The sequence below is a fragment of the Lipophrys pholis genome, assembly GCF_963383615.2.
Source record: "Lipophrys pholis genome assembly, chromosome: 22".
Lineage (NCBI taxonomy): Eukaryota > Metazoa > Chordata > Actinopteri > Blenniiformes > Blenniidae > Lipophrys > Lipophrys pholis.
The window spans coordinates 16,927,852-17,156,790 of NC_137644.1; the positions used below are offsets into that span (position 1 = coordinate 16,927,852).

General features: G+C 42.5%; 3 protein-coding genes across 7 annotated transcripts; 2 read left to right on the plus strand and 1 right to left on the minus strand.

The window, feature by feature from the left end:
- Positions 1-13,393: 13,393 nt before the first annotated feature.
- On the minus strand, positions 13,394-87,581 carry chchd3a (coiled-coil-helix-coiled-coil-helix domain containing 3a). Of its 4 annotated transcripts, XM_080492358.1 has the most exons (10): positions 87,349-87,581; positions 85,635-85,886; positions 85,016-85,109; positions 74,739-74,832; positions 65,092-65,272; positions 42,823-42,906; positions 33,243-33,313; positions 19,070-19,205; positions 18,143-18,183; positions 13,395-13,997 (listed from the first exon to the last, which is right to left on the minus strand). In XM_080492358.1, exons 1-10 carry the CDS (start codon positions 87,427-87,429, stop codon positions 13,988-13,990), a joined length of 1,044 nt encoding a protein of 347 aa, XP_080348484.1. In that variant the 5' UTR covers positions 87,430-87,581; the 3' UTR covers positions 13,395-13,987. The 4 variants fall into 4 exon arrangements, with proteins under 4 accessions (XP_080348485.1, XP_080348484.1, XP_080348482.1 ...); XM_080492359.1 differs by lacking the exon at positions 18,143-18,183 and having other exon boundaries at positions 13,394-13,997; XM_080492356.1 differs by having other exon boundaries at positions 85,016-85,886.
- Positions 87,582-93,934: 6,353 nt separating this feature from the next.
- On the plus strand, positions 93,935-212,290 carry exoc4 (exocyst complex component 4). Its single transcript, XM_080492038.1, has 20 exons — positions 93,935-94,049; positions 95,286-95,475; positions 96,076-96,270; positions 100,033-100,226; positions 101,394-101,500; positions 103,602-103,702; positions 104,483-104,637; positions 109,298-109,478; positions 120,214-120,359; positions 121,649-121,737; positions 136,095-136,191; positions 164,509-164,611; positions 165,570-165,686; positions 180,460-180,596; positions 182,074-182,229; positions 183,974-184,152; positions 193,169-193,313; positions 196,287-196,465; positions 196,663-196,822; positions 210,285-212,290. Exons 1-20 carry the CDS (start codon positions 93,970-93,972, stop codon positions 210,520-210,522), a joined length of 2,949 nt encoding a protein of 982 aa, XP_080348164.1. The 5' UTR covers positions 93,935-93,969; the 3' UTR covers positions 210,523-212,290.
- A 2,884-nt stretch (positions 212,291-215,174) lies between these two features.
- Positions 215,175-227,261, plus strand: lrguk (leucine-rich repeats and guanylate kinase domain containing). 2 transcript variants are annotated; one of them, XM_080491727.1, is made up of 21 exons: positions 215,175-215,506; positions 215,675-215,728; positions 216,059-216,157; positions 216,353-216,434; positions 216,562-216,662; positions 216,961-217,042; positions 217,171-217,295; positions 218,551-218,694; positions 218,769-218,849; positions 219,067-219,153; positions 219,306-219,412; positions 219,947-220,066; positions 220,391-220,487; positions 222,137-222,250; positions 222,640-222,841; positions 223,464-223,586; positions 224,429-224,580; positions 224,741-224,829; positions 225,251-225,319; positions 226,503-226,624; positions 226,934-227,248. In XM_080491727.1, exons 1-21 carry the CDS (start codon positions 215,381-215,383, stop codon positions 227,113-227,115), a joined length of 2,358 nt encoding a protein of 785 aa, XP_080347853.1. In that variant the 5' UTR covers positions 215,175-215,380; the 3' UTR covers positions 227,116-227,248. The 2 variants fall into 2 exon arrangements, with proteins under 2 accessions (XP_080347853.1, XP_080347854.1); XM_080491728.1 differs by having other exon boundaries at positions 215,498-215,506; positions 226,928-227,261.
- Positions 227,262-228,939: the final 1,678 nt, after the last annotated feature.

Sequence of the window (228,939 nt, forward strand, 5' to 3'; positions counted from 1 at the left end):
CCTCATGGTGTCAACTTCATAATTATCTCTTCTTTATTCTTTGTCATAAACACTCTAGAACGACTGCATGCTGACAAGATAATGTGCACCTTCATGATCCTTCCCTCTAAAAACACACATTATTGTCTGCAAATTAAAGCTCAGTATGTATGATCTTAATTGAAATAAAAAAACAAAACATGCATGTGTGATTAAAACAATGGTATTCATTATTAGCACCGTTAGATTACAGCCAATAAATATGTGAGGTTTTTCTCATGATCCCATTTGGTGTTGTCATGGTAACTTAATGCTTTTTTTTTGGTGTGTGCATTAGCTATGACAGTAACCATGTGGTGTGAAAACTATTTAAATTCAAATTATATAGCCTACAGATTAAAGCAGATGGTTTATGTAAAGATGAATATAATGAAATATAACATCAGTAATCAATGTGATGAAGAATAGTTGCATGAAAATAATAATAACAACAACAACAACAACAATAATAATAATAATTATAATATACTTAATGCAGCTACTCACTCTCTGAACATATGAAATTGAGAGAACAACAATGAATGATTAATGGCTTTCATTAAAACACGACACCACAATGATTTGTCCTCGAGCAGGAGATGTTTATTACCCCAAACCAGAAGCCATTAGTATAAGCTTTATGGTGTCCTAAACAGCCAACTTCACAACAGGTAATAAGAAGCTGCGCCTCATAGTAACGCCAGGCCCCTGGATGAAGGGAGAAGTGGTTATCCTCGACAATTAACCCCACAAGTGCTGTGGCTCCCAGCGTATATCTCACCGTAATGAAACCTTTCGCCTCTGGCTGCACGCGAGTATGGATAAGAACCGATTCGGGTCCCAAAATGATGGTCAGCTCTTTGTGTGCGTTTTACAAACAGCAATTCCATTTCAAATCACGATATTCACTCAAAGCGGTGTGCTGACGCGAGCTGAGAAACCTTCTTCAGAGCGAATGAATCTGACTCTATTGCCACTTAAAGACAATGAACTCACCTCCATTGATAAGATATTGTCTATTGTCCCCGCGGGCTGCCCCGACACACACACACACACACACACACACACACACACACACACACACACACACACACACACACACACACACACACACACACACACACACACACACACACACACACACACACACACACACACACACACACACACACACACACACACACACACACACACACACACACACACACACACACACAAACACTCACACGCACACACCTCCAGGGTTAAATTCAGCCTGATAAACCAATGTCATTCAAACAAACTGTCAACACAGCACCATGTCTGCTCCATCAAAATCAATAATGGCCCGGGGAGGGGGAGGAGGGGGGGGCAAGTGTTACGGCCATGTTTAAGAGAAACATCGCAACACCAGCCGCAATAATAACCATGTTAATGAGCTCCAGGGAAAGGTCAAGGCTAAACAAAAGAATTCCTCCTTATAAATATTTAAGTGTGATTAACATTAGCAGACCTAATTAAGCCATCAATCTCTGCCCATGAAAGGGCCTTTGATTAGTCGGCCTCTCGCAACTGAAGAGCGGCTCTGCAGGGCCTGATGGGAGAGCTGTTGGGGACGTTGAGCAAACTGAAATCTTAAAAATGACATAAATGCTTCCTCTTCCAGCAGCTTCACACACTTTAAATCAAGCAAATTCCAGCTCCAGCATATATTCAGGAATGGTAACTGAGGTGGTTGGGCTTTGGGTGGAAAGTATTTCTGAAATATTTTTACTGGATGGGTCTAATTAGTGTTTTGGTTATATTCATGAGAGTGAATCACACTGAAATGCTTTAATGCCAGCTGGAAATTACCCATGCCACCAAACATGGTAGAAAATTAAATGTCACTGTGAACGTTGATGGAAAACTGGAATATATGAGGAAATAATGACAAATTTATGGCACATAAGTAGAATTGTATTCAAATACTACATTTTAAAGTGATTCGCCAAATAATTACCGTACAGGTTACTTTTTTTTTTAAAGGAGTCATTAGTATCTAATACTGTTGTCACGTTGCTTATGAGTTGCTTATGAGTAAGTAGTGTAATAAATCCACAACTATTTCAAGTGGTAACTTTACAATAACTAGTGTAGTAACTAAACATGCTATTTAAAGTCGCAACTGGATCTTGTAACTAATTAAATACAAATTTTATGTCACTAAAGCTGTAATGATGTCAAAAATAATCAGTTAGTAGCTTACTATCACCACTACTATATAGAGAAGTAACTAATAACTGTAAACAGAAAGTAAAAAAAAGTCAAACTTATAGCCTAATCAGCCACATTCTATTCTATTCTATAAACAAATGAATAAAAAGTGCCTGTACGAGAGTGCTCATTACATTTCGGGGAACTAAGATAACGTCATACATTCATGAGACACTTTAAAATGCATTAACTGAATGGACTTGACTTAAGCAGCACAGTTTCCCCTCTTTCGTGGTCTCAAAGCAATTTTCACAATTAGTCACATTCACACACCGATGACCATGCAGCTGCCGTGCAAGATGGTCACTTTCTATTAACTGGCGTTCACTGTCCACCTCTCCCCCCACAAAATAAAATGAAGTCAAAACTTGGGCACATGGACAGATGGGAATCAAACCACCAACTCTGGGACTTCAGGCTGGCAGTCATCCCGCCTGAGCCACTTCCAATAAGAACCCCATGAACAGAAACAGATGAAGCTGGGGCCTCATTTCATCTCTTCTTTTACACCCAGAAAATTGGTTTCTGGATGAGTGTCCACTTTGTCCTCCATATTTCTGAAGAGTGAGTCGGAGTAAAGACTTTTTGGTACAAACTTTCTGAGGCAGCTAAACATGAGAATGTTTCAGGTTTTAGGTCCTGCTTTACTGCATTGGCTTCCAAACTGTTCCCTGGGGGGCACCCAGGGGATTCTACGCTGCAACAGGAGACATCTCAGGGTCCTAGCGAGGCTTTCCCATTACTTTTTCAAGATAAATCATAATAAAAGAAAATATAAACAGATGAATTAAAGTTATAGAACGTACTGAAGCTGTGTGAGTGGACGCTCATCCTCCTACACTCTGAGAACCATTAAAGCCATCCTGGTCGTGGACACCCACTGGCCCTGTTGTCTCCTGGAGATGGATCCTCTTTACAGCTTTATATCACATATAACATCTACAGTTTTCAGACGTTAAAGCTTCAAAAGTTGTAATACTGGCTTTGCAAGTTGTTCTGACTATAGGCTCCAACAAACGATCTTGGGCCGTCGGGGTCGTCAAAGCCTTCCCACCGTTCACGACTGTACGAGACGAACGTAAATAATCGTTTCTGCAGATTGTACGAGCTGAATCTGAGCCGACTTCATCAAAACATCATAGGTGTGTAAATACAGAGTTAACTGTTGAAACAATAGCCCAGGGAGGTAAAACTCCAAAGACCAAAGAGCAAACAGGTAAAACGAGGGAGCAGGGAACAGGACGGAGACGAATTGACGAAATTAACTGACACAGACAACAGAGAGTAGGACGCTGAGGCAACGTTTACACGTACCCGGGTTCTTATAAAAACGGATATTTCCCCCCTCTACGTTTACACAAAAAAATCGTCATTGACACGGACCCGCTCAGAGCTACTATGAGCATGCCAAACCTGTAGGGGGCAGTGTAACGAGAAGTATGAAGCCATGAGAGCTAATCAGAATCCTGGAAAAAAAAAACTCATAACGACACAGGTGCACACAGAGGGAGAATTCAACTGGATAATAGGAAAGGTGTGGTTAGACACACTGGGAAAGACGTGGACAGAGACCTGACAGTTTCCAAGGAAACAGCAGAAACACTGAAGTCGATGCAGTTGGCATGTGGGACCACTAGAGGGTGTTGCTGCTTGTTTTTGTGATGAAACCACAAACGCATGCGCGCAGTCAACGATATGTTATAAACATGGGGGTCATGACCCTCGGGAGGTAAACATTGTTGTTATTGTCTATGTCTAGATTTCTAAACAGTTTTCAAGCGCTGTTGTCGTCTAAACAGACCCACAGAGAGCGACGAAAGTTTTGCGCTCAAGCTTGAAAACGCTGTCGTGTAAACGAGGCCCGAGTCTCTAAAAGGCTGCAGGTCGATAAAGTAGGCCAAAGGCTTTACTGAAAACACACAGATCAATCGATACAGCAGATAAGCTCCATCCCAGATCGTAATACTTGTTGGGTGTTGACAATGTGTCTGCGTCCTCTATGTGCAAATGTGTGTGTGTGTGTGTGTGTGTGTGTGTGTGTGTGTGTGTGTGTGTGTGTGTGTGTGTGTGTGTGTGTGTGTGTGTGTGTGTGTGTGTGTGTGTGTGTGTGTGTGTGTGTGTGTGTGTGTGCTGGCGTCATAATGTCGCCCATCCCAATGTGACCCAATCACAGACATCAAATGAAGATAATCATGTTAGAGTGTGTGTCTGTGCTGTGAATGCCTTGAGGCACTTTATGCAGCTGGGGCAATGGGGCATAAAACACAAAGCATGCTTTTGTGCGTCTGTTCTAATGTGCAATATCTCTATTTGCCCTCCAGCCTCTTGCTTACAATACGAGAACGTGCCGGAGCTGCAGCCGGATTGTAAATAATAAATAAACCGCGCGTGCGACCTGTGTTCACCCTCAGAGTCTGCGCCTCGGATTTGTAAGAACAGATGCCTGCGTTTAACCTGGACTGGGCTCATGCGCCGCGGCGTCTCACACGACAGAGACTGTGCACCCAAAAACACCTAAAGAAAATAAAAAATAAAATACATTTCTGCCTGTGCATGTGCAAAAGGTGAGCACTCTGTATATGAATGGGTCTCTCACACACACACAATTGGGCTTGTGGACAGAATTAATGCTCCAGGCACCAGCAGCACACCACATCGAGGGCAAGCCGCAGCACAAGTTGTAAGTGCAAAGTAATTTAAATCCTCTTCTGAAGGGTGAGAAAACATTTTTTACAGTTGTGGGGATTAGTCTAAACGGGCTCCTCGCAGGTCATGGATGGATTGGCTTATGCAGGGCCATGTAACAGGTTTAGTAGCCACTGGCTTGTGGCATTCTGCAACACGCAGCGAGCGCCTAACCTACATACGGGGGACTCTTGGCTTCGGGACAGACTGATTACGTCTCACCTGTAGGTTTCTCAAGGTAGTTTTCTAAAAAGAAGAGGAGGGCACAGCATGACTCAATAAGAAAAATACATAAATAAAAGCTGTATACATTTTACTGTTTTACATTTATTTCCTATTTATACGTCCACTTACATCGAACTGCTTAACTATTATGGTAATTCCCCCCACCCAACTTTCTAGGAAGATTTTAAAAGTCCACAGAATCCTTATTGATCTTATATCGGCTCTTTATGCAGAGCCATATTTCATGGTACCCCACACTGAAACCGCCATTTCTTTTTTTGCCTGCAGCAAACCGAGCTGACCTTTCGCATATGCAGTTGTAATTTAACACCAGGGTCATCATCCTGCCTGGTGCTGCTGTGACCACATGAACACGTCTTTCTGTCCTAACTCCGCTTCTCCATCAGCCTGAAGCCGAAGAGTTAATGGAGAAATTAGGAAAGACAAGACAGTCCACTTTATGTTTATTATTTAAAAGATGGGGTGACAGGAAACTACAGAGTAAAACAATATGAAGTATATTTCATTATATTAACCTAATTTCCCTATTTTGTAAATGTACCACTAATGTATTGGCGTAATGTATCATGAGTGAAGTGATTCTGTTATTTCGAGTTGATAAAAATACCCAAACCTACAAATATGAGTGAAAATGCAGATTACAGCTAAAGTGCATAGACTGTAACAAATGCATGCTCAGTCTGAGGCGAAGCCATTAAGTAAGATTGATCAGCAGTTACAGGGAAAGAAACAAAAACATCACAATATCAATCTGAACTGATGCAAAGTCTCATTCTGCTGAAGTACGAGGCGTCAAACCGAGTTTCGTAGTTATCTCTGTCAGCAACCGACTTCTTCCTCATTAAAAAAAAAACACCAACAACTTCAGACTCTCTTTGATTGACGCTTTTCTTCCCGCAGACTGCTCGTGTTGTCGTGCAGCAACATTTAGAAAGAAGATTCAATACGGTTGTCATTGTTAAAAACACAGAAACCGCACAATCTGTTACTTTTCTCTGTGATTATGTGCAATTATTTTGAACTCTGGGAACCTTTACCTATACATTTTCTCATAGTTTTTTTCCCCCCCACTCATCCATCATGGATACTGCTTTATCCAACTCACTGATCCCAGCAGGTCGGACCCGGGAAGGTGTCGCCCGTCCATCACAGAGCAGACACACAGAAACACACGACTCACAATCGAACGCCACACGAAACCTCAAAATGCGTGGTTTTTTTAGGTGAAATCCCCTCCAAGAAGCCGAACAAGTGAGCCCGACACGCACAAAAATAAAACATCCGGTTTTTCCAAATGGAACGTCTGCATGAGGAAGAAGCGAGATATCTTAAAGTTTGAGAGTGTGTGGGAGTGTGTGTGAATGCACGCGGTCTACAAGGTCATCCTCATCCCCCGGCAGTCCTGCCGTCTCTTCAGCAGCTCAGGGTCTCATTACCACTCGCTTCATCTCTGGAGGGACAGCGAGAGTCAAAGTCAAGCTCTTACACCACCCTCCCCACCCCCAACCCCCACCCCGAAACACAGACTCACATATAAGCACAGCCATCCGTCGCTCGTTCTTCATCTTCATCTTCATCTTCTCCACACCAGGACCGCAGTGCCCGTGATTTATGCATAAATAAACTTGCTTTAACTGTCATGGTGTACTTGTTGTCCTCATAACAGGGACGTTACCGATTTCAAAATAAATAAATAAATAAAGCCATTATAGAGTCAAACTAACCTCTGGCAAGAAAAGAGGGGCATCCAAACTCATATCAGCAATCTGTTCATGAAGCACATATGAAGGCTGTTAGTACAATGGACACTCAAAAGAGTCGAAATAGGAATTTAAATTTCAAACACCAACACTTTGAATCTTTAGAGGCGATGGCGACATTAAGTTACCCAGTTCAAGGCAACGAGCATTGATAATATTTACCTAATTTTCAACCTAGAGTGTTTTTAAAGTGATTCCACTATTTTAAGTATCTGTAGTTTCTCTTATAAAAACTCTTAAATTCAGAGTTTTATTGGAACTGTTCCAGATGGCCAATGCTTTTATTTCCTCATTAAAAGTACTGATGCAGCTAACCACATTACATATGTGTAAACTTGTTTGTTTTTTCACAGCAGATCAGGTTATGTATTAAGCATGTATTTAAACTGACTGAGGTTTGGTACAAAGTTCTAGGAAGCTGCCTGGAGAACGGTTCAAGGAGAAGGAGCAGACGACCGAGCAGCTTTGCTTCAGATCTAGAAATGTTTATTACACGAGTGTCTTTGTAAACATACCATCACGTATAGCCAAGTGATTTACATTATCACATCACAGAAAAGCCAGAAATATCTTGTTCAAGGTGGAGGAGTTATTTAGAATGTAACTTAATATTCTTAAATGTGTTTTTCCATCATTTTGTCCTCGCTGTTGTTATTTTCTATATTGAAAAAGAAAATGTTTTTCTCCCATCATTCTAGTCCAGACATATTGAATAGGATTTGTTGCCATGGATTGTGAAACAGTGAATATTTGAGGCATAATAAAACATGAGGAATAATCTCCAGGAAGCCTGGAGGCACTTATGGTTATAGAGAGAGCTTCTTATATCATATAGCTGAGGTTTTTATCGACACCGAGGAGGCATTCTTTCTTTGGGAGAACTTCCAGTATCTTCTGAATATAACTCCCGTTTTGAAATATGTTCGTTTTAAGACGGGGTGGGGAAGTATTTTGTCCAAAATTAGCAGGGGGCAGCTTTTTTTCCATGTTGACATTTAGTTAGAGATGAGTTTAAAAAGTCTGTTTGAAAACGTCCCAGCGTGGAACAATATTTGGGTTTTGATCTAAACCGTTAAAGGAGCATCTATATGAAGTTTCAAGTAGATTTGTTGGCTTGCGTCCATCTTGTTAAACAATCAGAGTCTAATACGGCACTGATAGTAATCCACTGAGAGCGGCGCAAGGTCCAAAAAGTATATGTATGACCAAAAGTTCTGTCTGCCAAAAAACAACAACAAAAAAAAAAAAACCAGGCAGGTAGCCACACTTTCCAATAGAGAGCAGGAGAGCCAATAACTCACTTCCCCCAGCAGCACAAAGTCGTAGCTGGAATGAAACCGGCTTTTATGGCGCAGAGACGACAGACAGCAGCACAGAGAGAGAGAATAGGAGAAGAGGTGCAGACGAAAAAAAAAAAAAAAAACTGGGTGAAAAAAATAAAAAAGAACAAATAAATAAGCGCGAGGGAGAAAAGCAGAGGGGAGTGTGAGTGAGAAAGAGCTCCATAAATTGTAGCCCGGTGCAGGGCTGCAGGGAGGGCGTAGCAGCCTGATGAATAGAGCCATCAGCCTAAGCAGAGGCTACAGAGCAGCCTGCCATCTGCCTGCCCATTACTAGAATGGAGTGTATGACGGTCTGCACTCATCTGTAGGCCCCACTGGCAACGCTGGCAACCAATCTCCCTCTCTCCATGTGTGTGTGTGTGTGTGTTAACTCCTGAAGTCCAGACAGCACGACCTGCCCTTACCTAGGCGCCATCAACAACTACATTTCTGTGGCGTCTTTGGTTTTGCGTTCCTTTTGTTTAGATTTGTGTGTGTGTGAATGCGTTTGTCGGAGCATATTGCGGGGGGAGCGTGCACACGGAGGCGAGGGTGGCCCTCGGAGAAGAGTTACCGCGGCATGGCAGACGCTTCACACCTCATTGGCAAGCGAGGAGAGCCAATCAACGCCAGCAGATCCGCCCCTCGGGCTGCCGGGGCAATTCCTCAGCATCCTTGATGAGATAGGAAAGAGTGAGAAAGAGAAAAGAAGTAGGAGAAAGTTTGGAAGGGAGGGGAAGCAGAGTGCCACGGAACAAAAGAACAAAAAAGAATAAACCAGAGAGAGACCCTGAAAAACTTTAACAGCTGAAGTGTTTTTCTTCTTCTTCAGGGGAGGTCATTAAATCAAATGTGATTAGTCATGAATGGTGGAGGATGTTGTTCTTTGTGTTGCCGAGTTGAGTGCCTTCTGCTACGTTTCTCCCAGTTCATCTTCAGGCACGACAGGACTGGAGAAAAATATCATGAAAAGCCCCGAAATGAAATCGTGGCTTCATTTTAATCACTCCGTCTCACGGAGACAAACTTTCACAGATGCCACTGAAAACGACTCTAAAAGCCATTCAGGCAGAAGCTGTTAGATATATGAGTCAACAAAACATACGGCGCAGAGTAACATGCATTAGAGTAAACAAATACAAATTATTATTAAAAAAAAAAAAAAATACTGCAGGCTGCATAGTGGAGTAGTGTGGAGCGCTCGCTTCGAGTTTCCTCACACAGTCCAAAATCATGCGTTAATAAGCCGCTTCAGGTGATTCTTGAAGGAAACCAGGCCGCGCGCTGCTCACCACCTGGCCAACACTGTCCTCACACCGAAGCATGGTGGTGGCAGCATCATGCCGTGGGGATGCCTTTGAGTCAGGACAGGTGGGGGAAGATGAATGCAGCGACGTACAGAGACGTCCTGGATGAAAACCTAATCCTAACATATTCAAACCATCAAATATTTGATCTTTAATTCCATAATGATTCGATAAAGGTCACAACTGGTGCGATTTGGACCGTCTAGATACGTCACGGTAGAACCTCCTTCCTCCACCTCAGTTAAATTCAGCAGCGAGTGAGAGTGTGACCTACTTTACCTCGTCCAGTGATTCATGTCGCCCAGTCGAGCCCACTGGAGATGACATTATCAAACACAGGAGAAATGAAAGTGACATTTTAGACCTTTTAGTTGAGTTAAGAAAGAAGGAAGAAAAACAATAACTTTAAAACCCTAAAATAATTCAAATAAAGACAGGAAAAGGTTGTTTTTTTTTTTTTTCTAACTTTTTGCAGGTTTCTTTCCAGTCATAGATCATTCTTGTCTCGTATGTTTTTCTGTGACTTGTTTTTGTGTGTACACACTCCTCAACAGTATATTTCATAGTAGACACTGGTTTTCACATGAAAAATAACACTTTCCGAGTCCATGATAACGATGCACTGACAGCAGAATCACACTACATCTGGCTGGATTTGACTTTCTATTGTGTAAAAATCAGTCGACAGCAGCCGATTCTCTTCTTGAACTTGTTTACAAAACCCTAATTATTCCGCACGTTTCCATCCGACACAGTAGACACGTCAAACTTCATCGATTACACCGTGAAAAAACACGTTGGTGTGAGTCCAGCGGTTATTTACACACATCAGTCGAAACTAATGTCGTCTTCTCTAAGAAACCTAATAAATAACCACGATAACAATCTGCATTATCTTTGCAGTTGTGGCGTGAAACACATTATCAGGGATTAAGTCTACCTGTTGCTTATCACATATTGCGATGGATTGACTTCAAAATAAAACTAAAGTGAAATTGAAACATAAAGGAAAATAAAAAGCAAAAGTAGATTTCAATCAACATTTTAAATTGGAAGCCAATAGGTTCATTATTAGAATCGAGAAGCAGGCATTCAAAAAATGTAAAAAAAAAATTAAAAATATCTTTCATTGTTCACTTGTGCTGCAAAAATAAGCTTGTGCAAGATATTTAACCAAAATGACCCCATATTTTACATTTTTATCAGAAAGAAGTTCCAGGATGTGAACTGTCCTCGAGTATGAAAGTTAAAAAAAATCAACATCGACTTGACCAGACACACAACGCTTTATTTAGGGCAAACAGGGATCCTCTGCTACTGGGATGTAAAACACCAGGAGTCTCCCGATGTGAGATTTGTGTTCTGCGTGAACATATTTTGTGACACGACGTCTTTGTTTACAGCTGCACTGAAAAAGAAACCGAGTGAATTCTGCATTCAATCCACTTTCTGCACCGCCTCCTCCGTCACCAGCACATCTGACAGTAATTGAACTCGGCATTCACGCAGCTCCGCTTCAGCGCCGAGGAGCGGCTCAAGGACGGTTCAAAACTGTCCGAGTCGCAGCCAAGTAATTATTCCTTTACACTCGTTACGTTTTTATTTAGTTCTTAAAAAAAACTTTATTTTTTCCCCAGTAAGTCCCAGTGAGAGTGCATTAGAGCCTCGCGAGGAGGAGGAAATACAAGGAAGGTCTTTCAACTTCACTGTCTACTTTTCAAACGTTCTGAATTGAGTCTATTTTCTCGACATTTCATTTTTAAACACCGACACGACGGGTCCAATCTACTTGTGAGTTCTTTCTAATGGTCCTCGGTTAACTTAATGAATGAACTCAAAGTGCATATAAAAGTTCACCTTAACTTTGTCTATTAATGAACACATGAACCATACATGAGAAAACATTGCATTTAATCTTTAACTATGAACTTATGTGGTGGAACTAAATAGAAAATTTTAATATAAAGTCCACATTTTTGACTAAATTAGTTTTAGGAGTGTAATTGTCTATTTGCAAAAAAATAAAACCCTCATCGACTCCGTATGAGAATATGTGCACCATGCATAAAAAAACCAGAGCAAATTACACATTATATTGCCGGGCAGCAGAACTCAGTCCTGTAAAACCTTTAGCAGATCTTCAGAGATATTACAGATTTTAAAATCCATGCCAAGAAATGTGTGATTTTGTCAACTTTTTATAAAAAAAATTTTTTTCCTTGACTTCAAAAAGCGACTAAAGATCAGAAATATCTCACAATAACATGGTTATTTGACTCTTTAAGCTAAATATAACCGAGGCAAGAAGTCACAACAACACTTTTTAATTACTCATGACCTGGATTCGGGTTTTTGTCATATTCCGTTTCAGTGAGATTAAATTAAAGAAGCGACTTTCTCTTTGTATGAACCGTCGCCACTTTCACAGATGGCTCACACCTTTAAAAGGTTGAGGCTGCGCCAGAAACTTTCAACCAGTAAAGTCTCACGATTACAATCAGGTTTTAATTATATTAGAATGGATATAATCCCATTACAGCGAGAACACTCCGTTAAATCACTTATCCTTGACTGGGTCAGAGTGGAGTGGTTCAGCTAGTGTCGGAGTCACTGAGCGGGAAAAAAAAAGAAGAAAAGAAAACAAAAGCTAGAAAACAAATGGGCTCAGTGGGTTCTGTGGAGAAACACCTGCCGTGAGCTCCAGCAGCTATTATCCTCAACCTTTAGAAACCTCGGACAACACACACACACACACACACACACACACACACACACACACACACACACACACACACACACACACACACACACACACACACACACACACACACACACACACACACACACACACACACACACACACACACACACACACACACACACACACACACACACACACACACACACACACACACACACACACACACACACACACACACACACACACACACACACACACACACACACACGACATAATAGAATCAACCCCTAACCCCAAAAGTCAAAAAGCAAAAGGACAGCTGACTGACGGACCGAGCAGGGATTAGTCACAATGAATCACATGCTTGCACAGACACACGCACGCACACACACTCGCCTTCTGATGCAGAATTAAGATAACATTACCGCACACACGTACGTACAGGGAGGAGCGACGGCCTATCCGGGTGAATCCGGGAGCCTGGCGAGGAGCAGACAGCGTGGCGAAGCCGCCATCTCCTCCCAGGCAACGTTCACCCCGGGAGACCGAGCAGCGGAGAAACACTCGGGAAGAATTAAAGAGGGCGAGAAAAGACCGAAAAGGAAAGAGGGACCCTGAGCGCATCGGGAAGAGGAGGTTATATCTGATTATTGTGTGGCTGAATAAAGCACACCGAGGATTAGTGAGACAGAGAGACAAACGCAGAGCGAGGAAGATGATGAAGCGCAACATCTGGGACGAGTATTTCCCCCGCCGCCGTCCCGCTCTCTGGAGCTCGTTCACACCATTTGGCAAAATGTCATTGTGACAACACGAGGGCCGCGCAGCCATAAAGATGGGTAATGCCTGCTGTGATTAGCATAGCGTGTATACACACACACACACACACACACACACACACACACACACACACACACACACACACACACACACACACACACACACACACACACACACACACACACACACACACACACACACACACACACACACACACACACACACACACACACACACACACACACACACACACACACACACACACACACACACACACATCCACACACACGGGACACGGCGGTCACTGCATATCAATAGAAACAAGAGTTCCACAACAGTTCCTGCATCGTTTGGTATTTTATTCTCTGATCAGACGTTGTCACAAGTGTCGGTCTGGATGAAAACGGTAACACGCAAAAACAGTTAATAACGGATGCGGGGGAGAAACCGAAACGTGCAAATGCTTTTCTGTACATAGCGGCGTGTCAGGAGCGGGAAGAAGGGGAGTTATGAACAACAAAAAGGAGACGGACATCTACCAGGAGAACAGACCGAGTGTGTTGGAGTGAGTGGAGGTGGCTGGTGTCGTCCCGGTTAATCCTTATTGTCCGTCTTGGCGGGCCGAGCTCGGGCTCGCTGGCTCCTGCAGCCGGCCCCCCCTGTGGTGTCTCCAACGTGTCGAACAGTGTCACTTCTCTCGCGCCGAGGTAGACGCGATGGGAAAGGAGGAAGGGGAGGGGCGGTCCGGACTGAGGGGAAGCGGTGCTCGGTGCCTCTAGTCGGGTTTGGTTCTGGTTTGGTTCTCCGTGGGGGCGTGTCTGGGTGCTGACTCATTCCTCTCCTCCTCCAATCCGTCAAATCATTGGTAATCCTCCCACTGTAAGTTCTCTCGTCGCTCCTTCTCTCTCTCTCTCCACCTTTAGCCGCCAGTCTTCAACTTGTTCTGCAGGAAAAACAAAACAGGAGGCGCATAGAGGGAAATATTAAAACCGACAATCGGAGGGATGAGACGGACGGAGGGAGGGAGGGAGGGATGGAGGGTTGAGAGTATGATCAAAAAAATAAAAAATGAAGACGATGAAGTGAGTTGGAAGAGTGGAAAGAAAGGACCCGAGGGCACCGGATTCCATGTTCGTGATAAGTGCAACCACAAATCCCCGCCGCTCCCCGTCGATACCCATTTGAATCGGACGATTGCAGCAGACGCCACGGGGTGAAAACGGCCCGAGAGAGAACGAGTGTGAGGAGGGGATTAAAAAAGAAAAAAAAGAAAAAAAAAAGAAACAAGGGTCATAATGTAGACGGGATGTGAGAAAGAGGAATCTCTTCTTCCTCACTGACCACCTTAATAGCGGTGAGGCTTCTCAGACGACTCCATGTCACTTACAATCCTCCAAAGGAATCAGTGTTTATTTTCCGCACCATTGAACAAACCATGAAATGACTATCGATGGAAGCCGTTGCTCCGAGCGGCCGGCACATGGCAACGCCCGGGTTAAGACAAGGAACCCACTGAAGATAAAATCTCACAACAGTTTCAAGTTAATTTCACTTCATCTTGGTTGATCTGGCCAAAATTTCAATACCTTAAAAGATCCGGCAGTTTAATGTGAGAAATCCCAACATCTGAATTTCACAAATTTCATGTGGTTCAATGTGAATATATAAGTAAACAGAGATTGAAGTTTCTTTTGTTTTTATGCACTTTAAAAGCTCGGCATGACATATATAAGAAAAATGGAGATAATTCAATGTGGTTAATTTGGACCATGTGGCTGTTTTAGTTGTTTTTCTTGTTATTTTATCACAGTGATGCACATTATAGTCAATATAACGTTGAAGTCATGTTGCCTCTGCGTTGACATTGACTTCAAAGTCCAGTTTTTGTGGGATTCGCACGATATTTCCTATTTTTAGAGCGTGAGGAATATCTACTCTCATGTTCAGGCCCAGACAAACACAGTAGGTCTGCTCAAGACCGCATTTCTCCACAATATGCCAACGCTCGCAGCCTAAACGTCCACGGAGAGAGCTTTAAATAGGTCACATATTGGCTGTGACATGAATGGAGCCGCGTAAAATGCAGTCCCCGTGACAATTTCACTGTACTCTAACATTTAGACACTTTTATTCAGCGCCATTCATTCGCTATCACTTACATTCATTGGGCTGCTGAGTTAAGTGTCACAGCAAATCCTGGCCTCATGCCATGTTGTACAAAAACCAACGCCGACTGAATTTCACCGGCGTGTTGAACAGGTTTTAAATTTAAGAGAGAGAGAAAACACCGGTGTTGGATCACTGCTTGTTATCGGTGTAGCTCTTGTAGTGTTTTTATCAGGTGCGAAGCAAAGATGCCTGGGTGCATTTCTACAAGACTTAATGATCACTTTGGGCAGATTCAGGTTCTGCCTCTTATGTTAATGGGTGGAATTTAAGTAGAATTCATCAATATGAACATTGTGCATGGCTCAGCAAAAAGGAACACAGTGAAAACAAAGCCGTATATTATTTTATCCTGCTACTTTGCTTCCTTCTACAAAGAACTCAGGCTAATCTGAACATTTTTCTGACCTGCTGGCTTCTCGCTCTTCAAAACTCAAACCCATTATGTGAGTAAAGAGTCTTAATCACCACAGTTTCCAGCAGCAAGCAGCTAAATCAAAGCTAAATATATAAGCTGTGTCAACATTCAATGCTATGAATCGACGAAACGCACCACGAGGAGGATTTACGGAGGAGTGTGTTGGAGCAGTTTCATTTCAGGAGCCATGTGGAGGCACAAACGGGTATCTGGCTCGGCCCTTTGAGGGGAAGAGGAAGATGGAAGGGTCAGTGCAAAAAAAAAAAAATGAAGTGGAGAAGGAAAAGATAGGGAGCAAAAGGCAGTCATGCAGCGAGAATAAGAAATGAGGAGGCAAGGAGTGGATGGAGAGATTGGGTAGAGTGATAAACTCCTACTCAGAGACAGAGAAGGGGGGAGGAGGAAGAGGAAGACGAGACTTTATCTGTCCTTCGACTGCCTCTTTCCCGCCGTTTGCTATCAGACCTGTTAAGTGTTGAATGCATTAGAAATGTGACCAGGGATGAACGGATAGTGGACGGAGGGAGTGAAGGAGGGATGGCGGCGGGGCGAAGAGGGCACAAAAGAAAGCCAAAGTGGGTCTAAATGTTATCGCGGACTGTGGCGATAGGAAGGCTAATTATCGCCGATAAAGGCCGGCGGCCGGCGGCACCTCCGACTCGGCTCAGCCCAGTTGAGGGGGTCAATGTTGGAAAAGCGATATTTGCTTCCCGTCCTCATCACGTGGCATCTCGGACACGGCCGGTAATGGGAAGTTTTAACGGGAAAAATCGGAGAGAAAATTTGCCTTGAGGTATTTTATCAACGGTGCCACAGGGCGGGAGTGGATTACATCTCGCCTGTCGTCTCCGTGTGCAGTTTGCATGTTCTCTCTCTTTTCTTCCGGATCCCTTGTTTCCTCCCACAATCCAAAAACAGACATTTAAGGTTAATAGATGAGCGTCGGTGTAAATACCAGTGTGCGTTTGCGTCCATCGAAATAAAGGTAACAGAACTTTATAAAAAAAAAATCCGCTGCTATACTGTGCATGTGCACTGTGGTCATAGTGAACAGTTGAAGCGCAAAAAACGATTCGTTCTCATTTGAGACGTCGTCGTGCAAACGAGGCCTCGGGCAGCTGGGATCGGCTGCAGTCCGCCGCTACACATCGGAGGATGAGGCGGTAGAGACTGATGGATGCCTGGTGTCCCGTTAAACGTCTTCGGCGGAGGAGGGAAGAGGACCAGAGACGTCTGATAGAGGTCACGTTTCAACGCTCTGACCTCCGCGGGTCAAAGTCACGTCCTTTGACTCCCGCTCATAGAGCAGCTTCCTGCGGGCCTGTGATAAAGCTGTGTAAACATCCTAATCATGAAGCTGCATCAGCTCATATCAATCCTCCTCCGTTCCCCCTCCCCCGCTCGATTTTTTTGTCGGCTGTGTAATTCTGCATAATATTCCTTTAACGCCTTATCACAGAACTGTTTCTTTTTGCACCTAATGACTTTAAAAGCAAGTCTTAGACAGATAAGCGCAGACGAACAGGAGTGTGCCGTGATTGCTGCGGGGTGATAAACACAAGCGGATTACCATACCGTCTCAGACTTGCTTCCAAACAATTTATAAAGATCATAACGGCATCCGGCCCACGAACATACGCTCGCTGCGGAATCTCAACGGGGCTACAGGTAGCTCTCTTAAGCTACACGTACACATGATGAATAAAACATTGTGCCATATACATGATGTATAGCTTGAAAAAAAAATCGCACTGCATCTGACTTTCAGATCTCACACTAATACCCATGAGAGCAAGCGTCAAACACAAAACTCAGTTTCCGGGAAAACAATGCAACTGTAAGAGAAAACAAAAATCTAATAGAAAGGCTCTATGAATGCAAATCGAGTTTTTTGGGGGCGGGCGGCAGCAATGGTCTGGATGAGCCGTAATGCAAAACGAGAGAGGAGGAATCTGGTTAAAATCAACCTGAGTGACATTAGTTTTACCAAACAGTGTTTGACCGTGGGAGACACGGTAAAGGAAAACATTTGCAATTGACAATGAAAGGAGAAAGCACAGAAAGGACACGGATATCCAACCAGTAGCTGCTACTGCCTTGGTCTTATTACATTAAAACACACAAAGAGACAGTGAGGGGAACGCCTGTGTCAGCAGGTATTATGGAAATAGACCGCAAGGTTTAAGCGGCCTATTTAGAGTGAGCTTTATTCCGGCGCCAGTAACCCACTGGAAATTATATTCTCCTGTCTAAAAGCAAGAGGCTGGTGCATGTAAATGGATGCGAGAGTGAGTGAGTGAGTGTGTGTGTGCGTGTGTGTAGAGTGTGTGTATTAATTCATTTAGACATTTAAAAAGGGTACGGTTTCTCTGCTGGAGCGACTACACGTATCAATGAGCCCAATGGCGTATGCTGCAGCTAAAAGGCACATGGGACTACTCTGTAATACAAACACAGATTCCACTAAAATCTATACGAGCGGATTAGGAAGCACCAGAACTTACGTATCGTCTGTCCACGAAGGTGCATGCGCAAACTTCTTGTTCTTTCCAGGAGCAGGGGAAAAAAAAAGATTACGCGCATGTTTCAGTGTATTTTCTTTGTCATCCTTCTAACTGCATCCAGATGAAATTACATTTGGTAATTCAGTATGAGGAGATAACATATCAAGACTTTAATCCTTGAAGCATCATATGAGCATGTTGATGCATTTCAATAGACATGTCTTCAAAACACCATTTGCCTTTCAAATAACCTAGAATTTCTATCATTTCTAGTTTCATCATTATGTCAAATACTTTTTTTTTTTACACCTAATTTTGTTGGCTTCATACAATTCAGGTGCATAGAATCCTTTAACATAAGTGATTAAAGAATCTAAGTACAGTAGCAGGCCACATAGTAAAGTCAGTAAAATCCTTCTATTTCCCTACGTAAAACAAAATTCATTGTGTGATTTTGGCTAGATATTGGTTTAAAATCTGTGGCCTTATGCTGCGCGGTGGAAGGGATTCGTGGCCGTCAACAACCAACAGGAAAACATCAGAAAACGACGTGAAAGCAACACCGATGCTACACAGAAACAATACTTCGCCGGTTCCCAATGAGCTGCAAGTCTACTTCCCTGTTCGGATGTACCAAACATCCTTTTCTGTGTGTTGTCAAACTTCCCATCGTTTCTGGTATGAAGAGATTTAATGTGAATTTTCATCCGGGGAGGGAGTATTTAGCATTTGTGAGCCGTTACTTCTTCACACCCCTAGTGTGTAAAGGGCCTTAAGGAGGTTTTAATCATATTGACAACATCTGTATATGTAATTTTATGCAAAAAAAAAAAAAAAAAGGATGGAAGTGACGAGTGCAGCGAATCATGCGGGAGTGAGATAAGAAATACGCTAAAAGACAAATGGCTGAGATCAATAAATACGTACCTGTTTGTTATTGTTGACACACTGCAGGTAGAGAGCTGCTATGTTGGAGCAGTTAAGGGTTTTTCCACCGTTCTCTTTGTAGCATGCGAGGATCTGGCCCTGCAGGTCTCCGCACACAGGATACACTTCATATCTCCTGGGGGAGTGAGATAGAGGAGCAAAACGGTGTGAAAACAGGCAGGAAAAAAAAAACATGTTGAAGATCAGGATGGGGTGGGAGGATGAGGCAAGGAGAAACAAGGTGGAGGTGTGTATGGAGGAATGCATTTATTTGGATTTTCTTTATGTGTATACAAAATAAAACAAATATATATTCATCATTTTGATGACACTTATTTCCGTTGTGGTCCTAATTAAAAAAACAACAAAAACATAAAAAATATGAAATATGAAATAGTGACATTATAGTGAACAATTAAAAACACAAAATTGTACAAAAGTACGGTATACATTTTGAATAAATATATAAATACAAGTTCTACCTAAACAAATCTGTTGCACAAAATTATTCATCACAAATGTATATATAGATCCCAACATAAGTTATCACAGACCAATTAATCTTAAGACAAATGCCGAATGAAAGGTGAATACAAAATAAGAGAACACCATATTGGTTGACAAAATAAAACAAAAGAAAGCTCGGTTAGGTTACAAGATTTACATTTCAATAAGTTTTGCAATGTGTACAGTCTCCATACCCCCCCCCCCCCCCCCCCCCCCAAAAAAAACCCTGAAAAGATAATCAGCATTAATGTAATTGCTCCGAGGAAAGTCAAAGGTCAGTCCAGCCTCCACATGCCAATGTGTTTACTGCAACATAACAAATAGGCCAGAGGCTTTTCCAACAATGGCTTCACACACTGAAAAGAGAAATCCATCAGTGTCATGGGACCGTACTGACGAGAAGCTGCAGGTCGATGTGCGATGCAAATCGAGAGAAGAGCGTCAGCAGAACGTAGACATGCTCTACCTGCAACAATGCCAGGGTAATGGTGATGAGGTTTAAACTACCGGGCAGCTAACTATAACCGTGTGGTAAATCTTTTTTTCTTCTTCCTTGCCAATCAAAGCCCCTTTAAAAAGGACTCGCTGAAGAAACTATTGATCACTCCGCTGGGTATTAGGGAATCCATGCATTGATCCAGAATGGCTCCAAGGAAGTGTTGAAGCATTTACCAACCGGGTAGCTATTAGCTTTAAATAGAAAATTCCATCTTGCGACACACAAAAGAAAGGTGTTGTGGTTGTTGTGTGATTGCTAATATATCCGCCACACATCACTGTGCAAGCCCATGCTTGATACCTCCTCCTGCTTTACTGCTGCTACGATCCACACGAAGGCACTTCTGAAGACAGATGTTATGTTAAACTTCACTGCTTTCAAATGGTACTTCTTTTTTTTTTCTTCTGGTGTCGCCGTCTGCAAAAAAGTTTGATTCTTTTAGCCGATCCGAGCGGTGGGACGTCCCATCAGCACGGGTACCGTGCCTGCCTGTTAACTGCTTTTGTCTGTCTCTCCTCACACCCCATAAAAATCCATAATGGCGACACGTGCACATGCTTGGGCCATTATGCTAATGGTGGTGTCATCGTTTTACTCACACCAGTGCCCAGGACACTCCATCTGCCCCGCTAAACACGCCTCGCACGGGTGTGAAAGACAAAGAGATTTTCGCCCGTCAGCAACTCCGGAGATCTCAAAGGAGTATTGCAGGGGGGGTAAAGACGAGCCCCTGTAGGCTCAATCAGATGTTTGATTTGCCCCCCAGAGAGAGGAATTACCCCCCTGTTGGACACAAAGCGCAAGATTGGGCACATGGGTCATTAGACGGGGTGCAATGCAGCAGGAAGCTGGTGCAGTCGGGATGTGTACATGCGGGCGTCACCACACGGTCATATTTGTTAGGAGTGCTGCAGAAATCCATAGTCCTTGTCAGTGCCGGTCACTGACAATTTGAGTAAATATTGGTGGTGGTCCGTATACCTTTAAGGCAACACCAGCATGAGAGAGAATAATCAATACGGTCCATCCAGGACTGGGCACACTTGCTGATTAACGATTAATTTTTTTTTAAAGATCAGAACATTTCAGATGATAATGGCAGAGTGTAGTGGAGAATCTTTATTGGTGGTTAATTTAAAACCCCTCAGATGCCGGCTGTTCGTGGCATGGGTCAGCCTCATTTCATGCTTTATGCTGAGATCACATGCCCCTGGCGGTGTTTCTAATATCCACCATACAAACATGAGAGTGGTATCCATCGCTTTGTCTACTATGTTTCCTAAAATGTACGGCATGTCTACAATTTCTGGAGGATTCCAGTTCAGGAATAAACTCTGAATAAGACCTGACAGCTACCACTTTTAGGGGCAGACTGGAACATTATGCTGTTGGAAAAAGGTTCTGCATTTGTGGATCCATCAGGGAGGAATTCAGTCATTTGCTAGAAGGCATGACAAGGCCATTGCTCTGCGTCGGGGTATTGAGCGATGACAGCAGCGCGAGCAGAAATCTCTGCCTTCCTATTCCTATGGATCCTGGCGCTCATTTATTACACCGCCTATGGGCATCTACAGGGACGAGACGAGCCACATACACCCACTAATTACTTTCTTAAGCGTTTGCTTTAATGCCAGGTGCATCCTGCTGATACTAACCACGGTGTTTATCACCAGTAATGGCCTCTGAGAGCGAGCGAGAGAAACAACCACGGCGCGGAGGGAGGGTGGATAGAAATGAAGAGCATTTCTTGATGAGGAACTAAACAGCGCCACTTCTATTTTTGCTTGCTCTCCGGTTCCCTCTGAGGGGAGAGGGGCCGAGACGATGGTTGAGTTAATCACGGAGACAATAACACTGTCACACACACTCTGCGGCGGCACGCCGTATCCTCCATCATCTATCATTAAGATTAACGTTAAATTTCTGCTTCCAGCAGGACAAAGCCGGTTAGGAACGACTACAAGCTGCCCTCCTTCCTCTTAAGTTTTACATTCAAATGCCCTCAGGTCATTTACGATGGTGCGTCGGCTATAATGTCAACGGACATGCTATGCCCTGCAAGATTCAGTCGAGGTCACGTACCATTGTATAAAACTTATCTGAAAAGAAAACCTTTTTGTTTTTCAGGCCAGTCTGTGGCTTCAGGTAACTGTCAATTGTTTTCATTTTTGTTAAAACAACTGCAGAGCAAACAAGAAGGGGGTGCTGTCGGTGCTTGTGTTTTAACTGCAATTAATGATCACAACAAGAGTACATCAAATGCCTCAAAAACAAAAGAAAGAAAGAAAGATTAAGTTCTTCCAACAGGTTAAACTATCAGCAGTTTAGAGCAGCGATGTAGGAACACAGCAGTCTTCCACTGTGGGAATCGCAGAGTATCATTATAAATATAGTCTCAAAAACTATGAATCATGCAGTTCCCATGTAACACGAGAAGCAGGACGCTCATAAACAGGGCCACTGCATGAAATTCCCAAAGCAAAACTTCTTATTAATTGTGGTTAAGTGAAGTAAGGGAAATGAAAAAGGGACAGAAGGCCCGAGGCATGGTGGTATTTTGAGTTTTAACGGGATGGAGTATTTTTGGATTATGGGTCATACCATGTTGAACCAACAGCTTTCAGGGAACCGAACAAGACTGACCATCTTGGATTTGCTCCATATTTTGCTATGACGTCAAAAAAGCCCCAAAATGTGAGCATTTTAAACTGCTTCGTTGTTATGAAGTGTTATGAAGTGAAATAGCCACAGACAATGGAACGTCAATGTTTCAAAGCTTGTTAGAACTCACCAAGAGATGCACGTTCACAACCAATGAATAATCACAAAAGTGCTCCAATTTCAGAAAATGATGACTTCCAGAGGCTTTTAAAAAGAAAATTCACCAGATCTCTATGCAATCTAAGTTTTGTATGTCACACTACTGCCTCAATGCCACTTAACGCAGATAAACAAGCAAACTTACTTGTCAGTTATTTCTACATATTAGCGAAAAACTTAAAAGAAAATGCCAGAACGTGAAATCTATCTGATTATATATATATATATATATATTTTATTTTTTTTTTTAATTTGGCAGGCTATACATCTAGCCATTATCAATAAATGTCAAACATCCTGCCATTTTCTCTGTTCCTTTTTCAGCAAATACGTCTTATCTTTTATTTCTTGTTCCCTAGAGGTTCATGGGATATTTAATAAAAACTCCTTGTGGTAGGAGACAGTGAAATAAATCGAGTTATGAGCCCAGATACAGTTGGTGTGTGAGCATAGGCATGTGTGCTGCTCCCATGCACCCCGGGGACAGTAAATCTAAACAGTCATATATTGGGTCTCGAACTGTGTCATCAGTAGCAGTAAAGGTCTCTATAACAACAGTTTTTTTTTTTTTTTTTAAACCAACCCCCAACACAAACACAACCCCTATAGCCTTGATCCACTGATAGAGGCAAGAATGAAAGGGAGGGATGCGGCTGGTTGAGATATCTACATTACAGTTTCTCTGCTTTGTGTCATAAATCACACAAAGAAAAAAGAGGGGCGGCGAAAGGACAGCGGACAGCAAGGGTGAGGATCCTGAAGATGTGTTATTAAAGAAACTGAGAAAAAGATGTCCAGTGTGTATTTGCGAGGCTCCTGGAAAAAGAGAGTGGAAAGAATGGCACAGATGAGACGTGTCGGAGAAGCTAAGGGAAAGTCTATTGTGAAGTTTTCTCCTCAAGGAGCGAAGAAAAGGGTTTGAGGGGCAGGAGTGATGTGGGGAAGTGAACGTGTCCCACTTAACATGTAATAAAGCAGAACAGATCACCTGCTCGCTGCCTCTCACTGTCCGTCTCTCCTCAAGGTGTCCCTATATCATTTAATACAATCCCCCCCTTTTTTTTCCTCTCACCGCACAAGTCAGCACATTTCCCACGGAGGCGACGTATTCCGATAGCTTTACGGCTAAAGGCGACATTCCTCAAATAACATATTGACTGCAAGTTGGGGGACATATTGAGATGGATGTCTGGATTTCCATATAATATGCATGTATTATGCCGATAGACGTCACGAGGAAGGAACGGGATCCAGTCCATTTTTCAAAAGCAACATATATCGACCACGACTGCCATCTGCTGCAGCTGTGCAATAAAATGACATTCATAGATCTCCGTTACCGATACGGCACGCTTCAATAGCCCAACAAAGTGCGGGACACACGTGGAAACAGGTACATTCATCTGTCATAATTTCGCGATAAACTCTACCTCTGAACCGAGGGATGGGAGGGAGAACGTGGGGACGTGAAGAGGTGCAGACAAACAGGAAGACACTGAAGGATGCCCGCTCCGGCAGTGAATAACATTAAACTGTCTCCTGGAGAAATGGCCATTGATTGCACAAAATGACTACGGAGGATTGTTGTAAAAGTTTTCCTCTCAGCGGCGGCATGAGCTACTACTTTCACCTCGCGACATCTTAAATCCAGAACGAGGGGGGACAGAGCGTGAAACAAAACTGACTGAGTGGTAATTGGCAATAAAATGTCAGGCGGAGCGAAAAATGAGCAGATACAGTTAAACTTAAAACTGCTCAGAGTTCTGCAACGGCAGCGGTGCTCATCAGTCAATAGCAGAATAATCAATGGCAAATTATTAAGATTTCTTTTTTTTTTTTAAAGAAGTGTTGATTATTCAAACCCCGCCACACTACTCATACCAAGAACAGTGAGTTTAATCACAATGTCAGTGCAGAAAATTGTACTGATTAGCAAGAGCGGCCTTCAAGATATCAAGTTCCTAACATTTCAAAGACAATCAAGACGTGGAAACCGCTGATATAGACACTAACTTGAGCCAAGTTGAAATGATAAAGAGAATAGGACTGAAAGAAATGTTGCTAAAAACACAAACACATTTCGGAGTCAAAACGGTTAAAACCACTAATAAAACAACTGTTAACGCAACAACTTACAGTGGAGAAGTGAAAACTAATTTGTTGTTTGAAGAGAAAAACCCTTATATTTTCAGGGTTAGCTGGGTGGAGTTAAAACTGATCATTGAAGTATCGTCAACTTTTGAGTCAAAGTGTCTTAACATTGATCTGAGGGAGTTAAAAATGTCAAATATAGTTTTATATTGGGGCGAAAAAAAAGGTTACAAATCCTGGGGTTGACGGTGTAAAACCTATTAAATACAGTGGAGGACAACTACTATATTTACTTTGTGATTTTCTAAAAGATTTGAAACTCTAAACTCCAAGCTTCTGATAAAGATCTTTATAAATGCTTGATTTTAGAGACACATTTTCATAGAATTTTCTCGTTATGTACAAATCATCTTACGATTTAAATTTAGGTTTTAAAGTCGAAAGAGAGCATAGATAACATGTTTCACGCAAATTCACAAGGAACACATGCTGTAGCTCCACCGAAAGTATGGATTACTCTCTCCTGCGAGCAGATTGAGTTCCTAATCACCGCGTTGTCTATTTATCCTCATTTTGGTCCACTCAGGGGTTAACAGGGTTAAGGGGCCGGTGACGGCCGCCCCTTGAAAAGCCCTCATGTTCTCTCTAGTTAAGGCGGGCGTCAGTAATAAGGGAAGCAAATAAATACAAATGATCCAGTTAGGGAGAAAAATGACACACATTTGGCTCACGCTGCTTTTTAAAAGCAGACCTGAGTGACCCCCTGTAGTGAAATCCATCAGCTTGGATAAGAGATGGAACGAGAGAGAGGGAGGGAGAGAGAGAGAGAGAGAGAGACAGGGAGAGGGGACGAGACGCCGAGAGGTTCGGGGTATGAAAGACCGCCAACAGATTGGAGAGGGAGCCTGAATGAGTGAAGCAGAGGCAGACAATAACGAAGAGCGAGTGAGTGAAAGAGATTTAAATTAAGACGGAAAACACTGTTCCCGGGTTAAGTGAGCACTGAGGGAGACGGGGAGGGATGAGGGGATGAGAGGAAAACCAAGGGGAGCGCGCCCTCTTTGACCCTCCTTATAAGACACTGACATTCTGAAATGTCTAAAAAAAAAAAACATGCATCAGAAATTACATGAAAAATGTCCGTAAGTGTCTGAAGTTCCTTGTCGTCGTATCGTATTCACAAAAACACATAAATCCTACATGGGGGGGGGGGGGGGGGGGGGGGGGGGGGGAAGAAAAGTTGTGAGTGGCTTTCCCAACCATTTTCAGGGGTGCAGAGTTACTAAATCTAAAAAAGTGTGTAGATTATTGTGTGTGTGTGTGTGTGTGTGTGTGTGTGTGTGTGTGTGTGTGTGTGTGTGCGCACCCACGCAGGGCCCTCGGATTGTGTGTGCTTTTTACAGCTGGCACAGAGAAGCTCTTAAGACCAGGAGAGGAGCTTTTAAAGCAGTTATTGACTTCTGTCTCCTCAGCTGACCACCATCTTGTTCCCTGTGCCCGGGTTGCCTAGCTACTGCATGGTGCTTCGCCCTCACCTGACAGAGGGTAAGCATGCAGCTCAGCGACGACTACTTCACAGGAGCAAGACAGAAACCCCCCCCCCCCCCCACAAAAACACTTCAATACCTCCAAGTTAAGCACTTTGCAATTATCTCTCTCCTAAATTAATTCCTGTCATTTTTGTTTAATTAAATGTGCAGCTTGGTGCAATTAAACATCGATAAATCATTACTTCGTTAATTTTGGGACATCAGTATTATCCCTTCCACAAACAGGAGAACTGCCAAGAAAATGGAAAGCTTCTATCTGCCTCGGCACCTTATTTACATCTTGAAGCAGCAGGGCGGATTTTGCAGGAGACGTGCTGGATTTTCTCCAGCGTGTTTTTATCCTTTTCAGTGCAATAAACCAAAGGACTCAATGCAGCAGTACAGCAAAGCTTTGTGGAAGGCGCTTCCGTTGAATCGCATTAGGCTGCGCAAAAAGACTCGGTGACGTTTGGTTAAATGTAAGAAACACTACGGACTAATTTTGACAACTAGAGCTACACTCGGTAGAGCGCAGACCTTCGCCAACGCCATGTTTGTTTGCGGAACCAAGTTAGCATCGCTGGTATGATAGCCATTAGCTCATATCGACGCTCACTAGGTAGATCAGGTAGCAACAGCACTGTGCGAAACACTGAACAGGGAGCATCTCCATGGCAACTGAGCTCCTCTGATCGCCTCCATGAGGTGCCTCTCACATCCGCTTTGTATGAGAATGTTTTTCGCAGTTTTAGGGGATTTATTCGTCGTTAACGTCCCGAAATCAAACAGATTGGTCCTTGGATGATGACAAACCAACCCTGAAAATTCCATGCAATTCATGTGAGTATTTTTTGCGAAAAGTTGGTAAAATACATACAAACATACAAACCAATGATTAAATACACGCAGATGAAAACATCTTGGCCAAACATCATTGGCAAAGGTAATAACATACTTGTTTTTAAATGAAAAAATCTAATGTTTAAGTTGTTTATTGTCAAGTTTTTCTGGTTGGAAGAGGTCGGACGAGGGTCAAGTGTGAGTGGGTTTTACCTTCTCCCACACCTCACCGAGTGGCAGGTATGGTCTCCTGTCCGAGGCCGTGCAGCACAGCAGTGTTGTGAAGAAAAGCAATGATCCATTAACATTCAACAAGTTTTGCTCCACTCCTCCTCATTCCGCCCTTGCGTGTGTGTGTGCGAGGACTGCGGCTGCTGTTTTTGCCGACTGGATTAAAAAAAATAACAAAATTTAAAAAGATTTATGCAGGCAAAGGGAGTGAGCCTGTAGCACCAGGGACGAGAGGAGACGAGTGACAGTGAAGCGACACATTAAAATAAGATTTTTACTGTTGATGACGGACTGTATGGGCCAAAATAAGAAAATGTTTGGCTAGCATGCACGCGCAATGAAAGCAGAGGAATACATCATGACGCCACAAATGAGATTACTTAAAGTGAACTGTAAGGGAATAGTAGATCTTCTGCGTGTCTTCAACCACGGACAGGAAGTCAGCACACGTCTGTTTCATCTGTTTAAATGGAGCCACATTTTTAAAGAACATGCATTAGTGGAATGTAGGTGGAAGCTTCTCTCAAACCCAGAAGCAAAACAAAGATTTGGAAATGTTTGCATGATGGGCTCAAATGACACAGTAAGCTCTGCTGCTCATCCCGCAAATGCATATTTCTTATAAATATGGCAGGATGTAAGGGGGTTCGGTCAGGCCTACCAATGGAATTCAGATTTATATACCTTGTTACAACAAAGGCAGAAAAAAAACACATTTTTGTTGCAATATTTTTACTGTTACAATGTTGGGTATTCAAATTACCGTAATTTCCAAGCTATGAATATAAGCCGCACCTGAATATAAGCCGCACCCACCATATTTAAAAAGAAAAAAAAAAAGCCGCACTTGGCTATAAGCTGCAAGTGTCCACGTTGTAAAGACACGAATTTCACTGAGGTATTTTTTGTTTATTTATAAGTTTTTTTGTTTTTTTTTAAACAATGATTAACCGGAAATTCAACCAGACCAATAAAAACAGTTTCATTGGTCTACTGTGACCTGTTGGGAAGTTTCATTGGTCTGATGTGACGAGGCTAAATGTATTGGCGGCATGAAGCTCGTTAACCTGTAAAAACTCATAAATGTCATTGTTTAGGCCTCAAGGTTCCAAGTGTGTGAAGAAAGTAGTGGTTTATAGTCTGGAAATGACGGTATATTTGGTGTCGAACAATGAATTACTTTGAGAAAAGTCCTTTTTTTTTTTCATGTCAAGACTTAAAGAATTAATTCTTATGCTTTCTTGTTGAGGCTGATGTTAAATATCAAGAACCCAGAATTGCATACTGACATGCAGCGCGTCATTTAAAGAGAGAGGAGCTGAAATATCTTGTTTCAGGCAGAAGGCGAAGTAAAGAGCAGCATAAACGAGCGATACAAGAGTAAAAACATATTTGTTTGAGTGACGTTATTCATGTTTATTTCTGAGATCAGTCAGGTTGTTAAAAAATGATTACCAATACAGTAGGAGCAATGTTTTCCCTCGTAATGTTTTTCTACGGACCTGGAGAACTACCAACTTATTTTATGGTAATTTGGACACTAAAGAGAAGTTACCTATCACTAAATCTGTGTTGCTCATAAGACTTGTGGGTCAATTCTTTTCCTCACAATGTTTTCACTCATGACAAACAGACACTGTTCAGCCCAAATACCATTTCTTGAAAAATGAGCATGATTGTTACACTTTAACATAACACAGCCTTGTCAGTCCAAACCTCTTCTCCATTATGTGATGTCTCCAGCCCATCGGGACGCCGAACAAACAGACAGAGACCAGCCTCAACAAAGAAGTCCAAAGCCCCGTCAAAGGTTAGCTCTGACAGGGGGATTAGGCCTGCGCCGCCGCGCTTTCATTCCATCTTTTCGAATAATCACACATCTATCATTCCCCTCTACGCCTGTCACCTTACATATCAAACTTAAGCCCCGTCGGGGGTCACTGTAGCCGACGGACGTCCACATTCACCTGGCACACGTGTGTCCGTGAGCGCCTCCATAAATGCGCTCATCCGCAAGCGCCCTTACATGCATGTAGCACAGTAAAGGTCACACGTTCAGAGGTGGACAGTGTGATAACGCATCAGGCTCGGATAAACAACCAGCGGTGAGCGTGGCAGCATATAAATCAAGACGCACACAGATAGTCTCCTTTCCACTCCTATCTACAGCGGGTGTCATGGGGAAAGCTTTGATCGCATGTGTTGGTGTTCAAAAGATATTTGTGGTTATTGTATATCGGAAGAAAAAACGTAATTTCTAGGTTTGACCTCTCGCTTATGATGAAGAGACAAGAGGAGCTTATTCTCAGTTTTATTTCATGGCACATCAATTATATTCACCTCACAACAGTGTCGTTCTGCTCTCACGTTTGAAAATCTAAGAGAAATTCTGAAACTCCAGATGTACACATACTGTCGTTCCATTTATAGATATACGAGTGTGTGATGGTAGGTGTGTGTGTGTGTGTGTGGATGTAATGAGGTCAAAGTGATGCAGTAGCGTTCCGGTTGGGAGCGCTCCATCATTCTGGGAAAACTCTGGCGGGAATACTGCGGGAGAACGACGAGGAACAGCTGTACTGCACACATTCGCAAACACACGGCCTCATATTGCACACAAACACTCGCCGCTCCCTCCCCTGAGCCTCCACCTCTCTCGCTTTAATTCATTTCTTTCAACATCGCAAAGGAAAAGGACCACGGCGCGCCACCGCAATGGATGGCGCACGTGTGCCTTGGCTACCTGCTGAAACCTATTTGTACCACTTTTGAGAATTACACGGTTAACTTGGGTGTAACACAATCTGTAATGAAATTCACTTAATAGAGGAAACATTATTACTCCTTGTTGAGCGGAGATAGCGGTAATAGTCATTTTGATGTTGCCGTAATTCAATTGAATTTATTTTGCTCACAATATCTGGTCATGAACCAATCGTTTTAATTTCAAATCCTATTTTAAACCAAGGTAATTATTCCTGGTGCTCGCTATCAGAAAGAATCGATTAAAAAAAACAACAAACCTGCATGAAAAAGAGAGATACAGTAGTTTAAAATCTATTTTTTCAAATCATATTTTGAATCTGCATCTTTATCTTGGTGACCCGGGTTTGACTTGTAAAGGTAAAATCTAAGTGCATATATTCATTTTCTTAATTTCAAAAAGGATGAAGTTTTCTGTTAACCTCACCACTACCCTTTGTAAAATATCCTACATAGGTATATATTAGGCTGTTATAACTCATGACAGACAGCTCCGTCTGGTCCCTCATATCTCTTCTATTATAATAAACTGCAGCCTAATATCTGCCCTGACACTCTTTATAGTGACACTGACATGAGCTGAAGTGGGGAAATGAAGACATCCTAAGAAAGATGTCGTCTCAGACACTTTATAACCCTCCCACATTAACATAACAAATGGTAATTCTATCAAGTATGGATAAGGAATCAGCCTTCTTTTTTCTTTTTAATCTCAAGGGGACATTTTTAACTACGAGGAAATCAAAAGCCTCCGTGAGACAAAAAATATTTCCTCTTATTACTCAACAGAGGGCAGAGATAGGATCTTATCTCCGAAGGGTCTCCGTCATGAGAGACACAGCTTTGAAGAAAGATGCTGTTCAGCAATGAAAGCATAGAAACATCCACCATCAGGCATGAACTCGCAGACAAAAACAAGGAGGGGCAAAACACTCCCTGTTAAATGCAATTAACCCTTTGTTCTGATCCCCTCAATGCATCCCTGCTCCCGTCTTGTAACGCCAGACCTTCCCGCCATTTCATTAACACACACACACACAACTATGCACGCGTGGACACAGATCTCCACCATTGTAATCCAGTCCCAACTCTGCTAATGCATCTCCTATAATCAAATCCACCAATCACTGCTTTCTGTGGGTCACATGACTGCCTGCACATTAGCCCAGTGTTCGCTTGCAGTTAGCGCTGTCATTCTGCGCTAATGTTATTCCACGGTGCTTTTTTTTTTTTTTTTTTTTTTTCTTTAATGTGATTTGGGAAGTCTCTTCTCTGGCTTCCACAAGTCTCGCGCTAAACCCCTGGTGGGCTAGGCTAATCACTTTCCAGCATTTCTGAGGGAGACAATGATCCCAGTGTTAGCGCCGGCTAATGACGAGCTAACACAATCAGCCGAGCCTCCCCGGAGGAGCGCTCAGAGCCGGGGCCGGTCCTGCCCCACCTCCTGCAGGCTCCTCATCCACTTTCTCCACATTACTATGGAGCCTAATGGCCTCTTATTAAAAAGACAGATGGAACGCGGGCGGGTCGGGATTCTGCATCCTCTTGAGTTACATATACGCTACATCCATCACAGCTCGGATGCTTAACGTTACCTGATTGATGACTTTTTTTTTTTCTTTGCCTGCAAGGTTTGTCTTGTAACTTATAAGACATATGGTATTATATACTGTACGCAGAGAGACGATTGTACTGCACATACAATGGTTTTTTAGACATAAAAACCAAAAGGATTAAAAAGAATTAAAAATTTGAGTCTTATTTTTGCAGCGGAGGCCTAATCTGTAAGACTTGTCGTGAAAACGCAGCTAATTTCATAAAGAATGGAATTATTAAACCACTGATTGAAATAAATATAACTCCTCCTCCGACAAATAACAAAAGAGCACAAGTGTTATCAGCTCTGATCTGTATGCAGTCGCTGTTATTAGTCAACCACAACATCAGCTAAAAGGGTCATGCTAATGTGATTCTGATTGAAAGATGTAGGTTAGATTGTGGCCAGCATAATTCAATAGCACATTCACTGCTCCACTGAGACTGATAACCTTTAGTGAAGACGCCATTTTACAGAAAATACAACAAGATCACAACAATAAAAACTTACCAGAAACAATAATACAATGTAGTGTCAGCACGAGGCATCCACTTCATTAAAAAGAAATAAATACATTTGGGGTATTCAAAACAAAAATGATAATATAATCCCTGCAGAAAACAGGTAATAAAAGAAACTAGTCACTGTTTTTATATTCTTTACTTTTGTTTTTCAGGGGTACAAAGGACTTAAGATTGAATACTTTAATCTTTTTTTTTCTTAAATACAAGCCTTTGGGGATTTTTCTTTTTAAAATATAAGTGCTTATCCAGATGTTGCTTCATGTAGTTTTTAAAGTGGATTTTTCAGAATAAAATGACATCACTCCTCTTCCTTTTTAGACAAGTTTATCATTTGTGTGCATATGTTTTATATATATAGTGGATTTGTAGTGATACGTGTACATAACAAATGTGTTTGATTGTGTAAAAACTTATGATTTATATGTCCAAAATAAAGATTATTACAAATAAACCTTCCTGCAATTGTGTGTGCCGTCCTTTCTGCCAAGTAGACACACGTTTTTATCAGGTTTTCTCTGCCTGTCAGATCTGATCCACAGACCTCTAACTATAATATCTTCATAACCTTTCATAGTGTTAAATAAAAGTCGTAAGTGCCCCAATATCTTTTTTTTCTCTCCTTTGAAATGTATTAATTATGTACATTTTCAGATCATCAGTCAGTTGCTCATTTATGCTCATAATTGCGGAGTGTTACCAGATGAAGCTTAATCACCATTAGTGTTGTTTTTAAATTAATGATCTACCTCGAGTGCGTCGTGTGGAAACATACCTGAATTTGGCGTTCACGTCATCGGCGGCTCTATGGTAGTTCTCAGTGGTGACCTTGTAGAACCGAGCGCTCTGCGGGAAGAGACGGAGAAAGGGTGGTGAGCTCTGGAGATGGGTGGAAAACTTTCACAGAGCTTTTTGGGCAAAAGAACACATTTCAGCGGAGTGATGCTTCCTTACAGTTCAGATGTGATATTGTTGTACACTGGGTGCAGTCACACACACTTACACGGCGCTGCCTCGTCTCTCAAACTTCATTAAAATCTAATAGAGATGGATAGTGTGGGCACAGGTCACTGCTGGGTTTATTGTCCAACACAGAAGCTAACTGTAATATATAGATCGAATGGAAGGGGAGAATATGTTTGCAGAATTGAGGACCGCGAGAGTTTGGCGGGAGGGAAAAAAAAATAAAAATCCCATATTGTAGTTTGTGTGCTGTACACTTCTGCCTGCGTCTGCTTGTGCTTCTCCTCTCACAAAAGACTGCTGTAATAACAGACAGCAATCCTGTAGGGCCACGGGGTCGCTAGTCAACAATGTACAGGCCAACAGTCATAATCCCCCAGTGACCCGTAGCAAATGAACCCATCGCAGGAACACTCAACCTAAATTACCTCCTCAAACAGAGCCATATAACCTGGCTCCTCGACCATTTATACAAGCCCGGGAAGATCCGTCTTGTCAGCCCTTAGTGGCTGTTATGCACATTTATAATCCAATTGTGAGAGGTTGTAAAATGTGATGGATAGTTTGATTGAGAGTTGTATGAGGTTTGATCGAGAGTTATGTCTGCGAGGACAGAGATTTTTTATTTATTTATTTTTTCCTGTGGAGAGCTTCAGGTTAAAAATAGTAAAATTTGCACCGATGCGGTCTCCATGAAAGTGTCATTCACAAACAATTAAAAATAGTTCCCTCCACACTGGACAGATTTCAGGTGTTGTTGCCCGTTTGGTCGATTTTACTGAATGACTCAGTTCTGCAATCAGCAACTAATCAAACTTCCAAATGGGCAAAACCACAAGCAGATATTCTCTGAAGACAGAAAAAATTTAATTTTTTAGTCTTATGCAACAACATTCAGCGAAACAGCTAAAATGCGTTTGAACATAATTTTGAAATCACCCAGTCACATTTCTGCCACCAACTTTTTTCAAGCATGCAGACGGTCACATCTGCTCAGAGACACTGAAAACACCAGTTTTTCAAAAGCGGCTCCCGAAGCAGAACTTTGTGAAAATGCTCCGACTCCACTCTGTGTTAGTGTAATTGCCATTGTTTATGTTTATGGCGTACTGTTCTCTGCACGCAATATGTGGTTTCATTACAAAAATGAGCTGAAGCATTAACTCGTGGTCGGGCATCCAAACTTTACATCATTTTCAAAACGTTTTCGTGTAAATGCTGAAACAAAAACAATGCGTTTTCACTTGGAACCTTGCAAGCAGGGCCTTAAAGGACTTTGAACATGACAGTGGTTCAGAGTACTGTTCAAACTGCTGATATTTAGGATTTTCATGCAAAATCATCTTATGTGCTCAGAGAAAGGTTTGAGAAAGGGAATATATCCGGTGAGCAGCAGCTTTCCGAGTAAAGATTGATCACTGATACCACCGATAAGAGTCGAGCAAGTACCGCAAATACAGAAAACCACCTCCAGCGTGTCAAATCTTGAAGCACATGGGCGTATAGCCGCAGAAGACCACACACGTCTGGCAGATGGGAACAAGAAATAGCAGCGATAGTTTACTCAACCTCACAAAATGTGTGCGACATTGTCTGGCCTGTGGGCTCGATTCACGAAACCACATTCGGAAAATAGGGTACAAATCGGGCATAAATAAGACAGAAATACAACGTTAATGGCTCTTGGAGTGGATTAGCGAGGGCAATATGTTCTTGGCACACTTAAGGGCTTTTAGGACTAAATGGGAATTTAGTTTTAACTCCACTGCTGACCATGTGCATCCCTTTATCAAGACTGTTTATTCAGCTTGAAGTACCCAGAAGAATAACACAATAGATAATTCAACAGATGTCCAAAAAGCTGCAGTTATCTGTATCAGGCTTTGTGAACAGGACAGTGAGTTCACTGGTTTAAAAGGCCTTCAAAGTCAGATGATCTTAATGTCACAGTGACACTATTCAATTGCAGTGGAACAGGAGCTGCAACAAGTATAGATATATATATATAGATCAATTCCTTTCAAGATGTCAGCACGTCGTTAAATTTATTCTAAAATAATAACTCAAGGCAGTACGAAAGGTGAAGAGGAGGGATGAAAAAATAATAATACTGACCAGCATTAAAGCTCCTGGGCACATAAATCTTGCTTGCATAAATTACAGACAATAAATGTGACATATGAGTCACAGATAAAAGTGACAAATTTGAGTCTCTTGCTGCTATCTGATCTGACTTAACCTCAGCGGGGAAGACATTCATCATAGTTCAGAAACGATCAATAGGAATGAACTGCGCTGCTGAGGAGATCGATGGTCGTGTGTTGTGGAGCTAAAAGAGGATGGGACATGACAACGCTGCCAAAAGGTCTGATAACAATCCCGAGTCCTCTTCATTTGGATGAACACTTGCACAGCTGAGTTGAAATAGATTCTTGAGAACTTAACTTCCAAAGTGACAGGCAAAGTTCACCGCAAACTGGATTTAGTTTGTCGCATATATAAGCAACATCGGCTCACTCGCGTTGTGCCTCGGGCAGACAATAGTCTTTATGAGAAAACGCACAACACACACGATATGCCCAAATATAGGAGTTGACTTGTAAGCTCATGTTATATTGATGCCCTCTTGGCCTTGAACCAAGTAGTTTTCAGTTTAGTCAAAGAAACTGTCAAGAGCAAAGCAAAAGGATTTAAGACTAAAGCTTATTCACAGATAAAAAAAAAAAAAAAAAAGACTTAAAAGGAGATTTTTGGGGGCTTCTGCAGAGGCAAGAATAAGACTTCTCCTGGGTGTGGAGATTGAGCCACTGGAAGGGAAAGAGACAGAACAAACCAGATTTGGTCTCTGCGTAGAATACTAAGTATAAAGTAATAATACCTTCCTAAATGGCAGAGCTGGAACTAATCAGCACACTAATCCACCTGGGAGGACGAAAGGCCACGTGTTTGCAATGATTGCTTACAATACATACACACATACAAATAATTCGTATGCTTTTCACGCACACGCGTGGACACATTACCGACGGTGTCCGCATGCACGCCGGCGGCTGGCAACACACGGTGACGTATGAAAGAGAAAAAGAAAAGAAAGAGAACCCTGCTCACCGGCAGACAGGGAGGAGAGTCATTTGTGTGATTACTGAGTTGTCTCAAATTGCGAGGCCTTGCTGTTGCCCCCACCTGATTCGCAGAGGAGCTTTGACCTTTTATTAGCCCAGAGAGAAGAAAGACCTTGCATAGATTGGTTGAAAACATTCTTACCGTGGTCAAGAATTTTAGACTGTGCAAAAAAAACCCCAACAACCCTGTGATTTGTCACAGGAAGAAATGTCTTTGATCGTTGTGTTGCCATTTAGCAATTCTTGGTCACTGGATAAACACCCACAGGAACCTTGAAGTGCAACCACTTCCCGCGCAATCCACATATTTACCCACTGCTTGAATAAAACAGCGTTTCTGTTTATTCTCGAAGCCATTTGAGTCTATTTGCTCTCCACAAGGTTTTTAGCTCATCTGGAGCAAAGCACAATGCTAGTAGGGGGTGTGAAAGACAAATTAAGTCATTACCGCTAATGCACCGCAGCGATATGGAGAAGATAGAAACGCCACCCTAACATAGGCTCTGGCACAATTTAGAGAAAAGGCTTCCAATTTTTAATGAATAAAACAAATAACTCCTTGTACTGATGGCTTCTTTCTCTTATCTGCTGCTGAGCAGGGGAGGCAACATGGGGGGAAGACCCACCATTGGCCAACATTACTGTTCTGCAAGAGCTACGGAAAATGAGACCTCCACTGTGAGCTTGTTCATGAGGAGCCCAAGCAGGATGGGAAACCGTTTTTGCCCCCATTCTTCATTCACACATTACCGATAAAGCATTTCCTACTTTGCTTTAAAAGGGTAGGAGACAATTCTGGGGTGAAGATGCACAGATATGACCCTCGGAGCGGTCCCGCTTTGCATTAGAAGTGTTAAATTGGCCACAGAGAGTCTATTTTTAGCCAGAAGTAACAAAGTCTGCCAGCGGCTTTTTCCAAGCATGTGTGCAGACAAAACGCAGGCCTAATGCTGGAGGTAGGGCCACCGCATACAAAGCCGATGGGAAGACGTGAGAGCTTAGCCTTGGCCTTCATGAATGCGATTCATCAACATGCATAGAAAATAGGGGAAAAAAAGAGTGAATCGAACATAAAGGACAAAGAAATAGCTTTTCCTGTTAGTTCTGAGATCAGTCTGAAGATGAGCACGACAATCAGACCTCCACACAAGAGGCAAGTGAACGGTTAATATTGACAAAATATGTTCCACCGAGATGTTTTTACTCTAATACAGTTACTGCTTTTCACAATTCTTGGCATTTTTCATGGGTGAGCAATGGATTGAGTTCCTGTTGATTTACCACGTTTCACATGGTACCAAGCGGAGACGGAGAAAAAAACTGTGACTGATCAACTATTTCTGGTTGATGTATGTATTGTAAGTTCCTGCAAGCAAATGTCATAGATGACCTTGTTATCCACATGGAAGCCACAGTCATAATGCTTTAAGGTTGAGCGGGTCATGAACAGAGTTGTAGAGTTCCACCACACACTGTAGTTTTGCATACATTAAACCAGATGATTTGAAAAGAAGGAAGAGATAGATTTTAGTCAGGTATTCAGGTTTTAATGCTGATGATCATCAAGTCAGTTTCACGCCATGGCATCAAGTAAAAGTTTATGTATATATCATCTATTCTAAATAAACTGGGCTTCCCTTCCTGGTCAATTCTCAACTTAATTCATACTTGACACATGGAGTGGTAAAAGCTTTTTAACATCCTTTCCTATGATCGTAACTTACTACCAGTTAAAGTATTCACACACCTTTCCTTTAGTTTGTAATTGTATGGGCAGTGTTTATTTATTTGTTTCGCTTTTATATCTAAATAAAGGTTTTAAATGCGAGCTGGGACTGCTCAGGTTCTATGTTCGCACTACAACGGCGTGGCTTCCTCTCTGATGTGTCCTTTCACCCATACTGGGTCTGAGGTCTGGATATCTTGAAACTATTTAATTTGACCATAAGATTGCCCTAAGAACTCAGAGAGTTCATGGTTTTCATTTGTCTCCCTCCGTCAACAAACCTGATTATGATGATAAATGAGCCATGATAAAGTTCTGTAAAACAACAACCACGACCCATTTGAGCGTTGAAGCACGGAGACTCCCAAAAACATGCAGGGCGACGATTTGCCAAAAGCCAGGCTGATTAACACAAGACTGAAACTCTTTGACTTAGTTTAAACAAAATCGCTCAGTATAAGCCGACACTTCTAAAGTTGTATCAAAGCATAAATTATTTCAGCGAGAGGAAAGTTTCAGCTGCAGGCTTTTTTTCTTCTTCTTGTTACATGCATAAATGAATATGCCACCCTGTTGTTGTGAAATCACCATTCCTTGAAAAGACTTCCCGTTAAATCCCCGTGAATCCCATCATGCGGCTAAAACAGCAAACAGTGTCAGACACAATAATTTAACACTGCGGCACGCTGTCATGTCTTCACTCCGGATTACCCTGCCTCCAGTTTTCCAACAGAGCCGCAGTAACCAGGCCGATCCTGCGAGAAAAGGAAGCTGCAAAAATTTCTCTTTATTGCAAGAAATTCCCTCGCTTTTTCTTCCTCTTTTAATTGTGATTACTACTGCTTGAAAACAAGAAGCAAAAAGATATTGAGCTCCCGGTGTACAGAAATAGCCAGACGACATGAGAAAGTGAGGAATGAAGAAATGACAGGCAGTGGGGAGAGATGGAGCTTGCAAGTCGGAGGCAGAGAAAGAGATAGAGAGATAGAAGCCATTACAGTTTTTTTTGTTTTTTTTTTTAATGCTCTTTCTCCTGTATTTCTTCCTTTCACAGTGCAGTGGAACTTTGCTATGAGATGGCAATTGCTGCTGTGATTGTCCTCCATGGGAGAGCAGAAAAATCCAATTTCATCGATATACAAGGCGAAAAGAAAGATAGAGGGGGGGAAAAAAGAGAAAAAAATCCTGTCTGGAAAAAAAAGAAAAGAAATTGAGGCATAGAGGAGAAGGGGAAGAAAAACACCACTCCAAAAAAAAAAAAAAAAGCTGAAAAGGAGAGAAATGGGGGGGGGGGGGGGCTGCAACAAGGCATGGTGGGTAAAAAAAGAAGAAAAAAAAAAGAAAGAAAGAAACACGGGCAAGTTGATTGTTAAATATGAGATTGTTTTACAGCAAGGCAGGTATTGAGTGAAAATGTAATAAATATATAGATATTGTTTTCAGGGGCTATTTGGTGGCTGCAGCCCCAATGAGCGGCAGCAGTGGAGGCAGCAGGCTGAGCTGTCTGGGAGCCGGGTGATGGCCTGTCACTGGAAGCCCCTCTGATGAATGGCCATGTTGGATTGGAACAGACGTGTAATATATATCAGACTTATATTCTCTCTCTCTCTCTCTCCTCTTTCGCTCTGCTTGTGTGTGCAAGATACTGGGGGAATCCAGAGGTAAGGCAGGTACAGAGAGCAGATGGGAGGGATGGATTTGATGGGAGATAATATTTAGCCAGCAGTGCACTCCAGGGGAAATCGTATTTTGTGCATGATAAGAAAAAGAAAAAAAAATTGCTTTGCAATCAAACCACATTCAGCTTTGACAGTTATAGTGGCCACAGAGTGTGAAGAGGACTAACAGCCAATGCATACATACGTATGAGTAAACTCAGGAACTTGAGGAAAAAGCAGTGGAGTGAGCGCCAACTGTGGCTCGCTTTTAAAGAAACTCACCTTGCAACCAATAATCCGTCGGTCACCTGGCACCTCCACCCGCAAACACTAACAGGCCGTTACTTATGCATTCCTCCATGTCGAAACCACATGGTGCAGATTTAGGCACATCACCTTTATCGTCATGACGTACACATTATTAGAATTATTAGTTGTTGAATCTTATAACGATGAGCAGGTTTAAGTTTTAATACACATCCGGCTGGAGCGTGCTTGGTATGACCGACAAAAGGTGGTTACATGATCTGAATATCTCAATATTTTAACAATGAGCACAGCAGTTTGCACTATAATTCTGTCAATGTGTTTAACATAAAAGCCTTTGCGTATTGCTAGTGTGGTATATTGCGAATACTGAGGCAGCATATGTGTACGTGTTGCTCCTGACTGCACCGCTGTCCTCCCTGCTCACTTAAACAGCAGTGGTAGTGTGTTTTCCTGGCTGAACATCACACTCAAACAGAGATCAGAGTATCTTGTGAGGGAGTGTCTCTCTCTCCGAGTGTCTCTGTGTTGTGTCTCGGCGTCTAAAGTTGTTCCAAATATATTCTGTCGTGTAAATCATGTGGATTAATAAATAAGCAAATGACTCCCAAGAGCGGAGCGTTTTTCACCCTCACCTTTCTCTTTGTTATTCACAGAGGAGCTATTGAAGTTTTCCAAAACCTTTTCTTTACCATACTCTCTCCTTCTCCATCATTCAGTGACATTTAATCTTTTCTCAGCCCCGTCTCTTACTTTTACTTTCATCCTTCTCTTGTACTTCGCCTCTATCACTCGCTCACAAATGTCACTTTATCATAATTTCTTGAGATACCTTTTCAGACAAAAACCTCTTTTATTCCAATTTGTCTCCAGCTGTCTAGTTTTCTTTCTCTATCTTGTCTTGAGTTGAATTCCTGCCTTCTCTTTTTTCCCCCTCCAGCTTTGATACAGTACCTCTTTCCTTGTTGTCCGTCCATACTTCTCTGTCCTCTCTCCTTCAATCTTGTGTTTCTCTCTGAGGTGTGAAGGTGATTTGTTGACACTTTGATCTAAGGAATATTGACCAGAGGCCAACGTGGCTGACGGATGGCCACTGCCTGAAGTCGATAATGCCTGTGTTAGTTGAGACTCATCACTTCTACCATCTGCACTCGCATCGTACGCAATACAGTAGAGCTACACTGTCCAATGATGTAATAAAGCAATAGAAGCTCAGATAAAGGCACGCTTGGCTGCCAGGCTTTACTTGGATTTTATAATGTACATCAGACTACCTATTTGTCATCCTTTCAGTAAAACTGTACTTTCAACTTGTGTTCACATACATACAAGCACAAACAACACCATCATTTACCAAAGAAACATGTGACTTTACCTTCAATAATGCCTTCACACCAGTGTGAAATTTCCATTTGGCTTTCACTACAGAGAGCGTTTGACTTTTTGCACCCTCCGAGGGGGGGAAAACTCCTTCCCAGCATGAGGGTGCCATTTTAAGAACATTAAATAGGGCATTATATCCTTCCTGAGATACACTTATGATTTGAGAGCCACATGAAGGCGTCTTTTTTTTTTTTTTTTTAACCGCACTTTAACAGGGCAGCCCCTGCCTTGCTGGCTTCTCTCACTGGGATCAGCGTGAGGCTGCCATTTGAAGCGCGCTAACACGACGGTTGACCCTTGTCCCAATCCATAGGACGCTGGCTTGACAAGGAACATCAGGGTAGTGTCATTTTCAGGGACAGAAGGACACACACAGGGATGAATGAGATTTAACCCTTCATCCTTCAGGCAGAGGAACAAAGGGTGAATTTCAAGAGGGGAAAGAAAGCCAAAGAGCCAAAATGTAGGAAGCAAGACAATTACGGAGAGAGAGAGAGGAACAGCAATCCACACCACACTGGGGAACGCATGCAGAGTTGAAGTTGAGGGATGATAACACAAACAGTGGGGCAGTGGTATAAAGAGTAAGAATAAATGTGCTTTGGCTGAGCGCTGTGGTAACCGAGCCCACTGTGTATGATGGCTAAATTGTGTGAATGAGCATGTGGGTCTTTGTTTGTGTGAACACTTGGTGCAGTGCTGCAGACCAAACTGCATAATTCAGCAACACAGGCATATTATATAGAACCCCCCGCCCCCTCCTCAGAAAAAGAAAAAAACAAACTTGCACTATAGGTTGTAATGTATTCTGTTGAAGAATTATCTGAGTTAGCTTGGTAAATGTGCAGACTTCACTTGGAAATGTCTTTTGTTATGCTTCGGAAAGTTTTCTTTTCTTTTTTTTTTAATCAATTCTCTAATTATAAACAATTATATGTGGATCTAAAATAAAAATCCATAATTTCTTTGGCTGCACATAACAACCATTTAAAAACATTAAGACAATTTACTATACTTAGTACTGATGTGACTTAATTAAATTAAATACATATACTTTTTTTTTTTTTTTTTTTTAACAGCTCTACAATCTGTCAACTTAAGATCACCATGCAAACTACCGTGAGAAAGCCAAAGAACAACAGTTTGCCTCTATTCTGACTGGTGGAATCTGGTTTTGTGAAAAGACTATAACCAAGTGTATTTTGAGGCTGATGAACGCTGCAAAGTGTTTCTTACCCTCTCCTCCAGCCGGGCCACCTGCTCTCTGTAGAAAACATCCAGCTTCTTTAGATCTGCTTCTCTGGCCTCCAGCTGCTTGGCCTAAACACACATAAGAAAACACACACACACACACACACACACACACACACACACACACACACACACACACACACACACACACACACACACACACACACACACACACACACACACACACACACACACACACACACACACACACACACACACACACACACACACACACACACACACACACACACACACACACACACACACACACACACACACACACACACACACACACACACACACACACACACACACACACACACACACACACACACACACAGGAGAAGAGAGGAAAAACCATTACTTATGCGCTCAGTGGAGCGTTGCCAATTTTAATGAAGTGATCACAGGAACACGCACATACAGGACAATACATACATTTCATAGAGACACATAATGGAAACACTGGCGTGTGTATAAAGAAGAGTCCCTTTGATGGCTGGACATTTACGGACAAATCACTTGTTTATTGATATATATATATATATATATATATATATATACACATGTACATATACATATATACACCTGACAATGCAAACATCTCATCTTCAGAAAGAATTCAGAAACCGTCTCTATTTGCAGTCATTGTGTTCCAATCTTGAGTTAGAAAAGCTGCCATTGTGTTCATCTCTCTACATGCCTGGTCAAGTGTGAATATGCAAATGAGGGCTTCTGCTACATTATTTAAAAAAAAAAAAATCAAAGCTAAAATCTGAAGCTGATCTGATGAATCCAACATCCACTCTCTGATGAGAACTCGACTGAATATGTTTGGTTATCACCGGGTCATGAGTGGGAAACGTGTGATGGTATTATGAAGAAAACCAACCTATCTGTCCATGTGTTTGAGAGCGATTGTGCCTTGCCAGGTGCTCTATGTGTTTCTCTGCCGCTTGTGTTCAGTCTTCAGCCAAACTGCTATCAAGCCAATGAGATAGCATCGGTTCTCAGTGCGAACAAGACTCATAGCCTGGCATATATATTTAACCTGCCTACCTATCTCTACTGTCCTCCTCTGCTGTGACCTTCACTAAATGTACGGCTGACTCTTCTTGTGACGTACAGGACAGATAGCGCCTGATATATATCGGCCCTCAGAGGGAGGGGCAAAAAAAACACAAAAAAAACAACCGCCATCACACTGGGATTGAAGGCTGATGTCTCCAATCAAAATAGTATCACGGATACGTTTTCTTTTATTACAAATGACAACGAGAAACTGTTAGTACCACTTGGTTGTAAGTGATGAATTATTTGTTATCAATACTGCTATGTGGTCATTTTGTACCAAAGCGATAGATTCAGGCCCAGTATACACAACGTTTCAAGTGAAACAAGTGCATTTTCGTTTCAGAAAAGCTCCACGTTTATACTGCAGGAATATAAAAACAACGTCCATTTACACAGAAAACGGCAGAAACGTTGAAAACGGTGTAGTTTCCATCATAAACCACTAGTAGGTGCTGTTTGTTTTTGTAATGAAGGCCTTAAAAAGATCCTTAGATGTACTCATTTATTAAAATAATAAAGTACCCAACAACAAATTTGACATTTCATTCAGAGATATTGACGCTTGGCAGAAAATGAGCATTTATTAGCAGCTATTTATGATTATATACCACAAGATGTTTACAGCATTACATAGTGCTTTTGAAGTTTACCTGGATACAGGTGTCAAAGCAATCCAATGTGGTTCAGTGTGAACATTTAGGTGATAATAAAGGGCTTTAAAAAGTATGCAATTTATTGTTGTACAGCTTTTAGATCGTTTTAACTTAAATAAAATGGCAAATATCCATGTGTGGGTCACCTATAGTAAAAGCTGAAAATATAAAAGGCTAGTGAACAGAAGTATTAAATGACAGGTCTGATTAAAACGGTCAGTGATTGTCAAGTGTAATGATATAGTTTACAGCAAATCTAGTATGATAAAAGAGGAGGCCTCTTTCAGAACCATAAATATACCACTCGCTATCGATGGTAACACTTTGTGATTTGGGATTAATGGACTGGTTGAATGGGAGTTGCATCAAGCAAGTCAAACTTTGATGACTGGGGAACAACTTTCGTCACATATTTCCAAGAGCGAACAAACAGTAAATAAAACAAACAGCCCAAAACAAGGCAAAGGCTTGTTATCCAAAACAGCGGGGGAATTTTAAAGCCCAACTCGCGGTGTTTTGTTGTACCGTTTCCTTCTGTTAGTAAGTCTACAGAGAAACACACCGAAACCCTCATCTTATTTATAATTCTACAAAGTGTCTGTAGCACGAGAGCAGCAGAAGCAGATCTTCAAACTATGGCACGTCGAAAATTCCTGGTGGGGGGAAGAAAAAAAGTGTAGCACGTCAAAGAAGCTGAAAGGGAGGAAGAGACACACTCGAGTCTATCATGTGGAAAGAGAGAGAGAGAGAGACAGAGAGAGAGAGAGAGAGAGAGAGAGAGACAGAGAGAGAGAGAGAGAGAGAGAGAGAGAGAGAGAGAGAGAGAGAACTGTTGCGTCTAAGCAGAAGGTACGAAGCTCCAGACTTACCGTCTGTCCAATCTCCTGAATAAGAGAAGCATTGAAAAGAAACATAAGAGAAAGAGAGGGGGGGAGAAAAAAAAGAGTTTGTAAAAAGGAGATGATTCATCCATGAACTTCTTCAAAGTGACATTTGGGATGGTTTAGTATTCAGAAGCTCGGGGTGACTGGCTACTACACTGTTCTGCTTGAATACCTGCACTTCATTCCCTCAAACTCACTGGCATATGAACACACCTGTGCACATTCACGAGAAATATCACATACGCAGCAATGAACGAGGAAGGTATGAACATCTAAAGAGATGCATGAGCACTCTAAAATACACAATCCTACACATGCTGTATGGGAAGCGGCTGCACAGATTGAGCCTTGAAGGCTTTTTCTCTAAACGCTATAGGAAGTTGTAGCAGACGAGTATGAAGAAAAAAAAAAGAAATATATTTTTGCAATGTATGGAGAGGGGAGAGAAAAAATTGCCTCACCCTATCCAATCTCTACTACAGTGATAACCATCTGTGCTTGGCTACTCAACGCACTGCAGGCAAAGCTGCATGCAGTACGCATCGTGATGAGGAGCCTCAGAGAGGGGCTGTCCTCACACGAGACGAGTGGGGGAAGTTTCAAAGTCAAGGGGATGCTCCAAGCTTTTCAAACTACACAAAAAAAAAAAAAAAAAAAAAAAGAGAGAAAGAGAGACCTTCCCACACAGGCAAACATACAACCATAATGCCATCTCTGACGCCTCGTAGAGAGGAAGGGGTGGGGAGGGGACCCTGCAGTGCCACTTCATCTCATTCCTGACTATTCTCTGCAAAGCAGCGCCATTGCCGGGGTTGCAGCTGCCCTCAGCACAACCCAACATTAACCAGCCTTTCTGCTGTGGTCAGACAATCATCTCCATTGTATCCTCTTAGAAGTCTGGAGTGCTTTTGTGATGTTACACAAAAACCTTCAAGCTGCCTGCACTTCATGATGGAAGCAAGTTCAACTTAACCCTGAATGACGCTGCTGGCTGAAGGTGACCTGAAGTGCACCCTTAAAACATCCAGGATAGGTAGAACTATCATGACCTTAAAACGTGGTATCAATACCAAGCCTGCAATCACAACCTCTGGAATGGATTGCCCAACTTTTCGAGGGACTTAATTAAATTTTTTTTTTTTTGCCAAGGTGCCAGAAAACTGTCTCCCACCAACAGCTCAATTCTGGGAGAAAAGACAAAGGATGATGGGATCGAGAGGAAACACAGAGGAGAGGATTTTCTTTTGGTGGGTGGGGGGTGGGGGGGGGGGGGGGGGGGGGGGGCAGTTGTGTACCGTCACAAGTGTGTCCAAATTCAATGTCACGCTGGTAGGTGGTGACTAAACACTCCGGCTTTGCAAGAGAAAGACAAAACATGCACACAGACGCCAAGACACAAATAATGTCTCAGACACTATCTGTAACACGCAAATCATCGCCACATTCACACACACACACACACCAGCACCAGCTTGAGCAGCTGTACCCACAGAGAGCGGGTGGAGAGATAAATGTGCACCGAAGGCGAGACTAAAGGGGGTCATTAAAAGAGGAGAGGTTGTGACAGAAATGTGTACCAAGGGACTTTCTTATTGTGCTCACTTTTGGGTGTGTGTGTGTGTGTATACGTGTGTGCGTGTTGCTTAATTTTCACGCAAGCTGGTTGGCCCTCCTCTCCGACGACGCGCGCACACAGGCCCAGACACACACATTATGTCAGGATTACTTCTGACTGATTAATCCTATTCAGTGGACTTTAAAGATAATCTAATCATACTAAAGGCCAAACAATAGGACAGACTTCACCACTGCCCGTCCACCTTTTGTTCCACTAATGAAGAGGCGGTGGCGGCTGGAGGAGCGCTCCACCCGGGATCGGAGGGGGGGCAGAATTAGACATGGAAGTGGACTTGAGAATGGAAAGATAAAAAAAACAAAGGACGGGCACAATAAAAAGCGATTTATCAACAGAGGTGTCAAGAATGGAGGACTGGGACATGAAAGCTAGGTTAAGTGCATCTTTACAAGCTTAGAACAGGGTAGGGAAAAAAGGTAGAGAGAAGCAAGGTGAAAGCCGGATGGAAGAAATACATTCCTGAAAAGTTGAGACTTTAAGCAACATATGAAAGAAAACAATTAAAATCCATTAAAATGTCATCCCTATACCATACTCAACCAAATGTTAAAAACTGATTGAGTCTGATGCTTAAAACATGTTTCAAAGAGCTTAAAACAAGAGCAATACAGGACTGCAAAACCTGCATGACGCATAAAAAACTTCGCATCATGAATGATTTGTAAATAATGCAGATCAGGGTCAAAGGGCAGCTTCAGCCTTTCCACGCTGACAGCAAGAGAAAGACATGAACACCTGAGACAAGTCACCAGTGACCAGGTCAATACAAAGAGACACCAACGCACACATTTACACCCACAGTCAGTTCGGAGCAATCAATTATCGTAACATGCATGTCTTCAGGCAGGTATACTCTGGAGCAGGGGTGTCAAACATAAGGCCTGTATAAACTTTGCATGATGCAACAGGCTTAAGAGAAGATTTGGGGATATTTCACTATATTCTGCCCAGGTGAGTATCACTAAAATTGGCTTTATGTTGAGACTGTAGTGATTTTCCGTAGCAATTGTTTGGTGAAATCCTAAACCTTCTTGGATTTAGTTTTGTACAAAGCAACGAAGGCCTCCACCCACACTGTCACTACTTCTCGCAATTGTATGTTCTCCTCAAACTGTGATGAGCAATAATTGTGAAAAAGAACATATAATGCAGTTGCATAACAAACCATTTGAAGGGTTTCTGGATCCTCATGCAATCTAATCCACATGTCACAAAGACTTTGGACGAGTGCCCTCATGCTTTCTTTCAAACTGTATGACGCCGTGACGTAAAACAGATGTTGAAGGCCATTCCATTAAGAGTTTCTTTTTCCCCTCAGCATTGACTTTTTTTTCCCCAAAGCTTTATAGTCCTTCAAAAGCCATTTGAAAATTGTCTATTATCGGACTTCATCTAGCTGTCTTAAGAGAAGAATAAATCTAGATTGATGAAGTGCTGCTGAGATAGTTTCTTCATCTCTGGAGCCACTCATGTCTGCACTGGTGCTCTGAAGGATGGACCCCGGAATACAGACTTTTTGGTTTTCTGTGACGATTAAATTTATCTTGGCAATTCTCAATTAGTCCTTTCATGTCGAATTGTCCTGGGCAGTAGCTTCACGTTAAAGAAAAATAAAAGATGAGCACTCACGACAGTCCAAGGTCTTCACACTTCGATTAGCTGCCAGGAAAAGCACATTGAAATTAAATAAACTTTTATGGTACCATCTTCCTCTGTCGCTTTTTGAGTACAGTAGCACAGTGGCAGACGATGACAGGCAGTTGAAAGTGAGACTGTGGTGGTCAGATTAAACGAATCGTTTAGGGGAGGTGATCGCCTCTGTGAATATCAATTAGCCAGCCGCTGAATAATTAAGGACGACCATGTTTTTTAATTAGCTGACTGCCGCAGTTTGAGCTGGGCGAGGGGAGGAAGAGGAGGAGCAGAAGAGAAGAGGATGGAAGAGGGATGAGAACAGGTGGATTTTGCTGTGTCAGCCCCCCTCCCCCCGCCTCCTCCTCCTCTACCACCCACCCGTCGCCTGTTCCTTCTCTCTGAATTGCTCCCATGTACTCCATTTTCTTTCACACCTGCCTTTTCGTTTAAAGTGCTCTCTGACACTGCTTTTTTTGTTGTTGTTTTTTTTCCCGTTAAAATCATTCCAAGGTACTGGAATGAAAATGACTGTTATTCACCACACTCAGCAAACTGAGGGCCACTGTATGTGTGCGCACACATTCGAGTCCTATATTCGTTTTGCTTTGCATGACAATGTATTGTATCCATACATGTGTGGCAGTGGAGACACTTGAAGGGAAAATCATATTGACACTCATCCCCTTAGCATCAATGTAAACCGTCAATTGTAAATGTCAATTGGCAAAAAGGTGCGATGATAACCTTTAAATACAAACTTTAAAGAATTTCTCTGTCATGGTAAAGAATATGCACGATGGAAATGTCTATAAGTTCGCCAAATCCAAACGATGACGTCCAGAAATGATTGCAGTCTCAACACAAAGCCAAGAGAAATGTAAAAAAACAACAACTTCTAAAACTGTTGTATTATATATGTTTTTACTCACCCTGACAGCATGGATTTTGATATGGAAGCTAATTTGCTCACAGTAATGTCTCAGTGTTGTATTGTGTCCACGACTTGTAAGAAATAGTTTTTTTTTTTCAAGAAGTCTATGTCTTCTTTGAAGTTTTTACAATTTGTTATACGGTTTAGGAGGCCTGTTTCGGCCCACGGGCCTTATGTTTGACACCCCTGCCTTAAAAGTCACAGAGCTGCACATCCCACACGCCCTGTGTTGCATAAAGTGGTTCATAGCATCTTCTCTTATTTTGAAAGTTATTAAAACGGTAAACTCTACAGATGCTATGAGGCAGTAAACAAAATGAGAACTGGAGGTCTTAATCCGCTGAAATCTAAATGTATACATGAGGTGAGAGCAGTTTGATTAAAGTGATCTTGAAATTGCTTCATTGAAACTATCCAGTGTCCTTGAACATGGATCTTCTTACGTTATACATTGCAAAAGCTAAGTAAGGAATGAATCCGCAAGCTACTAATTTAGACCACAGCATCTATATTTTATTATTTGATTTCTGGGGGGAATTGAATTTAAAAACAGGCCAGCAGCATAACTTTAATTTCAAATAAACAATGTCTCATTGCTTAGGAAGAAAGCGAAATCTGATTATGCTATTAGTAATTGCGCTCATGATACGTTTTTCATTTCACACTTCGATGAAGGACACTTCTGCATTGTGAAGTGAGCAGCCTCAGAGTTTCACTGTACGCTTGCTACATGCTTATAAATCATTGCAGATGAACATCATCTTGCAAGATGAAATGATCGATAGAGCACAAATCAAATCTCATCACATTAACCAACAGCGTCTCATCCATAACCTTGGTCTTTTTTTCTTTCTTTTTTTTTTTTTGTCTCCGCCTGCCACCGTCAGCTCGGCCCTGCATCACCCCTGTCACGGGTAGCATCATAATCAATGCTCCCTCACACCGTCCGAGTGAGTGCTGCAGCACGGTGGGTCAGAGCCGCTCACCGGGGCCCATCTATCACAGACTGGTGCGACAGGGACCCTGTGACAAACTAATACTGAAGCCTCGGAGTCCTGTACGCTCTGACAGGCAGCGGGCGGGTCAAAGGGCGGCACAATGTGACCGTGCTCCAGTGTTAATTAGCACAGAGGAGGCGGGGGTGGCATGTGGGAGGATGGGAGATAGATGGAGGGAGGGATGGAGAGGCTCATGAGGAGATAAAAGCCTGGGTACAAAGATGGGTTTAAAGGAATATTCGGAGAGAGAACATTTTAGTTTTTTTCTCTTTTTGACAGTTGTGGCGAGAATAACTCACGCTTCAGGATTTGTCACTATTTGTAGCCGCAAGTTAAAGCAAGCAAGCTCACGAAGTTAAAATGACTTTAGTCGTTTATCATTCCGTCCTTAAAAGCTATCACCAGAGGATCAACTCTAAATGATGGATCGTGGAACAATATCATCTAATGCAGATCTTACCAGCAGTATTCTTGTTACCTTTAGAGTCTCTAATAAAACATAAGTCCTGGTTGCCTCAGCTGTAAAACTCCATTGGACACTATTCTCTTTAGCTGGAAGAGAAGCATCATGGGAATTTACTGAGCACTAGCAACACTTAGGATCAGAGCTTGCTATTAGTCTCTCTGGGCGATGGCAGTGTTATGGGCAATATAATCATGTTGGATATGGTGGTATAGTCAGTTAACAGGTTTAACACTGACAGATGTCACTCGCTCAAAACAAAACACGTATCCAACACCAACAGATGCTATTTGACAAACCTGATCTGAAGAGTACTGCTGTGAGTTTGACATAAGTAAACATAATACTCGATCAGCAAAATTAATACTACATTCAATAAGTGGAGACCACACGTAGAGAACATCCATATCAGGTCCTTCATCTTGTCTCAGTTCTGTTTCTTAAACTGCTGGACCATGAAGACTGGAGCTTCAGTCAACGTGTATTTTGTGTGATTTTCGCCCGACTGGGTATGACATACAACCAGTGACACTTGATGATGCCAGCCGCACTCAAAAATCAATGGAGTAAATATGCCAACAGCAGCAGCAGTGTGCACATCCTGCTCACCAGGTGTCTGCTGGCGTTCAGTGTGAAACTCTGGCGATGTGGCGGATTATCAAAACTGTCCCAAGAATAAATTACTTGTCAGGTCTTGCTGCCTGTGTTTATGGTGTTTAATCTATTTTCACATTGTTGGAGAATCATTCCAACCAAATAAATCATTTTTTAAATGTGACTGCATTTGGAGGAGAATACATTTTTTTTCTGTTTGTTAATTATTAGATATCGGTCATTAAAATGTTGTATAAACTTCGGTAACTTTGCTCATCTTGGACCTGGGAGAAAACCAGACCGACACCACAGGCTGCAGAAAGCATTCATGTCCCCGGGGACCTCTTAGCAAGGAGAGAAATGATCCAGTGACCTGAAGGGTCAAAGGTCTGACCTGATCAGGACAGCGACCAAGGGGCCCGGACAGGGACCAAAGGCCAAGAGGTGTAGGTGGAGAGTGTGGGTGTTTCAGTGTTTGTGCATGTATCTTAACTACTGGCTGTTTATGGACACATAAAAATGAAGTGTTCGTGGAGTCTGGCGGTCCATTGACAGAGGTCAACGGAGCGCTTGATCTGCTGCAGATGGCTTCAACAATGCTGAGTCAGGGATGGCGTCCCACTCACACATTTACATTTGTTTTTGCAAATCGGCAGGTTTTGGGAAAGTCGAGCAGTTAATTGAAAGGTGACGTGTGAATGGTAAACTCTCATGAGACGAGCAAAGAGATGTCGGGCCTATTCCTCCATGGAGATGTTCTTAAAAACAAACAAGCCTGGTTCAGCATGGGGAAAATAGTCGGAGAGTATCTGCATCGATTGAGATTCTGGTAGAGACATGAAAAATCACTTTCCTTTCTCCTCCCAGACACTTCAAGCCCCTCGGCCTTTGTTGAAGACACCACCTCCACAACGTCCCTGCCAGCTCCTCCGCTGAGGGACAGCAACAACATCTGCTAGCTCAAAGATTGATTAATTGGCTGATCAGGCGCCCGCGGTGTAAACTGATTGATTGATCATCTTGGGGTTGCGGTTGCCTTTTTCTGGAGCCCTGAGGAGCGAACCTCTGGAGGTCTCCAGTCATCTGTCATGTTCAACACACAGGGGAAGACCGAGGAGATACGAAGAGCTGTGGGTTCATTACCAAGACGTGGGGGGCATGTTGGGAGGAATCCCAGCCAATACGAGAGCAGGGGGCAAGTCTCCAGAACAATGGAGCTTGGGGGACAAAGACTGTGAGGATGAAAGTTTGGGTGAAGATGTTCTGGTGCTTTAAAGAGAAACACATGAAGGCAGCGAGAGAAACTCGTGCAGCAAGCCAGAACAAACGGCACTGCTCTTTCTACATGAGTTGGAAGGATAATAATTACAGTTGCTCGCATCTGTTTTTGAATCATAGAGCCAGTCAACCAAGTACGAACACCAAACAACTGCTCAATATATAACAAAGTCAGTGTGACTTTCATAGCAACGTGTGGAATACACAGCATTTCAAATAGGAAAGAAAAGTGGGATCGGTCATGATAAATGAAAAATAAAAATACTTTTTTTAAAATGGTCAATTTCCTTGATTTTTGTGCTTCAGACTGTCAATCGATTACCAACAATAAAGTCAACAAACTGCTGGTGGGAACATTGGCTCCATCACGGCTGGTGTGAATTAGGAGAAAGAGCACTGTTATTTGGAGGTGTGAATCTCAAACTTCATCGCAATTGATATCGTTATCGGAATGCACTGTATTAATGCATTTCCAAATAACGTTGTGAAGCCAGAGGAGCAACTAATCTGGAGAGAAGTTTAAAAACAAGAATAAAGCGGTCTCTGTGTTCACAGTGGTGATTTAACATGGATTGGTCCCATCTTAAGACACATTTATACACATCATGCATGCAGGAGTGTTTTCATGTATCTGGTCAATTTATATGTGCTGCATTTATACTTCAAAGGAAACTGGAATAGAATGCAGCTTTACGAGCTCCACCAGTTGTAAAAAAAAAAAAGATTCAGCTGGTAGAACGTAGTGGAGGAATACTAGCATACATTCAATCGGATGCATATACGCATAAAATTCCTTCACTTGACGGCAGAGGACAGAGCGAATGACCTGAAAGTGGAGGGAGCCATATTGCCTTTGGACAACAGATGCCCGCAGGGAGCAAACTTAATGAGAGAGATTTGGTGGAAAGGAGACAAGGGTTGGAACAACCTATAGCAAAAAGGATGTGATAGGAATGTGGAGGAGAAGAAAATAAGAGAAGACATGCACGGAGGGGAAAACGAGAGCGAGAGAGAGAGAGCCTCGGGATGTGTTCCTGACATTGGACCTTATGGACAACTGAAGCAGCATGTGTCTGCCGTGTCTGACTGCATGCGCCTGCAGCATGTGAATCGGTACCTGAGCCAGTGTTCACGTTGGAGCTTATCAGAGTGTATGTGTAAGTGGCTGAATGCTCGCGTGATTAGTACTGTGAGCATATCGAACAGCAAGTGTGCTCACGCTGCGTATTAATGCATATTCATTCCACTCAGCGGCAGGTGGTCTTCCCATGTCTGATGAACCTGAGAGGGGGGCCGCAGTCCACCCTCAGCTCCTGCCTATCAAGCACTTGTCAGCAGATTCGGGGTCACCTCTAAGCCACTGCCCTCTTTAAAACCAATATTTGCCTTTTCCACTTTTCCCCGGCGAATCCCTGCCGTCTGTAAGCTGCCTCCGAACAGCTTCAAAGAAGTGAACAGGCAACGTTTTGAAACCGTTTTAAGTGCCTTTAATGCCCGTCAGCCCGCTCGTCTATCAATATGTAATTATTCTTGATTTCTATTCAGACCCGCCTGTATACAGTTCAATGATGCTTTGCTTTTCTATTTTATGCAACTTTAAGTGTTGTTTTTTGATTGGTTTGTTTCCTAATTGGCTCCTGTAACCTTGTTTTGAAACTGCTTCATGAATCAATATCTGTTTTTTTCCCCCGACTGTCTGCTCTTTGCACGAACCTCGATTTATTCCCCCTCCATCTTTTATCCGCTTTCCTTTCTCTCACGGCCTCTATAGCTCACCCAGATTCTCTGCCATTAAACACCTCTCTGATCTTTGTTACCGCCTCTATATGTTTAAGTTCTTTCTGTTGTTCAATCAAAATCACTCCCTCCAGCACCATTCGCCGAGCTGACTGCTCACCTCCGTGGAACCTCATTAATACCGCTCTCCTTTTAAAGCCAAGAGGAAAACCATAAATGGGGAAGAGAAAAGGCACATTACCTGTCATATTACAGAACCAATATATCTACTGTACTTAACTAAACTGTCAGAAAATGCTCTCTCAACTCAGGATGCTTGTTTTTTTTAACTTCAGAATCTCCAGATGAGCTTCTCCTCACCGAGGAATAATAAAAAAAAGACGTATTATTTATCTTACTCTGTCATTTAATGCATCTTCTATCACTTTAAGGATGCCCATCCACCTTGAAATCATTCTTTCTTCCAATTAGCTAGCTTCCAGAAAACCTGTCCTCAATCAGCATGGTGGCATCAGGAGCATGTAATTTGACACCAGCCTCATTATGTCATCAGCTGCTGTTGTGTCTGTGTGAAATGACGATAGCAGGACTCATACCTGGTGCAAACTTAAACATACTATGGACTTTATAGGTGAAGTCTATATAACTGAACAAACATTGTATATATGGAAATGTGTGAATTAATACAGAAAATAGTTTTTTTCCCAAAATGTCATAATAATGCAAAGATGTTTGTACCTGATGCAGTCATGTCTGTTAGTGAAGGCGAAACTATACATTGGAAGAGAAAGAAAAGTCAAACTCAAAACATTTCCTCAACGATTTTTCTTACTTGGCTGAAAGGCAGACAGCCCAAACGTTCAGTTATGCATATCTTTTTCAAGTGTGATTGGATATGGTAGCTGCTGTTTACACAAGCAAAATCAATTCCTTGCTCAGAGGAAGATGAAAAGCACATGGCACAATGAGATAATTGCAGTCGGCTTTCCAAAATGTTTAGAACAAACGAGAATGAATACATGCATAACAACACGCAACGCCCGGCGGAGCTGAGTCACTAAATTGAGGAGACAAGTTCTCTTGTCGGGAAGGAGCTCTCCTGACACCAGTATCCATCCATCAATCGAAGCTCCGCCATATCTCAGCGCTGCCGCTGGCGGCTCGCGGTGCCAATTAGCTGAAAAGGGTGAGCGCCGGGTGCAGAGTGCCATCCACAGGCCCTGCCAATTAGAGGCTAACCTCTTGTCTAACCCAAACACTGGCACGGTGTGTGGGCACTTCATCCTGGGCAGGAGGTGAAGTACTGAGGCCAATATGTAAAGGACGGCCGAGTGGACATTCTCCAAGACGACAGAGGAAACAAAGCAGGAGCAAACAAAAATAGGAGAGAGACACAAACTGGGCTGCATAAGTAGTTTTCAGGGTTGTAGGACAGCCTGTAAAACTGGATTATCTTTCTTTAGTGGCCACAATAAGTCACTGTCAAACTAGAATTGGTGTCAAATGTATATGTGTAATATCCGTTATGTTTTCAACTGCTTTTCGCATTGGCTTTGTCCATATTGTTGATCACAATGGCTACTTCTTAATTGACCAACTTTATTTAAATATAGATTTAACAATATTAATATAACAGATGCAGCATGCACAGTACATACCCAGGCCAGATACTACAGATAGATTTAATTTCTTTCCATCTCAAGCTGAAAGAAGACGGCTCTGCATTTCATGAATGCACCTTTCAAACTTGACATTATGTTTGGTGAATAATACATTTCCCTGCATACCTATTAGTATCTGCTTACTGGCTCTGTAAATGTAGCTCCCCCTCTTGGCCATACTGTGAAATTCAGATGATACTGAAGCAGGGTCACTTTTTGACTTTTCCCCAAACATGAGGTTGTTTTTTTTTTTTCGTTGTCTCAAATAAAGTCAGTGGTGCCTCAAGTATTGTGTGCCATAGATAAATATGTGAATAAACAAACAGAGGGACCAAGATGATCAGAGGAACCCTGCAGGATTTTCTCTTGGAGAAGCACAAGCACATGTTTTGCTCAATGCCCGAGTTGAAAAAGTATAAATATCAAACATATCTTGCTTGAACAGAGTGCAGTACCTCCTGGCAGAAAGTTAAAGAGGAATTATTTATTCCCTTCGACAGTAGATATTGCATTCTGAAAATGTTTAGCAAATGCTAAATTCGGTTTGGAAGATTAATAAATGAGATAAAATCAGATTCAGGTTGCAGTCGCTGAAGGAGCACTGTGTGAAAAACAATGCCGAAGCGAGAATTGAGGCCGATTCATGCCAATCATTTGTATTCTCGACAAGCCCGGTAGATATTTTTGCTGCAGTTTTTAGTCCAAAGTCAGTTAGTTTAGCCACAGCAGCCTTGCCCCTTAAAGAAAATCCACCGGCAAAGCAAGAACATGTGAAAAACCCTTCTTAACTACATCATAATCAAACTGACTGACAGCTCTCTTAAATCCTGTCAAGCCTGTCAGGTGTTATTCTTACAACAGCTCAGAGAACTGTTATGAAAAGATGGGATGAAATTTGTCCTTGGTGGGCTGAGAAAATCAAAAATATATGTAAATGACAGTGTAGCCCTATTTCTTTTTTTTTTATCTCATTCAAAAGTAAAAGACACATGGACCTTTTTCTACCCCCAATCTTCCATATACTCTGTGATGTGGAGAGAAGGAAAAAAATAGTAAGTTAAGAGAAAAAGAGACGTGTTTTTCTACTTTTTAAATACCACCAACAGGCACCAATTCAAAACCCAGCAAGTCTCCTTTAATACCTGGGAAATTAAATTGTCGGGCCATTATCAGTCGGGTCCAGTCGTCTGTATCTAAAATGCAACAGCATGCAGTTGAAGTACACAAGATCTGTTTTCTTTTTTTTTTCTTTTTTAAAGGGAAATATTAGACATTTGCTGGAGACTGCATTTTCGCGACAGGTGGAATTGAACTACCAGAGTGAACAGAGAGAGATTTGATGGTCTGGCCTGTGGGGGCTTGTTGCATTAAAAATGTTAAGCTTTACCCAAAGTCCTTTTCAAGTCGGCGCAGCATCAAATGGAACACAGTTTAAGGAAAGAGTAAGGACTGATTTCTCTCTGAGCTGCGACAGGCTGGACATCCTATATATGTGTGGATGTGTGTGAAGGGAGCAGACAAATAGTCTCGTATGCTGTGTTATCCCATGCTGTGAAAGCAGAGTTGATGGAAAAAAAATAAAAAAAAATATTCATGGAACATCACATTACCTGGGACTGGGATGTGTATCCGTGCGAGCGTAGAGGAGAGATAAAGATGAAAACACGGCAAACAATGATAAACAACTACAGCACTGATGGGTGAGACAGCGCTCTTTGTTGCTTTTTGTTCCTACTGAACCTCATCTCCATATCAGTAATGTTTATTTTATGCTGTGTACAGCTTCAAGTTCAAGTGATAAAACTGACAAATACACGGACTAAGCGCATGCTACATCTAAAGCCATATATCCATCTTCTACACTGCTTTATCAAACTTGGGGTCATGGGGCGACGGAGCCGATCACAGCTCACTATGGGCAAAAGGCAGCACAGTCGTGAGTCCAATGTAGAAACATACACACTCACGTACACACCGACGGGCAAATAAAACATAAGTTCAAGATTTTATCGCAACTATGAACAAGACTAATTTGTATATGCAAAAACACACTATTTTGACCTATTTCTAGTAGAGGAGCTTTACATGATAAGACATATTTGGAACGTTAACTTAATCAATCCAATAAGTCTGAATTTGTACACGGATTCATTGATTGTCTACTTAAGGTACAATTGAAAACAGAAAAAAAGTAAATATAAAATCTGAGTGTTGTGGGCCAGTCGCCAATTGTAGACAAAACCACAACCCCACCCAAACTGCTGTTTTGTAGTGGGGAAAGATTGATGACTCCGGGTTTGATTGAAAAGTCTGCCTCGGGGTTGGAGCCTGGTGTCTGGGTGAGACGCAATGGCCGGTGATTGATTGACCACTGGACCAGTTTAGCTCTGCGGGAGAGCAGAGTTGCTGAAAATCAAAAGTGGGGAATGGCGGAGGTCTATGGTTTCATTAAAACACAGATGTGTGGACTGACAGATGGACGTAGACTGTGAATAACAGGGTAATGGGACTCATTCACGCCATGCACAAGTATATCTCTGTCAAAAGCGTCGGTTTATTAGTTTTTATGTGTATATGGTACCTAATCACACATGGGTGTTTTCTGCTTTGTCTTCAAAAAAGAAAAAAGAAAAATTCTCACATATTCCTTACGGTTGTTGCTGGGCAATTAAGCCCGAATTGACCTGTGATCTAATCCAGTTTATAATGAGGCCATCTTGACCACATCCAGCTACCAATTGCAGCCCTTCCAGGCCGGGCAGTCCACTCATTTGACCACATGATTAGCAAGGGGAGTCTTCATAAGGTTGCCAGGCAAGAGGAAGACATTATGTGCGCATAATGTGATATCGCCTGTCCTTCTGGTTTGGTCCATTTCGAGCATCATGAGTGAAATTTAAACAAAAAAAAAAAACAGAAACAAAACAACCCTACAGGTAATTTAACAGTAATTACACCTGAATGTCTCCTAATTGGTTTTGTAAGACAAAAACCTGCAACAACAATGTAATAGAATCTTAAATGGTAAAGTAAATACTATCAGAGCCATGTGCTTGGTAGCGCTCCACTTTCCCTCACTGTGGTAACCACTGAGTGGCAGGACACGTGTGATTGCCGACACTGAACATGTTCCCCTCAGACAACAGAACCCCAGAAACTCCCAACGTCGGTGACGATGACAACACACACCCCTGCCTACACCGCTGTGAAGTTTCAATTACCGCCAGACTTGCTGGCTGGGCGCTGCCAGTCAGCCTGATGGGGGAAGCGAACAACTGGTGGAAAAAGGCCTGAGCGACAAACATTTCCACTGGGGATGTTACAAACCATCACGGGCTTCAGCGGCTTGTGATTTATGATAAAACGCACTCGGCTGCTTTAAATGACATGTTCATGTCGACTGCAATTGTTTGCGGGAGAAAGAGATGCAGACCAGCGACAACAGAATATGTATATAGGCGTATTATCATTAACAACTAATAAATAAATAGTCACAAATCACAATCATTTGGCAATGTATCTACAATCAGGATAATAACAATTCTTATTTTTAAACTATGTTTTAAGATGCAACGTGCTGCTTCATTCACTATTGTGTTCTTCATGCTGAATGCCTTTCACAGATGTGCAAGTGGGTCTGGTGAGAACAGGTGTCGCCTAAATCTATGTGTGACCGTCTTTCTTTGTGTGTATTTGTGTTGATTACGTCAGCTAATTGTTACGCTCCCAGTTGTCATGCAAAGATATATTTATAGTCAAATAAATTAGGATCAGAACAGAACAAATTGATATTCCTTTGAGAGTATCTAAACCAAATTCGACCATAACAAAGTCTCTTCACAACTTAAAGGTTGGTTAGTTTAGTTGATAGGACTATAATTGCAAGTGCATTTTGCCAGAAATCTGAATCAGTGCCTGTGTAGGCAAAATCTAAATCGATAAATCCTAAACGATATCTGATCCGAGTCTAACCCACTGTCTTGGGGCAAATCTGTCCAATTGGCGTCACTATAATTGGTGCGACTGGGGTTGTGGAGGTTATGGTCATTATAGGTGAGCGTGGGGAGGCATAACCGCTCGTGGCGCTGCTCTCTTTGTGTGTGAAGTGGAGCAGCGAATGTGCGGGGTCCTGCTGCTCACCGTGACCTGTATCTTAATGAGGGGGACAAATCAATACAATGCCCGACAAAGAAAACGAGAGCTTCAGCTGCCATAGAGCAAGACATTTTTTCTCTCTCTCTATTTTTTTGGGTGCTTTTTTTTTAGTGGCAATGAACATGAGAGCGGCGCTCAGGTCAACTCCGATTCAATTAAAACAATTTGAAGAGCAGTAAAACTACTGATGCATTCAAACAGACTTATTTTTTCGGAGCATGTCTGCCTGGAGTAGCGCACCTCGATTTGATGCACTCCGACTTACTCCTCAGAGCTTCGTCTCTCCTGTCAAGTTCCATGCGTTTGTTTTTCACCGATTCCATACTGAACCAACAAAAAACAAAAAAGAAGAAAACACTGCTGTTGTCCACAGTTGAGCAGATAGAGAAATTGATGACAGATCCCATGTTTACCCAACAACTAACCACCAACCATCTTTCTCACTTTCCAAACACACACGAAACATGTCGGTGGGCTCATGAACAACCAGCCGTTTTTGATGCATCTACCTTGTTTCAGTAACTTTGGAAGAAAAAAAAAAAAAAAGACCAAGAAAGATGAATAAAAATCCTTCCTCAAAATCTAGCATGACTTTCTTAATCTTAACAACTAAGACCAATGGAAGTTGTGCTGTGCCCGCTTGCAGTCAAAGACAAATTACTCCAGTTTGGCACCAAAATGTAATTAGACCCCATTTTTTAACACTGTGATATTCAATCAAAAAAGTTGAACACCGTCTCAAAAAAAAAAAAAGAGAAGAGAAATGGGAATACACAAATTCGATTAAATCCGACAAAGTAATTAATTATTCAAAGATATCTGAGTGGAGAATACATGAGGTGTGAACAGGTTTACTGGGAGAAAGACTAAACAAATCACCTCTGAAAGCTCCATCAGCCACCAGATTATGTGCTTAGTACAGCAAGTCAAAACCACTCCCTGGAGCTCTCCCTTGATCAACTTATTGACTTTGCCCAGCAATCAGAACCGGTTTAACCTTCCAATTATTGATGCTCGTGCACTTTACAGTAAAGTAAATTCAATTTGTTGGGTAACCTGTGCAGAGGTGGGTTCGTACTTGGGGAGGGTAGTTAAAGGTGCCTCACGGTTGACGCAAGCAAGATTTGTTGAGTTGATTCTAGCGAAAAAGGCACTTTTCGTCCTTTGTGGGCGACTTCATGGCCTGTGTGGAGTCTGCATGTTCTCCTTCTCTACAGGGTTAGGGTTAGAGTCCAAAATACAGTGAAATGTAAAAAAACAAACTTCTATAGCTGTTGCATTATGCATGTTTTTATAAACTCACCCTGACAGCGTGGTCTTGAAGCTAATGCTATGAGGTAGCTATCTTTCATGGCAACATCGCGGATATCTCAGCTCGGGTGTCGGTGTCGTGTCATGTCTGCTTCTTTTGAGAAAACCGTCTTCAAATTTCCTACCATTTGCCTGGTGGTTTGGCGTGTCAGATTAGAGCCTCTTAGGGGCTGGTTTTGGACAATGGGCTTTATGTTGACACCCTTACTTTAAACTCTCAGTACGTGTGAATGTGTGTGGCTGTCTGTCCTGTTGGATAAAGTGACTTGACGGAGGGACGGACGGACGGAGGGACAGAGGGACGGAGGGAGGGATGGACGGAGGGAGGGACGGACGGTGCAGGAAGGCGAGAGGCGGGTTCGCGTGTCCACAAATGAAACATGTTTTCAAAGTTGAGTTCACTGTGGCCAGCAGACAACCCGGGAGTTTGACAAACACCGAGCGAAATGACAATGGGCGGGAGACGTCTTGGGTGAGAGGATGTCTTTTAAAGCGCAAAAGTCCATTTCCAGTTGAAAAGAACATTGGCTCCGCGGAAGCGTCTGACTTGACAATTACATGAGTGGCACGAGCGGCGCTGCGCCTCCGCTGATAACCCGTCGGATTCTATTAAAACTCCGGCACTCCAAAAGAATGCTCAAATGGAAGGAATTATCACAGAGACACACACGGGCACACGACTTTTTAAAATGGCACAACCCTCTGACCACGACTCTTCTGCCGCGACTGCACTGTGACGACTTCAAGGAGACAAACTAGAGGGAGAGAAGAACTTATCTGGTGAATTTATGCTGAAAATATGAACTACAGACAAAGAGAAACAAAGACTCTATATAACTGCCTGCTCAGTCTGTCACTGAATGCAAAACTACTGCGGCATTTTCTGTCTGCAGTTTCAAAGGCTGCTAATGGCCCAGGGTTAGCCTTGGGGCTACAAGCGATAGTTTCATTGCTTTTGGGAAGAAAAGTTCTCTTTGAGTACTTCCACCCTGAAGTTAGTACATTAGGAGGTTGCCGGCAAAAGATCTGCACAAGGACTCTGTCTTCTGACAGCTCGGTAAGACACGCCACCCGCTGCGCTGCTTCGTATAGAACATGTAAAAAACAGGTGTGACTCTGTTGCCCTTCCTGCCGTCATCTGTCCTGCTCCCCTGCATATGAAAAATAGCGGAAATTAAATTACAGAAAAACCCATGACTGAAACAGTTTTCTTCACAGATGCCGAAGGGGGAAAAAAACCAAAAACATAATGTGTCTCCCACCCTTGCCATCCGTCTCTCTCTCTCTCTCATCACCTTTTTTCTTTCGATCTGAGCGTCGTTCCAAATGAGGGATCCCTCATAGACTTGTCCTGCGGCGAGGAATCACGTCAACACTCTTCCCTCTCGCGCTCCAAAAAAAAAAAAAAAAGATTCATTTTTCTATTACGGCGATGAGCGTGTGAAATGAGCTATATAATCAATAGCAGAGGTTTGTAAACAGCAACCACACTCCAGGGAAGATGTGTTTCCTTTTTGAAAACAATACACTACCCGTGTGCATGCGCTGGTGTGTGTGGCAAAGAACGCTCATCTGAGAATGTTTACAAGGGCAATTTACTGCAAATAAAGACGCCGGCTGACCAAAATGAAGGTATATTTCATTACAACAGCGGGGCGAACAGGCGGAGATTTCAACGTAGACAAGAACGTATAAATCACAGCGATGTTTACTTACTGTACGACTGTGTGTTTGAAGTGAACTTTAACTGGCCTCTGAGTTTATGTAATGTAAATGAAGACATGAGTGTGTGTATATTTCTCGAGGACTTGGTGTAAAAAGTCAAGGCAATTCTCTAAATATCCGTGATGCTCAGACATTTATGGCGCTGACATTTGTCACCGGGCCCCTCATGCACTGCTGATAGCAGCCAATGGTCCTCGAGCGGGAATGTGTGAACATCAAATAGGAGTCGCATTCTTGTTAAAAACATAAATAACAAAATCTGCTCTCCTCTGTGGGTTCTCACTTGAAAGTTAGTTAGATGGTTAACCCTTTAGGGTGCAGGTGATTCCATGAAAAATATAAGAAATTAATCAAAATTACAAATCAGTGACGAGAGCACACTTTACAGGACACAAGCACCATGTGGTGATTGTGATGAATCAACTTGACTTTTTTCAACTCAAAGTTCTTAAATACATTCTAATCTTGGCCATTTGTACACCTTCCAACATTATTTTATTTTCAACATATATTAAAAAAAACATTTGTTTGTGGTTTTCAAAACCGAGTCGAAAACAAGTCAGAAACGTTCATAAAAGTAGGCCTACTCTTCAACAACACTCAGGTGGTGAAATTCTCCATTTCCAAATATTCGAACGAGTCAATAGTTAAACAAAAATGTTCCCCTCGCTCACAAAGCACAGGGAGCTCCAACCATGTTACATTCTTTTGAGAGACACAACTATATCAGTACTTATCTGCACAGTCGGGCACGATATCAGTTATGCTTGTGATAAATGATAATGTCCAGTATTGTGATCTTGGCAATAGATATACTGTACATAAGTATTTCTGTTAACTGTGCCATTTCTCTTTTAACCAGACACAAGAGTTTCGCATTTTGTTTTCATTTTGATTTCAGTGGGCTGAATATTTCTTACATGTAGAGGCTGAATGTATAGTGCATGGAAATTTACGATTAATTGCACTTCACTCATTCTTTTGCAAAATGTATATTGCAAATGTTGATATTGTGAAGTAATGATACATTTCAGTAATATTCTGTAACCCTACTCTACAGCGTAAAAGCACCCGCCTCCATTTTATTTTATTTTTTTTTCCAAACAGACAGTCCTCTGTACCTTTAAGAGCTTCGTCTGCCACTGTGAGATATTAGATGTCACCCGTCAACTCCTTATCTTTATACTCAAGAGTCAAACTCCTATTATTAAAAAAAATAACAGTAAAATTGCTTTCATCACTTCCATGAGAAGCCGTCAACCTTTCACACGCATCTAACGGAGGGTGGATGACGTGGATGAATCAAAGTTAAACTGCAATATATTCCAGGGAAGCTCAGCAAGCACAGGAAGAACGTGCATCTCAAAAGACCTTTCTCTGTCGAGTTGCACACTGAAGCACACAAAAAAAGCTGAAGTGTCCCAGCTGAATGTTAGTGGGTGAAACGGTTCAATGGGTGAAATAGGCCTCGGGTGATATCATCTGCTTTGTAACCTCAGAACTTCATAGAAGGACTTACAAATAGCTGAGCACGGATCTTCTCATCCTCAGTAGCGATCCTCTCTCTGATGATGGCCTGCTGGAGGCTCTCTTCAGCCACTGCCCGTTCCACAGAGAGGATCCTGGACACTTCGCCCTGGACCTGGGACCGTGCCTCGGTGTGAGCCTGCGTGGAGGCCCGAACCTTCTCCGCCTCCAGCCTGCGAAGAAGCAACACCAACATTTCTCACTGCCAGCAAACGTTCTCTCTCGGAGTCTTTGGTGTTTATAGGACCACTCACGTTTATGTTTCCCAAAAGAACTGAAAGGTCAGAAATGCAATTACAGTCCTAATGAAGCATAGACATAGGCCAATATACTTGTACATTGATTTCTATTCTAATGTCAGATCTACCCATTTGCACATTCTTGGCTTGGGGAAAACAGAGAGTGCAACACTGAAAATTAAGGCAGAAAACAAGTTGAAATCAAAGTAACAAGTGACACAAACCCTTTATATCAAATCCACATAATTACACCGAGGAGTAATTTGACTATCAATTTGAGCAGATAAACACTGGCATTCAACTGAAAATAAGAATCATAGTGCTTCTGACGGAGGCGCTCTGCAGACACAGGACCGCCATTTGAACCCTGTCATGGGTTCTCATAGTTGCCTAGCAACGCACTCCCTACTCAGTGACAGTGTGCTTGATTGAATAAGGACGAACATCCCTGAAACCCTGAAAGTCTTCCTCTGCAAGGAATCAAACAGTCGTGGCAAGGTAAAATCAACACAGAGCGCGTGTCGCTGCGGATTATGACAGGCTGAATGGTGAGGATCTTAATAAAACGTCTGCCCGGAGAAAGCCCCGGAAGGCACCTCTGGCACGTGGAGGAGGATATCCCAGAGTGACTGGGAGTGTTAACTGGTGCTTTTCCCAGTGAAGCGAAACTGTTTCAACACAAGAAGCCCTTCACATTCAAATTCATCATCTAGGGAAAAACACGTCTGAAGCAAGTATTTATATGCTTACAATAAAAAAACAGGGAATCCACTTTCAAAATTCATCAAAATAACTCATTCATCTATTAAGTTTAATCATTTACGGCCTCATCAGGTTTGTGCATTGCTAATCATGCTCATTTAAATGCATCATCCTGCATTTACAGCTACACGGGGCTCGGTTTTTCTTGATGTTAGAAGCTCCTGCAGATCCTGCAGATGGGGTTTCATCTTTTATTCTATTTTTAAAAGTCAATTTCACAAGTCAGTCACCTGTGAATCTACCTGAAATAATGACACTAATGAATAATGATGGACAGGCCAGTCTAACTGATCACCAGCCTGTGCCACTGGCTTTGAGCAGATGACTGGTCGGTCTAATAAAAGTATGCCTGATGTCTTAAAGCTGCCGTCTGCCCTGCAACACCACTAAATGTCAGAGAGCAGGGGAGAGTGAGATTAGATGGAGAGAGAGAGAGAGAGAGAGAGAGAGAGAGAGAGAGAGAGAGAGGTGGCAACATGACATGTTTGGCCCTGAGGAAGTGAAGCAAAGAGGGAGCGAGGCAGAGAGTGGGAGAAAGAGATGGAGGGAGACGGAGAGAGACCAGCCATGTCCAGTCTCACAGTCCACTGGGCTGCACACGTCAGCACACTCCATCCATCATCAGGCTCCAGCTCGCTCACTCTCTCTCTCTCTCTCTCTCACACACACACACACACACACACACACGGACACGCAGAGAGCCTCCTAATGGCCTTTTACATTCACCATTTCCCCCACGATCCACGCCTCCCTCCCTGCTCTGCTAATGCACCTAAGCTACCTTTACTCAAGGAGCTTTGACTATTGCTAAAAGTGTTCGGACCGCAGTCAAGATTTCTTGGAGGAAAAGATGACGATTCTTACCCGAGCCAGAAAAAAAGCAGCGGAAGAAAACTTTATGAGATGTAGTTGTCGATTTAAACACGTTCCCCAAAAAGGGGGTGCTTCATGTTCTTCCACAAATCTGTTTTAAAAATAAATAAATAAATAAAAACCTTTCATCCATAGTGTGACTTTTCCCACTTTTAGGGGAAAACTCATTTACATTATGCAAGAAGATCATATGTTAGAAAGATAACAGATATAAATGTAAATCCAAATGTGGTTTATGAGATTTGGATCCTCAATTTCAGCGCGTGTCTCACAGAATCAAATCACAAAATGCAAATATCTGAAAAGCTAGATGTGAAACTTAAAGATATGCACTCCACTACAAGTAATCCGCGACTTAAGAAAGTGAATTTTAGACATTCGAAATGTAACACCTCAGTATTTCTAAAGTCAAGTGTTACCGAGAGAGTGCTGGTGGCATATTGTTTATACAATATTTAGATTCATATATTCAATCGTGCATTTAATGATTCATTCATCCATTAAACCAGACATTTCTTCCTTCAGCCAGTTATTAAAACATAAATCCATTCATCCATGAATTAAACTATAGGTTTTCTTTTTCCATTCAAACATCCTAGCATTAAACCTTTCATTCATGTTTTAAATCATTCATTGAACTAATCATACGTTCCTTTATTTCTGCATTAAACTGCTGGATCTTATATTTCTTCATTCTTTGTTTTGGTCTGGGTTTACGCTTTTTAAATTGCCAACATTATTAAATAAAGTTTGTGAATCACTGATCCAAACTACCAGAAGAAATACAGCTTGAGATAAATATTTAATCAGTGCAATACGGCCAATAAAGTTATGAAATACATTAAAAAAATGCTCCTTTTGTGAACTGGCGTTATTAGTTAAAGGGAAAAACACCATGGCAGCAATGAAGCTTTTTAAGGTATTTTTCATCAACGTTATATTATATATGTATGAAAGTGAGATTATATTAACGAAATAAAAATGTTCTGGTAACCCCGACGGTACAATAGGTGAACACAAACGTACACTGTGGACGTTGGGGGTAAAATACATCGCCTTGCAAAAAAGTCTTGCGGCTGACTTCCTCACAAGTGCTAACCCAAGCAAAGACCGCTATCACTAGCTGGATGCTATCTGTCTGCTTCACCTCTATTGCTTTCCAGTCATTATTGCCCTGTCTCTAGGATATTGGACGCATTTTTCATTCGAGTGCAGGAGATTGGCACTCGGAGGGGAAGGGGAGCTTTGAGGTCGAGGATGGCGGAGTCAGACGCGGCGTAGAAAGCGACAGCACCTTTGGCTGAGCGAAAGAGAAAAAATATCATGTCTTTGATTCATAAGTGGAAGATGTTTGACCTGCAACAAGCCAGAAAGAGAGAAAATCCCTCGCCGGGCAACCTGTGTTTTGGTTGTTCATCGGCTTGAGCCGAACGGAAAGGCAGAACCAGCGGGGTATCATTAATTCGAAGAGGAGCGGAGTGCAAGTGGGTCGAACTCCGCCGGCCTTTCCCAGAGAAGCAACTCACTATTTTCCGGAGGTGACCTTGGACAGACGTGCTTCAGTTCTCGCAGGACACTATTTTTAAAACTGGAAAAGATTAGATCTGTGGCAGTCTATGAAAAATGTATAGGTCGAGCATTTGAAAAGGCTGCAAGTTAACGCTAAGCGACTGTAGTCGCGGTGAGCTTTGTGGGCTGCAGCGGTCAACACGGCAAAAGCTAAATCCATCATCGAGCATTCTACAGGTAAACATGATTACCCTTGCACAGATATTTAAAAGAAAAAAGAGTGACAAACTGACGTCTCCCTTCTTCTTTTCCCCGGTTCGATGACCCTCAGACACTATCCGTCTCTCTTCAGCTCCTCCCTCATTAATGCTTCTCGTTGTCTACCCGTCATCTGTACGAGATGCGTCTCAATAAAGTGACGTGCGACGGATTCTGACAGACCTGCACAGCAGCGCAAGTCTTGACCCAAGTGCCTTGAAACAAAAGCATTTAAAGGCCCAATGCAATATTGATGTTGGGAATAATGTCGCAGAATGCTGGCCATGAATATTTTATGGGGCTTTGCACTCTCGCTGACACACATTGCACTCGCACATAAAACACACGCACACACCACACCTGACTGTAAAGGCAATGAAATGCGGTGACAGTGTTAAATTTTATGAGAAACAAAGACGCGTGCACAGAGAATAATAATTTAATGGAGCCCCAAAATGGCAAGAAATGACTTACAAGCCTCTTTTTTATTCATTTTTTTACTTCTTCCTAACTATGAAGAGATACATGCCTAAACATAACAGTCAAGTAGTTTTCTGTAAAAAGAACATAACAAACCCACAAGCTTGAAGCACTTGGACTGATTCGTCACTCTTTTCTTTGTCTAAGATCATTGCCTAGTAATGTGGAATACAGAGTTGAAGCATAACATATTCCAAATGAACCCCATTAAAGTGACTCTACCGATTTGCCAGAAGACTGGATGGAGTCAATAAACATAACCGTTGTACTGAACAGGTCAGCAGCACCGAGAAAAACTGGAGTATTTACAGTTCAATGACTGTTACACCTGGAATGGCCTTATAAATTGAGGATGGGAGCAGTTTCACAACAATATGACTCAGTTTACAAGAGGCAAGAGCCATCGGATGGAATATGATGCTTCGTGGAACATTACATTTATTCTAGCCGGTAGTGAAAAACTAAAATGACGACGTCACATGTCAGACAGAGAACCAAGACACAAAGATGGAAAGAACGGGAGGTAAAGAGGCCAGGCAGAATACACCCGACAACCAACCTTTTTCCATTTCCAATTACTGGTCTTAAGACGTGTCTTTATTATCCTAACAACTAATGTTACCCTGCACATCGACCGCCAGCCGAATCTGTGGACTGTTCAACAGGCAGCTAAAGACTCTACAGTTTTTTTGTTGGGCATTATATTATATCTTTCTGTCAAGTAGTTGCTGCTCTTGTGGTACAATTGCACGGGTAGTACTACATGTGGAGTAGGTGGCTGCCACACATGCCTGGTAGATATTACTGGACTCCTTCAACATCCTGAAGTTTTTAAGTTCAACAGAGTTCAGTGGAAGGACATCTTGCACGGGCATTTTTGTGACAAACTGTGCTATTTTCTCGAGAGTCGTTGGAATCACAGCGTCTCCAGGTAAACCATTTCAAATTGGCTTGAATGTGGCTGTTATCACTGTTAAAGGCAGGATTGCAGTTTCAACACTGCCTCCAGCAGAGTGATTATAAGAGACTTATTTATTTTAATTTTCTGGATGAAAGTCCTGTTAAACAGAGTCTCTCGGCTCTGTAGCCCCGACTAGTGTCGTGCAGCTTCATGACAGTTTAAGTAGAACTGTACACTAAAAAAAACCCAAAAACTAATTGGTTTAATCTCATATTTTTTTGTGTTTAATCACTCAGTGGACTAATCTTGCTCATTCCTCGTCTTGAAGACTTCACAGTCGCTGCTATATTGCTCGATGTTTAGTGGCTCCATTAACTTGTTGCGATTCTTTAACGGTTCTGTATTTTAATTGAGTATTTTTCATTGGCACTCTAAACTCATTTTCAAAGTACAAATGTTATGATTATAATAATGATTTCAGCTAATGTCATATTCATTGTTGCAATTACTGCTGCCATTATGACGCTTATAACAACAACAGTATTATTACCACCATTATTATTATTACTGGCGCTCAAGTCACAGGGGAGTAGGTTGTTTTCACAGTAGTCAGAGTTAAAATATCATAAACATGAATCAGCAAAGTCCTGCAGAGAGAAAATCTGATCAGAGATACCCAATGTTGCTGAATCGGATAAAAACATTTTTTAAGAGAAAATCACAACTCTGCAAACGCAGCTCTGGATAAATTGAGTTAGATCCAGGAACTTTATTTTTATTTTGTTTGCCTGTTCTTCTCCTCTGTGTGTGTAGTTTAGCACACGTACTATTTTGATGTGAAGCGAACAGATAAAAATAAACAAAACGTTAAAAAAAAAAATAAAATCGAGAAGCCAGACTGTCTGCATGTGATCTGGGAGCAATAAAGAATTTAACAGGAGGGCTGGTCAACAGGGAGGGAAAGCAGAAGCTTCGAGAGAAGGTCAGTGTTCTCACTCAAAAGGCTGACATGCAATTATATTGCACAAACCAAGACTGGTTCAGTACGTGCTGGAAAAAAACAAAACAAAACAAAACAAAAAAAAACAGGCAGAAGTTTCCCGAAAGCTAACCTTTGAGCGCTACACGTTGGCCTTTCAAACACTTGCATGAGAAGGGAGAGTGGACGAAGATGAGGGGAACGGGGCATGACCAAGGTGGACGATAACAATGCAAGTGCAAGATCGGAAAGGAAGCTAAAAAGGTTGCGGAGAAACATGCGAAATGAGAAAAACAGACACAGGATGGGGAAAGCGGGGTGAGGGAAAGGCTGAGAAAATATCACAAAGTGAAAAACTGGATCAAACAGCGATACAGTTCGAGTTGCGTCGACGAGGGAGAGACAGGTTGATGTTGAAGTTCTCTCACCCTCGTCACTCTTTTATTTATTTTTTTGGTGTCGATCTGCTCTGATGCCTCGCCGAGAAGCGGCACAGGCAAAGCCGCTGCCTCCGCCCGCACGCTGCTACAAATTAGTTTAGGCTGCAGCCAAATGAGCTCAGAGCTCAGAGCCTTTACCTTCACTGCTACCAGAGCAACAACATGCAAATCTCTCGAGGTGGGAAGAGTTACGGCGTAACACCGACAATATTTAAACTCCCTCGGACTGCGTACTTTACCCCTTTACCTTAAAGTTCATTGCAACGATGGATCCTACAGTTTCAAACATCATTAGATGTTTTTACTGCAACAACAAATGTGATCTAAATCTGAAAATGTGCTTGAAGTTATGATATAAAATGTGCCTGTTGAAGGCAAACTTGAGAGTTTGGCCTCTGCGATTTTGTGTGTATTTGCCTTTTCTCTCGGGTGTGAGCACATTCTTTCATTTCCCTGCATTCATGCTGTGCAGCAGTTTCTCCTGCAGGATGCCATAACAAGTGTAGAGGCTTATAAGCTCTGCTTTGATATACTCTTACATGCAAAAAAAACTATTTCATGTGCCCACATTTGCAGCAAAATTGATGTGGTCAATTTGTTGAGCCTTCCAACTCTGCCAAGGCCACTTTCACTGTGGTTTGTCTGAATTCAGCATTACAAAAAATTGGAATTGTTGCTCTACACAGTGGGAAGTGACATAAGTAACATACTGTATGTGGTAAGTCTCAGTGCTTCATGTTTCTCCCAAATCAACAGTTGTAACTGGATGACATTACAGCAAACATATTCAAATAATCATTCTACACAGGAAGGTACTTTGGAAAATTGTCGGAAAGTGTTCGAACATATACACTGTTCATATAAGAATATTACATGTGTAATATTTAGTATATAAAAATAGAAAGGTAACTTTTTCAACACGTAAAATCAAGGTAACTTGAAGTGTATTTCCAATCTCTAAGAGAATCCATTAGGTCATTTTTCACATTTGGGGAACGTCAAAGTTAGAATTGGCTATTTTGGATCCGTGCAGTGCTTTTCAACAGCTTTAAATATAAATATGACATATGGATGTTCATCACCACCAGGGGTGTCAGACATAAGTCAAAACTGGCTCGCAAGAGGCTCCACTCCGGCCCACCACACCACCCAGAAAATTGTAAAAATGTTAAAGAAAACATTGATTATTTCTTTAAAGATGAGGGAACAAGTATGTTCTTACCATCTACTCAAAGAAAGCACTCATTTCCTTGTTTTTCTAGTAAAAACTAATTAATAGGAAAGTTCAATTGGGGCAGGTAGGAAGGGAGAGATGATCCGAAGAACGCCTCTAAGTCCATAAAGATCAAGCCTTTTCTATTTTTCCTTTCTGTATAAGACTTCATACAGTTCTCTCTTTGGACAGATTCTATAAGATCTCAAAGGTACTTTTCCTCCTTTGTGACCAAAAAAAGGTAATCCTGCAAATTAAAATAAGATAACAGCATACTTAAGCCTTTATCTCCAACTCGGGTATGTATTGGTTTCATACTGTAGTCCCGAGCATCAGGTAAGTTAAACACACAGTTTATTGGACACAGAGACCAAATGATGAGTATTAGCAGATACTGTCAAATGATATTGCAGCAAGTCGAGACAAAGACGACAAGTAGTGCTTGTGACATACATGATACATGTGCACGTGTCTCTTCCCTACTAAAAAATGGAGCGAAAATATGTGTTTTGTTGCTTAAAGCAGATATGCCTGTCCTTTCAGCACTGATTTATAGTCTGATTACATTAGGATGTAATGAGTTAAGTCAGACTGCTAAAAAATGGTTTCTTGGGTTATGTAGTCAACGTTTTGAAAGCGTTTTTGCTTCTGGCATGTTGACAGAATTTCCACCCACTATTGACAGACACCTTTTAGGTCTTATTACACAATTAAAAGCCTTGCTGTACATATCACTACCAACCAAACCGCCCATCATACAGCCAATATCAGCACACATGCATGACAAGTAAATAAGAAGAAAGAAATACACAACAACAAACAACCACATGAATAGAAACTGATATTAATCTGCGTCGACGCTCCAAAACACAAACAAGTGCTGGTTAACTGATGATTGCTTATTTACCATTTCATGTTCTGTTAAGTCTTTTTTAAGTGAAAACACAACCCATGCCAAGCACAAACAAAAAACCCAGCGCTTGAAAGCCGCCATGATTTCAGTTAATTGCAAGGAGGGCGCAATTTTGAAGCACTTACTTTTGTGAACAGACATCAATAAGTAAGCTGCAGGAAGCAGTTACATTAAAAAAAATAAATAAATACAACAACAAAAAAAAATAGCAAGAAAAAATCAATAGACAAACGATTTCTCAAAACCACTTCTTAATTTCTCTCATCTTGGGAGAAAAAAGGCCTTAAAACAGGCTAATCGCTAGGCTAACATCACCTCCTCCTGGACTGAGGAACGTTCTCTTATTTTACAGTGCAAGCGCTGCTTTAGTGGCTCATCAAAGCTGTTCATTCAGCAGGGACTGCTGGAGATCATGCAGGCCTATTAAAGGCGAGGGAGCAACACCATTATCTGGCATTATGGCATGTACACCTGCTACTTTGGGACAAAAAAGACGGAAGGAGGACGGGAGAGACGAGGAGCAAGAATGGAATAAAGCCCTCCTCACATGAAGAGTGCGTTTCTTCATCAGGCAGGGCTAATGGATCACCCCTCAACACCCAGGAAATTATCTCAGCATAGCGTCCTTCCTTCTCAGACATGATTAATTGATCTGAGGAGAGCAGGAGAAGAGGAGGAGATGCAGAAAGGAGGAGGAGGAAGAAAGTGCTGATGTACTTCGGAAGAGAGGTAAATTGGAAACAGTGGGGATCGGAAAGACTGGTGCTGACCTTTTTGACTATTAATGAAAGTGTGAAACGGTCACATCTGAAAATGTCTCCGGCTTCATATAAAAATCCGTAACAGCAATTGACACTAGTGTAGCACCTCCGCTGAACCTGCCGTGATCAGAAACGAGGAGAGCAAAGGGGAGGGGACACAGTATGCTGGTGGAAACGGAAACCGCATTTTAGCAAAGCCATTCACCTCGACAAGAAGAAGGTCCTTTGCATCACCAAGGCTACCAGGCTTTAAACAAAAGCTATTTTCTCATTTCAAGTTATGCCTCCCACTGTGTGTGCTCGCATCTTACCAGGCTTGCAGGTCCTCCTCTGCTTTGGCCCGCTCTTGCGCCAAGTCTTTATGCAGCTCGTCTGTGATCTTCTTCCTCAGGGCCTCTTCATCCACTGGGGGACAAAAAGAAGCAGAACAAAGTTTGAGAAAAAACCATGTAGTGTTCATGCTGGGCCACTAGTGGGTGTTGCTGGCTGATTTTGGAATGAAACCACACACATATGCACAGATAAAAATATGCTAGAAATATTAACAATGGCGAGTACACAAACATTTGTTCGAACAGACAATGAAGTGAGATTGTTCTTACAGTGGCTCTCAACTATAAAACTACCAAGTCCCAGGAGAATATGAACTGGGAGTCATGACACTCTGAAGGCCACCATTGTTGTTATTGTCCATGTACTCATGTATGTGCAGAAAAACTATTTACAAAGACCGTGGTGCGCATGCGCAGCAGCAGCGTTTCAGAAAAGTTGCCTTTTCCCTGCTTACACAAGAGTCTGACATTTTCAAAAAGTTCCACCTTGAGAGCAGATTTTGAAACCTTACATTTTTAGAGGCTCCGAGCACCATGGTTGTGTAAATGGACCCCCAAAACTCAATGAAAGTTTTTCGATTTCACTTCAAAAGCATGGCCTCACTAATGCATGTGGCAGAATTTTAACATCGGAAAAGATTTCAGATTTTTCAGATCAAGTTTCACCTCCACCATTTTCAACACAGACGAAAAGTACAACTTCAGTTATGACATACATTTGAGGCCAATTGGCGTCTTCAAACCATCTATATATGTGGATGTATGTGTGCGATCGTCTGCCTCTGTTTGCCCTGTGATAGAGATCAGCTCCAGCACCTCACAACTGCGAAATATATAAGGCAATACAGGTGATGGACGGAGGAATGAACAGATACCATCACTTCAGATCCATAATGAAGACATCACTCTCTGGAATCATGAGTGAATAAATGTATGTGTGTGGGTGTCAAAAACAATAAGGACTGACGAGTACACACAGCCTAAGGTCACAGTATGCAGTACACATTGGAGTACACACATCCTCTAACCTGAAACCCGCAGCACACTAGCACCTCTGTCCACATGCATTCATGTCAGGGACGCCATACGTGTACGACTCCGTGTCTTTGCCGCTCTATCGTGGCGGGTAATTAAGCATGAAAGTAAAGATGCCAGCCGGCGACCGGGCCGGAACGTGCTCTGAACACAGAAGTGCCATGCGGTGTGCTGCGACACTGCGGTGATGGGAGGGAAGCGTCTGACTCTGTCAAGATTACGCTCCCACTGCATTAGTTAGATGGGATAATCCTCTTTGTCAGCGTCTTTCATTACCTGGTAACATGTGGTAACAGCAGGCCACGGAAACCTAATTCCAGCTAAATCAGATTAACGCTAGAAGAAAGAGAAAGGACTCATAATATGCAAAACCATTCTTTACCGAGCTTGGGGAGGGAGAACAAATACAAACACTGGAAATAATTCTGAAGTTAAACTGTATTGCGCTGTCATGCGTTTTTTTTTTTTTTTTTTAACTCCCTAGCTTTAAGAGGCCGTGGCGTTTTGGGATTACTGCAACACCAATTCACATCTGTCCCTCCTTAACTCCAAAATGTGGCGAGAGTCGTGTCTAGACTCCTTAATGCCGCCCTTTCAATATCCGTAATAACTGGAAGCATTTACATACAAACACTTCTTCAACTTGCTGCATTCACTTCAATATGAATTCTTTTTTTTTTTTTTTTAATAACATACCCTTGGGATTCAACTGCGCTCTATCTGCATGAGCTTCATTGTTCCGAGTAAAGAAAAGCTAACCGTCTAAAAGCAGAAACCCCAATTTAAGATTAAAATGCAACAGTCTAATTAATGTTTTGACTGTCATTTGGCCCAAAACCTCTACGCCTGTTACAGCCTGTGTGTGAAACAAATCCTTAATTAACAAAACGTGTGGCAACATTTCTTTTCTTTATTTTAAATTTCAGTCCAATGGATTTCCTTAAGCAGTGCTCGCGTCGGCCTTAGTGCTTTCTTTCTCTGCACCCACTGAAATAAAGATGCACTCATTTCACCAATTCAATTCAAACCCATTTATCAAATGACACAGTGGCAAACGAGACTAATTGTGGAAGTGAAGCACCTATTAATTAAACTAAACATCACGAACATTATCAGATAATCTCGCAAGATTATCATCAAATCTACAGTGGAGTAATCTGTTAACTAATTCCCCGCCATCACATGGGCATTGCCGTACTTGTTGCAAGTGGTGTGATGAATTCATAAATCTCTATTAGGTTTTCTGCCTTTTACTAATACTAATAATAACAATTTGCGCTTAAGAGATAGTTACAGTCAAACCCACCTACACACAGTCAAAGAAAAAATAAAATAATCCACCAACCTGGCGACAGGTTCATGGGAAAAAAGAAGAAGTATAAAGTTTTCTCTCCTGCAGCAAATGACACACAACAGCCCACGGTACGAGTGTTTGGTGGAGTAAAGAGAATGAAGAAGCGTCAGGTGGTGGGAGGTTCGGTGTGACAGGGCAGAAAACGGAGAGAGGCGGTGATTGTCTTTGAGGAGGCACTATGCAGCAAAAACTTGTCAACTGTCAGAGACATCTGTCACATACTGTCCAGGGCGTGAGAAAATAATATCCATCACGTTTGATTGCACTTAGGAGCGCCATTGATCTCGCGGGAGGAGAGGCTCTAATTACAACTCTGTTAAGCTCCGCCGGAGAAAAGACAACCTGTGGGTCTGAAATAAGATTGTCTGTCAAGTAACAAGTAATGACGCTGCTTTACATCCGGTAAATGAGAACGCATTAGGGAACGAAAGTCACGCCGAGACGTTCAGACAGCTGAAAAAGCTCCAAGTCTGATTGGGAGGCCCTTCTGTGCTGCATGTTTTTCCTGTGCACTCGTGGGTTCTTTTTTTAGTCTTCGTACCCTGGTTAACCGCCACAGTGGAAAAAACATGGATTTGATGTTTCCTGGTGATTTGACACCAAGTCAAACAGTCAGCTGGGATCAGCTCCAGCACCCCACATCGCCAATCAATATCAGATTTACCAGAGTTCAGACAGTGTCTAGTTATATTATATTAATACTGTAACAACAACAAAAGCAGCCACGAATTCCATTAAAAAGCTTGTTATATTTGGCGAGCTCGATCCTTGAATGACATCATGTGGCTCTAAATTAAAAATGCGATATACTTGTATGCGCAGTTCTTCTAATTGCTTTATTTTAGATTTCATTCCGCTTTTTATCTCAACTTTCATGAACATTTTTCATTGCCAACTGTAACATGTTGGTCAATGTAAAGGCGTTATCGTAATGAAACCACACACAAATGCACACGGAGAAGAATTACAGGCGACTCAACAATAAAACTACCAAGTTCAAGGAGAACATGGACTGGGAGTCATGACACTCTGAAGGCTGCTATTGTTGCTCGTGTCCATCTACTCCTGCATGTGCAGAAAGATCCACAGTAGTTAAAAAAAATAAAAAAAATAAACTAAATATATAGAAACACTAAACAGACGGCCGAATTGCAACAGAAGCTTTCCATTGGTCACTTCATTGTTCACTCAGCTATTGATGATATTACTGTTAACATCAGGAGAACGGACCACTTGTCGAGCACAGTTGTATTTCAGAAAACAAAAAAACAGTCAAAGGCATTATGTAAAAGACATTTCGCTTGATTTTAGCAAATAATTGCTGAGCAAATCCAAACACGTGCTCGAGGCGAAAGTCAACACGAAGGCAGCCATCGCATTGTCATGCTCCAGCCTTCCAATAGAGAGCTGTGAAAAGCATTTAAAAAGAATACATGTTTTAAGTCCTCTAAGTATAGACAAGCTTTAACAACTCATCATTTATCACACGTCCTCTCGAGCCCCGCCGGGAGAGGCTTCAGATTGCTGGCGGGCCTGCGGGGTCAGCCGGAGAACAGGTTCTGATATGATAAACACTGTCTGGGGTCCTTGAGGGAGGCTGGGGAGGGTCAGAGACAATTCCCGATCGACAGAGCTGGTGTCAATCCTGAGTAGGACATGTAAATGTTAAAAAGATTAAAAACTCATCATCTTTTTAGACGTGTCCCCTTCCTTTTCCTTTCTCCACCAATCGCTAAACCCTGTGGAAAACCCGAAGATGGGGGGGGGGGGGGGGAGCGGCGAGGCAGTGGAGATAATAGACGAAGGCAAATTGTGTTTCTCATCAGAAGTTTCATTAACCCCAGGACCCGCGTGGAGGGCATAATCTGTAACATTACTACTTCCTCACGTTTCCAACTCGCGCTCAGCCAAGACGCCACACACCTTTCACTATGTACAAATACCAAGAAATGAAGAGCGAGCTTCCCGCCCTGGCAGGCAGGCAGGTGCCACCCCGATGATCCGATTTTCTCCTTCATTCACACTCGTCCCCGTTAATGCAATCTCACATCATGGAGTCAAACCCAACTGGTCTTTTTCACAAAACAATAGGCAAAGTTTCTGAAAGGAGCGAGAGCTAGATTCTACACGGGCTCGCCGTTCACACGCATAAATTATCACCCACATGACTACCGTCGAGTTCCTTTGTCTCCCGTTTCCCCATTCTCCCACTCTGTGGCACCTGGGAGACATCTTTAAGCAGGCTATTAGTCCAGAGCCGTGTGTGGGCTCCGGCATATGAATATTTATAGCACATTGGAGAAGGTGTAGGAGGTTCAACCTTGACTATGGCGTAATCAGCACACATACCGACTCGGGCCACGATTTAGAGACAGCCGCCCTGCTGAGAGAGCCTCACTCGATACCCCGACTCTCGTGGACACACATAATCAATGTCCGCCTCATTAAGGTCGCACCCTTCGAGAATTGGGCTGAACTTTGCAACATTTTTTTTTAATGAGATTCACATTCACCATACCATTTTTTTTTTTCTTAAAAAAGGAGAAAGCTTGATCAATCTTCCGAGCTGAATTTTGTCATATCTTTTTTTTTTTTTTTTTATGATACCCGGTGAGTTTGATACCCATTAAGCAGTGGGGTGACCTTGCATGGAGGAGATATTCAAAATGCCTCACTAAAAGTCAAAACATTATGGTTTTTCTCGATATATTAAAGGTCTGAAACCTGGCAGGAGTCCATCGCATAACTGCGACGTAATGAAAGCTGTCATGATTAAGCAAAAATAAAGTGTGAAGCTACTATACAAGTGCAGCCAAGTCACACATTGACTCACACTGTAGGCAAAAAAAAAAAAAAAAAAAGATTTTAATTGGTCCCAAAAGACCTTTTCCTCTTCTAAAAATGTTGTATTAGTGTTCCCCAGCTCAAAGAACAAAGACGATGGAAAGAAATAGGAGAAATAACAAATTACCAGAGAGTTTAGGTCTTGCATACATAGCTAACCACTTAAAGATGAGACGCATCAGTAAATCTGTAATCTTTCATGCACATTGTGTTTGGCTGTGGAAGGCAGCAGGCGGATTCTCATCGGAGCGGCGCTAAGTAAACTCCACGCCTGTTACGAAATTAAGTGAGATATTGTTATATTTATCTTTTAATCTGAAAACTAATCAGCACAAACAATGAGGCAGTAACTTAATTCAACATGAAGATGAATTAAACCCCATGCAGTGGCCTCACAGTAATACTCACTGTATGAGTGTTTTTGTCGAGCATATCTGAAGATGCTTCATTGAAAAGTCTAAGTGCTTCACCAGCTTCGTAGCCATCATTGGTCTTTATCAGGGATGTTCCTCGGAAGAAATATATATATATTTTTTTTTTTAAATGCTCAAAAAACTGTTTCTCTTTCTAGTTAAATGGAAACTTGACTTGGGTGGGATCACGGCATCTGAGTAAATAATATCAAACTGACACCGAAGCCCAGCCTCTTCACCATGTGCACAATTTGGTTTGTTTCCAGAGAGCAAACTGAGTAATACCACCGATGACCCGTAGGGGGCAGTTTTCTGCAGTACAGCTCATGTGCAAGAAGACAACAGAAATGACCATCCTTGAGGCAAACATGAAGAATGTGTGCTCGGATACAAGCACATCAATGACGCCCAGGCTTCAGCATAAAGAAGCTTCAGATGATTTCTGTTAATAGTTTCTAAACATTGTCATGAGCAAAAAGGCAAAAATCAAGCGTACACTCGCTTCTCCACGGACCAATACACCACTTGTGATGCATTATAATTTGTGAAACTCATATTAATCTACATATCTAAATGGAGCTTATTTAGGCCTTAATGGTTTAGCTGCAGAAATGCAGACTCATACCGGCTCAATATTCTGTCCACATAAAGCTGGCATTTTTCTGAGAGCGAAGCAACAAATATATTAAACCAGCTCCCAAAGTGTGAAAACCTGAAAGTGCTCACTCAGCATCTCCCTTATCATGGAAAACTTTTTTTTTTTTGTAAACAGGCACACTTTCATCTCAGTTGTAAGACAATTGGAGGTGTGCCAAGCTGAGAAGGTTGTAATAATTGCAATATGATTTCTAATACAATGAAGTACCATTTGTGGTAATGATGATATTCGAATTTATTTACATGACAATGCCATACATGCAACGGCGGTGCATGAACACTTACAGATCTGTGAGCAGAACTGCAGTATATTACCTATGAAAATTGGGGATTTCTCTTCAAAAATAAGTTTATCATTTTGCAGACTCAGCAGTTTTTTGTTTTTTTTTGCCATATTAAAGTTGATATCTTTGCTTACCCATGTCACCCGGAGCAAAATCCCACGTTTTCATATTAAAATGGGAGAAATTCTCCTGCAACCTTGACATTTCCTTTACGCTGAAGGTTAATTCATCTTAAAAAAAAATAAATGAAGGAAATGCACTTATTGCTACATTTGGAGCAGACCAATCTGCATAAATCATTTTGTTCCAGGAGAACTTTTTTTTGGCCATTTCATCAATCTTTCAAAAATCTTCACACATCAATCCATCTCCTATGCAGTTTCTTCCAGCTTGGGCTCACGGGGAGCGGGAGCAGTACCAGGAGAAAACACATACACACAGCTTGAACCCTGAGAGTTCTCACTGAGAGGAAAGTACTAACCTCTATACTCAATTTCTTTTTAGTATTAAATTATATTTATCCAACTTAATCTGATTGAAATTAAAATTTTGAAGTTTTACTTCCAAGTGCATACATGATGAAAACTTTGTAATTTTCAAAATAACTAATAATCACTGTGAAAAATGACTTCGCTCGCAACATAAATCCTACATGAATGATAACATCTGGCGTAAATTACAGTGATATGTTCAAAAAAAACTTCTATAGCTGTCACAATATGCATGTTTTTACAAACACACTGTTGCATGGCAACAAGGTAACTGGCAAATTTTTACAATTTCCTTGTTGGTTTGGTGGGCCGGATTAGATGCTCTTATAAAACTATTTTGGCCCACAGGCCTTATGTTGGACACCACTGCTTTATCGACAAAGGCAAGAATTGAATGAACACCCGAAAGTTGAGGATATAACCGCTGAATAACTTGGCAGACATGGCGTACTGCTCTTTTCTGATTCATCCGGGAGCAGAGTTGCAATACTGCACAGTCACGCTTGTGTCCTCAAACAGAAAGGTAAACGGCATGCATAAAAGTCGAGTTACATCGAGGAAGCCCTGTGGGAAAAATAAAATGTGACACACAGACACCAGCCCCTTCTGTTAATGAGTCCTGGAGGTTTGTTGTGTGAAACTGCGGAGGTGTCGTTTTAATCACTGGAGTCAGTGTGGCGTGGCATAAGTTGGCCTATTTTAATTACCCCGCTGATTGAGCACAGTCAAGGATGGGGAAGCCTGCCCACACCCTGGATACCACCTTATGAAGAACCTGCGCCCACGGTCCACTCTGGACTGTTTAATGAACAGCTCACATTCAGATGTCCTCTGCCGGATAGTTCACAAGATGCAGACATGCACCCACGCTAAAAAGACAATAGGCGTCTAACTTTTCTTTGGAAAAGAGAGACGGTGCACGTTTGGTACATTGAAAGGAAACGACAGAGAAAATGGGATGAAAATCCAAAATGGACTTACTGTCGATAATAACTACATAAATGTTGACGTTCGACAACAATTGTTACCTCATCATACATCCGAGGACATTGGTGAGTCTGGAACTGGTTGTTTTTGAGCTCATGGCTCGTCTCATTACTCCCAAGGGGAAAAATTGAACGTTTATAATGCCAAGCATTCACCAAAGTGTCGCCGTGATGGTGCCAATGATTAGAATACCACAGCAATGTCTGTCCAACAAAACCTTCTCAACAAATACCAAAACTCGCAATATGCCTGCGGCAGTCGGCGAAGACGATAAAGACTGTTATGTCTTCGTAGACTGATGGAGGTGATGTGAACCTCCGACAATGTGTAACACCACGGAGAAGCACTGCAGACCACAGGTGATTGGTCGCCTCTACGACATCATTTCCGGTACTGCGATTTGTGACAAATTCCATTTAAATCAAATTGTAAATGCTCTAATGCTGCCAAGCGTGCTGTGAAGCACGGTCTCATACCAAAAGGTAAACACTCGACCAACAAGTTGCATTTTTTTTCCACAGATCCTTCAGAAACCCGACGCTCCCGAGCATTACTTCATGGCACATACAACCTAGATGCAAACCTTGGAAAAGTAAACGGCGGCGTCAAGGCAATGGACTGCCCTCTGCATCGACAAAGAAGCATAACTCAGCCTTAATGGCAAAGAGGCGGAGCAGAAAGCTCCAGAATAGAAAGTTGCTTTTGACACCCATTAGTAGTTGTGTCAGGAGTAACACTCGTCAAACATGTAGCTCATGAACTGGACACGACCCTGGAGCGAAGCAGCCAAAAGACAAACTTCACATGAAGGAATCTAATGTCGTATATCACTGCGGCCGCCAGCATTTTCCAACTAAACTTGACTTTTTCAGACCAACAAAGTGTGCCAAATCTTAAGACTCTGTCATTCATGCAAAGCATGTATTAAATATCTTGATATAAAGAACGAACAAATGAAAAGACAGACATGCAGGTGGACAACCCCTAACGGCTTCAGCCCAGTAGAGACTGATAAAAGTAATAGTAATCTATAGACACTAAATAAAACAGAAATCACTGTTTTGCAGACAAACTGAAGTTAGGCGATACTTCTCTATGGGTTTGATATGGTTTAAAGAGTCACCGCTTTTACATAATGGCTCAATTAAATACGAATAAACTTAGTCAAAGTAAAAATATCCATGCTTGAGAAAACACAAACCAAGGCTCCCTCAATATGTAGAAAACTTACAAGCTATAAACAGGAAAAATGGTTATGACAGCTTGAGCTGAGCAATGACAAGGCAGAAATGAGGACCACTAATTAAAGCATGAATGTATTAATAATACAACAGGAAAGAATTTATCATTTCATTAACAGTTCCAAGATGCCAATGAATCATATTAGGACCGTGGCTACTGTCGGCCCTTTTTTTTAAATGAAGACTAATTACAATCTGCATGAAGAGTCGGGAGACAAAAGGCTTAAGGTGTCTTATAGTAAACACCCCACAGTAAACATAATTAAAATTCTATGTAGCTGAACTTAAAATAAATCCTTGCACAGTTTCGTAACATTTGCCTTGTAATTAACCACGATACTGAGAAAGTGCCCCGTGCATTTGAGGATAAATGAGCCATTTCAAAGAACAATTCTTTTCTTTGCTCCTCATAAATAAGCACTCGGTCTTGTCTGTGGTGAGAGTGAAAAAAGACAAGTTGATACACAAGTTTCGGAGGTCAAAAACCTCACCTGAACAAATCTGGCAAAAAGTAAGTGGAAGTTCTGAGAATGAGAATGTGGCCGTTCTCACAGGTAGTGAGACGTGTGAAGATTTATAAGAACAAGCAAGGACTGAATTTCAACAGCTAAAGTGGAACTTACTCTGTTTTATAACTTAATTTGAACACACGAGACAACCACAATATAATTATAATAAACTGGGGATAAAAAGTAACTGCACTCTTATTGGGTTGATAAGTTGAGGCAAAAACCAGCAATAAATCTTCTGCCATTAGAAGTAGTTGTGAATTGTGCCAGAGCTGTAAGGAACATGAGCAGAAGCAGCAGCAAGTTGGATTAATGATCCAAAATCTCCAGTGCCAAACTGCCAAACAACTTATTCTGATGTTAACTATTGAATTGAACACTGGTCAAGCAGGAAAAGCTGTTTCTAAACAGCTTTCATCGAACGCGAAAATAAAAACATACCCGCAGGAGCAGCAGCAGGTGGCGCAACTGGACTCGACTCAGGGACTGGCGCTGGCTCGGGGACGGGATCAGGTGATACTGGGTCAACTGTAGACTGAGGAGGAGGTGCAACTGGTTCAGAAGGAGCAGTAAACTCAGGCAGGGGAGGTGCGGCAAATAGCTCAGGTTGGGATGCCAAGCTGGTGACGGGCTCATGAACAGGAAGGGAGGACAGTGGTTCTGATTCGGGAAGCAGATGAGAGATGATTGGTTCGCTCTTGACGGGATCGGGAGGAGGCAGCATGGGTTCAGCCACAGCTGAAGAAGCAACAGGTTCAATCGCATGAGAAGGAGCAATGGGTTCAATTATCGGAGGAGGAGGAGGAGGAGGAGAAGCAATGGACTGATTTATGGAAGGAGGGGAAGGTTCGATTACAAGGGGAGCAGGTGGAGGGATCACTTCAACCACAGGTGGAGCAGAGGGAGCAGGAGCAGGGGGAGAAGCTGACAAAGATACAATCTCAGCAGCAGCAGCAGGAGCAAAAGGAGCTGCTACAGGCTCAAAAGCAGGAGCGGCGTCAGCGGTAGCTGGTGGTGCTGAAGCTGGAAGCACCATCTCAATAATGGTGGGTGCTGCTACCTGTTCTGCAGGAGGTTGAGGAGGAGATGGTGGAGGAGGAGGTGGTGGTGGTGCAACAGGTTCTACCAGAGGAGGAGGAGGAGGGGGAGGAGGCATGGAGGTAATCGGATCAAAGAGAGGAGGCACTGGTCGCAGGAGGGAAGGAGGGATGGTCGGTGGTGGAGGAGGAGGTGGTGGTGGTGAAGCGGGAGCAGGTTTTTGTTTTGGAGGAGCATCGGGTTCCCTCATGCGTTTGATGACATTTTCAGAAAGCTGCAGGAGAGAAGACGAGAGAAGATTTCACAGATTAGTGCATCAGGTGGTTGTGTGCAGTGACAGTAACTTTGTAGTAACTTCTATAATCTTCTTTGTGGACAAACGAAGAACTAGACAGAATCATGACAGACCCATATTACAACAGTTAGTTCAACGTGAAGCAGCAACAAAAAGCCTCCACTAAATGCGTGACAGTCCCTGCCAACAGCTTAAAACACACATTACCAATCACACTGTACTTTTCAAGGTAACTTTATAACTTTAGGAGCCTTGCAAAAACAACAGAATTTTCTCATTAACAGCAAAAATAAAAACATTTTAACAGAAGATCCATCAATTCTGATTCAAATATTTCATTAGCAGTTTGGGCTGTGATTCTATCTCAACAGTATATTAGAGCAGATAATATACACATATACCACAACTGCATCCAGACATACTTTACTCAAAAGGTTAACTCCGCTCCTTTATAGATTATAATGCAAAGGCTGGTTTTTGAAGATCTAATTTAAAGCCCTCCGAAGGTTTCTAAAACTTTAAATTACTTTGCTCTCTCGTCAATCTCAGATCTACGGTGGAATACGATGTGTCATTTATGTTATTTCTAAACCAATTCATTCAGATAGTCGACAGCTTCTTTTGAAGGATCTTAAACTTAATGCCATTGTACACTGCTGGATATCATAAAGGCAAAGTGCACAAATGCTTCTGTCTTTGAAAAGAGTTGCCTCATGGTCACTCACTTACCAAACTTATTTCCAGTCATTCTGTTCACCCTTTGTGCCAGACACTCTTACATGCATTCCTGCATAGCAATACCAGAGGAGTCTAAGGAACCCTGGCTTCAAAGTTGATCTGCAGCTTTCAAATTATATCAATGAGAGCATTTCTTGTTTTTAAAGTCACGCCAAGCAAAAAGTAAGTGGTGTGTTTCTTTAAGTGGTGATGGAATAGATTACTTTCTTTTCCGGAAGTAATCAAACAGTGGAAGCACGTTGAAAGACAACATTAGACAAGCCGTGCTGCCCTACCAGCTGAATAATAATAGACAAAGCCGTGACAAAGACTCTTATCTGATCAGCCTGTAGATCTATATTTATCATGAACTGGCGGTTACATGGAGTGAACTTGACCGCTAAAATATTACAGGTAGCTGTCAGAAAGATTCATGCATGAAGCACTCCACAAAAAGACTCAAAAAAGCTCACCGTTGCCAAACTGTTCTGCAGAAGATCAACTTTATTTTTTACAGTAAACTTTACCTTTGCTGCATCTCCCAGTAATGAATGGAAGTTTCAGGCTGCAAAGAATCTATGTGCAATGCAGCAGAAAAACCTTACCGTGTCGCTCCGTGGTGAACATTGATCTGCATTTACAGCTTAATCCTCTGTGTCACCTACAACTGGATTAAATTAACCATGTACAGCATGTTTAGGTAAGTTTGCATCGTGCCTCTTACCCGTATGCCCTTCACCACTGAGATATTCTCGTTCTCGTCTGACTCAAATGACACACGGCGGGTACTGTTGTTGGCTCCCATTGTCAGACCGCAGGCTGTGTAACTTATCTCGGTTTCATGTAACGTGGAGGATAAATGTCCACTTTTTTTTGTTTTGGACGGTTTACTCAGACCCAAATGTTCCCGGCCGGGGCCCACACTGACTGCTCCGCTTCGGAACAGCAACACTTCCTTAGCATGACGTGTTTGAAGAACGCACGAGTTGATTGGACAGGAGAGCCCCTACGTCAGTGCGTCCCACAATTCTATTGGTTGATGTCAAAAAGTGGGAGTGGAGGTGTAGCACAGTCGGTCTGACTTTCACTGACAGAACTGCAGCGACGCTGCGTCGTACGTCAACGTCGCTGCCATATTGAACCGGGCAAACCGCCGGTGTTTAGTATGGAAACCAAACAAATTGCTTTATAGAAATGTATATGTTCACACTATAAAACTAACTCGTCAAGTCTTATGAGGTTGAAGTGATTATTAGTATTAGTATTAGTATCAGTATTAGTATTAGTAGTAGTATTAGTATTAGTATTAGTATCAGTGTTTGGGTTTTTGTTTTGTGATTGTGTTTAGAATGATTGAATGAATGATTGAATGAATGAACTGTATTTGAAGTTCACAAATAAAATGTGTGTGTAAAATTTGTCTGGCGACCTTTCATGATTGGCTCGAGCACCCCGCGACCCTGGACAGAATAAAGCGGTATAGAATATGGATGGAATAAGGTGAGAATTGTGAAATAAAATTGAATACATTTTTCCCACAACAACATTGAAAAATAATACCACTTATTATAATTGGTAAATGACAAAACGGGGAGAAAAAAATTGGCAAAATATTGAAATTAAAAATTCAAATCACACAGAGAAGGTAATCCAGTTACATAATCATGTTTGCCATTATAATTGAACAATAACTACATTTACTGCACACAATAAAAGCTTCTCTTTTTTTTAAATACAGTCCACAGTATCACATGAGAAGTGCAATCACCAGTTAATATATGTTGTAAAATGTATTATGCGATCAACACTCCCCCCCCCCCCCCCACACACTCCTTTATTAAAAGAATCAAATCACCAATTGTTCTGTGCAGTGTTTTCTAATCAGTGATAAGACACGTAATTTCATGCATAAATGAAATTGTTATCAGATAAATAAATAATCATTTTAAATAGGTTTTGCGCCTAATCAACGGAGGAAAAACAAAGTGCACTATCAGCTGATCGGAATGATATTTGAAAATTTCATATCTTCACATGCTGAGCAAGCAATTTGGTATGAACTGTGAGCACTTAAAGTCACTTACTTTGACCCCTATATGACAAGAAAGGGAATCTCTCAGTGTAATTTGTTTTCTCAATGTATCATCATATATTATGTCACTGCATAACAGGCAATGAGTCTATTTGTCACCACAACAGACACATAGATATACAATCTGAACGCAAAACAACAAAAATGATAAATGCATTTTATGGATGAAGTAACCACAAACTCTGAGTTGTGTTTATTCGCATCCAGAATTCACAAAAACAAGAAAGAGTGTAAAGCTAAGCTCAAATCGCAAGCAAAAGAAAGGTTGAAGGAAGGGGGGAAAGAAATGATAAATGGCCCAACTGAAGAGATGTCAGACTTCAGAAATAAAAAAAAATTGAGACATCAGAGCAGCATGACAGTTTCTGAAATGAAAACAGAGTAGAGAGTTGTGAAGAAAAAAAGAAGATGCAATGTAGATGGATGGATTAAGAAAGGCCCAATGTCTGGACTGAGTTAGGGATGATTAAAATATAAAATTATAAATTGGGACCAGATTCGATTCATTTAATGTCCTGAGACTCACTGTCTCAGGACTACTTACTACCCATTTAAGATGGGTAGTAAGCAAGAATTGTACACATTTGTTCGCTAAATCATTATTTATTCATTTATTCAGCTGCATTGCATCACTGGTAAATCAATCAATCAATCCATCCATCCATCCATCCTTAAAAATTAGCATTCCATTCTTCAGAATAACCGTGATCTGCTTTAATCTGCAATTTCTATATCCGTCTATCTTTTGTACAATCAACTGCCTTTGCCAAGCTCTCGCTAATATTTTCCATTCATCATCAATCATTTCTTAAAAGGGTTTTTCTCAGCGCATCATCTTATCGCACTTTGGTTTTCATATTTCATAAACACAGATTGTTGTTGATTTCTATTTTCCATTTAAGGTTTCAGAATATTGTCATTTGTTTTCTAGGCTTCGTGAAGGTGACGACGCGGACGTCACTGCAGACTCTTGAAGCATGAGTGTACTTATAAAAGTAGGCTTTAGGCAGGCTTGTACTCTCTTACAGGGGACACACAGAGCTGACAAGGCTGAAATAGAATGAGGGTGGAGAAAGACACTGTTCACTTTCCCCACCAGTCTTTTTGTATTTAAGGTATACGCCAGAATTTCTACCCAAAACTTTTTCAAACTAGTACATTAACCTTCAATACAAATGCAAAATCCCATCAAAATATTTGCTCTTCATTTACATTGTATGATTAAATCAACAATGTGGTTAAAGTTTTTAATAAATAAGATTAAGATTAAGATTGTCCACAGTTTTGCTGGAAATTTCTTTTGGGAAAATATTTCATAAACTCAGTCTTGCATGATTGAAAACCTGCTGGGAATTCCATATGCCATGAGGACATATTATTAGAAATGACATTTCATAAGATACTTCCTGTAAATGTGACACATTATAGACAATATGTAGTTCATCTGAAGCATTTTTCTGCTGATTCTGTGCTTTTCTTTAATAAATATGTTTCAGAGAGATTTTACATGAGTCAATGAAAACCTTTTTAAGAATCCACTGTGGTTGCGTATACTGTGATAATATAAAGACATTTCACGTGAGCTCCAGACATAACTCAATCCAGTTCTTAACCTAGATCAATAACATGCTTTTTTTTTTTTTTTTTAATACAAAAACCTGCTGGATGTGCACAACACAACAAATGTATTTCATGTATGATCATAATGTGGAAAAGAGATCCAGAAAGAAAGAAGGAAAATGAATTACAGCAGAGGATATCAATCACCTGATATGATGAGGTTTGTCTTGGAGAATGGAGTACACGGCGGACGACATGAAGTGGTTATTTCGGCGGAGAACAAAGGGCTTTAACAACGTGATGACAATAACACCACCACGATCATGTCGCTGTGAGCCTCTCAGTTTGAAGTCAATATAATCAGTGGATGCTGGATGTCTTTGTCTCACACAGAATTCTTTATTATGGCCTCATTTTCAAGGCGTTTTTACCGTTGTTGCTCGTATTTACATTCCGCTTCAACAAGTGTTCAGCAGGCTTTAATGTAAAGAATTAAATTGTGCAGTAATGCCCTCAGGGGGCACATCCACCCAAAGCCTCGGGCTGTACTGAAAAGAACGCTTAGAGAACTGGGATTGAAGCCTTCCTGCCAATGCAGAATTATTACAGCAGGTATTGAGCCTGTTAATCTGGTGAGTTTATTGACGAAGAACCAGCTTCCCTGCATGTTTGATGTCATTTCCTGTTCTTACTTCTCTTATCTCCAAACACTGTATTGACTCACTTGTGATGAATGAGTCAGTTAACATTTGCTGCTTTCAAGTTTGTTGTGGGTTGGAGCGAAAATAGCTCATAAGAGCAGCTTGCTCAAACATCCAATCTTTCCAGGTAATCTAAACACGACAGCAGTGAGTTCAACAAAGTTGAGAGTTAGATATATTGCTTTTTCATCCCCTGCAAATTTTTTTTTTCTTCCCCGTCTCCCCTCAGTGTTCTTACTTTACTCAATCTTGCTTTTATCTCGTGATGTTTGAGTTGATTCCACACTGAGCATCCATAAATCTTTATCTAATTTTATTTCTCTCCGTGTTATTTCTCCAGCGGTGTGTAGCTACTCTGCTCCACAAACTGTGTCAAACTGATGTTTTTGGGGATTTTGTTTTTTTTAAATAAAGCTATAAAAAATCCAGAAGGTATTTGCAGTTTCCCTCACAACTGCTTCAAAATGAGCCAGGAAATATAGATTCTTTGTGTCATTGAAATGTGCCTGTTTCGGGAACCTTGCATCGCCGGGTATTTGACTCATTAATAAAGACCATACACCGAAAGAATGGCCACCTGATTAGATGTGCAAATAAATTCCCAACAAACTGGCAGGTAACATGTATTTTCACTCTGTTATTGTACTTGTATTGTCTTTTCCCCTTTACAGAGAACGATTTATATGATGAAAGTGCAGAAGTTATAGGAGCGATAAAGTTACATCAATGATAGTTGCATTGCCAGACTCCCCTGTTTTAATATAAAACAATTTCTGGGGGTAAAAAAGCATGAGATCGGACCCAAATATGGGACTCCAACACAGATGGTTCAGCTTGTTTGAAAAAGTTAAAGGAGCTCTGTCCAGTTACGGTACTGTAGTCCGGTACATTTCGAATCCTGTACTGATATTTCTTTACTTTTACTCATGTAATGAAGTTGAATCAGTATTTCTTTTAACAAATATTTTATTTCCCACCCGAATGTCCCCTTCAGCATTCGTATAAAACATCAAGTAAAAGTCAAAGCAGATTTATGTTTTTAATTATTATTTAAGCAACCACTACAAAGAAAGTCCCACATTGGTCTTTCAGTCAAGGTTTAGTGGCATTAGAAGGAAATGACCTTGAAGCTGCTGTATCGGAGAAACGAAGCCCAGTAGATTACTGGAACAGATGGGCCATGGTTTTGAGGGGAAGGCGATAAGAACTTCAAATTTTAACTTGGACCTGGGAAACTTGGCACCTTCAGAGGAAAAACAATGAGTCCCACATGACACGCCAATTGCTTTTTACACAGAGGAACAGACAGAAAGCTCACCCACAATGTTATCTCCTTAGTCCACCAGCGCATCAATCAGGGTCCAGGCTGCTGGGGATCGACCTCCTCTGCTCCAGAATCAATGCCCTCTCCCATTCTCATTGGTACAGCAAAGATTGTCAGAGATACAGGGCAGGAGAGCCCCACACAACCCAACACTATATGTTTTAAATGGGGTTGGCTATTAACTCACTGACACACACTGTCTCTGGCCTTTCTTCTTCCCTCGACCCCCCGTGTTATCAGTCAGGCACAAAAAGGCTGAATAAAAATGCTGCAATGAATGTACTCCTCTCCTCATAAAAAGTTCCTGAAGTATCATGATTGAATTGAGATATGATCTAGTCCTTATCGGTTACTTATTAAACAGCTAAAACTATTGATCTAATCTGTAACGTTTTGCACACACTGATAATTGTAAACCTTTAAAAAAAAAAAAAAAAGCAATTTGTGCTCAGCTTGATGGGAATCCTGGTTTGCGGGGATCTATAGTTGAGAAAAAAACTCGGTCGAAAATATACCACAATTTGAATTGTTTTTTTTTCAAACAATTGATATCCAGGTTCTTTCTTGACCTGGAGATGCAGGTGCACTTTTATGCTTATTTTCTATCTCGTCAGCGATATCCTGTAGTAGGTTGGTAAGCTTTCATTTTCATCATACATTGTGTGCTTTCCTTACAGGGCAATTTAAAATAATTTATATCAACAAATATGCAAAAAAAAAAGGAGAGAAATGACACTAAAACAGTATAAGATCCCAACAGAAAATCATTATTAAAAATAGAAGCATGACATGAATAAAGCAGTATAATTAAATGGTATAGAAGCATGCAAAGATGGAAGAGGAAAACATAAATATCTTGTAATAAAAGAAAATCTGAGTTGGAGCAGCTTCTCAGAGCCTCCATACAAGATCCTTCAAAAGTAAAGTAGCTTCTGCATGTTTGGTTTTGATCAGAAGCTGAAAGCAAGTGTTAGACACACGATCCTAGTGGACTGGATGGTGCACATAGTGAAAGATCAGAAATTCTCTTGGCGTGTTAGTTTGTGTGACTGTCTATCTTTTCGTGTTGATCTTGTGGTGAACTGTGAAATGTCAAAATCGGGGGGGGGGGGGGGGGGGGTTAAACACATTTTAGTTCAGGGGTCACATTTCACCTTGATTGGCCAGACCGGTAAAATAGTGCCATAATTACCATTCAATTTAGACAAGTATATTTTTAGTTGAGTACAGAGTACACATGATGAAAATGACAACATTTTGGCAAAAAAACAACAATTACTACAATCTCAAAATAAAGCCAATTGTAATGCTACCTTCAGGTTTGGCGGGCCAGATTGGAGCCTCTTGCACTATGATTTTGGCCCGCAGGCCTTATGTTTAAAACCCCTGGTGGAAGGTGTACCCTGTTTATGCCCATGAGCAGGGATTCGAGTTGTAAAAAGTGCAACAGAAGATGTATAGATTGGTGGAGTAATTGAACAATAGCAACCAAAAAATCTTGTTCTGGTGCCACAATTTAACATGTGGATAAAACTATAAGAAATATTGTAGATGCAGTTCCTTTACATAGTGAGCGACGCGGCTCCTCGTTTGTAAACTACATCTCCCACAATCCCTTTCGGTAACCTCGCGCGTCTCTCTTCCTGTTTGAGTGCCGCAGCTGGAAAAATGGCAGCTGATACAGGCAGATACAGAAGTGCCGTTAGCAAAAACAAAGATCCCTCCGGTCTCCTCATCTCTGTCATCAGGTACGTGGCCTTACACAGTTTATCCGAGCTTCACGGCGGTGTTTAAGGCCCAGCTGGTGCTGAGATGTGCTTGTATTTGCTGCCAGAGACGGACTGACAGCGAGCTTCTATGCTAAAGCTACAATGCAGCCACATCCTTCCTGTGTTATTGTGTGTTCCAAATAAACTCACGTGCTCTGGATTTATCGATGATATATGTGCATCAGGTGTATTTTAATGTATTCGTGTGGTGCAGGAAAATGAAAATCTGTGGTATTGTAAATTGATTTACAGATTTACAGAAGTTCTTTGGATCTTTGTTTCCCATATAACCCCTAACAACAAATAGTGAAGCTACTATCATGCACCATAACAAATTGCCGTTTTTAACGTGTTTTCTGGCAGATTTGTTCCTAAATATTGCTGGATTGCTATGCCAGTGTACATCCCATAGTCCTATTTTTATGGAAAGGTCAGAGATCCACACACTGCGCTTTAACTTTGCTTTCTGCTGTCATTACCTGTCTGATTTGTGTTTGTTAGTGTGGCACTAAGCTTTTTACTGGCTTTGTACTACAAGTTACTATTAAATGCACATTTAGTCAAATAGGTTGCTATCAATATGCTCATTTCAATATATATTTCAAGTTAGATGCCCAATCTTGCACATATATGGATATTAATAGAATACAAGAATATAGGTGAATAGCTTTATTGTAATTATATGGGACATATGATGAAATTACAGCTGCTCCCTTTATGCACCGGTATATGTAAAGTTGACAAATTGTGTGCATAATATAAATATAATGTGTGTAAAGGTAGAGGGTTAAACACACAAGATAAATTATGAACAGGATTGCACGGATGGAGATTAGAACACTAATGTCCAGGTCGGCAGTTATTTCATGATCTGATTGCTCAAGGATAAAAACTGTTTAATAATCTGGATGTGCTTGCATTCATTGACCTTTCATGCTTGCTGCCAGAAGGCATCAGTTCAAACAGGTGATGAGCTGGGTGGGAGGGTTCTTTTGAGAATGCCAATGCTCCTTCTCAGGCATCTGGAGTTGGCAAGCTCCTCCAGGGAGGGCAGAGGCCAGTGTGTTTGACCCTCTTTAGGGCCTTACAGTCTGCAGCCGAGCTCACATAAAACCTCCAAAATGTGTACCCTTGTTGTCATCTGAGCTGGCTGATAATGAACATGAATGTATTGAACTAGCTGGAAATGACCTTGCTGTCTCTGTTCCAATGCAGGACTTTGTCCAGCAGTGATGATGTGCAGGACAGGGAGACGGAGAAGGGCCGACTGGAGGAGGCCTTCGAAACGTGCGACAGGGATTTAGATCAGCTGATTGTTCAACATTATGCTGAACTTACCACCGCCATCAGGACCTACCAGAGCATCACAGAGCGCATTACCAGCTCCCGCAACAAGATCAAACAGGTAGATTTACATGAATGGAGATGTGAAGGATGTGAAAACCCTTAGATGATTGATTTGTCCAACCGCCTGTCAGCAACACTTTTAGTCAGGTTTTTCTGTTTTAGTTTTTTTTTAGTTTTTAGATAATCTCAGTTCTCTTTTATTTAGTTTGTCTCAAAGACTGACATAATTTATGAAAGTATTGCTCATTGAAGAAGAGAATTACCAAAATCAGAAAGCTGAGCTACTTTGACACTCAATGAGATTCATCAAAAAAAATAAATTAGAAAAAGAGAAAGATGTACTTCCTGCTCTCTGCCAGGAGCAAATCTGTACAGATTACCGGTTTCCAGCTGCTTGATCCTTGGATGAGAAAGTTCCAATTTAACCAAGATGTGCTGATACAGTTCTGCCTGGAAATGCATATTATGGCTTTAGTCATAAGTCATTATGAAAATAAACATCATTACAAAGAAACAATGCTACACCACTGTTTAAGTATATTTAAGATCACTCATTCATTTCACTCTTTCATTTCACCTGATTTTTCAATCTAATGAAAACATAAACAAGATACATGTTGTACCAGACGTGGCCACTCACGTCACCTTCAACCCGCAGGTGAAGGAGAACCTGCTGTCTTGCAAGATGCTGCTCCACTGTAAACGGGACGAGTTGAGGAAGCTGTGGATCGAAGGCATCGAACACAAGCATGTCCTCCAGCTGCTGGATGAAATTGAAAGCATAAAGCAGGTGCCTCAACGGCTGGAGGCCTACATGGCCAGCAAGCACTACCTTCATGCCACGGATATGCTGGTGAGTGGATGGTTTTGTCCCAAATGTATGACGTGTAGCGCTTTGATCATGTCTAATTTGAGGGATGGATAAAAAGAGCTGTGGAAAAAAGAATGGTTTTTTTTTGTCGTTATCTGGCCAACTATTGTCGCATCGGGCAGAACCGACTTTTTAGAGGGTAATATATAAGCATCAGCTTTCATGAAGTGTTGCTGCCAAAGATTGATTTCTTGGTACCTCTCGTGGCTTTAAAGCGTCTTTCTAGCCTTGAACAGTCCACCGGTTGCAGCTCACGTAATGTGAGTGCAGCGAAGTCGCTCCAGGTGTGTATGTGTGCATATAGTCTTGTTCTTTTGATGTGTATTTTGCAGTTTGCTCGGCAGGGGAGCCGAAGGATGGCATTGAGGTCTAAACAGCCAGTCTCTGTGATCTCTCTCTCTCTCTTTTTTCCTTTCCTTTCCTTCCCTTCTCCTCTCTGCCTCCGTCTGTCGCCCCCACACATCTGCCTCCAGACTTTGGCAATAATTAGTTTGCAAGAATGAGGTTATCTGAAGAGGAAGGGGGAAAAAAAAAAGAAGATGAATGATGGCGCGCCCGAAGGACCGTGACAAATCCGCCGTTTCTGTCCGCGTGGAAACAAGCGGGACTTCATTCAGCCTGTGTTCGTCGGCGCGGTTTGATTTTAAAGGTGTTGGAGTGTTCAAAGTCACTTGGACGCTTCTTCTCAGACTGGCAGACTTCAAGTGGGGATGGGGCAGCTTCATTGACTTGCAAACATACACTTTGAGGCCCAATTTATATGCATCTACATATCAAAATGTTGTTGGATGCATTCGTACCACCTTTTACTTCAGTGACATATTTATGCACTTTGTGAATGAATAATGTATGAAAAGTCCACTTTAGATAAGCCACACTTGAACCAAATACAGGATGGGTGTAGCGCTGTGTAAAGCAACAAAAACAACTTGAAAAAGCAGATTATAATGTGAAGGATTCTGACTTTACATTTATTTATTCTGGTTTTATTAATGACGTGAATGTTGGCTGAAATACAAACTTGTTGAATTACAGTTTGTAGATGCTCACATGGCGGTCTCTGCTACAAGTGTTTAAGAAGCTCAAGGCTGATGGTTAGTACCACCCACACCTGCCACATTATTGAATTTCTATATATAAAGAAAGACCCACTGAACTAAAATTACCATGCAAGGTAAAGTTGAAAAGCAGAAAATTTCTCTCCGCATACAGACGCATTTCTCATTGTGTTGCCTTGTGCTTCAATAGGAGTAGACTAAGCTGGGATAAACTTCCTAGCTTCTCTTTCCCTTACTCCTTTTACTCACTACTGCGGGTTACTCCCTTTAACAATGTGTGCGTGTTTATGTGAGGCTTATCTCCAAGGGTTGACAATTAGAATTCAGACTATGCTCTCCGTCTACTGTTGAATGGCAGCCTTATATCCCATGGGGTTGGTTAAAAACCAGACCAGCTTTGGGAGTGAAAAAAAAAAGTCTCCTCTCCTTTTCTCTCGCTGTGGTATCGCAAAATCCAGGTGCATACTTCTGATACCCCCCTTGGAGCTGTGGACCCAGTGATAAGCTTCTTCTCTTCTCTTCTCTTCTCTTCTCTTCTCTTCTCTTCTCTTCAAATTCACTTGAGGCTTCATATCCCTCATTATGCTGACAAGCCTGGCCTCCTAATGATGTTAACCAGCCTTCCTCTGTCATCCTAGCACACTGGTAATGAGATATACCCCCCCACCCCCCTCCACACAAACACATAAACGTTAAATGATTTACAGTCACGCAATCACACACATATCATCATACGCAGACACATCTGAGAAGTGTGTACACTCACAGAGAACATGCAAAGCCTCGCAGGCATGCCGAGTTATTATATTAAGCCCGAGGAGGATGATCATGCAGCACATTAGCTCGTCTTCTCACTAATGTGACTCTCATTTGCATCAACACACACTTGACCCGTTGCCCCCCCCCCCCCCCCCAAACCCCCAGCCAGGCGTACTCCCCACACGCCTCCCATTCCCGTCCCGTTCCCTTCTGGCCTGTCTTGGCTGTTAAAATATTCTTTGCAGTGCTATCATCTGGCCATTAGTGCCCTTGGAATGCAAGCATAAATGCTCATAAACACACACACGGACAGACCGGTACATTTTTATTAAATGTCATTAAGACTTCTTATCTGCAAGCATGCCACCACTGCTGTTGCTGAGGTAGGAGAGCAGAGAGGAGGGATGCTTGGGGAATGTATGAGGAACATGACGCAATACGTCCAGTATTTCTAAAAGGAAATATATTACTCTTGACAGCACATTTAAATACCTACATACAAATAAATGTACACTCTAATGAGCCGATTAGAACTAATTCGGCGCCACTGCGCTTGTTCGTCTGGGTGTGAATATCGGGGACTGCTCCACTATTCCCTCTCTGTCTTGGAGCTGGAGAGAGACAAAAACCAAGTTCCTTTATAAGGTTCATCAATCTCAAATATTGCTTTACCCAACAGGCCAATTTGACTGTTATTACAATGATGTTTTCATTTAGCGACTGTGGGCAGATTGTCCACCGACAGAGGAGCACTGGCCACAGGCTACTGGGTTCATTTCATTTGCCAGGGAATTTTTCTATTGATAATTGGCCTGTATTTCTGCCGCCGAGTTGGCAAACGCATCAATGAATACTAAATGTGCCCTTTCTAACCTTGCAGGTAGATTCTCCAAATTTTTTTCAGGGGGTGATGTTTTTTTTTTGGGAGGGGGGGGGGGGGGGGGGGGGGGGGTTGTTTCACTAACAACAGAAGGATCATGAAATAAGTTTTATTAATAAGTGAATCAGATATGTCTGTGTGTCTGGACCTGGTTTTGTAAGTATTAAAAATAGATGAGTCAACATTTAATTCATTTATGCCACAAACCAACTAGTTTTAAGATTTGACATTAAGGAGTATCATTCATTTTAAATATATATATATATATATATATATATATATATATGTGTCTGTAGTATACACAAAAATGAGCTCTCAAAATAAGTAGCGAAAAAAAGAGTGTCCCCACATAGTAGAGCCCAACCAATATGGATTTTTTGGGGGCAAATTCCAATATTAGGGAATAAAAATTTCCCATAACAGATGTACTGGCTGATTAAATTTTTTACTGCTGGGGTGACACGTCGATTTTAATAACGTGCATCGATGCATCTCATCAAAGATGGCGACGTCCGGTTAATGTGGCAGCGGCAATAAAAGCAGGGCAACATATCAGTCGAGCACAAATGACACGAGGCATGTCGTGTGGAGATGGAAAATTTAGAGGAGTTGTTTATTTCACAAACTTACCACTGAGGTAAACCGCTCGGCTCAGTAAAATGCGTCGTCAGCTTTTCACTCTGCTGTCGGTTGAAAGGAGGGTGACGTGAAAGGAGTCGGAGCATCTTTTATTGGATACGTAACATAAGCACATCAGAAAAAAATACTGCATTTCTTGCATTTTATTAGTGTGAGTCAGGTCACTTAGGTTTACAATGGTAAAAATTGGATTTAGAGTAACAAAAATCAACTATTTATCTGTTGCTATACATTTTTATCCAATTCACAGTCGTAGGAGGCTGGAGCCCATCTCAGCTGGCTATGAGTGAAAACAGGGTGCACTCTGGTGTGTGTGTGTGTGTGTGTGTGTGTGTGTGTGTGGTATAAAGTTTGAAAACTCCCAGCAAAGCTTTGACTTGCGCCTGGCTGGTCGTTTCTTTTGTGCAGGTGACAGCTGTGGAGTCCTTGGAGGGCCCCTTGCTTCAGGTAGAGGGCCTCGGAGACCTGCGCCTCGAGCTGCACAGCAAGAAGCTCAATATCCACCTGGTGCTCATCGACGAGCTGCACCGGCACCTCTACATCAAGTCCACCAGTCGCCTGGGCCACAAGAACAAGGACAAAAATGCGGCTCGCCTCCCGAGGTGAGGGGCAAACTCGCAGCATTTCACACCATCACAACTTCTCTTTCATTTTAAGGGAAAGGAAAGAGTCTATTTTGTTCTGTGTTGGCTTCAGCAAGCTTCACTTGTATGCATCCACGCAGAATAACTAAATTATTATCGTTTTGCCAATTTGTTTTGGTCAGAAACTTTAAAAGCCTTCGGTGCCTGCCTTTTATATTTCAGGATTTGAGCCTTCAGTGTGTCTTCTTTGCAACTTTCTAAAGAATAGATGTGCCTTCATTATAGGTTATTTCATTTCTTGGCTTGCCAATTATTTACTCCGTGGAAACCAAGAGGCAGACCTTGTATATTCTGTGCCTCGACTTTCTATAAAGATGATAAGCTCCAAAGGATCAGATAAAAAGCATCGGAATTGAATTATGTTTGGCCGCGAAACAGCAGTAACTTGTAAAGGTTCATTTCGTTGGAAGTCATGGTAGGTACTGCTGTAATAACACCACAAATACATGCCACCTTGTCGCCCGAGAGAGAATGTCCACTGCCGATTATTGACAGAATGACATCATTTGCAGTTTTCCATGTGACATCACTGACATGTTAAATGATAACCAGGTTTTGTGGTCACCCTGCGTCTTCTGCAGTTTGTATGCCAAAGCAGGGATAACTCTCTGAGCACACTGGAGTGTTCCAGCCAAAGTCTTATGTGCACGTTATCACATGTGTGTGACTGTGTGTGGGGTGCAATAATTATGGTGACTGTGGGCTGGCGAGGTACAATGATTTATTACAGAGGGTCAGCTCGTGACAGGCCCTGGCCTTCCTGCACCGGGTTGCCTCTAACAGCAAGCCAGCCTCCATACACCCCACTCACTTAGCAGCCCCGGCCGTGTTTATCCCGCCCAACTTGGACCTGGATTGCTTCCACCTCTGGCCTAACACTTGATAAATGACTCATTGGAAAGCAGTACCAACCGCACCACCCTTTAGACGCGCGGCGGTGCGGTTATAACAGCAGAATGTTCCTGTTCGGGAGGGCCGGGTTAGTGTTTGCATTTCTACGAGTGCGTGCACGTTGGGAGTTAATTTGTGCATCTTCCTCTGCTTGTTGGATATTTCAGTTTGTATTTTAGACACGAGGTTTAACATTTGATAGCTTATTTTACCTGCTTAATCTTCTTTTTGCAGCACGTTGGCCAAAGACTCTCCCATGTCCGGTCTGGACGTGAGCAGTCTGTCCACGCCTCGCAAGCTTCTGGATTCATCCCAGTTCAGCACACCTGGATCCAGCAGTGGTACAGTTCTTCAGATCGCATATTGATATGGGAGGAAAACACAGGGGCAATAAAAGGTTCCCAAATGAAACAAAATGTAGACGGAAGAGATTTTATGCTTCATCTGCAGCTGATTTTTTTATCGCTAAGCCGTGAAGAGCAATACTGTGCTGCCCTGCAGCCGCAACAGTGGAGAGCAGGAATCATCTGCAGCAGGTTGTGAATGTGCCAACGCTCATCATGAACACACCTCTCCCTCTCCTCAGAGACATTTACTCTGACTGACAAACTGTTTTCCACTTGCAAGCAGCAAAACTTACACAAATGTTGAGCTTTTAGTGATGAAGACGTGCCGCGTTTTCGGTCTCCTCGGTCAACAACGTGTGTGGATTTAAACTTGCAATTATGCTTCCACCAAGCCGATGTTCTATATGATAATGAAGTCATTAGCATCGCGCTGACTTACACCCATTTGCATGTCATTATAGGCATGCAACACCACCAATGTTTCCTTCATTTACACACCGAATGCACATACAAACCAGACTTTGAGAGCAACAACTAAATACTTCATTGATGTTTCGTTGCACATACATATAAATAAGTTTGCACGGAGGCGCACGCCCGCGTTTATTTCGTGGCATTATATTTTCAGCTACAATGATAATATCTTTCTCTCTTGCCAACATTCTAATCATCTCATTATCTCGTACCTATACCATTAGTCACCCAGTGTTTCTGCCTTCACAGCAGGGGAACAGCATTTATTACACTCAAAACAGGTAACCAATGCTTTAACGGGGACTGATAACACGGACCCTAACTGTATTCGGCAATGTATGAATCCTCTCTTGGTTGCTTGGGCGTAGAGTCAGCCCTACATTTCTTCCAGGCAGAGCGCAGAGGAACGCAAACAAGAAGATAATGAAAAAAAGTTAATCCAGCAATAACTTGGTGTTCCCTTGGTGTTTTGGAGTTTTATATTAAGCCTGACACTTTTCTCTCTCTCTCTCTCTCTCTTTCTCTCTCTCTACCACCCACTCTTGGCATTCAGAGTTAGCGACTCACCGTTTAGTTTTTGTTTTTGGTTTTTTTAGCTCCGTGGATACCAGGCAACCGTGGACCCTGCTGTTCATACCACCCTGGGACGTTCTAGATTCTCCTTTAGCGTCACTTAGCATGGAATTGACTTCTGCTGTTTTTACTTGTGTTGTGGGAAAAGCAGCCTTCCCATCGCCGCCAATTCCGCTCGTTGCTTGTTCCGACCAAATCTGCCATTTCTTTTTATCCACCCCTTATGCACTCGGCTGCTCTCATTGGCAGGCGGGCGAGAGTGCTGCCACCTCCGACACATAAACACAGTCGCAGATGTACAAATTAGCGGTAATACGTAATAAATATCCGTTCAATTCTTCCACTCCGCAGGCCCAAAAAGTAAAAGCTAAACCACGGCTTTCCCCTCATTATGCAAAGAGAAACCTGGCAATCAGCCATCATCAGGCAGTAAGTGCCAATATACGGTCACGTTAACAACTGTGGTCACGACACAGCTACCGGCTTCCATCAGTGGCGTAGCGTGCCACTTTGTCTAATAGCATTAGAGCACCTCATTTGTAGATAGTAATTGTCATAATTATTACACAAACTACAGTTGGAATGGGTGAAAAGAGGAAACACACCCAAAGTCCATTAACCTGCCATAAACATTAACTCTCTTAGTGAGCTTTGATGGGGGATTGGGAGGCCCCATCTCGTGGAAATTAACGCATCACTCGATACTGCCATTCTCAATTTAGCTGCTAATGTGGCTAAGTCGTATTGAGGTTGTTTGTGTGTGTGTGTGTGGGGGGGGGGGGGGGGGGGTACAGGTGCATGTGTTTATAAGAGAAAGCCGTAATGCATTATTATCTTCCCATCTATGCACTCACTTGTTTCTATGCGTTACATTCTGGATACTTGCTCAAAATATGTATATTCCAGATAGTTTATATTCACATCACTGTTTTATTTATTGTTTTTGTGCGTGTGTGTTTGTCCATTACTGAAAATAATTGGATTTGTGTGCTTGTAAATATTTCATAGAATATGTGCTGAGCTATTTGTATGCATATGCCTTCTTCAGTGCGAGAGCTGCAGCAGGATCTGAGGGAACTGAACCAAGCAGACCTCCCGGAGGTGGATCCGGAGGAGAACAGTGCCGAGTTTATGGGCATCCTCATCAGGGTACGCACACGGACGTCACGCTACTAAATGTTTTTTAGTTTTTAGTTGACTTTATTTCATTCATTGACAAAAGAAAAAAAGATTATAAGACGCAGAACAAAAGATTAAAAAGTTCTGAATGAAAGGGAGCAGAATAAGAGTAGAGTTTTTCTGCCATAACAAAACTATATTTCGATTACTTCATTCCTTTGTATTTGAACAAATGTATTTGTTTTTTTTGGAGCTTGAGTTCGATTGTTTTGATTGTATGTCTAGATTGTTCCATTCATTGATGTATTTTACGGAAATGCTCCTTTCTATCAAATTGCTCCTAAATCTTAGTTTTATGAGAGTCTCTGTTCCTTTAAAGTTATTGTAACTTTCTCTTTTTGCAAATCTGTTCTGGATATTGATCAGTAAAGTTTGTTTATGAGCTTTAAGCACAATTTGCAGAATATTATATGTCATGAAAGTTGAACAATTTAACAGTAGAGCTGCTACGCTCAGTTAATTCATCTATTAATTGAATCAATCAAAAGAAGTCTTTGTTTGATTTTTGTCTTCTTTATAAGTTAATTTTTCGGTATGAGTTAATCATCTACAAGACACTTCCTCCCATAAGACCAAAGAAGATCTTATTATTTGAAAAAAGAGTCGTATACATCTTGAGCAATACTGGAACTTCCCAGTTAATTTCACATATTTCCACTCTAATAATGTATGCAATACATTTTTTGAAGGTGTTTTACTGCTTCAAATAAAATGTCCATACTATTACTTTTCTTTTTTTTTTTCTTTCAGGCTCTGGCGAAGTTGAAGAAACTCCCAGAGACCATCAAAGCCATAATGGAGCGGTTGGAACCGGAGCTGAAACAAATTGTCAAGAGGTCCACTACTCAGATAGCAGACCACGCTTACCAGAGGGGTGAAAACCTGGCCCAGGAGAGCCAGCCCAGGTACTGCAAAGGAGGAAGGCAGCCTGTTGAAATATCATGGCTTCGGGGCAGTAAAGAGAGCATGAAGGATTTCTCCAGATCACAGGGAAAAAAAAAAAAGAAAAGAAAGAAGAGAAGGTTAATAGTAAAGAGTAAATAAAGTGGAGAATGGGGATGCACTCAGTCGATAGCTATGAAGAGGAAAATACGCCCATTTATGTGGAAAGATAAAAGCCATCTTTTTAAAATGATAATGTTGTCTGATAGGAATAATAAGCAGCATTAACAATATATATAAATATCCCCCAACAAATGAATACCGTGAACAGCAGTAAGCTGCCACTTCTGAATAAAGACCTCTCTAAAGCTGTCACTTGTATTCCCATCAGTATCGTTACTATATGATAGTTTTATTAAGCTGCCTGCTTGCTTATTCTTCTCCAGTCATCCTATTCCCTCTAGATTAAATTCCCCAGTGTTGGTATATAAAAGGTGGCCGCTCTCTCCTGTGCTTTATAAAAACTAGCAATGTATCTGCCCTCCCTGCAGATTTATGCCGAACACACTTGGGCATTGATTCTTCACTTGTGGTACGTGTACTACCAGCAACTTTTCTGGTTTAATTTTGAGGAAAAACCCTGAGAAAATACAAATAATTAGAGAATATCTAGCAATATCAAAACAGATCTTTCAATAATCAAAATATATTTAAAGCTTGGTACGGTGTACCTACAGTTGGAACAGGTTAGATGTTAAATAACCTGTATTTCTATATATATATATATATATATATCTGTTTATCAGGTAAGCCATCATGGTAAAACGATAAAAAAACTCAACATTTGCCTATGTTGTACACGCTGTATTCATTATCCAAATATCGCTTGGATTTTTCGGAGTGTTGCATCAGGTGGGTCTTTTGGCATATTTAAGGGCTGACAGTAAAAAGGAGTCGACAGCATGTTTTGAATGCAGTCCCGCGGCGTTCATAGTCAGACAGTCAACCAGGTGTGAAACACAGTCGAAGGCTAGGACCGGAGACGCAGACCATGAAAACAGATCCTCTGCTGCTTTAAACATAGACAAGTCATGGTTAAACACACTCATACGCACACAAACAATTTCACACCTGCCGTGGAGGAGGACTGCTCCATTTTTAAAGCGGTCACGTCGGCTCCTGCAGACATGCACATGCAGTGAGCGGGCTGGAGAAGCACAGGTCTCACTCCACTGATCCCGAACCATTTAGGAGCAACGTCTTGTTTTCTGTCAGGGATGTTCTCTCCAGCCTTGTCTGCTTTGCTGCTGCCGCCGCTGCCTGCTGGATCTCATCTGACCTCAGTGTAATAGGCCACCATGTAGCTCATTCCCAGTTCCACTCCTCGCTGATTGTTTTAAGTTTGCCTGCATGTGTGCGCGCGAGTGAGCGCTTAACTTACCGAGCACCGTGAGTGCGGGCGTGTCTGTGTGTGTATGTGTGTGTGTGTGTGTGTGTGTGGGGATGCATACACACCTAGTTCTCCCTATGTTCACTTCAATTTAAAGTCAATGCTTGTTGCTATGGAAACTCCAACCCATGTAGCACTTGTAGGGAACAATGGTCTCGAATATTGCACACTATATTTTATAGCACTGCAGACTAGCAAGCAACACTGAAGCACTTTATAGCATAAACGGCGGTGTGCTGTGTGCTTTCTTTGGTTTATGCTCTCATCTCACTTTTCCTTCCAGCTCTGCAGAGGTGTGCAGTCCATGCATCACTGATCCTGATTAGCCAAGTTTATTTACATGCAATTATTTTGACTTGCCTACAGAGGACCATTTGCGTCACAATGCAGCCGCATATAGGAAACTCTCAATCTCATCAGTGTTCCTTTTAGAAGTCGGGCTCGTTTATAAAGCGAGCGAATGCTTGAGTGACCAAAGAACATTAAAATAAGAGCCTGAGTGTTTTAAATCCAATTTGGAAGCTCGATGGCCACATCGAGAACAAGATAGATTGCTTGTCTCTTTTGTTGCTTTTTGGCTCGCTCAGTGGAGTCATTGGAAACATATGATTGACAAATCTGTGCCAACATGTTTCTGCTTTGTCTGTCCTTTTGTGTATGAAAGATTTGGCGCTCTCTGATATTTCAAGGGTGTTCTTTGGATACTCTGTAGATCTCCCCCATTTACTGTAATTTAATGATCTGTGGCTTACAGCCCCAACTAATGATAATCTCATTTGGATGCTATTGTTGTCCTTCCAAAGTGAAGCCGACTGCTGGTCAGTTAGTCAGAGACTTGCTCGTCCTTGTGTGCTCCCCGCGACTCCTCCAGAGTGTTCATCAGCTGCGTGTGTCAGCTTCGATCCTGAGAGGAAATGACAAGAGAGGTCTCAACGCACAGGCGATATAGATTAGGACGGCCTCCACAGAGAGATAATGAGGACTGGTCTCCACTTTGTGTGTGCCTGTCTCCAGATGTGTGTGTGTGTATGTGTGTGTGTGTGTGCGTGCGCTCTGGGCTTCAGCACAAACAAAAGGTGACAAGGTCAGAGCTGTAAATTTCCAGCGCGTGCATACACCTCCATGCATACATACATGATCGTGTGTCGTTTGGCCTGCTTTGAAGGTTCATCGTCATCCGTCTTGTTCCCCATGAATCCTTTTTCTCGTCACTCATTCATGTTTAAACATGAGCGAGATCGACGGAGTTCCTTCATTCATTGGCGTCGCGCAGCTCCTCTCGGCATCTTACATTCATGGAGGTATTGCTCAACGGTGATTCTCTCCATTAATAACATTTACTCAATGCTACTGTGAGTGTAGTGACAGACAGCCAAGCAAAACATCCCCCCCCTAGTGAAACATCCATCTCGCCTGGATACGATCTTCATACCGTCTCAGTAAACCTTGACCCCCTAACAGATGTAGAGCACGTTTTATTTGCTTGCAGCATTTAAATTGGCTGTAAATGAGGACAGTAAAAGATGGTTGAGGTGTTGGCAGTCATATCTTTAAAGCCTTTTACTCTTATACGGTCACGACTGGCAGGATATGGCATGCATACTCCTCATAGGCAAAACCCTCAGGCTCTTTATGGTGTTTTGTAAAGTCAAAAAACACTGAGACGTAGGGATTTATGGCCATAGATTAGTTGTTATTGTAGCCTTCAGCAGTTCAGACACAATTGGCCAGCTTATCACACCTTTGTAGCATGCGCTTTCAGCACCAAAAACACATTAAAATTGAAGCTATTGAAAGTTGAAATTATCAAGGGGAAAGGGTAGAATCACAACAATAGACAATCGAGAGAGAAATATTTGACTTTACTCAACAGTCATCTCGACAATAAAAAAAAAAAAAAAAGAGAGTAAAACTAAGTTAAGAAGAAGTACTGAAAGACGGGTGTCAGGAAAACGGCATGATTACATTTGTATTACTAAAAGTGGGAATTCACTAGCATTGGGAGCTTTAGGATGTCATTCAGACTCTACTAATGTAACCCGTGTTCCCTCTTTACTGTGAAAGCTTTGGCCTTGTGTGGAAAGCAGGTATGGCGAAGTCTGTATGAAAGCATTTAGCGCAGACGAGGCGACTGTGAGCTTTCAATTCAGAGAAGCACTCAGATCAAGTGGAAGGTCAGCCTGGTTTTGGCTGCGCTCTCTTCTTCCTTTTAAAACTAACTGGAGTGGCTGTTCAGACAAATCCAGGCCGGGCAGCTTACTGAATGTTCAGGTGCTGGTTGCCAAAAAAAAAACAGAGGAAGTGATATATATATAAAAATAATAAACAATGCTGAAGTGATAATAGCAAAAGGATTGGTGTTTGAGAATTTTACCGATTCATTTATATGAAAAGTATCCTTCATTTGACTGTGAAGATTAAAAAGTTGTAGGTCTACTGTGTGCTCTAAATGGACAACCATTTCCTCATAATGATATATACTCAAAACACAACTTGTCCCGTCATAGTTGAAAAAAGGACCATTCTGATGTAGTTTACAAAAGAGCTTTTTTGATTACTGAATGGTAAACCCCCTCAAATTTCTTTTTGATTAGGTTTTTGGGCAGAATGCTCCTAAAAATGAACAAAATCCACAATCACTTTTCAGCCACTATATTGTTGAAAAGTTTTAAGAATTATAGTGAGGGCGCATTGAGATTTGTCCCGATTTTAAATGTGTCTAATAATATGGAGTCGAAGCTGGTCAAAGGAGCATTAAAAGCTGTTTTTAATCATTATAACACGTGGGGTTAGTTTTGCTATTCGTGGGGAGAGAAAACAGAATCAATAGCAGCTGATTTTGGTTTGTGGAAACCTGAGATCAAGTGGTTATTTTACTAACAAAACATGTATAGTGAGGGCAGAGTTTGCCTTTGATAGGTCGTGTGGGTCATTGTTGTTGTTGCTTAAGTAACACAATGTGAAGTCTTTAGCACAGATAAATACAGTATTCCGTGAGATTGGAAGAAATCAAATCCATACAGATAAATCTGAGGAAATATATTTTTCTATTCAAAAACCATATGCACATTATGTGTTCAAATTATTTTTTTAATACCACAAACAAAATGATAACAATTAAGTATATTCTCTCTCACAATTGTTATGCAACATGATTATGTTAGACTCCATAGAGTTTACTTGCCCTCCCTCGTAGTCATCACCGCTCCTGCTCTCTCTGGCTCCCTCTGCAGGTTGCTGCTGGAGCTGCTGGAGCTCTTGTTTGATAAGTTCAAGGCGGTGGCCCAGGCGCACAGCGTGGTGCTGGCCCACCTGCAGATGATCGCGATGCAGCGGCCCGGCGGGGCTCACGAGGAGGACATCAAGCTGTACGAGCAGGCCGACGTCTCCGCCAAGATCCAGACGGTGCTGCAGGTCAGTTTAGATCGAAGACATTTACTCAAACTATTTAAATATTTACATGGTGTGATTTTTTTTTTTTTTGCCATAACAGGTCATCCTTATTTATTGAATGAAATATTGTGTGTGCACTCAATCGAAGGCAGATGAGTTTATATGATACGAAGCAGTTTTCCATACGTTTCTGTCCGGTACATTATTGCAAGAGGTCTTTGTGTTGTTAAACTGGATATAGGGTCAATATCTTCGCACTCAACCTGAAAAGTGCTTTCCTTGATGGCTTGGTGTTGTTTATTTACTTTCCCCTCAGTGCCATCCCCTCAGGCTTTTTGCTTTTCATTCAGTGTCGGAGAGATTTGTTCCCCCGCCATTATTTTTCACCCCTCTCTTGTTGCATTGATTTCATTCACCTTCTCATACAGTGAATTAATCAGCAGGAAAATAGGCGGCGGTGTGATGGATGGCATTCTGTCTGTCGGGGAGAAGTGGAGAAAAAGGACAGGGGAGGCTTGATTGCTCGGATTAATTTAGGGTTTCTTTAATTGCTGTGTATTCATGCCGGGTTCTTGATCCCTGCTCCTGTCTGATTGGCCGGGGTGATGAGCAGCTGTCGCGCTGACCCTACGGCCACACTCGGATGGGAAACCTGTCGCAGTTGTTGCTCTCAAAGTGATCATCCATTTTTAAGGGCCTGTGTGTTTATACGCAGGAAAGTACCATTCTCCACCGTGGTTCGTCTTTGTGACTTTTGTTTGTGACATGTTTCTCCAACTTTCTGAAGTCTCATCAAGCGGATGAGACGCGTCGTCCATATTTGTCTCTGCTCTTCTGGATCTACTCATATTTAGTGTATGAACAGATCACAATGCATCTTCTTTTTTTCTTTATTCGGGGACCAGTTTGACTCGTTGTTTTCGCTGCAAAAAAAAATAAAATCAATCCAATGACAGAATGCCAAGTTAAAGTGAAAGTCCATCTATTTCTAACTGGCGTCTGCATCCAACTACTCGAGTGTTTCCCAGCTGGCATGTACAAGGATCTAAGGGGCATGCGAGTGTTTTTTGAGACGGAGCGTGCATGGGCATCTACTGTAATAGCTCTGCTGTACGGTCACAGTTGCAGCAGGCATGGAGCCATTCCCCTGCATGCGGCCACTGCCAACACCAAGTTGCCAGCGGCTGCACTCTCCTCTGGCTCTGCGATGTGAGATAATGTAATCTCTTGATTAGAATACTCATTATGTGAAATGAGGTTTTCTTATTCAGTCACTCGTGTTATTATTTCCTGACCGATTGTATCAATACGAAGGCCCCCTCGTCCATCCCTCCCACCCGCTTGCCATTTCTCCCCTGGTTGTTCATCCGTCTTTCTCTTCCCCCGCCATGCATTTCCATTTCCCCCCGTTCCTCAGCATCATTCCTGCTGCCTCAGTATTACGGTCTCTCAATTTCCCAATACCTTGTGCATACCCTCCTTTGCTCCTTGTAATTTCCTCCTTAATCTCATTATCTGGCTTTCTTTTTCACTGGCACACTCCTTTCGCCCCCTTCGTTTAGCCCACTCTGTCTTCGAGAGTCACATATCTGCAATGCGAGAAATTAAATTTCTACCGCTCCCACTGTGGCTCTGTTAAGTTTTTATTGGATACCGAGCCTGTTCTTATCTCCCTTTTTAAGACCCACAAAAGAGGCGAGCGCCGACTCAGCACCGGCTCAAGTTTGTTTTTTCCCCCCGATCTGTACGTTAGCCCCTGATCACGCATCTCTCTTGAGCTTGTTTTTTTTTTTGTTCTTTGTGTAAATACTGGAACAAATGTCCAAGCAGTATTTCACAGCAGGACCTTTTTCTTTTTTCTTTTTTATAATTGGTGTAGCCTGTAAGAGTGGGATATGCGTGGGTATCTCGTTAGCTCAGATCCAGGCAGTATTTTCAGTTAAGGAGAATTGGCAAGGGGTCATTTTATTGTCACACACACAAAACTTGTTAGAACTTATTACCACCCCTTTTTGTTTTTTTATGTCCATTTTCCTTTTACAATTAAATCACTGGAATCCCCCGCTCATCTCCTGCCTCTTATTATATTCTTGACCTGCACAGAAACCCCTTCTGGTGGGTGTCACATATTTTATATCCTCCAACTTTCAGAAAGTGCAGAAACCAGCTTGACCTTTCCACATGACTTCCCAGTAGACAGATGCAGGAGCTGACAGCAACACAGGGTGCAGCCAGCTACAAGGCCCTGGCAGAGAGACGCCGTTCATCAATGTGCGGCGGACTCTGGGCGGGCGGAGAGTGGGCACTAGGTAAACACGTCAGGCTTCAGTCCCTGTTCAGAAATGCTCAAAATGTTACTGCTGCTTGTTTAATTCAGTGTGGAAGTACTGAGTCAAAACACAAACTGGATGTTAATCGGTAGTATTGATGCTGGAGGGAGTGTTTTTAATGCCACTCGACGGTTTATTATTATTATTTTTTTCAAGTGACCCTCTGTGGAATGAGTTTGAGTATATCTATTGATTATTTACACCACCGTTACATTTACATTTCTAAGAATACACCAGCACGTGCCCCCCACTGCTCTCAATCCATCCATGACTGCAGTTTTCTTTTTTCCACTTTTCCATCAGAATATATCCTGTTCTTCAAAGCAGACTGTCTTATCAAAGAAATCACAGTGGCTGGTTTCGTGTGTGTCCATGAATGTTTAATATTGCCAAGCTTTGGGATTCAGAAATACAGTCGAGCACACACTCGTAACGTATCAGCCTGTCGTGTTAAATATGATGTTCTCCCGGTTAAATGTTACCCAAAAAAACATTTCTTGCCAAGGGAGATACTTTGTGAATCAGCTTTGAGTTACAATCAAGTCAGCTGTCCCAATATTTTATCAGGTAACTGGTTAATCGAGTTATGAAGAGATTAGAGAGTCCAAAAGCCTGTGCATGCATTCTTAATGAGGACTCCCCAGCGGGTGTGTTATTCAATGTATATTTGGCACTCAGCGACTCTGGATACTGCCGTCCATCACCCTTTGACCTTGTCGGCCGTTTGGTTGGAGGCATGAACGTTTGTTAATTAGCTTGCCATTTGCACATTCTGCAAGGATTTGTGGCTGTGTGACTGCTTCGCCACGTCCATTGTCTGCTCCCAGTGTGTGACCAGAGTGCAAATCACACTTTTAATGAGTGGCTCTCTCGCTGCAGACCAGGAACTTTGAGGCTGCCTCCAAAAATATGGACAGATGCCAACTGTATTCCTTCTAGTAAAAGAACTGATTTCTAGAGCTTCACCCAAGAACTGAAAAAATAGGATTTTTTTTTACTGAAGCAAGAAAGTGACCAGCCTATGGGATGTTTGCTGAAGATGGTGTTATACATTGATAGGACAGATGCTTAGAGGCCATCCATACAGGACGCTTTCCTTCAGGGGTTTTCAATGTAAAGGAGGATGCGCTTCCCCCTCAAGTGATAGAATTTGTTGAATAAAATCATTCCACGCCTCAAGGATTTGTATTTCTTCTGATGAATGCCACGTCTGAAATGTGGCATTGGGTTGTATTTGTCAGACAGTGACAGACACCTACGTCATCCAGCAAGGAGTACAATCTGACCGATATTGTTGGGTTTAAGCACCTTTGTGTTGTGTAATGTCGTGATACGATGCCCCAGTTGCTTTAGTACATTTGTGGATCAAAGTGAAATCTTTTTTTTTCACTGATAGAATTCATTCGCTTGAACTTTGGTCAGATTTTCAGACCAACATCATGACCTGGACCAGAAACTCAAATAGATGTAAATTCTTGACATTCAAGACAGTTTGTAACACTTGAAATATTAGCTGAGGTGTCTCCTTTACACATTTCTTCCTTTGCACTTGAGATGGTTTTCCAGTATCCCTGCTGATTACGTCCCTCCCCATCTGGCCTTTCTGATTGTGACAAGAGCCTATAGCTTAATCTGAATCCGCTTCGTAAATGAATCATTTCATTGCCGTAGATTAACCGAGTCAAAGGGGGTGTCTTGTGTTTGTGTCAAAAATATATTAATATACAAGTGGCTTAAATATGCACCGCGTTCTCTCGGCTCATCAACGGAGTGAAAACGAGGCGAATTGAACTGCCAGAGAGCAGCCAGAAGACAATGAGCCCTTTTAATTAGATACGAAGCAGAGAAATTGCTACGTTGTTCTTGCCCAACGTTTTAATCAATGTGTCACATTTATTCTGCCCTCCAAAGCACTGTCATATTTACATATTGCCGGAGTGCAGTCTACCATGTCGGTGGTGTTGCAAGGTCCCTTTTCCCTCACCCCCCCCCCCCCCCCCCCCCTCCCCTCCCCTTACATCGACTACATTAAGATCACTGGGGGATTTAATCAAATGTTGATGTACATTTTTGCAATAATGTTTCTGACTTGTTGCTGCGGATTATGACCCTGTTGTGACTTGAGCTTTAACTAAAAAGCGTCTCAGATGAGGGTATTGGCGTTGGCGGCATCTTGAAGGATCACCAGAAGGTGTTCTTTATAAGACTTTTGTAATGTCATGTGTGTAGTGTTGCATCTTTGGACTGGCTGAGCTCCTACCTGCATTTTCCTGACATGCTCTGGGAGATCCAACGTGCTGGTTTGATGGCAGATCAGTGAAGAGCCATTAGCCTCATCTATATATGAAGAGATAAAGGCTGTTTCCCCAATTCCTACAAGAGAATCTTACTGCTTTGTTGTGTCTTTGCTGTGAATATGTGCAATCGTCATCGCCTCTCACCGTCTATCTCTTTAAATTAGACTAGGAAAAACGCATTTATTCCGAATGTCAAGCAGAGACCCCACACCCGTCATCCTCCTTAGTTCCGTATCTCAAACGATAAACACACATAATTGTTCTTGCATCATACGGCGTGTTGAGGACACGGCAAGGACGGAGCCAAGTGTTTCTAGAGGGGCTTTCAGCAAACACGTAGGCGTATCCTCCTTCCCTCCGTCAACAAGATAGCCTTCAAAAGATTTACTAGACACGGCCCCCGCTCCAGGTGGGACCCCCTGCTGGTTACCAGGAGTTCAGTGCTGAGAGAGTAGTTGTGGCTGAAGCTCTGTCAGAACTTGTGAAGGTTATTGAAGTTTCTGGAACACAATCAATACGGGGTGTACACAGAACCCTTTGACGGCCAAGGACACTTTGGGCTTTCACTTCAAGCTAGCAGCAAGGGATATCAGTCAATATGTTTTGTGACAACACACCAGCCGGGGGATTTAGTTGGGGAAACAGCCGATTTCAATAAAGCCTTGAGAGAGAGAAACAAAAGCGTTGCAATTGTTCTCTTGGCTGACTTAATAAGATGGAGGGGATGGAAGTAATGTAAGAGGAAATGAAGTGATATTTATTTCTTTAATTTCAGCCAATTGACTGCTGAGTTTACCCAATGAGAAGTGCTCACCTGCTCGGAATTTTTGGCTGTTAGGCCCCCTAATGGAAAGAACAGAAGATGAGCATACACTTCCTCCTGACATAAAGGGTGACATTAGGACGTTTTAGCGGGGAAGAAATAGATGGGAGCTCCAGTAATGAATTGCAAATGTGGGCTTCCATTAAGCTTTTCTTCTTTTTTAATTTAACTTAGCACTCAACACAGCGGACTGATTTACGTTTGGGATGAGACCCAAAGCATTCAAGTGCAGACCGAAGCTGGTTGAAATGATTGTCTTTGTCGGGGGGAGTCCTTCAGGATGTTTTCATGCACACAAACGCACTCCTGCAAATACAAAATCTTGGAACCAGCAGCATTGTTTGGAGTGAAGAACCATGATTATGACAAACCTCTTCTTTCTCCCATGCAAGGTTTCACAGATTCTGATCATAATTCCTTTGTGGATTGATGCACTCATTTACAATTATCCTGTTTACCCCCCCCTCATTTATACTACAAGGTTTCTGGACATCAATATTTTTTATTCTTATTTGCTTTTAAGACCAAGATAACCCCAAATCTACTCTTGGTAATACTGGGATTATCACTCTGTGAAGAGCACACAGCGCCATCTACTGTCACATGGCCTCCTTTGTGGGGAAAAACTTTTAACGCCTGGAAAACTTAACTGACACTTGACATTTGTTGAAGTTTCAGTATAACCTCTATGACCGACTGGAGGACTTGAAGCAAATTAGAAACCGATAATTTTGCACTTGACACATGATGTAGGACAATGTTAGTGGTAGGGTGTGAGTTATATGTTTTATTGGTTTTACAGGTTTTTGTTGTTTTGTTTTGCTCATCAGGTTACAACCAGTACTATGCTATACGATCTATTTTTAGATATTTGAATGTAATGTATACGGAAGGTATTGTCATTGATTTATCGTGTGCTTCACAATGAAAAAAAAACAAAAAACTTCAAACCAAACCTTTAAAGAAAGGAGAAAATTCCGAGTTTCCAATGTTCTCCAGTACGAGTTCCACTGACATCAGACCTCCCGGGTTTTCGCTCCCTTCTGGGCTGTGGCGCCCGTTACTAATTAATCCTTCACATGATTGAATTTGTTTACTCGTGTCACTTGTGTATCTGTGCAGTTTAGCGTTGTTGTGATGCTCTGGATGCAATCACTGAAGCAGCTCTTTGTTTTGCTTACCGCTGATCATTCCTTAGCCGCTCATGACAGACCTTTGCCTCCGTATCACTTTCTCTCTTCAGCCTTTTGCTTCCCTTTTGTGTCCCCGTTGCTCGCTAATTACCCAGATTTCCACGCGTCTCCACGTGTCTTTGTCCTGTCTCGTCTCTTGGTCTTTCTTATTTGGTGCATGGTTCATCATGCTAATCTTTTCCTAAATCCGGCATTTGTTATCGTCCCTGTTTTCTTTGTTCTTTGTTTTTCCACCGCCGCGTGTTCCGCTAAAGCTCATTATTTTCAGTATTTTTTTCTTTGTCATGTTTAAGTGTGCCTCGCATTTGAGCCGTCTGGTAAAACACATTTGACAGTAATAGGATCTGTGCCTGAAGTAATAGTAGTTTTAATAGGATTTCATGTGCTTGACCTGATGGGCAAGTGGGAGGAAGAAGGCTTAGAGATAAGATACTCTTGATCTTTTGTTAGGGACAATTACAGTATATTCTGCTCTGACGACTAGTTCTGGAAGTTTTCCCACAAATTTAGTTGCTTGGACCAGTGAACTATCATAATAAATATTCAGGTTGGATGTTTCCTGGTCATGTTAGGTTGTGGGTGTCATTTACGACTGAGGTATCCTTCAGGACCCTTCATCTGAACCCTTTAAAGGCTTTTCAAGCAGCTGCAAATGTCACATCTGTACACTCCCTCAAAGCACCTCAAACTCCTGGGCTCATCAGAGCCTGAATGCAACGACCTCCAGGGCCTTTTGGTGTGACGTGTGATGGATGGAAATGGCAATAAAGGAATCTCATCATCATCAAGTGTATTTTAGTTCAGGTTCCCCATACAGCCCAATTTCATCTTGAATGGGCCGGACCGGTAAAATAACGCCATAGTAACCTTTAGATTAAACCTGTATTGTGTTTCTTTGCTGTAGTGCAGAGTATACGTGTTAACAATGTCTATATTTTCACAAAAACAAACAATTACTACCGAGGTCGCTGTCTTTCATGGCAGCATCACTCACATCTCAGCTCATGTCTCTGTTGGTTTGTTTCTGCTAATCTTAAGAAATTTCTCAAAAAAAGTCTTTTTTTTTTCTTCTTTTTTTTTATGTTTACAATTTGCTAAGTGGTTTTGGCCCTCCGGCTTTATGTTTGACACGCCAGCCGTAAGCTCATCAATTACCTTTAACTCAACCCACTTAATCCCTTTAAAGTCAAACAAAACCAATACCTTGGATTTAATGCATAGATTAAATCACTGAATGTTGGATTGAAAGAAATACTCTCATGTAAATGCATCAAACTTTAATACTTGAAGAAAGAAAAACATGTTACATATAACATCAACTGTAAACATTGACTTAAAAAGAGAGTACTTAAATAAGACTTTCCTTTGTAAAGCAGTGATTTAATCTCCAGTCTAACTTTCACATTCCTCCACAACAATAAGTTGAATCCAGTCAGAATCATCCCACATGAAGAAATACAAATTTCCTTTGTTGAGGTTCTTATTATGGCTCAGAAATGCATAAAAAACAATTATTGAAATCCATGACATGATGTTAGCAATGTTGTGTATTTAATTATTTATTTATTTTTTATTTTGGTGACATGTTTTTCTGCTGATGTGAGTAAAATTGGTGTCAACTAAAGAAGCGCTCACTAGAACTATCCAGAACTCCGCAAAGTAGAGGTGAGGAAACTCACTTAGAGGTGTTATATCAGCAAACACTACTGAGTTATATAACTTGTTCCCGTGTATTCTCTCCTTGTTTTTCTTACTTTCTTCCACTTCCTTCTCATCCGATCGCCCCGCTCACATTAGCATTCCGTTGGCTTTTCATTCCCCACCTATAATCCTCTGCTCATTCTATTCTCCACAACTCTTTCCGCCCTTATCTCTCCCTCTTTCATTCGCTCCTTGGGTGTTACTTTCTGACTCCCATCCCTCTCTGTCTCTATCTTTCTCTCTGTCCTAGCAGTTCAGTTAATTGCCTCCAAAGTTCACTCTGTCTCTGGGCTAATGCAATTTAAGTAGGGTCGGAGCCCCTTCATCAGCCCGGCGCTGGCATTTCATTAAGTCGACTTGGGTGTTAGCTTGCAAGCAAGTGGGGGTTTCGCTCCATCAGCTCATCATTAGTAATTAATACACTGATAGGATTAGCTGCGGCACGAGGCTGGTGGCAAGTGGTCGCTCTGGCGTCGCCACTTGAGGAGGGCGTACATGTGATGTAGCCTCCAGCTCTGCCTGTGATGAGGGGAAGGCGGTACAGATTATGTGTTTACATGAACATTTGTGACCCGGCCCCCCCCCCCGGATTCATCATAACGTCATCTGAAGGCATACAGAAGTCTGAACTTTATGTCGTCTTCCATTAAAACATCTACATGCATTAAAAAAAAAAAAAAAAAAAAAACATTTTCCCAAGATACCAATGTCTGATTTGTTTTTCATGCATGCACATGTGTGCATATAGGGATTATTATCTACGCGAGTGTATGGAGGCTTTCCCATGCGTGATGGGGGGGGGGGGGGGGGGTGGTCTTCACGGCGTTAATTACATCATTACGGTGGGGATGGATCTCCGTCTGCTCAGCCATTACTCCTGTCCCATTCTGGGCTGACCCACGCTGCGTCTCAGAATTAGACACACACAGGCTAAATGGCCCTGCTAAATTATGAAGCCATTAGATATGGGAGGCTATTTTGGAACATATGTATTCACACAGAGAGGAATGGAGTGGGGTGGGAGAAGAAGGGAAAGATGAACTGAGGTAGACGGTACCAGCGAGAAAAAATAGAAAAAGTGAGAAATGAGAGATGAAGCCTCGGGAGATTTTGAAAAATGAGATCCAATGAAAAGCAACAGAGGGAATGTGTAGATAGAATGATAGAGGAGGGGAAGTGAACTTTCTCGGTCTGGCCAGAGTTTCACTCTGCTTGTTCTGGACTATTGTTAGAAGTTGATGAGATTTTTATGAAGCATGATAAGACTTTGATGGATTTCACCATGGATCATGCAGACAGATCAGGGATATGGAGGACATGGGTTTTTACAGCGGTCATCAAAGGCACCCAGTCATGTCAGAGGCTGTCCTTTCCCTCAAAGTTTGGACTTCCTCCTGGTTTTCAGAAGAGGTCTTTGGCTTACCTACTAGATATGTATTTTTACTTCTAATGGGATTTGGAAATCGATGAGAACTTTGAATCAGTTTACTAACTTGGTTAAGTTTGACTGCACTTCACAGAATTATAGGTGAAAACATCTAAAAACATTGCCAGCGCAAACAAATGAAGAAGAATTCAGAAGCGCTTCCAGTAGCATTTATCGAAAAGTCTGACATGGTGCTCGACTGGAATAATATTATTAAGACCACAGATTTAAAGCCATGATCAAAGATATCGCCATGATTACCAGCATTTTGTCTGACATGACCATAATTGCACATTTGTAGCCTCTGTAATTAAGAGTTTGCTTGTAAGCACTTGAGTGAACATCAGTGTTAGGCAGCGTCAATATGAAATGATTCAAATGTTAAAAAAAAAAAAAGCAAAGGAAATTCGCCAGGTGTTTCTGTCCCTTTAATAGAAATAGTGTTCCTGAGAGGTACTAACTGACACAGCTTCATTCTGTAAACTTAGGTGAAAATATGAAATTACAAGTATTTCTCCACTTAATCCAGCAGTCCCGTGGTGGTAAATCTTTGCAGCTTTACTAATTAAAAAAAAATAAGAAATCTGACCTAAAACCTACTGTGAGCCCTAAATGGCATTTCATTATTATCTGAGGTTAAGTCATCTGAATTTAGGCACACATTTGTGATACATCTAGTATTAATAAAGTGCAATCGGTGTGATGAATGACATTGTTTTGTTTGGATTCTACAGATTTTATGTTCATTAATTAAGCAGTTTTACATGATGGCCGAAATTACTTTGCAAAATCGGTTGAATGATGTAAAATGTCAGCTTGTTTAGTGTGCCGTGACACTTCTCTTTATAAAGTGGCTATTGAAAGATGGATGTCCTCGTGAAACACAACAAATCCACTGTCAAAATAACACGGAGAGACATTTATTCCCTCATTCTTAGTTTTTTTTTTTGTTTTGCTTCTCATCACACATTTCCTCTGCCGTTCAGGTTCTGCTCATGGAGTATCTGGATGTGAAGAACAGCCGCAGTGCCACCGAGCCATCAGCCCAGCTGTCCTATGCCAGCACCGGCAGTGAGTTTGCTGCCTTCTTTGCGAAGAAGAAGCCGCAGCGTGCCAAGCAGTCGCTTTTCAAGTAAGGATCTTTGGTCTGTCACGTGCATGCTGGTCCCAAAAATGTGGCAAAAAAAGAAAATTAAGTTTGTTATTCTTTTTCTCTGTTTTAAATATTTAAAACTGTATTCGGTGTGGGTTTGTTTTTCTTACTCAAAATGCACAAGACTGAGAAAAGAAAAGCAGAACTGCCAAGGCTGTTACCTTTTTGTTATACTGGGAGCATGTGAACAGCAAACATGTGCAACAGAAACAAATCAAACAGCCTTGAGCCTAATAATCTATGTATGTGTGTTGTTAATATTTTAAAGAACACCCAAAAAAAAAACAGGCATTGTAAAACACGAGAAGGCATCAGTGTGATATTACCTCGCCTGAAACAACATTATATCTGCATACTGTTCGATAGGCAATTCAGGAGAGTCCATTATTTAGTTACGGTAATGCAATGTGCATTGACACCTTGCAATATTTGCAGGGATGCTGAATGAGCGTATCCGCTTCTCGCATGGATTAGGCAGCTCCTCTGAGACGCGTGCTTTGTTTGTTTTTTTTTGTTTTGTTTTTTAATTATTCAGTCTTCACAGCGTCCTCGTACATGCTTCTTAATGAACCCAGTAGGACCTCAGGCAACATGCGCACAATTCTTTCAGAACAAGACGCAACGCGAATGTGTCTCTTCAATTGTTCACTCATGATACACAAGCGCGCCAATCACAATGTGGATACTCACGTACACAAGGTTAACCCGGTGGTAAAACTCTGTGGACAAATTTGACTTTGTGGAGTCGTAGCCGTCTTGGCGATTGCACCTGCACGGCAGCTTTCATCCATTAGCAGCGCGGGGAGAATGAGGGAGAGAATGAAGGACGCCACAGGGCTATTAGTGGATTTATTAAGTCAGGGCCTTATTAGGTTTATTAAGTCGAAGCCTGTTCTTAAATAATGGAGTCTACGAGTGTTGGATAACAATTAATCAGCCCAATGGTATGCCAGGTTATTTTATTTAGATATATATGTGGTCTTTACATACATGCTTTCTCATCATTATTTCATATTTGAAGAAAAAAAAAATGAAAATGAAAAATGAAGAAGCTCATTACAAACAAATTCATAATATTTCTGGGTATGAAGGATTTACTCTTCATTCGAGTATGTTGTGCTTCGACGGGTAATCTCTCAAAATGCAATGTTCCTCCAGTCACTTTTAGGATTAGTGTTATTAACGTTGTTGATGCGTTGGTGTGTCTCGCTGTGTGTTGTTTTCATGCGGCGTGCCCACCTGTTGAACCTTTTTTGTGTACTTTGTAGGTTTGAGTCATCTTCCCATGCCATCAGCATGAGTGCCTACCTGAGGGAGCAGAGGAGAGAGCTCTACAGCAAGAGTGGAGAGCTGCAAGGTGAGGAGGTGGGGGGGGGGGGGTGGAGACGAGGAATGGATGGTAAAGATAGAGTGAGTGGGCTGCCCTAATAGCTGGAGTGGATAAGCATGGATAGATAGCGATATGAAGAGAGGGAAAGAGAGATGACAGAGCCAGAAGGTGTAAAAAGTATTGACAGAGGGGGTGTGTGACAGACAAAGGAGAATAAATTAGCCAGCGTTTGCAGCGTGTTGGATAATGCAGGAGAGAAAGGAGATTTTGGGAGCTCGGGTGAATTGGTGAAAAGAGAAGGATGGGGGGCTGGATGGAGTTCATGGTTTGACAAAGAAAAAGTAAAAAAAAAAGACATCTATTATTTTACTGAAAAGACTGAAAATAATATATAATTGCAAGTTTGGTTTCTGAGTGGAGAGGCTATAAAAAGTCTATCTCTTAGAAGGCAGAATGAGGGAACAGAGTTTCTTTGAGTTGCAGATAAGAGATGTTGATGGGATGAGGAGTTGCAGTGGAGAGGTTGAGAGAGAGAGAAGTAGCCGAGAAGGTCATACTGCAGTTTGAAAAAGTTGCTCTCAGGAGAAGAAAGAAAGGCAACAGGAGCGTGGAGCAGCGAAACGGCGATGGAGAGAGAGAGAGAGAGAGAGAGAGAGAGAGAGAGAGAGAGAGAGAGATTGACGAGACGTGGAGAGCGGGGTGACTTTGCAGAATCCCCCTGCAGGGAGAGGCCTTGAAAACCTCTAACACACACACACACACACACACACACACACACACACACACACACACACACACACACACACACACACACACACACACACACACACACACACATCTCTACAGTATTGCAGGTCCCGCTTATCTACATCATTCAACCCCATTCTCCTTCCCTCGTCCTTAAACATCTGCGATCAGACTGTAACCTTCTATCCCATCATCTTATCCTGATGCGATGTACCGGCGACGGGGCTCCAACAACTTCAGTTGGACCTCCTCGTGTCGGTGAGTGTTGAGGTTTCGGACCCCACAAGGAGAGGGAAACAACACACAGTGCACACACATACGCACACACAGTAGTGAAGCATGTGTGGTACCCAGCCAGACCCTGGAGAGTCTAAACTTGTGTTACCCTTTCTCTCGCTTTCATTCTCTCTCTTTGGCTCTCTGTTACTCTGTCTTTGACCTTGAGGTTTCAATCAGCGATGCCTGACAGCACTGTTTGCTGCTGTCTGTTGCCATTGCTTGCTTTTTTTTTTTTTTTTTTTTTTGACGCTTCACTGATAAAGTAGAAAGGATAAAAGATGGTAAGGTAATACGTCTAAAGACTGCAAACAATCATCACTTCTTCATTGGGGAGCAAAGTAATTGTGGCTGCTATTGGTTGAGCGGTTTATGTTTTAAGGAGGCCTCGCTCACCAAAGAATGACTTATTTGACAACTGCCAGTGGAAGACATTACAATGCAGGCTGTAGTTCTTTTCTTGACAAGAAACGCCACTCATACGGCGGGCGAGTCTGTAAATGCATGCAAAAAGTAGTGCTCCGGCTCCCCCGCCGCCACAAAGAGAACAGCATTGATTAACTGTGAATAAAGGAAAACCCAAATGGTCTTCATATAACGGCTCACTTTTTTTTTTTTTTTCTCTCTCTCCTTCCATCTGTCAGGGCCTCAGAAGGAAGGTGGAAAAAATATTTTTTTTTGACTGACTTGAATGCCTTGGAGCGTTTATAAGAAGATGAGATTTCTCTGGGCTTTCATTTCACCTGTCACAATGCGCAGCGCCGGCCACGAGCCCAGGCCAGGGCCTGAATGGCTGAAAAGAGATTGAAGGAGTAAGAAATCATTTAAAAAGTGAAATAAGTCGACTGTGATGTAGGGAGGAGAGAGATGGCTGGTGGGATGGAGGGAGGAGGAGGAAGGTTAAAAGTCATTGTTTTCATCAGGGTCCAGCGAAGAAGCCATTAAGAGATTTCTGAAGGAAGAAATTAGAAAAATATGTATTGAGACGGCGTGGATAGGGACTTTTTCCCTCTCTCTCTTCAAATTAAACTCACTGTTGGGAAAGAGGAAAAGAGTTTAGAAATGAGAGATTGAGCTGATGAATTCTTGTGGCTCTGGGATTACTCAACACTTAAAGCTTAGTCATGTGTGTCTTTCACTCTCTGTATTTGGAGTTTCCTAAACTCTTTTTTTTAACCCCCTCTCAACGGTCTGCTTGAAGTCAATATAATTATTAACTCAAACGTTCACCAACACAGCTTTGGAAATAAGAGTTTGATTGTTCATTTTAAATCCAGCTATGCACCGTTGGTTAACAAATGCATAAAAATGGTAATGCACAAAGCATCATACAAAGTACCAAGTGCAGATTCTTATATAGTCGGTGCAGGCAGCGCTGCTGTGTTCTCTGGGTTACCCTGTGCATACACACCCATGCCGTCCATCTGTACACTGTGTCAAGTGTCTTTTCGGAAGAAAGCCTGAGTAAAACCCTCAAAGACGCGCAGTGGAAACGTGCAAACGCCACACAAAAAGGCTCCTTCGCTCGAACCGTGTATAATCTGGTAGTGCAAGCCACTCCACTGTTTTCCATTAATAACAGATAAGATCTGATTGTTGAGACAAATATGATAATTATTGGCATACGTTTCACACAAGAAAAATGTCATGATGGTAATGAACACATAATTTTACATATTCATACCCTCTATATCCACTGCTGACGTATTGTGTCTCTTCTATAATTTCTATATGATCACATTAATATAAAATCCATTACTTGCCCTGAGAGGTTCCGATATTTCATACGTCTTTGTACCCACTTCCTCTGTAAGTAAAAGATCAGAGCGGCAGTGTTAATGTAGAATATCTAATGGTTGTGCAACCCATCCACACTCACATGTCTTTAATGGCTTTGAAATTAATCTGTAATATCTGTAATTTATGTCTCCCCAGTGTTGTATGGACCTGCCATATATCATTACACGCACGCACACAGCTACACGGTCGCTTATTCACATGCCTCACAGACACATGCAAACACACTGGGGGTCTTAATTGCTTGGATTCTCATCTTGTATGCTTCAATTAATCCAATGCTTCATCTAAAGACTTTATTACGGCTCCATATGTAGCCACATCTGGAATTTGTGATGGGAATGTATGTAGTGAGACTACCAATTGGAAAACTTGTATAGTGTTCACACACATATATATATATATATACATATATATATATATATATATATATATATAAGATCATCCGCCGTCTGTCGGCATGTGTATATAGTGTATTCGGGTTTGCCTGTATCTGCTGTAAAGGCACTACTTCAAGATCAAAAGCCCCCTTCCAGATTCGATCACATTCTCCATGAATAAATGATGAAAATAACAATTTTCCAGCTATAGAAGTGTTACCGTCCCTGCCCCCCCCCCCCCCAATATTCCTCTGCCTGTCTTTTACATCCTCTCCCCCTGCTTTCTTTTATTGCCTCTTTGTTGTGTGTAGGCATCGGAAGAGCCCAGTGGTCATCTGGGAGGTGAAGTGTGAATATATCTCAATAACTACTCCTGTCTAGCAGGCCGCTGTAATGCATTTACAGCCTTTTTTTTGATTTTATTTCTCTTTGTGTCACCGCCGTTCATTGTGTTTTGTGCGATATTGCCTGGCCCCGGGGCACATTTGAAGTGACAGCCCCCCCCCCCCCCCCCCCCCATTTTCTTCATGTTTGCTGTACACAAAGCCCGTCTATCGCCACTCGCTTGCCCCGGACACGCAAGGAAACAAACACACACACACTTTAAACTTAGCAATTTCACAGCAGGCGCGTGCCCGTACTCCCAACTCCCTCACCTCTGACCTCCCCCCTCCACTCCGAAGACGTATTCATAATCAACCCGGGTCCAAGTCTATTTCACACATTCCCTGTTTTTTCTTTTGATATTCAAATAGGCTTGTTCACAGTGTGTCTGGCTAAAGAAAACAGTCTGGCTTGAGTCTCCCCACGCAAGCAATCTAGTTACAAACCGCTCGTCTTCTACCCAGCCCTTAATAACTAATGCTAAAGTCCGAGGCTGAGAAGAAAAGCCTGTGTTGTATTAGGGGGCTTCTTGTTTATGTATTATTGCATCTGATTCCCCGGACGGCGAGTGGAGGCAACAAAAGGAGCAGAAGGAAAGCGGACGAGGTGACCAGAAGTGGTGTTCCTTGTCGAGCTGATTTGTACGCTACAATGCGGAGGGGAGGGAGAAGAGGTGCAAATGGAAAAATGTCTAGCGGGAGACGCGAGCGCGGAGGTGAGGCTGGGCGGGGCCGTCAGATGTTGAAATCCATGGGTGTACTTAAGTGCGTCTGTGTTGATGGGCCAGCGGTAACCAACACAAGCTCTGTGCGATCTCACACCCAACGAGATGGTGATTCGCTGGAAATGTGTTTTTTGCAGGAACGTTTTTCGACCACGCATAATTCGCCACCGTCATTCACTGAAAAACGGGAAAAACGACAGTATTGCACCGTGTCTAATTCATGGTTTCCAGGCGGAGCCCGATTCTGAGGCCAACAAACGTGACTCCACGCCTCAAACGGCCCCTCTGATCAATTTTTATTTTCAAATCACTGGCTTGCCTTTTCAATTATTCTTTTTCCAATCATTCTTTCTCTTCATTTGTTGGCAGCTTCCAAGGATAATGGTTGTTCACTTGTCTCTGGTCGTGATCGATTCTTGACTCTCGCTGACCTTGCGATTATAATTTATCATATTCCTAAATGGAACCTTTGATGGAATTGAACCTTTGTCGATGCAAAAATCAATAAATATTATAGGATTATGACGGCAGAATGTCGGAGGCACCTGCTTCGCCGCTTATTGATGCCTAGAACTCTCATTTTTAATTCCTTCCTTCCTTGGCTGGCCTTTTTCCTTGACAACGATGCTCCATCATGATTTCATTCTCGTCTTTCTTGGTGTTGTTACTGTTAAGTTTCTGTGGTCCTTTGCTTTTTCCACGATTGAGAATTTAATACACGCTCCATTCGAACGCGTGGGTGTCCAAACATGGAAGACTGGGTAAACAAATCATAAGCAAATTAAATTCTGTCAACTGCATGTATGCGCAACACTGACCCACTGTAAGTAAATGTCAATTGAATTTGAATAAATCAGAATAAATGTATGATATTTATAATACTGTGGATTTCAGGGACGATTGCATAAACTGTGACCTGATGGCTCTCGGTTCGTGTGTTCAACCAGCAACAGTTTTATTTGATCGCATTGGATTTCCTTTTAAAATGGTTTATGATTTAATTGCAAGTCCTCAGAAACTCAAAATCAGACACCATGTGCTTTGAAACAGACCTTTTTTTTTTTTATTAAACAGTTTTTCTTTTCTTGGCTCCAAAACCTGAGTAACATTCATGAGGTTGATTAAATTTGCTGGCATGAATGGTAGATTAAAATATATATTACATTTACAAGAATGATAAGTAGGAAGTTTTAGAAACATTTGAAACGTTACTATTAACAGCTAATATACCTTTTATTTTTATTTTTTTACTTGATCATTTATAAATCAGTCTTTGATATACTTCTAAATTTGGGTGTTTCATCCTTGACTGTTGTTTATAAGACTATTTCATGATTGATAAATATTAATTCATACAAAACAAAGGGAGTCTGACCAAAGTGACATATTTCAAAATGTTTTTAAAAAGCTTTTGTCATCCTGTGGTCACATTCTTCACACCAACTAGTACTCATGTCCTGATTTATGTCAGTGTAATGTAAACTAAAAAGTAGTTTTGAAGAAACTAGGAAACTCTGGTCAGTTTCCTGAAAAAAGATCAAATGCGCCACTGGTTTTTTTTGGGGAAACAGACAGACGAATGAGAAAATATTGATTACGTTGATAATTTTCTGTTCTTTGTACAGAATAATAACTTCCCTCTGTCTTTCAAAGTACCCTTCATAAAGCCATTACTCCCAGTGGAACACCACCGACTGAGCTGAGCTGACACATCAATGACTGATGGAGGCTGTCGTAGTCACCAGATGCGTGGGTGTGGGTCTGCCGCAAGTTTGCATGCCAAGTTATGTCATACGTGACATGTACGACATGCTGTACTTGAGTGACACGTCTACTCCAGACGCGGAGTTGTGTACATTAGAAGAACATCACTTGCAAATGACGGGTTTTCCCTCCTGCATCAGTGGCAGACCTTTATGAATGGCTTTGTTCCAGCAGCGGCAGCATAACTGGGTCTGCAGATAAAATCCCAGGTACTTCTGTTACCTGACAGGCTATTACTGTGAAAAGTGTTTATTTGTGTTCTCCGTGAAAGCAGGAAAAGGACATATCTGCATATTGTGAAAAACAGGCGCACATACACTGCAGATGTCTTCTCTATCAGTGGTTATTTTGTATCTGTTTGGACTCATCATGTTCAATTTGGCTTTTACATCAGGAAGGTAGATAATACTGGTTAAAACAACATCGGAGACTGTTACCGTCCCTCCTCGTCTCCTTCTCATCCATGACTTACGCACAATAGCGCACACGCGACTGCACAGTGTTGGATCTGCAGACGACAAGCGGTTGAATTACAGTAGTTCTGTTACTGAAATTAGAGTCGAGCGTGGACACGGGAGTGGAAAATGAACTGTGGTTGGTAACAATAATGTTCACTTTTGTTCTGTGGTGTACATCCCCGAACCTCCGTTTCCAGCTCTGATGGACAGAAACATGATAATGGATAACAGATTGCATGCAGTTATTTTACCCCCTGAAATGTATTTACTTGTAATATCTTGTATAGTCGACCATGAGCATTTTTAATTAATCCCCCCCCCCCCCCCGAAGATTACTGAAGCTCAGGAGACAAACCACTTGTAAATCAAAGTGACACCTGTAATGAGAGAGTGTCCACATGAAACATTCCACTGATGTGATGATGGCAGTTAAACTAATATAGCTAAACAGTCATTGTGTGCTGATTGCAGAGATTGTGTTAGTTTCTTATTGGCTGTCATTATGATTGACGGGTTCACCTGAGTTTCCCAGAGAAGGGCTGCAGCGGGGTTTCAAGTTCATTACAGAGTTAACACGGAAAGACAAATAGACCTTTCGACCAGCTTATGTGACAATGTCATGACACTCACTGTTATTGTCCATCTACTCGTGCACGTGCAGAACTATTTACTGCGCCAGTGGTGCACATGTGCAGGAGCAGCGTTTCAGAACATTTGCAATTTCCTCCATCGACTCGGGAGGCGGAGTCGCAGCGTTTTTTGAAAAGTTCCACCTTGGAAGCTGTTTGCTGAGGTAACTGCTAAAAAATAATCAGCTCTTCATTTTCAGAATCACAAATGTACCCATTTTAGCCATTTTCTGATCAATTTCTATATTATGCATTTATTAGTAAATAGAGGAAGCAATTGGAAGAGGTACAAAAGACTTTGAGGACCAACGAAAGCACTAATGTTTTCCTCTACGCCGAAACCGCGTACATCATGCACACTGAAAACTGAAAACTTACACCAGACATCAGTCATTTTCCACGTGAAGATCGAATGCTGGCAGGATTTTGTGAAAACAGGGTTTCCCTCTGCTGAACACACTGGCCTCAGAGGGTAGAGATCCCCCCCACAACACTCCTGAAACTTCAACATGGCCCAGTCGACATTGATGCCCTGTGTCTTCAGACGGTCCTTGTTTCTCACTGAAACTTTGCTCTTCCTCGGCCTTCTGGCCTCGGCCTGCTGCCGCTGGCTGATGAATGTTTTCAGTATTCATAGTTTATTATTCTTCCTTCACTCTATTAGCCTCCCTTTTTTTCACCTCATTTGTCAATGTCGTAACAATTATCGGCCCTTTTAAAGATACTTTGCTGTGACATTATGCAACAATATACTATGAAGTCAGTATGTTAATGAGCTTTGAAGGGTCACTTTTGATTGAAGACGTAACAAGACAATATCTGTCTTAATTTTAAAGATACACATTATGACTTTTTCAATAATCTCTGCACTTCTGAAGTGTTTTCATCTTTCAGAATGACTTCACACAGAAAGGACTTATGAGGTGACAGTGGTAACCACTACGCCGCTGGGAGGCCCAGGTTCAATAACTGGAGGCGGAATATTTTCTAAGACCATTCAAATTTCATACATGCCAACGATGCATACATAAATAATGGAAAATGGATCGCGGTTAGAAAATGGAATCTCGAGCAAACACTGCGATGAGGAGGGATTCAGAGGACAACAGAGGGAGAATAGAACAAGGTTGTAATAGTTTACACAGTGCAGACATTTAATCAGACAGAAAGAGCTTGGTGTATTTTCCCACCCTCGGACTAATTTTAATCAGCATCGGACGTGCCATTACTGCCGGCTTTGACTGTCACCTCTCTGTTTACTTTTAATCTCAGACTTGCTGATTGGAGAAGATGGAGGGAAGAACAAATGAGAAAAAAGGATGAAAAGAGAAAGGGTGAAGGAAAGGCATGTTGGACTTTTAGGCCGTAAAGACCTTGGCATCTGACATTGGCATAAGATAATAAATACGAGCACATTAGTCGGATTCCCTGCATGTAAGAAGTTCCTCCATTAAAGAAGGCAGCGTGCTGCCTGCTGCCCCGCTGAGTCTGATCAAAGATGTGACTGGACTTCTGGGTGGGTATTTCTTGCAGGTTTTCAAACACATACTCGCGCAAGATCTCGCTTTTTCTGGTGCAAACAAAGTCTTTAAACTTGCATGTCCACCCTATACGAGGGCTCCAAACACAGCCGCTTTCATTTTCTGAGCTTTTATTGGCTTTTACTCGCCCAAATCAAGGCTCGGCAGGATCAAAGTGGTACAAACCTCTTTCAGTAAGATTTATGATTTTTTATATATATATAATAGATAAGCTTACTGTACATTTTTTTCCTAGTGATTAATATGTCTGAAGTACTCAATCTTCTACACCCGCTCTATCCAAGTTAGGTTTGCAGGGAGTTGGAACCGATCGCCTCCAACTGTTGCAGGAAGTTATCATCATGGAAAAGGTATTATTGTTTACTCGGGTTGTAAATAAAGTTCTTTGATTACAGGGCTTCGATCTCTACCATCACATATCCACATGTCAGTAGGTTGATCACCTCGTAAAGCCGCTTCGTCACCGTGGTGTTGGTTGTGTTTTCCAAATCATGCAGGAAGTCGACGTGTTCATGAGGCAGAAACATGTTTTTATCTGGTTTCATACCTTATTCTACTCCGTGTTCAGGATTTAGCTGACAACAGCCCCCCCCCCCCCCCCCCCCCCCCCCCAACAGCTGGCAGGTTGGAAGACTGCTCTGACATTGCTAAAGTTTGAAAGACAAACAACATACATCGTTTGCAATTAATATTCATTCCACCACTGGAGTGAATTGTTTTTCTATTACGACTGACAGATGTGAATTCATTAAAATCAAGACCACGGAGACACATTGTACGCCACAGTGACACTTTTAATAATTAATCCCACTCAATTTACACCTGAATTTATTTATGCGATAATTTATTTATACCATTTATTCTCGGCTGTGTGAAGGATCTGGTCTCCAGGTTGGTGGAGCGGCAGATACCATTTCATCAATTTAATTTTAATAATAGAAGGCTCTCATTAAGACCCAATCAGACATGAAGACAGCCTGAGTGGAAAGGGACGCCCACACTTGACCAGAGATTCATGCATTATTGACACGGGAAACCGATCTTATTAGATCGGTTTCGACTCCGTAAATATGCAGCCGCCGACTGCCCGCCGGTTTTCTTTGCAAGCCCTGCACACACATTTTAAATACATCTGATTTGTACATGCAGGAAATTTTCTGAATTGATCACTCCCAAACTAATTTCCATAGTGCAGCGGCTACAGACAAATGGGGCCATTGAGGGTGAAAATTGGATTATCCTGTATATTTCTTTCTATTTGCACAATTTAACTGGAAATGTGCAGCGCTGGCTCGCGGCACAGATTTAGGGCCTCAATCATCAGGAAAGCGTTGCCTCACTCAACTCGCGTTGCCGAGCATTTGCTATACTTTCTATAGAAAAATGTGGATATTGCAGAATTCTTCTCGTTAAATTGCAGGTTCGGTAATTATATGTGTGCTTGAAATAATAACGGCAAATGCTTTGGTTTGAGAGTGTTTTTTTATTTTCCTGTGTGGGACACGACTGTGAATCCACGGCACCAGTCACTCCTGCAGTAATCACAGGATCCACAGGACTTTTGTACTGGATTACACTTTACATAATGTGCATCTGTAGTTATTCAACTTTTCTTTTTATTAGATGTATGGAAGTCATAAACACAATTCATTGTAAGTTCGGGGGGGTTTTTTGGACTGATATATATGTTTGAATTTTAAAACAGCGATTGATAGTCATCTCCTTGATGATATCTGACGTTATAAACAACAAAAGATGTATTTTTCTTCTTTAGTAATAACATACAGATGTCATATTTCTCTAAAGGGATGAAAAAAATCATAAAAAGTAGACGGGTTACAGAGTCAGAGTTTTTTGAGATTCATAAACTATCAATTAAAAACAAACTAAATAGTTAACTAATAGAAAAATACTTTTTTTTTGCTACCAAAAACAAGCATGGATGTACAGATGCAAACAACCCAGAAAGACCTAATACAGCTTGGACTGTATACATTTGTGCAAAAAATATGCAAATACCACGTAATGCACGACGACCAATTAGAAATATGATCAATAAAGTTGTAGCCACACAATTGTGATAAAAAAAATCAAATGATTTTGTTTTGTTTTGCGAATGCTCTTTTAGTCTTTTTTTGTTTTTGTATAACTTTGTTTTTCATTTCTTTTTCGAAATGAATGTTTTATTGAAATGTTTTGCCTTTTGAGCCCTTTAATATGGGCACAACTTGTTGTTTTCTTGAGCAAAGAAATTCCTTCAATTCAAGTCAAACGCACTATAAGTGTTCAGAAGAATCTTCAGGCAAAACTAGAGAATAATGAGTCCCTCCACAAACTGCTGTGTTGGCCACTGTCATCCTGACCGCACAGGCACACGCAGATTTACACTCAAGGACACAAAAAAAAAGAAGATTGAAACCACTCGGAAATGAGGGATTATGACCGTTCCAGCGCGCATCTGTCTTTCCTCACCTCGTCTTCTCTCGCAGATATGTACTAGAAAGACGCCGGGCTTGGGGGATGCACGAGTGTGTTAAAGAAGGCGTCACACGTTCATTCTTTGCCTGCCTAAATCTGGGCATGGCTGGAATTCATCACAGGATCAAACCCATTTCTCATCAAACCCAGGAAAGTGTAGCTAATGCAATTTCACTAAGTCACTGCCTGACTTGATTAGATGTGGGCTGGAGAGTGCAGGGTAAGACGCCACGGGGGTCTGGGCGGGTGTCATTGTGCGAGTGTGTTTAAGCACACGGTGTCTATGTGGTTTCGGGTTTGAGCCACTTATTTCCGGCTCTCCTCGACCCCTCGCAGCGTTGTCAGCGCCTTGATGTGTGTTTCAAGCCGTTGTACCGTATGTGTCGGCGTAAGAGTATCTGTGCCTGTCTGCTTGTGCCCCTGTAATTCAGGTTATTTATTTATTTTCTTATGGATAGTAGTGTGTCATGTCTGCTTAGCTGTGTGTGTTGCTGATGGAGCGGTGGCTCTCCAGGGGGATTTCAGGCAGATTTGCCCACATTAGAATGTGTCACTTCTTCCTTTCCAGTTTTCACTTGCCATCCCACTGGGCACGCCGCCTCCTCCTCCACACACACACACACACACACACCCCCACACACACCCCTTCGCACTAATCTTGGGTCAGACCACACACCACAAGCAACGTGGTTTACAGATACGTCGCTCAACAAAAAAAAACAAAAAAAACACCAGAGGCATAAGACACATCCAATCACACTTTAAAATCATAATTTCACACTTAGCGTTGAGTGAGGGCTGGCAGCAGTTTGGGGGCATCCTGACCTGAAAACGGAGCCACCCTGTCACGTCGAGACAACTTTGAGAAATATCATGCATATTAATGCACCCCTGTTTAATATTCATCAGTGCCATGCTCTGTTGGCAGCTGGTCCCAGACCCCATGGATCAATGAGGTCTCTTCCTCGCTCCTTTGTCTGACACGGATGCAGATGTTTAGAGCATGAAATTAAATTGGTCACCGTCATCGGGAACACATACATGGTAGTCTATTTAGTGTGTGTGCGCTTTTGGGTTTCTGTGTGTGTGCGCGCGTGTGTTTTTTTGGCACGTTTACCAGTTAGACATGGACCTTGGAGCAAACAAGTCAACGCTAACTTTCTCAGGAGTCCGTGACGTGTTGATGTCATTCATGGGAACTTGAGTATTTGCAATCTAGCGACAATGAAACAAAAAGTTTAGCCCGGTCTCCCCACATTTGCGATCATCGAGAAGAAATAAAGTGGAAACAGAGTGAGACAAACAGATAGAAGATATGATTGAGCAAAAGGGGGGGGGTGTTGGCGGCAGCTTTGTTTAGGAGCCTGTAATTGAGTCGTAATTGAATTGGCACCAGAGGAAGGATGAATGGATGGAGAGAGAGCGTGAGTGACTTGGACCTCCAGCTCTGTCTCCACTTAGCAACAAGACTGTGGACTCACTGCACAGGGCAACAGATCTGAATCAGATACCTTTGATTTGAAAGTTTTGCATGGCTTGAAAGCTTCCATTTTTCATTTTAATGAAAATACAGACCGATGTCGCCCGTGCTTTTCAAATGAAACTTGTTCTATTAGAAATGTACTGTACTATGGAGCCCTGCACAGGCAACAATAGGGTGATATGCATTTGAATGCAAGGCTAGGCGGGCTTCACAGGTAATGCGGAACAGGCATCCGCGCCGCGCCGAGTCGTCCTTTGTATTATGGTGCGCGAGCTTTCGCAAGGTCATATTCAACATTGGAATGAAACGGAGGAAAACAGTGGACTGAGGGCTTTGTGCCAAACCGAAAACCGTTTCAGGACATCACACATCGACACACACACACATTTTCAAAACCCCACCAAAGCTGCTGAGATCACCTTCTTGTTTGATTTCTCTCCGCTGTTTTCACTTTATTTACTTGATGTGCTTAACCTCGCATCTCGACCAAATTTCCACCGAGCCAGAACACAACATTACAGGAACCCGCGGTCTGCATGTTGAGAGTGGTATTCTTTCAGAGGTTTCTCCCACAGGATGTGAATTAATGATTCGAATCTTAAAAGTAATTCAGTGCGCTGTCTGTTTTGTTGTGCTCTCATGAATGCACCCGCTGTTGGACTTAATCAAATCGAGAAATTCTAACTCGATATCCTTGCTTGAATGTTGCGACTTTGCCGGCCTGGCTCCTCTTTCTTCTCGTTGGTAGACCTATCGCAGGATCGCACCACCCGAATCCCTTGTTAGACGTGCGCGCTCGCATTCATGCGTAATATCCTTTCAAAACATTTGTACATGAGTGCGCACACAGACGGAGCACACAGACAATCCTTTTGCGCCACAGTTTGCCATATTGACAACGACTCACAATTTCTTCTCTATCAATTATATTGATTACTTCAGGATGAGCGGAGGTAATGAGCTTCGGTGTACTTTCTCTCCCCTGTGATCTCCCCCTTTCCCCCATTGGCAGCAACCTACCCCCCCCCCCCCCCCCCCCCCCCCCCCCCCCCCCCCCCCCCACCCCCTCCCCCGGGGCGTTACATGGCAATGATTTTCTGATTAACCCTGTTAGCTGTGGGGCTCACCCACGCAGTGACGCGGGGCCACGGACGGATGCGAGCGCGCGGGATGCATTTAGATTCAGTGATAGCGAGCCGCGCTGATTGAATGATGCATCTACATTACAGCCGACGGTGTGCACCTGTGAGGGTTGATGAAGCTGTTTATAGGACCGCATCGTTTTATCTCACGCCGTAAATAATCATGTCGCACTGTAAAAAGTGACCTCGCGATGTTTGCGCCGCACTCCGAGCCAAGGACAAAGCATACAGGGCTGTTTGTGCCTCTCCTCCAACATTTGCAACATGAGTCTGACTTAAAATGGCTTACATTGGAGGAAAAAAAAAAAGCTGTATTCCAAGAATATAACTGCCAATTTGTTGGATCAGGGTGTTATACTACCTTGAAATAAGACCCTTGGTTAATTGGTGGAAAACGTGTCAAAATTGTGACACTTGTTTCAGTATGCAACAGCAGATATCTTCTGAATGTCTTGCAGTTAATTTGCATTTGTCTATTTAACACATTATGCTGTTTAAGCTCCTCTATGGCAACACCGCTGTGTATACACTTCTGTTTTGACATGTTTGATTAAACTCAGGTCCTGTACCCTGTGTTCCAGGCGGTGCTGATGACAACCTGATTGAAGGAGGAGAGATGAAGTTTGTTTGTAAGCCGGGAGCGAGGAACATCACTGTGATCTTCCAGCCTCTTCTCAGGTACTCTTAACAATACACTGAACATCCACAGCATGGCAGATAGTATCAAAATTTCATGACTCATGAGATTGGAGCAGGTCTAACGAGCTTTATTCTCTATATACAAGACAGGGAAAACAGTTGGTAACGGGAACACAATCAGAGGGGCTACAGTACTTGTCAGTGCAAAAAAGCTGATAAAGACCATTCAGAGTACATGAAACCAAGGATAGATTGGCGATACACGACAGAAGGCATGCTTCTTAAGTGCCACAGGGAGTAGGAAGTTAAACAAAGTGGACATCATTAAGTAAAGAGAGCTGCAATCAGCATACAAGGGGACAAAACTCCTGAAATGACATGGATGGTGTGTACACAAATCACCATGAGAAAAACATAAACGCCCCTAAATACCCCCCCCCCCCCCCCCCCCCCCCGACAGTCAAGCCAAAGAGAGAAATTAGTTCTCCAAATCGGATGAGTGAACTGCCTCTTTTTGCCTTTTTACATTTTGAAATAGAGACGAGTCAGTAATGCAAAGGAAATGATTCAACTGAGCTACTGGCAAGATTGTAATGTTCATATTAGAATGCTCCACACGAGTGGAAAAAGCACCATATTGGTGCTTCTGGAACGTGTGACATCAGGAGTTTCACAGCACGTCTGGCAAACAGTGACGTCAAACCTAATTGAATGTGATCGGAAATAAGTAAATTAAGAGCAAAATCAGCTGTTCTTACTGGAATATATAGATATATATTTTTTTTTAAATCCCATTAACTTTCGAAGATATATTTAAAAGCTCCTCACCCATATGTCTGTGCAGGCCAGTCCAAACACACGAAGCCCAGGACATGAGTCAGTACCAGTAAAATGTAAAGCTAATTGTGTTATACTGCCACTGAGTGACCAAGTATTGATTTCAGTCCTTTTAATGTTCAGTGGGACGTCGTAAATCACACATGATGTCATATATTGTAGCCTCAGTTCAAAATGTTTGTTGATATCAACCGGGAACTGGCATCGACTGCCACACTCGCTTTTATTTCCCATTAAATTGTGACTATTCTGACGGGCCGCCTTTGTCACGATGCTCCGTGCGTCTGGTACTTTTGTATACAGTGAGACACTCCCAGCAGAGTGGCGTAAATCTAATAGTGAAACAGTTTAATTGAATTGGCCTTCATGCAGTGATGCATTACCTTCAAAGATCCATTAAAGAGAGATGTTTTCCACTTCCACACCATGGAGAATGACACATCATTTTAATGCACCAATCAGCAGCATGGACAGTACAAAACAACTGCTTGTTTATTTTGATATTTCTCAGGTGTGGAGGAAACTAAATGAGTCACTGCATGTTGAATGAATCACATTACATCTTATTAGATACATCCCCATAACTGTCATTGTTTTCACATAACTATTTGCTTTAAATCGGCTTCAACTCGAGTAGGATTGCTCTTGTTTGTGTGTTGAAGTGATACTGTGTACGTGGATGCTATTTTTTTCTTCCCTCCTTTTCCTGGAAGTTGCTTGTGTGTTTGCATCCCTTTGGCTCCGCCATGGCCTTGAATCTCTCCCTTGGTCTCTCTTCCTTCCCTCTTTTTCATTTGTATTTTTGTTTCCCTCTCTGACACACACTGACATGCACTCCCTGTTCACCACCGCACCGGCCAAGCTTTTGTCTGAACAAATGACCAAAAATAAAACGGTGACTAGTTCTCTGCCTACCTCTCCCATGTTGTCTGTAATGGTTCATATCAATCAAAGCAAACTGCCTTGAACACGGGCCTCCTCTCCCTCTCCCTCACTGCAACCTGGCCTCTCCAGACTTCGAGTGCCAATGGAGCACTGTTGCTTGCAGATGGTTTTCTAATGGCAGGGCTCTGGCACTGGGCTGATGGATGACTACACCTCCTGCAGCCAGCCATGCAGCTCATGGCAGCTTTAATGACAAAAGCAGTTTGGGGGGGGGGGGGGGGTGCAGTACAGGAAATCAGTAGCAATGCGTGGGAGACGAGACAACTGGATCTTAATGCTTGATTGAAATGATTTTTTTTTTGTTTTTATTTTTTTGCATTGAGTTTTATTTTGTTCTCTTCTAAATCAAGTCGAGTTGTTTCCCTCAAAACAATGTGATTTCGTTTTTACTTTCAGTGGTGGCCTTGTGACTGCAAGTTCAGGGTTTGAATTCAACTGGGGGGGGTTACGCGAGGCAGGGCATGCAGCGTTTCCGTTTTCCGTTGTTGTGGCGCAGAGTATATTTGATTTAAAAATTCAGCTCCCCAGTTCATTGTCACTTTTCAGTTTCACTTCACGCCATTCAAATTCAGTTTTTCAATTCAATCTCTTGGGCCACATATTTGGAACCTGGTGTCAAGTGAAGTCCCTGTGGGCCGACGTGACCAAAAACAAAACACAAAAAATCAAATAAGAAAAGAAACAAAATAACTAAAACGGCTGCCCAAAAAACCCAAAACAGAATACAAACAACCCCCCCCCCCCCATAAACCCCGGGAAAATGAAAGAATTTTTTACAGTTTGAACAAGTGTGATTTACAAAACAAAATAAAAACAGGAATTAGTCAATTTGTCTCTTACAACAACAACACAGTGTGTTCTGGATCCTCTTGAAGAACCTGCGGATCCTCTTTCTTATTCCCTTGAAACGTCCAGTGGAGAAACGATGGCTACAAAGTCACTCTTGGTCTCGGAGAGCTCAGAGACGTCTTCTGCTCCCGATTCATCAGCGCTCTCAAAGGATTCCTCCTCAAGAAGGTCCTCGTCACTGAGTTCTGAGACGGTAACAAAGTCGCTAAAGGTGTCAGAGAGCTCAGACATGCCAGAGTCCGAGTCCTCGGCGGCCTGATGGGAGCTGCTGCCGATTTCTTCTGGCTCCTCCAGTGGAAACACACTTATTTCGTCCTCCAAGGACTACTCTGCGGGTCCTGCTGCCGGGAGGACATTGCGATAAAAGTGTGTTCCAGCGCTGCACGGGGGGGGTCAGTCTCTGCTCATGGTCGACATGCAAAAGCCCCTTGAGCAGGTCGATCAAAGCCTTCCTGTCCTCCAGCTCAGCGTCATCCGGGACTGGAAATTTCTGCATTAAGAAACAAAGTCAGGTCACTGGATCGGCTCGGAGACGGATCACAAACTGAGAGGCCATTTACACGACAGCGGCGCTCGGAGAAAATCCCACAAGTTTATCAACCAAATGTTCTCTTTTCCAACGCAAAATTGACACAAATGCAGTAATCATTGCTTGTCAATGGTGTGTTGGTTTCCGTCAGCTTTCTGAATGACCAAATAGGAGTTATTTCTCACTGAGTTCTCACAGAATTAATACAATTATGCTTTAAGTTTTTATTCTTCCTTCAATTTTTCAATTCAAAGGCTGATTAAAAATAAAACTACTTGCCAATTACATCTGAGGCTCCATTAAAGCATCTTACAATAGAGTGTATTTTGTTAAGGATTTAACTTCATATGGATGGTTGGGCTTGTTTTGTAATTTCTTTAGTTTTCAAGAAATCACAAATAAAGCTCATGTTTTTGCTTCCGATCTTCGTCAAATTGGCACGTGTGAAACAAACTCTGCTTAACTTGTTGAATCCGGAGCACGCCGTCTTATTAAAAGTTCTATAAATTGTTGATGTGCGTCACATCTTCTTAAAGTTGACTCTCCGCTCTTACAGTTCATGGTTGAGTGAAACAGTGCGTCTGCGAGAGAAGAGTCTGCAGCTTAGAGATTGACAGCGAGCGCTTGCGGGGGAGCAGTGGGAGAAGGACGACAGTACGAGCGATGAAAGAAATGAAGAGCAGATAGAGAGCGAGATGACAGGGGAAGGACACGAGTGCGCCGCCTCCCACCGCTGAAGCCTGTGGTGAAGACGACATACACCATGATGCTGCACTAATTTCACACCGTCATTAACTCCCCTCCTGAGCAGCACAGGCAGACCAAGACAATTGGAACGCGCAGGACGTAGAGGTGAAATGGGGGTATATTCAAATAAGTTTTCGTCGAGTGAATTAACAGAAAATGCAAAGTTCAACCCCAAGGCTCCGAGTCAAATGAAAAGCGTTGTTTTTGTATTTCCATTTCAGAAAAGTTTCGCATTTTTTCCAGCAACGTTTTGAAAAAGAATTACACAGCAATGACAGAAAAGATAAAAACTATGTAGTTGGCATGTTGGGTCACTAGTAGGTGCTGTTTTGTGTTGTTGTAATGAAACAACACAAACATGCATGCAGAAAACAATACACTATAAAAAATTAACAATGGAGAGTAAATGGGCATTTGCATGGACAGACGACAACGTTGGATTGTTATTACGGTGACTCTCAACTATAAAACTACCAAGTCACAAGAGAATATGGACTGGGGGTCGTTTCACAAGGCCGCCATTGTTGTTATTGTCCATCTACACATGCATTGGTCGTGGTGTGCATGAGCAGTAGCAGCGTTTTTGCTGGAGAATTGTGATTAATACTTTCTAAATAGAGACTCTTCTCATGTCCGTCATAGAAAATAAGGTGCTTTTATGCTGTAGTATTCTTTCATTAATGTTGAAAGTCAGAAAAAAGATTAAAAACGTATTGAAAGGTAAATATGTAACTTACTTTTACATTATACATTCAATAGAACAGAACTAAAATGGCTCCAGAAAGCTGCTTTATACCATATAATCTTCTTTTTTTTTTTTCTGTGAAAGTTCACTTCTACACAATTTTACTATTGATACTTCCAGAACCTGACGCTCTCATAATGTCGATGAAAAATACATATTCTGCAAATGCTTTTATGTTTCGTCTCGGTCAAAATGATTTCATTTTCAAGAGAAAAAAATTAAATGTGCCACCAATGTGTTAGACTCCTCCTCAGTGTAGATCACCATGTACATACTGTATGTTTGCCTGTCATCACAGTATAGATGCCTGCTGGCAAAATGACATGTGTTGGTTCTGTTCTGTAGCATAAAAGCCAGCTTTGTGCTAAAGAATGATAAACTGAAGCTTTTGAACCAAACTGTGATTAAGAAGTCATTGTTGAGATCAAATCACGCCAAAGTAGTGTTTATTGTTGCCCCGTGTGACCTCTTAAAATACGGCAATTTTCAGTGTAACAGACGAGACAATAGCAAAAGATTATTTGTGTTTGGACTCTGTTCTTTATTTAGTCAGACAGCAGCTTAGTAATTGCTGGTGCAGAATACACTGACATCTGCAGTCAACCTCAAAGAGGTGTCTGTACGTAGGCTATTCAAATGCACCGTGGACGTCTTGTCTTAAGTCTGACTCATATATACACTGCACAGCTCTGGCAGCCCTTGCTCTCTTTTCTAATCTTTTCCTCACTTGTTCGGGAGGATTTTCCTTCAGTAAACAGCACCCTCTGTCTCCCTCTCTTTTTCTAACTCGCACCCATTAAAACTCGGAGCATAGTTTGGAGTCGGGCGGGGGGGGGGTTTTACACTGGAAAGGTCAGAGAGAAAGGGAGACGGAGATAAAGCAGGCAGAAGAAAGAGAGCAACAACAGAGAGCGAGAGAGAGAGAGAGAGAGAGAGGAGCAGCAGATGTGAGGCAATAAGAGAAAAAACACAGAACAAGAAACGGGCAGATGGGATGAGAATAGACTGATTTAAGACGGAGGAATCAAAGAGAATGCACACCAGTAGAAAGACTGCATCGACGCGGGGTGCTGTGTTTGCTTGCTTTGAATTCAAGTTTTTAATGTGTTTGCAGACATCAGAACTGCATGAATAGGTTCCAATACATGGATAGAAAAGCAGAATGAGAGTAGACTGATCCCGAGGCGCCATTTGTGCAATTTAGAATTAAAGAAGGTTCATTCATTATGGAATTGGCCAGTTGTCATTTCAGGTTGTCATCGTTTTGACTCCGTTGCTTCTTCAAATTAAAAGTCCTCATAACATTAGCCCGTTATAAAGGGAGTTCAGAGGAAGGGTGTGCAAATTGAATGGCACAGCAGACTATATGAATGGCACTACCACTCATTTAGATAGCTGACAGAGCTCAGAATAGCACATGAGACATTATCTCCAGGGTCAATCCAAGAAATGCGAACAATGTGGTAATTTGATAATAGTCGAGTCCTTTGGCAGACATCTTGTCTGAATTATTCTCTATAATATTCTGATTTGAGGAGGTACAGCAACATGTGGGCCGACATGTCAGTAGGTTTTAAATTAAATTTAATATGCGTCTACGTCAGGTTTGGCCACTCAAAGTTACATAAAGTTAGTGTCTTCCAATACATTTGATTTGAAAGAAACCACACATTTCTATATCTTTTTAGTACACGGTCACAGATATAGAGTATTAAAGCTGCGATAAAGGTAAACGTGCTGTGACCTTGAGGTCCAGTAATTTGCCACAGGAGCTGCATTATTGTAGATAGTACCATGGGGTGCAGGAAACCTCCTGCTGCGCAGCCACTTATGGCAGTGTCATTGTCCCAGAGGCAGAAAATACATGAAAAGCACTACAACTTGCAGGATGAATAATTGTAGTTGACTGTAGAGACTGTTGCTCATTAGGAAATAATGTAATAATGCATGTAGAGATGACAAATCCACCAAAGAAATTTAAATACACATAAAAAAAGAGGACGTCAACAGGATGTTGCACCAGCTTGCTAAAATCTGTCAGGTGCGCCTACCTGTCACCGGCTGCAGCACTGCTGTATCTTTATTCGTTTATCTCTGTGATGCCCTCTTCACAGGACAACACACACACACACACACACACACACACACACACACACACACACACACGATCACACATATTGCAAATAACACTGCCGGTTTTATCGCTTTCCAAAAAATTGCAACTTCAGGCAGTTTCTTGAAAGGTGTAGACTTTTCAGTCTGAACCTTGCGGTTCTTTGTAAAGACAAACATACATATTGTTGGCATGACACACACACACAGACACACAGACACACACACACACACACACACACACACACACACACACACACACACACGCACACACGCACACACACAGTAGATATTGTGCAGGAGATTAGATTCGTCATTGCAGGGGTCTTTTCTCTGGCTATAGAAGGTGGATAAACTCTTTGATTGTGTTTATCCATCCCGTAATGGAATCAGACCCGGTTCCCAGGGCAACCTGTCCAACAGACTCGTGTGAAGCAGAGAGTCGTCAGCCGGAGCTTAAAGGGGTCTAGTTTGTCTGAACGCCCAGCAGTCGACTTCGTATGAAGTCGGCTTTAGGGATCCCCAGGGTGTTTGGTCTGTATTGGGGAAGAATGGTGGATACAGGGAATTGCCTGGTTAGATAAGAAGTAAAATTGTATAACAACATAAAGACATTCACTTTTCTATATATATATATATATATATATATATAAGTACATTTTGGTTTGCTGACACACTGACATGTTAATAGATCGTTGAACCTTGTCCAAATGACTTGGCCCGTAATCATACAGAACAGATATTCACACAGTCATGCTGTACCCTTCAATGTCATCCCCCCATAGTGCACAGTGTTCTATGATTGGCTGCGTTGGAAAGAGATTAGATTGTATTGCCAGCAGATTTTAAGCTTGTGCTTGTATCTGGGTCTATTGTGGTATGGAACAATAAGTCAAAAGAAAGACTCCATTTTTGGGGAGGAGTGTTTAGATAATTCAATTAAGCCTTATATGGCGTTTCAGACCTGTTGCTATGACAGGACAGAAGCAGGAGGACGGAATGCCCTTAATACTCATGGAGAAAAAAATGCCAGACAGAGCTGCTGCCAAGAGGACGGTTCTCAAACCACAAAGGAAGAGTTGTTTGTTTGTTTAGTTTTTTTTAGCCATGTGCCGCTTTCATCATCTCATCTCTTCATCACTCCTCTGCTTGTCATCTGTCATTTCCTGCAATATTAAGGGGGTTTAATCTGACCAAACAAACATAGTAAAACATTACAGAGCTCCACTACAAATTAGAAATTAAATCCAACGGGGGGAAATTTAGCTGATATAAATATAGCACTGTACTCCGAGTCTCTGATCTTCTTCTGTCCTCTGAGCCATCTCAAGGTGAAGACAGATTGCCGAAGATGGGTGATTTACAGATATTCTTTTGTTCCGGTCCCCCACCTTCCGGCAATTCTTTTTTTTTTTTTTTTTCACCCTTTTGAATCCGGCCACAGTTGTGTGTCTTTTCCTCTTTCCATTCGTCTATCCCCTGACAACATGAGCTGCCACTCTGCGTTACTGTCACATGAGCGAGTGCCAGCCCCCACATCACAGCAGCCTTTGATTGGCCAGGCCTTTCCAGGTCGGCGAGTGGCTGCCTGATAATAACCTTGTTTGATTGCTGGAGCAGAGATGTAATTGATTGATCTGCTCGCCCTGTCTGGGGCTCGGCTTCTGAAGTAGCCTCGTGTGTGGGTGTGCGAGTATTGAAGGTGTGTGTGTGTGTGTGTGTGGGGGGGGTTGGATTGTTTGAGCGGAGCTCCAGATAAGCATACATGCACACATATCTCCACTCACCATGCAGATCACACACAGATGTTTACCAACGCCTTTCTCCGATTGTAGAAGACAGTCTGTGTGGGCAACAGAGGTGTGCAAATGAGGGATGATGCATCAGGAGTTTTTTTTTTTTTTTTCTTTTTTTAAACTCTTCCCAGCACATCTGCCCTGTGCAACTCTCTAAACAAACCCCACCGTCGAATCAACAAGTCATTAAACCTCATTAAAATTCTCCAACTCCCTCTGAAAGGATTGTTTGCGATTTCCTAATTGGTGGTTACATAAGTTAGTCCATCTTTTCTGCATAGTTAATTATTTTCAAGGATAGATGGCCTCATCTGGATGCAGCATTTAATCCAATAGGGGTTAAACAGACTCCAGACAGTTCAAAGAGACAGTGTTTCACCGTTGATAATTGGAGTTGGGGAATGTTTGTCCTTAATGTGTGTATATGTGGTTAAAGTCAAGGTCTGCAGGCTAACAGAGGCCATGATTTGTGTTTCTGTGTGGGTTTACATTGTCAATTTTCCTCCTCCAACTAATTTGCCTGCTTTAATTTGTTCTAGACCGTCCACATAATGACCATATTTGACTCATGTCGCACTCGGTATACGAATAGAAGCAAAATATAAGCCCGTTGTTGGACAGAGGGTTTATTTGCAGCCCTTGTCTTCAATTTGAACGAGCGCAATTTGACTCTGCTTGTGCTCATCTTTCTGCAGTTTTGAAGTACGATTTTTGTGTTGGTGACTCCGGATCAGTCGATAATTTAGCTCAGACCTGAAGGTAACCAAATATGACTCACCCTGTGCCCAAAGTGAATCCTCTTTTTGCTGTGAGGTGTCTGAAAAACCAAGGATTGCACATATTTAAACAAGAGGATCCATATCTCTCCCCTCGGTAATGGTTTGAACCTCGACCATGCCGGAGTCATGGTGTGCCCATTGAGTGTTCACCTAGTGGAAAAGTCAAACTGGCAGGCTGACTGAGCCTGTCTCGCCTCACCTCATCTCACACAAGGTTACTTAGTGCTAAAAGGTTATTAATTCAAATACCTACATGTGACACGGTGATCGTCATGCCTTTGAGGTCTCGAAATCCTTTCTTAGAAAACAAAAATCAATGCGCTTGCTGATCAAATCACTTCAGATGTTATCCAAAGCAGCCTAAGCCCATTTTGTACCTCTGCTTCGCCCAATCTGCTCTCCCGTTTGGCACTCCAGGAACTGAAGCATGGGCAGTGAAGAAATAGAAACACTTTTGCAATGAGGTGTTACAAGCCTTCCTCGAGGGTTGACGGCTCGTAAAGCAGTTCATGCTCAGCATAGCCCCGTCTGCCTGCGAGTGGCCGTGCCTCTCAAACGGTTTGGCTAACTGCATTACATCCACCCAAAATAGAGCGAAAATCCACAACAGTAGAGATCGAAAGGGGAATTTCTACCAGAATAGGATATAACAGGCTCTAAGAAAGGAATAAACAACAGAAGGGAGGCGGGAAGCGAGGAGGGAAAAGGCAAAAATCCATTATGTTTGATGATGGTGTCTCACCCTGGCAGCAAATGCTGGTGGAAATACCCTGTGAAATGACATTAGGGGCATCTTGTAATGTGATTTCTGCTATGTGTGAATATGAGATTTCTAATGGATCTGAGCACATTAGAGCAGTCTTTATCTGTAGTATTTATTCCCCCCTGGTTTCAAATGCAATTTGCTAAGTACGACATTTCACTCTGCTTGAGCTCAGCAGCTTTCTGGCTAGAAGGGATGTGGGGGAGGATTGTATTGCTTTTTGTTGTTTTATTTTTTATTTTTTATTCCTTATTAAGGGGCAAAGGGGTTCTTCATAAAGTCATACAATTTGTGACCAATCGATGTATGATGGGAAAAGCAATTTGAGTGCAGAAGATTCTCTGTATGCGAGTTTGTTCATCTTTAATCCTTAAATTTAGTTTGAAATTGATAGTTTAGACATTTACCATGTCATTTTCCATCCGTACATTTTATGTCTGAACAGAATTGTTTTGATTCCTGATGTCGAAAAAGCAGTAATCTCAATGTTCTGTTACACATAAACAAATATTTAGCTGTAAACTCAAGTGTAAGTTTGATTAATATTGGAAAATATATATTGGCTTCTTTGTTGGAGATATTTTTTGTCTTCCTAAAAGTTTTATGAACATTAAAAAAGCATATTTTGCTGTCTGTCTAAAGGTGAGTATTAACAATTCTCCAAATGTTACCCTATTATACTTTGCTTAAATCATTGATATGGATAAAAATGCATGTTTTATATTGCTTTTTGTGTTGTTTCAAACCATACATTTGATTTGGCAGACTTGTATTACTGTTTTTGAATCCATACTTTAGATGCAGGTGCCTGAAAAGAATTACATTTTGCACCAAAAATTTATTTCAAGATACTTATCAGCAAAATCATGCAGTAATGTTGGCCACATCTGTGATTGGTGCGATACTCTGATTGCCACATGGAACTGCTGCTTTCAATCTGTCCACTTTCCTGGGCAACTTCTTCAATGCATTTTCTTTTCTCAACAAAACTGTTAAACAATTCATGAAATTACTCTCAACTGTTGTATATCACACGGAAGCACGGTTTGCCTCAAGTGTTGGACGACCCTGGTTGACTTTCAGTCATTCCTGTGTGAAGTTTGCATTTACTCGCTGTACTTGGTTGCTCGTTACGTTAATTGTCTATTCTAAGAAGATAGTCTGTGTTGAACCTTTCACCCCTCGTTTAGAAGATTCATGGGTGGATGAATGAAAGGATTGAAAGTACACAACCGACTTCTTGTTGTTTTTTTTCCCAGGCTTGTTGCAATAAAGACAAACTGATTTCTAGTCATTGCAAAAGCAAGTCTTTATACTTTGCATTTTCTTTTAGGAAAGTTTTTCCTTAACAGTTTTATGCCAAATAAGACCTTTTGTGACACCGACTGCTTTACATTCTAAAAAAAAAAAAAAAAAAAAGGTTAATGACAGCTGTTCTTCTTCACTTTTCCTCAGACCCTAATATCTGTTTCTGACTGATTAGGGTCACGGCTTCACTGATGAGCGTGAACATCTACATGTTCCTGCCAGCATTTCTGCTAAATTGTCCCAAATCAGCCAATATGGTGCACTCCAAGCTCTCTGCAGGCTTAATGAGGTAGATTAAGAAGGAAGTCGTTTAACCCCTGCCTGTGACACACACACACACACACACACACACACACACACACACACACACACACACACACACACACACACACACACACGCACACACGCACGCACATGTTTTTTTGCACAAGCTCAGTCGAGCTGGGCATATCCACTCATCACAACCAAACAAGCATGAGCACACAGGCACGCACACGCGCTGTAACCACCTCACCTCCACCCTGCATTTCAGGAGATAGGAGATGGAGCGAGGCCATTATGCAAATGTCAGGTGTCAAGTGTAAATGAGATCGGAGGGATGAGTAACAGAAGTATTGAATATCACACCGGCTCCCTTGGCAACAGCGCCAAGGTAATGAGAGCATTCCAGGATGTAGGCTGGCAAAAAGCCTTCGTTACACCGCGAGATAGAGCAAGAAAGACGGAATAAAGTCCAGTGGATATATGATCTGAGGAAGGCTTGAAACCGATACCACCGCCTCATTCAGCCTTGGAATGCAAACGCAATTTATACTGCTGTTAATATGCAGAAAATGATAAGCAAGGTAAAGCTTGCGCGCTAAAAATATTGACATTTTCTATAAGAGAATTCAAATGTTTGTGTCGTCCTTGAGTTTTTATCATCTGCCTTCCCAGTCTCTTTTTATGTTAGTTTTATGTCTGTTATTGCCTCCGTTTCTGTACTGTGTCTGTAGCTCTCGGCTGTTTACTGGTTATTATGACTCGTATATTGCCTAATCCCTTTTTTCTTTGTCTCTGCATCTCTTTCTCTCCCTGGCTCATTTACTGCTCTCCCTTGCCTCCCTGTAAATATAACAAACATACAATTTACTTGGGAATTACATAAATCCCACTGTACAACCACTGGTTTATTAATGGATTTTGTTCAGAAAAACAACAACAAAAAAACGGAGAAATGACAGGAATGTTAAAGTTGAACCTGGAGTTGTCACATTTTTGCTTTTTGAAAGCGGCTAACATACAAAGAAAGCGTTTTCTCTTTTGAAGCCTCCCGCTTCATTAAAAGGCATCACAGTATTTACCAACCTGCTCGGGGAGAATTCCTGGGCTTGTCTTTGTTGTTTAATGTGGAATTTACCAGACCGAAGGCAACTAAGGTGAACCGTACAGCATGAAGTGAAGTGATGCAGTTTGAAAAACAGCATAACCATCATAATGTTGTATTCTACTATCCTCTTACCTATGCCATGACTATGGTAATCTTCTGACTGCTTCTTCAGCTGATCAGTGAAAGCAGGGGTCCATGAGCCAAAACCGGCCCGCAAGATCCTTATATTTATATAATTCAATATTTTCATCACGTATCCTCTGCCCCACAACAAACAAAAACTTTAAAGTATAAAATTTAAACGTTATTATGGCATTATTTTACTGCTCCAGCCCAGTCAAGATAGCACTGGGCTGAATGTGGCCCCTGAACTGAAAATCTGCGAATGCAGTGGCACCTTTGTGTAGTATATACCCCAAACTTTACCCTATTTTATATCAAAAACAAACATGGATTATCTCGTTTGTGAAATAACCAAACATATTAATAGATCTATTGAATTACATAAAAAAAGATTTCTATGAGCCCATAATGTCGGAAGACAAATCCCTCACACTATGTCTTTGCAAAAAGAAACTAGTATGAATAGAAATGTGATTGTGAAAGACCAAATTTAGTCCTGCAATACCAGAATTCTTGTAGGTTTTAATCTGTCCTTTCATACACTTAACCATACCTTCATGTTTAATGTTAACCTCACTACATCCTGGCTAAGCTGACAGTGTATTACAGGGCAAGACACAAAGCCGTACAATCATAAACATTCATTTTCAGGGGCAGTTAGAGCGTTACATATGCATGTTTTTGGGGCTCGACAAGGAAAGAAACCAATGTGCGTAAGGAGAACATGTAAACTCCACACATAAAATCCAGCCGGTCGAGTGCTGAACGCTTCACCGTACCACACAGTTTGTGCCAGATAGCTCTCCCTCGATAACCATTCAGTCTCAACAGAGCAATAGGTTTTTAGGTGACCTTTAAACAGCCTGACTTTATTCAACAGAAGCTCTCGACTTCCCTCATGCGCACTTTCCCACAGGCGCCACAGAGCGTAATGCACTTCACAGGATCAACACGACGGCATACATGTGGATTGACGCTGACGGGCTTGTTGAGGCGCCAACGGAGAGGATGCGCTTTTCCCCGCTGTCATGCGACAGATACATGGGATGTCTCCTCGATCTGTGCGGAAGCAACGTGCGAAAATTAGTCGACTATTTTCAATATTTTATGGCAGGAAAGTAGCGAGCTGAGTCGATGTCTTTTTTAATAAAAAAAGTGCTGACAGCTGGCACAAATTGTGAACACCCCGAGCCAGTGCAGTGTTTTATCATCCCGGTACCATTTGCGTGTATTTCTAGGTTCTCCAATGTTTTTGAGTCTTATTTTCAGGATATATTCCTTGAAAAATGACTAATAACCTGCTGTTTCTAACCAATTGAATGACAGCCTTTTAGGATTTGAAGCTTTTGCCTTGAAGCAGTCACAGCAGGATTTAGTGGAGTTAGCCAAACACAACGAATGTCATTATTTTGGTTTTCGAAAACTGGCAGATGGTTGCGATTCATGCTGACGTTCATTTTGGTGATGATCCTGAAACTAATAAGATGCGGCAAGTCCTAGCAATAATGAATATGTCGAGTAAATACTTCTTAAATCTGTTTGGACACAGTTTAATAAAAAGAGAAGGACATGCAAGCAGAAGAGGTAGTGGCCGGTGATAGAACACAACGCAAAGTGAATAAACTAAAGTATCACCAACAAATGATCCTGGCAGGGTCGTCGTGGTTGTTCAGTAACGGCCTGGAGGAGCAGGCAGACTCTCAGAAACACCCAAACTACATATCAGAACGTCATCCATTGGTGGAAACTAAAAGGCTAAATGCTCATAAACTCAGTCGGTGGACAGAGGCCACATCTCGGCGGAGAAGACGTGTCAAATGAAAAGACCGTGCAGTACGAAGAGAGTTCTGACCTGCTCACTGGGCCTGAGGCGGTTTTCACAGTGCTCTTTTAATCTTTGAATTCATCAGCTTTATTTCTGCTTCAAACCATTTTAGCTTCTCTTGGAAGTAACTCCACTGCCTGTAGCTTGAATTCCCACTATGTTTTTTTTTATTAATATTATTATTACGTGTACATCGCTGTAGGGTCCAACCAGGGCTGTAGTTTGTCTGGCATCACAGCTGAAGAGTGAGCTCCCCAGGAGCAGAGTCGCCAGGCGCCTTCTGCCGCAGGCTAAAAACCTACCTTTTCAAAGTCCGTCTGCACAACCTGAGATTGTTTTTTTTTTTTGAAATAGAGGCTGGTCTTGTTCTTCGTTCGGTGCTGCTCTCGAGTTGCTCAGGAAGGGGAAGGGTTTACCCACAGCCTGCATCCTGCCACTTTAGCCCCGAAAAAATGAAACACAGACATTCCCAAACCAATCATTAGTGTTTATTATGGGCAAACGAATGCATATTGAATGATGTTTTGTTTTTTTTGTTTTTTTAAAGCAATTACTTACCGTATTTAAGAAATGTTCTGAGAAATACAAATAACTGGGATACTGTGAGACTTTTAAGTATGAATGTTTTTGATGTATTTATGTTAGGTATTGGTGGCGCCTTTTCCTCACAGTGAGAATATCATGGAATTTGCATGTTTCCCCTTTGTGCTGTGGGGCTTCTCTGGTTTCTCTGGTTTGTCTGGTTTGTCTGGTTTCTCTGGTTTCTCTGGTTTCTCTGGTTTCTCTGGTTTCCTTCCACAACCAATCAATATGCATTTCTGGATTTTGATGGTGCGCGTCCCTTCAAACTGCATTCTTTTGCTTCCAGAGTGCAACGTTTTTAAAATATACCAGTCAGATGTATAGTATTCACATGTGGACTACATTTGCTGGCAATTGTTTGTGTTTTTGTTTTTTTTCTTGCTTATGCACGAGTGAATCAAGCTTCTATAGCAGAGTGCTGCTTGCGTTGCTCACTCTGTCGAATTTAATAGTGCTTTTCCAACATGGTGACTATTTACCATCTCTCACATCACATACTGATTGGGCATCTTAAAAGCATTTCAATGTTTTCATCATACTTTACTCTGCATGTACGTTGTGTGTGTGTGTGTTTATGACCAAATGTGTGACGCTGCGAATGTGAGCCTGTGTGATTGTCCATATCTCTGTGTTCGCACTGTGATGGGCTGCTGACCTGGACAGGCTGGATCTGGCCTTCGCCTATTGTTGGCTGGGATCGGCTCCAGCGCCCCGCGACCCTTAATTGTATGAAGCGGTATAGAGGATGGCTGGATGGAGTATGATTACATATGAGTACAATGTACTTTTAAAAAAAAATCTGTTTTTATGCGACTCTACCTATTGGACTCTGAAGCCTTCGAAATATAGGTACAATACTGGTTTTAAGATTTTTGTGAAATTGTTTTATTATCTGACAATATGTGAACAAGTCATTTATTACTCTTGATGATCTGCCCATTAATATGTTCGTTTTTTTCCTGGAATGAATACTCTGTGGAATCTCCTCTCGTCTGCGCTCCTCGCTTCTATTGTTCTTTTGTCATCTTGACGCCGGGAATACTTCACAGACAATATTTCCATTCAAGCATATGGTCATGTACATAACAATCCAGCCGTCAGACATATTTCCCACCCAGCTGCCACTTTTTAAAGTAAAATGCACCAAGTTAAAGGTCACTGCTCGTTCAAGGTTGCATCTTTCCCCCCGGAGAGCCCTCTCGAGTGGACACACACACTCACACACACACTGTGTGACATGACACTACCAAAAAGCGAATCTGGAAAGGCCACAGAAGGGTCGATGAATAATTTAACCCCTAACATCGCATTTCCCCGAGTAGTAATGTATACACAAACACCTGAGTGCACTGTGCGTGTGTCAGTTTGTATTTGTGTGTGTGTGTGTGTGTGTTCCTGTGTGATGTGTGTATCCACCTTCATTTTCTGTATGCCCTATACGCTGAGAGGTGGCTATTTCGGCGATGTAATGTGATGTGTGGGAGTATTATCAGAGCTGTAGGTATGACAGACACACAGCCCTAGAGCTGACTTCCTGGAATTGCATTTTGTTGGGCTGTCTCCAATATGAGACCTGTCACCTCTCTCCCTCCAGGCCATGCAAACCGTGATTGAGGCATTTCTGTGAGGTGTCACCATCAAGGGTACGCGCTGGCGACGGGGTTTTTTTGTGTTTCTGTCTGCTGGCTTGTGTGTGACGTGTAATAGCCTGGTTTCCATGCTGATGAAGAGTTTTCTACGTTTTCAATCATCCCGCCGTCTTTTTTCCCTCCTCTTCCTCTTCCTCCTCCTCCTCCTCCTCCTCGAATCTTCTGTTCATTATTCTCTCACTCCTCTCCACTTTCTGTTTGCCCTGTCTGTTATGTCTCTCTATTTCTTTCTTACCTCTCCCCTGCCCAGCCTTTCCTCATGTCCCATGCCCCCTCCGCCCCCTCTCGTGTCCTCCTGTCAACACTGTCACCGCCCGGGAAGCCCTTCAGTGTATTACAGACCTCTCACCGCTAGTTCTCTTTATGGCACTTTCTCTCTTTAAATTCAATCAGGCTTCAGTGGAGCCCCCAGAACCATTTCAATTTACTACCTGGACGCCACAGGATGGAAAGTCCCACGCTAACATAAAGGTCTAAATGGAATTGAAGACTAAGAGAGAGAGAGAGAGAGAGAAGAGAGAGATGAAGGAAAGGTGTGGTGGTTGGATATGGGATGGAGGGGGTTTGTATTGAAATGTTGCCACAGAGAGATAACAGCAATGGAGTGGTAAAAATAGAGAGAGGCAGGGGAATTAGAGGAGAGAGGGTAAGAGAGAAAGATGAGGGAAAGGGAAGAGTCGGAAGTGTTACGGGGGATAAGAGACCAGCGATGACAGCAGGGGAGAGGAGAAAGGGGTGAAATGAAGGGTGGGAGATGGATAAGAGATAAGTGCATACAGTAACCAGAAGAGGGAATAAATATAAAATGTTTTTTTTCTCTCTCTTTGTAATCAGTAGAAAATATGATGTGAGACGGCTCACCTGGCAGCATGTCTGAGAGAATGCATCGACCTCCACACATCTGTGATACTATGTGCCATATTTGGCTGTTTTATAATGAACATACACAGAAAACACACATTGGGATGAGAATGTAAGCTCTCACTAGTTTTCTATCAGTATTTGTATTTATAACTTCTTTCAGAAAGTATCAAAACCGTCGCGTTCTCCTCGATGCTTTTGACCTCGGTTTGCCTACCGTCTCCAGGGCACCGTTCCATTCCCTCCTCCCTTCGGGGCAAAATAGACTCCTCATGTCAGTCCTTGCTGCCAGCCCTTTGTGTGTTGTGTGCAGGTTAAGTGTTTTTCTCAGTAGTTTTCAGGCGAATTGAAAAGTGCCTTGGCACTTTACTCTCCCGGGGATAGTTGCCATTTTAGTCCTGCTGACTCACTCACTGAACCACGAGTGTCCTTCGGTGTGTCTCAGACGTACGTACCATCGCCATCAGCTCTGATTAGAAAGCATTGTAATGTGTGTGTGTGTGTGTGTGTGTGTGTGTGCCCACGCTCCACCCAGTGTTTACAAAGGAGGGAATAGTTGGGTTGAACACTTTCACTCAGCTCCGCTGCCTGGTTTTCATCTATCGCTTTCTTGCCACTCAACAATTTAGACGTTAGGCTGGTGTGATGAACGGATCAAGTCCGCATTCACAAAGAGGAACTCGCTCAGACAAACCTTCCTTCACAAGCACTGAAATTACAAAATCTATTTGCTTCTCTCTGGTTTGTCCAAACTGCTTACTTTCAGTGTGGGCAGTCCCTTCAATTAGGTCCAAATCTTTTGATCCCCCTCTTTTTTCATCGATTGTCTTTTATCTTTCGCTGAAACTGAGAAATAACTTTAACAGAGAAACAGCAAACTAAGTGGAAGTTTCTCACACAGAGTCATCTTGATACGCTTATCCGTGGATCCCTGACCTTTTCGTGTTCGTTTGGCTTTTTCAGTCTAAATGTGAGCTCTGTCTTTGGCCCATAGGGTACTCTTTGAGTTAGGTCCATTGTGGTCTCAAGCCTTTAAGGCCTGAGGTAACGCTTCTGTTTGCAAAGAGATTATGAGGGATTTGATAGCACGTGCACTCCTGCACATTAAGATGCATTTTTATTGACCTCAGCTTCTCAAAACAACGGCGTAAACACATTCACAATGCATGGACTCCTGATGTAGGGTTGTAATGGGTTTACACAGAAGAGAGGTGATGGATTACACCCTTTATGTTATTAGTAATTGTTGGTGCCTGTACTTGACTACATCAGCTTTCTTTTTTCTTTTTTTATTTGCTTCTTTGCTAGCTTTAATAAAGCAGGCCTTCCCCCCTGCGGGAGGCCACTTAGAGCTTCGCTTGTTAATCAGACTTGTTTTATAAGGAGCAGATGAACACTTAAAATACTTAAGCATTGAGCAGGGTACAATCAGACCAGATACTAGATTCGTCTGCACCTGGCCATCTAACCAAGAGAATTGTCTGTGTGTGTGTGTGAAGTGAGCAATTGGGACATTTTATTAGGGAAATGTACCCACACTGAGAAGCCTTGAACATTGCCGTCACCTGCCTCTCTGTCTGACATTGTACAGTGGGTGCAAAAGCAGTAATTTCGGCCCAGTAGTCTCTCATTGTGACATTCAGGCTTCTCTGCAGTTCTTAATGGCTCAGCGTTGCACAAGAGAGAGCCGCACCGCCTCTTTGCATACCACAGACGTCCTTCATTTACAGGACAGTGAATTGGTAAACAATGAAAAATCGGAACAGTTTGCCGAGATGCGGTCGTTTCTCCACGGGGGAGGTTTACCCAAACTTTACTTATAAATAGCGATAACAAGCGTTTGCAAATTTGGCGCTTCAAGGTCTTAAAATCATGGGGCTATTAGTGGTTGGGGAGGACTTAATTTTTGGTGTAATTAATGCAAAATGCCGGCTAGATCGAAAAGTCCAACCTTAATTAGACCTTTAAGACAAATTAAGACTTAATAAGAAAAAGCCCGTCTTTTGCACAGTTAGTTTTACTTGTTGTAATAACCACTCTTCAGCAGGCTGCGTGCACTAGGATAGCTCTCGATTCAGTTATTTTTCCCAGCAGCAGCATCTCACAGTATGAAATCTTCTGACTGAAGTGACAAACATTCAAAATAAAAATACCCAAAACACTGAAAATGTACATCCTGTTGTGGCGAAGATGCAGCGGTGGACAGTTTTGTTTCCCCGCTGCTGTGATTTCTTTGGCTTACGTGACGCACCGAGGAAAGTGGGCATCTGTGGGACAAGCATTCGCTTCATATGTAATGCTGGCTACACAGACGACTTTCAATCTCATCATTTATAAACTGGACTGCGGATATTGCGCAGTAGATTAAAACCCGACTGTTTTATCATCACTGAACGAACCAGGATGGAGAATACTCTAAAAGTAGCATCTTTTCTTTTTCATCACTGAGGTGACTAAATGTTATCAATCATGACATTCCTAAGAGGGCAGTTTAAGATCAATGAATAGAGGTAGCATCCCTGCGCTTGTGTATCTATACTTAGCATATGCATTGTATTCACCGACTGAACCTTAACTACATCACTCTTGACAAAAGACTAATGAGAGACACAGTGTCGGGTAGAATTAGAGAAAGATAAAGAGATGGAAGGTGGAGAGCACTCTGTGGTAAGATGGAGGAGTCGGCCAGCAGCAGTGGCGAGGTGGTGATTTGTCTTTGAAGCTCGATGGCGTTGGCGTTGGCAGCATCAGCTAAACAAGGCCATCTCATTTCCTGTTGTCTGCAGGAAGCAGCTGTCTGATGCTGCTACTGCTGCCGCTGCGACTCGGAGCCCCTGGTCATCAATCTCCCCGTTTTAATTGGTCTGCACCACACTGCGACAGACCAGCTCACGCACTGCAACACACAAGCATGCGCATATATTGAGAGGAATTTGTGCCGGGACCTAAATGTGGACGGCAGCGTTATACACGTGAGTGCACAGTCACGTATAGTCTGTTGCAAATCTGTAGATAGACATCTCCCTACTGGGACGTCAATCACATACAATACTAATAAACTTCACTTAGAATTTCCAACTTTCACTTTGGAACATTTCTGTGCTGCATGTAGATTTCTCATGATTGTTGTACTACTTCATACATTTTTATAATGAGCTGATTATGACAATGTTTCTGTTAGCAAGTCTAGCATTTCTTCACTTTTGTGGTCTTGACATGTGTCGTCATACATTAAATATCAATGTTTCATGTTTGATTCAACATAAAGACCAGCCAAGTTCTAGTTATGAGCTTATTTTAATAACTTATACGCAGCCAAGAAATAAAAAATGACAATGAAAAAGTGTATGATGGCTGCAAGCCGCATGCAAACAGAAACAAACGTGTACAAACTCCCCCAAGGTGTCCAACCCGAGCTCGGCTCCCGTTAAAACGAACTGGCTGGTCACAAAAGAATGTTGGATCAAATACAGCCACAATTCCCAGATGCAATCCCAACTTTCACTTTTCTGCATCTATTTAGTTTTGAGACAGTATTGTTGTGCTTTCTTACATGACAATGAGACTTTAGGTACTGCTACGCTCCTCTCAGACTTGTTGAAGTAGCTGTGGAGGAGGCTTCAGGACGAAGGGGAGGAGGCGGGAATATTTGGATGGGGTGATTTCTTGGGGAGAATCTCGCTTTGCCCTGCTGTTTTCTCTCGTGTTACCCACACTCTTGTTAACCATCGCATCGTTAAGCCTTGAAGGTTGGCTGCTAAAAGTTGCCATGACTTCATTCATCCAGTAAGTCTCCTTACCTCACAATTGCAGCATAAATGGAGCTACGAAAAACTATTTTTTTTTTTTTAATAATGAAGTTTTTTTTTTTAGGTCTTCCCATTGAAGTTGAGAGTCTGGCGTCCTTGCTAGCATCACTAGCATCTGTTTGCGCGAATATATTTGAAGGCAGAATGTGGAGATGAAGCTGTTTAATCAATTTATGTATTACAAGTTTCATTATGTTCTTGCTATTTAGCTGTTTAATAACCTACACTTCCATGCAGTGTAACACACATTAAGCTCTAACAAATGGAAGTTGTAGCAAAGGTTAAATCTAATTGGGGTATCAGATCGGGTCTATTCCTTCTATAATCTATTTTCTGCTATGCGGAGTTGATGTGAATGGGGGTGGCCTCATGGATTCTGTTCATCTGAGTAAATGCTCTGATAATGAAGCTCAGGTATACCTGCTCCTGCATGTGGACGCACTCACTCACCTAATTTACATAATGCATTTGTATCTTACTGTTTTTCTCTTTTTTTCCTTTTTCTTTTAGACAAACACACGCTTGTGCCCCTTCACCTTCCCCTGATCACACACACACACACACACATACACACACACACACACACACACACACACACACACACACACACACACACACACACACACACACACACACACACACACACACACACACCCCCACACACACCGAAAGCCTCCAGCTCATGTGATGCAGCATCGGGGGCAAGAGCAAGGTATAAACAGCAGGGAGGCTGGCAGAGGCGTGGGTGGTATGTGTGGGAAGACCATATGCATTTCACCGGGGACTGATGAAAACACATGCTGGCACACTTAATCACACACACAGTATTGTCACATAATAGAAAGAGACAAAAGAAGACGAAGAGAAGAATTCACTTGTCTGTTTTTCTTGCTCTCTCTCCTCCGTCTTGCTCGCTCACACACACACACACACACACACACACACACACACACACACACACACACACACACACACACACACACACACACACACACACACACACACACACACACACACACACACACACACACACACATCCAGCAAAATCCTGCACAGGTTACAGATGGTACGCACCAACTGGAATCTTAATTCTTCCTCAAAACCCATTTGTGATAAAGAAAAAATGTCTCCAGTGAAGTGATCGTGTGCAGCCTTGAGTCTGGTGGAGGAAGCTGACACAGTGCCATCTTGTGGCCGTGCTGGTGAACGCTTGCTACACCTAAATCAAATAGACAGACAGTATATATATATATTTCTTAAAGTCTTTATTCTATAGGTATAGGAACGTATGGTTCAAACCAGTAGCCATCCAGAATAAATCATTATATGTCATTGTCTTTGGGTTCCTGCAAATGTGTGTTTTTATATATATATATATTTTCAGGTGTTGCGTCATTAACACAACACCACTGTAGAAATAATTAAGTAGTGAGTATCGGGGTGTGTAATATTCCTTGAGAATCAATATTAGCTGTGCAGTTTGATAACAATTAAAATGCTCCGTTCCAGCATTTATTGTGTGACAGGTTGGAACGAGAGCTAATGTTGGCCGTGCCATAAAAGCCCATAAAGCGTCGCCATTCATTAAAAATCCTTTCAAGAGTATGTAATCCTCCTCAAGTGACTGCATAGAGCGGCAGGTAAGAATAATACAGGGAAGTGCTGTCAAGTATCCTGGACGTGGCGTATTGATGTACTGTATTGACTGGTTGTAAATTTTTATGTCAGTGTGTGTGTGTGTGTGTGTGTGTGTGTGTGTGTGTGTGTGTGTGTGTGGGTGTGTGTGTGGGTGTGGGTGTGGGTGTGGGTGTGTGTGTGTGTGTGTGTGTGTGTGTGTGTGTGGGTGTGGGTGTGGGTGTGGGTGTGGGTGTGGGTGTGGGTGTGTGCGTGTGTGTGTGTGTGTCATAGACTGAGTATGTGGTAGGGGCACACACACACTTGCTCGAGCAGCCTCTCTCTCTCTCTCTCGCTCGCTCGGCAGAGGTTGGGTTTGTCCTGTCCTTGGTGTGTGACAGGTCTTAACAGTACAAGCCTTCCTCTCCGGGCGGCCAAATCAGAATTCACCGTAGCTTATGGGTTCGTGCCTGAGGGGAATTCTGGGAGATTTAAAAACGCTGAGTCCCTAATAGATCTCAGCACACACTTATTCTGCCGTCTTTCTTAAATCTTTGTCTTTATCCCATTTCTCTTTCGGCATCATTACGCCGCAGCTCAAGATAGAGATAGATGATAGGATCTCAGCCCTTTCCATTTAAAGAAACATTTGTTACCTGAGGTGTAGTTTCTAGTGGGAAATGAATTCAAGACTGCTGCCATAAAACATCTTCGCCCCTTCTGCTCCCATTTGTTTCAGCTATCTTACAAATCACGCCGTGGCTTCCTCTGAATAATCAGAGCGCCGTTAGGATACAGTGAGTTCACTCATTAGCTAAATCCCGGTTAGTATAAATACATTATGCCTGTCGGGAATGTTATTCCTTGACATACATACACATAGGGCATGGCATCTACAATTACCCAGCTCCAATCCCAAGACTCTGACATCTGTTTTCTAATGACAGATAATTACATGCTGTCAAGTGTAATCATCTGCAGTTGCCTCGAAGAAGCCGGGGTTGGAGTGCAACTGGTGCGGCCATGTTGGATCCAGTTGTGCACGGTCTGGATTTGGAAAGTCCGTTTTGAAGTGTGAGATCGCAGTCAGTCAGTCTTTATTTATGAATCAGAGCTGATTAGGGATTAGTAAACATACTGTTTCCACTGTTCGTATATGTGTGAGTACACATGCATGTATAACACAGATATCCAGAGGAATACAAAAGAATTGCAGTTATGTAAGGTGAGAGAAAGCAAACATAATCTAAGAAGATTGTTTATTTTTGAGTTATATAAAGTGAGAACTACTCTACAATATAAATGTTTCTGTTAAAGTGTGAAACGCACTCAGTGACGAACCGTTAACTTTCAACAAAACTAAAGTTTGGAATAATCAAGGGTGACTGTTCAGACTGATGATCAGGAAAAAGGAATTTTATGTTCTTCACGTCTTTCTTTGGCTATGTTTTCTTTGTTTATTGGTTTTATTTTGGGTTTTTGTCGGTACATCTAAACATATTCGAGGTTATTCTGTAGGAGATAAATAAGGCACTGGCTTCACCCTATTCCTTTTTTTTGGTAATTTAACATGAATTGTATTTTCTATGTGTTAAATTATGACCAGAAATAAACCATTGATTCATTCAATTAAATTGAATGTGCCAATGAAATAAAAAATATTGTATAAGAAGAGAAATTCATATTTATGTTTCTGAAATTTGTGTAGCATTAAAAAAAAACAACCAACAACAGCAGCACATAGAAAAAAGGAAAATATGCTAAAATCTTGACTCGATTAAAACAATGAAATCAAAGCTTGGGATTAGGGAGCCCGCGTGTCACTTTTAACTCTGGAACAACAAACACGCCACGTTTTCTGTCTGCCTGTTCAATGTTATTGTTTTGCCCCCGGTCAATTACTGGCAATGCGATAGAGGATTTACTTAAAGCTTACCTTTTCAAACAGTAAGAACTTAATCACATAATTTTCTTTTTAAGAGCTTATTTAAAAGCTGCCGCCTTTTAATACCTTCTGCCCTCAAAGCAAAACGTCGGCGCCACTTCTCACTTTGAAAGCTGAAGGATGAGGCTGGGTGTCGCCGTTTGTGTCGATCAGAATTCAATCTGCCAGTTTTCAGAAGTCCTCACAGGAGCTGTGAACTTCTGAAGGTGTTCAGAAGCATGTACAAGTTAATATAAGTTTACTCGCCTGTTGATTTAGCTTCAATAAATGTCTCATTATACTTGAATGCACACACAATCCTCTACATAGATTTATACTTCCTGTAATTGTTGCTATTACAACCTTTCCTGCTTGCCAGGCTGTGTCACCAGATTCTTCGGGGTCACCAGTGTGCGGCCGTTCCTGTGAGGGCAGATAAGCAGATTATTTTGGGTTATTAAGATTTCAAGCGCAGCGGCGGGTCCGCAGAGCGTCGCCGTCCCGCTGCGTTTCTCCACGCCGTCTCCTTGGCGACTTGGCCGACACCTCGGCCGCGTACAGCCGCCATATGGTTGACTGGGGTGTTTTGCTGTCGCCTTGCAGTGAGACCCACAATGTTGATGTCGCGTCGGGTCCCAATTATTACAAGCATCGCCAGCCGAAGCGAAAACCCCCGTTACTCGGTCCTCGCAGCGTTGCGATGGTGGCCAAGGTAAACGTGAGCGATTTAAGTGCAGATTTGAACACATATTTGAAATGTACTTTGACAATAGAGAGTAAAAGACGCCAGAGAACAAGAAAACTTTTCTTGTTAATATTAAATGAATTCAAGTCAGTCAAAGTCGGGTCTTTTTTTTTTTTTTTTTTTTACATGTTTGATGTTTTGTGCTGTAGCTCACGAGAACGGGCGAAATTGGCGGTTAAAACCAGCACGGAGTCGAGCACAGTCGTAGCCTTGAGAGATCAAATGAGGCTCACTGTCATTCATCCAGGGAGAGGTCATTCTGTCCGCTCGTGTTTTCTTGTTGGAGGCCCGGCTCAGAAGACGGTACATTTTCAAATGGCCTTCCGCTGAATGCAAAAAAAAAAAAATATATATATATATATATATATATATAATACTGCCCCGGGTTTTGAGAAAATTTGAAGGCTTCGGCGCAAAGAAGAAGCGCTGATAAGAGCGAGGAGAGCATGTTTGGTGTCATTTGTAATCACCACCACTGTCATCATCATCATCAGAAGCTTTTATTCTCTCTACAGTATGCCATGCCATCAGAAAGGCAGACATTTGAAAGATGTGGTTGTGATGGTAATGAGCTGGGAGAGATTTTCTTTCGGGATCCATTTGGAAATCGCAGCTCTGCTCAGTTTTTTTTTTTTTTCGCCACAGTGTTATTTAACCATTTGCATTTTAACCAGGCCCACCACTCTATATTCTAACAGATTTTGCAGAATCCACTCAACAAGCGTTTTGGTAAACGCATGTTGTCTCGCTCGCTAAACTTACACTCTCAAAATGGAAATGTGCTGACACGTGCCGCCGGAGCTTTGTGGGTCCCAGCCGTGCTTTTAGCCCCGTTACCTTGGCTAAACTTCCCGGCTTCACCCGTGGGCTGGGAATGCTGGAGAACGGGCCCGCGGCTCGGCGCCAGATGGCCGCCTGGATAGACAAAGCCGGTTTACTGCCTCGTCCCCGCTACATTACTCAAACGTTATCACCCCTGCCTACAAAAATCCATCTGTGCTCACACACTAACTTAAAGATCCATCATCCTGGCACTTGAATGGAAACAATGACAATAATGACAGCGCGCGATGGATCGCAGAACAACATGATGCGCGTTTTTAAACTGGCAACTTTTATCCCAAGATTGATTTCTGGGAATGGAGTTGTCAGCAAAAAAATTTTTATTTTTGCTTGTAAAGATACAGCGTTGGAATCGTGCTCGCTACATATTTATACAGGGAGGCTCTATATCCGGCCCTCATTGTTTTTGCAAGCTTGACTGTTTTAATGAGGCCACAGAAGAGTTTTTCCTACTTAACTTTCTGTTGTTGTAGAGTTTCAGTGGGAATCAATGAAGGATTTAGAATAGGTTTAGGCTTCTCTCTCTCTCTCTCTCGCTCTCTCTCTCTCTCGCTCGCTCAGTCTGACACACACAAGGTCCTCACACAATCACACACACTGCCTCGGTGCCCGCTGACTAATTGGGTACAGTGCTGAGTAGTGTGATCTGGTGTTTTCCTGCGTGTGTTTTTATTTGCACTTACGCACGCAAGTGTGTGCGTTTGCACATGTGAGCTTAGCTTTAGCCAATCAATCATCCACCTCCGCTGATCTATACCCCTGCGTAGGCCCTGTCCCTCGTTGTCCGCAGCCTGCTGACTCAAACTTTCACTCTCTTACTAAAGCATGCAGACAGTTTACCAAGTGGTTCCTTGTCTTTTACAGGCGACTTTGTCCAATCAAATCCCCGTCTTGAGCCATCTCCATACCGTCAGTCCGGTGTAATGTTCATCGTATCGCTCATTTTGTCGAGATTTTGTCACATTTTGTCCCCGTGCTCTGTGTTTCACTCTCCCCTGAAAGTTTAGGCCATACATTAAAGGTTTTGTAGGTCAAAGAAATCTTTTTTTTTTCTGAGGAGTTTGATTTATTTGTGCATTTATATGTGCTGAACGCTTGAGAAGGCACTTACTCTTGCATGGGTTGCCCTGTGGTGTGTGTGAGACAAGGCCAGTGACCAGTGATTCCCTGACAAACGAGTATGTGTATGTGCCTCCACCAAGCCATACATAACTGTCTGACCCTATCTGACCAAGCAGACACCGGCTTCCTGGGGAATTCACAGCGTGCATCCTGCAGCTCTGATTGGTTTGTGTTATTAACACTTTAAATAGCTTTGGTATTTGCAGTAACTCCTCCGTACAGAATTATGTTTGCTGGACACACTCATCGAAAGTCTCGCTCCGCAGTGGCTCTGAGCGGCTCCACTGGAGCGCAGTTCAGGTTAACTACCTTCATCAAAGGCACTTTGAAAGCCGTTTTTTTTTTTTGCTTCACAAAATTAGTTCCCTTGTCAAATCTCACCGTCTTAAGCGATGCTGAACCTGCTGTTTCAATCCTCTGTCCCATTGCTCCTGTCATCACATTCCAAGTTGTGTAAATTGTCTATTTATTTTTCTCTAGATTCATTCAGGAGATTGAAATGAACATGGGACCAGGCCAAGCCAAGCAGTGCCAGCTTCGAGCTTTCCTCACCTACTACATTAATGACCTCTTCCTCAACCAGGTGGGTGAAATGACGATGACGAAGCCATGTATCCACACTAGTCTGTTGCTGGGGTCGTCCTTATAGAAAGTAACAGACCGACCCTCAATCTGGGTTCAGAAAAAGTAGCCGTAGTCTGTTATTGAAAGAAGATATGAAGCAATCCTCTCATGCTGCTGGTTTCTAAAATTCAGTTGTTTTCAACAACGTTATGAACTTCACAATTTAGCACAGGTGATTGAAACAAAAACTTATTGTCCTGTGGATTATATTTGACTTAATCTTCTAAATATTAAAGCATAACTTCAGGAAGAGTTTGAATGTTTTTGTTTTGTGAGCCTGAGTTTCCTCTAAGACATGCATTTGAGAGCCCAGGTAACTATAAATTGCCTGTAGATGTGATTTTTTCTTTTTTTTTCTTTTTTGTGGTTTGGATTGGGATGACTGGCGACCTGTGAGAGGTAACCTGTTTTCACCCACATCTGGGATCCCGTCCCGCACCCTGAAACCTTTAGTTGGATAAAGCTGTAAAGGAAAAGCGCCACGCATGGCTGGGTTGATCCACTTAAATGAGCAAGAAACGATAAATTGAGTTCTTACTGTGTGCTCTGGAACTGCCTCAGTAAAGTTGTTGTGTGTGTAAATTGTAATTCAATTTCATGCGAATATTGGGCCCTCAGGTTTGGTCGTGGATTTGTTTTCACTTTTAAGTTTCGGCAGTGTTTTTCGGTTCAAGCAGCCATCTGGAACTGAGCAGAGTTTATACAGGAAAATATAGAAAACTAATTTGAATTGCAGTGACCAGTGGGGGAATATTGTCATCTCCAGGAAAATGTGAACTCAAGAACTAGAATTCAAAGTTATTCTGTGTGAGACGGCAGGGGGCGCTGTAGCTGGACTCCCGACAGCCCCAAGAAAACACAACAAGCGAACAAGCAGTGTGCGTCTTACGTATGACCCATTCTCACTCCAACTTTAGGTGCGCACCGAGATCAACAAGGAAATTGAGGCAGTGAGCAAGGCGGCCGATCCCTTGAAGATCCTGGCCAGTGCTGACACCATGAAGCTTCTGGGGGTCCAGAGACCGGTGTTGCAGGTGAGGAAGCGTCAATCTTTAAAAAAAAAAAAAAAACCATGATTCATGTTGGTGATATTTTCTCAGCCTCATATTCCAACTATCTGTATGTATCAGTGGTAAATTCCTCCATGTTTTTTTGAAGAGTTCAACCACAACACGATCCAGATTCAGTTTGTCTCTCAGTTTTGTAAAGTGCCCTGCAATCACGGAATACTTCAATCAAGGGCTGAACGCCTGGGGCACCGTACCCCTTTGAGTAGACGCATAGCTTGCAGCACTTGTTGTTGCCCTGCTAAAGAAATGTGCTGTTGACACTAACATGATGGCATTGCCCAGATTCTGTAAAGAAACAAACCCTGCACTCACAGCCGAGGATCATCCACTGAGATATTTTTAGCCACGATTACTATGCACAGGCAACATCTCACACACATTTACATGTTGACATTTCACGATGTGAACTACTGATTCAGAGTGATACTTATATTATTATGAACAGTGCGGAATAGCAAACGGCTGTGTTTTGTTTTTTATTTTATTTTTTATTTTTGCTTCAGGAACAATTTTTTCATTAAAATAAACATTATTTTGCTGTCTGACATGTGGTCAAAGCTTACCACTTTGTTGAGTCATTTGTATTCCCAGTAAGTGACATCACTTGTAAATAATATATCCTAAAAAAAAACCGCATTGTAAAAAGAAACAACTTGTGAAATGTCAGTTATTTATGATAACCAGAAAAGCAATAGAAGTTGGCGTTATATGGCACATTAAGAGAATGCACACACTGAGCTGGCTCTCTACAATGTGGAAGTGATTGTGTGTGTCGTCACAATTATTTTACACATTTACAATATACATCATGCAACGTTCATGGCTTTACCATGTGGAAGTTGCATGTTCTACCTGCACGTGCATGGTTTCCTCCCACATTCCAAAACAATCCAATTGAGGCAAACTGGTGATTCTCAATTGTCCGATAGATGTGCAAACCACACATTTCTTTTATTTTTTTTACTTTAACAATGTCTCAAATCCAACAAACTGTATTTTGCACCTTCTGACTTTATTAGACACGTTCCGTTCGACAGTAATAAAATGTTTATTTGCAAGCCTTCATCAATTCCGGAATCCTAAAGGTGCCTGTGTTTGGATAGCACGGGTTCACCCAGATGCAGGCGCACAGATTGCGGATTTGGCACACTTGTGTGGCATTTACATGTGAGCACTTCGAGATGCTTACGAAAACCACAGAGCCTGTTTTTATGGCACAGTTTCCCCTTTTTTTTTTTTTTTTGTTTTGTTTTACTCCAATAGATGCCAGCTCTCTTGAGTGCACTTACCTCGCCGTTCCTTGTGATCTCTGTTGGTTGTAACACACACACTTATACACACACACACACCTTCTGTATTTCACTCAGATCATTACATCCACCCTGCCACCTATCTCGCAGGATAATAATTGCAGCTGAAATGGCCTGATCCTTTTTGAGTTTGTAGCTGTTGCTAAGTGGTGGTTACAGTGTCTAAAAGACACACACACACACATACACCCACTATTTCAAGCGTTGTGTCTGTCTTTCTCTGAGGCAACTACTACTACTACTACTACTACAAAAAAAAGCAACTTCATGGTTGCAATGGCTGACCTCCCCAAAGAATGAAGGGTTTCAGAGGGGCTCCAGAACAGTCCTACCACATGGCCATGATAGGAAGGAATGAAACCTGGGGTACCAGTACGTGTGTATACGTTGGTCTGTCATTACTTCTTTTGATTTCTCATCGCACACCTTTCTTCTTCCTAGTAGTTTCTCTTCTCTATCCAGAAACACTGTCGAAGAATGGAATTTTGTTTGCATCAGTCGCATTCAAATGTGTCCGCGGAAAACTGTCCAAGTGAAAACTGTTCAATTTAACCGAGAAAAAAAGAACTGATAGCAACTGCCTGACTGACTGCACCACATTTAATCACAGGCTCATGTTGCTGGTCTTGGCAGTAATTCTTATTCAAAACAGACTCATGGCAGGTTGAGGATTACAACAGTGCCAAAGTCAAGATCCAGACAGTTGGCAAGATTTGTCTCAGCTGTCAGATATGCTCAATGTTTGGTGGAGTATGGCTCTCTATGTCTTCAGTATTGTAAAAATTTATGTTTTGCATGCACACTTCCCCCCCCTCACATCACACAGAGTGATGTGCATGTGAGTACTCTTTTTATTTTATTTTATTTTTTTATTTGGTCCAGGCAGGTTGTCAAGGAAGACAATGTCCCAGAGAGGTAGTTTCATTGGTGCCGTGGGTATTTGTGTAGCCAACCTTGGGTGTGTGTGTGTGTGTGTTTTGCTGTATGTTTGTTTCTGTCAGAGCCTTCCTGTCTGTGCGCTTGCTTCTCTCCCAGGGAGGGAACAGCGGTGGCAGTTCATTACAGAGAGAGAGAGACCGTGGGCGTATGGAGTTCAGCAGGGTTTGTTTACGGCTCGGGCCCCTCCTTAACGAGGAGTTCAGCATCTTGCTAATTATGCTGCTGTGGCTAATGAGCCTTTCTGCTGATAGTAGGGAGTGCAATAAAACACTCCTTTTGTTTGGGCTTTTTGCCTTTTTTTAATTGGGCTGAATAAAAGAGCCTTCCGTGCTTCTTGGAATGCCATTCACATTCCAGGGTCAGGATGGCATCTGTGTGTTCGCCACACTTTTTCGTGTGTGTGTGTGTGTGTGTGTGTGTGTGTGTGTGTGTGTGTGTGTGTGTGTGTGTAGCCGTGTGAGTATGCTTTGCTACCTGTGGTGGTTGTGTTTTTGGTCTCCAATTTGAGAGCCGTCCCACTGTTTTCTTTGATGGCCTTCATCTGCAGTGTCACTGCTTCTACAGTCTGCTCTTTTCCCTCAGAGTGAAGTTTCTGTTCACTGAGTTGTCAGGAGAGCTTTGGATAAAGGTTTGACATCTTTCTTTTATTGTGCTCCTATAAACTCAAAAAGGGTTTTAAACCGGGTTTGAATAAAGCGCTTTATGTCTGCAGCTTCCAGCTAGCCGGTCAGATAGTGACTCTATTCAGATTTATGATTTTAATGGATCATTAAAGATTAATGCGAATGTGTCTACCTACTCGTTGTTAGTACTTGCGCAACACACACACAGACACACACTTTCTCTCAACATGCCCCTGTTAAGTCCCATGACACTCTGTGTGCCAGGTGTTATCAAAGAGAGACACGTACACACTCGCACGCACAAACCGCGGAATCAAAACCAGCATGGTTGACAGGAGAGAGAGCGAGAGAGCGAGCTCGATATTTCTACACCACATTAAACACACTCTCCCTCATACACCTTGGCTGCAGCCACATACGGGAAACCATAGGGGAGCCGGTTTTATAGTTGCATCTGCTCTCTGCAGCCACTGAAGCGCACGTTAATGTGTGTAATAGCTCCAACTGGAGGAAGACGGCAGCATTTGTGGGGTTTTGTGTTCTTTGGAAAGGGGCTGGGGAGCCAAAACCGAAAATGTCACAGCAGACATGCATATGCCAGAGGACACGTAAACTTTTATGTTCACCCAGTTAATGCACAACTCCTTTTTTACAGCGGTATTTCCATATTTGGGTCGGTGACAAAGAAGATTTGGCGAAGTGAGCGAAACAAAAATCTTTGGATGACTAAAATTCTGTTTTGAACGATAATTAAAGGCCCTGAAAATTTCAAAGAGTGCGCCTCCAAGAAGGGTTGTGACTCCTGTTTTCTGGTGCGCAATATACACCAATGTGCCATACCATTAGAATCAATGGGACATATCAGGATGCAGGCAAACATTTTGTCCTAAGAGTTTGTTGTACAAGCAAAAACATGAAAAAGTGTGTTTCTGAGTGAGTGAGATGACTGGGTCAAAGCATCTCAAAAAAATTGCAGCTCTTGTGGGCTTTTTCCTCAGTCTGCGGTGGTCACTATCTATCAAAGTGGTAAAAGAGAGGAAAGGCACTGAAGCAGCGACATAGTAATGGCTTTCCAAAGCTCATCCGTTCACCATGGTCCAATGGAAGCCCCACCTCACATTTTAAGGGACTTTAAAGATGTGCTGCTAACATATCAGCGCTGGGCACCGCAGCACACCTAAAGAGGTCTCAGGGAGTCCATGCCTCATCGGGTCAGAGCTGTTTGGCAGCTCAAAGAGGGACGTGCACAATAAGAGGTCGGTGCCAGGTTGTCATCTTATTACTGATGCATGTGCTGAAGGCTTTGTCGCATTATTAACTCACACTGGGAACTTTTCTTGACTGGAGATGTTTCCAGCTGTTTCTATTTATGTTTTTGTGGTTATACTATTCATCGGTTAGTCAGTGTTGCTTATTTTTTTCCCCAAAATGGCATAAATGTAACTTCAGATTTTGTAAAATCGGCATCGACAAAGAAATCGTAAGCAAACATTTAAAACTAGTATGTATGAGGCTCTCCGACTCCCCATCTTGCCAAGTCTTATTTGTAAGTGGCCTATTTGTCAGCATAATATCTCAATTAAAATCTAAAATTCTGGCATACAATATAGGTGAGGGTTATTCCCTCTCAGTTTTTTCGAGCCCTTTTCCAGCACTCTCAGAATATTTATCTTTGCATTTCCATAGCATTAACATTTGGACTGTGTTATTAAGCACATCCGTGCTCTATGAAATGTTTAACCCTTCTGCCACTGATATCTCTGCAGCAGAAATGGACAGAGTGACTTTGTGGAATCGCTGCACACAGAGTCAAGGTGAATATTGCACCTTATGTTTGCCTGAGCAGTCCATAATAAGCAATACTCATGCAGTCTGGGCCGAGGCCAATAAGTAATAATGATAGGGGCAGTGATTTCCCTATCACTCGGCACCAGCGGTGTCATGTATGTATCATGTACATATATTACATAATAATGAAATGATTCTGGGCCTGACGCTGGCTGTATATTGTCCACTAGAAGCACGAGATAAGGCCGGACTGCTGGCTGGGACAGTGTCAAGTTGAGTAGAAAAGGTTAATGTCCATCCATGCGTCTGTGTGATAGCACAGCCTGAGCTGATAAGCGTCCAGAGGATCACCGGAAAAAAGAAGTCTGTTAATCCTTTTTCCCTTTTTTTCTGTTTCTCTTGCTTGATTATTTGCTCTCCTTGTTGGTATTTAGCTTTCATATATCCCCACGCAAGTTTTTTTTTTCCCCCCCCCTCTATCTATTCCCTTTTGTTTTGGGTTTTTTCTTCAGTAAACAGCCAGGAGTAGTCTAAAACACACAAACATACTTGCTGTTGGGCCTAGCTGTTCGATGCTATCTGTCCAGCTTTGGTGCTGCCACTGATTGATTCATTTAATTAGACTGAGATCGAGGGGAAGGAGAGGAGAGGGACCGAGCGATGGGGAATAGAATGGAGGAATAAAGCAGCACAGGGAGGGTATGGTCACTCTGCTGGATAGCTCTGGAGATTGGCTCCATTAATCTTGGTAGAACCCCCTGCAGTGTCCCCGTTTTGCACATTCACTTTGTGACACACTAACATACAACACCCAGCCGGGGACGAGCCCGCCGAAAGCAGCGTTTCTCTGGCCATGAAGACGGCAGTGACGCGCCACCTGCGTGCGCGCTCGTATGTCGTGCCCATGTTTCCCAGAAAGTCTGCATGAATTGTTAGTATTCCACTTGTTTACTCCACCTCTGAGCCCTAATTACAATCCATGCTGGCTCTCTCTTCTGAGGGAAGTATCATTCACCCTTGTCCCCAGTGGCTCCGCACAATAGCTGCTAACTACTCCTTTTGTTTTCGCAATTTACTGTCCTAATTGTCTGTGCGTTTGCTATTCATACGTGCATGTATTCGCCTGTTGTTGGGTTTTTTTTTTATACTTGTATGCAAACAGAAGTTATTATGGAGCCGGACGAAGACGGATTTCGTTCACTCGTCATCAGCTGCCAGGGCACTCACTGTATTGCAGATATGTTGGTCTGCCAGTGGCCTGCTAATGATGTTGACCTTTTAAATTTCATATTCACATGTAGCTTTGTGGGAGGACTGTGGGAACAGGCGTGCACACACATCCACGTGTTAATTGTGCACACACGTGCACACACACACAGTAACTATAATGACACTGACCTTTTTATTTGCGATGATGTGTGTAGGCAATGTTTATTTGCAGGTGGGGGATGGGGTCGCTCCTCGCTGATTGGCTCCCTGCTGCCCCCAAAGACACACACACACACACACACACACTCACACACGTACGCTGGTGGCGGCAGAGCTGTGTTTATTAAGAAAACTCTCAGCTCCTATCGACGGGCACAGCAATCACAACACAATACACCTGTTAGCAGTCTCAGCCATACCCTGTGATTGGAACACAAGTGGGAGTGCAAATGGGAATTGCTCACATTAGACAAACACACACATGCGTGCTGCCCCCCCACGGTCGAAAAGATGAGCCCCACTAAAACCATCTCAGTAAAACGCACGATCGTTAGGAGAGGAAGATATTAATTGTGATTAAGCAATTTGTAATTTTTCAGCTGAATTACCCTCCAAAAAAAGGGACTTCAGTATAAAATACCGCTGTTACTTGGGGGAATATTGGCTTGCACCTGAAACGATTCCCTTCAATCTCTTTTCTTGCGCCATACCATTAAGGTTCCTACACACCAGGTCATTTCGGAAGTCGTCTGTGTGATGCGGGTTTTATGAACTTGGGTTCAACAGCAAATTTAACTGCTCAATGTTGCTCTCAACTGAATCATTGGTGACCTCGACGCCATTTCAGTAAATAACGGCGCCTCCAACAATTAAATGTGTCCAAAGTCTCGCATTTTAGCCATTGTTTTGGTGCTGTGCTGGTATCACTCTGGCTATGTTTACATGACAACACTTCCAAGAGAAAACAAAACTTTCATTGTGTTTTTGGTGTCTTTTCACTATCAACTGATTATTTAAATCTACTTGTTTCTTCTTGGTCTCATTAGAACTAAGCTAATAGGATTGTAGCACCTTCAATATGTCTTTAGTGTTTAATTGGTTCTGCACGAGAAGTCAATTTTTATTCTTCTTAAATGGCACAAATCCTGAGGAATTTAGTTTTTCGAGACCCGCTCACCTCAAAGTCCCTTTTCTCCCCGTCCCGGTTTTGCCTCCATCCCTACCGCTTAAGGTGTTGCAATCCCCACCACCCACCTCCGCGTGGTTATCTCCCACCGAACACATGTCCTCCCGAGGCTCACACCCAACTGCCCTGGGCCTCCAACCTGCCTCCTCCATGGAGACGTTCTCCTTTTCACAAATGTGACACAGCCGCGCTTTGTTTGTTGTTTTTATATATTCAAATCGACACAATAGTTATATATTCTCGACTATAAACGTGTTTGGGCTTTTGTCTCCGTTGTGTAGCCGCAGCGGCAGCATTTAAATGAGCGCGGAAAGCAGCTCGAGCAGCTACAGCCCGAGGTTGTACAGGTTCACACCGTGCAGTGCCGCCTCAGACGGAGTCTTTGCGTGTAACGAGACATAATCTTTGCCTTTGGAATGAGTAAGTTAGAGAGAGAGAGAGGGAAGTTGAAATGTCAGCTCCACCACAAACATGCCCTTTGGTTTGAAGCAGGGAAGTTTTTGGCTGTGGGCGCCTGATAAAAGTTACTGCTTGAATTTTGTATTTTTTATTTTTTTTTGCAAGTCGGTGCAATGTGTGTGTGTGTGTGTGCGCATTCGAGTTATTACAGTCCGTATGGGCTTAATGGGGCAGAGAGAGGAACACGCAGCTCCCCCACAGACGGCATTAAACGACATTAGGTTTCATACTTCACTCTTACATCCAAACTTTATTCACTCACGCAAACTGGTGACAACCCAATCTCACTCTTGAGATAAATAATTCATGGTAATTGGTATTAAGTGGCAAACAGTGACTTCAAATTGTGCACCCATTCCACTCGATTGTAATAATACCAACCAGGTGTAGGAAGGAAAAAGGAAAAAAATAACCGAGAGGGTCACCGGATGATTATTGAGATGGAGTTTGTTGGTCACTTTGGGGATTTGAATGGCACATCTGAACTCCAGGGTGATTCCTGGGATTAGCATCATGCAGGAGCTCCATATTTCACCACGCGTTGGCGTTTGTGTGTGGGCGTGGATCGGGTGTGTGTGTGATATAGAAGCCCATCTGCAGCCATTCAAGTGTGATATTGCTCCTCATCTCTCAATTAGAACTCTTGCTAAGCGTAACGCGGCGTTTGTGTCAGACGTGATCCTGGCTGAGGTGAAAAGAGAGATCTGTTCTGGTGATGACTTCATTTTGCCCAACCAAAGTTTATTTATATGTTTTCTAGTCGCCTCATGCTTGTGAATCCATTTGTCTTTTACTTTTTTTATTTTATTTTCTTTAGTCTGGTGTTGTCAACACTCAAATGGATCATTTAACAAAACCAGAAGCCACATTGCAATATAGTTTAGTTTGCATACCTTTGTGTAGCTGGATTTTATCCCAAAACAGATGATGATGGGCTTTGTTTTGCCAGTGGCTGCAGGGCTTTGCAGCACAAACATTTAGCTCGATATGCCAGTGAAATTTAATACCTTACCACTGTAATAAATTATTGACTCTGAGCTCTTAACACTGGGGGAAACGGGTTTCAACACAACACTGCTGTCTGTAGTCAGTAAAACATTATTTATGGGATAATATGAGCATCGCTTTGTAACACCTCTGGATAATCACAATAAGCTGCTCCTGCAGATTGAAACACTCAACGGTTTGAATATCAGGTTTAATCAGAATCTTTCGAGTCAGTCTTTCAGGCTACATATTGAACTGAAAACGTGTTTATAGCAACAGACACTATATGGTTTCAATAATTGTGCTTACATGGACCAAAAATATTCAGCCCAAACGCCGACCCGACCAATTTTGCGCCATATGAACACCATTAGCACCATCTGATTGAAATTACAGTCGGATTGTAGGGATTGGTTTAGTCCCGTTTTTGATCCGATCACAGTCCATGTAGATGACACATCAGGTAACTTCCTAAAGTCGGAGCTTCGCGTGCGTGTCTGTGACATCAGTTCTACCCACTTCATGTGACCTCGGACACATGCCGCAAGGCGGGAAAGGTAGCGGAGTAATCCGTGCGTCATCACGCAAAAAAGCAACCCGTGCTCGTTTTTTCCTGAATATATTTTCAACTAAGATAATGGGATTCTGCGCGCATGTCACAAACAGCAAACGTCACAGTGCATATAAACGTTCTGATGACTTTACTCAGTGTTCATGTAAACGGGACAATCTGATCCTAATGGGAAAGAATTCAATCACTTGACAAAAAAGTGATTATAGAAAGGCAACTAATGAGTTTAGATCAGGGGATCACCTACACTTCCTTTCTAACATCAACTGATCTGAAGCAGAAACAATATAGTCGATACCAACTACGCCATTTGTTCAAATGCAAACAAACTCTTGGATTTCAATTTGTTTATAGAGTCAAATTAATATTACCCACTACGTAGAGTTGGATTGGACCTCTAGTTCAACACCCCTGATTTAGATAATATAAACAATTTAGTTTCTGGAGTTTAAGTTTGATAAAAGTCTACTTTTTGCTTATTGTTATTGTTTGTCCGTATTTCCATCAGTGGATATAGTTTTCCTATGTTTTAATAGACCTTTATAGGGCATTCATATTGAAATACTACAATCCAGTCCAGAATGTTATGTCAGAAGGTTTCACAGTCGATTTAAAACACCCTTATGTTCCTTTTACACATGGAAGTGCATTACATTCACCAAAAGTAACACGTACAGTAGGTCACCTGTATGTACGACCTGTTTAAGATGAGCTATTTGCTGGTGGGTACCGCTGTCCTACTGTGTTTTCTATGAAAGGTTCCCTTAATATGACTTATTACAAGTCGTGAGCATATGTTTGACAACTTTCACTTGATTGATTTGAACAACGCTCTGCTCAAGCATGGATTATTATAATTGGTTATAGTTTTGATTTAAATGCATCAATGACATGAACCGAATGGAAAGAATTGATGCCTTTCCAGAGTGACAGGAGGAAACAAGCAGCAGCTCTGATCTCAAAAATGAGCATAAAATTTAGTTAGATATCTGTTAAAAAAAAAAAAAAACCTCAAATTTAGGAGCATACCACATAAGGTCCCTTGCCCATAAAGATTTAAGAAAGACGAGTGCCTCTAAATCGTGTATAAGGTGTGTTCATGTGGGTATGTGTGTGACAAAGTGGGCTTGCATCACATTAAAAGCAGAAATTCAAAAAGTCAAATGCTAAATTTTTAATTCCTGGAAGTCAAGAAATAGAACCTTTACAGACAAATCAGGACTGGATTTTAAAATTGAGGCATAGGGCTGTCTGGAAGAGCTTATATAGTTTCAGCATTCACACACCGGAAGACAAAGGCACACCGCTGAGTTTGTCAAGAGTTTAAGCAAACTTGCATACAGATCCACTTTTCATGCATTCGCAAATACAAAGAAACATGTGCTGCGCTTGAATGGGCACGAGCATAAGGGCCATCCGGTGTGTGTCAGGAGAGCCTTCGGCGAATGGCTCTGCTCTGACGTTGATGAATGATCTGTCAAGACAATGTCCCACTCGTGCCCGGCTCCTCCTCACCCAGGAGAGTGTGTGTGTGTGTGTGTGTGTGTGTGTGTGTGTGTGTGTGTGTGTGTGTGTGTGTGTGTGTGGGGGGGGGGGGGGTTATCTCCGCATGTGTTCTCCATGGTACGTGGGCGCGCGCGGCTGATTGCACACACTGCTGAGTGTGTATTATTTGGGCAACCCCGAGCTCGCACATGTGAACGGCGTGAAGCATTACACGAGTGAGCGATTTGGGGTCAAAGTGTACGTGTCTGAGTGTGTGTGTGTGTGTGTGTGTGTGTGTGTGTGTGTCTGAAGTGACAAGAGTGCATGGGGTTAAACACTCTGACCCCTGCACAACCGTGAGGGGGGGGAACCCCACCATTTTAATTGGGAAATCCATGATCTGTTTCCGAGTTGAACCCAAGGCCTTCGCAGAAATTCCACAAAAATAGATTACAGAGATCTCATGAAGTTGTTATTCACACAGCTTGTGATTGGTTAGTTCTAATGACTAAATAAAACACATTTCTGTGTACCGTCGGCCACAGCGAGGAGTCAAGCTGTTCTCTTAGTGTAGTAACGGCATTTACCACGTTGAGTATTTCACTCACTCCAGCAAAGGAAATAACTACTTTCAACACCAAGCCGGGGTGATTTCTGGAGTGATGACCATGCATTAAGAGATTTCTTTCCACCGAGGCGCCGGTCTGAGTGCCGGCTCTGCCTCGCCGCCGGCATTAAACTGTGATGGTCGTGGCCTTCATTTTATAGCAGCAGTTTACTCCGGCGAATTCCGAGATCCATTTGCGAGATCCGCAAGTCTAATTTTCCATGATGAGTATGTGTTGATGTTGTAATGTACAAGAGTGAATGCAAAGTGCAAGCAAGCACAGTTCCGGGGTAATAGAATCCCAGGAAGTGGAATAACGTGAGAATTATGGGTGTTTTCTACATTATTTCGCAGCCTCTTGACCTTTATGCTTAAAACATTCAAAAGAGAAAGTAAAACAGACGTACATAGTCACCTCCACGGCACGTCATTGCCTATGTAACAGTCAAGTTAGACAGAGGAGACGTTGCAGAACTTGCTTTACCGACTGCTCTCACTCTGTGTCAAAGCCCTCCCTTTCTCAATCTGTCCCTTGATTACTTTTTAATGATTGCTGCTGCCTAAGACAAATGGCTGTGTTAAATGAGCAGAATTAGACAAGGGAGCTGAGTGCAAGAGCATTTGTTAGAGCAGGAGTAATGGATCGGGTATCCATTGTTTACTCTTTTCCATTCACTGGCTTTGGCCCGCTGTCGAGCTCTGTGTCCTCAGTGCAGGGACAAAAAGAGTGGAGTACATTGTTGTGACCGTGGGGTGGACGTCAAGGTTTTCACCATATTTTCTGTCCATGCACCTCCTCTACCTCTTTAATCAGACTCCGGGTTGCAGGGAGCCAAATCCAAGTTCTCACAGTTCCTCCGGGGCAAACGCTCACACACACATACACACGATTGCAATTTAGTACCGCCAATGAACTCAAACACATGATTCTGGATTGTAAGATTGAGCCGGAGTACCTGAAAAAACCCCAACCACCGCCACCATTGTCATCTCTAGGATTTAGGAATTAATTTCTATCCTTTACATTTGCTGTTTTCGTGAGATAAGTCAGTCACTTCGAGTTCTTTGTTTGTATATTATGTATAACTGCCCTCAAAATACTGTTATAGTGGAAAATGTAGTTCTTCATAAGTCAAGTAGAGCACCCTGATGCACCCCATTTCTACTTATTTATTGTCAGGCCCTCTGCGGTAGTCTCTCTGAACTGATCGGCCTCAGCAGTGCTGACCTCAATACCAGACCTCCCCGGAGAAAGAAAAAAAAATAAATCACCAAAGTGGCATCTAATTATCGCTGCATTATCACCAGAGTCACTGTGACAGATATGAATCGTTTTCACAGATACTCCTGTCTTCTCAGGAAACAGTTACAGTATGATTAGCCGTCACAGCGGTGTTGCTGCACGCTGACTAAACTTCACCCACACTTATCACTCCTGCGGGGTCTGCCTGACTCCTCCTGCCCTGGCAGGCTGACAGGGAGCCAGGCGTGGACAGTGAAAGCTGCTCCCCTTGGCAGAAACAAGGCCCTGGTTAGCGCTCCGTGGCTATGGGCAGTGCTATGGATTATTACTTTCCTCAGTGAAGCGTCTGTTGTTTTTGTGAAGATGAAGCTGAAACACAGAAATAACTACCGTAATTTCCGGACTATTGAGTACACCTGAATATAAGCCGCACCCACCAAAAAAAAAAAAAAAAGAAGCTTTGAGTTGGGTGATGCACCTGAACCCATGCATTGAGGGCATTGAGCTCATTGACCCGTACAAATCCTTAAATTAGCCGCATCATTGTTTAAGCTGCAGGGTTCAAAGCGTGTGAAAATAGTAGCGGCTTATAGACCAGAAATTATGGCATTAAAGGTCCCATATTATGCAAAATTTTCTTTATAATGGTTTTCTAACCGTAATACGTGTCTCCATTTCCCAATACCTTTCAGCAAATGTGTGCTCAGAGGTTTTCCCTTCACGATGTCATGAAGGTAGTGGATACTCATTGACCCTCCCACAGGTAGAAAAAAAACGTACAAATATTACTGATATGGTGAATAAATTCAGCATAATGTGAAACACCGTAATAGTAGCCGTCGTTGCTGTCAGTAGCAGCATATATCAAAATAAGACTCACAGAAGGTATGACATGACAAACTTCATTGTAAATGCTCTTAAACGGCGTTTCAGCTCAGTCGAGAGACTTTTATACTGAAATTCAATACCGTAGCAGGATTTGGAGAAATACACTTTCAATACAATATTGTTGGACCTCTGACAACTGTGTGAAATTGTTGACAAACTGTATAATATGGGATATTTAATATCATTATCATTCATCCACAATCTCTCCAAATAGTCTCATGATCATTTGCAGTCACTACTGCCCCCTACAGTCCTTACAGCCTGCTCTCTGTTGAAGCTCATTCTAAAATGTATTATTCATGCAAAAAGATTGAGATCATCCTAGCAGTGCACAGTTTTCTCCATGTTACCTGAGATTCTCTGAGCGTCAGGAACTTCATTGATATCACAGCTCACCGCATATCTAAGTTTATAACTGTTTGTTGGATTAAATGGAAGCCGACTGTGGAGATGATTATCTTCTTGCGTGCACTGTTGTATTTTCTACTTGAGTTTAGTCGACAGCATTAAAAAGCAACCTAATACTCCTGCAGCTGTTTGCACCTCCAGTGCTAAAGTCCATTTCCATTTTATTAATCTTTGACAAAGCTATTAATTTTTCCATTTCACACCCAGACACTGTAACTCTACATTAAGTTTACAAAGGCAGCGCAGTGAGCTGAATAGAAATCATTTTCAAGATTGCCTCACCTTGTATCCCTGTATGGGATTACTCTCGCACTGGTAGTTACTGGTAGATCAAGGTTGTCGCCAGTCTAACAGTAAGTCATCACTATTATTAGAGGTGGGGGTGGGGTCAAATTGGTTAAGTGCTGGGAACAGGCAAACTGGAACACACCGAGTTGTAATCTTATTTAACAGCTCTGGAATTGCTCAAAGGTGTGTGTTTTGAAAAGTTTGCGGTGTGCCTGCCTGTGCGAGTGCGTCTGGGGATATGAAGCTGCTCTGCTGTTCCCGGGCCAGCTATTAGTCACGCAGGAGTGGCTAATCTGTAATGGCTGCTGTCACAGCCCTGCCGTGGCTCCTGGTGATGGGTGCACCGTGACAAATGCACACACACTCGTTTTAAGCCGGGAACACACACACACACAGACAACACAGAAGTTCAAAACTCACACACACACACACACACACGAATATGTGCACTCACAGTGATTCACGCTCACACAAAGAATCATCCATTCCGCTAATAGTGTTAAGACTTCTGACAAGTACTTGGGCCAGTCATCAGTCCAGCCGCAGGTGACAGACAGACAAGTGAAGTTAGAGACATCATCGACGGCACGGCAGCCTTGATCTGACCCGACACTTGCGTAAAATCCAGTCCACATTCAGATTCTCTGTCCATTTCTATACCTCTCTTTACCTTTCTTAAAAGCTCATGTTGATAAAATCCCTGAATCCATCCCTCACCGCTTTTTTTTTTTTCATTCTTTCTCTAGAGCACAGTGGTGGTGGAGAAGTCCATCCAGGATCTAATGAACCTGATGCAGGACCTGAGCGCCTACTCCAACCAGTTCCTGGAGATGGTGTGCGACAAGCTTAAAGAGTACAAGGAAATCTGTAACACAGCCTACAGGTAAGAGACAGGAGAGGGTGGTGCACTTGCCAGTCAGCAGTCTGTTATACGCGGTTTATTCCACAAGTTGAGGTCGGGGCGAGGTGGAGCCGATCCCCGCTGACCGTAGGCGAACGACGGCGTACAACCTAGACAAGTTGGCACTTCATCACGGGGTAAACGCAGCGACAGACCATCACTCACACACAGTCAACATGTAGGATCAATTTACGATTCCAAATTTCACCCAAGTTTTAGTGGATTGTTGTAGAAAATAAATCCAACTGAGTGCTTTACCCACTCCTGCATTATTAGCTCAAATAGAATGAATAGCATTATTGTGATCATAAACCAGGATCTTTTTTTTTTGTTTGTGCTATGAAATACTGTTTATCTGAACACCCCTGGGACTCTGTAACACCTGGCAAGGTAAGGAGGAGGCAGGGATGAAAGAAGAAGTGATGAACGGGGCAGGGGATGCAAGAGGGGACTGATGGACTGCTGGGAGTCCATCTGGACTCTGTCACAGGTCAGCCTCAGTCGCACCAGGGCCCCCCGAGTGATGAAGTGTGTGTGGGTTTGTGCACGGTGCGCTTTTGCTGTGTGCATTTACACATGAACAAGCCTCGGTCTCCCTCAGCCCCCGGCTGCCTCTTTTACTTACAAGTTTTCCATGTGAAGTCCAGGATCTTTGGTGTCCTCTGCACGAGGTATCAGTGCAGTATTAATTGCTAAACTAAGCTGTTTCTCTGACCGAGGAACCTGCAAACAAAGCAGATGCCTAACGATACTTGGCCTCATTGTCCTCCCTGCAGATTGTTTTGTTGGTTCAGATACTTGTGAACAACATCTACAAACAACTACTTACACAATGCTGCTATTCATCGGTACATAAAAATTCACACTACACAATGCTCTTTCTGCTGCGAGGCTCTGGAAGCAGCAGCAGCTTCTCAGAAACAGAGATTCTGATAAGAACAGATGCTATCTCGTCCTCATTTGTCCCTATTTAAAGTATTTGTCTCCGGGGACGGCGCGAGACAAATGCACATATAGTGAAACCAGTAAATAATGATGACTGCCAGAGTATTCTCGCAGTCTTAAGATTTCATTTCTTGGAAAATTGTGAAAGTGCACAGCTCAGTTACTTGAGTAATTGAACAATAAAGCAGCTCATTATATCGCATAAACTGATAGTAACACTGAAAGTTTAGAAATTAAATGACACGTGCTGGGAAATGTCAGGTCAGCTGATTTGGTCTAATGCTCTTTTTATTCTTTTGTATGTTGTTTATTATTTATACATTTGCATTTTATGGTACTTTAATAAAAGTTCTTTAAAGGTGCCGTTGCATTAAAAATGTTGCTCCCAATTGAATACGGCTGCAATCGGTGGGAAGACGATAAAGCATTAAATCGAGAGTTCCGAAATAAAGTCTCTTTCTTGCATGCATGCCAAATCTCCTGTGTGTGTGTGTGTGTGTTTGTGTGTCTCCAGGGGTATAGTCCAGTGCGAGGAGAAGCTGACCATCAGTGCCTCCTGGTCTAAAGATGAGGACATCAGCCGATTGCTCCAGTCTCTTCCAAACTGGGCCAACATGACCCAACCCAGACAGACCCGGCAGAAGAGGGAGGATGAAGAGGACTTTACCAGGTACACACCAAACACAGAGACAGCTGTGTGCTTGCACACTCATTCATGTGCTGTATAATTTACACATTTTTGCATGGTAAAAAAAAAACACTCAAACAAGTTTGGAAGCACACAGCCCGGCTCACTACACAGGCATAATCAGAGGTAGAGATACAGAGCCACACTTGAGCAATCACCCACATAATCCTTCCTGCCTGTGTTTTTTAGCCCCCCCCCCCCCCCCCCATATTATTGAACCTTCTCTTGTTAAGATGCACCCATAAAGGAAGTCATGATTGTTCTTTTAAACGCCGTCTATCTGAGGGAAGTGAGGAAATGAGGGAAGAACAAAATAGGAGAATATAAGGGGAGCAGACTGAGCCTAGGACGAGGAGGGAGGGGAGGGGAGGGGGGTCAGCCTTATCGAAATTGCCTTTGAATGTGCACCCTCTTCAGGGAACACTGGAGCTCATTGGAGCGGAATAGTAAAGTAAATAAATAAATTGGTTATGTGGCCAAAGAAAGTCAATCTGTTGTGCGCGCTCTCTCGCTTTCCCACACACACACACACACACACACACACACACACACACACACACACACACACACACACACACACACACACACACACACACACACACACACACACACACACACACACACACACACACACACACACACACACACACACACACACACACACACACACACACACGCAGCAGCAGGAGAGATAGCAAGAGGGAGGCCATGAGGCTGTTTGATTTGAGAGCCATAGATGTTTTCATCACTATGAAAAGGGGATTAGCTTCTGCACAACTCTCAACCCGGCGCTTTAATAAAGCCTCATTAATGAGCCGCACATGCCTGCGAGTATGTGTGTTTTTAACCCATCTGCTCTTCAAAGGATCTTGATCTTGTGGGTATCCTGGGGACTCTGGAGGCCAGTCCGCATGCCATGTGCTTTCTGCACTGTGGTGTTGATCTCCACTTATCCAACTTTACCCCCCCACCCCCCCACCAACTCACACCCCATCTTTCCTGCCAAGCTCTCAAAGCCAAGTATCCTCCCTCGGTCACAAACGCTGGTACATATAGCGCGTCTTTATGTCTTTGTTTTTGCTTCTCTGTAAATCTCTGCCGTCTGCTTGTTTTCTCTTTCTAAATGTTCCTCGTCACCTGTTGTTTTTCTCTCCTACCAACTGTTGAGTAGCGGCTCTCTTAGTTTGATCTGATTTTGCTCTCGAAATGATGAAACTTTTCTCCTTTTTATGTTTAGTTCTCAACTTAGTGACATTCTTCCCTCCCTACATGGTGTGTCACCACAAATGTCGAGGAAATAATTCACCTCCACATCGGCTGCAATTATATAATTGGACCTCTTTTCATTTGAAAACAAGAGAAACACACATATGCACATCTCTTCCATCCAACAAGCCATTATGTTTTAACCTGAAGTAAAAAAAATTGGCTTTGCTTATAGCTTTTATCAAAGCCACTCTGTCCCTGCAGACCACACCTTTGGGTTTCAAAAGTACCAGAAATGCTGGTAAATTGTGTGAAGAATGTAATACCGCGGCCCGTTTAGAGGCTCTTTGCTCACCCCGAGCTATATTGCCTTTCCCACCTTGTACACAACAGACATTTCCCTTCATAAAAGATGTTTGCTGCTTGAATGATGTTCAGATTATGTTTTCCTTCGCCAACAATACAGCGTGTCTGTCATCCTAACGACGCAAACTCTCGCATCCCTTCTCCCGTCATCCAGGGCGGCTTTCGCGAAGGAGTCGGAGGTGCTGACGGGGAACCTCGGAGACAAGTTAATCCCCCAGAATGAGATCCTGCGTGACGTCAGTGACCTGAAGGCGCTGGCCAACCTTCACGAGAGCATGGAGTGGCTTGCCGGTCGCCTCAAGGCTTTCTTCTCCAGCCTGCCTCAATCCTCCAGTAAGTAGGGTAAACTCCGAGTGAGTGGCGGGCCGTATGCCGCTGCCTTTTACCCAATTAAGTGGATTCTCTCAGACCTGCTCAGAAGCCTGAACCAAATAGCTGGATATCTGTGAAGATGGTATTTGTTGATGAGATTAAATTGAGCGAGGCACGGTGGAATTTTCTGACACAAATCGTAGACATATGCAGCTCGTTTCCCGCCCCCACCCGGTACGCCGCCGCCAACGCGCACACCTGTTGTTGTTTACCCCGCTTACGTCTAAACTGGAATATTGTGTTTGACGCGCGAGTTCTCCCTCACGAATCAACAGCATTGCACTAAAAGTCACACTGTATGTTTGAAGGAATTCTAAGTGACTTTTTTTTTTTTCTTGTGGTATTTGCAAGTAATAGATGAAATAATTATTACATTGGCATAATGTGCCATTAATGAGAAACATTACTAGGATATCTGGATATCCTTTACTGACTGATGCATTATTGAACAGCGTGGCATTAAATCATGCATATGTTTTTCAGGGGACGTCGCTTTCAGGTCGTTGCGCAGCTATTGATCAGAATGCAACACGGATTAAAAGTACCGTGTGCATGCTTTATGTCGGATCGCAGTGTGGGGGGCATGCGAGGATTCCTCATTGTTGCGTGCCGTGCGTCTGCAGCAAGACTCCTTACCTGTGCCTCATTAAGTTCTTGTTTGAGTGTATTATCGCACACTCATTACCTTCCCTACTGGAGTTGTCAAAGAGCACTTTACACACTCGCTCATTATCCGTGGTTCTGCGTCTGCAAGTGTGTGCGCATAAATGCTTACCCTAATCAGACTCTTAAAAGCATCTTATACTCTCCCTGCTCTGTCATCACTTTTATAGCATTAATGGTCGATTTGAAAAATATAACGAGGGTCCACACCGATGATAGATGAATTTTATCAAGTACACAGTCTAACGTTCACTGTCTTGTAATTTCCTCCTTCAAGTCTATATTTCTTTTTAACACCATTTGATGACGGCTCGTGAGTTAGTGCCTGTCGGCGCAGGGTCAGACTTGTTTTCGAAGCTCTACACGGGTCAGGCTTCGGTTAATGCACACATCAAACATCAGAATTGAGAGAAATACTCTCTCTGTGACTTTGGCTGTGGCCTGGTTGTTGGTGTCAGACAGGCTGGTGGGCGTATTTCTGAATCTGCTGATCCCCTGAGATTCAGACATCTTTAGTCTGTGGTGTGAACTCCGAAAGGTGCGAAGTGGAAAAAAAAAAAGAAGAAGAAGAAGAAAAAGTTACATCTGCAAATGGAAATGCCTTGTTGATGAGGCAGGTCAGAGCACAAGGTCCAAGCTGCTTTGAAATCTGATCACAGGAGCGTCTGACAAACAAGAAAATTCCACACCTCAAGGTGCAAGTGACGCTATATTCCACTTGTGCCAGTCGAGAATAAGAAAAGTGATGCTGCAATTAGCACTTGTTAACCACAAGTGAAAGGTCATAAATATTTCACTTGATCAGATTAAGAATCTTCTCAAACTATGCAGTGGGATTTGAAATTAGCACCGACAGCATGAATAAGTGGGTCCAAAAGACCAGTCAACCATTCATTCAGACGCCACAGTCTGACACACGCTGTGAACTTCCTGCTTATTTTTGTGTTAATACAGTTTACGAACTGTCTGTCGAGGCCCAAGACATCAGATCCAAACACAACTGAACACCTTTCGGATTTAGTAGTACGAGATTTTCTGCACGCACACATTTCAACATACACGAGGTGAAATGTTTTCATTTGTAAAATTACTTTTTATTAAATTGTACATAAACGATAAATTGTAGTTTTATTCTGGTGTGGAACGATTTAAAAACTGTGTTCATTGTTTATTTTATGATTTTATGATTACAGAATTCAAAATTACAAAGTGAATTGGCCCATAAAGGAGTTTTGTGTTTGACCATCTTTTGCCCCTGAAATCAGTTCAACACGCCTGCACGGAGGCTGTTTCAGAACATCTTGGAGAAACTGGCAGTAATCCATCTTGAAAACAAACTTCCTAGGTCAGTTGATGACTAAATTGTGAGCCCTCTGAATGACGAGCGACTTCTCCAGGTTGCACCGCGCTTTTTTTTTTTCTCCCCAACTGCAGGGATTAACTACGACGTGACGCAGTCCGTCGGAGAAACTTTGCCGTGTCTCAGTGCCAGCGCAGGAGTGAATTATGCACCTTTCTGAGAGTTCTAAGAGGGCTTCAGCCTTTATCAGCCACGGTCACAACTCCCTGACTCCAGGCCGTCTGATTGCTTATTAAACTTACTCTATTTTTCTTTTCTTTTTTTCTCTCTTCTTTTTTTTTTCCATATCGCAACTTTTCCTTTCAAAATTAAATAATTTAACGCAAGATATTCTTATTTGGGCCCCGACTTTGTCACCGCAGTATCTCCTTTTAAACCCGTTCCTGTCCTCTCAGTCTGACGCCAACTTTCTTCTTCTATTCAGAGATAAGAATTCAATAAAAGTGCGGGAAGGGACGTGACATAATTATCATTAATTCTGGCGGGTGGCACTAATGGGAAGGATAGGGCAGTCACTTATCATGCTGGGACAGCCTCCGTATTGTTCATTATTTAGTGTTTGGCGAGCTGATGACGGACTACGTGTGCGCTGGTACGGGTGAGTGTGTGTGTGTGTTTGTGTGGGGGTGTGTGTGTGTGTGTGTGTGTGTGTGTGTGTGTGTGTACATAACCATGCACTGTGTAAGATGGGACAAGGGTACGGCAGGGAAAAAAGACCCCACCTTATCTCATCCTCCACCACCCCCACCCCCCGCCTCACGTCTATGCCTCTCCAAATTGGATTTTATATTACAGAAGCAGTCAGGTATGAACAACTCATTTTCCTCTCCCTGTTTTTTGCTTTTTCGTTCTTTCATTCCTCTTTCTGACTTCCTTGCTTCACTCCATCCTGGTATTTCATACTTTCTTCTTTTTTTTTTTCTCCTTTATTCTTGCTTTTCTCCATCTTTTTGTCTCTTCTTCTCTCAGGCAATGTTAAAGTTTAAGTGGGGAGTCTGATAGATTTTGTCAGCAGATTGACGATCTAGTGGATATTTTTGTTTTGATGATTTTTCTTTAGGACTGAATTCCAGATTTATAGTAACACAAATTCTCAGACTCTAAACGAAACAAAAAAAATTGTAAACATTTGAAGATCACCTATGTGATGGATTGCTTTGACTTCTGCAGTTTAGTGTCGGTTATGGATACATAAAACATCAAATGATCCTTTTTGAGTGTAAGAAGGCTGTTTACTGACTGATCATCAATTAAAGAAGCTGCAGGAAGCGTCTCATTATAAATTTAGTGATCTGATCCAGTCTGACAAAAGTTATCTTACAGGAAACACTGGCTTATGTCAGCATGACAGACATGATTGTCAATAGTGTATGTATTTAAGATGTTTTCACATGAAATTTTGAACTTTTTAAAAAAAATTCGAATCTTTATTTGCAGATTTTCTTTTCTGCCTTTCAACGCCTGATGCATGAATCGCATGTGTTCATGTTGGAGGTTCAGCCACCATCATGTTAGTGGCTTACGAGTGACTGACTATGACGAGTGCGGGTCTTTCCCCCTTCAGCAGTCTTTTGCTTTTTTCTTTTTTTTTTTTTTTTTTCATGTCTCCATTTAATAGAGGGGAGAGACTGAGAACACATTCTTATTCTGTGGGTGCCCGAGGGGCGGCTGGTGGAACTGGAAGATTACGGTGTTTTTCAGCTTGTTTTTGCTCATTTCTGTTTATTGATTGATTGTTTTGCATTACACGATTAAGCAGTATCAGATATGAAAACCCCGCCAACATGATTCTAAGTTGAGATTGAGCTAATATTATATATGTATCTTATAGATGTTCATTTTTAGTCTCCGGACAGGAGTTTTGCCTCACTAGAGGCAACAAAATAATTAATAACGCTTCTTCTTTCCTCCTCAGTCACTTATGAATCATTCATCACTCCTTTCCTGCAGGATACTGTCCTTTGTTTATTTTTCTGCATTCTCCCTTCCCTTCTGCCTCTCTGCTTCAGGGTGGGATAGATTGTACTTTTTCTGGAAAAACAGTGTTGTTTTTTTGTTTTTTTAGCCATTTAGCGTTTGCCTTTGAAAATGTCATGTCATATTGTTGTCTTGATTCTTAATGTATTTCCTATGCCCTTTTGGAAGACACATCAACTGTCCATTTATGTATGTACTGGCATCCTGTGCGTGTGAATTCCATCACTGATCTCCTCTCTTAATGCCTGCCACCATCATCCTCTGCAGATGGCAACCAACAGACGCTTCTCTTAGATGAGATTTGAAAATAATTGGATAAGCACAGCCCGTTGCGCACACGTATGCATGCACGCACAAATGTACGCCTTCACATGACTGCATGTATGCGAGATACACATACGTACCCTGACGTTTAATCATGCACACAAGGAATTCATAAACAAGAGATGGGAATAATTTGCTCGGAGAGGGGAAAGAAAGAAAGAAAAGATAAAAAAAGAGAGAGGGGGGGGCAGAGAGAGAGAGCAAGAAAGTTGTCAGTCAGGACCAATGAGTCGTCTCCTTTTGCCCGTCTGTGCCCGACTCTAATGGTGCCCCCCCATGCTGCGACGCTTCCCTCGCATCATCAAAGCAGCACAGGCCGGGAGGGGATGGGACGATTCAAGTGTGTGTGTGTGTGTGTGTGTGTGTGTGTGTGTGTGTGTGTGTGTGTGTGTGTGTGTGTGTGTGTGTGTGTGTGTGTGTGTGTGTGTGTGTGTGTGTGTGTGTGTGTGTGTGTGTGCGTGTGCGTGTGCGTGTGCGTGCGCGCGTGCGTGCGTGCGTCTGTCTTTCTGGGCGTGTGCGTCTCACGGACACCCCCTAGAGAGACTTCCAGCAGTGTGTGCCACAGTACGGCCTTTTTTTTTTCTTTTTTTTTTTGCTGTCAGAGTGAGTGAGTGTAATGCACATGAGAGGAAACAAGCCTTCGAGTTACTTTCACGCACACACACACACACACGCGCGCGCACACTAGGAAAGCGCCCCCACTGGCAGAGTTTTCGCTCTCTTACATGTACAACCAAAATCGAAGATGAGGAAAGAGGTGAACTGAGAGCAAAGTATAAATCTATATGTGACAAGTTCGTCTTTTTGTCTTTGAGTTCAACTTTAAACTATCTCCACGACGACATATTCCCTCCTGTGTGAACTCTCTGCTTCCCTCCATGCCCTCTGTTGCTGCTGGATACCACTAAATTAAATGTGCCAGGATCATTTAATGTGGCTCTTAGTTTACTCGGTCGAACAGGTAATATCCGTGAAAGTGTGACTTTTATTTTGAGTGACGGCATCGTGTTGCATTGCGGGGTTCTGTGTCTGCTAATGATGCGATCGCCTGACCAGAGACAGTAAACAACATCAGCAAAATACAATCAAATGAAGTCAATTAATGTCACAATTTTCCACTCCCTTGAGAAATCCCCCTGTTTGTTTGTTTTTTTATTACCACCAACCTTGTTTGTTGTTGTCCCCGTGACTCATTTAGCTAGATTAATATTGATGTGGCCAACTAATACATGTAATCAATAGCTCTGTTTTTTTTTTTTAACCTTTCATGGAGGTTGTCAACAGTATATTGTATTATATTAAATCCACAGATTATGTAATATGACACCAATCCTCTAAATTTGTCCAGTTCTCATTATGGGGGGAAAAAAAAGCAAAAGTCTGAGAATAATAAAAGATTGTAAAGCAGTCCAATATGTGAATAAGCAAGTAAGAGTGGGCGGAGTCTTTCGGTTGAATTCTTCCAGTGAGCAGACATTTCTTCCAAAGATAAGACAATATTTTGAAGCTTTGCCAAAGCATGCTGTTTTCAGTGAACTTTCTATCGCAACAAAACTTTATCAACAGCAAACTGGAAACCAATAGAAGTCTGACTTCGACCCTTTCAATATTAGTGCGGCGTGTCAAGCAGGTCTTGAGGCTCTTCCAGACTGTGCTGTTCTAGCAGTGTTACGTTGAGTACACTGGACAAAGCGGAACAGTAACTTTGACTGCACATGGCGCTCTCCACCGAAACAGACACATTTCCGTCTTAGACCCCGTTTACACAGCCGGAAGCTATGGAGCGCTGTTACTGCTCATGCGCATCCCACCCCCGTGATGAATAGTTTCTTCTGCTCACGTAAACAAACATGGCGGCCCCCGTGGTGGTATGACTCACAGCCCGTTTTCCAGTTATAGAGTCCATATCGGTAGTTTAATAATTGAGCCTCGCCACTGATAGCATACGTTTATAGCGAATTGTTCTCAACGTGGTTTAATTACAATAAACAAGCAACAGCGCCCTCCCGTGGGCTGGTATACTAACTACTAACACAATATATATATGTTTTTTAAAGGTCAAGGTGTTCTCACGTGAAACTTCGTTGTGTAAACGGGGCCTTAGACGGACGAAATCTTAGCGTACGGCCACCTTCAAACGAGAAGTGCTGTACAATATTCACGGTGATGTCTTCCCGTAGAGACGCCGTCAAGAGGTTTGCTCAAGAAGACAGTTAATTAACAGTTAAGTTCATACGTGTACCATACATATATTTAACACTCATGTACACAAGCCCAGCATATTACACACACACCTTTAATAAGAAACATAATTGTCAGTGGTATCTGTGGATGTCAGATGCACGGCTATAAGGGTAGCTGTCACTGATGTCACGTCACAACCCCTCTGGTGTTTGCTATGTTGATTGAACTGCCATTGCGTTTACCTCCAGTGCTGTTTGCCGAGGCCAATGGCTTCCCATCTTATCAGATTAATTCAAAATAAGTACAATAGGGGGTGGAAGAACATATTCCCCAGAACATACAAAAGGGACACTGATGGATACGAGGGCACAGGCTCACACACTATGGAAATTAGCCTCATTAATGAGTTTTATGATTTCAAGCAGAGTAGAAAAACAGTATATAAAGAGAAAATACGAACCGGTTTAATGAATGTGGCTTATCTGCAAATATATTGAATATGAACGTTTCTATATTCAACGTTCAAAAGACTATGACTTTGCAGCTGAAGATGTTCACTTTTATTTTAAAGCCGCTGTGAGAGTCATGTATCGTACACCTCAGTGTTCAAGAGAGCGAACCGTGATGCCCCACCAGTCAGCATTTTTTACTTTTTTAGAACAGCCGGTGTTTTTAGAGTAGTAATAGAAATCAATCTAAAGAAACAGACCGCACAAACCAGAAAAACGGCAAAGCGTCAACGCAGCTGTCAGAAAAATAGCTGGTGCGGCAGTTCATCGCGGACAAAACTCCAGGATCCCAAGCAGGCTGAAAGTTCTGATAAGAATGAGATGAAGCCACTGGAGAGTCCGGCGCACAAAGTCGTAACCCCAACGGTCACATGCGCGGTGTTTTCTTACTCCACTCTCCTTTGTAGTTCAAAGGACGTGCATCCAGTCCAGTCGAGGCAGTCTGTGAGGGCTCGCTCATAGACTCTACTGATATCGTGCATTTTTCGAGATCTCAATGCATTCGATATAATCAGTCAACCGCACATACACATACATCCCAGTGGAAATAGCTGCAGCATCAATGGGAGGAACTTTCAAAGCCGACAAATACATGATGATGTGGCTTGAACAACCAAGACACCACTACCTTCTACATCACTCTGCCATCTAATACACAACCTGCTCATGTTGTGGTTTTTTTTTTCTGTTCCTTGAAAAGCTCTATTCAAATCTGTATCTGAAAGCTGCCAGTCAGAAACCATCGCTGCCCCTTGACTTGTAAATATAGAAAGTTGTGTTTTTTTCCTGTTTCTTCAATGTAGTCAAAAGTTGAAGATACATTTCCTAGAAGACTTGTGAGAGGTGAAGTTTTATTGAAGGTTTTTTTAAATATGTGACTTTCTTAGGCTGACTGGAGAATAATTGAGTGTAGCAACATTCAAGTTAAAGATTGGCCAACAACAGTCTATCATTTTTTTGTTTTGGGGATATCATTCAAAAGAGTCAGCAAGCACAAGACTGATCACTGGATTATTTCAGGCTCAGTTTGGACTTCCTTCTTTTTTTGTCCTCGGCTGTGTGTGTGTGTGTGTGTGTGTGTGTGTGTGTGTGTGTGTGTGTGTGTGTGTGTGTGTGTGTGTGTGTGTGTGTGTGTGTGTGTGTGTGTGTGTGTGTGTGTGTGTGTGTGTGTGTGTGTGTGTGTGTGTGTGTGTGTGTGTGTGTGTGTGTGTGTGTGTGTGTGTGTGTGTGTGTGTGTGTGTGTGTGTGTGTGTACCCACTTGCACGCCCGTGTGACCTTCGGAAGGGCAGGAAGAATAACTAGGGAGCTGGCTTTGACTGCGGCACATCGATCGTGGACCCCTGCATTCTCCTGCTCAACAGTCACTCTTCGTACACACACACACACACACACTCGCCTCATTGACCAAATAGACTTACATATGAGTGACGGGGCCAATTTCTCTCCTTTTCCTCCCCCTTGTTAATTTATGGCCATTGATCTACACTGAGCTGAATTTATATACACTCATCATGCTCTCTTGGCTCTCTCTCTCTCTCTCTCTCTCTCTCTCTCTCTCTCTCTCTCTCTTTCACACATGGGTCTTTTGTGTGGCTCACAATGTGGCGCAGTGACACATGCTCCTGCTGCCTCAGCACAAGTGGTGAGAAGAAAGTACAACAACATGCTGAAGGACTGTGGAAGTGTGTGAAGTTCAACTAATGGGTTTCTTCAATGTGTAGTATATGCATTTGTGTCACTTACGTAAAATAATAATGACTTCTCGTGAAAGTGAAATGCATGTTTCCATGGAGTTGAGGACAGTATGTATACATGTTTCTCCGGAGGGGGCAAATGTCACATTCAGCAATCAGCTATGGAGCTTTAATAAGTTACTGAAGCAACTTTCATCAGGATCCAGCATCCAAAACTCGACCAGTTGCTTTATTTATGTACTATTTGTCTGTTCCTTCCATTCAGGTGCTTCTTCCGGCTTCGCAGACAGCCAAGGGGTTGGAGAAAGCGAGCGCAGCAGGGAGCAGATTATGCAGACTCTGAGCGACCTGTCCAGGGGATTCCAGGATATTGCCGACCGCTGTCTTCTGGTTTTACACCTTGAGGTCAGGTATGTGGTGGGAGCACTTAATAACACGATCCAGGACTGGAGGAATAATGAATTGAACAAGTCTATATTTTAATGAAAATATTACTTGCTTTTGTGTTTGTGTCCGAGTCTCTTATCCTGTTCTCAAAGTAGTTCCAACATTCATATCACTTATTCACTAAAGTGCACCACTGTAATGTCTACATTTACAACTTTTCCCACAAAGTTTCTACATGTACAGTGCCATGCGGCATCCTGGAGGACACATCATAAACTCAGATGAGCGTAAAAGAACCACTGGGCATCGCACATACTATATAGCCCCAGTGCACGGGTCCAGAGAGGTATCGCTTATTTTCAGTGTGTGTTGTGAATGTCAACATCTAAGTTAATTTACCACACCATATACTTTCTCACCGCCACAGCCGCTAATAGCCCTCCATCATCCCTCCTTCTCCCCCCCCCCCCCCCCCCCCCCCCTCCATGTACCGCTATTTCCCCGAAGACCATTGTGTAGCTTATGCAATATTGTTGATGATTTCAGGAGAAAACCCTCCCTGCGGCTGATGTCTGGCTATATGCTACACTCCATTGACTCTCCCCATCTAGTGAATTTCCCCTGATAGTGGTACCAGCTAAATGAAGCCATGAGGAAGAAAAGAGGGAGGAAGGGGGGAGGGAGGAAGAGATGGAGGAGAGATGAGTTGAGGTTAAAGTGGTGGCATGGGTTAAAGAAGGGAGCTACAGCCGCTAAGTGGGAGAAATGATTGAATCGAGAGCGACGGCAGTGAGATGAAGGCATTGAAAAGGTGCTGTCGTTGTTGGCTTCGCCTTAGGGAAGGAGAAACATTCACCCATATCATTTTATTCCTTTCTGCTCTGGACACTGTGATTATAGAGTTATGAGAGTATTGACTTCTTAAGTCTAGACAGAAATTAACCTTCGATGCGCCTTAAGGACGTGAGACTAAGATATAGGTGTTTGGTTGTACGGTTAAGGATAGGTCAAAACTCAATGCAGTCTTTAAAACAGGCTTGGAAATAACAGAACAAATTACAATTTGAGAAACCATTTACCAAAGATTTTGTGTAATTTTTATTTGCCAGGTCAAATCAAGGAAAGTAAGTGAATAAGACCCTTGAGTAACGTTGTCAGCAAATAATTACTCCTGTGGAGCAGCTCGCCGAACGTGAGCACACGAATCTTCATTCAACGATTCACAGCAAACACAGAATGTCTTCAAAATAAATCAGTGAACACTCCGAATGCAGCGGCCTTTTGATTTATAGACACAAAGGGGGAGCTGTCGTCACACTATCTGCTAAATGTAAATGACATTAGCTTGAGATCGCCGTTGATTTTCCACATGAGCAATTCCTCAGTTCAGACAACTTTTTATCCCTTCGTGAGAAATGTCTGTGGCTGTTCAGCTCATGTTCACAGTCCTCATAAACCATCAGCTGTCATCCTACATTCGGATGTCAAAAATACTTTTCGACCGACCACTGGATTCATTCTGGCGTGCAGAATGACCTCGCAAGGTGTCAAAGTCGAGCAGAAGATATAAACGTAAATGTTTGAAGAAAGCAAAATAAGTGGCTATAACAGCAGTAGGTAGTTACATAGTAATGACTTGTATATAACCTCACCACGTGACCCGTCATGGTGTTATGAGAAAACTGGCAAAGTACAAACTGCTTTTAATCATTTCTCTCTGAACACAAAAAAAAGAATTTCAAAATAAACACCGCAAGCGTGATTTGTTTGTTTAATAAGTCCCACTTCAATAACTTCTTCTGGCTGAAGCTGGGTGTGGGTGCAAATTGCAAATAACCAACTTTGCCCAGCAAAGCATTATTGGATTCAGTCACTGCTTAAATCGGGTGATATCATCGGAACACATAAATCTGATCACTGCATTTAGTGTTCATGTTAAACGGGACTATTTGACAATAAACTGACCATGTGAGCGCCGGCAGTGAGACTCGAGCTGAGGGATCAGTGGTGCGGCGCTGAAAACCATCAACCTCGTTGCTGGTTTGAGCGTGAAAAACCACGACAAAACAAAAACCCTTTTGTCATCCTAAGCCCGAGGAGAAACATCGCGGAAAGAAGCATTTCTAATATTTCTCCAGCTTTACTAAATCCAACTCAAAGTCAAGGAACAGAAAGAAGAAGCTGCTAATAGAGGACATTTGTTTTTCACCCGGGGGAATAGTTAAAAATGACATAACATTGAAAATACGTTTTTGTTTTCCTTCTACAGAAATTGCACTTTTTAAGTTTTTTTAATGTAGTGCAGCATTTTTCTTAACGTACTAAAACAAAGATAAACATTATTTATTGGTTAATATGTGATTATTTTACCTGTCTAGCTCACTATGAATCAAATCGCTCTCTATCTGCCCCCTAAACTGAAATGAGCTTGACGCTCCAGGATTAGTCCAAATGTAAAGACTTTATTGAAAATGTCGATACATGAGACTCTAAGTCAGCAGTGGCGTGCTGTAGAATATCAACTCAATGTCTGCAGTGGAAGACATTTTCCCAGGTTGTACGCGTGCCGTTTGTTCATCAGATCTTTCACCAATACGCAGCTTTATTTCTCCCCGGCTCCCTCCTTGACTGAAAGGTATCCAGCTGCGATGTAGTGGAAATTGAATAAGTGGATGTATCATGAGTACTCTAAACCGAAAGGTTTCCGAGGAAATTATAGGTATTAAAGTGGGTCAGCGCCTCAGTGGAGTGTCAGACCACTCGGTTTTCACTAATGTGTACCTTCTTACTATGTTACACCACAAACCACAGAAAATCAGCGCCCATCACAGTCACTTTGTTAGTTCTACTCCGTGTCGGCACTTAGCTTGAGGCAACAGTTTACTTAGGGAGCCCCGTTGGGTGTTTTCGTGATGACAGTACTTCTACTGAGAAATCTTTTAACAGTAGTTTACTTCTCCTCCCCCTCTCTTATTCCCGTCTGTTCTCCAACCCAGGGTTCACTGTTTCCATTACCTGATCCCGCTCGCCAAGCAGGGGAATTATGCCATCGTTGCCAACGTGGAGAGCATGGACTACGATCCGCTGGTGGTCAAACTGAACAAGGACATCTCGGCCATAGAGGAAGCCATGGGCGCCGCTTTGCAGCAGCACAAGTTCCAGTATATATTTGAAGGTGGGCGGTAGTTTCAACAACTAAACCAGACGTTTCTATCATTTTCAAGCATCACCGAGCTCCTCAAGTGTGTGATAGTATTGTTCGAATAATTCTTAAGACACCTCAGTGTTTGTTTTATTTCTGTTTCTCTCCGTCTACATCTGATATTAACAACAACGCACCTTGTTTCTTCCTTCCTCTCTTTTCTCCATTAGGCCTCGGGCACCTCATCTCCTGCATTCTGATCAACGGGGCTCAGTACTTTAAGCGGATCAGCGAGTCGGGTATCAAGAAGATGTGCCGAAACATCTTTGTCCTCCAGCAGAACCTCACCAACATCACCATGTCCAGGGAGGCTGACCTCGACTTCGCCAGGTCAGCGTCTCTTTCACGTTATCGCAGCGTGAGCCAGACTCGAGCTCACCCCGGAGCTCGAGTCTGGCGTGCACCTTTCCTTTCAGCGCTGTCGACAAAACCCAGCAAGCCTTTAGTCATACAGTACTTAGACTCAGTTTCCACCCGTGCGCGTTTGTTAAGGCCGATAACCTTGACGGGTGCAGCAGCCTGCAGACATTTCAAGCAGAAATTGAACCTTTCCTGCCAATACATTGTGAGATTCTTTTTTTTTTTTTTTCTTTGAATTATTGCAGTGATTAGACGTTTATTATCTCCACACCAATAATTCATATTTACAAATTGCATCGAATGAACAATCAGACTTAAAAAGTTGGAGAGCGTCCAATCAGGAATGAACACTAACTGGTTGAGGTTTTCCAGTTTAAATGAGGTGATATGTTGGTGCAGTATTACTACACACCTGCACAGACACACACACGCGCATGCACGACAACCTGAAGTTTATACAGCGACGATATCGGTGCACAATTTGGCCAGATGGTCAAACAGATTGTCAACCACACTCTGTGTGTGTGTGTGTGTGTGTGTGTGTGTGTGTGTGTGTGTGTGTGTGTGTGTGTGTGTGTGTGTGTGTGTGTGTGTGTGTGTGTGTGTGTGTGTGTGTGTGTGTGTGTGTGTGTGTGTGTGTGTGTGTGTGTGTGTGTGTGTGTGTGTGTGTGTGTGTGTGTGTGTGTGTGTGTGTGTGTGTCTCTGCAATGGTTGTTGGTGTTTATTTCTTATTCATACATTTAGATTTTGTCAGTCTACCTGCTGTTGCCCAGTCCTGACAGGCATGAGGGAAATCAGCTTTCAGACATCTTTGTGAACAAGACCGAGGGAGGGGAAGGAGGGTGGGAAGAGACAAGACGCCAGAAAAAGAGAAGAGTGATTCATAGTATTCATATAATTTTTTCTTCTTCTTCTTCTTTTTTTTTTTAGAAGCTTGTGTCCTTGACAGGAGAGCGTATGTGAGAGGATAGGTGATGGAAAAAGATGTAGGGAGAAGGATGGGCCTGAGCTGGGGAGAAGAAAATTGAAAAACTAAGTGAAAAGGAAGTTATAGAAAAGGCATCTTTCACAAGGAGAGACACCGAATGCAGTGAGAGAAGCTGGCGTGGGGATAAGATAGCAGGGAGGTGAACATGAGACACGTACGAGTAAAAGGGCAGCGAAGGGGAGAAAATGAATCAGAGTGTGAAACAAATGACATTTAAAACTAAGACCAATCGGAAGGTTTCGATAACAGTTTATGAAACTGTGATATTTTTTTTTTCAGTCTTTCTGCATTTAGTGCAAAATGTGTCCACTCATATTTGCCCTTTTTTTTTTCTTCCCCAGAACATGTAGTTGGTTAATAAACACTTTTTTTTTTTTAAATATTCATGTTTTTGTCCTTGGTTTGCCTACGATCTTACTTCAGACATGTCTGGGTTTTTTTTTGTTTAGTTTTTTTGGTATCACTGATGCATAAAGCGACGTTTCCCTGAAGAATAACAAAGAAGATGAACTGAAATGCCTTGAACTGTACTGGATATGGAGGACCATTGATTAGTGTGTTATTTCTACCCTCTGTCAACTTTGATTACATAGAAATGCCGGCGATGGCTTTTCTGTCTTTCCTCTCTTTCTGCCGCTCTCTCTGATTACGAGGCGTGGGTGGTGTGGAGGTGTTGATTGGGAATTGCAGAGCACATTGTTTACACATTCATGGCTTTTCGGATTGGCCGGCCTCTGGCTCCAAGACACACCGACTCCCGCGAGCGCGCACACACACACACACACACACACACACACACACACACACACACACACAAATCCGCACACACATGCACACATCTGCTGCGTATCCCCTGCTCTCTCAGCCTCGCATAGATACTCAGCCAAGCCAATCAGCATTTTGAAATAACCATATTTATATGGGGAATATGAATATTCAGAAAGTGTGCATACACCTGCTCTTGGAACTGGCCATACGGCTTGAATGAAACATGTCGATGGGGGGGGGGGCGGGGGGGGGGGGGGGGGTAAAATTATGTATTGGTGGCATTCTAGAAAGCCTGCTTGTGATATTTTCAGGCTTTTTGTAACTTTTAAAAGCCAAACCATCCTTTCATGCAGAGATCATCCATCTTAAGCTGCATGCTCATTGTCCTCTGCTGACAGTTTGCATACAGATGCTCTTTATTTGCTTGTTTAATGTTTGTTTTTTCTATATGAAATTGCTGATAAGTATATTTCGCTGAGGTTACATGAGGATATTGCTAAAGTGTTTTTGCTTTTCTTTTTCTTTTTGTGCATATGGTGTTTGTTGCATTTGTCTAAAGCTCTGTGCAAAGCCTGTCCAGAATCTGCAGTGAAAATCAGTGTGAGGGAAAAAAAAAGAAAGAAAGGCTAAAAGGAGAACATTCATCAGCATTTTATTACCACCTCTGGAGAAACGAGAGCAAAATGAGAAAAGGAAGTAATCACAGCAGGAAGTCAGCTTTGCAGAAAAGCGGCAGATGCTTGCTTGTGTATCCATGTATTTATTTTTTATATATATTCTTTTGTGTTCGTGTGTCTTTCTCTTTCTGAAGCTGTACACTTGTATGGGAGAGGAAGAGGTGGACAAGGGCACTGTAAAAGCTTCTGATTTGAGTTAAAACTAAGGAGAGGCCTGCTACCCTGCACTGCAGAGCTCACAAAGAAAGCCACACACATAAAAGACTCACAAATACACATTTTCCACAGCTCTCTCTTTCAGGGTAGAGAGGTGGGGAAACATTGCCACCTTGTGGTTGAGTTCACATCTAGATTTAATGTACAAGTGGAAAAAAACCTTTCAGACGTTAATGTATCATTTCCAATGGGCCGATCTCTGTGTGTGTGTGTGTGTGTGTGTGTGTGTGTGTGTGTGTGTGTGTGTGTGTGTGTGTGTGTGTGTGTGTGTGTGTGTGTGTGTGTGTGTGTGTGTGTGTGTGTGTGTGTGTGTGTGTGTGTGTGTGTGTGTGTGTGTGTGTGTGTGTGTGTGTGTGTGTGTGTGTGTGTGTGTGTGTGTGTGTGTGTGTGTGTGTGTGTGTGTGTGTGTGTGCACTTGTCTGGTCCTATCGCCATCTCTCAGTCAAAAGTTTGGCAGTCAGTATCAGTGTGTGAGTCAAGGTCACACACACACACACACACACACACACACACACAGACCATCTGCTCAGAAACGGTTCAGGGGCTCATTCTACAGACCTGTGTGTCACGGCAATGTCACATCTGCGTGTGTGCGTGTACGTGTGTGTGCATTTACTGGATTTTCCAACCATGTCACTCCACTGATTCCTGGTTTCTTGACAGGGACAAAAATCTTGATAAGACCAGAGACCAAACTTGTGAAGAAACCTTGCAACCTTTAGTAGTAACCTGAAACGGAAAGTAAAATACACAGTGCAACGTTTTGCTGGGTCTGTCTAAATGTTATTTCAGTGCCAGAATAGCAGCAGAGGAAATTGAAACAAAAAGAGTGTTTGTTAGTTCCTTGGATAGAGTCAGAATTAGAAATACAATCTTATTTAGTGAGAAAATTAACATTCTGTGTTCGGTATTCCAAGTAAACAGCATTAAAATTTGATCGCACAGTTCAAGTTCGCAAAGTAATAAAAACTGCCATTGTGATGTTTTTTATATTGAAAATCACAATTGGAATTAGCGCTATTTGTAATATCTTCCCTTTATTATTCATCTGTCTTTTATAGTGGATCCAAGCTGCCTGTGGATGTTTGCAGGGACTTTGCCCTGTCTTTAAGACGAATAGAGACGTTTTTCAGTGTAGGTAGTCTGCAGCAGAAGGATCTCATCCACTTTTCTGCGGTGACAGAGGCGTCAACACACACACACACACACACACACACACACACACACACACACACACACACACACACACACACACGGTGGAGCCCTGAGCTGCCCGCCGACCCGTGTAGGCGGGTTGCACCGCTGTCATAACATCCTTAGCAAACCTGCAACCCCTCTTAGCCCGTAGCTAGGCTAAGCAGCAGTGTGACAGGCTCACTGTGGAGATGACCCCACCCACCCACCCACCTACCCCGAGTTCAGGCCATCGCACCCACCTGTCTGCGTCTGGAAATTACTGCAGTGTGCGTGTGCAGCGTACAAGAAGCTGCAGGATTGTGTATCGTCCCAAAGCGTACCAACCTAGTGTCGGCAAATAAAGTGTGTGTGCGTGTGTGCGTGGTGGCGTGTGTGTGTGTGTCAAGGTGACAGGCTGGTGTGTCTCCACAGAGAATGTGGTAATAAGTACAGTTGACGGCCACGTCAGGAGGCAGTGGGTGTCAACAGATAAAACTGTTTGTATTTAGGCCCTGGTTTCACTACGCCGTCGCTTTTGTTCCCTCCCTGTCACCTTGTGTCTCTTTCTTTATCTCTCACTCCCTCTTCTATCAGTCTCCCCCCCCCCCCCCCCCCCCCGTGTTTCTTCCCTTCATTTTTTTTATTCCCATCGTCCAATCACCTGCACCGCCCCTGCTGAATTGAAATTGTCCCGTCTTCTGTCAACCCCTCCCTTTCTCTGCTCCTCTTTCCTTTTTTTTTTTTTTTTTTCCTGTTTTTCCTGCGTGCATGCGCAAGATGTGGCATGATGGGACTGGTCTTTGCTGATGAAGCCCGTCTCTGGGCTCGTGTGTTCATGTATGTGCACCTCGCAGCGCGATGACGCTCGTCTTTGCTGATGAAGCGTGTGTGTGTGTGTGTGTGTGTGTGTGTGTGTGTGTGTGTGTGTGTGTGTGTGTGTGTGTGTGTGTGTGTGTGTGTGTGTGTGTGTGTGTGTGTGTGTGTGTGTGTGTGTGTGTGTGTGTGTGTGTGTGTGTGTGTGTGTGTGTGTGTGTGTGTGTGTGTGTGTGTGTGTGTGTGTGTGTGTGTGTGTGTGTGTGTGTGTGTGTGTGTGTGTGTGTGTGTGTGTGTGTGTGTGTGTTTACTGTGCATGGCGCAGCATGATGAGACTGGTCTTTGCTGATGAAGCTTCAGTCTCCGGGTCTCTGCAGACCTTTCCTCATTACCAGCAGAGAGACAAATGCACTGCTCTGGAGGGAGAGGGAAGACAGAAGGAGGGAGGCTTTAGAAAGAAATGGAGAGAGGCAGAAGCACATTCCGTCTAGAGATTACATTCACAGTAAGGAGGCTACTTTTTAAAATACCATTAACGTTTGAAAATGCCATTTATCAATAGCAGCGTCTTTAAGCTTGGCCTTGGGGTCCGTCGCATTTCTTCACTTCATATTAAAATAATAAACTTTTTTCACAGAAAAAAAACAGTTTGAGTAAATAAATATCCTCATCATGGCGATATATAAATATAGCGCTCCAGTTGCAGGTTTTCTTAGTAGTAGTAGCAACAAGCTTCCAGATGCGCCGCAGTCAGAAATTACGACTGTCAAAGCAGCGACGGGAAGCTTTATTTTTCAGGAAAAAGAAAACAACATAGGCGGAGGGAAAGTGACAGGCTGCTCAATGGATAGCCCGCACCTGAATGAACTATCTTGAAAGACAATAAGGAAATGGGGAAACCCGCGTGAACAGATGTTGTTGATTCAACAGATCGGTCAGGATACAGTACTGACAGTTTCTCTTATGGTTGTACTTCACAGGTAAGCCTTAAAATCAAAGTCCATTATGTAAACATATATATACAGGTTTTATGCAGCCATATAAAAGATATAAAACATATCTAATTCAATAACCACACATTTAAAAATGTCTAAAATATGGCAATTAGTTTCAACACAAACACTTTGATGAAGTCTTGTCATTTAGTCTAAATCCTCTTATTTTGGCAACCGTACCCAGGCTCATCATAATCCATCAACTTCCTGAATCCTTTACTTTCAACAAAGTCTTGTGAGAGCTTGTCGTCATGGTTCAAAGGCAGTTTGCATCCATAAAGTGGCATTACCGCCATCTGCTGGTGTATTTACATGGTTTCCCACCGCTCTCGCCATCCCTGATGACCCTCGCTCTCTCATCAGTGGCATTTTCATCCCTGATGACTGTTTCCCTTCTTCTTTTTCACTTGGGATCAACGGCAGTTGGCGTCTGTGAAGTTGCACTATCGCCATCTGCTGGTTCCAGCTTGTCTGTACCATTCCCATCGCTCCCAAAAAATGTTTTAAAAAAGAAAGAAGAGGGGAAAAAACAGCGTCATTCGCTAAAAGATGTCAAATTAGCTGGAAAGTGGCTAACATCCAGTTAATATGGTTGCACATTTGTGCAGTCGAGTGATTATATGCCTGGTTAGTATAATTTCCTAAATGACATGCGTGACATTTAAGCTGCCTTGCACATGAATAAAACAGTAACTGCTTTAACAGACTAATATTTCAGGTACTGACGAGCAGGGGTGGTTGTTGAGTCATTTAGTGGAATAACCGTGTGCCTGAAAATACCGACTAGATTGTCAGAATGGTCAGTAAATTACTGTACAAACCAAGGTTACGTGGGTATTTCATAAAATCTCCATAATAACTCAGTACATTCAGTGTTTTCTTGTTTTTATGTGGCAAAAAAGTCATTTTTGTGACCAAAATGGATTTTTAAATCAGGTTCTATTTTTTCCGGCAGCAGGCCACAGCCAACAGACCAGGTTCGCTTTGTAAAGCCGGAATCGTCAATATCTTGCTTAGATGAACAATGAACTATTGTTTTATAACTACTAACTTGACGATGCGAACAGAATTTCATAATGATGCAGCATAAGAGGAAAGACGTCAGACGCTTTGTTTGAGCCACGAGTCTTAGTTCAAACCCATGGAGAAGTTCCGTCTGCAGACTTTCCCATTATTTCTTTCACCCTCCTCCTCCTCCTCCTCCCCCCTCCCCCTCCTCCTCCCCCCCACTAACTAATGTGTTGTTCCAAACACGCTGACAGAGGCAGCCAGTAATGGCCTTAATATCGTACACGCTGGAAATGAGGGGAAATGAATTGTGCTGAATCTCATCTTTCACTCACTTTTCTTCTCTTTTGTCTTTTGCTTCCCCCCTCCTTTAATCTCATGACATTGTGACGTACATGTCAGCTCCGTCCGGTGATGCATCACAAATTGACCTAATATTATTTGTAGATGAGGTCGGGGAGTAAAGTAGAATCTAATAGAAAGCGCACCCTGTGGGCTTATTGATGAACACACACGTATAACATTTAAATCAGTGCTTCTGTAGGTCACACTTTTGAGGGATGCAGGTGGAAACTGCAGGACGTTAGTGAGAACAGAGGAGGCACAGAGGGGGGCTGATGACCATGAAAGGCCGCTGTCATGCCCTTCGATAAAGCTCCGCTGCCGAATAGGAAACGCAAAACTCCTTCAGATGCGAGCCAAACGGATCACCTTAAGTCTGTGTTTTGACCACGTTGGGGATAGTTGTTGTTATTCTGTAGGTCCAGGTCATCTCACACTGTGCGGTGTGGCTCAGGTGGTGGAGTGGGTTGTCTTTCAGTTCGATGGTTGGTGGTTTGAGCTCGCGCATCATGACTCCCAGCCCATATGCTCCTGGGACTTTAATCGTTGGGTCACCTGTAATAACAATCCAACTTTATCTTCTGGCCACACGAATGTGTGTGTGTGTGTGTGTGTACTCGCCATTTTTTATATTTACAGGGTATTTTTCTGTGCATGTGTGTCTGGTTTCATTACGAACACAAACAGCAGCACCCACTAGTGGTTCAACGTGAAAACTACATTTTCAAAACTGGGTTGTGTGTCAAGCGATTACTCATTTGGATGATTGTCTCTTTTTCTTATTCATTTTTTGTTTTTATTTTTTGCACATGTTGGGAAATAAATAAAATTAGATTGAATTGAATTAAAATAAAATAATCTAGAATAAAATAAAATGAAATGTTGCAGGATAAATGCGAAACTTTCCTGAAGTGAAAACGCAAAAAGCGATGGGGATATGTGGGGATATGCCGATTGTTTATCCTAAGAAAAAGACTGTTGCATGCACAGCTACAGACAGTCAACATAAAGCTCAGACTCACGTTGTCCGACTGTGAGAAGAAACTGAAACCTGTAAAAACACCCACCAAGGAGAACATGCAAACTCCACTTACACAAGCTCCTCCCCCTTCCAGCACGGACTTGAATCAGGTTCTGTTGCAGTGAGTCTTAAGTACTACTCCGCCATGCAGCTTCACCATTTACAGTTTGTATTCAAGTAGCACATATGAAATGATTGCGAGTCCATGTTGGATTCCAGCGAGGTTGCAGGTTTGAGCTTGTCGGGGTCGAATCCTTGAGAAAGACACCTGCACCTTGGGAGGCGAGGGTACTTGTGTTGTATATATTCCAAGAGTTACCTTGGACAAAACCGACTGCTACATTAAAATTAGAGAAGGATAAATATTACATGTGCTGTTTTGTTTTTTCCAAGATATCCTAATAATTTACCAAAGAAAAATGGAATAACGGGGCAGTAGTTAAAGCTATACGAGTTTAAAAGTTATCTGTATCTGTACAACTCTTACTATATAATATAAATTCACAGAAAGGTTCCACGAAGGTGCAGACTTGGCAGGCGTTTAAAGCCTGCGTGATATCACCACGGGGAGATCAGAAGTGATTGCTTTATTTCAACTCATGCCCACAAACCACCTTTGATTAATTAAGAGACTTAAGCGCATCCCAGCTGAACCTTGCGCTTCATTGTGCTTTGAGATTATCTTCCATTAAAATGGCAACGGAGGATTCCAGACCGGATGCTTGGATCATTACCATGCAGCCGGAGACTTAAAGACGGAGGACAATCAAAACAACAATTTACTTTGGTTTCTTGTGTGCGGGAATCCAGGAGGTTTCATTAACCAGCATCTTTAAGGAAGATGTGCTCGTGCTCCACCGGGGGGGGGGGTTCTTTCCATGGCGGTGGGGTGCTGAGAGATTTTAATCTTATTAACAGCCCTTACCCTGTTTGGCAAATGGCTTTCCAGCAGCTTGGGTAATGAACTGTTAGAAAGTGTTTTCAGCGCACATGAACATACATCATTCAGACACGTGGATAGACGGTTACACGCAAGCACACACCTCAGGATGTTTGGATTTTTTTTTGTTGTTTTTTCTAGGAGCAGCCTCCCTCCTCCTCCTCCTCCTCCTCCTCCTCCTCCTCCTCTCCCAGCTGAACACAGGGCAGACCACCAGCTGTCCTCACAGCTCAGACACGCACACAAAACGCAGACTCTTACCCGGCTGACAGTCTCACGCCGCCATCCTTCCCGTTTTGATGTTCGACGCTACAGAAAGGACAAAAAAAACCAGGCGGTGGATTTAGCGGTCCTTCATCTGTTATAAATGAGCATCAGTCGGTCGGCTTTTAGCAGGTCCCCTATGGGAGTTTTATTTATTAATTTTTTTTTTTTTTATTTTCTTCTTAAATGCACCACCGCCAAGTGAGTTATAGTTGCTGAAATACTGTAGCTCGGCCATAGTTTACAGCACGAAGATGGTCAAACAGTTGGTGTCTGTTGAAACCGGTCGCAGTCATAAATTCAGCTTACAGCAGGAGTGTTTGTTGTGTATTTCCCACTGCGAGCATCATACTGTCGTCCGCCAGAAGGGTTGGTTTTTTTTTCCTCCTCCTTTAAGGTCTGCTGCGCTTACAAAACTTGGCACTTGGTCACTCAACCCACACAAATTCAGCAAGAACTCAGAAATGAACTTCTTGTGAGTTTGTAAATGTCCATCCCTGATCAGGTGCACGGCACCGACCGCTTCTTCCAGCTCACGTCTGCATCACGGCGTGCAGTTTAGCGTCACACAACTGCAGATACCTGAATTTAAAGCTGAATAAATGTGTGCTGACATCTCCAGTAATTGTGCCACTTTGGGAGGATGCAGCGGCTCAGCCAGTCAGATGCGATTCCTTCCAATTTCCTTAATGTTCAGCTTAAAATGCATTGTTTAATGAGAAACGCTTCCCTTTCCGAGGGCGGAGGTTTCCGTATAGAGACTTGTTTGCGGCGGCTTAACGTGTTCCTCCTATTATGACGAGTTGATTCGCCTCAAGCGTGCCGTTCAACGCCGGGCCTGAGAAATGAAAAGGGGAACTGGTGTTGTGCTGCCGTTTTTGCCGCAGAGTCTGTAGATACAAACAGATACGGGGCGGCGGCGACGCATTTCCACATTTGTCAGGCTTGAAAGACGGACGTTTAAAATCATAACACGTTTTATTACCAGATAACGCCACAAATGGGAGCCATCCTTTGTTTTTGTTTGTTTTTTTCAGCCTTCATCTATCTCTCCCCCTGTTAAGGTGTAAACTAATGTCGCTCTCATCAATATTGAAAATCTCTTTCATAAATGAGCTCAAGGGGTGGGAAAAAAATGAACAGGACCTTGGAGGGAAAACGAGAGCGAGGCAGCATGCAAATGCTTTCGGCGACCAAGGGCATCACTTGTCAAGAGAAGGCCGAAAAAAAAAATAAAAATAGATACGACTCGCCGCCGTTCTTTTAGTCATCTCTGTTTTTCTTTTCTTTTTTTTATCACTCCATCTCATCCGATCTGCCCGTCCATTACTCTTTCCGGACCTGTTCTCACTGTTGAATCTTCAAAATGACAGCATATAAAACACCTCGGAACAGAAGCTCCCTAAGTGCTCATTAACGCCTCGTTAGCAGGGAAAATGAACATCTCAAGAAGGGAATGGCTCTGGGATGGCTGGTGGAGCTAAACAAATGACTTTAAAATATTTTTTTTTGTCTTTTTCTTTTACCCCCAACGAGCCGCATCAGAAATATCTGAATTCATTTACTTTCTGATAACTTGGAGCAACAGAGAGCCGAACCCCCTCCGACTAGCAGCTTTTACAAACAAATCTCTTTTTTTCTTGCTGTCGAACACAAAAAAAAAAGATTTCAAAACAGGTGGACCTGACATTTTTTTCCCCCCTCTGTCACAAGAGCGTCAAGTTTTGTTTTGGTTTTTTTTCCTCCAGCCTGACGATGTCAGAGCTCCAGATTTGTATTAAATAGCTGCTCTCAGAAAGCAGCAGGAGCCACTCCGGTTGAGTGACCAACACCCACCAACAGTTTGTGCTAAAGAAAAGGCTCCTTTCTACTAATTGGAAACGGTTTCAAAAAGTATTTCACAATATTATATCTCTGCCCGTTCACATCCTGTTCCATGTTATAGTAGTAAGCTTTACTAAACTGAAATACATATTTGAATGCCATACTTTATGGGCTATAAGTTTAGTATAAGATGCGTTTGAAATGCATCATGAGGACAAAAATAAACTTGTAAAGATGGTGCTATAGCAGCATTCTGTTGTACTGTAGTGACATCTAGTGGTCCCAGGTGGTATTTACTGGTGTATTTCAATATATAAGTTGCATGACCCAAAAAGTCTTAACTTAGTCATTTAAATACAGTAAAAGAAAACAATATTAGTTTAAAAGACAATGATGCTTAAAAAAAAAAAATTACACTGCATGTTTATAAAACAACAAAGTTAATTAAGTCCTGTTTTGCACCACAACGGTGGCCAGAGCCACTGAAAACACAACTTTTTGAAAACGGCTTCTAAGGTGGAAACCCTCCGACTCCGTCTCCATGGAAACAGGTTAAATGAAGCTTTTTATACTCATTCAAATTTTGATAAACAACCACCTGTGTGTTCGCCGGCTGTGTTCCGATCCACTGCTGTTTCTGTCAAAACTCCAAAGTTGTGCCGGCGTGAGGTTGTTTTAAGGTTCCTCTGAAGATCAATATCCGTCGCAGTCGCGGGGGGTGGGGGGGGGCAGCAGCAGAGTACTACTGCCGCACAAAGTGTCACAACACGCAAAAGAGAAGGTCTTTTTGTGCCGAGTATTACTGTGAAAGACTAAACGGCTTTTTTTCAATGTTTTTTTTTTATAGAAAAACAGTCAGGTAGGGATATTTAACATGTTTAAAAGAGGTAACTCTGAATAGAGGATATTGTTTGGGGTCTCTAGAGAAGGTACTTCAAAACTAAAGCTTTTAGTGGAATAGAGAAAAGGAGCAGCATGTGAGACTGTTGGATGTCGTCTTTTTATTTTGATGTACAATATTGTAAAAATATTTTAGGCTGGTGTAGGACTGGAAGTGTTGATAGTTTATTTCCATCACTATTTAAATCCTTTACAGGACCAACTGTAAAGAAAAACCAAAGTGAAGTAATGCACCTCTTGGTTTTTCTTTAGTGGGTTTTAATAAACACTTGACTCCTGGTAGTTTTCCTACATTTTAAGCCAGTCAGACTAACACAGAGAGTAGATTATTGTCCAAGTGCCTAAAGCATTAACGCAGTACTGCGTGTGTGGGAAAAAAAAACTTGTTGCTCAGTCGTATCTGCTCACCACTGTACCATCTGATGCTTTAGCTGCTGCTCCCGTCCTCTGGCTGTATCTCCAGCTCCTGTATGGAAGCCTATCATGTAGTGCATCTTTAGAGAGCAGGATTTATCCCATAGCTCGGGGCAGACAGCGATGAAATCTTCTCCCGTGTGTTTGTCTGCATTTTGGCCGTCCGTCCGAGAGCAAACCGACATGAGTTCTCTCACCCAGGTATTTGGACTTTGAATTTATTTATTTTTTGCCCCCAAGCAAAGACAGAAAAACCTCGTCTGTCCTGCGTCCAAACGCTGCTTCACTTTTACCGGCAGGCTTTTGCACAAGAATGTTTCTCACACTAAAATCCATATTTATGGGCCAGTGATGTGGTGTTGTTTTTTTTTTTAGTAGCTCAATGCTAATGAGTTCTACACGAGAGATAAAAACAAAACAAGCTCATCGACGGTGTGCTCATAACAAATCCACACGCGGCGTTTCCCCTCTTTTGTTGGGAGTCTGACCTTTATATGTGTGTCGCGGCGGTCGGCAGGTGGAAGCGCGTGCTGTTCAACGACGCCGACTCTGTTTGAGGCCGAGCTTTATCAGTATGTACTTCATGGTCTTTTTTTTTTTTTTTTTTTTTTTTCCAAATGGCCCATTGAGGCATTAGGTCCTGGTTAAAGACCTATTAATTCTACACACACACACACACACTTTTCTCTTTCGGCTTTGTCAACAGCGTTTCATTAAAGTGGTCTCAGTAGTTTGTAGTCGGTGAATGTTTCCCCGCTACCTCGAGCTCCCGGTAGCAGCAGGGTGAGGTCCTTGAAGTCCTTTTTCTTTTTTTTTCGTGTTTTTAAGTCGTGTTTTTCTCCTTTGTTGTTGTTGTTGTTTCTTTTGATTCCGCACTGGAGAAATTAAGAATTTAAAATGTTGCTTTTGCGTACGAGTGCTCAGTTTTTCGGCTTGCGGCGCTGCTTTTAATAAGACCCGGTCAAGTTAAGTACATTCGTGTGTGTCGGGCAGGGAAACGGGTTTTTGAAAATCAACCGTGAACCGATTCCCTGTTCTTCTTCTTTGCTATTTCTGATTTTCCTGTCCTCTGTTTCTCGTGTCCAGGCAGTACTACGAGATGCTGTACAACACCGCGGACGAGCTGCTCAACCTGGTGGTGGATCAGGGCGTCCGCTACACGGAGCTGGAGTACATCAACGCGCTGTCCTTGCTGCACCGCAGTCAGACAGGCGTGGGGGACTTGAGCACTCAAAACATCCGACTGCAGAGGCTGAAGGAGATCATCTGTGAGCAGGCGGCCATCAAACAGGCCACCAAGGACAAGAAGATCACCACAGTGTGATGATAAAACCGTTTTTTTGGGGGGGGGGTGTGGCGGCGGCGATGAAACAGAACAGCGGTACATCTTCCCTTCAAATAACCTCTGTCCTCCGTGCTTTTGTTTCACGCCGTTCAGACACGTCTTGCGGGATCGTGTGTCGTAGATAATTGGGTCATACTTGCGTGACTAAAGCGTGACGGAGGATCGGTGATGTTTGAGAACTAAAAAAAAAAGAGCTCAATGTTTGCTTTAGATGTTGATAGAAAGCACTGAAGCACGCTGTAGTCGAAGGTTGACATACATACTTTTTCTTCTTCCTCCCCAACGTAAGATATGTAGATCATATATCAATATCAGCTTTGGCAGCGCTGACTCGCTCTAATTGGGAAGCGAAGTCACATCCTACCCTTGCGAACTCTGCAAGTCTCGTGGCTGAATAAATCTGAGGTGAAAACCTCTATTGGCAACTTCTACTGCTTCGTAGACATGACAAATGCAGCTCCCGGACGCCGAGCGGTCCTCCGCTCCCTGTGACTACCCCTCCAGATAAAAGACAATTGCCTTGGACACTCACCCGAACTTAGGCTCCATCTCATCTCATTTTCCTATTAGATCTAAACTGCAGCTCTCAATTACACCTCTGTCGCTGCTCTCGCCGCGGCCCCCGGGGGGCCCACTGATTCTGTCTGCAAAAACAGATGCCAGATTAGACGCCTGAACGAGGCCACGTCTTCCCGCCCGCTGCCAATTTGGGTTGGTCCCCGAAGATTTCCCGCGCTGAGGGTTGTATCATATCTGTGGTTGTTAAAAATCTGTTCATCCGTCCCTTTTTTTTCTGTTTTTCATATAGTTTGTGCACTAAACTTGTACGCTGGAAAGTTGTGAGTAAATTACATCTTTTTCTTTTTTTAGTAAATCGGACAAAGAGGACAAACTCCATAACCAGATTTTAGTTTCTTGCTTCACATCATCCTATTCAAACTCTGCAATTCCTTTATTTCGTGTCCGGGCCTTTAAAAGCAAACGAAACGAACTCGAGAGAGAGAGGGGGGGGAAGGGAGAAATCGCAAATCGTTCTCCTCCCTGCAACCCTCCCTGTTTTTAGTTCATTAACTTGGGAGAGAAGTACTTAACAAGAGGAGGAGAGGGGAAAGGGAGCCTTGTCAATACGGCTGGCCCGGCGCCGGTCCCCCAGAAGCCCACGGAGCAATCCATCATAATGACACATAGGCCGGGATCGATGGGAAAACAACTGTGGCGCCGCTGAGCGCCTTCGCCTACCACTCTGAAATGTACACTCGCTGTGAAATCTAAAATCTGCTCATTCATCTGTTCGCGTCGGAGCTACTTAAGCATTGTTATACATGGGAAACTTTAACATAATGTTAAGTGAATGTGAGGCAGCCACTCACAGAGGCTATTAGACCACAGTCAAGCTGCACTAACATGCCCAGAATGTTGTGGTTCGGTCATTTCTCCCTGATAAACATGTTAAAAAAAAGTTGTTTTTTTTTTAATTTACATTGTCTCCCATCACCTACCCTTCTATTTTATGTTTCTTTTTTACTGCTTGCGGCCTTTATTGTAGACTTCTGCTTGATGAGAGTAATTTTGTTAATTACGGGGGAATGTATTGAATCGTAAAACATCAAACTGTAGTTGTTGTGAACAAGTTTGAACATCCAGCATTAATGCTCTGAAATGTGTCTCCTCTCAAACAAACCCACATGATTTACCATCACATACACTAATATGCACAATATAATAAATCCTTCAAATTCCAGCCTTCTCTCGTGTATCTTCTTGACTTTTTTTCAAATTTTATTTTCTTTGTGTGGTTACCAAAACAGTGGTATTTCCCACCGGGGCTCATTGAGCTTCAGGGAGTTCATTCACACTGTAACACTCCTCCACATGTCGAAGGCTGCTTTTGATGCATTGGAGATGTCTCTGCCGTTTATCATCGTATGAGCACCGGCAACTTCCAAAAGCAACACCTCGCTGACAGATGTGATATGTTGTGTGACATGGCTTTAAGCGTGAAGCCAGAAAGTGCAGCGTGTGGGAATCGGGGGGGGGGGGGGGGGGGGGATAAACACAGGGCCACATACCACCTGGAGGTCTTGTTTTGTTGTGGGCTTATAAAATCCGTATCTGGTGGGCTCTTCGTGGCACAGTGTGATGTTTGCTGAAGCTCCGCTGTGTTGTCATGCCTTCTGGGACCAAGTAGGAGTGCAACAAAAGGGGGTGACCCAGCTGGGGGTGGCGGTGTGATGGTGTACGTAAACAGCATTTTGCCCCGAGACGTCTAAGTCAAAGCAACTGGTGTGGAAACATTTTTATAAATGCACAAATTCACCTATAAATCTCTGTCAGGTGAATATGTGTATGACTGAAGCCCGGGCAGTTGACCATATTAGAGCCTAGATTACTTCCACATTGGCGTTACTAGTTGTGCCATGCAATGAGATATGTATAGTTTAGGTAAATATTGTTGATAAGTTGGATGAACTGCAGTATCATCACAAGAAAATCTAGGTCTGATGAATTAATATTGGAGCATTTTGAGCAAATAATACATTTAAAGGCCGGAGTAGTCAATAACCCTTCATGAAAATCCAGCAAGAAAAGCATCACATGATATTTCAAATTCCAAAATAACAGATTTTGGCCAGTTTTACCAATTAGGACTGGTGGTATTATTTATTAATAGCATAAACTAGTAGGTATACGAGCTTTAAAAAGTCACTGAGTTGTGACTTAATAAAACAAGACTGATTTATTTTGTTCTAAAAAGTTCTCCAGTGCCCTGTGAAGCTCTGCAGCTCTATCAGGATGAATGATTACCGGTCGGTGTACAAATGGTATCAAACTGGTAAAATCTTGTAACGGATTAATTTAGTTCTGGTGTACGAAACTTCCAAGCATGCAGAAAAATGTATGTCTGTTTATTCCTGTCTTATTTAAGAGTACTTTTACATGTGCATAGAGAAGCTCAGGCAGAAAACATTTTAAAAGGGAAAATCGTTTTCAAAACTCTCCCATGAGAGCCAGCAAAATGATGTGGAGTTCCTCAAGGCTCCATCCTGAGCCCAGTTCTATTTAATATCTACATGCTTCCACTGGTTTATATTTTAGATAACAACAAAGCTTGTTGAACAAATGACACACACATCACTTTGTGGGAGACTACAGTCACTTACAAGCAGTGAGGGACTGTATTGAACGGCAGATCGACCTTTGGCTGAGCCAAACTTTTATTCGGCTTCACAAAGATAAAGCTGAAGTAGTACTTTTTGGAGCGTAAAGGGAAAGCTTAACCGTCGGTGCTCTCCTTCAGTCTCCGAGGTTAAAAAGCAGTGACAAAGCCAGAAATCTTGGCGTAATCACGGACTCTGACCTGAATCTGAGCCATCATATTAAAGCAATCACAAAGACAGCGTATTATCATCTGAAGAATACAGCGAGGGTTAAAGGACTGTCGTCTCAGCAGGATTCAGAGAAGTTAATCCATGCATTTGTATTCAGTCAACTTCACTACTCTTAACACTTCCTTCACTGGTTTCCGTACAAACATTTATCAGACACCCGCAGCTCATTCAACAACCCATTAACAATTTACTTTCTATTGTATTTACTCTGTGTGCTTTGTTTTTTATTGAATATACAGAAATAACATAACTTCAGGAGATGCATCTCATTACATTTGTCAATTTTCTCATGAAATCGTACTTAATAAATAGTTACTATAAAGTAAAATAAATTCGAAATGATAGAATATAATAATAAGAGGCAATTCGAAATGAGCTATTACCTGCGTCACTGGAAACCATTTTTCAACAGATCTATTCATTTTCATCTGCAATCTGGCCTTGATTTTTTCCCTGGTGTAATTTTTTTCAGACTGCCTCCACTGAGGGATGTTGGTGGGGGGGGGGGCTCAGGTTTCAACCAGGATGCTGTTGTTTTCTTTGCTATTCATAGCAGAATTCTAAATAATCAAATCTTTGTCCTTGATGGTGTCAGGGGTGATACTTAATATGCTGAGTGAGGGATTCAAGATCAAATTGTATGTTTTATTCTGTGTTGAGCAACAATGTGAGAAAAAGAAAAATCCTTTTTGGAATCTCTGGGATTGATAAAGTATTTCTTTTCTACCCACATTTATTAACTCTGATTATTTATTTTTTTGTTATCAAGGTAAATTGTTTAAATGTTTGAAAAGTTTAAGTTTATATACATGTATTGAGAAACGCCTGCTGAAGATAAACTACACTACCCACAATCCCTCGCACCACCTTTGTAGCGTTGCTAGGTGACGGCAGTTTATACTCCGTCGCTATGGTTCTTTCTTTCTTTTTCTTTTTCTTCTAGCTTGTTCTCATTAGTGTCCAATAAGATCCGCAAGTTATTATTATTATTATTATTATTATTATTATTATTATTATTATTATTATTATTATTATTATTATTATTATTGTTATTATTATTATTATTATTATTATCTTGAATTCTTTTTTTAAGGGTTATCACAGAGGGGTCTCCTCGGATCTCTTCACCCGGAACATCCCCACAACACAGCAACACAAAATGCATTCAAATAAAACCAAATAAAAACGCAGAACTACAACATATTACCATGGCAACGTCCCAACAAAGTCACGGGAAGCACTTCCCACAATCCTCTTCAACTTACATTTAACACTCCTTCAGCTTTGGACCACTGCAGGTTCGCCGTAATTACTTTCAGAACGAGACTTTATTCAACTTTTAAAACGTCGCCATATTCTCTCCACTGTCCACGTGACGTTCTCATTCGACGTGTCCATCGCTGCTTTGCAGCTTTAGTCAAGCGGCGGTTTCCTCTTCCCGAGTTGTCATGAAGGAAAACGAGCGGAGTCGTCCGTCTCCAGGCTGCGGCTCCCCGGGGTCCCTCACGGCCGCCGCCCCCGCCGCGGAGGAGACTTCAACCCCCACCGCCCCGGAGCCTCACACCGACATGGAGGTAAGAGAAGAGGGCAGCTATCTGGAGGACCTGAAATACTTCTTTTTACTGTCATTTATTTAATTAATTTTTTTGTTTCCCAGCTGTGTTAAATGTGACTGGAGTGATTCCTCCTCATTGGTGCTGCATGTTGGAATTAAACCTCCATCTTTATTTATTCTGCAACAGGTGAAGCAGGTGACCTTGTGCAAGAGGTCTGGGGAAGTTAAACCACATGGCAAGGTCAAACCTTCATTATTTGCTATCCCTGAAAGCTGCAAAACTGCGAGTGTGTGTGTGTGTGTGTGTGTGTGTGTGTGTGTGTGTGTGTGTGTGTGTGTGTGTGTGTGTGTGTGTGTGTGTGTGTGTGTGTGTGTGTGTGTGTGTGTGTGTGTGTGTGTGTGTGTGTGTGCTTAATGCAGACGAGTTGCTTGTACATCCAGGATGCTGTGAGGAGCTTTCGCTGGTCTCCTGCCATATGCAGTGTTTTCACATCAGCAGGGAGTTCTGTTTACTGTTCTTTTTATTAAAAGAATAAATAAATAAACAAGTGCTCTTCGTTTATGTTGACAGAAGGATGGAGTTTTGACCGCTGAGATGATCTCCAGCAGCGTGACCCACCTCGGATGCTTTGGCACGTCGCTCCATCACCACCAGGCGCTGTCTCTACCCGTACGCCGCCGCCGCCTTTTGTGACATCCTGTGACTTTCGCGTGTGTTTAATGCTTGTTTTAGTCACAACAAAGTCAGACGGTGACATTTAGATTGCATCCCCATTGTGTCATGTTGTTTTTCTCGATTTTGTTACATTTTTTTTAAGACTAATTGAGTGAAACCAAACTTCTGTTTTTTTTTCCTTTTCTTCAGACTCACAATCTCAGCGACATCTCTGTGTTAAGCAATTATATCCACCTTCAAAAGCTGGAGCTGCCACATAACAGGATTAGAGGTGAAACTTTTTTTTTTTTTTTTTTCAAAAACATGATTAAGATCTTCGCATTTGAATGTCATATTTCTTTGCTGCAGTTTATTTTTTTTATTTTTTTTAATTGGGTCTAACTTTCCATACCGGCAAGATTTATCCTGTGTGAGCAACATGCCCTATCTCGTCACCATGGATGCATGTCACAATGAAATCTCCAACTTCTTCGACTTCCAGCCCCCCAAGAACCTGAAGGTAAAGCAGGACCTTGAGCTTGACAAGATAAGACGGGCGTTTGATTGGTGGCTTGGGCTTCACTCTTCTCGCACTATTCCCTCAAGATGGGCCGGGATATTTCCATAGCCCATCTGTAGTCAACTCTGAATATGCTTACACGGCGTTTACTGCCCTTGAATGACAGTGAACTTTAGCAAATTCTTTTCCATAACTCTGCGGATTCAACTGAGGAATTTTCTTTCAGTGAGAGGTGTTTTTTTTTTTTTTGTGACTTCTATTAACAGTGTGCTGTTTTGTTTTTGTTTTTTTATGTCAGGAGGTCAAGTTCTCCCACAACCGCATGACCAAAATGAAGGATTTGGGTGCTTATGTCTCGCTTTGCAAACTGGATCTGGACTGTATCTTTGTAAAGAGGAAGAAGAAAAAAAAAAAAGAAGCAATTTTCTTTGTAGAGTTTGTGTATTAACGTATTGGTCAAAGAGACACCTCAACCAGTGTGTTGCTTCCTGACATTCCCACACTCAAGACAACAGCTTCTCCGAGATCAGCGGTCTTCAGCAGTGCTGCAAGCTCACCCACCTCAGCCTGGCGCACAACAAGGTCTGCAGGATCAGTGGCCTGGACGGTCTGCCCCTCCGACACCTCTGCCTGGTGAGGTTCTGCTTATTCAGTCAGAGAAAGAACATGCAACTGTCCCTATAACTGCATGTAGACTTTTTGTTTTAATATTCATTGTTATGGACCTAATTTTATAGTTTTTTCCTGCCTTCACCTCTTTATGTCTCTTTTTGGCCAGGATGTTTGCATCCAGGAAACCTTGGCCCGCTTGTTTGAACTTCACCATATGGTTCAACAGCAGGACCTTTTCTCCTGTATTCTCACTCTTCTCCTCTCTCTCTCTCTCTCATTCTCTCTGCTCCCCATACTCACTGTATTTCTGTGTGTGTGTGTGTGTGTGTGTGTGTGTGTGTGTGTGTGTGTGTGTGTGTGTGTGTGTGTGTGTGTGTGTGTGTGTGTGTGTGTGTGTGTGTGTGTGTGTGTGTGTGTGTGTGTGCGTTCCGGTCCTTTATCGGTGCTTCCTCATTGTCGGCAGCCACTGGTCTGGCTGCGTCTGCCCACCGAGCTTTGCTTTGGGACCAGCTGCTGGTGTTTGAGTGAACCTGGACCGAATTCAGCACACACACACACACACACACACACACACACACACACACACACACACACATACACACACACACACACACTCCATCCATCCAGTGTTTATCTAATCCCATTCCTGACCCCTCTCCCTCACATGGTGCCTCCCTAAACAGCATGGCACTGTCAGCCTGCCTGCTTCCTCGCCCATCACAGCGCTGACCCGGAGCTTCAAGAGACCAGCGCAGTCACACACACACACACACACACACACACACACACACACACACACACACACACACACACAGACACACACACACACACACGCACACACACACACACACACACACACACACACACCCCGCTGACAGCAGCCCTCTGCCAGGCTACGTGCTTGGCAAGAGCCGAGCGAGGCGTGGCCGGACTGCTAGACGACAACTTTTGTTGGCGGAGAGGAGTGAGAAGGGGGGCGGGGGGTGGGGGGTGGGGGGTGGACTCTGACGTGGGAGGAGAGCCCAGGTCTTGTTCTTTAGTTTGTTAGCGTGCTGCGCGAGCACCTCGCCAGCTGTTGAGCTGTCAGTCGTCACCTGTCAGGATTTAGCGGCGAGGCCGGCCTCCTGCCACTCACCTCCGGTACTGAAAGTCCAGGCATCCCACAGAATGACCCTGGAGCGTCCTTGATATTCATTATTCAAATTCACAGAGCTGTCCGTCTGAAGGCGCTCGCATGTTGATTAATACCAGCCACTTGCCTCTTTGCCGTCTGCAGAGGGGAAACCAGCTGGAGAAGATCGAAGGTCTGGAGAACCTGAGGAACTTGCAGGTTCTCGATTTGTCTCTCAATCGTATCACAAGTCTGTCAGGCCTTCAGAACCTTCATGTCCTGGGCTCCATCAACCTGGAGAAGAACCAGGTACCAATTTGAGACTTACGGGAAAAGAATTAAACTCAACAGCTGTCTGCATTAAGTGGTGTTTTTGTTTGCAGATAAATGAAGTTCAAGAATGCAAACACATTTATAATCTTTTCTTATTGAGGGAGCTCGATCTAACCGGAAACCCGGTGCAGGTAACCAGACGCTCCTCTCTCTGCAGCCTTTCATATTGAAAATATTTATCTAATGTTGTATTGCTTGTACCTGCTGTTTTCCAGCTCTTGCAATTTCTATTTCGCGTTTCGATTGTATTTACTTTGACATCACAGGGGGAGGGGGAAAAAAAGGGCTTTATAGAGAATTTATTGATTTGTTGTTTTGCAATAAACGCCATGTGAATGTGACCGCCAGGAGCAGCCTGATTACAGACTCGCAGTCGTCTTCCTCCTTCAGCATCTGACTGTGCTGGATCAGGAAAAAGTCGCTGCGGAAGAAAAGGTGTGAAACGAACTCAAACATGCTGACTCAGACACGCTTAATAGCAATGTTATTGTTATTTAGTTGTTTTTATACCGTGCTGGAAGTATTTAGAACCAGCTGTCATAATGATACTGCTTTAATGATACTTGATTACTAACTCCAAACCCAAGGTGGCCTCGGTAAACAAATACGACCCTCCTCTGGATGTGGCGGCCGCCAGAGATCACATGACCCTACTGGTGTATCAGCTGATGCAGCCCCAGGAACTGTTTGACAGGTTTGTGCAGATACACGTATTTTTCTATAAGGAACGCCACTTGCTCTAATGCTGGCCGTCCTTCAATGTGAATATTGCCTGTAATATTAATAAATACTTCGACCAAGGTTTGTAAACAATCCAAAGGCGATCAGTCACTCGTCTTTGGAAATGAAACACGGAGAAAGTTGTTTTCATGCTCGAGCAGCAGTTCTATCTGCATCGCTCCCGTATCGCTCACGTTATCTACTCTCTCTCCCCAAAAAAGAGGAGAGGAAAATTTAGTCCATGTATCAGCACTTTTTTTTTTCTTTTTTTTTTTTAAACATCCATCATCAGCAAATAAAAGCTGCAGCTCCAGTCAATTTACCATTCTCCTCTGCGCTCACCAGAAAGAACACATCCATAATGCCCACAAGGCTCCAGTTTGTATTGACTGCAGGGAGTGGCTTTCAGGAGTGATGAGTTCTTCTTCTTCTTTTTTTTTCAGGAGATCTGAGGTTCAGAATGTGCATGTACAATAAAGCTAATAAAATTGTGTGTTTGTCTGAGCAGCACCTTGCCCAGTGCAGACTTTCCCTACCCGATGCTGGTGCTCAGCGGACCTCAAGGCTGCGGCAAGCGAGAGCTGGCTCACCGACTGTGCCAAGAGTTCAACGAATACTTTGCCTACGGGTTAGTTTATTTTGTCTTATATTGTGGGCTGTGCCCAGAAATAAATGGCCAAATGTTGACAATTCAAAACAATCTAGTCATCGAACAAACGAGAGCCTCAGTAGCAAGACACAAACAGCTGCAATTCTGTCACTCTGGCGTGAACCGGACGCCACGGCTGATCCCAGACGTGCATAATGAGGTGAGGCGAGGGATTGACACTCGTTGCAAAAGTAAAAAGACAACAAAATAATCTACCCGCGTACTTTATTTACTTGCAGTTTGCATGAGATCTGAATGAAACATTCTCCACCGTGACCGTTTCTCCATTTTGTGTTTCCACAGTATCTGTCACACTACGAGGCGGCCCTACTTCGGCGAGGAGAATGGGACTGACTATCATTTTGTCAGCGAGGAGGATTTTAAAGACATGATTCACATGGTGAGTTTGTTTAATTTCTACTCTTTTTTTTTTTTTTTCCAAGCTGGAAGGACCCGTGAGATGATGATTTTTGAGTGGTGTATTCAGTCTGAAGTCATGCATCATTCATTCATATTAACACTTGCCAAAGATTTAATCAAAGTTACATGGGGTGTTATGAGGAGCTGAGCTTTAACGATGACGGACTCGCACATTTTTTTCTTTTTGTAGGTTTCAATTAGCTTCCCTCAACTGGTCCTAATGACTTGAGTCGTCAAGATAATTAGTTTTACTTTCAACTTCCTGAGACTTTGTTTAAAAAAATAAATAAAAAATGACACCTTCAGTTGAAGGAAGTGTTTCTATCACAGTATCCGCTTTTCTCTTTTACGCGCACGTAATGATTTCTAGTCGAAGAAAAGTGACGGGAACTCTAAAGCTCACGGACTGATAGCCAGAAATAATCACCTCGAGGAGCCGTCATGCAACTGGTCTCTCTTTCATTAGACAAACTACTACAACACAGAACTTTTAGGTTTCCTCAGCTCGGTGAATGGCTCCCCGTGTCTCGGACACATTTGTTCTTCATTTGAAGCCGCTGGTTATGTAAGGCCAGAGAGGGATTATTTATAGAGGCCGGGGTCACGCGGTGATTTACACAGGAAGCCCTTTGATGTTGTTATTGATGCCTTTTGTCTTCTTCGACTGAGGTTAACTTTCCAGTCTGTTTCCTCCCCCCCGGCTTAATTCGTCCCTTCTCTACCTGTGGCTGCCGGCAGCGTGGTTTATTACGACCCTGTCCTCCCCGTCTTTTCTTCACGCTTCACATGTCAGCTGCCCTCTTCAATCAGATGCGCTTTCCAGTAACTCTTGAGAAATGACGGCCGCGGGGGCGCTCACAGAAAATTAACCCCAATCAGCCGTCTTTGTCTTTGTCGAATGGTGGACACTGTAAATATTTTGTCTGAACAGCCGCCTGGTGAGGTGGAATTACAGGGAGTTTTCTTTATTAGGTATTCAAACGCTTGATTATGATGGGGGTGGGGGGGCAGAAATCCAGGCCATTTATGGGCGTATTTTAAATATACAATGGACTTGATGGTGTTTGAACACAATATATGTATGTTAATTATCATAAACTAGTACTTTGAATTGTTATTTTCTGTAGGTTTCTATACGTATTGATGTATTTATTCATAAAGGAAGATCGAATAACATTAGGATATATTATGAATACCTTTTTGGAAAAATATTTTACGTTAAAGGACTTATATGTAGTTCTTCAACTGATAGTTTGCCAATTTTAATAAAAATAAATAAATATTGGCCACCCTGTAGCTGTTACATACATTCATTCAATATTGTGCTTCTTTAAAAATAAGATAATATACAATTAAAAAGAAAATCATCTAAATTTGTATTGTTCAAAAGAAAATGACTTCAGTCTAATGCAGACAAAAGGTCAGGGGTCGTTTGAGGTAAGAAAAGTTTTTGTTTGCCCTGGTTACCAGGTGAAACGTTCACTTGGCAGGTGGACAGTCGACCCCAGGTTGGTAATCTTGAGGGAACCTGCTGGTGTTTGTGTGCATGTTGGGCGTCACGTCCCCTTCAGGAGGTCATAGCTGTGGGAGGAGCCGCTTGATCTCCATCGCCACAATTTTCCTTTTCAGGGTAAGTTGGTCCAGACCATGAGCTACGGGGGTCACAACTACGGTCTCAGTCGGGAAGCCATCGAGAAAGTGGCACGAGAAGGGCTGGCCTCCTGCGTGCACATGGAGCTGGAGGTACGAGGATAGAAATCAGCAGGTGACAGTGATTTACAACCTTTGGGACTGTCTCAGAGAAACTCAACTAAAGAGTGATTGTTTTATTAGCTGCAGCCAGACATGTCCACTTTCATAATCTTAAAAAAAAAGAACTAAAATCAATGCGAAGTGTCATTTTGCTGATGTTTTAAAAAAAAAAAAAAAAAAGAGCAAATCTGATTTTGATCATCTCCAAGAAGGTAAAGCGTTGGACCTGGACCAGATGTTGAGAACCGCTGAACACCAGTGCCTATTATCTGTGTTAATACGACTGCATGTGCGCTTTGATTTATACCGACAAACGGCAGTGGCAGCTCTTTGGAACAAAGCGTCGGCGCTCACGCGGCCTGTCCGTTTTATCGTTGCAGGGTGTGTTCAGTCTCAAGAACACCTCCTTCGAGCCTCGGTACGTCCTGCTCATCCCCACCCAGGTGGAAAAGTACCGGGAGCACCTGAAAAGCCGCGAACTCTACAGCGCAGCACAGATCGACACTGCAGTGTCGCGTATAGAGCTCTACGCCAACACCAACAGGCAGCGGCCGGGATTCTTCGACAATGTGATCGCTTGTGGTACTGAAAATAAATAATTTCCTCTTTTACGGGAATTGATATCTTCCAGAGCTATTAGACTAATTTGCCATTCATTGTTTGATTGCAGATTAAAGTGACATTCAGAATGAAAATCACCAAGCATTACTTTTTAAAGTATGAATACACTTGAGTGACTTTCAGGATGGAAATTTCGTTGTTTTTTTTATAATGGCAGTAATACAGAGACATTAACGCCTTGTATGTGATTGCTCTGTTCGTCACCAGTTTTTCATTGTAGCGTCCCACAAAGCTAGAAAGTCTCTCCTCCTCAGTGTTGTTCCAAAAGTGTCTGTGATATATCGTTAGATGTATTGAGATACTTCACTTAAACCCATACACTACACTTTCAATCCAATTACCGCACGTATTAACGGCACGCAGCCGCGGAATGGCCGTGTTTATCATTCTCTCATGATAGCGCACAGACATGTTGGCTGTTTTCTTAATGAGATGAACATACCGGGAGAGTGGGAGACTCATCACTTTTATGCACTGCCAGATAGCACCTCATTACACTAAGGTCATCACAGTCATATCTTTTGATTCATTACTGTTTGATGGGAGATGCATTGAGCGTGTGTGTGTGTGCGTGTGTGACTAGATGACTGGGAGGAAGCCTTCCAGACACTGAGGCAAGTACTGAAGGAGTACCTGTTGCTAGAGGAACAGGAGGAAGGAAAGAGCAACAACAACGACAGAGAATCCCCCAACAGCAGCTTCTCAGGTGACCTTGTGTTTGTTGGTTCGGATCATCAGTAACACATTCATGGTGTTAATTTTATTTTATTTATTTTTTTCTCTTTTTTTTTTCCTTTTTTTTTGGTGTTAATTTTTGTGACGCAAGCTGCAACGTGCACTCGGGTTCATTATTCAGGTTGTGGGGGGTTTTTTTCCGTTTAAAGGGGTCATATTATTCAGCTTTTCAACACTTTCAGACGAGTCCCGTTGGTCCAAAGACACTGTATTTTAATTTTGTTGGATTTTATTGCCCCCAAATCCAACTTTTTCTTGTTTTTCTTCCATTTGATTATTTGATCGTAGGAGCTGCATTCAGAATCTGCTGTGTCTGTGTGAGCTGGACTGGCTCCGCCCACACATGCCCATCTTGGGAAGAGGAGGAAGTACTTCCTCTCGTGGTGCCATGTGCCAGAGCAGAGCGGCCTAATTGTGGGAGGAGTCAAAGGGAGGGCCTACCTTAATTGGGATTGGCTAAACCCCTGATGACACTATATAGGGTTTGATTTCTGCTTGGCTGGTTGGAGCAACACACTTTTTAAAAACTGAAAAAAGCCAGGGAGAGAGGACAGACTTTCTTCACTTCTGGGGCGTCATTCCCACGTATGGGGACGATTATTGCTGTTGGAAAAGCATTAGAAGGAGAGTTTTGCATAATATGACCCCAATCCACCAAATTGGAAAGTGTGAACAGTTTTCTGAAAATGCTGAACACAATTAGATTTTCCAGTTTATGTTATTGTGGTAAACACATATTTAGAAATTCAGCTTTCAAGATCTGTCTGAGTGAGGCTTAATGTCATTTACACACAGTGTCTGTATCTCGCCCAGCCACAGATCACGAGCCGCCCTCGCCCTTGTCGGTGTCAGCAAAGGAGATCCTGGCGTCTCCCTCCATCACAGCTCTTGACCATTCAAACACCTTCTTCAGATCGTATTTCACCCGGATCCAAGAAGAGCTCGACTCTCACAAGACCTCTGTCGTGAGTGATTGCAAAGTGTTCGGTACAAATGCAACTGAGGTTGAATTTGAAATGCGCGACACCCATTTCATGGAATGAAAAAAAAATTTCAATCGCCATTTTTCCTCATTCTACCGTCTTTCGCTTCACTCATTCTTTCATTTTCCTCTCTTGTTTGCAGGAGTTGGCGTCCATAAGGAGGCGCGAGCAGCTGGTGAGGGAGGCTATAGTGGGGAAGAGCCCGGGGGTCTACAGCCAGCTTTTCAAAAGGTACAAATAAGTGGCACACACTCCATCGACTGCACTCCGGTGCTTAATTTCAAGGGCCCACTCTCAACTGGGCCAAATTGGTTTAATTGGAGCACTTGCGCTAACTGGATTTTGATGGCCGGTTAAAAAATGATTGTTCGACATTGAAGGTGAAGTGGCAGGTGCCCAAATCATTTGAATCAAACTGCTTGTTAATATTATGGGCTCCTTTAGTGAGGCTCCCCACTCACTCGGCTCAAAATACACCTGTCAGCAGTTACGACCAGACCAAATCTGAATTTCCAGAAAAGAAACAGAACAGCCTCAGATTTTATTCAGAGGGGCTGTTCTCTATGTTAACGTGTCTGGAAATACATTTTCCACATGAATTGTGCAAGAAACGAATAATAGATTTGTTTTGTTTTCCTTTTGTTTTCCTCAGTTCTGCTCAAACGGAGCCGTCGTCTGTCCACAATCATGAGCCTGGTTCCCAAACTCACGAGGATAGCAGGTAGTGCTCATGCACATACACTTAAAGGCGCTTCACTAAGTAAGACCAGACGTCACTATTAAGAAAGAACAGACATGTTGACGCACTTCAAAGTGGGATGAGATTTCACTCTGCTTTCTGGATTCATAGGAAGAGCTCCCGTTTTATGAAAAACTTATCGAGATCGTAGGAGCAGGGAACTGCTTTGGTCGTAGTATTCGTGACTCCCCAGGCCTTGTTTTACGGCGTGTGTTCACTTTTATGGGAGTCATTTTTACTGGTGCAACTCGTGCGGGTGCAAATACGAACAAACACCCCACACTTGGAGAGACACACACTCACACAAACACAAATGCACCCTCTCATAAATTCCCATTTTTATAGGATTTGCTGATTTTCGACTCCCCCTGGTTGGACACTTTCAGTCCATAAATGGACGCATTGCACAAATACATTCTTAATCGCTCAGCTGCACCAGAATGTGTGTGTGATATACAGGTACGTACGTGTTATGCATACAAAAGAAGCTTCACTATCACTGTAGAATCTTTTAGTTTTTTTGTATTGGTTTTTAACAAAGTGTGACATTTAAGATGAATACATTCGTTGGCGTGTGTCGAGTCAAACTTCACTGAATCCCCTTTCGGCTCATCTCCTGAAAATGCAAGTTTTGCCAGGACCTGATGAAAATCTACAAGTTGGTTCAATGCTAGCTGACTGATGCATACCTGCGGTGTGTACAATAAGCATTACTCACCACTCGGCTATTCGTATGGAGGAATCCAGACATCTGCCTGCTTGTTGGCAGCTCCGATCTTAATAGGGATGTGTCTTTACCTGTAGTCATCCCTCTTATTTATTGTCATTGAAGAGTGTTGTTATGTCTTTATTTGACTCGGTACACAGGCTTTTGTGTGTGGTCCAACATGACTCATGTAGACTAGTAACAATGACATAAACTGGCAGTTGTCAGTATCTCCCAGGTTTTGAGTTTGCACCATCATGATCGACACTGATTCTGTTCCCTGAATAACGGCACAATTTCACAAACCTGGTTTTCTGTTACGTTCCTTTAAGTGACACTGTGTTTTATATGGCTGCCCACGTTGGACCTCACCCTGCACGGACTTACTTTCCTCTACTTGTCTTTCCTTCCACAACCTCCCATCTTTCCTCTTTTTCTTTCCCTTCATCCTTTCACAAGCATCTCGGAAGCGTCCCGCGACAGCTCGGCTCTGTCGTTGCCCAGTTCAGCCGGGGCATTGTCCGGCTGCGTGGAGGCGCTAGATGTCTCTGTCTTGGGACATTCCTTGGAAACACCTGAAGGTTATTGTTGCTTTGTTTTTCTGAAAGTACTTTTAGACCATTTATATAGATTTATTTGTGTGATTGAGGTATATTTTTTTAGAATTGGTTGTTCTATTGTTTTGTTTTTTTCATTAATAGTCATCATTTCCTATTCATTGTATTTGTCATCGCCATCATTTTTATTTAGTTTTCAAGTTAAAAGAGGTCTTTTTTGGATTTAAATAGAGCCGTTCACACTGTTAAATATGAGGGCTGATTGTTTCAAACTTTCAGGGTTTGATTATATATTTTTTTTTAAATCACATTTCGCCTCACGTCCAGGAACAGACCAGCCCGCTGCAGGAGTGTCTCCCTCCCCTGACAGACGTCCGGGGTCCAACATCAGCCCCATCGTGCCTCCGATCCCCACCGGTCGTAAGACCCCGGCAGCACCCGGCCCGGCTCCTTCACCCAGCCCAAACCCAGCCGCCGTGGAGGAAAGTGCGAGCAATACGAATCAGGAAGAATAGCTTCGAAGAGCGGTTGATGTGTAAGCTCCACATCAAGTTGCATTTCATTCAAACTAACTGCTGTTTTAAAGAATAAAATGTTTCCACCATTAGAAGGAACTTCGATGAAGTCATTAAAACAGAAGCACAACCGAACAATCGACCACAAAACCACATGTTTGTTGCCTTTTTTTTTTTTTTTTTGCCACAAACTTCACAGACTATGTGTTCATAAGCCAAACACTCGAGGTTATCACTCCTCTGTTGGAACTTGCTCGCTCCTCTGATCTGCCACTCATGCTCCAGCACGTCCGGGAAATCTATATTGTGTTTCTCAAGTGATAATATTAATGACCATATAATTACAGGCAAGGTTGTAAGTTTCCTTTTTATAAGAAGACTTAATGGCCTGAAGGTACACATTGCTGACACACAGTATGATTCTGACTTTTACTTTGAGACGTACGTTCAGTCGTGATAAAGATAATGGCCTTTTGAAGAAAACGGCTCTTTGTCTTTTCATATCAACTTTGGCATATTCATTTCTTTCAAAGACCAAGTATACAAAGTATGTGGCACATGTCGTGCTTCTTGAACGTAGCATTAATGTTTCTGACAGTGAAGTGGCGATATATTTCCCACTGTAGTAATCTTATCAAACGGGATTTCCCATTGACACACAGATGCTGATCTTCTGTGCATCGCGTGGAACTCTTGTCAATGGATGATGAATACATCATTAATCTTTATCTCTTTTGATGGGATGATTTATTCAACTGGAAAAGCGTCCGTATGAAAGTTGTTGACAGGTTTCGAATGGTGAGTGAATCACAAACAAGTCACTGTGACTGTGTGTGTGTGTGTGTGTGTGTGTGTGTGTGTGTGTGTGTGTGTGTGTGTGTGTGTGTGTGTGTGTGTGTGTGTGTGTGATTGTGGGTTCGCTGCAGTGTTTATCAGTGATGGATAGTAAATGGAAATTGTCATCTGTCACAGATGTATGCATTGCTTATTTAAGTGGTCCCTAAACCATCCTGCTCATCGGTGCATGCGCACGCACACTGGGTTTTTGGGGGACTGTACGTGTGTGTGTGTGTGTGTGTGTGCACAGCTAAACTTACACACACGTACTCGCACGCATGCAGCACACCTGGCCATCCATCACTGTCTGTCGTCCTCACCGGCAGCAGATGTTGCAACCCCGTCATAATTCTTTGGAAGTTTGAAGCCAGACTGTGTCTTTCGGGCCCCTGGGGTCTAACCTACTTACGCTGCAGTCTGCGCCTCTCCGCGGCTCATCACGGGCCGACGAGCTCGCTTTCGAGTATCACAATTACATTAAAATGCAACCGCACGATGAAGGCGCGCCGTTGAAAGAAAAGAATTAAATAAGGTGCAAATGAGCGGATGTAAAGACTGCAAAACCTGCCATCCGTCTTCCTGGATTTCATTTATTTATTTTTTTTTTTTAACCTACCTGCTTGCAGTGGCTCCATTTTTAGCCTCCTGCATTTTCACGGTGAAGACATTTAACTCCTGTTCTGCATGTAAAGACTCTTTGTTTTGTACCAGAGGAATTTAAAACAGGAACTGTGTATACAGTTACCCACGCCGTCTACCACACGTCTTCTAACTTCGCCAGCTGTCGAAAAATAAACGTCAGACTTTCATCTCAACATAACTCCTCGGGACGGGAACACAATTCACTACATCAAACGAGAGACGGCATTCTCTGGGAGAAACAAAGACATCAGACTGAGATTTATGTCAAGTGGACAGAGCAGTTATATCCAGTGATATGGAGAACCACAATATCAATTTTCTCAAAGCTGATGCGCCTTCAGTTTT

What these genes read in the sequence shown, in the direction of transcription:
- chchd3a (XM_080492356.1), bottom strand. Translation starts at nt 87,429, where the DNA reads ATGGGAGCCAACAACAGTACCCGCCGTGTGTCATTTGAGTCAGACGAG. An exon ending in AGATCCGTGCTCAGCTATTT is followed by an intron (nt 42,907 to 65,091) that starts GTAAGTCCTTCT and finishes ATGTGTGTTTAG; the next exon opens with GCCAAGCAGCTGGAGGCCAG. An exon ending in GTGTCAACAATAACAAACAG is followed by an intron (nt 18,184 to 19,069) that starts GTACGTATTTAT and finishes GCTCCTGGAAAG; the next exon opens with AACAAGAAGTTTGCGCATGC.
- lrguk (XM_080491727.1), top strand. Translation starts at nt 215,381, where the DNA reads ATGAAGGAAAACGAGCGGAGTCGTCCGTCTCCAGGCTGCGGCTCCCCG. An exon ending in TTGCAAACTGGATCTGGACT is followed by an intron (nt 217,043 to 217,170) that starts GTATCTTTGTAA and finishes CCCACACTCAAG; the next exon opens with ACAACAGCTTCTCCGAGATC. An exon ending in AAGTCGCTGCGGAAGAAAAG is followed by an intron (nt 219,154 to 219,305) that starts GTGTGAAACGAA and finishes TCCAAACCCAAG; the next exon opens with GTGGCCTCGGTAAACAAATA.
- exoc4 (XM_080492038.1), top strand. Translation starts at nt 93,970, where the DNA reads ATGGCAGCTGATACAGGCAGATACAGAAGTGCCGTTAGCAAAAACAAA. An exon ending in TTATGGGCATCCTCATCAGG is followed by an intron (nt 103,703 to 104,482) that starts GTACGCACACGG and finishes TTTTTCTTTCAG; the next exon opens with GCTCTGGCGAAGTTGAAGAA. An exon ending in GTTTTACACCTTGAGGTCAG is followed by an intron (nt 193,314 to 196,286) that starts GTATGTGGTGGG and finishes TCTCCAACCCAG; the next exon opens with GGTTCACTGTTTCCATTACC.